Source organism: Candoia aspera, chromosome 3 (assembly GCF_035149785.1).
Source record: "Candoia aspera isolate rCanAsp1 chromosome 3, rCanAsp1.hap2, whole genome shotgun sequence".
Taxonomy (NCBI): domain Eukaryota; kingdom Metazoa; phylum Chordata; class Lepidosauria; order Squamata; family Boidae; genus Candoia; species Candoia aspera.
In genome coordinates, this window is record NC_086155.1 from 189,893,261 (window position 1) to 190,181,618 (window position 288,358).

Genomic DNA, 288,358 nt, shown 5'->3' on the forward strand with positions numbered 1-288,358 from the left:
AACTGAGGTCAGTCCTGCACTCACAAAGTTAGCTCTTACCCAGTAACAGTGTTTTAAACTAAGATTTTAATTTTAATAAGACACATTGCATCAAACACCGTTTGTTCATGTGGGTGGAATAGCTACGTGCAGCTTTAATGTTCTGTTTCTTTAACTTGGAAGGATGTACTGTAGCATTCAGCAGCAGCATGAGCCTATTAGCAAGTTTCAGTGTCAGAAGCTTCAGCCATAGAAAATAATGAGTATAATTCATTCACTCTATGTACAATTTTGCATCTATTCATAACCTCTTCACTGAAGACAAAAAAATATTTCAGTTCATTACAGTTTTTAGAGTTCAAAAGTAATTTCATTGATAAGGTCTGTATCACCGTCATAATGTGTCTACCTACACATGTATGAGTCACCATTTCCTTTTATTATTCTAACTCTTAAAAAAGAGGAACAAACTGTCTGGAATTTTTGGACATGTTTTTCCTTACCTCATTTGCTCTCTCTTCCCAAAATCAAGATACTGTATCTCCTTTTCATTTAAGATTTGCTCTGATTTTCAAATTCAAGTAATATTGCTATTGCGTTAGGTTTGGTTTACAGGTAGTCCTCGCTTAACAACCATTCGTTCAGTGACCGATTGAAGTTACGACAGTGCTGAATGAATGGTAGTTATGGCTAGTCCTCAAAGTTATGGCTGTTGCAGCGCCTCCATGGACATGTGATCAAAGTTTGGGGGCCTGGCAGCCCACCTGCCCAACTTCAAGGGATGCTTCAACTACTGCCGCCTGCCTATCTTCCCCCCATCTGTGCCCCTTTGGCTGCCCCACTATCCTGCACACTGCTCTGAACTCCCACCGTCCTGCACTCCCACTCATGAGGCCTTCAGGAAGGCCACATGTGGCCAGCAGATGTCTCGCGAAGGGTCAGGCTGGGGACACCTTGTCAACAGTGGGAGGAAGAAGATGGCAAAGGTCAGATGGGGTGGCGGGGGCAGCAGAGCACAGGGTGGTGGAGGTGCAGGGTGGAGGGCAGAGTGGCCAAAAGGGCAGAGATGGGAAACAGGTGGGAGTTGAAGTAGAAGCAAGTGTGGCAGAACAGGGGAAGCGTGAGGTCCTTGCCTAACAATGGTGTGGTCCTGGCCTAATTACCACAACCGGGACCACCAAAACTTCTGTCGCTAAGTGGTGATATTTCGTCTAATGACTGCATTGCTTAGCGATGGAAATTCCAGTCTCAATTAGGGTCATTAAGCAAGGACTACCTCTATTTGTAACCATCTTTTCCACTTCTTAAATCAGCTAGTCACAACTCTAGTATTAATTTGTTTTACTATTCCTGAAGACCTGCAATTCAAATTTCATTAATAATAAAACAATAGTAATCAAGGCTTGCAAATAATTAATTTACCAGAATGCTTAATTTTTGAAGAAGGGGCAGTGGTTTTACTGATTTTTATTTAATGATAGTCTTCATTCTGTTGCAGGTTATCTATAGTGCAGTTAATGACATATGGAACACACTCTTGCTAATTAATTTCAAAGGTGTCATCAGGGCGGGACTTTTTCCAGTCAGCAAAATAAGCTGGAGAACACCAAAGAGAGTAGGGGTGGGTTATCATATTTTAAAATAAGTGAAGTAATGCACATTATTGTCTAACAAGGAATGTCTGGGTAAGGCAGATTTAAGTCTAAAACTACCTAACTTCATAACATACACCCATCTTGGCATTTGTAACCTAAAGAAGAAAACATGGAGAACAGTTGCTGTGTTTGGTTACTTAAACGTGACTCTTAGTCACCAAAGGAATCAATATTTAGACTGAACTCTCTAGGTAAATACTGTATACACAACAGGGTCTACAAAACGGGAGCTTGAAAAAGATTAGAATCCAATACGCCTTGAATTATGTTTGTATTTCAGAGGCCACACAAGTGCTGACCATGTAATAAGGTTTAACACTGATTAGTTTCCAAGTTTCTAAACCTGCGACACATTATTCAAGGTAAGAGACAGAGAAGGAGGCAGGACTGCTAAATTGAACAGAGAAGGCTTGGGTCAATAATGCTTTACCAAAGGGACAAGACACTTGTGGCACCATCTGCTTCCCCAGAAACCCTCTACAAAAACAGGTGGCTCTTTGTTAATGGCTGTGGGTTCATGTGCTCAGTCTGGGAAACAATACATATGTTTATTTAACATATTTAAATATCCTGTTTAGAGAAATTTGTGGGGGGTTAAGGTCCCTAAAAGAAACAAGGCAAAACGTGCAAAGCCAAATCACATGAATATTCTTAACTGTAAATATGTAACCAGAATCATGACAATGCTGACAGGAATGAAAGGGACAAAAGAGGCCTTTGTGTGATACCAAGCCCTGAATATTGGATAGATATTGTTGGTGCCAATATCCATAAACCAGATAGATATTGCTGGTGCCAGTCTGGAATGCAGAGGAAGGATAGTACGAAGGCAGGGAGATACAACAGGAAAGGCCTTTTCTGTATTTCCCTGTAATGGTGAGCTTGCTTGCTGCTGTAAGTGGAGGAATGCAAGGATGGATGGATCGACGGATGGATGGAAGGAGGGAAAATACTACTCATTGCCCACTTCAAAAAGGTAAAGCTACCTCTTGTTCCCTCTCAATTTACTCAAGTCCTTTAGTTCCGTCATCTCTACTCTAACATTCATGAATGGGGACAAGCAGCCAAGAATACTTTTCTTTCACACCTCTTTGTTTCCATAGTGCCAAGAAGATCCTATTTTTCTTATATTGGCCATCCAAGAAGAGGGCATAATTCCACCACTGGTTTTCTGTTTGTTGAGATTGTGATTAGGCTAAGTAAACAAGCCAGGCTGCTACTAAAAGAATAGGCTCCGGGCTAGAAACCATGAGACGGAGAGTTCTAGTCCCGCCTTAGGCCTGAAAGCCGGCTGGGTGACCTTGGGCCAGTCCCTCTCTCTCAGCCCAGCCCACCTCACAGGGTGGTTGTTGTGGGGAAAACAGGAGGAGGAAAGAGTATCAGGTATATTCCCCACCTTGAGTTATTTATAAAAATCATAAAGGCGGGATAGAAAACAGACAAACAAACAATAGTGATGCTTGATGTGTGCAACTATTGATGATATACTTCAGTTTTGCCTTTTCTCTAATGCTGGAGCTTTAAGTTATGTTGTGCTTCAGAAGACTAGGTTTCAAATCACCACTGAGATTAAAACCACAAGAGTGAGGCTGCAAATTGAGAAGTGTCTGGCACATTGATTATGGAAAAGTACAGTGGGCATTTTGTAATAATGTCAGACAAATTTGTCTTGTCGTTTACTGAAACAATCTTTTGCACATAAAGAAAAGTTTCTCACAATTTATAAATCGTTCTCTCTCTCTCTTGCAAAAAAGCCATGTGGAGCCTATAAATTTGCTGCATAAATAGGAAATTAATAGCTGGCATTTGATAACTATAGGCCTATGACTAACAGTACAGGGTATGACCTGCTTTTTAAATTGCAGGTGTGTGGTCATTATTGATAGATGTGCTGAATTAATTGACTTTAGTTCCTTTTTGCTAGGTTCTAACTGAAGGATATTTTGAAAATCAATATGACATTCTTTGCTATAAAATCTAAGCATTATTAAGTTGTGAATGTGAACTTTTCACATACTTGTCTCAACCTGAAACTCATTAAGAGACTATATGTAGACCCCCAAACCTTGTGTGTGGCCCCAAATCCCTATAAAACTTTACTACCCAGTTGTAATTTTTAATGTGCTAGAAGGAAAAGAGAATTAAATATGTGGGGAATAGTCCTACTAACTGCATGTAATTTAATTTAACATGTAAGCATAAAATCATTACTGTATTTTTTCTGGCTCCACCAAATTCTTGCAGTGCAATTCTTAGTCCCAAAGGGTTTCCACTCTATGTATATAGAAAGGAAGCATTATTTGTTAGCTTCAATGTTTAAAGCTGTAAATGTCACATTTTCTGATCTAGGTAAAGGTGAAGGTTTCCCCTGCACAGCCGTGTCTGACTCTAGGGGGCGCTGGTCATCTCCGTTTCTTAGCTGAAAAGCCAGCGCTACCAGCTACTAAATCTAAACACATTTCTACCTTCAGTGCATCTGTATTCCAGTTGTAAATTATCTAATAAAACCAAGATTGGAGACAAGTAAAATGCCACATCTTTAACAAAGCTATTGTTTCGTCAGCTGTGCCATCATACAATTGTATAAGTCATCCCATATTAGTGATTTCCTCTTATCAGTGTTTTACAGAAATCTGTCTCAAAAGCTGTCATGAAATACAGTTTGATTACATCAGCTGGCTATGATCTCATAAACTCTCATTTCTGGTTTGTCAAAGGGAGTCATCTGATGGGTTAAATGTGACCTTATACTTTCACAAGGTACTTGACCATTAGAAGGAGCTGGGATGTGATGACTAAATATTGGTTTTGCAAATGGCATTATCCAATTAATAGTTTGCGCAGATGTGTACATGCAAGGTCTTCATTAAAATCAATAGGACTTATTTCTGTGTAAAACTGTGTTCTTTTTTATTAGGCCTGTGTAGTACTTTGGAGCATGTAGGAGTAACAAGTGTAGCAGCTGTTGGCAAGTCTTTAAAGCAGCTGTGTCTTTTTCCAGGATCATGGCTGCTCTCTGCAGATGCAGAGCAATCTTGGGATAAGATGCATTTGTGCAGAGAGTAAGGAAGGTGACCTTGACAGAGTTATGCAAGATCCACTGCTAGGGTAAGGAGGGGTGAAACATATTTTCAGTCCACAACAGACAGATAATATTTGGAAGCAGCTCAGACAGACACCTAACTAATTTACTGAACTACAAGTAGTTGGAGGAGATACAGCATTATCAGACTTGCAAGATTCTGTTACAGACAATCTCAATAAAGTTAGTTTTAGCCTTGCTGTACAATAGAATTGATTTCTTGTTCTAGTCTACCTAGTGGAGCTGACAATTTGGTTTTTAAGAAGTTGCAGAAACATGATACATTGGTATGACTGCATGCTCCAAACTACCTTTTTGTTTTCAAATCCAAAGCTCTAAACATCTAAGGTGTTATTATTAAGTCCTTAAATAAGTTGACAAACTTTGCAAATATTATCTTTTTACCCAGAAGTAAACATTAAAGATATCATCATCATCATCATCATCATCATCATCATCATCATCATCTATTGATTAGACATTAGGCCATATCAGAATACAAAATACAGAACACTAGGACCATGTGTTACAAAATAAAGGCAGAATTAAAATAAAATGCAAATCATATTTCTGTGTGATCCCTGCAATCTACCCCAATCAGATCCACTTATGCAATTCTCAGTTGTACTGTTTAGTTCAGCTAAAGGGCCATGTTATACAGTATGTAATATTTGGATTCTGACAGTACATGAAATATCTTGTTTTAATGTAAGAATCCCAATAGGCTGCTCATCTAATGTGCGGTCCAAGATATTGATCTCTCTCTTATACAGCTGACATTCAAATAATATATGTGCTGTGTCATCTGTTTCTGGAGTTCCACAAATACAAGTAAGTTTGTTGTAATGAACTTGGCTAAACCTTCCATATTTAATCATTGTCTGCAGCTGCTCAAATCTCAGTCCAGTAAATATCCCCCTAAGATGCTTGGGCATTTCTGTGTTCAAATAGTCTGTGAATTGGAAGGTGCATTTATAGCAGCTCATCCATTTCAATGTGCCAGCCTTACTGAGGGTAGCTATATCTCTCTGAGCTTCTATATCCAAAATTCTTTGTACAGCAGACTTTTTAGCTTGTTTTCCAGAGACAGTTCAACAAGAAACAGGGAGACCACAGCTCTTGATATAGTTTATGAGTTGTGCAGTCTAAGAGGTCTGTGATTGAAATTTAGTCTGTTCTATCAGACACTATTTTGGGAATCTGTCAGTTTCTATAGCATTGATTTTGCACCAATAATTGTATGCCCTGATTTTAGACAAAGAACAAAGTGTATAGATTCCCAATTTGGCTCTGTCTGCAGCAGCTGAGGTCCTTTATCCATACCCAATATACTTCTCAGATGCTGTGATTGTGTTTGCTCTAGTAATGGTACATGCTTTAAGCTCCAAACTTCAGTTCCATATAAGAACACAGGGGTAATGTTGGCTTTGTATGTCTTAATAATTGGGGCTAAGGAACTTGGATAACTGATTTATTAATTTTAGCAATGAGTTCATATGTGCCTTTGCTCTAAGTGAGTTCCTTTGATGATGAAGGAGCCAAGATCCAGTCTCAGAGAAGACTACTCCTAAAGAAGGAAAGGTGTTGACTTGCTCTGTTGACTCACCCATCTAATAGCCATCTATGGCTGTAATGTTGTTTTCTAAAAACCAAGATCTTTGACTTTGATTTATTAATAATCAGAGAATTATTTTGACAGTGGGAGCCAAGTCTTCTTAACAACCTATTCAACCCAACTTGTGAATATGATAATAGAATCATATTGTTAGCATATAGCATGGTTGTTACAATGTGTGTTGAGTACCTTAGGCATGTGTACTTCAGCATCCTTCATCGATCCTGGTAAGTTATGCATATACTAAATAGCAGTGAAACAAGTATGCACCCTTGTCCTACTTCTTTGTGGGTATTGATCCTGCTTGTCATGGCTCCATTAACCCCAAACTGTAATCTCAAGCAAGTATTTGTGTAAAGGGCTTTAATCAGTGCTGTCTACGTTCCATATTGAGGACAGTCAATTTTCTCCATAATATTTCTCTGTTAACTGTGTCAAGTGCTGCACTAAGATCTATAAAGGCAGCAAACAGTTGCCTCCCTTTACTGACATATTTAGTAATTAGATGGCTCAAGAGAAAGCAATTGTCAGCAGTAGTTCAACTCTCTCTAAAACCAGATTGTTCTTCTGTGAGAATACACTTTTCAGCTACCCATTCTCAAGAGGAACCCGACATATATTTTAGCCACAATATCTATTAGACTGATGGGCCTGTAATTGCTAGGATCCTTTTTATTCCCTTTTTTGCATGTGGGAACTGCAGTTGCCATCTTCCACCCAACTGGGATATGGCAGGTATTATTTATATGCATGAATAAACCTGCCAAAAGAGGAGCTGACCAGTCAGGGTGTTGTTGTTTTTTTTTAATAGTTCAGCTGGTAGAAAGTCCTCACCAGGGACTTTATTGCTGTTCAGGCCTTTTATAATAGGTTTGATCTCATTTTCTGAAACTGGTGGCGAGAGGGGTATAGCTTAAGTAGGTAGTAAATAGCTGTTTAGTAACTGTTTCTCAACAGATTCTGAGACAGCAAACAAGTGATGATAATAATTTTCCTAATCCTTAGCTGAGATTGGTATGCTGAATGCAAATCTCCATTCTTTCAAGATTTCAGCTACAGAGTTCCAAATATAGCTGAATTATGACTTCTTGCTGACATCTCAGGGTCCTGACCAAATTGAAGCAGCATAACTTTTTTTCCTTTGATTTGAACGAGTTTCTTATATTCCTTTCTTAGAGAGGAATGCCTCTGAGCAAATCTCATAGCTGCCTTCAGTGTCTTTGTCATCATATGACATTCATTAGTTTTGGAGCAGGATTTGTTTTAGATTTTTTTTATCCCACCCTTATTATTTTTACAAATAACTCAAGGTGGGGAACATATCTCATACTCCTTCCTCCTCCTAGGATTTAGTTATTAGGTGTTTCTTGAACATGTGGCAAAAATTTGTAAATGCATTAGAGACTGACTAACAGTCAGCCATGGGTGACTGAACTGTTAAGGCACAATTGATAGCATTCTCTGATTTGAGGTTATTCAGTGTTGCCTTGGTATCTACTTTGGACCACATTAACCTTTTATTCTGACTCACTTCTGAATTAGTTAACACCCACCTATCAGCCATGTTATATGACCTTAAGTCTGAACAACCTAGGAATTTCACACTCACTGGCTGATGATAGCTTTTTCCTCTTGGATAGACAACGAAGTCTGAAAACAGATCAGCTTTAATTTTTGATACACAAATGAGAACTAACACCCTGCTCAAGTGGCCCGAGTGGAAAGTGTGTGGTATACATAGTTATTATCCTTGCCTCCTGGAATGTGAAGGTTACATTTAAAAATCAGTGATACCAAGTATAGACCAGCAGTATTACTTTTGTTATCTCTTGAATACCAGTATGGATGATTATCAAAAGATTCACTTGAGAGTCTACTGTATTGAGCAAAATCACAAAGAGGTTGGTCTAGTTTAGCATTAAAATCACCAAGTAAAATAATTTTGGCTTGGCTATACAAAGTAATTATTTCTTCCATCAGTGTTTCTAAATGTGTCCAAAAGTCAGCATTGCAATAAGAGGACATATTTGGTGGAATATAAACATTTACCAGTACAAGCTCAAAATCTTTATATCTGAATTTCATGGCCAGTATATGAGGCAGATTATTTCCGTTATATAATTTCTCACCCCACCATTGCAGTTCTTCCTTAGTAAGAATGCATAAAACCCCTGAGGCTCATCCTGTATACTTTAATTTTTGAGCAGGGATATACCAGCATTGAAAAACCAGGGAACTGACTGGGTCATCCTCTCCTGCTAACCAGGTTTCTTGTAAAGCTATTATCTCAAATTAAGAATGGAATCTCACCAAATCACTATCAACAGACTTTTTCCAGCCAGCTACATTCCAAATTAGTTTGTATGGGTCCCTCTGAGTCAACATGTTCAGGAGGATGGGATGGTTGAATAGAAGATGAAGATTCAGACAGTCTGTTTGTTTCTCAGGTTGGAACAATATCGTCAATGTTTCCCATATATGCACAGTTATTATAAAATTCAACTTTCCTCTCCTAAATTGTAACTGCTGTTCTTCTTTATTGTAAGAATCAGTGTTCAACAAACTCTGATCTGGTACTGATCTGAAGGCTCAGCAGCTATTGATAGTGGCAATGAACTCAGACCATCCCTGTCATTTTCTAATTGCTGGCCTTGAGGGCAAATAGGATCAGATTGAGGGCTAATAACAGAAAGCTGCCCCAATGTATGGTTCCTGTGGATACAGTTGACCTGCAATAATGAATGGCAAGGTGTTGATGGCACATCCACTGGGGGAGTGGGCTCAGGGTTTGGGGCCATGCTTGGAACATCTGATGGAAATGTTTCTATAGGTTGTTCAGGCTGATCCTTGGGAGCCAGTTGTAAAAAACCATCAGCTACAGACTTATCCTCCAAATAGTTACGTGAGGTTTGCTGTACATTGACCAGCTGGATGATCTTTGCTTTCAACTGGAATGCCTTCTTATTTTTTAATTTATTGAGGATTTTGTGCTCTAAGAGGCTGGAGTTAGCAAAATTTCCATGGAGGAGCAACTGGAGGAAAGTAAGGTGTTAAGAGACTCAGTTGCATCAGTGGCTGTCTGCAGCCTAGATTTAACTGCTTCAAGCTTGCTTAAGATCAATTGTTGCTCCTTTGGGGAGAGAGTGGCAAACAACTGAGTTAAATCTTCCTCATCTTCTAAAAGGTCATCTGAAATCTGTATTTTTCCTTTAATTAACTGTAAGGTAATTCTTTCCCTGAGTTTATCCTGTCCTGACCTTGATACTGAAGGAGTTCTCCATTTTACAGATAGTGGATGGATGTGATTAGGAGCTCTAGAGCTTATGCATCCTCCCTCACCAGCTTGGCTGTCCTCCCAGAATTTAGCAAGGGCTGGATACAGCTGTTGTGAAAAACATGTATTGGCAGAAAGTAAAACTTCCTTGAAAAGTTCTTGAGTTTGAAAAGCATTGAGGGAAATATAAATTGCCTGAAAGTTAGCATTATCCTTTTAGATCCATGCCTGCTAGGAAGCCAGGAAATTTCTGTACACTTATTAGAGTATATTTTACAATGAAGATGTTGTGAATTTTTTTTGAGTTTGCTAGCTGTGTGGACCTTGACACAGTCACCTATGAATAAAGTTAACACAAGCATCTTAAAACTGACTTGCTAATGACATCCTTCCTCCCAGCCCTCTGCAGAGAAGTGCTGAGTGAAGTAGCTACAATAGCCCCTACTACTACTACATTGGACTGTTTCTAGCCATAATGTATGTCTAAAGGCTTTCTGGAGTTATACAATGGCTGTTGTAATTTTATTGAAGATTACAATTGCAAAGATAAAAATTAATACAAACTAAAAAAAAAAAAATAGAAGGTGCAGAAAAGAAAAAAAATAGAAAGAGAAATAGAAAGAAAAATATAAGAATATAGTAAAGAAAAAGAAAAGAAATATATAAAGAAATGACTTCCCCCTTCATCACAAGTATAAACAATTTTAGTAACTTATCACCTTCTCTTAAAATACAACAAATGATCTCTTCTTCCCATATCCCATCTCTTATCTATAAACAAATTCTTAAAGCATCATCATTTCAGTCCTGATCAGCAAAAGTCCATTAAGGGTTACCAGAGATAACAACATATCTATTTTAACCATGAACAAATAAACCAACTTTATATTCCTTCCTTTCAGTTTTAACTATCTTGCTCTTTGATCCCTTCATATAATATCCTAGAACTTGATTTCTTTTCATTTTTTCTTTGTCCTTTCTCACAAAATTCTTCAAAGCTTTAATAAGCCTCTTTTGTAAATCCAACATAGGAAAATTATCTAGGTCACTCTCTTGGTTCTTATTTGTACATTCCTTTTAATTATTAAGATATCAGCAGGTTTCTTTTGTATGTCCACTGTAGCATCTTTTTCCATATCATTCCTGTAGCCTGTCATTTTTAAATCCACTTTCAGATCAGTCTCAATCTTGTTGGGTAAAACTTGTTCCTCTTCCATGACATCTTTTAAACACAGTCTATCTATAGAGTCAGACACTATTAAAATTACTTCTGGGTCCATTGTTCTAAAATATCCTTCAGTATGTCCAATGTGAAAATACTTTGCTTCATTCTGTATTAGTAATTCAAATTTAAGTATTCTTTTTTAATTGTAATCTTTAGTTCCTTCTGGTTCCCTGTAGTGTCCAACTTTCAAAGTCCCATCCTATCATTTTTTTTTTAAGAGAATTCAAAACAAAAGCATTTTCCCACAGGAAGGATTCTTATAATTAATTCCAAAATCTTATTTCAAATCCATCTGGACCCTTAGTCTGCAACTTTCCAAAATCAAAGTTCTAATCACCCTTTCACTGTTTATTCTATTTTTTTTAATCCTTAAACTTGTATTTAAAACTTCTTTCATTAAGGATTGAAGGAAGCTCACCTGGTGTTTTCAGACTTGTCAATGAAAAGGTTCCTAATAGCTAAAAAGCAGTTAACAAGCAATTTCTGAAAGTAATTAGAAAAGGAAGTACACAAACCCAGTGACCTTAAAGGTGCTGACTATGGTTTGAGCAAGATGGTTATTCCCTCATCTCCTAGAGCTCTAAACCCACCAGAGACTGCTGTCTTGCAGTTTCCTAATAAGGGGCAACTGTCTGGAGCAATTGTGGGTGATCTGAAGTCCTCTCCTTGTCCAGAGAGGAATTAGAAAGAGCCAGTCTACTCGCCAGCTCTTCATTCCTCCATGGCTGAATGAACTGACTAAAAGTAACTAAAAGTGACATGACTAAAAGTGGAGCCATCTTCACTTCACCATTGCTTCCTGGAAGCTGTCATACAATGGCTGTTTCAAAGGATGGGAAAAGATTAGAAACTAATCCCAACACATGGAATTGCATGGACAAAAATCCCAAGCATTGAGACCAAATTACAACACGTTGTCAACTAGGGCAGTGCACCCTCACATAGGCTGCCATTTTAATCTATTCATTGGATGTTTCTCTAACAAATACTGAATTGAGCACTGCTTGTTTTCTCCTAACCTGCTACTCTTAAGAAATAGGGAATGCCTAGAAATGCCAAGTGAAGTGATGGTTGAGACTGAGTTTTCTGGTGTAGTGGGCCAATGAAGGTAGTGGTGGTGGGATGCTAGAATGTTGGAAGACAGCTTGTTTAAGATACTTTCTCAAACCTTGCACCAGGTCTATCTGTATTGCTTGAAATTCATATCAAACATGATTTGTGGAAGCTATTTCTTAAAATCTATCAAGCCAAGGTCAGTACTTAACATGAAGATTTTGTATTTTTTCCCCAACAGGTCTTCAAGATCAAGATTTTGCTGATTTCTCATCTATGTGAAGCGAAACACTTACCATTATGTTTAGCACTAAAAGGTTAGTTAATTGTCATCTCTCTCTTTCCCACATTTTTTTTCCAAATCCACTGGACAATATAGAATTATGCAATAAAAATATAAATATAATGTGTGAAAAGGTAAATATGAATCGTGTGTACTTGTTTAGTAAACTACTTATTCTTGATTACCAGAATAAGACTGTGCATGCCAGGAACATACTGCAATAATGTTTGTATTTCATTTCTTTGGGGATGAATGAACATGCTTCCTAGTTTCAGAATAAATTGGGTGGCTTGGATGTACTCTCCTTAATAGCAAATTCATATTCCACATATGATTTGCTCCCACGTTGTAGAACCTGACTCCAAAACTCCATAATTTCTTGCAGGAAATAATGTGCAGAGCCCAAGGCCTATCCTAATTGTCAAACAAACTGCCTCTCATTTCATTTCATGTTGGAGATCATATGCAAATCCATGAGATTTCCCTTGCCTCTTTCCTTCTGTTCATTTCATTTCACTTCTCTCTTTCTCTCTCTGTTTGTCTGTGGGCTCATCTTCATATCCCACCTGCTGTGGAATGAAGATTTATTTATTCAACTTACATGGCTGCCTAACTAGCAAAACAACTCTGGACAGCTTATGAACATTACAAATGATAATTAAAAACAATGCATATAAAAAACAAGCAGAACGGATTGGCAGCTGAGAACACCAATCAATGTATTACAATGACTCTTAAAGACAGATTCACTCAACACTCTGGCCTGATGCCCAAAGGGACAGCCAGGTTGTCAGTGTGGAAAGTCTATAAGGCAAGGGCCATTTAAATTTCAAGGGGAAAGCTGTTCCACAGGGGAGGTGCTGTGACAGTATACTTACTGGGTCCTATCAGATGGCATTGCTTGAGAGAAAGGACCTAGAGCATGCCAACACTGTTGGATATGATGGGACAAATGGAACTGATGGGAGAGAGGTGGTCCTACACATAACTTGATCAATGCTTTTAAGAGCCTTAGAATTAATAACCAGCACCTTGAATTGCACCTGGAACCCTACTGGAAGCCAATGCAGCCTGCAGAGCAATGATGAAACATGTGCATACTGAGGCATACCCATAACTACCTGCCTCACTGTTTTTTGAACCAGTTGCAGCTTTGTAGTCATCTTCAAAGGGACTGCAGAGAGTGCGTTGCAATACCAATAGTAGAAAATATATGCAGCTCAAAGCTGAACTTTAAATGGTATGTAGATAGGGTTTATCTGTATGTGTTTTCTCATCAATGAGCGGTCAGGTTTTTTGGTGAGTTCCTTGGCTAGGTTGTATGTGGGACACATAGAGATAAACTGTATCTACCTGCTATTTTTTTTTTTAAAAAGGTACAACCAAAAGTCAAGGAAGGAAATCAATACCCAAATAAGCAGGAAACAGCACCAGATAAAATCAAGGAACAAACAGTAATCAAGGAACCATCAAAGAAGAAACCACACCCAATCAAGACTGCCAGGGCAAACTCTGTATAAACTCCACTGGCCCCTGCACTGATGGTGTTACCTATCCTGGCAATGAAACATGCATAAGAACAAAATCAGGCTCCAAGAACACCACAAACCTGTGTTGAAGTAATCCAAGTAAGAGATGACTTAGAATGAGTGATTGTAAGCAGAACCTCCTGATCCAGGAAAGGGTATAACTGGCACACACGATAAAGTTGTGCAAAGAACCTCCTGTCAAGAGATGCCACCAGCTCTTCCAGCAGGAGCTGAGAGTCCAGGAGGACTCGCAATTGTGCACCAGTTCTACTTGGGGGAATGCCACCAAATGCTTTACTAACAGTTCGTAGAGCCATGTTCTACATGAAGTAGGCCCCAGTATCCTGCCACTGAAGCAATCCAAGGCTAGCTTTAGATGTTCTGGAATGAAGTAGTGCTTTTCTTCCTACTGAAACACAAGACCTCCCATAAGGACTGTCTACAGAACATGGGGAAGGAAGCTTCAAAGGCAGGTGATCTATTGTGCTCATGTTGGCTTGGCTTGGCTTGGCTCATCTGCTGTAAGATTGCCCTCTTCCCTCCAGACTCTTGCCATTTGTGTTGTGGCTGGCAGAGAGACCAGGCAGATTTAGGGATGAGAATGAACCTCATGGAAGACTGATTGCAGATCTTCCAGAAGGTCAGTATTCCCATTGGTACACAGAATTAAAGTTTCTAGTGAAACTAGTGTGAAATTGCAAACCCAGGATACTACCTTTTTTCTTTCTATTTATTACTAATAAGAAAAATTCTCACCTCCCTGGAAGGAAATTAACTGTAATATAAGATATATGAAAGTAATCAGATTCATCTTTTTTTTTTTGAATTTTAGCAGGCTATTCTAGCATAGTGATAATACTCAATTATACTTTGCCACCCAGGCTGGAGATGTTGTAGAAGTTCTGAACTTGTGTTTGGAGACTCTAAGGGACTGGATGGGAGAAACACTCAGGCTAAATCCTAGCAAATCAGAGCTGCTGGTCCTGAATCATTCCTGGGGGCTACTCTAGATTTGATCATGCTCCACCTGAAGGAACAAGGCCATGACTAGGGGTCCTCTGGATTCATGACTCATGGTGGAACAACAAGAGGAAGCTGTGACCAGGAGACCTTGCTTAGATTAGTGGATCAGTTATAACCTACATGTACCAGGAAACCCTGGCAATGGTAACTCATGGCCTGATCACCACATAACTGGACTACTGAAATGTACTGTATATGGAACTGCCTTTGAAGATGACCTGGAAGCTACAATTGATTCAGAATGCAGCACTCAGAGTGCTAACAAGGGAGATCTATTGCACAGTTACACCTATTTGCCTCACTGGTTACCAGGAGGCTTCCAAGCCCAGTTCAAAATGCTGGTTATTACCTCTATAACCCTATATGGTGTGATGATGGAATATACAGGAAATTGCCTAACTAAAATTCTGCCGGTCCTTTGTGGACATCAGCAAGGCCCTGTTCTAGATCCCACCCCTAGAAGCTGAAGGCAAGCTTTCTCTGTAATGGACTGCTGTTTATGAAACACATTGCCTCTGGAGATGTGCTTGTCCCTGTCCCTCTTAATGTTTTGCAGCGTTCTAAAACCTATCTTGCTGTTTAAACCTATACGGTTCATTGCAGGCAGCCATTTAAAGTTGTATGTTCATGCTTAGCTAAGATTTCCAGTGGTGTTTAATATTATATACACCACCCAGATATTTAGATTGGGGCATGGATATAAATGTTAAATGTGGGTGTCCAAGCTTTCTGGAATTATGAGCTGTTACACACCTGCCTCTAAACTATGCCAAAGCTAACAGCATCTTGGCTGCAAAAGTGGATGTTGATGGCTCCAGATAATAAATGGCAGCCCCTCATGTACTGTTGTTGTTTATTCGTTTAGTCGCTTCCGACTCTTCATGACTCCATGGACCAGCCCACGCCAGAGCTTCCTGTCGGTCATCAACACCCCCAGCTCCCCCAGGGACGAGTTCGTCACCTCTAGAATATCATCCATCCACCTTGCCCTTGGTCGGCCCCTCTTCCTTTTGTCATCCACTCTCCCTAGCATCAGCATCTTCTCCAGGGTGTCCTGTCTTTTCATTATGTGGCCAAACTATTTCAGTTTGGCCTTTAATATCGTTCCCTCAAGTGAGGAGTCTGGCTTTATTTCCTGGAGGATGGACTGGTTTGGTCTTCTTGCAGTCCAAGGCACTCTCAGAATTTTCCTCCAACACCACAGTTCCAAAGCATCTATCTTCCTTCTCTCAGCCTTCCTTATGGTCCAGCTCTCGCAGCCATATCTTACTACGGGGAACACCATTGCTTTAACTATGCAGACCTTTGTTGTCAGTGTGATGTCTCTGCTCTTAACTATTTTATCGAGATATGTCATTGCTCTTCTCCCAAGGATTAAGCGTCTTCTGATTTCCTGACTGCAGTCAGCATCTGCAGTAATCTTCACACCTAGAAATACAAAGTCTTTCACTGCTTCTACATTTTCTCCCTCTATTTGCCAGTTATCAATCAAGCTGGTTGCCATAATCTTGTTTTTTTTGAGGTTTAGCTGCAAGCCAGCTTTTGCACTTTCTTCTTTCACCTTCATCATAAGGCTCCTCAGTTCCACTTCGCCTTCAGCCATCAAAGTGGTATCATCTGCATATCTGAGATTGTTAATGTTTCCTGCAGCGATTTTAACTCCAGCCTTGGATTCCTCAAGCCCAGCATGTTGCATGATGTGTTCTGCGTACAAGTTGAATACGTAGGGTGAGAGTATACAGCCCTGCCGTACTCCTTTCCCAATCTTAAACCAGTCCGTTGTTCTGTGGTCTGTCCTTACTGTTGCTACTTGGTCGTTATACAGATTCTTCAGGAGGCAGACAAGATGACTTGGTATCCCCATACCACTAAGAACTTGCCACAATTTGTTATGGTCCACACTGTCAATAGAATAGTCAATAAAACAGAAATAGATGTGTTTCTGAAACTTCCTGGCATTTTCCATTATCCAGCGGATATTGGCAATTTGGTCCCTAGTTCCTCTGCCTTTTCTACACCCAGCTTGTACATCTGGCAATTCTCGCTCCATGAATTGCTGAAGTCTACCTTGCAGGATCTTGAGCATTACCTTACTGGCATGTGAAATGAGTGCCACTGTTCGATAGTTTGAACATTCTTTAGTGTTCCCCTTTTTTGGTATGGGGATATAAGTTGACTTTTTTCCAGTCTGATGGCCATTCCTATGTTTTCCAAATTTGCTGGCATATAGCATGCATTACCTTGACAGCATCATCTTGCAAGATTTTGAACAGTTCAGCTGGGATGCTGTCGTCTCCTGCTGCCTTGTTATTAGCAATGCTTCTTAAGGCCCATTCAACCTCACTCTTCAGGATTTCTGGCTCTAGCTCACTGACCACACCGTCAAAGCTATCCCCGATATTTTTATCCTCCTATACAGGTCTTCTGTATATTCTTGCCACCTTTTCTTGATCTCTTCTTCTTCTGTTAGGTCCTTGCCATCTTTGTTTTTGATCATACCCATTTTGGCATGGAATTTACCTCCGATGTTTCTAATTTTCTGGAAGAGGTCTCTTGTCCTTCCTATTCTATTGTCTTCTTCCACTTTCGCACATTGCTTGTTTAAAAATAATTCCTTATCTCTTCTGGCTAACCTCTGGAATTTTGGATTTAATTGGGCATATCTCCCCCTATCACTGTTGCCTTTTGCTTTCCTTCTTTCTTGGGCTACTTCTAGTGTCTCAGCAGACAGCCATTTTGCCTTCTTGGTTTTCTCTTTCTTTGGGATGTATTTTGTTGCCGCCTCCTGAACAATGTTGCGAACTTCTGTCCATAGTTCTTCCGGGACCCTATCTACTAAGTCCAGTCCCTTAAATCTATTCTTCACCTCCACTGCATATTCCTTAGGAATATTAGTGAGCTCATATCTAGCTGATCTGTGGGTCTTCCCTAGTCTCTTTAGTCTGATCCTAAATTGTGCAATAAGAAGTTTGTGATCTGAACTACAGTCAGCTCCAGGTCTTGTTTTTACTGACTGTATAGATGTCTGCCACCTTTGGCTGCAAAGGATGTAGTCAATCTGATTTCGGTGTTGTCCATCTGGTGAAGTCCATGTATAAAGCCGTCTCTTAGGTTGTTGGAAGAGAGTGTTTGTTATGCAGAGTGAGTTGTCTTGGCAAAATTCTATCAGCCTATGTCCTGCTTCATTTTGTTCTCCCAGGCCATACTTACCTGTAATTCCAGGTGTCATTTGACTGCCCACCTTAGCATTCCAGTCTCCTGTGATGAAAAAAGCATCTCTTTTAGGCGTGTTGCCCAGTAGGTGCTGCAGATCCTCATAGAACTGCTCTAATTCAGCTTCTTCAGAATCTGTGGTTGGGGCGTATATTTGGATCACTGTGATGTTAGATGTCTTGCCCTGAATTCGAATTGAGATCATTCTATCGTTTTTTGGATTGTATCCAAGCACTGCTTTAGCCACTTTACTATTAATTATGAAGGCTACTCCATTTCTTCTGTGGTCCTCTTGTCCTCAGTAGTAGATCTGGTGGTCATTTGATGTGAAGTGGCCCATTCCAGTCCATTTCAGTTCACTGATGCCCAAAATGTCTATCTTTAATCTTGACATCTCACCAATAACCACATCCAATTTGCCCTGGCTCATAGATCTTACATTCCAGGTTCCAATGGTGTGCTGATCCTTAGAACATCGGATTCGCCGTTCACCACCAGCACCGTCGGCCACTAGCCATCCTTTCAGCTTTGAGCTAGCTGTGTCATCACGTCTGGGGCTAGTTGAACTCATCCTCTGTTCCTCCCCAGTAGCATTTTGACCATCTTCTGACCTGGGGGTCTCATCTTCCGATGGTATACCGACATATCTCTGGTTGTACTGATCCATTTAGTTTTCACAGCAAGAATACTGGAGTGGGTTGCCATTACCTTCCCCAGGGATCGCATTTAGTCTGACCTCTCTGTCATGACCTTCCTGACTTGGGTTGGCCTTCACGGTTTAGCTCATGGCATCATTGAGGTGCTCAAGCTCCAGCACCATGACAAGGTAACGATCCTTTGCTGAAGTCATGTCCTGTAGCCTAGCTCAAAAAGCAAAGCAGGTCATACCAGTTAATACTTAGATGAGAATCCACTAGGAAATCTCAGGACTGTGGACTACACTGCAAAATAAAACAAAACAAGGCAATTGGGAAATCACTTCCTTACTGTTGCCAAGGAAACCACATGGATAGTCCATAAAGTCATCAGGATCTGAATTCAACTCAAGGGACATGTAATGTAATAAACTACAGGTTACCACCAAAGTCATATTCATAGCATACATTCAACTCTGTTGTATGGCTGAGCTGAATGAGTTACTTGTAACATTGTATTTTTGCTCATCTTAAAATATGATGCTTCCCATCTTTGGGGATACACTGCAGCACAACATTGGAAGATAAGGAAGTATTATCTGTGCAGTGGGTAAATTTCTTTTTCACTCTCTTTTATGCACACATTTCACACACATAAAGTAATGGAAAAAATTAGAAGAGAAAATCACTAGTTCCAAGGACACCAGCAGGCCTGGGTTACTGTCCATAATCTTTGCTCCAACCTGCCAACTTCCTTTGCATTCTGAACAGTTTATCTTGGAAAAGATGGATGTGCCTCACTCTTTTGAAAATCAATATCAGCAAAGGGGGGAAATTGCAGAAGGAAAACAGAAGTGAGTAGGCAACTGAAAGAGCTTTATCGACTCAGTTCATGGAAGAATATGCATATATTCTGTTTAGCTGGGAGATCTAGATTTAACTGGGAGTTCTTTTGTTGAGAAAGACAGAGATAAAACTTTAAGAACAGTGTTTGACTCTTTCTGCTGATAAGAATATCACTTTAAATGGAACAAAATGGAATTATTCAGGAAAGACAGTTGAAATATGATTTGGCTCTCAGGGAATCTGTAAGGCAGAACTTGTAATGTAAACAAGAGCTATATAACAAATCACCACTCTGTGATTTCAAGTGTAAATTGTCTCTTGCCAGAGTGGAAGACAAAGCCTTTGGCTCATTAGCCACTTGAACCCTCCGATTCCCACCTCCTTGCTATGAATGAGCAGACCAGGTTGGAATCAGTAGGACGGAGGTGATGGGACAGTAGTTTATTAGCAGCTCTTCAGTCTTATACAAAAATGTTGTTTTATTATTTTACTTTTATACTGTAGTTAGGCAAGTTAGTTAACTAGTAATTGTTATCAAACTTTTAATTTTAGCAAGTAATTTTTAGCTTTTAATTTAAGTATCTTTGAATTCTCATTGATCTGACTGGACTGGATGATGGGGAAATAAAGAAGAGACCATGTGAACACCCTAGGGCACAGACCGCATCCAGCTTTTCAGAACAGCTGAAAATGGACAAATACATAGCAAATAAGAAATTTGAGCCCCGTATACTTGTCAAACAGATAGGATCCCCTAGAGTGGGATTTATAAGAAGAGTCTGAAAGTCAACCATTTTTAGAACTTTTCTGTACACTGAAGGAGAAATCTGATAGCAACCGAACCCCGCCCCCCGTCCCCTGAGACTTCTGCTGTCTGTTCAGCAGCTTCACTGCAGGATGAGAATGATATGGATCTAAAAAAAGGAGAGTGTAACAGATTTTATAACCAGACAGCATCTATTGACAGCGCAGATAGTAATCTCAGTGTTCAAGTTGGTGACCACAAGAAAAAACAAGATGGACTCGCTAAAAAGAGTTTCACAATGCATATTGAAAGCCAGCAAAACAGAAACAACAGAGATTGCCAGGGCATGTATCCTTAGCACAAAAACCACTAAAGGTGCTCAACAAGCAGCTGGTGGAGAAGAAAAGGCTGATCTTATGCCCAAACTTGACAGGAAGGAAAATAATGGTCAGGGGGAGGCTAATGTCAAGTATGGAAAGAGGAGAGGGGAGAAAATAGAAATTGTTATTTGCATTCAAGTCAGGCCACTCTACAAATCTCTAACAATAGAACGAATAGAGGATGATGGGACTTGAAAAAGGCAGTTGCCTTGTCCCTGAGCTGGCTGCACACTCTTCTGTGCTCTGACAGACCTACTGAAAGTAGAGTGGTTACAATCCAGAAGAGGTTACAAGTAGCCACCTACCGTTTCAAACATGTTGTTTAAAGGTAACTCTTCATGAACAACTTCTTCATATTCCTAATATCTGTGTTCATTCAGAGAAAATTACTCTGCTTTTAGTTCAGTTTGCTTAAGAGAGTACTGTTACTTTACAGTCTAAGTATAGCAAATTAAAGTGAGATAAACTCAAGGATTATTGGGTGCTTGATGGCTTCTCATTCAATCACCAGGACCCTTTCTCCTATCTTCTACTAGTGACAGTGTGGGAGAATCATTTGGGGCCAGTACACTCTCAAGACAACTTGCCTGAATTAGATCTAAGGCTCTATATTAACCTCCATCACAAGTTCTAAAAAAAACAAACAGGTTGTTAAACAACTTAAGAACAATAAAGGCCCAGGCAGCTATTTTGTTACTGCTGAAGTCCTATATAGTAACTTGGAATGGTGGACCACTATATTAACTTCCCTGTTTATTTACATTGATCATACTGCACAAATACCAAAGGGTTGGGGTTTAGTTATTATACATCCCATTTAAAAAATTGACAGTCAAGATTTGCCTGCCAACTATTGGCCCATCATCTTAAGCATAATAAGTAAGTTTACATCATAAGCTGTCCAATTGTGTCATTTCAGAGAATATTTTGGCAGACGAGCAAGCAGGATTTAGAGCTGAACTCTCTATCTTTGATCATGCCCTTCTACTGTGACATCTGGCTGAAAAATATTCATCTGAGCCAGATGCTGAATTATACACTGTATTTATTGACCCCAGATCTACTTGATACCATTTCCAGATCAAAGTTGTGGGGTAAATTCATAAACACTACAATAGATAGGGGATACTTCTGCTAATGTACAAACTTCATGAGAACACTTTTGGGGCTAAATGGCTGGATGATACAGAAAGTCAGAAATTTTAAATATTTGGATACAGCAATTTTAAATATTTGAAAATTTTAAATTTGTGGACTTTCATAGCTCAACCAAACACAATACCAAACTATGTAATTCAAAATGTAGAAAAGATAAGTGGCAGCGATATAATACTTCCACTTTGCCAGAGGGACACAGCAGAGTTAAAGCTTTATCTGGCTTAGGTACACCTGCCATTTTTGTTTGGCCTTAGTTGAGACCACACAGTTCCTTCATCCCTCTGGAGAGGGTTCATTCCAAATACTTAAGGACTATCTTTCAAGTGTCTCCATGTGGTAACTAAGGAGGAAGGTGGGTTTGACTAAAGTAGAAGCAGGACATGGATTTGTATTATTGCCTACTGGTTAAAGTTACTGTTTTTCATAAGGTCTAGACTGCTTGCTCAGTGCAGACAATTGTAAATCAACAGGGAAAAAGACATTCCTGAAAAAACTGCAACACTGTGGGTTCTCAAGAGAGGCCATTCTGATGATGGGCTGTGATCAAGCACTCATTGCACTCAAGCAACATAATAGAGGTTTAAAGCCCGGCTGGGTAAATCTGTGCTATCTCCTAAACAATCCAACTGTCCAACATTTAGGCTTTAGAAATGTCTAACTGAAGGTAGCCCATGGAAAATTGTTAGCCATTGACTGGAGTTGACAACCTTTCCCTCTCTGGAGAAAGGGATTGACCTGGGATAGGCTTGGAGAGCATAAGTGGAATTAGACAATCCAGCACTTGTGGGTTTTCTTCCAAAACATTTTTTGTGCTATAATAAGGAATTAGCTATTTAATTTGTGTCCCACATAGAACTATAAAATACATTTGTCTCAGGGGTAAAGACAGACACCTACAGGGCTAGACCTGACCTGAAGATGGCTTGCTGTCCTGCAGCTCCTGGTGATTATGTGGAACACAACTGTGCAGTTTTCTTGGCCCCAGTAAGAAAGCAGTTTGCTGTGGACTCCTTCCATGATGTGTTTTCAACTTCCCAGTCTAGCCCTAGTATTCCCTGGAAGTCTCCCACCCAAGTACTAACTTTGCTTAGCTTGCAAGGCCAGACAAGGTCAGCCAAATGTTGCCGCTTTACTGACACTCATGGAATAAATTGTACTTAAATGCTCCTAAAGGTCATATTTAGTGCGTAACCCTTGAAATCATCTCAGCACACTGAGAAACGCTGATTCATCGCAGAACTTGTTACTGAAGAAACCTAGTTGAAACAAAACAAAAATGACTCACTTAGGAAAGGAAATGAGAAACAATTAAAAGGCATTCATTATGTGTCTGTGATAGGACTATAAAGACAACAGAGTGGGACAGAATTGGAAGCAGTTCATTTAAGGAAAAGGGCATCATAGGAGAGATCAAGGGAGGAATGGCATTCTAACAGTTTGTCCCCCAAAAGAATGACTCTGTGAGATGAGAGAGAGGGCAGATGGAATTATGGCTAGGGCTATTCTTTTTAAAATATATTCAGAATAATGATTAATAATCATAATAACAACAAATTGCTAATAGATAAAATCAGGGACTTCCTGAACTCATCAGAGATGTAAAGAGAATGCTGTGCATTTTTTTTTCTTAAAAACACTGTTCTAAATAATGAGTAAAGCACCACTTCATTTTTCCCAACACCAGGTAATAATTATAAACACATAATTTGGGGGGGCCTAGGCTCAGCACTCAGTATTTCTATTGTTCCAAACACTTGTACTGAGCTGAGCCAACTTGCTTGCCCATTGCATCTTTTTGGTTTATAGCTACTGTTGCAGACATCTATGAGTCACTTGTCACTTTAACTTCTCATAAAGCTTCAGCAAATCTTAATGGATGTTTTGTAGGATATGGAGGTGCTGTTCTGCACTGCTGATAATCTGTAGGAAAAAAATGAGAAATAACAAGACAGTGTATTGTGAGATATGGGATGTACCTGGCTGTGGCTCCAGAAAGGTTTATGTTGTCTCCTCCCTATCCTGAATGCTTGAGAACTTCTCATATTAGAAAGTGACTGCATAACAATACATTATGCATTCTCTCACTTTGATTTTGAAGACACATTATAGTCAATTATGTAAAGTTGAGTTGACATATAGTGTGATCCTGTTGTGCCATATTTTTATTATTATACAGTATAGTATTAGATAAAGGTAGTAGGATGGTTAGGACTGTCTTTTTCTTCAGCCACCTTGTTTATCATGTTCACTTTGGTATTGCTAGTTATAGTATAGTGGCAGTTACTAGCTGTTTGCCAGCGTAGTCTACTCTCCAATGGTTATACAGTGGCTTAGCTGTGTTGACCAGCAATTATTCAGGAACATCCAGGAGAGAGTCATGGGGAATGGGATGGACTACAAATTTAGATGATGATAATGATGCTGATGTTCTGAGAGCTGCAGTAATGTTTAAGAACCTCTCTGAGTTCACTCTGTGATTTTGCTCCATAAGTGACCAAATCAAAGTATTCCATTGAACTTTTCTGCCTATGTTATACCCTGATCTTTGATATCCCTGTTCTGCCTTTCTCATCTGCTTAGGACATGCTGTGTCATGTTTAGCATTGTTGACTTGATCTTTTGCAGTTCTCATTATATAAAGTAATTTTTTTAGCCAGTTACAACTGCCTAGATAATAAGTTCTTGTTTACCTTCCTTGTACTACCAAAATGTGTAAATATTAATTTCCATGAAATAATTCAGAATATGATTTAAGTTTGGGAGTTCTCTTTATCTCCTTAGAATATTTTGGAGAATGCCATATTTTCCATTCCAAACCTTGTCAACAGCATTTTTTAGCATTTTCTACATTTTATTCCTTGTCTTTATCTCAAAACTGAAGTGCAAAAAAATAAATATATTGTGCAGCTTGGGAGAAACATGTGGCAAAATGTGTAATGATGCCGTCACACAAATGTTGCTACTTATGTACTTGTGTTTGATGCAGTTGCATATTTTCAGCAATGTGATGATGTCATCATATGCACACCTTAATTTTGGCATCAGTGCAGTTTGCTGCAGAGACTGCTGGCCTTCCTTTCCTTATGACAGGCTAGACTACTACCTTCTCCTCCTCTTCCTCCTCTTCCTCCTCAATTCAGTCTCTATCACATTTTTTGAAATCCTGTCTTTCTTCTATGCTGAAACTCCCTTGAGTTGGGTCTAAGTCTCAGATGACTTTTTTAGCCCTAGTAATGAACCATTGTCATAATAGAAAATGTAGGGGACTTAAGATTTTACCACACATACTTTTTTGTCTGTGTGTGCGCACATTTGTGTGATAGAGAAAAATAGTGACCTCTAAATGCACATCATTTTATGTTAAATTGCTGACATTTATTGTATTCAATGCTGTCCAGTATCCAATTAAAAGATAATGTTTTCCATGAAATTCAGATACACAGCAATGTTTCAGTATTACTATAATATCTATAAATTGAATGATATTAAAGCATGTGATTAATGGAGATTGCTTTTCAGGTTAGTAGTTTGAACAATATAATTGATTTTACTAATGTTAATTCATATGTTCTGCCTTGCAGATTATGTTAAGTTTTGACCTTATTGAGAACAAATGTTCCTTCTTTAAGGTTTATTTAAGTATCTCCCAAGTACAAGGGAGAAAAACCTACTGTTTAATACAGCAGTGAACAAAGGGCAAATCTTTTAATGGATGGAATAGCCTCTAGACCTTTGCAGCTATGAGCATATTGTATTGTGTCCCATGTAATTGTATACATTAATCTAAGTATATTATAGTATATTATAGTAATACTTAGTATTACTAAGTAATACTAAGTATTACTTAGTATTACTTAGTATTACTAAGTATAGTAATAATACATAATAATATGTATTATTAGTCACATGGCTGATAATGTGTAGGTGAATGAAAATGCAAGGAAGCTAGGGCTAATGTTGACATGAGATGTTATTGTTTACCTGTTTATGCCAAGAGGATGTATTGTTTTCTTATTTAATAAAGTATGTTTTAAGCGGATCACAATATTAAAGTACAAATGCCATTTATTTTACAAAACCAACAGAGCACATAGGCATACTGTAACTGCAGTGTCACTTATTTCAAGCAATACATTGTGGAGAATCTTTTGTTGCCATAAAAACAGCAGCAGAATTAACATGACCTGTCCCAGGCCCATGAAAGCCAGGTTTTCGAAGCCAGATTCCACCAAATGAGAGGCAATGATACTAAAGTTAGAGTCTGGATTTTGAAAATCTCTTTCCTCTGTCATTCTTATCTTAAAAAAAAAAGAACCAAACAAACTTATACATGTTTAAACAGAAGTTAGTAGACATCTTATGCTTGAATTTTTTTTAAAAGCAGAGCTAAAAAAAGCTGCTCTATGTCCTGCAATAATTATTTTGTGTGACTGTTTCCTGTGAAAAGCATTATTGGGATAGACAGTTACAAAGTAGGCCAAATTTTATGTTTTTCTAAAGAGGAAGAAATGGACAGGTGCAGCTTTTCAGATGTACCTGGGCTTCACTTGTGTGAAAGATGTGAAGAAAAATAGCAAAGGTACTCATTGAAGAGGAACTGAGGAGCCTTATGATGAAGGTGAAAGAAGAAAGTGCAAAAGCTGGCTTGCAGCTAAACCTCAAAAAGACCAAGATTATGGCAACCAGCTTGATTGATAACTGGCAAATAGAGGGAGAAAATGTAGAAGCAGTGAAAGACTTTGTATTTCTAGGTGCGAAGATTACTGCAGATGCTGACTGCAGTCAGGAAATCAGAAGACGTTTAATCCTTGGGAGAAGAGCAATGACAAATCTTGATAAAATAGTTAAGAGCAGGGACATCACACTGACAACAAAGGTCCGCATAGTTAAAGCAATGGTGTTCCCTGTAGTAACATATGGCTGCGAGAGCTGGACCATAAGGAAGGCTGAGAGAAGGAAGATCGATGCTTTTGAACTGTGGTGTTGGAGGAAAATTCTGAGAGTGCCTTGGACTGCAAGAAGACCAAACCAGTCCATCCTCCAGGAAATAAAGCCAGACTCCTCACTTGAGGGAATGATATTCAAGGCAAAACTGAAATACTTTGGCCACATCATGAGAAGACAGGACACCCTGGAGAAGATGCTGATGCTAGGGAGAGTGGAGGGCAAAAGGAAGAGGGGCCGACCAAGGGCAAGGTGGATGGATGATATTCTAGAGGTGACGGACTCGTCCCTGGGGGAGCTGGGGGTGTTGACGACCGACAGGAAGTTCTGGCGTGGGCTGGTCCATGAAGTCACGAAGAGTCGGAAGCGACTAAACGAATAAACAACAAACTCATTTTAGCAGTAGTGAGCCAATCATATAAGAAGGTATTCGAGGCACTGAGAACTGTGTCAGCGGCATGATTTCTCACTGTTTTCCAGTAGAAAATATAGCAAATAAAGTATGCTAATAGGGATTCTGAGAATCTCAACAATTCCGTTCTTGATGTAAATGATAACTTGAAAATTAAAACTGGCAAAAAAAAGGTTGCTTATACCTGACATAAACAGTTTAATTTATTTGAACAGTATAGTATAGTGTTCTTTGAGCAAAGCTTGGAGTAAACACGTCCATTAAGCTTTCTTGGCAACACTGCAGGAGTGATTTGTCATTGCCTTTTTTCTCCCCCTCCCCCTTCCTGATTTAGCTTATAATCTAAGGAATTTTTTGTGGTCTCCATCAAAGTCTGATCCTGCTTAGCTTGAAAGTCCATGTAAAGTTAGTTGCCATGGGTTGCCAAAGAAATTTGATGCTGTCTCTTAAGTATTTCCCATTTTCACCTTGAAGTCTTTTCCAGATTATTTAAAAGGATACCCTAAAATGTAATTTTAGTTACATTTAGAACTCTGTAGTTTCCAGTCTTCTCAGTAAAAATTCCCCCTTATGAAAAAGAAATATTATGTATAACATATTTTGTAATCATAATATATTTAAGAAGAAAATTAATAATTTGCTAACATATTAAATTATCTGATACAATGAGGTAGTATCATACAGAAATAAAAGTAATTGATCATGGATTCGCTTCTTGAAACATACTTATTAGCACTGTTATTTTAGGTAATGGCTATCAATTACTGTTTCTTTCTTTTCTACTTTGATTACTTATTGTAGAGATCTAACAAGTTTTAAAAATGTTTTCTATTAATGAGGTATAACAGATGTTATGGAAATACTGATATTGGACCTTTTTATAAATCCTGCAGTGGGAATTGGGATACTGCTTGTATCAGAGATTTAATAATCCTAATGGGAATTATTTCCAAATGTTGCCTTTTTGTGGCATTAAGATATGCTCTAAATTTCAACAATTGCTGATGTATTAAATGTACATTTCGTCTGAATTTCCACTTTGTCTGAATTTCTGATTGGGAGTCTGAAGTACAATTTCATATGCATTTTGTGTCTAGTTTTAATACCTCTTTCCATTAAAGTTTTAATTATGCATGCCTCACTGCATGCAGAAAGACAATCGGTCTCCCAATTCTGCTCCAGATATACCAAACAATTATTTCTTGATAATGCCCAGTTGAATTCCAGTGAAGGAAATCTCTTTATAAAAATATCACTATCATGTTGTTTGTAGACATTGCTTCTTGACTGAGGTTTGAGCATTAGGGAGTGGGGAAAATGTTGACAGAGAGAAAAAAAATCAATGTTGCCTTATTTTTCAGTTGCCAGTTCCTTTAAGAATGTAGGCTACTTTGTTCTCCATCAACTTCAGCTCACAAACAGTGCTCAGTGACTACATCACATTATTTATTCTATTAATATGATTGTAGTGACTTACATAAGTGAGCTAGTGAGAAAGAAGATATTTAATTAGTCAATAAAGTATTTATAGACCCCTCCCTCCGACAAATGGTTCAAACTAGATTGTACAACAGTTGCCTTTTTAAAGAACTTTTAAACCATGGACAAATAGCTGTTTGAGAAATGCACTGAAGAGATGGGTAGCAGATATTCAGTTGCATAGTAGCTGAAATAATTAGCTTTTTGGGATCTTTATTAAGAAAATTGGCAAGGGCAATTTTGTTGTTGTTTATTCATTTAGTCGCTTCTGATTCTTTGTGACTTCATGGACCAGCCCACGCCAGAACTTCCTGTCGGTCGTCAACACCCCCAGCACCCCCGGGGATGGGTCCGTTACCTCTAGAATATCATCCATCCATCTTGCCCTTGGTCGGCCCCTCTTCCTTTTGCCTTCCACTCTGTCATGAGTAAGGATGGAGAGCAGGGGGCTCCCACCCAGACTGTCAAGCGCATGCGTAGCACTGAGGAACTGTTCAGCCATTCAAAGAGACACAGATCGGGACCGCCTTAACCTTTGGGGTTTATATGGCGGGGTTTTCCCACGCTTCCTCAGTTTGTTAGGATTCTTGTTAAGTACTACTAATAAATATTAGAGACCAAGTCATTGTCTCAGTGTATTTCCTGGTAATCAGGACACACTCTCCCTAGCATCAGCATCTTCTCCAGGGTGTCCTGTCTTCTCATTATATGGCCAAAGTATTTCAGTTTTGCCTTGAATATCATTCCCTCAAGTGAGCAGTCTGGCTTTATTTCCTGGAGGATGGACTGGTTTGATCTTCTGGCAGTCCAAGGCACTCTCAGAATTTTCCTCCAACACCACAGTTCAAAAGCATCTATCTTCCTTCTCTCAGCCTTCCTTATGGTCCAGCTCTCGCAGCCATATGTTACTACAGGGAACACCATTACTTTAACTATGCGGACCTTTGTTGTCAGTGTGATGTCTCTGCTCTTAACTATTTTATCGAGATTTGTCATTGCTCTTCTCCCAAGGATTAAGCGTATTCTGATTTCCTGACTGCAGTCAGCATCTGCAGTAATCTTTGCACCTAGAAATACAAAGTCTTTCACTGCCTCTACGTTTTCTCCCTCTATTTGCCAGTTATCAATCAAGCTGGTTGCCATAATCTTGCTTTTTTTGAGGTTTAGCTGCAAGCCAGCTTTTGCACTTTCTTCTTTCACCTTCATCATAAGGCTCCTCAGTTCCTCTTCACATTCAGCCATCAAAGCGGTATCATCTGCATATCTGAGATTGTTAATGTTTCTTCCAGCGATTTTAACCCCAGCCTTGGATTCCTCAAGCCCAGCATGTTGCATGATGTGTTCTGCATACAAGTTGAATAGGTAGGGTGAGAGTATACAGCCCTGCCATACTCCTTTCCCAATCTTAAACCAGTCCGTTGTTCTGTGGTCTGTTCTTACTGTTGCTACTTGGTCATTATACAGATTCTTCAGGAGGCATACAAGATGACTTGGTATCCCCATACCGCTAAGAACTTGGCACAATTTGTTATGGTCCACACAGTCAAAGGCTTTAGAACAGTCAATAAAACAGAAATAGATGTTTTTCTGAAACTCCCTGGCTTTTTCCATTATCCAGCGGATATTGGCAATTTGGTCTCTAGTTCCTCTGCCTTTTCTAAACCCAGCTTGTGCATCTGGCAATTCTCGCTCCATGAATTGCTGAAGTCTACCTTGCAGGATCTTGAGCATTACCTTACTGGCATGTGAAATGAGTGCCACTGTTCAATAGTTTGAACATTCTTTAGTGTTTCCCTTTTTTTGGTATGGGGATATAAGTTGATTTTTCCAGTCTGATGGCCATTCCTGTGTTTTCCAAATTTGCTGGCATATAGCATGCATTACCTTGACAGCATCATCTTGCAAGATTTTGAACAGTTCAGCGGGGATGCTGTCGTCTCCTGCTGCCTTGTTATTAGCAGTGCTTCTTAAGGCCCATTCAACCTCACTCTTCAGGATGTCTGGCTCTAGCTCACTGACCACACCGTCAAAGCTATCCCTGATATTGTTATCCTTCTATATGGATAACAATATCAGGGTCTTCCATATATTCTTGCCACCTTTTCTTGATCTCTTCTTCTTCTGTTAGGTCCTTGCCATCTTTGTTTTTGATCATACCCATTTTGGCCTGGAATTTACCTCCGATGTTTCTAATTTTCTGGAAGAGGTCTCTTGTCCTTCCTATTCTATTGTCTACTTCCACTTCCACGCATTGCTTGTTTAAAAAGGCATTAGTCCTGGCAAGGGCATTAGTCCTGGTTAAATCCTGCTCCTCTGCTAACCTCACTGAAATGATATCGAATTCCTGCATACAGTCAACAGGAGAAAATCCTTTATGCATACAGTAGTAGTACTTTTTTACAGTCATTAACCAGCTCATTCATGCATGTTGACTTCCATGTGAGCCGGAATCCTGCAATATAAAGGTCCTAACTTAAATTGAAGGCAATGTGAATACAGTCAGAAGTACATATGTTTTTCTTCTGCAGACAGTCAGCTGAATATTTATTTTATTTATTTGATTGATATCTCACCTTTCTACTCTGGTGAGTAATGGCAAAGATTAAGACTTTATCAGTCTTTGGCATGATGATATGATGAGCTCTCTGGCTTTTTAAATGTTTGATTGAGATATTACACAATATACCACATAGTCATTGTCGGTGGTCCCCCCCACCTCTCTTTTTTTTAATGTAAGAACACTACCTTAGATGTTAAATGATTAACCAAGCTTTGTCACCTTCCTGATGGTGCTGTCCTTGGTCCTGAATTTCATTTTTCATTCTTTGCTTGGAATATGAGAAAGAATTTTGGAAGACTCAGAGATGAAAAAAGTGATTAAAAAGAATCAAGACAACAACACCAATTAGAGGAATGTCCATGGTAGATTGTGTTATAAAACTGCCTTTTTAATAAATTTTTAAAATCCTCATACTACAATGGCTAAGGAATTTTAGCTATATTGTTTGGGGAAAGAGAGATTTAAACATACCTTGTTCTGTGCCTATCATGCTCATGGTTTATATCATTATCTCCACCACTAATCATTAAAACAATGTGTAGGCATGCAAGAATACAAAATGAATTTATAATCTAAAAAATGACAAAGGAAAATGGAAGGGAGGAAAGCGTATGCCAGTGATAAATTATGCAGTCATTCTGGGCTGCCACGCTATGCTCACTTAGCTTGGAATAAGCCCCACTGAACTAAAGCAAGCATACCTTAGAAGATATGTACAGGATTAGATGTCATTTGTACGGACGTACAGTTAGCTGCAACTCCAGTATGGCATAGTGTATTATTTAGTAATGAAAGTCAAGGAGCACAATGAAAACATGGGACTATAATTAGAAGACCAAACTAATGGCAACAGGTTCAGTGATCAGCCTTAGAATTGATGGTAAGGACAATGAAATGGTGGAGAGCATATGCCTTCTAGGATCATCTCTCAAGAGTAAAGAAACCAGAAGCTCTTTATACCTCTTTTCTGTGAATTTGTCTCTTTTTTAGCTACCAAAACCACAAGCATCACCACATCTTCTAGTAATGAATTGTTTGTCTTCATCTTGTCTTTTGGAATATGGCTCCCCAAATTCTCAATCAATCTAGTCATAAGAGATGGAAGTTCAGGGACTTAAGCACATCTGGAAACCCCAGATTAGAGAAGGCTACAGCATTCTGCATTGTGTGAATGCCATTTTATTAGTCCTGAACATACAAATTAACTTAGCTGAGTTTTAACATGATGGAAAGGGGAGAAGCAAGGCCTCTGCTTTCTGATAGACAGAGTGATACATCACACAGAAAGGCATAGGGTGGAAAAGTGGAAACCAGCTTTGCACATCTCCCCAAATAAAAGTCAAAGAAAAAAATATATTTTACCAAAGGGATTAGTACCCTTCTGATGTCTGAAGGCTGTATTGAAGTTTTGGGGAGCCTAAAGGGCTCCTATGGGCAGGACAATAATGCAAAATGGTCAGGGCTGTTTTGTTCTTTGTGAGAGTGTTGGTTTAAAAACCCTGCTAAGCCTATTGTAGTGCTTGCCTGACCACTGTCATGTGTTCCACATGGTTTCTGGCCACAGATGTTGAGCAATTATGGCAGCCGTTTTCAGCAACAGTGGTCAAATTTGCTCTTGGGGCCATACAAAGGGCGCTTTGGGAACACATCTTTTTGGGGTGGCTGTTATGGCATTGGGACATCCAGCTATGTTTTCAGACATTATCTGCAGATTCTACACTGTGACCTGATCCTGTTAGGGGCTGATTGGTTATAGCACAACACCTTGTGAGAAAACCACTGTTTCAGAGAGGTAACAAGATCTGTCCTGATACTCTCACACATGAGAAATATCTGAATAGCTGAATTTACATTCCTCCTACAGAAGATTGGTCTAATCTGTCTATTCCTCCTGATTATAAATGAACGGAAACCCTACGGTGATGACTAAGCCACTATGTTTTCTATTGCTTTAAAACTTTTAGACTTATTCTGAAAAATCGATTGATGGTTAGGACTGATGTTGACAAGAAGAATCAGTTATGTTGCATTAGGTTATAAACCCAAAATAATTTTTACTGTTGACTCTTTGTCCTTATTACCACTTTAAAGAACAAAGACTAGAAATAACATAATCTCATTCCATGTACTACTTTTGAATTACAAAGCCAAATGTATACAAAATAGCAGATATTTCTACTCTTTCATGCACCTAAGATTGCAAGTTGCAAAGTCTCTATATTACTATATGTAATTATTTCTTGTATGTCTGTTGGGCTCAAACATGTGGTGAGAACCATGGTCCATTACTGTACCCAAAACAGGCTGAACATAAATTACCAGAAATTGAGAATGAAGTTGCATCATCAATGCATGCCATTCAAAGAGTACAATCAAAAGCTAAGAAAATATACCTATATAAGAAATAAAATAAACCATGTTAATAATAAAAAGTGAAAGATGATCTTAGTTCCTATCAGTTTATCTATGCAGTATGAATCTAAATTCTGAAAATGAATTTCATTGTCACTTCTTAGGCAATGACCATTAGTGAATTTATTGCCAATAAAGTTGGGCATATTATTACCGTATATGAAATAAGTCGATGGGACAGATTGAATGATATATTTTGGCAGGCCTGAGATGATTTGTAATAGGTCAGCATGGATTTCTGATGACAATTGTTTAACAGCAGGAACAATGAGGAGAAATAACTAAAACCGCCCAGAGTCCCTCCTTGTTGGGGGGAGATGGGCGGTGTTAAAAATTTGATAAAATAAAATAAAATAAAAAACAAATAAAAACATTTTGAGGGGATATTTATTTATTTTATTTTATTTATTATTATTTATTTCTAGGGCTGTCTATCTCAACAAGTGATTCTGGACAGTAAACAATCTTAAATTAAAAACAATTCCCATCTTAAATACAAAAATTAAAACACACAGCAGGCATAGAAGATGTCACAATTGACAGTTGTTAGCACAATCAGGAGATGGGACTTGGGGCCGCAGGCCTGGGCATAGAACCAGGTCTTTAGGGCCTTATGAAAGGCCAGCAGGATTGGAGCTATCTTATCTTGGATATGGATAGGAGGGAGAATTTTCCATAGAGCAGATGCTCCAGCAGAAATGGCACATCTTCTAGGCCCTCCCAACCATCATTCCTTAGCTGATGGGACCCAGAGCATGGCCATCCTGCCAGACAAAGATTGGGTGGGTAGAAATAACTGGGGAGAGAGAGATGGTCCCTCAAGTAACTCAGACCCAAGCCATGAAGGGCTTTAAAGAGGACAACCAGCAACTTGAATTGGACCCGGAAACTCATTGGCAACCAGTGCAGCTTCCAGAGTAGTGGTGTTACGTGTGCTGAGTAACTGACACCATTTAATACCCGTGCAACTGCATTCTGCACCAGTTGAAGCTTCCAAGTGTTCTTCAAGGGCAACCCCATGTACAGTAGGGCACATTGCAGTAGTCCAGATGGGAGGTTACGAGGGCATGACTGACAGTAAGCAGGGGCTCCCAGTCCAGGAATGGGTGCAACTGGTGCATAACCCAAAGGTGTGCAAAGGTGTGCATCCTAGCCACAGCTGCCACCTGCTTAGGTACTGAAACACCATTTTGAGGGAGGCTCTCAAGGCCACAATTTGCAACTTACTATAATTACTTCCAGGTATTCATTTTTTCACCCTTCAAACTCTCAGAACTGCACTCATGCCACTTTCTCACCTCTGGCTGTTGAGAATCTTCACAACAGGGTCAAAGTTTTTCAGTGTTTAAAATTAAAAAAGCATAAATGGCCATTCTGCAGGGGAGCAAAAGCTACCTCTCAGAATGACTGAGAAGAATGGGGTAAGAGCACCAAAGTGTCATGGCACTTGAGAGAGTGAGGAAATCTCAAGAGGCTAAGCAAGACAGGAGTGCCCATACTGGGAAATTGCCCACATAGACCTCTAGAGGTATCACTGCAAAACCTATATTTGAAGTATGTCTTCTGGAGCAGTAATTTGAAAGTGAGTTTACAGAAAATTTATTGACTCGGGTACAGTAGACTGATGGAATCCTCACAGCTGCAGAGGGATCCAGGGGTGTGCCAATGATCTCAGCATTGTGTACTTCCTTTAAGGGAAAGGGCATAACCTGGCTCTGGTATGTTCATCTTGAGCTTCAAGTGAAAAATGTGGTTGATTCTCAAAGTCTGCTTATAGAGTTCCCATAATGTTTTATAGAAAAGAAATAATTATCACTGGTATATTTATTTATTTATTTATTTATTATTTATTTATTTTCTATCCCACCTTTATTATTTTTATAAATACCTCAAGGTGGCTAACATACCAAATACTCCTTCCTCCTCCTATTTTCCTCACAACAACAACCCTGTGAGGTGAGTTGGGCTGAGAGAGTGTGACTGGCCCAAGGTCACCCAGCCGGCTTTCATGCCTAAGGCGGGACTAGAACTCACAGACTCCTGGTTTCTAGCCTGCTGCCTTAACTACTTAACCATTTAGCTAATGCTATTTATCTTCTTCCATAAATTTATGCGCCTAAGCTTTTTGAAACTACAGGGAAACTAAGGCAATTAGAATATAACGATTCATGGAAAAGAATAACTAATCCTATGCTTTTTAGGCTAATGCTGTTAGACAGTCTTCTTGTAATAATAAATATAGCAATCTCCTGGGTGCAGAACACAAGTTATTTATGGCCAGAACCATCTGAAAGATTCATAAGAAGATGGCAATACTTACATTGTGTTAGTTGGACAGCTTTTCAATAAAATGACATTTTAAGATATGTACTACCATTCTTTGTGTGAGCCTTGATGAGTAAAGGGTTCTCTTATAAAATGAGCAGATTGGTAGTTCCAGACATACATATTGACAGAAGTGCCATCAGAAAATAGAGACATATTGTTCTGTACTTACTAAGATAGGAAGGAAGCCATTCTTTTGTTGGGTTTCACTGAATTTATCAGTGCCTTCAACTTACTGTAGTATTTTTCACTTAGCAGTTAAACAGCCTTCTCCATTGTGGCATTTTCCCAGCCACCACAGAAATCAAGGCTAGATTTGGAGATTTCCTGTACATAGGAAATACATACCTATGTATGATTAAAAAGATGCCAAGCATGCAGAAAAGTATATTCAAGCATTGGTTGAATACAATATATTCTTATTAGTATATATATTAGCAGAATCTAGGGCAAGGATTTCTATGACATGTCATATTTTTCTGGAAACTTTATTTGAATTTATAAGTAAGTTAAAGCATGTTTTAGAGTAATCTGGTGAGAATTAGATGCTTTTTATTTTGCCTGAAAAGTCGTATTTTATGTTAAGTTACATCATATTTTTGTTTAATTTTGTAACAAACGTCATATTTTGGTCACATTTTGGTCATTGGCAAACCTCCTGATAAGCCAGCAAGTTGGAGCCAGCAAAGAAAGTGAGAATTTGCCTGTTTTTTTTCTTATTAGCTCCCCAACTCAGGGAGGGGTGTGTGTGAGAGAGGGAGAGAGAGAGGGAGAGGTAGGGAGGAGGGAACAAAGTCTTCTTCCCTGACCAGGCCTGAAAAAAAAGATGAGAATTTGCCTGTTTTGTTTTCTTTTTCTTATTTGCTCCCCAACTCAGGTGTGTGTGTGTTTGAGGTGGTAGAGTCACATGAGAGCTGCAATCTGATTTCAACATGCCTAAAAGTAGACGTTCAGCAAATGTGAAATTAAGGCATCTTGTTCAAGAATTTGGGGAACAGATTTTCAGTAGCGATGGTGATATTTTTTTTTGTAAATCGTGTGAAGTTAAGGTGTCAGCCCAAAAGCATTTTAATATTCAACAACATTGTGACACTGTGAAACACAAGAGTTGTTTAGCAAGATTTACCTTCACTGAGAACAGGCAACGTCTCCTTTTCGAGAGAGCTTCTTCTTCAACTGCAGGTTCATCAAATACCCAGTCAGAATTTTGTAAGGATCTCTGTACAATGATGGTTACTTCAAATATTCCCCTAAGGAAATTAGGTAGTGGTAGCCTCGGGCATTTTTTGGAGAAGTACACCAGTCACCCGATTCCAAATGAATCAACTGTAAGGAAAAATTACATCTCTGCCTGCTATGAAGATGTGTTAGAAAAGGTAAGATCTGCTGTGGACAACAATAAGATACTGGTTTCAATAGATGAAACAAGTGATGTAAATGGAAGATATGTAGCCCGTGTTATTACTGGCAGTCTGAAATGTGACCAGCCTGGTGAAGTATTTCTTCTAACATGTGAAACTCTACAAAAAGTAAACAATTCCACTATTGCTATGCTCTTTGACAATTCTATGAAACTACTCTGTGGCTATGTATTATTTCACAAATTATGCTTCCTTGCAGCAGATAGTTAAAGAATTTGACTGTTGCGAATCTTCCTCCATCAAGATTGTGCAAGCTTCCTTTTCTGAAACCTTGGCTGGAAACTTAGCATCTATAGGAACTAACTTCAGTGGATTATCAAGAGCAATCACCTACCTTGAAACTGTAGGAATGGAACTTAGTGATGCACTGAACATTGTAAAACAAACTGAGAGTGATTTAAAGCAAGCAAAGGGGAAAGTGGCTGAAAAAATTAGTGATAAACTGCAAAGAGTGCTGCAATCTAATCTGGGTTATTCAACACTTTGCAAAATAAGTAACGTTCTAAATGGACTCGAAGCAAAATCTGAAGACTTTGAGCCAGAATTTTCTCCAGATCAGTCTGCTTTTTTCAAATTTGTTCCTATAACCTCTTGTGATGTTGAAAGGAGTTTCTCCAGATACAGGAGCATACTGGTGGACAACAGAAGGAGTTTTGAGTTTGATAACCTCAAGATGCACGTGGTCATCCAATGCAATTCTGCTGTTAATGAAAACTAATCCAGGGATGACCATTTTACTCTCAAAATGTTCATTTGATTCCTTTAGTACTAGCACTTCTGCACTGGAAGTGAAGAAGAATAAACCTTTTAATTTGTGTGTGTGTGTGTAAGCACAGATTTTTAAAAATTGGGTGCTAATTTCAGAAAAATTGTAAAGTCATATTTTTGCTTTAAAAGTCCTATTTTTGGTTTAATTGGTCATATTTAAACAGTTTTAGGGTCATAAATGCTTGCATACTTCCAACATTTTTATGTCATAGAAATCCTTGCCCTAAGAATAACAGTATCATGGTGAATGAGCATGCCTCCTTCTTAGCAACCTAAATTTCAGATTCACTTAACCACCACATTGCTTAGTGACCTAAATCCCAGCCCCAATTGTGATTGTTAAGTGTGGACTACCTGTACATAGGTCAACAGATGTATAAGGCAAAGTGGAAATCCTACAGCCTTCCAAGATTGCTTAAGAATCCTCAACACTGGCCATGCTGACATAGAGTGCTGGATTCAGCAACATTGGAAGGGCAAGGGTCCCATTGTCCCATATTACTTGATTCCTCTTGGTCTGAGTGGGTTCATTTTCCCCTTCAGTTTTTCACTAACAGGAAACCAACATAATTTCCCCCTCTAGGCTGCCTACATGGTCTTTCTCTGTGCTGCCAGATTCTCTGAAATTCAGAAGAAACTTGATATATGCATCCAGTGGGAAGAACAGCAGCTAACTGAAAGAGATAGCATTGTGAGACAAGTATGCTAGTCTCCCTTTAAAAAAGCAACAGTAATGTCCCCTTGGCATATAAAGTAAATACATTGCATTGGATATTTAGCTAGACCATAGTGCGTTTCCTTCCTCACTGTGGTCCTCAGTGATGCCTACCTTTGACCCTGCAGTATACAACTTTGTAAATATTAAACATGCTCCAGGCTCACCAGAGAGTGGGAGAAATTACCTTCCTGACTGTATTCCCTGGACTATAGATAAGAGCATGGTAGTCATCATAGAACATGGTAAACATTGCAGATCGAGAGGGATAGATGTACAGGTTTACTATGGCCTGTGACAAATGCAGTGGTGTGCACAAGAGGGTTTGATGTCTGCACTGAGCTGAAGAAAGGTCTTCTGATAAAGAAGAGAACCATAATAAGGGCCTATAATCTTGGTGAAGTGATATCACATCCCTCCCTTCCTGAGCCTGGTTCTGGTTTGGTGATTGAGTAGTTGAACTGGAGATCTTCCATGCCCAGGAGAATGCTACCTTTTCTGAGAAGGAGGTGGAGAAAAGCATCTGACATACACAGGACTACTTGACAACAGTTTCATGGTGGAATCATACTTGATCTGTTGTACTCAGACGTGATTTACCCAGCTTGCAACTTAGAGCATTGTCTAGAGCAGCAGCTTTAAGATGTGTGGACTTCATCTCCCAGAATTCCCCAGCCAGCATGCTGGGAGTTGAAGTCCACACATCTTAAAGTTGCTGAGGTTGAGAAACCCTGGTCTAGAGTAATCCAATGTCACTGTGCCAAAATGATTGTAATAAGCACAGATTTTTAAAAATCATTTCAGTAATAACTGGCTGATACTGTGAACATTCCATGGAACACTAATGGGAATATAGCCAGGGAGTGAGAGATTTCTGTATTTAGGATTCCATCTGAGTGCACTCCGGTGTTTAAACAACCATGTTGTATTTAAACTTTTCTGGGATGCCTTCTGGGAAATCTCAATCCTTGCTTAATTTTGATGAAAAATACTGCCTTTCCCCATGACGTTTAGCACCCAGCAGAAGTTCTGCTGTTTTTGAATTTAGACAGTATTTAGTACCATGCCTTTGTTTGATGGATTTATAACCCTTGCTAGTTGACTGACTCCAGCCTGAGAAAACCAGGACATTTTATGAGAATTTTGAGGTTCCAAATCAAGGTTTCCAAGTTGACAGTTTGGCAACATAGGCTTGAACTTTCTAGCCATTCACATTTCACCAGAAGGCACAATGCCTCCTGTTTCTTCTAAGTTTTACATCCTTTTCTTCTTTCTAGGCTGATTTTGTTTTGAATTTCTGCATGTAATTAATTTTGTTTATGAATCTGAATAGTAACCATAGTTCCTCTTATGTTGATGAGTACTGAATATCTATCAGTTCAGTTACCATATGCACTTCTGTTTTTATGGTATTGATAGGTAAAGGGCACATCTAAAAATCTCTTGAGTATAACTAGGCATTTTGTCTTTTTCTTGTTCTATATAGCAAGTGCAATTTCTCACATATTCTTCTTTAAAGCAGAAATAATGTCAAAGTAAATTATTATTCTTAGTGAAAATTAGTTCGGTTTCTTCTGGAAATCTTTGTGGTAGAGCCACTGGACTATAAATTAATATGATGGAGGCTGTGACTTGAAGTCCAACAAGGAAAAAAATAGAAAGTAACTTAGAGCTGAACTCAGATTTAGCAATGTTTCGAAGTCCAGAATTTGGCAGAAGTTACCTTGGTTCTGCAGAACAGTTCTCTCTGTGACTAATCAGTGCAATATATGGACATTAATGTTAAAAAAGGAGACATGAAACAGCTTTGAAATTGACAGAGGGAGGGGAAATAAAAGGATAAGTAAGGGGTTACATTTCAGAACAACTGATAATTTTATATAAAATCAGTTCAGAATAATTATGAAGTTCTATGCCTGAAAAAGATGTAATAGATAATTTGAGAATATCATAATCATTTATATTTTGCCATTGTTCAATCCATACTATAACATTATTTTATTGCCTGTGATCTATAGCATCTCTATGCACATTGCTTTAATCTAGTCATTGCATTCATACTGTTTCTCCCATGAGGCAGAATATTATTCTTACTTTTACAGATGGGAACTGAGGCTTAGAGATAGAGACTCAACGAAGGCCACCCAGTGAGTATTAGATTCACTTTGCATGCATTCTGTGCATTGTGGAACATGTCGTTCGGTGGTTGCTTAGGACCCATGTGTATGACTATTGCTGCTGTAAACTCATAGTTTTTAGTTACTTGTTTTTTAGTGGGCAAAAGGGAATCATATTAAACAGAGCCTTAAAACATATTATGGTGCATAATATTGAACATGATTATTTTCAAAAAATAGCTGTTGGAAGCTTAAGGACTAAAACCACAGCACATAGAGAGAGAGAGAGAGCCCCTTTGGTGCTGTGGTTAAGGCATCAGGCTAGAATCCAAGAGACTGAATTCTGGTCCTGCCTTAGCCACAAAGCCAGTTGGACCAGTCAGTCTGTCTCAGCCCTAGGAAAAAGGCACTGATAAACCACTGCTGAAAATCTTGGCAAGGAGGCTGACTTTTCCAGGCAGTCACCTGCAGGGGATCAAGATTGACTTGAAGGTGCATAATAATAATGCAACTGAGGCTTTGACAATAAAAGATCAGACTTCATAACATGGAATAATTCCAGCAGCCAGAGATATACAGTACCTCCACTAAGTATCTCAAACACTATTCCCAAACAACCCACAGAAGCTTCCTTGTTGACAAGCACTTATTTTCTGTCCTGCATCTGGAATGGAAAGACAAATAAGGTAGACACACAGGTGGAGCAGAAAAAGATTATCTAGTCATAGCAGTGTTCCTAAGGAAGTCTTCCAGTATTTTAGAGCATTGTTGTTGAAAATGTCTTCCATGCTGTGAACATGGCCCCAAATCAAAGGGGTCTGAAATATTGTATGGGTTTGTCATCTTAATAGCTGACAGATGGGGAAAAGGTCAATGAGCCCTAAAAAGAGAAATTGAAGGATAGGTCTCAATTTGGAGATCAGAGAAGAAGAGGGGGGTAGAAGGTATGACAAGGCAAGGGAATAGATTTAAGCCAATAGTTTGGGCAAAGTCACTGTAAGGTCCCTAGGTGTCCCATTAGCACTTGCTCTTGGGAAAATAACCATATTCCTATATATTGCTGTATACATGAGTGAATGATTTCCTCTGCCCGATTCTGCCATGGATGGGAAACTGAACTTGAGGCCCAATATTCCTGAGACAAATAACATAAAGGAACTTCCCAGAGATTCACTGGGATTACAGTACAGGGAGAAAAGCTTAAATCCTCTTGATTTCCCCAGTTTTGCAGTTTTCTTTGAACATGCTGTATATTGTTTAGTTCTACTGCTTCTCTGAGAAACTCTGCATTGTAAACATCTGTACCTTGCTAACTGTTTATCTCAATCAACTTAATCCTTAACAGTATCACTGCTTGCATATGTCCTTTGCTGTGTCTGAAACTTAAAAACCATGAAGTATTTTATCCTCAAGATTATTAACATTCCTATTTTCTTATACCTTTGCACATCAGCCCTGCAACAAAGAGCCGAAATAGATGGCACAAAGCTATGCTCGATATTGCAACTATAATTGCTGTATGAAATTGCATGTCATTATGTGTGGATATAAATAGGTACGGCAACCAAATTGAACGCAAGTAGGTATAAAGATGAGTATTGGTTTAAGTGAGATAATAGGGAGAGCTAACAGGAGTTTGCCAGAAAATTCAACAGAAAGAAGAAAAGAGAGTGATCAAAGAAGCTGTAGATTCTGAGGGATTTATGCTGAGCTATGAGGAGTGAAAAGGTTATCTTCTGAATAGCTGTTGATTACCCATTGGAGATGATTGGGTGATTACTTCCTGCTGAGTAAACAGAGAATGTAGGAGAAATATAAGGCAGCCTGGTTCCAGGAGGAAGCCCACTGAATGGGTGAACAGAAAGAGCTAACAGGAGTTTGCAGGAGACTGGAACATGAATAAATAAAAGCCTTTCTATGGATGGTGTCTTAGGAAGCAAGAATGAAAATGAATGGGCAGGAGTCTGCTATTTTTCCTCCTAGTATATAATTGCAGCAAATGCAAACTCATAGAAGCCCTTGAGGGACAGGTCAAAGAAATGGAGAATTAAATCAGGGATACAGTAGTGCTTCCAAGATTACCAAGTCAACTGACAGGTATCTTTTCCTTCTAAATGGTCAGTGGTACTGCAAAGAACAGCTGTAATGTGATGGGCTTGGAAGTCTTTGAAAATCCCAGAAATCTCACATGGTATTCTTCCATAGGACAAGACTAGAAAGGGAATGAAGAATACTGCAAGTCAATTATTATTTATGCAAATGGTGTCCATGGGAAAGTTTCTGAGATCATAGTCTGAGTTATCTAGATGATGGATTGATGGCATGAGATAATTTTCACCTTGCAAGGTCTTCTTAAAATGTACTTGGCTAAAGAATGATGTGCTTGATTAGAAAGGCTTTAAATTGAATCTAGTGAGGGGAGTAGAAATGAAAACTTTGAAGTAAGGACCTCTTACAAACATTTGAGCTCCAAAAAAAGTAGGAGTGTTGCTGAACTGGGGCCTCTTAAGTCATAAAATGAAAATTCAGAAAGAGTATTAGCTCGTAAAGTTCTCAGCAGTCATTGTTTGTACACTAAAGCTTAGATTAGCTTGTTTTTGAGGCAAATATGATTTAATGGGTTTAATAGCTTTCCACCTTATGATCAGAATATAGGATGGAATTTGTTAAAAAAGAACAGAAGCAATAGAAAGGAAGAGTTATACTGTATGTTGCAAATATCCATTCATGGTAAAATGAATGAACTTGGCAATGCTTTAAACAACATCTGGGTTCAAGTAAATGGAGGAACAAATAAAAGTAAGATGTTTGTTGGTTTCTACTATCGTCCATCCAACCAAGGAGAAGATATGGATGATGCTTTCCAAAAACAAAACAGCAGATCTTTCAAAGAGGCATGATATTATAGTGATGGGACACTTTATTTACCCTGACATCTGTTGGGAGACAAATTCTGCCAAATTCTGCCATTCTTGTCTTGCTGACAGCTTTCTCTTTTAGAGACTGGAGGAAGACCCAAGAGGAACAGCTATCCTTGACTTGATATTAATTGAGATTTAGTTGAAGAAGTGGAAATAGCCAAACAAATGGGAACAAAACCATGTAATACTGGAGTTCTTGATTTTAAGGGGAAAAAATGAAAGTAATCAAACACGTATCTTAGACTTAAAAAAATAAAGATTTAATAAACTCAGGACAGTGATAAGTGGGATCCCATGACAGGAGAAGTTTGGGAGGGATAAGTATTCCTGTGCAAGGCAATACTTAAAACAGTGGAAAACTAAAGAATCAATATACCAACTGCTCAGGGAAGATGGCAGAATGCTAACAGATAGCCAGGAAAAGGTGGTGCAATTCAACTCCAATTTTGATCCAATTGTCTCTAAACAAAAACAAAACAAAACAAAACAACCCACTATGTGTTCTCCTAGGGAATTGTCAAGAATAGGATGAAGAGGCAGGACTGAAACTCAAATGTGATATGATCAGAAAATGCCCCTTCTCTTTGAATGAGTTTATATTTCCAGCACTGGGTGAATTGCATCTTAGGATACTGAAGGAATTAGCTGATGGTCTGGCTGGATCACACTGCCGCTCTTCTTTTTTTATCAGTCTTTTTTTTTGCATGGGGAGGGTCAGGTATATTTTTAACTTGATTATTTCTCTGTGTAGGTTGTATATGTGTGTATGAGAGAGAGTGTGTTATAAAACTAGAAAGGATTGCACTTGTTCAAAAACAATGTAGGTGAACAACCTGATTACTCTCTTGTATCTGTCATTGTAATATCCATGTGGTCCACCCTTATCTAACTGGGGCATTTCAGTTATGTTGAATGACAACTTCTGTCTTCCCCAGCTAGTATGACTAATAGGTAGAGATTATGGGAATTATTGTCTGAAACACATTTGGTAGTTTTGAAGAAGGGCCATCTAGCCAGTATTCTAACGGGTATCATCCTCAGAGCCTCAGGAAGAGACCTTCCATGTCATGTGCTTCTCTTATCCAGAGAAGCCAAGGATTGAACGTAGGCCCCTGTAGTTTCAAAGCATGTGATCTATCTATTCACCTATAGTCATCCCCAGCTGCCCACTAAAAACCAGTTGAGAGTTCCTTATCCTTCACATTTGACAGATTGGATCCTACTGACATGGAGGTAAGGAAGAGGAATATTGCTTATTGGCCATTAGGATAGCAGTTATTTTTCCAGTTTTTTTCTCTGCCTCTCTCTCTCTGTCTCTCTCTCTCACAGACATTTACTTTAGATCTCATGATTTATTATTTTAATGCATTGATTCTAATGCCTAAGCATTAAGGAAGAAGGACATTAGATTGTAAACAAGATTATATGCCTTTTACATTACTTCATCAACAATGCAGTGCATAATTATTTTGAAAATGAGAGGAAAAAAATAGATTTATTGTATCCATTTTGAAATACCAGGACCGAAAACAAAGCCATGAATTCAGAGAAATGCACAGATTTGTCATGGTTTAATGTCATGTGCTGTTTTAAGAACAGTCACAATTATGAGAGTGTGGTCAGTGTTGTACTTTCCAACAGAAAACCATTACAGTAATTGCCATCTACATATATTGTCCTACTTGGAATTCACATCAGAATGAAACATGACCTCCATTAAATTATATGCTATTTAGATTGTCTCTGGTACATCCTTCTCCTCACAGGGAATATTAAAGAGATGCTATCCAGCACTTTTTCCCTTGCCAAGGATCTTCTACTTGAAAAGGACAATCCCATAAGACACCTTGAAGAGAACAATTATGTTGGCCAATACTGGGTCACGTCCCCCATTCCAGAAAATGATTTCAAACTCTGGTCTATGATAATCTTAAAATAGTCTTAATTTGGTTTAAAAACCTAACCATCCCAAATGTGGAAAAAAAACTTGCAGGACACATCTCAGCCTGTTTTGCATCTTTGCCTTCCCAGAAAAGTAAGTGCCCCTTCCCTGATCACAGAAGGGTTGTCCACCCTTACTATACACTATTCAGGCATGAGTCTTCTGTTGCTCAAGAACAATTTAACTGGAGGAGAAAGCCTCTTATAATCCATCTGTCCAGGAAATGAGGAACTAGAGAGGGCAGGAACTAAGGCAGGGGTGGCCAACCTTTTCCAGCTGAGGGAGCACAGTTTCCAAAAAATAATTTTCAGCCTGGGGGCTGCAGAGGAGTTGTCTGGTAACATGGCAATGTCATTGAGCAGGGGTGGCATTTCAGTGGGAGGAGCCAGGACTTTTTTGGGGTGGGCATGGCTACAGTTTGCCTTGAAGAAGGTTAGTACATTCCTTTACAACCCTTTCATATGTGTGTGTGTGTGTTACCTTGTTTTTCAGTGAGGGTCACACAGCTATTTTTGTCACTGAATAATTGACAGATTTGTGAGGAGTGCATAGCATCGAGCTCTCATGTCTTCCTTTGACCTCTTTTTCAATTGCCTTTAATTTTTACAAGTATCAGGGTCTTTTTCAGTGGCCATCACATTATGTATCCGGATATGTAATATTTAGCATCATTATTAATGGTTCTAGGGAGCAATCTGTTTTCCTCTGGAATAAATTTTTCCTTGTTCAAGCTTTCTAATGATCCAACCTTTACAGCCATATGTTACCATTAAGCAAACCATGGCCTTAACAATATGTATTTTTGTTGTTGGTGTGATATTGTCTAGATACATCATAGACTTTTTTCCCAAGTAACAGATGTTTGTTTATTTCATAGTTATAGTCACCATCCCTGTGGTTTTTTGAGCCCAGGAAGATTAAGTGCTACTTTTTTCTCTGCTTATTTGCATTAGGTTGGAATTACCTGTGGACATACTCTTCATTTATTTTTTTAAATATTGAGCAGCAGATTAATTTTGTACTCTCTTCTTTCACCTTCAACAAAAGAGTCCTTCCATCTTTTTTGCTTTCTGCCATCAAAACAGTACTATCAGCATATCTGAGGCTGTTGGTGTTTCTCCAAGCAATTTTAAGTCCAACTTCTGTTTCTTCTAGTGCAGCATTTCTCATGATACGTTTTCCATATAAATGAAATAGATAGGATGACAGAGGACAACCTTTGTGTATTCCTTTCCTACTTTATAGCCAGTTAGTGTTAACTGCACTGTTCACAATTTGTTGTGGTCTGTGAAGCCAAAAAGCCATGATATAAATAATAAAGCAAAAATAAATGTCTTTTTGGAACTCTCTTGCCTTTTCCTTTAGCTATTGGATGTTTGCAATTTGATCCTGGATGCTTCTGCTGCTTCTAAAACAGCCTGGGCTTCTGGTAGCTCTTGTTCTGTGCATTGTTGAAGGGTGGATTGCCAAATCTTAAGCAGTATCTTACTGACATACGAGATATGTGCACGTGGTTGGTAGATCAGTCCCTCTTTTGTATTGCAACGTAGATTAATCTTCCCTAGCTGTGTGGCCACTGCTGTGTTTTCTGTACTTGCTTACAAACCACAACCACATTTTAACAGCAAGATTTTAAACACTTCTGCTGATATTTTATTCCCTCCTGCAGGTTTCATATTATTTTCTAAGACCCATAAACTTCACTATTCAGAATACCTGGCTGTAGTTCAGTGATCATACCTCTCTGTGTGCCAGTGATTTGGGGGGCTTTTTTGTACAGTTTTCTAGTGTATTTGTGCCATTCCTTCTTTACAGTCTTTATAAAATCTTTGTGTTCTTGTCTTTCATTATGACCATGTTTGTGTAAAAGATTACCTTGGTTGTGACATTCAACTTTGATCACTGTATTAATTTTCTCACACTGCTTATTAAGATATATCCCCTCAGGCTAAAGGAGACTCAGCTGCCTTGACAGGTATGACAACATTCACTTTTGAATGTGATTTTGAAGCTATTGGGCAACAGCGTCTGGATCCAAGTTTTCTTGATCCAAGTCCTACCGGCTTCTCACAGCGGAGCACCTGCTGAAGTCTGTACCTAAGCAGAGGGGTCACTGCCTATCCTTGGAGTTCTCTGTTTTCCTTAATGCTCCTCTTTGATATTATTGCTTGTCTTTTCTGAGCAAGGAGGACAAAAATAAGGACCAGTCTCTCCCTAGCCATTTGGCAGCCATCGGATTTAGGATTCTTCCAAGATTCAATTTCATTGGGTAACTTCTGGTTCTAGTATTTTGGGAAGGGGAAAGTTTCTCCTGATTCAGTATATCCACACCATGCATATTTCTGTACACCACAATCATGCCCCCTCTTTCTTGATCCAAGTCCTACCGGCTTCTCACAGCAGAGCACCTGCTGAAGTCTGTACCTAAGCAGAGGGGTCACTGCCTATCCTTGGAGTTCTCTGTTTTCCTTAATGCTTCCTTAAGACTAAAGAGCCCTAAATGTCACAACCTTTCCTCATAGGGAAACTGTTCCAACCCTTGATTGTTTTAGTTGCCCTTCAGGGTGCTCTGAACCTTCTATAGTTCTAATATATCATTTCTGCTTTGTGGCCACCCAATATTCAAGATGTGGTCTGACCATTAATTTATATAAAGGCATTATGATATTGGAATCTCTATTTTCAGTACTATTTCTTATTATCCCTTACATGCTGTTGGCCTTTTTTACAGTGGATGCACACTGTGTTGACATCTTCATTGAACTGTTTACCATTATTCCAAGATCTGATTCATCATCAGTCACTGCTAGCTCTGATCCCATTAGTTGATATGAGAAGTTGGGATTTTGGGCACCAGAGTGCATCACTTTACACCTGCTAACATGGAATGAGGGTATTTGAGGGAGTGCCTCTTGCTGATTACATCTACCTGTCCCAACAGGTCAGGCAGGAAGGGCATGTTATGGGACCCATCTGCCAAAGTGTTCCATCTGACGGGATCCAGGAGGCAAGCTTTTTCTGCCTTAGCACCTGCCTTGGAACCAGCAGAGGAGCTGGCACCTGGGTCTGATGAAAGTTGGGAAGTATGGAAGTTGTTGAACAGACTGTGCACAGGTATAACAAGATCCAGAGATACTCTGAACAAATGGGGCTATCCAGTGGCCTCTGCCCTTTGTGACTGTGGAAACATGCAGACAACAATGCATATGTACACTTGTCCTTTGTGCCCTGATCAATGCATATTTGAGGACCTCATGACACCGTGACAGAAGACAATTAATGTTGCCAGTTTCTGCAAGATCTGTTTAACTTTTATATATTTTAACTTTTATATTTTAAACTCTATGTTTTACAGTATGCCTTATTTTAATCGTGATGCTTCTGACACAAATAAATAAATAAACAAACCTGCCTTTTGGAACATTATCCGCCCCAAGGTGAGATTAGTTCCAACCTTATTGGATTTCTGGCGATCTCTCAAGACATGGTTTTTCCAGCAGGCCTGGGGATCCCTTGGGAACAGGAAGCCTGCAAGATGGCTTTATTAGGAGTTTTTAAACACTCTCCCATGGTCTTGTTATATGCATGTTTCTTGTTTTCTAAGGTTATTTTAGGATATATTTTTACTGATTTGTTTTTATTGTATGCTGCCCAGAGTCACATTCATGAGATGGGCAGCTATATAAATTAGAAAGTTAGACAGGCAGACAGAGAGACAGTCAGACAGATGACACCTGCCATTTGACCCCATTCCCCTAACTTGCAGTAATCCCTTTGGAGTTCTTTGCAGTCCCTTGTTTTTACCACTCTGAACAATATAGTGTCATCAGCAAACCTGGCTGTCCCCCTAGTCTTGACTGATTCCAGATCATTCATAAATATGTTAAAAGCACTGTCTTTGTATAAATCACATTTGAGGGGTGGCAACATGGATTTCTAAAATAACATTTTGTTACTGATGGAAATAAAAGAGCAGCCAGCCAATTCATATGTGTGTGATAATTATGCTAATATCTTCAGAATTCCATTGGCAATTTGAGAACACTTTATACTGGATATGGTTTGTTTTCCCATCAGCCATGAGTAGGATGTTTTTTTTCCCAAACTAATGGCAACCCATTAATCCAATTGCTATAGTTGCTGCATTACATTGCAACCTCACCATTTGGGCAATTTATATTAAATTGAGGGCAGAGTCCTTTAATCCCTCCTTCCACAAGCAAATTCTCTTTATAAACACAAACATTCTTCATTGTTATTCAGCATGTGGGAAAGAGCTTTAATTTCTGGCCTTGCTTTCAATATTTGTTGCAATAACAGGGCACCAGAGAATGAAAAATTAAATTCAAATAAAATATATAAGCCAAAGTGTATTTGCATAGCATGGTAATCAACAAAGCAAAGCACTGAAATTGCAAAAAGCTCACAGTGGCATATCAACAAATGTAGCAGTGCAAGGGTGCTAGAAATAATAAATAAAAGTTAGTAGAAAGGGCTAATGGAGAATGAAAAGAGAATATTAATAAAATATAAAAATCAACTTTCACCGGATAAAATATAGTCTAGTTTGTATACTTTTAAGAAAGCCCACATGAAAGTAAAAGCTCCACAGACATGGGAAGACTGGAATGAGACGAGAAGAAATGGGATCTCCAGAATGATCCCAAGGAGAACCAGGATATGCTTGGTGTGTGGACTTCTCCATCCCAAAGACATATGGACATCTTACTATGTGGGCTGCCAACTACAAGAGGCAACAGGAAACAAAACTTCTAAAAATCCCCAATCTAAATCAGAACAGGAAGAGACAAAACAGATATAAGTAAAAGTACAAAGAATGAAAGATCACAACCTTGAACAGGTGAGCAAAATTCCCACATTCCCCCCCAAGATTCATATGGCTTCCACCCTGGCACTATTTAAACAAGCCCTTGAAACTTTTTTCTGTCCTCAGGCCCTGGGTCAGAATGGGGGATGGACCCCTTATGTGATAAGTTGGTCTTTTAGAAGACTGTTTTTTTCCCGGACCTTCTCTTCTGATATAATTGCTGGTGTTTACTATGTTTTTTCTGTTGTATTTTGTAAGCTATGAGGGATGCAGTGGTGCTTCAGGTTAAACCACTGAGCTGCTGAGCTTGCCGATTGGAAGGTCGGTGGTTCAAATCTGCATGACGGGGTGAGCTCCCGTTGCTAGTCCCAGCTCCTGCCAACCTAGCAGTTTGAAAACATGCAAATGTGAGTAGATTAATAGGTACCGCTTCGGTGGGCAGGTAATGGCGTTCTGTTTAGTCATGCTGGCCACATGACCACAGAAGTGTCTACAGACAAACGCCGGCTCTTCGGCTTTGAAACGGAGATGAGCACCGCCCCCTAGAGTCGGACACGACTGGACTTAATGTCAAGGGAAACCTTTACCTTTACTATTTTGTAAGCTGCCCAACAGATGTGGGTGGCCTATAAATCAAATGAATGAAGAACAGTGAATGACAACATTGAATAGAAAGAGAAGCCTGAGTACCTAGCAGAGATTATTGACAATAATCTAGAAGTAGGAGCCAAATAGAAATCAAGGTCACAGAGCTGGATTAACCTGACCTGCAACAGTGTGACCAGGAGACTGGAGATGTATAGTTTTAAAGAGGCAAGTAAGCAAATGTAGTCCTGCTCATCAGAAAGTGGATCATAACTGAGGCCTTTAAGATTTTACTAATGCCATAGTATTCCATTAAAGCCACATGGTAGTGGTTCCACATGAGAGCAATAATTATGAAATCAGTTAGTAGCACAGGATACAGCCCTGGGCCAAGCAGAGAGCAGAAAATATCAGGGACAGAATCCTATTTTTGGGATGAATGCTAGCCCATTATTGTGACAAAAGATGATTTGGGGGCGGGGGGTGCCCTGAATTACCCTAATGCAGCAGAGATGAAACTCAAGTTAATAATGAATATCACAGATGAACAGTAACAACTTTGTGTATAACCTAGTCTGACACAAGAGTATTTTGAGGCTTCCCTGGGTAAGGAGCCATTTAATGGGTTTTTTTAAAAAAAGCATGTTTGTATTCTGCATTCAAATTGACATGAAAATTAAGTCTGTCCCATTGTTTTATATGCAGTTGAATCCAGAAGGAAGTAGGAGATGGGAGTTTGTAACAGATAATCTGAAGGTGTATCTGGGCAGAAATTGGTTAAAACTACTTAATATTTTAACACAGAAGACACTTGTTTTATCAGAAAATGTGCACTGTTTGCAGAATGTTGAAAACCTCAGTTGTTGAATTTTCTTATTTCAACTTGCAGACTAGAATATCCTTAATAGAATCTCAGAAAGTATGTGATAGAAAGTCAGGCTCAGAGGTGTAAGAAAAGTCAGGTGTGATAAAAGTCTGTCATCACACATCATGTTCAGATGATGGTTGACTTGATTATGATTTAGGACAATGTCATAATCCAGCAAACTGTGGCCTTTTCAGCCAATTGTGGTAAAACAGATCATGGTTTAGCAGATCAAAGGCCAGGTTCTGGAACCCAGTGTCAGTCTTCTCCAACCTGCCATCTTGCAGTTGTGTTGCAACTGCAGTTCCTAGGATTCTGGTGGGCATGTTGGCTAAGTATTTTGGTAATTGTAATCCCAGCGCTTCCACAGGATGCTATAGAATGACCAAAGCCATTTGAACTAGCCTTTCTCAGTTTTGATTTTGACTTGGAATAGATAGAATCCCAAAGGAATGGGCAGTTCATTGTGTCCAGATGTTGATGAATAGGCATTCATTGCCATTAGCTATGCTGCCTAGGATTTCAACTAATTGGAATTCAGGAACATTGGTAGCATCACATATTGTCTATCTTTGGAATATCTTTGGAATAAATCAGAGTTCAGAAATCTCTTCTGGTGCTGGGCATCACTGCACAATTTTGTGTTATGATGTGGGTGTCATTTTTTTTTAACTTAAATGTTTAGAATTAAAATAACCCTAATTATTATTTTTTAAATCCAAAATATTATGAGATCTCATGTAAGATGCTTTAAATACATGCTTCATTTTCACATTTAAGCCAAATGCAAATTAAAAGTGCTTAATATTCCAAAAATGCACCACAGATTCTCTTGAAATAAATACATGAAAACAGAGTACCAAAGCCATCAGTTATTTTGTTTGCAACAGAAAAATAATGCATTAGAAACATATTTCCCTTGTTTCCTTTCTGGTTGTTATTATTAGGATGAACAAAAATATCTGTTTTACTAATTGTAATAAATGCAGAATAGATATGAAGAATGGGCAACCTGGGGGGAAAGACTGAAATGTGAGGAAGGGATTGAGTTGATGTTATATTTTCAGATCAGTCTGAGCTGCATCATAAACAAGCTGGCTCAAGCAATTATTTTTTTAAAAAGGCGAGCTTTTTTCTCTGCTCTGTTATTTCTGTCAAAGTTGCTTAATATGTATTTTCCACCCTTATGGATGCTTGTAGGTGTGAACACAGTAAACTATTGGTAACCCTTTAGAGGTCAATTTATTACAGCTTGCCAAAAGTATTGCAAATTTACAGTAAACCCTGGCTGACTGTAAGAGATGTATTGGGAAAGTCTGCAACATAATTCAGATATTGTGCTAAGTGATGGTATAATTAATAATGGCCTGTGGACTGAGCCACAGTAGGTTGGGCATTTACAACATGATAAGCCAAAATGACACAAATCATAATCTGACAATACAGTGTGTGAATCAGACTTACATGTGATAGCTTGTGTGCATTTGGGAACTGTGGAGCGCTGGATATAGCCTTAGAGCAGTCTTTATCAATCAAATGCATTACAGATGGGGTGGACTTCATTTTCCCTAATATACAACTTGAAGGCCAGTTACACTGCCCCCTCACTTCTTTGCTCCTATCTTCTCTTAGAAGATAGGATATAGGATAGAGATATACAGTAGATATAGATGATATAGATATAGATATTAGATAGGTTATATCTATATAGGATAGAGATATAACCTTTGGAACAAAGATCCTGGTTTGAATAGCTGCTTCTCTTAGCACTAACTAGCTGAGCTCACCAGTGAAAAAAATGGGGCTTGCAACACTGTGTTGCAGCATGGAGTCCTTCTTAGCTATCCAGACTTCTAGCCAGTCAATTTCCTGTCTTCTTTTCAGTATCATTATTTGGATATTTTTATTGGGTTGAATGTTTTAAAATATATGTGGATATTGTCCTGAAACTCTAATCTTATCTATAAAAATCCGTAAAGTATATAAACTACAAATAAATGGACCTAACTCAATGAAGCAAATCAGGGCAGAGAATGAAGAGAAATAAGGACATGCTCCATGCAAGATAAACTAAGGATTCTCCACTCCTTGGTTTCAAATATCTCACTAGGCTTTGTTAAGCCATAGTTTGTTGAACAGGTGGCTTGTTTCACATAGCATACTAACCTATCAACCATGATCTATAAACCAGAATAGATAGGCTCACACAACATATAAAGCAAACATATTATGGCTTAATGTTATGAGTTAATCCAGAGTCATCTCATTAATGACAGCATATATCTAGTTCTCACATTGTTCTGTATGTCTCCCAGTGATAAAAAGTTTATCATGGATTCCACTAGCTACACAGACAGTCACAATTTTCATATTGTCCAGTCACTCTTCACCAAAGCCCACTAACAACCCACTACTCAAGATTTATTAGGTTTCAAGGTGAGCTGTAGCATCTTGGTGTTAGTTCCAAGCATTTTTTAATGTGTATTCTAATCAATCTTCAGCAAAGGATCGTTACCTTGTCGTAGTGCTGGAGCTTGAGCACCTCAATGATGCCATGAGCTAAACCGTGAAGAGCCACCCAAGATGGGAAGGTCATGACAGAGAGATCAGACTAAACGCAATCCCTGGGGAAGGTAATGGCAACCCACCCCAGTATTCTTGCCGTGAAAACTCAATGGATCAGTACAACCAGAGATATGTCGGTATACCATCGGAAGATGAGACCCCCAGGTCGGAAGATGGTCAAAATGCTACTGGGGAGGAACAGAGGATGAGTTCAACTACCCCAGACGTGATGACGCAGCTAGCTCAAAGCCGAAAGGACGGCTAGCGGCCGATGGTGCTGGTGGTGAACGGTGAATCCGATGTTCTAAGGATCAACACACCATTGGAACCTGGAATGTAAGATCTATGAGCCAGGGCAAATTGGATGTGGTTATTGGTGAGATGTCAAGATTAAAGATAGACATTTTGGGCGTCAGTGAACTGAAATGGACTGGAATGGGCCACTTCACATCAAATGACCACCAGATCTACTACTGTGGACAAGAGGACCACAGAAGAAATGGAGTAGCCTTCATAATTAATAGTAAAGTGGCTAAAGCAGTGCTTGGATACAATCCAAAAAATGATAGAATGATCTCAATTCGAATTCAGGGCAAGCCATCTAACATCACAGTGATCCAAATATACGCCCCAACCACAGATGCTGAAGAAGCTGAAGTAGAGCAGTTCTATGAGGATCCGCAGCACCTACTGGACGACACGCCTAAAAGAGATGTTATTTTCATCATGGGAGACTGGAATGCTAAGGTGGGCAGTCAAATGACACCTTAGGTAAGCATGGCCTGGGAGAACAAAATGAAGCAGGACACAGGCTGATAGAATTTTGCCAAGACAACTCAATGTGCATAACAAACACCCTCTTCCAGCAACCTAAGAGACGGCTTTATACATGGACTTCAACAGATGGACAACACCGAAATCAGATTGACTACATTCTTTGCAGCCAAAGGTGGCGGACATCTATACAGTCAGTAAAAACAAGACCTGGAGCTGACTGTAGTTCCGATCACGAACTGCTTATTGCACAATTTAGGATCAGACTAAAGAGATTAGGGAAGACCCACAGATCAGCTAGATATGAGCTCACTAATATTCCTAAGGAATATGCAGCGGAGGTGAAGAATAGATTTAAGGGATTGGACTTAGTAGATAGGGTCCCGGAAGAACTATGGACAGAAGTCCGCAACATTGTTCAGGAGGCGGCAACAAAATACATCCCAAAGAAAGAGAAAACCAAGAAGGCAAAATGGCTGTCTGCTGAGACACTAGAAGTAGCCCAAGAAAGAAGGAAAGCAAAAGGCAACAGTGATAGGAAGAGATGTGCCCAATTAAACGCAAAATTCCAGAGGTTAGACGGAAGAGATAAGGAGTTATTTTTAAACAAGCAATGCGCGGAAGTGGAAGAAGACAATAGAATAGGAAGGACAAGAGACCTCTTCCAGAAAATTAGAACCATCGGAGGTAAATTCCATGCCAAAATGGGTATGATCAAAAACAAAGATGGCAAGGACCTAACAGAAGAAGAAGAGATCAAGAAAAGGTGGCAAGAATATACGGAAGACCTGTATAGAAGAATAACAATATCGGGGATAGCTTTGATGGTGTGGTCAGTGAGCTAGAGCCAGACATCCTGAAGAGTGAGGTTGAGTGGGCCTTAAGAAGCATTTCTAATAACAAGGCAGCAGGAGACGATGGCATCCCAGCTGAACTGTTCAAAATTTGCGAGATGATGCGGTCAACGTAATGCATGCTATATGCCAGCAAATTTGGAAAACACAAGAATGGCCATCAGATTGGAAAAAATCAACTTGTATCCCCATACCAAAAAAGGGAAACACTAAAGAATGTTCAAACTATTGAACAGTGGCACTCATTTCACATGCCAGTAAGGTAATGCTCAAGATCCTGCAAGGTAGACTTCAGAAATTCATGGAGCGAGAATTGCCAGATGTACAAGCTGGGTGTAGAAAAGGCAGAGAAACTAGGGACCAAATTGCCAATATCCGCTGGATAATGGAAAAAGCCAGGGATGTGTTTCAGAAACACATCTATTTCTGTTTTATTGACTATTCTAAAGCCTTTGACAGTGTGGACCATAACAAATTGTGGCAAGTTCTTAGTGGTATGGGGATACCAAGTCATCTTGTCTGCCTCCTGAAGAATCTGTATAACGACCAAGCAGCAACAGTAAGAACAGACCACGGAACAACGGACTGGTTTAAGATTGGGAAAGCAGTACGGCAGGGCTGTATACTCTCACCCTACCTATTCAACTCGTACGCAGAACACATCATGCGACATGCTGGGCTTGAGGAATCCAAGGCTGGAGTTAAAATCATTGCAGGAAACATTAACAATCTCAGATATGCAGATGATACCACTTTGATGGCTGAAAGCGAAGAGGAACTGAGGAGCCTTATGATGAAGGTGAAAGAAGAAAGTGCAAAAGCTGGTTTGCAGCTAAACCTCAAAAAAACCAAGATTATGGCAACCAGCTTGATTGATAACTGGCAAATAGAGGGAGAAAATGTAGAAGCAGTGAAATACTTTGTATTTCTAGGTGCAAAGATTACTGCAGATGCTGACTGCAGTCAGGAAATCAGAAGACGCTTAATCCTTGGGAGAAGAGCAATGACAAATCTCAATAAAATAGTTAAGAGCAGAGACATCACACTGACAACAAAGGTCCGCATAGTTAAAGCAATGGTGTTCCCCATAGTAAGATATGGCTGTGAGAGCTGGACCATAAGGAAGGCTGAGAGAAGGAAGATCGATGCTTTTGTACTGTGGTGTTGGAGGAGAATTCTGAGAGTACCTTGAACTGCAAGAAGATCCAACCAGTCCATCCTCCAGGAAATAAAGCCAGACTGCTCACTTGAGGGAATGATATTCAAGGCCAAACTGAAATACTTTGGCCACATAATGAGAAGACAGAACACCCTGGAGAAGATGCTGATGCTAGGGAGAGTGGACGGCAAAAGGAAGAGGGGCCGACCAAGGGCAAGATGGATGGATGATATTCTAGAGGTGACGGACTCGTCCCTGGGGGAGCTGGGGGTGTTGATGACCAACAGGAAGCTCTGGCGTGGGCTGGTCCATGGGGTCACGAAGAGTCGGAAGCGACTAAACGAATAAACAACAATTCTAATCAATATCTGTGTGTGGATAGAAAACTTCTGGCAACAACAAGAGATGTTAGGAATTACCATTCAGAATCATCTAGAGAGGTTCCACTTCTCCATTCCTTCTGTAGTGTCTGTCTTTATTGAAGCACATAATATTAAAATAAGATAAACATATAAATTAATGAACAAATGAGGTGAGAGAGCCTCATTACTCTTCTTGACTGCAATATAGATGAGTATAATTTTTTTTGAAGTAAATAAACTTTATTGGAAATAATTTTGCATCTTTTCTGATAGTCTGGTGACACAAACTAGATACATGATTTAATATTAGCTGCTATTTTGAGACATCTAGCCCTCTGGGAATCCCAAGTGTTGCATGTATTGGATGCACAAAACATGTTCTCTATGGCTTGAGGTTTGAGTATCTAGGAGACCACCTTTCTCAGAGACATCCTGCCAGTTGAAGAATGTTGGCTGAAGGTCCCCTCATATCCTGAAGTGCAGTGAGAGGGGCTTGACAGAAGATAATTCTCTGTAGGGGCTCCTGTCCTCTGGAAAAGCCTGCCTTCTTAAAGCAAGGCTGACTCCCACTCTCACAACCTACAAAAAGCTTGTAAAAACCTGATTTTCTAGAAGGCCTTTGGGATGGATTCGTGTAGTAATGGGTGCCACATGTTTTTACTCTTGTTTTATTTTTGTCAGTTACAGTTGCATGGTATTATTGCTTTATTATAATTTATATCTGCACATTGCCTAGAGTCTATCTGTATTGAAGCTATACATAAATTTCATGAAGAAATAAATATTAGGAAAACAACATGGACATATCCATGAAATCATAATGCATTTCAACTTCAGGGAGTCCTTCCTTATTTAATACCATATTTGACTGCACTATGTCATAAAGATGACAGGATTATACTCCTATATTGATCAGGCTACATTCCTGTAAATCAAGTATAAATCCTATGCCTGGGAATAAGACATATTGGACATTGTAAGGTTTAGTTCTGGGTGAATAATTACTCTGTCAAGGTTTCAATATTTAGAAAAGTTTGACTTTCCCAAAAATATACTCTTCATTAAACCCTAAGAATTATTCAGAAATGTATGTGTCCTATCTTAGAGCAAAGAACCAAGTTGAGATGGTGACTTGGTCTCTAGTGTTTATTGCCATACTCTAGTAGACAGAAAATCCTGCCAAACTGAAGGACTGTGGGAAACCCCCACAGAAAAACCCAAAACTCAAGGTGGGTCTGTTCTGAGTTTCTTTGAAGGAAAGTTCAAAGCCTCTAAACTATGCATGTGTTTTTCCCCCTGGATAGGGGCCCCTTCCTGCTCACTATCAGTACTCATGACAGTATGATTATGGTAAATGGAAATATTCTTAGGAATATAGATAGCAGTAATAAACAAAACTCAGATATTTGGTTCTTATTAACTTTAATGGGAACTGTTTTAAGTTGCTGTACACTCACATCTTGGATAATTCATTTCATTCTTTATCATTTGTGGAAAGTTGCTTCAAAAGGGCCTACTACTATGGTTTCTTAGCTGGAACTAACAACTACCATGATGGATGTTTAAGTGAATCCATCATTCTGTAATCATCAAATTATTTGATGATTACAATGGAATCTTTTATTACTAAAGTTTCATGTCTTTGCATTTCCTTAGAGTGTCATGAATTCCAGGAGATTGCTTCAAGTGAACAAGTAGGAGTTGACAAAAGGCTAGACAAATTCATGGTTGATAGAATGCCAGCAATCATTCTTTAGAACTATTTACAGATACAGATGGCACTTATAACAAAATTTTGCAGCTGGAAGTATTATTTTCAAAGTTTTAGCCAGAGAATGCCATTTTCCAGGATACTACAGTCCATTCCCACAATCTTCCCCATCTTCTGTTTAGCTCCACAAAAGACACTTACTATTTTGTGACAATTGAGCGTAGTTATCCTTACTTTGGTGTCATTGTTGGCTTTCTTCCTCATTACTTTTTTCATCTAAAGATTTTTTACTTCTGAAAACATTGCCCCCAGTCTGCTAATTGATTCTTCTTGTGTGTGGACTTGAAGTTTCTGTGCTTTAATAATTAGTTCATTATTACTAAATATAGTAAGAAAAGTATGCAAAATATATCTCTTACCAGAATAGCTGTGAGAGCATTAGTTCATATTGAGTGTGTGTGTACCTCAGTCTTGGAACTTGAGATAGACAGTGATTCTGTCCGGATAGTGCCCTTCCTACTATTCAGTGGAATCACTGACTGAACTGACAAAAAGGATCAGTTGCTACGCCAGCTTTGACCCTTTCTGGAAAATAAACTGTTGTGTATATGCTGGTAACCTTCAGGCCTAACTATGTTTGTTTGTTTATTTAATTAATGAAATATAATGAACAAAAATAATGCATCAGTGATTGATGCAAAAGAATATTACATACATACAGTACTTAAAGTAAATGAAATATAAGGGGGAAAAAAGAAACTGGGAAAAAGAGAAAAAAAATCATTAATATCAACGTCAGCCAGAGTCACTGAGAGTTGGGTGGCATACAAGTTGCTGCTGCTGCTGCTGCGGTTGTTATATTAATAACATAAGATTAATTCAGTCGCTAAACTTGCTATTAAACCTAGCCCATATAAAAATATATTGCTCCACTTTCTCATTTTTAAAATCTAAAGACATTTCTAAAATTGATAATAAACACATACCTTGAATCCATTCTTTAACGTAGGTGAATTATGTTTCTTTTCATCTATGGGAAATTATTCCTTTTCCTGAGTCACAGGCTTGATAAAGCCAGCTCTTCACAAAATGCCAAATTCCATTTTTTTAGGAATATAATCCAACATGACATTTGCACCTTTAAGCACTATATTTTTACTCAGGACTGTGTTAACATATCCTGTAATTTGAAACCAAAAGGAAGCTAAGGCTGGATGACCAAAACTTGTGAGTCAAAGAGACCTAACATTTCTTGCAATGCCAATGTATGCATGACAACAGTAATGTGCTTAGTAATGTGGGCTGGCTTTGTGTCTGACTGGAAATGTCCTGTCTGGGCCAGACATGGTCTCACAGGGAGGCACAGTAGTCAGTGACTTGAGGAAGGACAGAAACAAGTACAGGCAGCGGCAGGCAAAATGCGTGAGCATGCGCACATACACCGAGTCCCAGAATCTTTAAAGCAGTGCTTCTCGACCTAGGCAGCTTGAAGATGTGTGGACTTCAACTCCCAGAATTCTGGGAGTTGAACTCCACACATCTTCAAGCTGCCAAGGTTGAGAAGCACTGCTTTAGAGCTTGCCAATCATCAGAATGCAAAGGTGCAAGCTAAGGCATAGTTTGAGTCACAGTCCAAGGGTCAGAGTGTTGCAGTGAGGTTGTCAGCTGATTTGAGTCAGGAGGGGGTGAAGTTTCAATAAGCAAGAGTTTCACACAGCAAATGGACAGAGTTTCAGGTAAATGGAGTAGTTGTTCCTAACCAAGGGCTGCTTGAAGGTGATGGCTGTTAAATAGAGCTTGAAGCAAGAGCAGGGTGAAAATGCCCTTGGCAAAGAACTGTACCAAACTGTACCAAACACTGTAGAAATGCTCTGCACTCTGCATGGCATGCTCTTGGGCTGCGAGGAGGTCCTGGATCCTTAGCAGACTGTAGTTCAAACAAAGTAGTTGAAATAGGTGGGTTTGAAGAATTTTGAACAACTGTAGCAATACATTCCAGATGAGAATGAATCTCATCTCATCTGGAAAACAGCAGGCACAGTAGTCGATTTGGGATCATACCAAGTCTGCTGCTTGACTTGATGGACCCATTTCAGTGTTCATGGACCTTGGCAGCTGTTCAGCCCTGTCCAGCCTGGCATCAGCTTTCACAGTTCCAAATGTTTGGGGGGGGGGTGTCTTTGTGTGTGTGTGTGATAATATAAGCTCAACTTTTTCATATTATGTCTTCCTATATACATGTGTTTTCCTCTATTTTTCATTGCATTCTAAGGCAGAACTATGTGCTTAGGAGATAAGATTTTTAGAGCAGGGTCCTATTCAAAAAGGAAGAATTAATGGGAAATTGCTCCTGTACTTTCAATACATATTTCCCTTGCTGTATTCTTGCTCAAAGGAGAAGAAATTGCTGCATTCTAGTACTTCCATTCAACCATAAGCAATCAGAGTTATCTCTCAAAGCAGAAGGGACACCTTTTAACAAAACATGGCTTTATCCTGGGTTCACCACTACAAGGTCTGTGGCTGCCTATAAACCATCCCTACTAGAAGATTCTGCTAGCTTTGGATCCCAGTCTTAGGAAAAGTTTGAACATGCACAGGGGCACCAGGATAGCCCCTACTTAAAACTCTTTTAAAAAGCCACATCTTTTTTCAGGATCAAATGTGAGCTGCAACATGACTTAGATGAGTATCTACATAAATATTTGCATGAGTTTTGATGTGCATTTCTAGTGGATAATTTTCTATATATATTTCTTGGAGTGAGAATTTTAATGCCATTTAATAGGAAAAATATATTTTATGCGTATCATTTGTCATACACTCATATGTACAAACAGATACATTTATTTATTCTAATTTATATAGCTGCCCATCTCTCTCTCTCTCTCTCTCTCTCTCTCTCTCTCTATATATATATATATATATATATATATATATATATATATATATATATGACATAACTCTGGGTGGCTTTTTCCTATGTGTTTTGGAGTTATGCAGTGCATCACAACACTGAGAAGTTTGGATTTCATTTGGAACATGTACTCTAGTTTCTTACATATATTTTATGGGTCTATAATAAAGCTATTTATATAAATGTTTTGATGGTCAAATTTCTAATCTATCCCTTGTTCATCTGCTTACCTAGAGGAGTTAAACCTATGAAGAACTGGCTTGTTGAATTAAACCAAGTGTATCCAACCCAGCAGTTTCAAGGAGTGGCCATTCAAGTGCTTTGAAAATGATGAGTTAGCCTATTTAGAGTTTACTGCCTGCATACATGCAATTCCACGTAACCATTGATCTAACCTTTAGAAATTAAACTGGCTCCTTGTAGACACCATTCACTTGTGGTTATAAAAAATCCAGATTGTATGAATAAATACTATATTTTCTCAGTCCTCAACCTATTTCCATTCAGCTTCATTGAATGGCTTGTACATTCATAAAGAACTCTTATCAACAGATGGTTAACTAAAACATCTACAACTTTTATATAGAACAGAAATGACAACTGAGAATGAACAGAATGGGAAATAGCTACCTAGCTATTAGCGCAATCCTGTTATGTTCATTCAGAAAAATATACCACTACATTTATTGGTAAAGGACCACAAGCATCATAGCTTAGTACTGTGGTTTTAAGCAACTAGTGAATTTACTGTTCTCATGGTAAAAAAATAATGTAACCCAGGAGAGTGTGAAAACTGGATGGACATGAACCATTTGTTAGTGTTCATTGGCCAGACTGTTAGTTTCAAGACGTCACTTCATGAAATTCCCTTCTTTGTTTCAGAAGTATAAACACTTTAAAATAACCTTATATTTAAAATATGCTTGTAACCTTAAATGTTACAGTGGGTGAATGTTATACTTTGTATCTAAGGAATTAGTTGCTTTAGAGTCTCCCTGTACTGAAATCTTTCTTTCTGTCTGCTTTTCTTCTGCTGTGAAAGAAGCTTTAGATTCTCAACCTCATTCAAGATTCTTTCAACTTTACCCTGATGGCATTCTTGAATTTATTTTGTTGCTGTGAGTCAGCAGATGCTGCTGTTATATATTTATTTTTTTCTATTACACCTCTTTGTGTCACTCTGCAAAAGACCCACAAGAGGAACCCCCCCTCAAGATGTGTTCCACTGGGATTAATTTGAAGTGTGGTGTGGGAAGGTAGAGAAACTGAAGCCCAGGGAGCAGATTGTAAGGTTAGGACAAGAATCCCATCTATTGAGAACTTCACATTTCACATTCAACATTTTTTCACCTTTGGGGGGATAAGGCAAAAGCAAATCCATTTCCATCAAGCTGATTAAGAATGGTAAAAATGCATGAGTAACTATTGGCACAGTATTACTTTAGGATACTATCATGAACAACGTTTGGTAGTTTGTGAGTGATATGAACATTACATGGACCTGACAGGCAAACAGAACTGCTGAGAATGGAGAAAGTTACTTTGTGCTGGATCCCACAGGCTCAACAGATTCTGGTCTCTGATTGTTTCAATCCATACACAAAGCAAATTCTTGCACTCTGAACCTCCAGATATTCACTGCCTCCTATTAACTACAATTTTCCTTCATTGCTATTTATCATGTTACCAAATAACTGTTGAAACAGTTGTGATGTTCTGATGGCATTTTGACAGTGGCAACAACTCAAAGATATGAAGGTGAGCCTTGTCCCCCAGCTTATAACCTGAAACGTTTTAGACCTTAATCCAATGCAAACACTGAAGATGGGTTCACACATTGCCCTTAACTGTTTTTTCAATATTTTTTCATTTTATTTATTTCAAAATATAAGAAAAAACGTAGCACAAAAAAGGGAAACAGGTACAGATGCAGAAATAGGGGCAGATAAACAACAAATCTAAACAGTGAATCATTTTCTGGTACTGTTGAGCTTAACAGCATTGCCACCACATATGAAAAAAGGATCCAACTCACTCATTACATTTTCAATATTTTTTAGAAAAATATTTATTCATTTTAGTGATCATAACTGGAGTGATATACCAATGGTAAAATATCTTATGCCAATTCTCTGTAAGTTAATTTAAATATTCAAAGTAAATTTAACATGTTTCTTCCATTGAAATTCCCACTGTTGCATCTCTATAACTATATTCATATTCAGGATTCATTTAGTCATACAGTCTTTAAGTTGTTTGGATTCTGAGTCATGCTTTGCTAATAGCCTCTAAATCATGCCTAACAAATGATCAGTTGTACACATTCTAAGATTTTCAGATTCTGTCAAACTTCTCAATATCCCCCTTTCTTTCCTGTAATTCTTTTATTTCATACTGCTTATTTGAAGATACTGAAACCAATTAAATGCACAAGAGTATTGTATCGTAAGAGACTCAGAAAAAATTATCTTTGGCCTATTGTCAATAAAATCTTGTAATCTAAAAAAATTATCTCTCCGATGAGCAAATTTCTCTGACCTTTCATCTTTGTAAAAATAAACATTTCATAACAAAGGAAGAGGGAAAAAGTCCAGACTGTTTTCCTGTATTTATCCCAAACATTAAGTAGGTTACTTAGGAGTAATAATACCTCTTATGGATTGTTATGTCTATGTATGTCAGCCTGGATGTAAATTTGCGACCCGTCTGACAAATGTATCCCTTCCATGGAAGTAATAAAACCATAAGTAGATATAATCCATTCTGAAATCTATGTTAAACTGCTAACTGTCTGAAATTTGGGGTCACCAGACTACCTCATTTTCTTGAGTCCTGAAATTCTTCAATGTAATCTTGGATTTTTTTTGGACCATATACACTGTGCTTAACCACTGATTGTTTACTAAATCATAATTGTTTGGATTCATGCAACCTGATAAATCATGGTATATAAAACCAGAGTGATTGGATTCCCACAACATGCCAAAATAAACCCATAAAGCACACTCTGGCTTAAATGCAATTTGTGAATACAGACATAGCCTTGAATTAAGAGGATTTGGAAAGAAACTGCAAGAAAGAACCCTTGGTATTTTGGGCCAGATGGTGTTTCCTAATATAAAGTATTTTTTCCCCATATGTGCTTTATAGAGCTTCAGCAATCCCTGAATTCCTGCACCACCTGTCTGTCTCCATTTCAGGAAGCAGAACCTGATGCTTTCTGGCAAAACATGGTGCCAAGGGGAACTGCTGCTTCTGCAGTCAGACTTTTCTTCATTAATGTCAGGCAAACAGAAGGAAGGCTGACTGTTTTTCACATCTCAGAATCTAATAATATCAAAGCCCAGCCATATATAACAGGCTGTAGGCACCTTTTGATTACCAAAATGTTCTCTGACAGATGTCCAGTTCTCTGGAGCTATGGCGTGCATCTTCTTTATAATGCCTATTTAAAAAAAAAAAAGTTCCCCTTCTCTTCCTAGGTGGCTGTGCAAAACTTTGTCAGTTTTATTCTCATAACAAATTATTGCACAAATGCCTTTCTGTTCCTGTCAGGGTTACGTGACTTCCATCTTGTCTAGCTGTTCATTGATGAGTGTAGGCAATCTGTATGGTTTTAAAGTCCTGTCTAGACAAAATTATATGAGTGTTTGAGTGAAAAATGTGTGTAGGAGAGAATCTATTAATGCCATTTTTGGGTGGTGAAACATGGATGATTTTCCCAGTTTTCTCAGAAGATAAGTATTTCAGAACAACACCTAAACTAGACATATTTACAGTGTGGTTACAAGTCATGGAAAGCCTTGGTTATGATTGTGGAGTACTGCCAAAATAATCACCAAATTGTAATGTTTAGTGTGACAGAACATTGTTAAATATATGACTGTTGAATAATACAAATTGTTAATTAATTACATTGTATTTATTGCATTTGAATTTTAAATAGAAATCAGAACAAATTGTCCTTGCCAGTTCTTTGGCCTTGCCTTTCCAAATTATTGGAGTGTGGTCTTTAGTGTGGTTCTCAGCTTGAAAAAGGCCATGAACCCCTGCCCAGAACTATTTATGTCATAGAACCCTTTCTCCTGAAAAAATACTGTTGTCGCAACAGCAGAATATTAATGAGATATTAATATTCCACTGCTTGTTCAGTTGCAACTTGCAAAGATGTTCATTTTCAAATTAAGCAAAGCAACACCAGTAGATTTTTTTTCAATCAATTTCTCAAGGTTTTTTTATTCATTGAGAATTATACATTTTCAATTTTGTTTAGGTGTGTCAACATATTGCTCCTGTTTCCAAGCAGCTTTGGGGTCATTGGGAAAGCCAGTATGTTGTAGAAACACCTGAAAAGGAGATCAGTTGACCCAGGCAGTTAACTCTTAATTGCTGGGGAAAAGGTATTGAAAAACAATCAACCCAGAACTTACTGCCAAAATCTGGCAGCCCAGAAGACACAACTCAAAAAACTGATTGCCTGTAGTGGCTAAAATGGCCTGGCTGTTGCCTGTCAGACCATTGCGGGAGTTGAAGAGGCACCAGTAACTCTTGCCAATACTTTGTATACAAGGGTTCATGAGGTATTTGTCACTTCCTGTAAAAAGTGGGTGAGGCTCCATTACTGCAATGGTGACTTCTGAGTCAATTTGTGTGACTGTGCCCTGCAAGAGGCATCAATCAAGAGATCTGTTTGGGTGAGTGCTGAGTGGTCAGGCACATTGTGGAAAGAAAGATGTTGACTGCCCTAGAGATTTTTGTTTTAAAGGAATAGAAATTGTGAAAGCTGGAGTTTTAAGCAGAACACTTGGGGGAAGTGGTAGAATATTGTAGAGGAAAAGGAGGTGACCTTGATAGAAATATGCAAGACCGTTACCCTGGCAAAGGGAGCTGGAACATTATGTAAGCCCTGGGAAACAAGGTAATGTTCTAGAGCAGCTCAGGCAAACATTCAAGTATAAGAAGGAGGGGAGGTGTAGCACAATCAGACTTGCAAGATTGTAGCCAATCTCAATAAAAATGTATTTCTGGTCTTCCTGTGGAATTGATTTTCTGGTCTGGGCTACCTAGTGGGGCTGACAGATATTAATTCTAGGACTATTTTCATTCAGACTTACCTCTCATTGGCCCAGCTGTGGGTCTTTTCATGGAGCAACCGATATGTTCCCTCCAAAGGTCATTTTAAAAGGATATGTAAAAAATGAAACTGTAGCAGGAGAAGGTTAAACAGCATCCTTGTCCTTTTATCAAGTTGCTTACCCAAGAGAACTATCTTCACAATTGTGTCTCTTCTAAAAATATCAAATGATATGGAAAATTGTATGTAATATATTGTGCCACAGCATGTGTATCTTAGCTGAAAAGCTGGGTTATGGAAGCAGCTTGTGTAGAACCAAGCATACATTCCATCTTCTACCACTGAGTGTAGACCGGGTTATATTCAATATTCAAGGAATGTTCAGTGTTCAGTATTGCTTTCAGTAGCTAAAGTTGGCTTCACAGGTAAAGTCAAGTCACAAAGCAAATCAGAGCCAATAAGCTGGTTTTTCTCATGCATGATTTTGGTTTTGATAGAAATCCCAAAACAAAAAGAATATGAAAACAACTGCCTTGTCCTTTTCCCCCCCTTTAGTTGAAGGAAGGGAGGAAGACATGTATAATGTATTCTTCTACTCTCTTGAGGGATTGAACTCTAAACTTTTGTTTTGATCCAGCAGGTGGCAGTAGAACATAAGTCCACATCCTACAGTACTTCTATTAGAGAAGAAAATTAGTAAGATTGCCATATATATGAACGTACATCTGTGCCTCACAGTAACGGGGAACTGGTACTCTAATTCAGCATTCCCAACACATTGCCTTCAAGTATGCTAGATTGGGGAAGGCTTTGCTAAGTTACTATATTTGTTACCAGACCACCCAGTTTTTAGACAAAACTTATTTATTCAAACTTTTTAATATTTTCTTGCATACAGTCCCCCCCCCATCATTTTCAGAATAAATGTTGATTTTAAAAAAGAAATAAGCAATGTTTTCTACAACTTGGCGTGGGTGAGGGGTGCGAGGGGATTAGTTTTTACCTTGCATTTGAATGTGATGGAAGCAAGGATGAACAGGTGGAACTGTCCAGATGTGTTGGATGGACATTATGGAATTTGATCTCCAAAAGACACCAGTTATGTTAAAATAAATCTAATTTATTTATCAGGCCACTTTAAAATAATGCTATAATAGAATGGAATAATAGCACCACTATCTACACTGGCTCTCTTGAAAAGGGTCTAATGCTGGGAAAGATGGAAGGAAAGAAGAAAAGAGGCTGACCACCAGCAAGTGGGTGGACTCAGTTACAGTGGCTATGAATGCACTGTTGGAAGACCTGAAAGACCAGGTTAGCATGGATAAAACACAATCTATGTAGTTGCTAAGATTTGAACTGACTTGATGGCACATGATCAATCAATCAATCAATCAATCATCCACACTGGCTGGCAGCCATTTCCCCAGGCTTATATGCAGCCCTGCTATCTAAGGAAACTTTTTAGCTGAAGATGTCCTAGATTTAACCCTCAGATGTGCGTACACCTTTGATACCCTACCACTAATCAGTGAACCTCCATCCTCCTCCTCCTCCTCCACCTCCTCCTCCTCTCCTCCTCCTCCTTCTCCTCCAAATAAAGATCCATACAAACAAGAAAAGCAGGAGGAATAAAATCTGTGGCCTGTATAATCTTTGCTTATACACGTGGTCAGAGTGACATACACCTAAATAATTAAATGCATGGTTATGGGACTACCACAACTTTCCCAGCACTGTTTCCATAGTATGTGCTCTGTAGAGATGGCCTTTTTGAAGTTGCTGCCCTCTAGATGTACTGTGCAGGGCTTTTGAGGTGTTGGCCAATCTAGCTGCAGATTATAGGAGTAGAAGTCCAATGTATTTGGAAGATGTGCAGTTAGGGAGGTTGGCCTAGATTTAACAGACATATGAAAAATGTTTTAAACTCAGAACTTGTAGTCTGTTTTTTAATTGGTAGTATATCCAAAATCTGTTCTTCCATCTTTCTGAGCTAGAAATCAATGATAAATATTCATCTTCTCAAAACTTAACAAGAATGCATTTTATTTCTACGACTGCATGCAACATTAAAAAAAGGAATTGGAATTTTATATTTGAGTTACTCTATAAAAGATACTGCCCGAGTGTTAACTTAATAAAACTGTGAAATTGGAAGATTAAAGGATTAAAAACTGCCTGCTGTCTAGGACTTGACCTATACACTAACAATGTTTAGGTGTTTTTTATGTTGCATAAGGAATATTGTACATCTTTTCATGTTTTGCCCAATGTAAAATACTATGATTTACAGGGCCCCCTTCCTCCTTCTGTGTAAAGAAGTGAGTACTGCAGAGCCAAAGTATGCATGGGCGTGTGTGAACATGCACATGGTTAGTGGATGCTTCATCCCATCCCATGAAATTGTTTGCACTTTTATGGGATATATTTTATTCCAGTGCAAAAGAGAATGAAACTGAAGCCCACGATGGGGGAACAATGGGGAACAATGAACAGTTGTTCTGACCAGCTATTTGTGTATAACTAGGCCAGAACAGAAGTGAATCAGAATTAAATGGCTATCCTGGGGTTTGTGAGCAGTGAAAATAACCTCACCACATGGATCAAATTGGTCAGTTGGGATAGTTCCAACTTTCTAAGTGAGAACAGTGGGCTGAGGCTTTGTTCTCAAAGGTGTTACGTATGATACTGGTGGACTGGCAGGGAGGCAGTCCTTCAGCTTATTTGCTTCTTTAAAACATGGATGTCAAATGGAGTCAGTCGTACACCATCATTTAGGCTGGGCAAGATGCAGTCAGCCAGGGAGGCGATACCAGGCAAGGTCTGAAGAAAGTTCCCATGAAGCTCAGCTGGAAGACACCAAACCGAATTCTTGAGTGTCATGTCCCCGTTGCAAGGCATATGTGCATCACAATGGGGAACATGCCTATCAGGAAGGAGGAAGGGATAACCATTATCCTTTAAGCACACAAACGCCTAAAACAACACCAGGACAATAGAAGCACACCTCTGCCCGGACCTAAGAACCATTAACAGATCGGAGGAACTCCCGCACATTACCCCGGGGGACGCACCTGCACCGGACAAGGATGAGAAGACAAAGGAGACCAGCGGAGATTACCCAAATCGCCCATCGACAGACCCATACTGCTTCAGATCGCCCATCCGGATCCAGCTTATGGGACAATGGGGGGATGGAGGAAGACAAGGTCCGCCATGCGGGTATAAATGGGGTACCCCGCTACCACGCCCTCATTCCCGTCTTTTTTCTACGTATGCAATCTGCTTTCAATAAAACCGGAAATCCTTAGACCCTCTAAGTGAGTCCGTGTCTTATTGGGAGTAAGGCTACCCTGACATTGAGCATCTTTTATATGGATTCCAAACCTGTGGGGGGGGGGTAGTCTCGAAGCCTGCTCTGTTGCTGAAATTTGGCAACAAAATAGTAAGAATTAATTTATTTTAAACCATTAAATGGAAGAAAACATTAAAACTACCCACAGGGTCTGCCAGGGAGGAGGGAATCAAAAATGTCAAGATGACAATCTCAGCAATGCAATCAAAGTCTCAATCCTTTTGTATGCGTGTGACATCAAAGCACATACAGAAGCAGCAGGGATTCGGTTGTGCTGCTCTGGCTGGCACCTTCACTTCTTTGACACTTCCCCCCACCCATGAACAGCAGTGAAACAAGCTTAAGAAGTCTATGGCATGGTGGGAAGAAATGGGGGAAACTTAATTACTTATATGACATGGCCACATTGAATTGCCAGGCACAGCCTTGACGAAAATTAAATAAAGGACACCCAAGAATGTGCATTTAAACTTTCAGCAGTAACTGTTCACTACTTAACTCACTTGTCATTATACAAGAGGCAGCTAAATGCATTAGGCTGGTTATTTAGCTGACGGCCAACAATTGGTACCACTGTTTAAGAAGGTATATTAAATTATTTTCAGTTGCCTCTCTTTTCTTTTCTTACATTTTCCATGTGTATGAGAGATTAGCAGTGATACAAACCAGTGACCTGCAATTCTTTTTGTAGCTAAGAACAGAATATATTTTGATGCATTTATTTCATTTTCTCGTGTTGACTCCAAGTGACTATGCCTTCAGGTATGAATTATTATTTTAGTCTGGCCAAATTTCTGACATCCAGCAGAGATGCAGAGATCTGTTTGCTCATCCAGTGTGCATAAGCAAGTAGCAGTCTGCAGGAGGAACAAGAAGAAAAAAAAGTATGTTGAAATATATGTCCTAGGATTGCAACTCTCAACAAGTCTGCAAAGTGTATCTATTTATCTTTCATCTTTATAATTCAATGCACCAGTTAGAAGCATTTTTATGTGATGCTATGGAAATTACTCATCAAGTATAAATAATCACCAGGACTTTATTTCAGGCTTACCTAATCTGTGGCCCAATCAAAAGGCTGGAGGAAAACTAAAATTGAATCTGACTGAGCATGAGATTTTCTTAAGCATTATCTCCGATGATAAGAGTTGTGTTGTTTATTCATTTAGTCACTTCCGACTCTTCATGACTTCATGGACCAGCCCACGCCAGAGCTTCCTGTCGGTCGTCAACACCCCCAGCTACCCCAGGGACAAGTCCGTCACCTCTAGAATATCATCCATCCATCTTGCCCTTGGTCGGCCCCTCTTCCTTTTGCCTTCCACTCTCCCTAGCATCAGCATCTTCTCCAGGGTGTCCTGTCTTCTCATTATGTGGCCAAAGTATTTCAGTTTTGCCTTGAATATCATTCCCTCAGGTGAGCAGTCTGGCTTAATTTCCTGTAGGATGGACTGGTTTGATCTTCTTGCAGTCCAAGGCACTCTCAGAATTTTCCTCCAACACCACAGTTCAAAAGCATTGATCTTCCTTCTCTCAGCCTTCCCAGCATGTTGCATGATGTGTTCTGCATACAAGTTGAATAGGTAGGGTGAGAATATACAACCCTGCCGTACTCCTTTCCCAATCTTAAGCCAGTCTGTTGTTCCGTGGTCTGTTCTTACTGTTGCTACTTGGTCGTTATACAGATTCTTCAGGAGGCATACAAGATGACTTGGTATCCCCATACCACTAAGAACTTGCCACAATTTGTTATGGTCCATACAGTCAAAGGTTTTAGAATAGTCAATAAAACAGAAATAGATGTGTTTCTGAAACTCCCTGGCTTTTTCCATTATCCAGCGGATATTGGCAATTTGGGCCCTAGTTCCTCTGCCTTTTCTACACCCAGCTTGTACATCTGGCAATTCTCGCTCCATGAATTGCTGAAGTCTACCTTGCAGGATCTTGAGCATTACCTTACTGGCATGTGAAATGAGTGCCACTGTTCAATAGTTTGAACATCCTTTAGTGTTCCCCTTTTTTGGTATGGGGATATAAGTTGATTTTTTCCAATCTGATGGCCATTCCTGTGTTTTCCAAATTTGCTGGCATATAGCATGCATTACCTTGACAGCATCATCTCGCAAATTTTGAACAGTTCAGCTGGGATGCCATCGTCTCCTGCTGCCTTGTTATTAGAAATGCTTCTTAAGGCCCATTCAACCTCACTCTTCAGGATGTCTGGCTCTAGCTCACTGACCACACCATCAAAGCTATCCCCAATATTGTTATCCTTCCTATACAGGTCTTCTGTATATTCTTGCCACCTTTTCTTGATCTCTTCTTCTTCTGTTAGGTCCTTGTCATCTTTGTTTTAGATCATACCCATTTTGGCCTGGAATTTACCTCCGATGTTTCTAATTTTCTGGAAGAGGTCTCTTGTCCTTCCTATTCTATTGTCTTCTTCCACTTCCGCGCATTGCTTGTTTAAAAATAATTCCTTATGTCTTCTGGCTAACCTCTGGAATTTTGCATTTAATTGGGCATATCTCCCCCTATCACTGTTGCCTTTTGCTTTCCTTCTTTCTTGGGCTACTTCTAGTGTCTCAGCAGACAGCCATTTTGCCTTCTTGGTTTTCTCTTTCTTTGGGATGTATTTTGTTGCCGCCTCCTGAACAATGCTGCCAACTTCTGTCCAGAGTTCTTCCGGGACCCTATCTACTAAGTCCAGTCCCTTAAATCTATTCTTCACCTCCACTGCATATTCCTTAGGAATATTAGTGAGCTCATATCTAGGAAGATCTGTGGGTCTTCCCTAGTCTCTTTAGTCTGATCCTAAATTGTGCAATACGAAGTTCATGATCGGAACTAGAGTCAGCTCCAGGTCTTGTTTTTACCGACTGTATAGATGTCCACCACCTTTGGCTGCAAAGGATGTAGTCAATCTGATTTTGGTGTTGTCCATCTGGTGAAATCCATGTATAAACTCATCTCTTAGGTTGTTGGAAGAGAGTGTTTGTTATGCAGAGTGAGTTGTCTTGGCAAAATTCTATCAGCCTGTGTCCTGCTTCGTTTTGTTCTCCCAGGCCATGCTTACCTGTAATTCCAGCTGTCATTTGACTGCCCACCTTAGCATTCCAGTCTCCTGTGATGAAAATAACATCTCTTTTAGGCGTGTTGTCCAGTAGGTGCTGCGGATCCTCATAGAACTGCTCTACTTCAGCTTCTTCAGCATCTGTGGTTGTGGCATATATTTGGATCACTGTGATGTTAGATGGCTTGCCCTGAATTCGAATTGAGATCATTCTATTGCTTTTTGGATTGTATCCAAGCACTGCTTTAGCCACTTTACTATTAATTATGAAGGCTACTCCATTTCTTCTGTGGTCCTCTTGTCCACAGTAGTAGATCTGGTGGTCATTTGATGTGAAGTGGCCCATTCCAGTCCATTTCAGTTGACCGACGCCCAAAATGTCTATCTTTAATCTTGACATCTCACTAATAACCACATCCAATTTGCCCTGGCTCATAGATCTTACATTCCAGGTTCCAATGGTGTGTTGAACCTTAGAACATTGGATTCGCCGTTCACCACCAGCACCGTCGGCCGCTAGCCGTCCTTTCGGCTTTGAGCTAGCTGCATCATCACGTCTGGGGCTAGTTGAACTCATCCTCTGTTCCTCCCCAGTAGCATTTTGACCATCTTCCAACCTGGGGGTCTCATCTTCCAATGGTATACCGACATATCTCTGGTTGTACTGATCCATTGAGTTTTCATGGCAAGAATACTGGGGTGGGTTGCCATTACCTTCCCCAGGGATCCCATTTAGTCTGACCTCTCTGTCATGACCTTCCTGTCTTGGGTGGCCCTTCACGGTTTAGCTCATGGCATCATTGAGGTGCTCAAGCTCCAGCACCACGACAAGGTAACAATCCTTTGCTGAAGGGTGATAAGAGTGGCAAAACACAATTATTTTTCTGCAGAGAAAAACATCTGCAGAGAGCCACCTGGCAGCTCTGTTTAAGGTGACTTGGTCCCTCTTGGGTAAGGAACAACCAGAGGAGCATTTTCAGGGCCACTGTGTGGATTGTTCTTGGTACAATGATAAAGTGACCCAGATTTTCTTGGAGTTGGATTTTGACTATGTATGCAGCGACTGTAAATTGGACTGTGGTCTGGTCTTGCCTGGTTATCTGGGAAAAGATTGAGTCTGTTAGTCCTGATGAAGTGAACTGAATAAGTTTGGCTACCTGTGTGTTTGATTTGTCTCCTACCTGACTGGTTAAGGTCTCCCAGGAGATGACACATAGGTGGTTAATGCTTTCCTGAGGGAGAGGGTGGTTCCACTGGCTCTGAAGGAGATGGTGGTCTGCCCTTTTCTCAAGAAGCCATTGCTGGATTCAACAGAACTGGACAGATTTCATTCTGTCTCAACCTTTCCTACCTAGCTTGCTACTCCAGAGGGCCCTGGAGGAAAAGAGTTATTTGGATCCTTTCAGTCAGGGTCAGACTTGGCTATAGCACTGAGACAACATGGATCTCACTTATCAGTGTGCCTGATTGGCAAAGCATGGGGCAGTGCCTTGTCCTGATGCTCCTTAATTTCTCAGCAGCTTTCAGTACCATTGATCATGGCATCCTTCTGGGCCAGCTTAGATTGGAAGTTGGGGGGGCATTGTTCTATAGTGGTTCTCCTTCCTTCAAGACTGGTTCTTTAAGACTGTCTCCCAGCTTCCGTTTAACATCTACAGGAAACCACTGGGTGAGTCATCCATCAACACTGGATGAAGTATCATTAGTACATCATAATATGAAATTATGCTCCTCTGCCCTGGAAAGTGAAGCTGTCAAGTTTCTTTCCCAGTGTCTGGAGGCTGTAGGGACCTGCATGGAGAATAATAGACTTCAGCTCAATCCCAGCAAGACGAGCCCCTCTGGATCTGGAAAAGTTCTGTCTTTAAATCTAAGGTGTTGCAATAATCCAGACAAAGTTGGTGCATACTTTGGGGGATTTCTTAGACTCACAACTGCTGCTGAAGGAGCAGATGACATCTTGTTTGTCAGATGCGCCTGGTCCTAGATCAGAGGCCCCGATCATGGTTATTTGTGTTTCAGTCATCTCTTGCTTGCACTGAGCTCTACATGGGGCTGATTTGAAGAGCATTCAGAAGCTGCAGCTGGTCCAGAATGTAGCAACACTGGTAGTTTTGGGCACACCAAGGCACTCCCATGTAATGCCACTGTTCTATGGGCCGCACTGGCTTCCACTAGGTTTCCAGGTGCAGTTCAAGCTGTTGATTATTACCCATAAAGCCCTGAATGGTGCAAAGTTAGGTTATTTGTGGGACTTCCTATTTACAGATGTTTCTGCTCATTCCCCAGATGCAAAATAGGCATGTCCCAAGTCCCTTTTGTGAAGCAGTGTCATCTAGTGGGAGCTAGGAGAGAGGCCTTCTGTGTTATGATGCCTGCACTCTGGAACACTCTGAGGTTTAGTTGGTTCTGTCCTTGTTAGCCTTTTGGAAAGCGTTCACGGCCTGGCTATTGTCTAGGCAATTGGCCAGGATGTTAAGTGAGCCCAGTGGAATTACTGAATGATTGCAGGAATAAGTTATGTGATTTTACTTATAGTGTGTTCTGTTGTTATAGTTTTAATGGGGGAGGGGTTGTTACTGTATAGTCTTAATGCATTGCAAGCCTCCCAGAGTTACTAAATGAGATTGCAAGGTAAAATAAATCAAAATAAAAACTGGAGAGAAAGTCCACACTAAGCAGGTAAAGTGTGGCAAAGCATGAGTGCTCAGAATCTGTGAATTGACTCAGTGGACTGAACTGTTTTGATTGAATAACCATGCTTGGAGCAGCAGGTACAAACCACCTCTTTTAAAATCACTAAAGCATCCATGTCTTTTTCCAGCTTCACATGGCTATGTTATAAGCTGCTCCTAGATGACTCCATATACAGTATATGTGCATCTTCACCTACTTTACCTGTGGGTGCAGCTTCAGAAGCAGGTGCACAAGCATAGAAAAAGATGCACCTGCTTTAACAGTGTGGAAAGAGGCGCTTTGTTTGCAGTGGCGTGCTGGAGCTGGCTCAGAGTGGCTTACAAAAACCAATTGTTAAATTTTGGGAAATGTCGCAAGTGGGTTGAAAGCAGAGCTGAGCCCCAACACCTAGCATGCAATCAGCTGTTTGGCAGCTAGCAGTATGGTGGTGTCAATGGAGCGAGCACAGCTGGTTATTAAATATTTATCAGCACACCACTCTTTGCTTGGAGCCCCCATGCATTCTGAACTGTATCTTTAGGAAGAGTTACACAGCATGATTCTACCATCAGGAGGTAAGAAGCAAACCAACCAACAACCTGTGGGGAATTTCTATGTGAACCCAGTTGCAAGATCCCCAGCAAAATTCTGACACAGCACAGATTGCAGTCCTGGATCCTACTTGGATTCATCTCTTTACTTTCAGAATCTGCAAGAAAAAGAAGAGATCATATCAAAATCACTTACCTTAAAACAAGCCTGTATCAAAAGAAATCATGTTAAGAAAGGATTACAATACAGGAATTTGCATTAATGAAAGTACACTGGAGACATTTGTATTTTTAAAAAACACATGAATTAAGAGAAGTTTAGAGCATCCTGTGTCATTCTGTGAATGAGAAATGGATACTGCTTGGTTTTTTTCTCTTTTTGATCTTTGCAGTTGGTCAGATCAGTAAAACAACTCTTTTTTAGACTTTTGTTATTTCATTTCTTATTTTTTAATTTATACATTCCCCCCCCCCTTTTTTTTTTTTTGAAAAATGGTACAGACTCTCAGACTTGGAGATGGATCGGTATCTACAGAAGCAGGGGATTTAGGCAAGAAACCAATGCTGTCCGTAATCAAAGCCTCTGTTTTTCCTTCAGAGTAAAAAAGTGGTGTACACGTTTAATATAGATTAAACTATCTTGGGCTTACACATGTCTAAATTCACATAGAACTTTTTCAGGTAAACTTTCCTAAAACCTGTACAGCCTTGCAGATTTTGTGGCTGTTCTGATCCTATCAATCCAAGGCATGTTAATCATCTTACAACTCATGATGAAGTTTTTCAAGTAAATGGTTGTGGTGTTTGGGCTAATTTCAAGTGCCTCTGCACTTAAAACTGTAGATGGTTAGATATGTAAATGAAAGACTTGGTTACTAACAGAATCAGCTGCATATCTCAAAATAAGGTGAAAAAAATGGTAAGATGAATTTTACCTTTTGCAATCACAGATTTTTTTTAAAGCAAAGTTTCTTTTAATACAGAAATGGAAGTGTTCCTTAGATCCATAGAGGTTCATATTTCATTTTCTGTCCTAAAGAACGTTAACTTTTCAAAGCTCCCTTACTGAATGATTTACTTTTTAATCTTACCCTATACTGGTGGTTCTTAGGAATAAGCAATATTGCTTCACATTTTCCAAGCTGGATTTCATTGCATAGTTATGATCTGGTATACTGACAACTATTTGATAGGAGTTTTTATTGCTTAATTAGCGTAGGTTTGTGCAGAAAGATGGATTTTTCTCATGTTTATGAGCAACTTTAGCTAGTATGTTAAACCAAACCCAGAGGACTTTTATAGAGACATTCCGTCTCTATAAAAATGATGATGTCAAGGCAATTTATTACCTTGTAGATTTGAAAGCCACTTACATGAAATAACACCTATAAATTCCATCATGGATACTTTCATACATAGATTCAAGGCCTTTGAAACAGTTAACATAGTTCCCTCCCATTCTTTTACTTGCAAACAGCAAGTAATGGTACTGAATAATAATATTAATAATGATATATCATAGCCAGTAAATAATTGATGTAAAATTGATCATATATTAACCTAATAAAATCACAACTCTTTTTAGAAGATATTTTTTTCGTTTCAATTTGCTATCACTGATTATTGATTTCAGTCTGTTTTCATTGCTGTGGAAAGTCCAGATTTAATCTGAGTAAAAAATTATGAGCCACATTGACAGACCAAAAATAAATAAATCACCAGGTCCAGATGATATCCCCCCAAAGTGTTCTTAAATAACTTTAAAAATGCTGATCTTTTCACAAAAAGATGCAGCTTTTCTTTAATACCAGCATCTGTTCCTGGGGACTGGAAAAGACCCAGCGTGACCCCAATTTTTAAAAAGGGATTGAGGAGTGAAAATGGAAAAGCTAGGCTATTTAGCTGACCTCCTGTTCTGAAGAAAAAAAAATTGAAAGTACTAAAGAGGAAAGAAAGCCACACATAAAATAATGACCCTTGCTAAAAACCAAAAAGGAACCATGGGGATTTCTGCAAAAGCAGTCTTGTTTCACCAGCCTTCTGGACTTTTTGAACATGTCAACAGCTGTACAATTTCTGCTGAGCATGATTCAACAGAAATTGTACGCTTCGACTTTCCAAAGGTCGACAGCAATTTCACTCACCAAAGTCACTGCAATGAGATAAGAGGACAGGTGCTTTCATGGATTGGTTAAAATTGGTTAAAAAAAAAAACAGGAAGCAGAGAGTAGGAATAAATGGGCTAGTGTTACACTGATCAGATCTGCAAACTAGGAATCCATGTGGACTGAAGTTGTGACTGATGTTTTTTATAAATTCCAATAGAAGAGAATAGAGTTCAGAGTTCAACTGCTGGGTTCTTGGTTCTCTCTCCATATTGAGTGAAAAATGGCAACTTTTGTGTAAAGTGATGCATGTTGACACACCCCCAAATGCACAACAAAGTAAAAAGTCCAACCTTAGGCACAAAAGTGGGCTGGGTGACCTTGAGCCAGTCCCTCTCTCTCAGCCCAACTCACCTCACAGGGTGGTTGTGGGGAAAATAAGATTTCACACATGGAAATTGTCCTTTAAAAACAAAAAAGCTACACACTGGATTGTTGCTTTCACTGAGCTTTTCAGTGAAAAGCAACTGAAATTGCCAGCTGAGATCCTAAATCCTATAAATAGGATCTCAGCTGCCAGTGATTGAGTAGGAAGGGGTATTGCTCAAGGTGGATAGCTCAGTGAAAGCAACAATCCAGTGTGTATCTTTTTTTTTTTTTAAAGGACAGTTTTCATGTGTGAAATTCCAAGGTGCTCAGTCTGGACTGCAGGCTACCATCATCTCTTCCTTGGACAATTGCCATGCTGCATTGACCAATTGCTTTCCTTCCTGTGTGTATTTTTTTTTAGATTTTTTATCCTGCCTTTTATTATTTTTATAAATAACTCAAGGCGGCAAACATACGCCTTCCTCCTCTTATTTTCCCCACAACAACCACCCTGTGAGGTGAGTTGGGCTGAGAGAAAGGGACTGGCCCAAGGTCACCTAGCCGGCTTTTGTGCCTAAGGCGGGACTAGAACTCACAGACTCCTGGTTTCTAGCGTGGTGCCTTCACCACTAGAACAGACTGGCTATTACTGGACATATATGCTTATTCAGTGTGGGTATGTGTGTGTATATGTGTGTGTGTATGCACACATGTATACACATACACACTCATACACAAACTTTCATATAAATGTGTGTTTGTGTGTGTGGTGTGTGTGTGTGTTTAAAATTCATGTAAATTTTATATATCCAAGATTAAAGTATCAAAACGCCAGCTCAAGAGGCTGTTCAACTGTTTTTTTCTCCCTCCTTTCCAAAACGGACTCTAATATTTATATATCACTGTTTAACAGCACTACAGATATGGCATAGTGTTTAAGATCCTGGTTTAGCATAGAGAAGGTTCTAGTTTGAATCTGGGCTGAAATAACAACAACAACAATAACAATAATCCATCAGTCAATTGCAAAAGGAAGCTTTACTTGGAACAGTGCACATCCGATGAAGATACTTTTAATATTATTAAACAACATCTGCCTATCCCAAGTACTTAGGAAGGACTCGATAGCTGGACAAAAATGCCAAATCCAGTCTAAAAAACATCTGGCTGACTGTGCGACCAACCATACCGTTTGCCTTTTCATATTGTTTCCAGTCACCTGAGAGAAAAAGGTTTCACCCCAAATTCTTTTTCTCTAGCTAAGCTAATAAGCCATCTTAGCATTATGACTACATTTGAAGTATTTTTTACATTATGACCATATGATCCTTGCAAGTTAGCAATAAAGAGTTTTAAATTTGTGTAGCTTAAAAATAATCTCTTCAATTATTTAGAAAGTAGCTTCAATTAAAAGATAGCTGAGCTTCCTAAATTCAGCTTGCAGGATCCAAGTCCTTAGGGGAAACTATCATATCTTCTCTGCAGTAAGTAAATTAAGAGTGTTTGTCAAAGAACTTCAAGAATTGATTGAAGAATTGCAATTATAATAACCCCAGATAGTAAATGCTGCACAATGCTGGCAGATATTAGTAAAATCTAGAATCCAGTCCAGAATATTAAATGCAAATGTGATTATGCAAATAGTAGAATAGAAGATAAATGAGTGGGGTTGGAAGGGCACAAATAGCTTTTTTTTTAAATAAAATGCCTCCCCCACCCTAGTATTCTTCTGATTTATTAGGATTACAATGCCTAGAATTTTCAGCCAGCATAGCTAAAATTTTAGTCTCAACACATCTGGAAAGCAACAGATTAAGTGTCATGAGTAAGGATGGCGAGCAGGGGGCTCCCACCCAGACTGTCAAGCGCATGCGTAGCACTGAGGAACTGTTCAGCCATTCAAAGAGACACAGATCGGGACCGCTTTAACCTTTGGGGTTTATATGGCTGGGTTTTTCCCACGCTTCCTCAGTTTGTTAGGATTCTTGTTAAGTACTAGTAATAAATATTAGAGACCAAGTCATTGTCTCACTGTGTTTCCTGGTAGTCAGGACATTAAGGATCTTAATCTTAGAGCGCCACTGGAGGGCAACTAAGAGTAGTCCGGACTAAGCATACGTTAGAGCCGCTATTAAGGCCTTCCTCAGTATTGCCCTTATAGCACCACTGGATGGCTACCCAGCAGCCTTGTTTAAAGTGACCTGGGCCCTCCTGGCTCAGAGGTTGATCTGCAAGGTCACTGTAAGGAATATGCTGTGCATACTGTATGTGGGATAAGATTCATTCTAAGTGGGATTCTAGCCTTGGGACAGGTCCTGTGGATGTGGCTGGGGCTCAGTCTAGTTTTGTTCTCTGGCAGTAGTTTGATTGTATTGGTCCTAATGGAGTGGACAGGATTCTCACAACTGTTAGCTCGGCAGCTGAGTATTAGATCCTTGTCACTCCTGGCTAGCTAACCTGGTTGGTTTTGGCGGTGGTGAACTCTTCCTTGAGAATGGAGGTTGTCCTGCCATTTCTTAAAGAATTGGTGGTTCATCCCTTCTTTGGGAAGCTGTCTCTGGACTCAACAGTATTCGACAATTTTCATCCAGTCTCCAACCTTTCCTTTTTAGGGAAGGTCGTGGAGAAGGTAGTCGTGTAGAAGCTCCAGAGAACCCTAGAGGAAACAGATTATCTGGACCCCTTTCAGCCAGGATTCAGGCCTGGGTATGGGACTGAAACAGTTTTGATTGCACTTGTAGATGACACCTGGTGAGAGTGGGATGGAGGTGGTGCACTCATCCTTGCTCTCGACTTCTTGGTGGTTTGATCATGGTATCCTTCTGGATCAGGACTTTGGGAGTGGGAGTGGGTGGTACTGTGTTGTTCTGGTTCTCTTCTTTCCTCCAGGGCTGGTTGCATGGAGGAAAGTATTGATGGGGGAGGAGATCCAGCCCATGGCCCCTGCATTGTGTGATTCCCTCAGGGCTTGGTGCTCTGTCTACTCCTGTTTAACATCTACCTAAAGCCACTTGGTTAGGTCATTCAATGGCATGGGGTGAGGTATCATCAGTATGCTGATGATACCCAAGTTTACATCTCCACCTTTGGCTGGCCAGGTGGTTCCATGGAGGTTCTGTCTTGGTGCCTGAAGGCTGGGAGTATTTGGATGGGGAACAACATGTTTCAACTGAACCCTAGCAAGACTGAGTGGCTTTGGGTATTAGGACCCACTCGTTCCAGGTATTCCCCATCTTTAGTTCTCCAACTCTGGGTGGAGTTGCACTGTCCAAACAGAACCTGTGTACAATTTGGGTGTCCTTCTGGACTCACAACTTCTGTTCAAGGAACAGGTGGAAGCTGCAGCCAGGGAGGCTTTGCTCAACTTTCTGTTGTCAGTTGCACCCAGTCCCAGACTGTGAGGCTTTGTCCATGGTCACTCATTTTTTGGTCACCTCCTGAATGGACTACTGCAATGTTCTTTATATGGAGATGCCTTTGAAGAGCGTTCAGAAACTGCAGTTGGTACAGAAATCAGCTGCACTGGCAGTTATGTGCACTCCTCATGTTGCACCTCTGCTTCACAAGCTGCACTGGCTGCCAGTGTGCTTGTGTGTGCAATCCAAGGTGCTGATAGTGACCTATAAAGCCCTTCATGGTATGGGGCCAAGTTATCTGAGAGACTGCCTCTCCCTGATTATGTCTACCTATCTCATTAGATCTGGCAGGAAAGGCAAGTTCTGGGTCCTATCTATTAAGAAGTGTCATCTGGCGAGGCCCAGGAAGAGGCCTGACTTGGGGATAGTTTGTCCCCTTAATTCCACCCCCCACATACATTTTTGCAGTGTTTCTCAATGACATTAGTCTAGTTCTATTTTTTTTTTTTCTGACCCCCTCATCTGTTCCCTGTTAGAAGGAAAGCAGAATAGGTGTTTTATTACTGGATGCCGATATGCATTTCCAAGAGAGGTAGATATGCTAACAAGAAGGAACAGTATGGCTTTCTGGTTCTTCACTCCACTTCAGAAGATTTTCTTCCTATGGCCTACAATTACACCCACATGCCTTCTACATAGGGCATGCTCAGTTCCCTTATATCCTTTTGCTACATATCCATCTGCAGAACAATAAGGTTTCCAATGACCTTTTAGCAACATAATTAGATGGGTTGATTACAGGCACATATGCTAATTAAGGCTTACTCTTTTTAGCAACATTGGCATACATGAGTGAGTGTGCACTCTAACTCATAGTGTTGACCTTGAATGAACAGTGTATAAAATGCCTCTAAAAATGTATTTGTTATGCCAATTCAAAATGGATTCTAGCACATTCTGGGGCAGACTACTTAATGTACCCACAATAATTAAGGAGAATTATTTTCAATGGAATATGTAGGAGCAGGACTTCTAAACCTCTTTCTATAAAATGTAACAAGTCTTGCCTATCCAAGTGATAAAGTTTCTCTCTTATTGTTAGGTAACCATTGCTTTTTGTTTACAGAGTATATGTCCTGGTAAATAGCAGAGATGACCATCTCAAGTCAGAAAAACTTTCATTGGCTTGCTTCCCTGAGCATTCTTGAAAATAGCATTTGTATGCTGGGGAGATAGAATTCTGCACTTCGAAAATAAATCCTCCTATGCCTTGAATGATCATAAAAGAACTTTGAGGAGGGGGTGAAGGAATGAGTTAGTTGACATTGTTAACTCAGAAAAAGAAAGGGTCAGAGAGAAGGAAAATAAAAATTGAAGTATGTTTGTGGATAATTGTTATTTCTATTTTCTTGCTGTGTGTTACCAGGTTTGAATCAAAAGTCTGTATTAGTGCTCAGCAGCAAAATTCTATTTCATTTTTTCCTGCCAGTTCTCATTTAGTTTGAGGGAAGAAAATGTGCATCTTGAAATGTCTTTACATGGAGATGGAGTTTGGTGCTCTTGCACTTATTCAGAGACAAAATATGAGCGCGTGGTTGAATATCCCATCTTTCACTGTTCCATCCTCTCTCCATCATTCTTCAGCCCCCTTGGCTTTCTGAACATCCATGAACTCCTGAGGGAAAGCAAAAGAAAGCAACTCGCATGGGGGGTTTCAGCAGTGGTTCTAATCTCACTGTAAGAAGGGCTCCTGTATTTGAGAAATTTTTAGAGAATTTCTGTTTCTCTGGAAAGATTCAGAGAAATCATCAATTTCTTTGCCTAGGACTTCGGTAGAAATGTTCAAAAGGTGATTTATGCTCAGCTCTAGTTATTGTTTTCATAATCAGGCTTCCCATTTTCATAGTTTTGTACGTGATTTATGTATGACAAAAATATATCTTGAGGTTCTATCCCTTTTCTCCCAACAGACTCTCCAAATGTCTCCCAACGGAAGCCCAATATGTAATGTTAAATTTAGTCCCTGAAGATCTAAATTCATTTCTGCCCCAGGAACACTGTTTTAAAATTGACTGAGCTTTGATTAGATGACTTGCAGCAAACATCATTTAACTTAAGGAAGAGGATTTGTTCTAAGAAGGAAAGTAGCGCATATTAACACAGCCTTGTCCCTGAAACATATACAGAACAGGCGCACAGATCATCTGGTTTAGTCTTTCCTTCTATAGTGAGATTTCTATTTAAATCATAATACTACTATCTACATTTGCTTCATATACTCAAATTAGCAACTGCAAATTTTGTGCATTAAAAAGTTGAAAAGTGCGTTTCTTCTTTTTGGACAATGCATAAACAGACTTTCCTCTATGCTGGCAGTTCCACTTCAGGTTAGTTGTCAGTGATTTCGGATTTAGTTGATAACTTCATTAGTCCTTCGGTTTTGACTCTAACTTCTAAGCATTTATTTAATTTAATTTTTATTTAATTAAATTTATGTCATCTCCCCCCCAACAGGAGGAGGTTTTAGGTTAGTATTTATGTTAGAAACTACAAAAGTTTTTGCAACCAAAAATTAAAATGAAAATGTATTTGCATTTTATTTGGTGTTTCTATCTTTCTACCGTATTCTTAATATCCATTATCATGAGAGAGAGAGATTGAGAAAGAGAGAGATAAACTTCAGTTAAAATATCTTGTTGATTGTGATATTAGGCTAGGAGCACAACCCATTGTCTTATCCTTTGTTTATGTTAAGATTTCTGAAATTGAACTAGTGAATAAAGATTAGGTTATAAATTTGTCTTTCATGTGTTCATCTGAACATATCAAAATTGGGATAATTTTTTAAATTTAGCTAGTTATTTTGTTTGGGCTTAGAGATCCCTTACAGAGATCAAGCTATATTAAAGACGTTGATGATAAACCAATATGGTATATAGCAGAAGAAGATTGAATCAGATGTCCCTTAGTTCTTTCTCCAGTTATGGGGTGCTATATTTTCTTCTGTTTCCAGAATAGCGATGTTTTTTGACTAAATGTTATCACAGTTCTTACATTCAGCTTTGTAATGTTTAACATAGGCTACTGCTGATGGTGGTGGCAATTTGCCTGATAGCAAACACATTCTAGATATTATTGCCAGAAGGGTAGAAAGATTAACTTCTTAGACATGTTTTTAGGATATTAAAAGAACTTATAAAGATGCTGTGCGTTATTTCATGGCCATTATTTGGAAATAATGCATAGTATCTTTATAGGCTCGTTTAATATCCTAAATGTATAATAATAATCTTTCGTTATGTATGTATGCAGAATCTAGATCATAATAATTCACAAGCTGCCGCAAGACAGACCCTTCTGCAGAACTATATCCTATTAGATTTCCTTAAAAAGGATGTTTGTTTATGTTTATCTCTTTTGAAAAAAGGAATGTTTTGATTTTGAAAAAGTACCATCCTGTTTCTTTAAAAAAGGTTGGGAAGTAAGCCCATGCTTTTCTAGTGAAGATAAAGCAGAGCCCAAGAGAAGTTTTATGCTGCTATAGTCAACAGCTGGCCTACTTCCTGCTGAAGAGACATCTGTCCAGAAGTGTCCCTGTGGTCAGTTGAGCATTCCTCCACCTGTCCTGTCACTCTCTCTGCCCTTGTCTATAACTTTTCTCCCAACACAGATGGAAGAACAGAGGGAGGCAGATAAATTTGTTAACTCCTTATTTTATATCATTTACCCAGTTCATGCTTCCTAGGTCTACAGGCTAGCCAGAATGTACTTCTGCATTCTTCAGAAATTTGTGATCTTTGCAAACAAAGCACACACGATAGAAACATGCAAACATGCATTACATTCACCTTTTTTTCCATACTAAAAAAATCTGTGTGTTGGGGCTGCTTTTTGTGGGGGAGGGGAGTGAATGAGCTGATTCAGAAACAGGTTAAAATGAACGATGACCTGGGACATGAGAAACAGAGTTAAATTGAAATATATGGTTTTAGACATTTTTAAGCTGCTGCAAAAGATCCACAGCAGGACATTCTAGCTAAGAGGCAAGACATTGACTAAGTTCATGTATACTGGTTTGCTTAACTGTGGTTTACTGAATAAGCTACAACACACTAAACCAAAACCAACAAGCCACACTGTGACGAGTGAATCAAGGCAGGGACTTTGTAGCAGATTCTATTATATCATCTATTTTCACCACTGGCTGGAAGAGAGGATCAAGGATGATCTGCATCCTTCTTTCATCATCTTATTTTAGGTTTTAATTATTTTGGACTGAAACATGAACTTCAATAAAAATGTGGATTTCCAGTTAATCTCTCTTATATCAGTAATAAACCTTTGTTCCTATGCAAGAAAATAGTTTTGTGTTCTCTTTTTCTTATATTCCAAAATTTACATTTGAGGATACCAAAATTAAAGTGTTATTCTGAAGAAATAAAATAATTTCCATGCAAAGATTTCACTATCATGCACACACACACACAGTTTCCATTAACTTGCAGGAAAATTTAAGTGGGCAAATGTTCTCTACAATACTAACTTAATTACTGCAGAAGAAATAATATTGAAATGTTTTCTGTTTTACAAGCTTCTAAGCTACCGTCAGGGAAATAATTGCCAGGAATAGATTTTTCTGAGAAACAGATTTCTTTATTCATGCTGCAAAGTAGCAGATCATCATGGTTACCTTAAAAAACGGGGGAGAAAAACGTTCCTGTAGAATTGAATGCTTCCTCACCTTGCATCTCATTGTATGTTGATGTTTACAAATATTTGTACCGGATTTTTTGCATGCAGAGATGTATCAGAAGTCTACAGGTAGTCCTCACTTAACAACAGCAGTTGGGATTGGCAACTCCATCACTAAATGGCATGGTTGTTAAGTGAAACATCATGTGACTGCACCAGACTTACAACATCAGTTCCACTGTGGTCATTAAGCGAGACATTACATGACCATGACTTGTGGCTTTCTGCTAGCTTCTCCACTGACAATGCTTGTCGGAACCTCACTGTGAACCTCGCAAATGACAATCCCATGACTGTGAGACGCTGCAACCATTGTGACTCTGCACTGGTTGGGAAGCACCTGAATGGTGATCACATGATCGCAGGGCTGCTGAAACAGCCAAAAGTTTGAGGACTGGTTGTAAAGCTGCTGTCTCTGCCTCTGGCATTCAGAATTGGCCATCGTAAGTTTTATTGGTTGCTAAGCAGGGCGGTTGTTAACTAAGGACTACCTGTACTTGAAATCATAAAGTATCTATATCGGTTCAGCCAGGTTCAGTTCTCATTTAGACTGGCATTAAAGTAAAAGAAAGCTAAACTCAGCGCACTGCTTGTATGATGTAGTCTTTAGTTTCTAGGATCTCTATCCCCTGAAAAACTCAAAATTAACTCAGATTCAATAGGTTGTGGTAATGTTTTGGTTCAAATCAATTTTAGCCATCTGGTCACAGGGAAAAGTCAATCCCCTGATTACTTTCTGTACTATTCTCTGCATCACCTTCAAAGCAAGTTGCTCTGTGTTTCCCGTATGTAGGAATCCAGAATTCTGAATGCCAGAGGCAGTGTCTTTATGGTGATGGCCCCATGGCTGGAAAATAACCTTTCACAAAAGTTCATCAGAACTGTAACTTTTTAACAACCTTGAAAAAGGTTTTTAATTTTTTATGTCTATTTCTATTGAAAAAGTGTTTTCCGTTCTGAGAAAGTACCACTTCATTTTGAAGAAACGTTTTAAGCATATCCTGCAATACCTTACAGGATAAGAATCTAACATAAACATTGCATATAGAGTTGTTGAAGGATGTCATAAAAAAGCAGGTAATAAATGTATATTAATTATCTTTAAAATTCACATATGTTTTGTTTCTGCCCATCTATCCAGTTTTTTATTCAAAATCCCTTGGAATTTCATTCTGGCTTCTATTAGAAACAGCAGCTTTTCCATTTCCCTCTGTATCGTAAATCAATTAGTGTCAAATCAGCCTCCATGTCCAGAGATCACAAATCAATTTGCATTAATTAAAGCACTCTGTAAAGTTTTGTATTTCTTCTGCATTTTGGCACTGTGGTGTGACAAATGAATTGGTCATATCAGCCAAGCCGTTTTGATTCAGACGGTATTTTGTAATAGCTACGGCCACTGTCCATAGTCCTCTGAAATCCTGGGAGACAATGCTGTACTCTAACACCAGAATTCTGATTTATAGTAGCATCCTGAAATATTTTTTTCATTGCATTATTACAGTGAAGCCGTATCTATTTACTCTGCATTATACCTGTTTGCAAGTATACCTGGAACCTTTTGGAGATCTGTTCCTAGTTCTATACAGATGCTTTTTCTCCTTCCCACCAAATTAAAAGTTGCTCGTGATCACCTTTAAAGATTTACTGTTGCCCAAGGTAGCTATTTAAGAAGATGTAAACAAGATCCTCAGTCAGGAACAACAGAATTCCAGTTCCATATTGATTGGGTTCACACCTCATGCTAATCCATCCATGCCACACAAATTGCATTCACATACTGAATTAAACCATAATTTGGTTTTGGCTTAGTGTGGCATGTGAACCCAACTCCTTAGTCTGTGTTCTTCAGTGACAATTACATTTATGATACTAAATCCACAAACCTGAAGCAGAATAAGCACAGCTTGAGGGCTGCTTTTCATATTAATATTTCACACCCTCATCTAAAGATGCATCAAAATGCCGTAACGGGTCATCAGTTTTGGACAGACTTTTTTTTTTTTTTTTTCATTTTCTTGAGCTGTTATTTCCTTGGGACCCATTCAACTTTGATTGCCATAAAAGCACCCAAAGGATAGGCAGTACTGGATGTTATCATGATTTCTAAAAGGTAGCCAGTGTGGTATCATAGCTTAACACATCTAGAGGATTTCAGTTGGGGAAGCCTGGATTAGAAGATAAAACTATGAAATGGAAGAGAGTGTTTCATCTTCAGCCTTAGAAGGAAATGAGGAATGTACAAACACACATACATCCACTTGTGGCAAAACAGTAATTTGCCTTCAGGACCTGTGTCTTACCATTTTTTAAAATTTCTGTGTTTTCCTTAGAAGAGAATTCTTCTGATCTCATGGGAATTATAATGCAGCTTTCCTCATCTGGAACTCTCCAGATGTGTTAGGAGTGCAACCCCAAGCATTCTAGCTATTAAGACAGTTGCAGACTGAACACATCCAGAAGGCAGCATGTTGGAATACTCTAGATTAGTGTTTTTGGGTAGTGTGAGAGTATTCAGGAACAAAGTAGTTTGAGGTACTACTTTGCAAGCTAAGGAAAGTCTTAAACATCTTTTAAAATAATGCCATATAATAAAGGATAATAAGAAACCAAATTAGCTTGACAAAAGTGCAACATCTGGCTTTACACAGTGGTCAATCAAATGCTTCTGGAAAACACATAACTAGTAAGCACACAAGGATAATATGCTTTCTTCCTTGTTGCTTTACAGCAACTCCTATTCAAAAGCAATTTTTATAAGCCTCCGGAAACCTTTTGCTTTTGAAAACCAAGGGAATAGCGGAACCATTTTTTTTTCTTCTGTGCTTTTTATAACTGTTTTTTTTTCCTGCCTGTGATCAATTCACTGATATATTTTCTGAATGTTTGACAAGGTGCCAGAGTGAATTAAATAAAAATACTCCGCTCTTCAACTGGTGGAAGTACTTCAATATCTATCTTACTGATACACTTAACCTGACTTTAAGGCATGAATTCAGATAAACTGTATCCCCAGGTTCCTGAAGATCTGTTCCTTTTTAATGAAAATTGTAGTGGCTTTCCAAAAAGTGTGGAACTGTAGTTGGAATGACACTTGAATGTTATAATGTAATTCTACCTGGGCACTATAGAGAGTATCAAAGGCTTGAAGTAACAAGAGACCTTTATGTTAAAAGAAGAAAGCATTTACCAAAAAGCAAAATGAAAATGAAAAAAACCAAACCAAAACAAAAACAACCCCAGAGCTAATACCATTATAATTTTTTCCCCTGTTAATCCTGTGCCTTGAAAATGTTTTCCTCAAGAAAGTAACAAAAGATGCTCTGCCCATTGGCTATAAAAGAGGAAGACAGATTTTGCTCCCTATAATAATATCAAGGGAACATTAGGAGAGAAGAGTAAGTTTTCCTGCAGAAATTCAGAATTCCTCAGGAGAAAAGTATGAGTAATGTGCAGTTTTAGCCTTGGCCCACTTGATCATCTTCTGCTTCCTCATGTTGTAGAAAAGCTTTGCATCTTTGGGTGTTTCTCCCACCTTCTTTGTGATGCCTTTTCTATGTCCCAAGTATTTTATTTGTTCACTAGTGTTCTGCCTAAGTTTAAAACTCCAGATGCTTCCTATTAATAGGCTCTTTTTAAATGCTGTATCAAGAACAAATAAAAGTAAATTGTTGGCTTATTTGCTCTTCTGCAGTCTGCAGAAGATTGTTAAATGAGACAGAATTGCTTCAGCATTTCAAAAGGACTCTCTTTAACTCACCTGGGCTATGAACACTAGAAGGCTCCTGATTGCAACACTTGCCTTTGCTATTTTTGGTTAATGTCAGTGCAATTTGCACATAATTTTTTTTTTCCTTCAAGACAGTCCACCTCAGGGAAATTACAGGTCTGGGCATCCCTTTCAGATATGACCTTCAAGGGTTGAAAGCAGACTGTGCCAGATTTCCAAGGGACATAAAGCAGCTGTTTACTGACTGTGATAAAGTATGCCAGGATACGAAAGAGACAGGAAAATTCTTGACAATGGGGCTTTCTTACATATTCTTTTGTATCATTGCATCAAAAGTGGATCTTTGTCTTAATTAAGGGAATCAAATCGTAATACAACTGAATAAACAGTTTAATTCTCATCTGTGTTCTTCAGCATACAAAACCATCCTGAGAAGGAATATACTTAGATGAAGTATGCAAACCAGTGCTGTACTCAGCAAGTAGAATCTGAAAATAGGCATTCTTTTCTCATCTGGAGCTCAAATAATTAAAGGAGGAATGTACCTAGCATTCCCTCTTCCATTTCTCCATCAGGATGCTCTGGGCTAAGCAAGAGTGAGACCCACTGAGTTTCCATGGCTGAATTTGGACTTGAACCTATGTCTCCTGATCTTTATCCAACACTTTTCACCATACTGGCTCTTCTAAAAGGGCCTCTATAATGTATGATTTTTGAACCTTAGATGTTCAGACATTCCAAAATGTGTTCTTGCATAGCTATGAGAAGCTGCCAGGATCCAGTACCTGAAGTATCACAAAATCCACATAAGTTAGCAATTCTGGGAAACATATTTAAGTACCAAATACTAGATCATATGAACTTGTGTTTCTCCTTGTTTGGTCAAAAATTTATTCGGTAGGTAACAGAGAGTTCTTTCCCTCTGAGAAACTGTTCACCTACCTAAAACTTGAGCATTTAGCACTTTGCTTTAGCCTGTGCTTCTGAAGCAATTTCTCACAGCCAGTTGTGGCTAATAATATGCAACTTACATGGATGAGTCAGATCTGCATTGCGGAAGTCAAATACTATTTTGCAAAGAAGTCTTGAGCATGTAGTGCCAGCATGTGGGAAAAGAAAGTGACCTGTCAAAATAAGAAGACAGGGTTTGTCCACCTCAAGAACTAAAAAGACTTTGGGTAAATTTATGACCTCAAAACCCTTTTCCCCCTTAGATTAGTAACAAATTCAGGTTAGCAGTAGTCTCTCCAAGGTTGTAGCCACTTGCAAAGGTGAGGCTGGGCAATCTTTTGGTGGCTTACGGCTGTTCAGTTGGGTTTGGGAGAGGGTTTATTAAAGAAAAGAGGATAGGAGAGATGTGAAGCAAGCATAGTTTTGAGGGAGATCAGAATTTTTTTTAGGTTCAGTTTTAACTGTGTTGGGTATTTTAAGACATCAACCACAATTTTCATAGTTCATGAGTTTCTTGAAAAGAGCGAAAGGATGCAGCTGAAATTTGGTGGCACTCTTGCAGGGGATTTTGGGGGCCACAATAAAGCTTTGGGGGCTGCAAGATCTGATACAGAAAAAATGTATACATCTTCTAAAAACAGAGAAGCAACAAGACCTCAACTATTCTCAGTAACATAAATGCAACCCAGTTTTTCTATTTAATGCCTGGTATAGAACTTTGACCTGTTGATCAAAAACTGTCTCTTTCACAAAGCCAAATTGAAAGAATTCTAGGTAATGGAGTGAATCCAGCATTTAACCAATAAACTTACTTTCAGGAGCTTTCAAGGATGTTGGAGAAATTCCTGTAGCTTTAACTTTCATCTATTTATTGTAGATTTCCAGACTAGCTCATCAGTAAATGTTTGATGTAGATGTTTTGAAACTGCAGAAAATTTCATTCTACTTGTCATTTGCTTTTTATAACAACTGAAAAACGATTGATACTTTAGATATGTTTCTGATTAAGAAGACTCCTAGATATGGCAATGCATTCTGTTGCATAACTTTTAGAAAAGTTACCCTTAAAATAAATCCCAAAGTGGTGGAGAATAACTTTGATTCTGAAAACCAGACAATGAGTAATGAGTGATGAATCAGAGCCAATGTGGTATTTTTCTAAGCAAATTACCCATATTTTGGTATATCAAAACTCCCTCTCAGAGTGCTGTAGTCTCATCACGGATACCTAATTTAAAATAACAGGAATAGTATATGACTGTTTGGCTGCCCTTTGGGGTAAAAACACTAGTCTGGTGTTGCAAAGTCAACAAAGCCATAAACTTTCACGATCTGCAGTAGAATTGGGAAATCTACAGCTCTCCAAATGGTGCTGAAGAACAGCTCCAAGCATTCCTCAGACAGGCTTTGATGGCTCAGTGTTAGAAATCATCTGGAGGACCAGTTTCACTCTTCGTGGGCCACACTCCAGTGTATCAGATATATACTTTTATGAGGTAGAGGCATTTTTAAAAATTGGCTGTATACATATTCTGATAGAAACTAAGTTGGCAACATGGAAAAGATTATGGGCTCAGTCAGTGGCGTTCTAAGGAACAGATAAGAAGAAGAGGACCTGCAAACAGAATTTTTTGGGGTAGAAAATACTGATAAATAGTCTGACCTGATAGAAGTCACATTTCTAAGGAAGTGGCACAATACCTTCCATTCATTTGCATTGGTAGGAAGTGTTACCCCATTACTGATTACAAACTTTTGGGTGAAAGGGACACTAGCACAGGGTGCATGCCCCTTTCAGTTGTTTTTTTTTGGGGGGGGGGGAATAATAGCTAATCAATTAAAACTGAATATAGTGGGTCCATGTGTTTCATAAGGCTGACAGAAGGATACAGTTGGAATAAAGTAGGTAGGATTGGATATAAACAGATGAATCCAAGAAAAACCTTGGATGGAGGTATTAAGTAGCTCTTGCTATGAATAAGGGAAGAAAAAAACTACCCATCAAATTTAGATAGCAGTGTAATAGATCTCTGGAAGCTGTATCATTGCCTTACAAGAAGTTATGCCAGACTGAACTTCCAAGTAGTATTTGAAGATAGCAGCACTGGCTGACCTTGTCTGGGCTTGGAAGCTAAACAGGGTTCATCCTGGTTTGTACTTGGATGGGATAATACAAGGCAATGCCATGGCTGTACGTTGGATTGGGAAGTAAGCCAAAAAAAAAAAATCCTAGGAAGCAGCAATAGCAAATCACTTATGTGCATTGCTAAGAAAACTTAATGGATGTGTCCCTGCAGTGACCAGAAGATGAGCTTGACTTGATGGATATTTTACCTTTTTAATGATGATAAATAAACTTGCAGGCAGCAGGGCACATGGATCAAAGCAATAGTTTCTTCACTGACATTGGGAACATTTTTCAATTCATGTTTCTGCCACTGTATATTGTCAGGCCTGTAAAAGGTATTTCATCTGTTTACTACTCATTGGAGTTGTAGTAAAGCATAGATTTTGCACATGAAGGGAAAATGCATAAGCAACCATGAGAAAGTTGATGTGAGCTATTGATCCAGTCCCTTTTTTCATGAGGTGGAAGAGCAGACAAAGGGGTGGGGGTGACTGACAAATCGGAAAATCAGAAAAGTGAAATACTGCTCAAATAGAATACCCATAGAAAGTGTATGCACCTCATATTCTGCTGGCCTTCAGTTTTCAAGGACTTCTGGTCCATTAGTACTAGCTAAAACTTAAACAAAAATAATGAATTTTACTGATGAGAGGTATTTACACATTATGAATTATAATGTACTTAAACTTCAGGACTATCTTTTCTCCATTCCACATTTTCTACTCTTCAGCATTAACACAAGTAACAGTTCGTAAAGGGTCACTTAGATCTATCTCCTCTTGAATTCAAGATGCAATCACAAATGTGTCTTGATTGTTTGAATAACAAATACTATAATCCTGTATTTGTCACGATGCACTAAACCATGCTTTGTTTTAAGGGAACTGTGTGGTGGCAAATAAGGAATAATAAAATTTCTGGACTGAAATATATCAAGAAAAGCATTATCCAGTAGTGGTAGTAATACAAGTATTTTTAATTGGTATGTGCTTATGCATAAGCATAGTATGGCTTTTGTTCCTTTTTTGCCCACCACTAATGATAAAAACTCATGTCCAAAACGTTTTTGCCCAATAGCAGATAAATCTGCATGTACAGATTCTCTGATTATTAGTTAACAACTCAGTTACAGGGATATAGCATAGATATATCATGTAGAATGCATTCAAGATAGCTGAAATAAGTGGCCAAAATTCACTGGCAGGCAAAAACTTTTTGGCAAGCAAAAAATGGAACAAGAGCCTGTAGTGCAAGAAGACAACAGTAAAAATCACAACGTGATATGAAACAGGTTATGTGGCTGCAAAATAAAATAAAAGCACTTCCTTAATTTAAACTAGTGTTAGGTATGGCAACCCAGAAGATTGGTTGCCATACCTGTCACAAAACACAATAACGTTATAGAACAATAGGTTTTGAACTTGGTGGGAATGAATTCTCCCCAGTCCTCAGAGGTGTCCTTGGGGAATGCAGTTTCTGTTTCTCTCTTACCCAACAGTCAGCAGGCTCTTTAAAAAAAAAAGTGCATTTTAAACCCCAAAATACACAATTCAACCATCTTAGTTGCCTTGTAAAGGTCTCAGGGAGCACTCTCCATCCTCCTCCTCTTCATGCTCTGCTTGATTCCTTTGGCACTTCCTCGCAGGCTCCAGTCCAAATCCAGGTTGGCTGCTCCCCAGCTCTGCTCGTCCCAGTCTGGTCCCCCAGCTGTCACACACTAGACCTCTCTTACTGTCCCCAATACAGCTCACTTGCACCCATGCTGTAGGCAAGCACATCAGCAATTCTTCTCTTGCTTTAAATCTCTGACTCAGTTTTATTTCCTCTGCTAAGTACTTCCTTTTCTTTTTCTTAGCCTTTGCTTCCCATCTTGGTCTCTCTAGGCCAAAACTGTGTCAAACACTACTTTGGCATAGTGGTTAAGATCCTGGGGTAGAAATCATGTGACTGAGTTGTAGCCTTCCCATAGTCATGGAGGCCAACTGAATAACAGTTCTCTTACCAGTTGCAGAGAAAATATAAAGAAGGATCATTATATGTAATGCCTTGAGTTGTTCCCCCCCTCTGCCCCAAGAAAGGATGTAAATAAAATGGTGACTAGGTCTATGTTTTTGTACCCAGATCCCACACTTCTTATACCTTTTCCCCAAGGTGTAATTTTCATTTCTTCCTCTCAACTCCATGGGCAGCCTTCTCCAGCTCTTTGGAAGGTCCTCAATTCTGTTTTTCTGGCTGGCTTCACTTCGTCTGCTAAGAAGACCTTTATCTTATCCTGTCATCTAATTAGCTTGTTTTCCCTGTTTACCTTTATATCTTCTCTCTACTGTTCTGCTTCCCGCTAATTATGACCCATGGGCACCCAGATTTCTAGCTCCCAAGTTACTTCCTTGCTTCTTATGGCATATCCCCTACCAGTTTGCCCTAGACTAGCTTTATTTATTTCTATAACTTTACTGTAATTCCTTGAGTCTCACTAGTAATTCTGCACAATCAAGCCAAGCACACAGGAACATAAAAGACAATCCAATGATTCAGATAACTGAGTGTTCCACAGTGCAGAAGGTCAGCAGCAGCAGCACCACCATTTCCTGTTTGGTTTCTGAAATTACACTAAACATATGCTTAATTTAGATTTAATTTAAATTAATTTAATTTAGAGGGGATGGGGTGAGGAAGGTTAGAGATCTTCAAAAGAAACCCACAGCTTCTCAGTGTAATTGGAATGACATCCTTCTTCATGTCATTGAATGTAGAACTCATATATATTTTAAGATTATTCTAATGTATGTGTGTTTATGTATCTTCCTCCTAATACTTGATTTATTCCTTTTCCACTTTATTCTTTTTTGCTTATTTATCTAGTATAATACCTTTGGGAGTATGGGAAGTTTTCTGACATATGAGTTAAATGACATGTATAAATCTTTTTAGAGCAGACTATCAAAGCAGTAGGTTTGCTGTTTGTTAGGACAGCAAGTAATGTAATATAGCTATGCTTGTTTTCTTTTTCAGACAATGAAAAGAACAACTTTAATGCAATTAATCTTTGCTTGTGATAAGAGAAAAAATAATTTATGTTATCTGCTTCTTGTTTACAAAGCAATAACAGAATGTGAAAATTGGGGAAAGAAACATAAAGGACTGTTAGGAGATTAAAAAAAACTCTTCTTGATGAGTTTTTAAAAACTTCTCTAATGTTCTATTTGTCATGTGTAAAGGTGGAAAATACAAGAGCTTTGAAACTTAATCCTTGATTAATAGTTGAGAAGTCTATGATGTCTTGGTGAATGCCTGTGAAATGAGAGATGCAACACTGAGAAAAGCCCACTTTAAAGGACAAGCAAAGTTTACAAGCCTTTTCCCCATCATCTAAGGGACCATATCATTATATTAGGGCAAGAAGAACCTTTAACCCATCCAGAAATTGGATTTTAACTCTCAATCCCAGTCATTACAGCTAAATGACAGGAACAATGGGAAGTTCTCTGTCCAGCAACATGCAACACATGCCTGGCCCTTCACACCAAGAAGCCTCTTTGCACTGCACTGTGAGCTGGACTGGGCTGGGCTTCATGCTGCAGCTCTGGGGCTTTGCAGGAGGAAGGAGAGGCCTCATGAATGGCCAGCAGCTTCCAACATGAGCTGCAGAGCACATGCTGGAAGTGCCCCTGCAGAATCTGCGGGTGCCCTTTTGGACTCAAACTCCTCTTGAACAGCAAATGGAGGCTATGGCTAGAAGTGTCTTTGTCCAGTTTTGCCTGGTGCACCAATTTCAACCTTATTTGGTGCAGAAGGACCTTTCAGTAGTAACTCATGGCCTCATTACTATCTGTTTGGACTACTGCAATGCACTTTACTTGGGTCTGCCCTTAAATATTACATGGAAACTGCAACTGGCCCAGAACGCAGTGGCCTTGGGAGCAAATAACACCAATTCTGTGGGCTCTGAACTGGTGGCTGATTAGTTTCTGGGTACAATTTAAAATGCTGGTGTTGACCTATAAAGCTCTTCATGGCTTCCTGCATGGGACCTATAGGACTACCTGCTCCAACCAGAATCAGCCCAACCCATTAGATCCTGTGGGTGAGAAGCTGCTTGGAGTCCTACATGTTGACAGTGGGAGCAAGACTAGAAAGTGATGCTTTTCTGAGTTGGAGCTGATACTCTGGTAAGGCGTCTTTATGGGGATTACTTGCTGGCTTTCAGGGAAATACTGAAAACAGAATTATTCCAGGGGGCATTTTCCTAATTTAAACATTATGCCACCTTTCTACTTCTTTTTCATTTTTGTTTACTCTTTTTAGGATTTTATGAAGTCATTATTTATTTTTAATTGTACTATGGATATTTTAACTTTTCTATATTATATACTCTGTAAGCTGCCAAGAATCATCAGATTGTGGTGGTGTATAAGTGCAATAATTAATAAATAAACTAGGAATGTATTTTGGGGCACCCATGTTTCTATAAGGAAGAAAAATTATGAGGGAATAGTGATCTTTAGACCACAATTGCAAAAGAATTGACACACATTACAGATTGTTTGTAATAAGTTGCCTTCATTTATAGGTTTTCTAAATGTGCCTTGTAGCGTCCTTAATATATTTATGGTGTACTTTTTGGGCTAGTTAGGTTTACAAAGGTTTACAAATGAATTGAATTCTGAAATATAATTATAACTTTGAAGAAGTATGACAAGATCATCTGGGACCTGGCATTTGTTGACAGAATCTAGTTATCAGGCTTTCGCAAATGAAATCAGATGCTAGCCAGAGGTAGAGATGCCACAAAATGAAGCATTTTTGATAACCTGAAGAGTATTCTGGAACTTCGCAGTTATTCTAATTACAATTGCTCAAGTTCCAGGCTCTTTCCAGATAAATTCAGCTGAAGATACTCTCATCTGATGATAAGATGCCAATCCAGATACATCTTTAACCTCTGTTGAACTAGAAATTGTTATGTGTCTATGTAAATCCACTCTATACTAGTAATCCATGTTTATCTACTTTGCAATAGTGATACAATAATACAAAATCTTGATATTTTTTCCATCAGGTGAGTAAAGCAAGAAAAGTTAAATCATATAGCTGTAGTCCACCTGTTAATAGTATATTATGTCCTTTTACTTTTAGAATAAAGAAAAAGTCCCAGTCTATTGAAATTTCTGCATCAGGTTATGGACCTCTGCCATCAGCAGCTCAACATGCACTGCAACCAACTAAGCCCACAGCTGTTAACAACACAACATCTGAAGAGGAGCAGAATAACACTGCAAATTCCCAGCGGCGAAATCCACGAAAGGGTGAACTGAAGAGATACTACACAATTGGTGAGTGAACAGACCACTCCCCCCCTCCCAAACATCTACTGTGTTGCCCTCAGTGGCAACTATTGTGGAGTGATCAGTAGAATATCCATTCATTTGCAAGGTGAACATTAGAATATGCCTTTAAGCTGCCATCTCTGCATGGACAATGATGTGTTTTCTTCCTCTATTTGGTAAAAGGTTAGATTTAGAAAGTTACTAAATGCTTAAAGAAAATGTGTGATTTTTTTTAATCTCCTAAATTGGGATTATGAAATATTATAAATGTAATCAGCAGCCAATTCTCAGATTATTCTGCAGAAAACCAAGGAACTAATAGAAAGGGGAAGCTATGATTGCCACCATTTTGCTACTCTGTAGTGACCAGGGGGATGATTCATAGACATGGACATTGCTGAGGATTTTTAGATTACATTTATTTGAAGAAACATTACTGTGGAAAGCAAATTGTCCAGGCCTGCAATGTCTTGTGAATAAATCTAACATCTAACACATTGCAAATGGAGAGCATCTATTATAGAAACTTGTATGACAAGAAAACCTGTCCTCTTTTATTTATTGTTCTTACCATGAAGCATAGATACCTTGCCAATGGCCCTCCATACTTCCTTGAACACACTCTGAAAATGACTTGCATAATAGAGGATGAGTGTAATAATTTATTTTCTCATAATACTTATAATTTATTTTTGATTGCCTTTGTGCCATCCAGTCAATGTTGACTCTTAGCGACCACATAGTAAGATTTTCTCCATGACAATCGGTCACTAACCTGGTCTTTCAGGTCTTCCAACAGTGCTCTCATCACCACTGTAACTGAGTCCATCCACCTTACTGCTGGTTGTTCTTTTCTCTTTCCTTCCACCTTTCCCAGCATTAGAGCCTTCTCTAGAGGAAAAAAAAAAGGTGAAAGGTCCCCTGTGCAAGCACGGAGTCATGTCTGACCCTTTGGGGAGATGCTGCTTTTGCGATGTTTTCTTGGCAGACTATAGTGGGGTGGTTTGCCATTGCCTTCCCCAGTTGTCACCTTCCCCAGCAAGCTGGGCACTCATTTTACCAACCTCGGAAGGATGGAAGGCTGAGTCGACCTGAGCCGGCTACCCAAGAATCCAGCTTCCACTGGGATTGAACTCGGGTTGTGGAGAGAGTTGTTGTTGCAATACTGCCACCTACCACTCTGTGCCACACAAGGCTCTTTTCTCTAGGCAGCTAGGTCTTATATTAATAGTTATTGGGTCTGTTTTTAGGTATATTTGTTCGGATCCATGAAGGCCCATGGATCTGAACAAATACACTTAAAAACAGACCCAATTTCCTCTGCTTTCCTTTTCTTGTAGTTATCCTCAAACACAAAGGGGAGAAACTTTGCTAATGCTAATTGCTTTGCCTTCTTGTTCTAATCACCTGCCTTCATGTCAGAAACAGATCAAGCACAGCCCGTGAAAGTCTTTCCTTTTGGACAACATTCAGACCTATTAAGGTAGGATAGGATACTGACATATCCAGTGATGAATGAAATCATGTTCCTGCTTCTCCTTTGCAAGCCCTGTGCTTGTTCCTCTGGCAACCCTTGTAGTTTTCTGCCTTGGAACTACTTACGAATCTGGGGTATGTTCTCTCTACTGTTAGTAGTGGCAGATTTTTGTGTTGAGTTTTTATTGGTGAAGGAGAATACCTAAAATATAGTAAACAAAAAATCCAACAGTGGTAATACAGAAAGGGCAAACATATATACATAATAGTGATTAAAATAAAACTCAACAGAAAAAAGATATTCTGATAGAAAACAAGACATCTGATCCACTTTGGCACTGAACAATGGGAGGAAATAGTGCTACCTTTGTTTTTTCTGGACCTTCCTACTTGTACCTTAAAGGGATATAGATTTGACAATATTTATTGTGAAAAATGAGGTGTCTGCAAAAAAAGCTGCCAAAGTTAAAGAGAATTAAATGTTTTACTTAATTTTTTAATAAATGTTTATGCTGACATTTAAAGACTGTGTAACTTTTGAAGAGTTTTGCCCAAGTAATAAATGGAAGGTTCAATTTTAGTACTAGCTGAGAACCATTTAATGCTCTAGGAACTTTGTACCAAATGAGGAACATCCTAAGCTGCATCCGTACCTGAGCAGAAATTAGGTTCCAGCTTTTGCACACAGCAGTCATAAAAGACTAAAGTAATGTTTTTGTCTGGAGCCAGAAGTCAGTCTGGCACTGTGTGACAAAATTGCTAATCAACAGAAACTGTATTTTATTATTACTACATGAAATGCTTAGATCAGGGATTTATAACAGAGCCAGTTTTCATGCCCCCACAAGTCACAGAAATACATTCTTCACAAACAAAAAAAGGCCAAGAAACCCTTAGCTACTGGTATATATATATTTTATCAGAAGTAAGATAGAAGAGAAAATGAAAAGGTAAGATAAACAAGCATTTGCTTGGAGGCTAAACCGGTCTTTATTAATCCAGCATCTGGGATAGGAGATACTTTGCAAGTGGTTGGCTCCCTAAGTAGAAAAATCCATGTGCATTCCTTCTTTGGCCTTAGCTAGTCTATCCGGGCTCCCATTTCTGATTTTGAGTATTGTATGGGAACTTGGGAGGGGCTGAAGCTTACTTCCTGCAGTAATTAGGAACGATTGCAGCTCTTTGTCCCAGTTTTTGTCCAAGCTGTATAATGTTTGTGAAGATTCCATGGCAACAGTTTGGACAGTTTTAAGTTGCCCCAGGTTATCCATAATTCTAATTCCATTTACTAGACGTGACAGTAAGCCTCACATACATTGGAATTTGACATTATTAGCTTTACCAGCTTCTTATTAGCTTCAGAGAATAGACACATTCAATATATTTGGTGCAAACAATGCTGAGAATGGCTCCTTAAGCCTTATTTTTTCTTCCCTTTGCTATTGATTTTCCACCATAGTGTGTATGTGTGTGTGTGTGTACACAGTTGTAAGCAAACAATTTAGGGCAGCAATTATTCAATATTTATTGCACCCACTGTTTAGTAAATATAGTTGTTAATTGACCAAAAGTATTCATGAGAAAAATGTAACAGTAGGCTGCAGCAGCATACCATGAGTTCAGTGTATCTAATTGGTATGCCAGTTATATTTTTTAATCTATTTAATTTGAATAAGATAAAATGTAATTCCTTCCCCAGTACTAAGAAAAAAATATGGGCAAAAATAATTCGCTTCCCAAGCTGCTGATGCAAGATGACAAAGCTGCAATATTTCTTTGTTGAAGGACATGAACTTATACTTAGGTGTGTAATTAAAATCTTATGAAATCTGGTGACAGATTGAATTATCTTCTTTCCTTTTTAAAAAATCAAAACAATGAGGACATTGATGGCCTGTTTATTTCCTTGCATCATTTCAGGGTTCCTTTATAGCTATGAATGGTTGAAAAAACATAATTCCGGGAGTTTTTTCAAGTGAGTGTGGGTCTAAGAGAACAAAATTGACCTTCTGCTCTATTCTGGTTAGGGAACGTACACAGCATTAATGGGTAATAAAAGTAAACTCACTCTCTGTTCTTATCAGCTGGAGCCTTATGGGTTTTTTAAACTACATAACGTATGTGGATTTGATGTGTATGAAAGCAGTTATGTTTTTGGGCGTATTCATTGGAAGGACAGATACCGAAGCTGAAGCTCAAATACTTTGGCCACCTAATGTGAAGAGAGGATGCACTGGAAAAGACCCTGATGCTGGGAAAGACTGAAGGCAAAAGGAGGAGGGGACGGCAGAGGGTGAGATGGTTAGATAGCATCACCGATGCAATGAACATGAATCTGAGTAAACTCCGGGAGACAGTGGAGGACAGGAAGGCCCGGCATGCTGTGGTCCATGGGGTCACAAAGAGTCAGGCATGACTGAACAACAACAAAAATATTTATCTTAAAAATGTCAAATAAGATCTGTATCAGTGGTCACATTTTCAAGTAAACATGGCACGTCCATAATTCATCTTTAAATAATATAACATTTCATATTTCCATTATCTTCTTGTTTCCTATGCCTTCTGTGTAATTCAGATTTCAATATAGCTAAGAATATGATAGTTATAATAATTAACATATTTTGGTAACAAACTATTAATATGCATTTTTTTCAAAATCATATTGAAAATTGAAATAACTTACAGAAAGAGAGAGAGAGAGAGATTCCAAATATGATGAATTTGGTATACAAACATAGTAAATAAACAAACAAACAAGCAATAACTAAGGAAGCAAACAACGTATTTGACCAAGTATCCTATGGCATTCTGATTAAATATGATCGGGATACCATGACAATGATCTGAATATACAGTACTCATTCATGGTTCCTTATCAAATTGTAAAGAGGTATCAAGTTGGGTGCTTCAGGAATCAATCCTGAGTCCTCCAATCTTCAATACTTTCTTTAATGATTTAGGTGAAGACATGGAAGGAATTGATATCAAATTGACAGATTATGCAAAATTGGATGGGATAAGAACTTCACCGCTTGGATTTCATATCTATTTTATCTTTATTTATTGGTCTATTTATATTGTAATTTATATGTTTTAATACTGATGTTATTGTAAACCGCCCAGAGTCCCCTTTTTGGGAGAGATGGGCGGTGGTAGAATTTGAAGAATGAATGAATGAATGAATGAATGAATGAATGAATGAATAAATAAATAAATAAATAAATAGCTAATTCTGTAAAAGATAGAAATAACAATCTTGATAGGCTGGAGAAACAGGCTGAAAATAATGCTACAATTAATGGGGACAAGTGCAACCATTTAGAAAAGTAAAAACAAATTCATAGACAACGATGGGGAATACCTGTCTTGGTAATGGTACTAGCAAAAATAAATCTTGCAATAATAGGTGATTGCAAACTGAGTACAAGCCAGCAGTATCATGAAGCTGCAAAGAAGTGCAATTTTAGTCTGCATGAGCAAAAATATAATTTCCAAATCACAGGAAGTAATTGCTCCACATTTGAAGAAGTATTCAGATAAATTGAACAGGTTTGGATCATCACAAACAGAAATTAAGATCCATAAAGAGAGACTGAAGGGTTTTTTCCTAAGAAAAAAATGACTGAATAGAGATATGATAGCACTCTTCAAAGAGCTGAAAGGGTGTTAAGACCTACTCTTTCATGTTCCAGAGTGAAGGACATGAAACAATAAAGTTTCAAGAATGCAGATTCAGACTGAATGCTAGGAAGCTTTTTCTAACAATAAGAGCAGTTGGGTAGCAGAACCAATTACCCATAGAACAGGTGAATTCCTTTTTACTGGATTTGTTCAGGTGAAGGCTGGACAGCAATCTTAATTTGGATTCCTACACCAAGCAGTGGGTTAGACTCAGTGGCCTAGATTGCCCATTATGTTTTAGCATGCTGTGATCCTATCATATAATTCTATCTCCATTCAGCTCAGTATAGCAATTTTCTTTAGTTCTGCTGACTTACTTTTTTACTAAGGTGAGTATTCCTTTGCCCACAATTGCTTTCAGAATCCTAGAAGTGTCCATCCAGAAGTTTTTGCTTTCTTGTGCCTTTGTGCTTTAATTCCTTTCTCCCTGTGGAATGCATTTCCAGATGTTACATGGGATACTAATATAATTAAATCTGATAGCAAGAATAAGTTTATATTGTTGTAGTTAATGGTCTTTTCTTTACTATGGCCATACTACATTTTCAGGAGATGTAATTATGGGCAAGGCTACTTGTACCTTTTGGTTTCCTTGTATACTATATGGGTGGTAGGTAAAGAAGGAATAATCTTTCCTGGATGTTGAAATAATGATAAGCTACTTAGAGAGTTTCTTGAAACTCACTATTTCTGTAGGAATTGGAAAAGACCTACTATAAGTTTAGTTTGGGGGAAATCCAATTAAGAGAATTAAAAGAAATTGGTTGCATGAACATCAGATTGAAGGCCATCAAAATATATTGCACTGATAATACATTAATATGTGTGCAGCAAGAGCCCTGTTAATGATTCTGCCACTATATTTCACCTTTAATACCACATTTTGTAAGGATATATTAATATTTCCTTTCAAAGCATTCAGTGTTCTACCACACTTAATATAAGAAAAGTATTATAAGCATTAAAAACTATCAAGTCCAATTATCTAATTGTTAGCCTCTTGAACTTCAGAAATATCATTTTATATATTAAAAAAACTGCATATATATTTAAGATTTTAAGATTTACATGTACATTTTGGCATATTATGTTCTTTAGAAGAAGATTCCAATTTTACATTTCAAGTCCTTCTCTTTACCAGGTTATATGACTGAAATATTTTGGTGCATATGAAACTTAATGTATGTCATCTGGAAATACATTTTTTGGTCCAAAGATTTTGAGTTTCAGTGAAACAGTTAATGAGGTTCCAAAGAACAGGTTAATGCCAAACTGGTAAGTTACGATTCAGTTTGCAATCACGGTCTTACAATAACTGTTCAAATTAAAAACAAAATAAAACATGCACAATACTAGGAATGTCAAAGTTGTTTTTCCAATATCCTTACATTTTGGCTGTATGTAATTAGTTTATCCATCATGATAGATGTCCAAAATTATTACACAGCCTCCCAACAGAAGTATACCAGTTATTTATGGTAGTTATTTAGGGTAGAGGACTATACAAGCGCTCTGTGGTATTTAGATTTCCATGGATTTTCTTGTGCAAAAAATAACTTATTTGTGATAAAAATAAATCTGCCTAGATCTGAATTTGCTTTTTATTTTTGAACATTTTTCTTTTTCTTAATGATCATCTTGCTAAACATGCAATGCTGAAATTGACAGATCATTGTATCTAAATCAACAATTCTGTTCTTTTCTCCACTCCAATATGTTTTATTTCCTAGAAATGAGATACCATTTGATAATTATTGCTTATGTTCAGCATTAAAATCCATATTCTCTCCAAGAGAATAAACAGAAACCATTTCCAAAAATTACTCTCTTTGTGGGAGAGGTGGCAGTGGTGGAAAGAATTCCCTGCCCTGGGAAATTAAATGATATGTTGAATTATGATTCCTGTCATCCTCAACAGTCTGATGAATAGCATCAGGTTGAGAATGCTCTAGTTTCCTTCTAAACCATAACATCCAAGACTTTTAATCATGACATTATACCTAACAAACTTCCTGAGTTCAGTATAATTCTTAGGGAAATGGAATAGCTAGATCCCCATTTCTTTCAATGAACTTAATGAAGATATGTCTTCTGAGGTTTTCTCATTAGTCAACTTTGTCATTGGTCAAGCAATGAAATAAAGAACAAGTAACTGAAAACAAAGTTCTACAAGAATTTTACAAGCCCTCCTGTCTGTACAATAAAGGAAATGCATTTCGTAGAATATGCACTATTGAAATTATTTGAGAAATGTTTTTCTCCATTAATTATTAAATCAAAGCATGACATGTAAATACTAACTTTTCCCCAATACTCACACACAACACACACATACACACACACTTTATATATGAAGTGGTGTGTGGATATGGTGAAAACAAGGATGGATTGGAAGGACTGAAAAATATGGAGAAACATAGTGAATGGCATTGAGGTAAACTAGATTTATCTAGATTTCCTCTTCTTATTTCATGTCTTTATTTTCTTTGGCTTACTATTTCCTACTCCTTTCTGTACTGTAGCAATGTTGTTCATGCCAAAAGAGAATAGTATGATGGGTAAGTTATGTACAGTATACCTTTATGAAACTGTTTTGACTTTTATCCTGGCAATCAGATTTCAACATCCTAAACTCTTGATCCAGGATACACTAAGTAGGAGAAAAGTCCAAGTACCTCTGTCTAACTGTAAGTCATAGGAATAAAGGGAATATAGTCAGTGTATATCTATATATTCAGTTGGAGAAGACCATGCATTTGAACTCAGATAACAGTGCTTTGGTTATAGACGTAGAGGTACTTATAACCAGCAAAAAATCTGGAAGAGTCTGGTAGCTCCTTTTTTGATTAACAAATTTATTAAAAGGTGTAAGCTTTGTGAATTATAGCTCAATTCATCCGATGCAGAATAGTAGGTAACCTGATGTAGGATTTAATTGGGATGAGGCAAGGGAACACAGGGTGGTTATGCAAATGTAGGTTACATGTAAGACATATTACAAGTACTTTATGAATTAGCAGTTGTTAAAAGCCCATTGTGTTTGTTGAGATGGCTTGAAACCCTTTGATATTCAGCAATCTCACTGGATTTGGCTGGTAAAATGTCTTTGTTCCAAACCAGCTACTCTGAAATTTGTAATGGCGTGTCCTGGGAAGTTAAAATCAATATATAGCAAGCAATAACTCTGCAACTTGAAGCAAATCCCTTGCAGAGAAAGAAACATTTTGAACATATGCACCAATTATAACTACAAAACTCAGTCTACACAAGTTAGTTCAGCCATGGAGTGGGGTGGGATGAGGATAAGGAGCAGAGAGGGGGAGAGAGACGGAGGGAGGGAGAGAAACAGGAAAAGCATATTGAACAGCTGAACTGGTAAAGAGCTTCTGAGTTCTTCATTTTCATAATTCTTGCGGTTGTCGCCCACTTGCACCTTGGATTAAAATAAATGAATGTCTTTGCAGAGTTCAGGTAGTAGGTTTGGACAAAGATTTCTCCTACTTTGCCCTATTGTTCCTTGCTGTTTTACTGAAATTGATTTGAATTATGCTACCACTGGCTTCAATTAGATTAAGAGGTAGTCTGGTGATTCTCTACTCTGTGGTAGACACTACAAAGTTATTTAAGTTGAAATTGGGTGGGAACAGCAGCCCTGGCTTTGCTTCAAGGAATGAATGACTGTTCTTGGGAGGAAGTGGGTTCTTCATGCATTCCTTATGTTCTATCATGCTGCTAAGATTGACTTGATTATGTATCATCAAGTCATTTTTGCCTAACAGTGACCACATAGATAGATTTTCTCCAGGACTATCTATCCCTAACCTGTTCTTTCAAGTCTCTCAATGGTGCATTCATCACCACTGTGACTGAGTCCAGCCACCTTGCTGCAGGTCTTCTTCTGTTTCCTTCCACCTTTCCCAGCATTAGAGCCTTTTCCAGAGAGCTGGGTCTTTGCATAATGTCCAAAGTAGGATAATTTGAGTCTGGTCATTTGTGTCTCGAGTGAGAACTCTGGGCTGATTTCTTCATTGATCCATTGGTTTGTTTTCTTGGCTGTCCGTGGTATTCTCAGGAGTCTTCTCCAACACCAAAGTTCAAAGTTGTCAATACCCTTCCTATCCTGCTTCTTTAAAGTCCAGCTTTCACTTCCATAGAGTGTCACAGGAAATACCATGGTTTGCACGATTCTGACCTTTGTAGGTATAGACACATCACAGCATCTGAATATCTTGATTGAGAGATTGAGTTAAGGGATGTTAAATCTTAGTTGCTTTTTGGATCAGTGCTCCATTCATCTAGCACTAACATTTCTAATAAGAGATGGTGAGCATTGTACCTTGGATCCAACGTAACATTTCTGTCTCATGAGCTTATGATTGGGCAACTTTTGGTCAAAAAAAGCTGTGTGAAGAGCTTGTGTCTCTTTTGCAAAGATCCCAATGACGATGATAGCATTTTTTAAAATGTGAAAATGCAACTGGCTGTAATTGTGCAAATAGTTTGACATAAAACTCACAGATGACACCAGTGGGTGATGTCTGGTTTGAAATCTGGCCTTGTTTCTTGCTCTTCCCAAGGTTATTGAAATGACAGAGGATGAAAACGAATCTACATAAAGCAAGGGTAGGTAGATGTGTGAACATTGTGTTGATGTATGAAGATTCTGATTTAAAAATGGAAGTTGTTGACCTGTTTAAGAAATTCAACTCAGTGTATTTAAAAGGAGAGAAAGTTCTGGAATCCATGGGACCAAAATTTTTACATGTGGATTTATTTAACTTGGAATTCATTCTTCTGATAGCTTTCCTGTCATGCGCTGCCTCCCCCTGAATAACATTCAGACACTGTTTTGCGATTCAGGCTCTGGTTTATTGCAGGGCAGGTACAGCGTTGGTAGAAAAAAGCTGAGAGTGACAGGAGCGCGCCGGTGCGGGGTTTAAATACCCCGCGCCGGTCAGCGCCCCCTCGCTCACGGTCACGTCACCCCCCTTTGTCCCATGCGTTGCCCTGCCGGTGGGTGAGGGTTTCCGGGATCGCCCATCATCAGGTTTCCATTCTTCTGCTGATTGCTTTCAGCTGGGCGATCCCCGTTGTATTGCCGCTGATGGTTTGGGTGGCTCTGTGATTCATTTGGCTATTGTTTGTTGGCCGTTAGTCGTTGTAGGTTGATGGCTACTTAACTTGTACCCCTTCACCTATTTCCTTGTCATTGTCATGAGTGCCATTGCGCTGATGACTTTAGCTCAACGGCACTCATGACATACTGCCCCCTTTCCGAATAGTGTTCTCCCCCGGGTTTCTGGGTTTTCCCCATGGAGCTGTCAAAACGCCACATTTTTTTTTTTTTTTTTTTCAAAGTTCCCGCCGGAGTAGTTGTCGCCCCTCCCTTTGCTCCTCCCTCTACCACGTGCCTTCCCAGGGTGTGTCCATGGTGCGCATGCTCGGGTTCTGACCTGGCGTGCGCATGCTCCAACCACACCCTGTTTGTTTGGCTCAGTTCGGCGAGGCGAGAGGCGTGGCTGGTCGGGTGCTTCTCAGCTCCAGGTAGGGCCCTTCTTTTCATATTTAGAGTGCGTCGCCTTTGTTGTGTCTCCTGGGCGTTGCCCCCAGGTTGCCCTGTTGACTTGCTTGCCACTCCCCCGCGGCCGGGGGGCGGGGGGAGGGTGCTGGCGATCGTTTGTCACCACCCCGTGGGCCCGGGGCGGGGGGAGTGAGTCCCGGGGGGGGGAAGGTCCACCCAAGTCGCGGGCTTGGGGGGGGCCCTTTCCCTTGGGGCACGGGAGGCGGGGGGAGGCCTGCGGGGGGGGGGTTTGGTTTTGCTGACCTTGGTTGCGGTTTGTCGGGGTATGCCCGGTGAAATGCTCTGGTCAGGTCAGGCGCGTTAACGTTGTGCGCCGCCACCCATTCCGGGTGGGGGAAGTGTTTCCACCTGACCAGATAGTGTAGAGTTCCTCGTTGCTTGCGGGAGTCGAGGATGTCCCTTATCTTGAAGTGGTGTTGCCCGTCGATCATAAGCGGTGCGGGCTGTGGCGTGCTTGGGTGCCATCGGGAGGTGGTTGCCGGTTTTAGGAGGCTGGTGTGGAACACCGGGTGGAGCCTCCGGAGGTTGTGTGGCAGGTCCAGGCGTATTGCTACCGGGTTCACTATTTGCGTGACTCGGAACGGCCCGATGTACTTAGGCCCCAGTTTTTTCGAGGGTTGGGTTGACTTTAGGAACTTGGTGGATAGATAGGCCATATCCCCCGCCTGGAACGTCGGTTGTTGGCGCCGGTGCTTGTCGGCCTGCTCTTTGTAGGCAGCCTGTGCCTCCTTCAGCGCCGCCGTGATTACTGGCCATGCTTCCGCGATCTTCCGTCCCCAGTCGCTGGCGTCCACCTGTGGTTCCGGGGGTTGAGGTAGCTCCGGTATGGGGACGAAGTCGCGCCCCGAGACTACTTCGAACGGAGTTTTCCCCGTGCTCGTGTGGACGGCGTTGTTGTATGCGACTTCGGCGAACGGGAGCAGTTCAGCCCAGTCGTCTTGGTGGTAGTTCGTATATGATCGTATAAATTGCTCTAAGGTGGCATTAAGAACCTCAGTGGCTCCGTCCGTCTGCGGATGCCAAGCCGTAGATAGGGCCTGTTGGGTCCCAGTCAGCTTCAGGAAGGCCCGCCAGAATTTGGAGGTGAACTGTGTGCCCCTGTCGGTCACCACACGTGCGGGACATCCGTGTAGCCTGTACACGTGGATGAGGAAGAGTTTGGCTAGTTGTTGTGAGGATGGGACCGACGTGCAGGGGATGAAGTGGGCCTGCTTTGAGAAGTAGTCCTTCACCACCCAAATGGCCGTTTTCTTCTGGCTGGGTGGGAGGTCCACTATAAAATCCATAGAGATTTCCTCCCATGGGCGGGAGGGTTCTGCCACCCGTTGCAATAGCCCCGCGGGTTTGCCTGGTGCCCGTTTGGCCCTAGCGCACGTTGGGCAGGATGCCACGTAGGTTTTTACGTCTCGCCTGAGCGCGGGCCACCAGAATTGGCGCCGTGTTAGGTGTAGGGTCTTGAGGAACCCAAAGTGTCCCGCTTGCTTGGCGTCGTGTGACCTATGCAGGATCGCCTGGCGTTGCGAGTCCGGGACGTAGATTCTGCCTTCCCCCCATGCCAGGTCTTGCGCCATCGTTACCTTGTCGGGGTTCGCCAGGAACCAGGGGTCGGTTTTGAGGGCGGCGGCGAGGTCCGTGCGGGTGCCCTGTTTAAGTCTTTGGAGTGCGCTTTTCGCCCGCACTTTGGCTAGGGGGTCTTCGAAGTAGTCTCTTTGATGAAAGCAGGGAAGGTGGCGAGGGCGGGGGAGCTGGACTCGTACAGTTGGACGTACCAGTCCGCCGCCCTGTCTTGGAGTTTGATCGCCACGGCGGCGATCTTGTCGGCCTCGGAGTCATAGGAGTGTCCGTGCCTCCCCATGAACTCCCTAGCGTTGGTCACAAAAAACGAGAGTTTTGTGGGGGTCCCATCGAAGAAGATGGGGAAGTCCTTTGGGGCCCGGGCGTTTTGTGCGGCCCCGCCTCTCGCTTCTCGGGGTGTGGTGTCGGCCGCCTGTGCCGTCTGCTGGCCCTCCGCTGGCCCGTGTGGGTTCGATGCTTCGCTCGGGGTGTGGGCTTGTGCGGGGACGTCGTTGGGTGGCGCGGGGGGCATAAGCGCCTGGAGCATGGTCCGGAGTTCCGTCAGCTGAGCCCGCATGGCCGCGAGTTCAGCTCGTGCCTCCTCGTCCACAGCCCGCGCCGCCGCTGGGGCCGGTTCCGTTGGCGCGTCCTCGGGGGTGGGTTGCCGGCGGGGTTCATCGTCCCTCTGCCGCGGGTCCGCTTCCTCCGCCGTCTGATGGGTGTCTCCGTCGTCCTCCTCCGTGTCGAGCGCCGTGGGGCTGTCGCTCCACGCCCGTTGCTGGGGTGCGATGTGGGGCGCGGGGTCCTCCGCTGGTTTCGGAAGTCGTGCTGCTCCCTCCTGCGGTCGGGTTGCCTCCGTCGCCATCTCCCCTTGGGGTTGGAGCTGAGGCTCGGGTCGGGTGGGGTGGGCGTCCATGGCTCCGGGAGTCCGCGGTGCCTCTGGCCTTGGTCGGTCCTCCTCTGTCTCTTGCCGCGCGGCTCGCCCTCCTTGCCCGCGCCGTTCCGGCCTCATCTTGCTGGTCTTCTCGCCGTCTACTCCTCCCGCGGCTCGTTGTCGTCCGGTGGGGCTCGGCGAGGCTGAGTTTATGACTCTCAGCTTTATGTCATGCGCTGCCTCCCCCTGAATAACATTCAGACACTGTTTTGCGATTCAGGCTCTGGTTTATTGCAGGGCAGGTACAGCGTTGGTAGAAAAAAGCTGAGAGTGACAGGAGCGCGCCGGTGCGGGGTTTAAATACCCCGCGCCGGTCAGCGCCCCCTCGCTCACGGTCACGTCACCCCCCTTTGTCCCATGCGTTGCCCTGCCGGTGGGTGAGGGTTTCCGGGATCGCCCATCATCAGGTTTCCATTCTTCTGCTGATTGCTTTCAGCTGGGCGATCCCCGTTGTATTGCCGCTGATGGTTTGGGTGGCTCCGTGATTCATTTGGCTATTGTTTGTTGGCCGTTAGTCGTTGTAGGTTGATGGCTACTTAACTTGTACCCCTTCACCTATTTCCTTGTCATTGTCATGAGTGCCATTGCGCTGATGACTTTAGCTCAACGGCACTCATGACATTTCCTCAGAATTACTTGTTATCCATATTGGCAAAAATGAAAATGCACAATTCATTAGCTTTACCAGTTGTTTTTTTTAAATCATTCTGGGGAAAGAGGAATCTAAACCTGATATTCTTTGAATTGGCTGAAAGCAATGGAAGTTCCCATTTGCTCCTTTAGACATGGAATTATAGAATTAGCTAAAGATACCCTATAATATTAAGATTACATCTAGGTTTGAGGATATTTTCCTTCCCAGTAAAATTAATGTAATGCTTTTGATTATATAATTTTAACATTTTGGATCGTTCACTGCCACCTTAAGACTTTTGCTTTTCATATTCTTCTCCTATATTAGTGTTTATTTAAACTAGACATGGATGAGGAAGTCCAAGTAGGTTTTCAATTCCAAGTAGGTTTTCTGCCAGAGTTTTTTCCTATTCAACTTAGCAGAAAAGCAAGATGCAACTCAAATCAAATGAATCAAATGAATAAATAATAAATGTGTAAATAAATCACATTCCTATTTTCCTATTAAAGTCGTGATTTTCAGGGCAGATTACAACAGAGAGGTGGGCTTCATCACTGCAATCAGTTTAGTCAGACAGGAGACAGGAATTACAGTCTTTTCTTTCTTACTACTAGCAACTGCTGTTCTAAAGGTTCAGAGTCTAGCCAAGATAAAAGTATTTTTCCCCATTACAGTACTTAGCAGATCATTCTCTATGTGGCCTCAGCAGGCCCATTAGAGGAAACCTACTCGCTTTAATAGAAACGAAGATTTGTTCTCTTCCAACCCAGACAGACTTTCAGTTTAGGTGCCAATCTGCTTTATTTAATTATTTTTTTAAATAAAGAGTGCTGTTATGAATGGCAACTTAAAAGTGAAGGTTCTGCAAGCTTGCACAGTTCATTCATTTAGGAAAAACAGTACCATCTGCAGTTGCTTTTTAGATTTTTAGAACCTCATTTATTCCTCCACAGAGCAGGGGGTTTAGGTCAATGGCTTAAATAGCTCCTCCCAAATCTCTGATTTCTAATTGGGGTCATAGTTGTCGCATTGCTCAGAAACGTACTGGTTGTGGATAACATGCACTTTCTAATGCAGGTTCTCCAAGCTTGACCCCAGCCATTCTTTTATCTGCCAGGGAAAGACAGTTGCAAATCTCCTGGAGTGTCCTGACTAAGCAAAGACCACGCTGAGATGAGGAGAAAGTCTCTAGTGTTTTATTTACTGCTATTGTAGACAGAAAATTCTACCAAACTGAAGAAGCATGGGAAAACCCAGACAGATAAACCCCAAACCCCAAAACTCAAGGCGGGTCTGTTTTGGGTTTCTTTGAATGACAGCTCAAAGTCTCTAAACTATGCATGCGTTTTCCCCCCTGGATAGGGGCCCCCTCCTGCTCACCATCAGTACTCATGACATGGAGTCTCCTTTGACCACAATTGCCAAAAATATGGCAGTCAAGTTTCCCACTAATTTAAGGCAAGCTCATGAAAAATATAGTGCAGGTTTCTCAACCTTAGCAACTTTAAGATGTGTGGACTTCAACTCCCAGAATTCCCCAGCCATCATGGCTGCCTGGCAAGTTCTGGAAGTTGAAGTCCACACTTCTTAAAGTTGCTAAGGTTGAGAAACATTGCTATAGTGTAAGCCATAAAATACGTTCAATACTGGATTTAAAAAAAAAAAAAAATCAGAAGAGTACTTAAAAGTTCCCTCCAAACCTGAGAAGGGGAAATGAAAAGAATCTGGCTAACTGCTTGCTTTGCATTACTATTTCACTACTGCAGAATTCACAACCAGCTTAATGTTAAGCGGATCCTAAAAAAAAAGCATGACTGCCCCTTGTTTAAAGGTATGATGGCCGAAAAGTGGCTGATTATGTTTCTAGGTATGGACACAGTCTCTTCCAGTGGAATATGTGCTTGGAGGTAGTTTTCCATCCATATTAGGGTGCAATCTGATGCACTCTGAAATGAAATTCCACTGACAGAAACATGATCCAATGGCCAGCATTTGCACCAGGTAGTACATTTGGATCAGTTTTTTTTCTGATTAAATGTGTCATGTTCACTGTTCCGGTGTTTGTCTACATCGTAACGGTTCGCTTGCCAAGGTGCTGATACGTGTCTGGGCTGGGAAGGTGCTGCTGAGGGCCTTGTACAGGAGACGTGCTGATCTGTGCCCGTAGGAATGTGTTTAGGCTATCTCTGAAATGTCAAGGTCTTTTTGCCCGTTGAGCAGCAGAGCTCGTTAGGAGCACCTGGGAATGTGGGGCGAACTGTATGTGAGGGAGGGGCTGGGCTGCTGTTTGCAAAGACGCTATTTAGTTTGAGTTTAGGTGCACTTTTCTCATTCTCAGCTTTTTACCTGTTTGCACTCTTTTCTAAATAAATCCAGAACCTGAATTGACATTTCAGTCTGAGAGTTTTATTTAGAGTAAGGCAATCATCACAAAATGTGAACTAGTTGTATATTCCTTCTTTTCTAATGTGGATGCCCCAATTATGACCCAAAAAGAGAAGCAAAATTCATAAGCTGCAGAAAAGGAAAGTGCAGGTCAATATTTGCTTGAAAACAATGTCTCTGTTCAAACTCCTGGTGACATCATGTTATTTTCTTTGGAGCAATATAGGAAGTTTTGCCATTGTCTTTATGACTTCTTAGACTAGGTTACAGTCTTAGTATCTCCTGGGGGTCTCCCATCCAATTACTAACCAAACCATACCCTGCTTAGCTTCGCAGCCCAGACAAAGCTTGCCAAGTGCTGCAACAACCACCCTTGTTTTTGCAACTACAAATCTCAGATTCATATTTAGTATGATACTGCCCCCTGCTGTTTGCTGTATTTCTATGTTATTCATTGCTGAATTGTCAAACTCTATTCATCTCTCTTTGTTAATGTCTACTGTAGCATACACTCCTTGTAGTTATGGCCATTTTCAAATTTATTTCCGGTTGTCAATACCTATGATTCTTTATTTGTCAGTAATTATGTAGGGACTTTTCCAGGGTTAGATAGATGCTTTATATTTATATCATTTCAATACCTATTTGTGTTTATACATACAATGTGCATAGTTATAAGTAATATGAAACAGATGTATAATCAGATGTAGCACAGTGACAACTCGGAGAAGTATTGAACTGATTTTAAATTGCCTATTGGCAGATGTGTTATCTCTGATAAATAGGATAGCTGGCAGTAAGAGTAGAGTAGGTAACTGTGGCTCATTGATCCTTAGAAGTTATCAGGGAAAGCTAAGAAGCTGAGACATCATTCAGGAGTTATGGTTACAAATCCACAGTTTGCACGAAAGTATAAATTGGTGAGAGCTTCTGTTCAAACAAATAATTTAGCTGGGTTATTGCTAGTCTGAGAAAACTGTACGTCTTGGAACTTAGTCTACAGCAGACATTCGGTTTCCGAAAGATCTGAGATTTAATCTACAACATTTATGATGATAAAGACTGTATAGTAGGTGGTGCAAATGGTTCTCTACCTAAGTCCTGCAGACTTTTGTCAGCATAGGCAATGTCAGTGTAATATAGAGATTAACATTTTAAAAATTTATTTACCTATGACACAGTTTGTATACCACTAATTTCAAAACAACTCTGAGATTTACATTATACTACACACAAACTCACACACGCAAATTTATTTATTTATTATTTTACTAGTGGAATAAAAACATTGATTTTCATGATCGGGTATTCTTTGTTCCACAGTTCAGATATGTAACTGATGCTAACCTTCATTCGTTGTTTTTTAATTCCTTATCAACTGGCACTATTGGTTTCTCTTCAAGTTCTCCATCTCAGGATCCTAAGATTAGAGGTACATCTGAGGCTGCTTAAGCACCTGGGCCATACTGTTTAGTTAACACGTGTTTCAGTTGCATATATAGTCAACTGGATGTTATATGTAAATCTTATTTGAAACACAGTATCTTAAAGTCTGTAAAACAACCATTATAAATAACATATTTATCCCTTATTTGGCCTAGGCATTCCAATAGTACATCTTCCTTGCTATCTTGAAATCTGATATTTCACAACTTCAATTTCTCATGTGATTAGATTAGAGAGCAAGTTTGTATAGTGGTTAAAGTGCTGGCCTAGAAACCAGGAGACTGTGAGTTTTAATTCTCCCTTAGGCATGAAAACCAGCTGGGTGACTTTGGGCCAGTCACCCTCTCTCAGCCCAACCCACCTCGCAGGATTGTTGTTGTGGGGAAAGGAGGAGGAGGAAGGAGTATTAGGTTTGTTCACCACCTTGAGATATATATAAAGGTGGGATAAAAATATAATAATTAATTAATACCAAATTGTAATTAAATAGACAAAATATGGTAGAAACCAATTATCTTCTTAGAATACACATCATAAATTCAGTCTGAACCATATCAAAGACCATTTCAGTGTTCAACATGATTAAAACACACTATTCTAATTTATCTGCTGTGATATCCAAAATAATAATCACTAAATGGGTATTATCAGATGCTTGTCTATTTTTCTTATAAATCCAGACTGAAATTGGTGAATTACTTTTTGCAGCCTCCTGACTAGTGTTTCAGTTCATGTTTAGTGTCTACATTAAGCAAAGATATTGGTTTATAACTTGCACCTTGGTGAGGTCTTTCTCAGGCTTTAATATTACTGTAAAATGATGGGGGAAGCATAGAAATATTAAATGATTGATTATAAAACTCCAACATTATAGGTACCAGTTCATATAACTGTTCTTTTCCATTCAACTGGAAATCTGTTCAGTCCATGGGATTTCACAGTCTTATAGACTGTATTTTCTTTATAATTTCTTGTAATGTCAAAGGTTGTACCAGCTTTTAAAAAAAATTTCTGAGAAAAAAGAAAATTTGGCCATAGGTGAGACTTTTGAAGAGGACAGTCAGGAAGAGGAGTTGACAAAAAATAGGCAGAGCTACTAATGATTTAGGAAAGTCCCTTCCATTAAAAAAAACAACAACTTGTAATTAGATCACACTGCATGTCAAATCTCTAACCTAGTTCTAAAAACAGTACTCATCTTCCTGCTTTGCTGTCCTCAGTGATAACAATAGGAAGTACAGCTACATAAAGAGAAAACATTCAAATAATGAATGTGCATCTTAACTAAAACATATTAAGTGTAGTATGAAAAGTGATTTAAAAAATTAAAGCAATTGTACTAACATTAAAAAAAGAAGCCTTCCCCTCTCCTGCTTCTGACCCTGGAAATAAAGACATAAAAAAATTATAAGGTTCTATCCTTCTATACTACAAACAACTAAAGGAAAAGAAAAAAAAAGACAAAGTTGATACCCATCAGAGTAATATCTCCCCCACAAAAAAAGTAGTATTTAACTTTTTTTGTTTCTTGCCAGTGCATGAGTATGTGTCAAACCAAAGTCTTTATTTCAATTTGGCGCTTGTATAGGAAGATCTGGGTAAACCAGTATTTTACTTCCATGGTAGCAAAATAGTGTTTGTCTTGAAAGTTGTAAAAGATGTTCTCTGGTGCTGCGCTTCAAAGATGTAACAATTATAGGGGGAGATCTCCACAAGGAATTGCCTCTTGCCCTTAATCTATAAGCTTCCAGTACTGTATCTCGAGTATAAAATCACCTGGCAATGAAAAGATTTCCTGAATACATTCTTCCATGTAAATTAACAAAGACTTGGCTGCTCTGCATCCAGAGAAAATTGATTATTTTTAAGATGTTTCTGATAAGTTGCCTGGGTACTTTAAGTAGTTCAGCTTGCACATTGATGATGAATTTATCCTGAAACTATCCCTTTTCTTCTAAAGTCCTAATTCAGATTTCACAACACATACCAATAGTTCTCTTCAGTGCTTCCAAATCTTTATCAAATTTAGGAGCTTCAGCTTGCATAGTTTTATGCTCTCCTTGGATCCCAGATACGCCATTTTTCAGACTTGTCCAACTACTGTCCATCTGTTTAGAGACTGACTGAAGTTCTACCATTAATTCAAAGCTCATTATTTCCTGTCACTGGGATAGCAATAGATCAGGGGTTCCTATATATAGATCTATCTAATCTGGAAGGATTTGGAGAGGCAGCCAGCTGTGTCTAGGATTTCAGTACAGTGCATAAGCTCATCCAGCTTTCTTTCCTCTTTGTTACCTGTAAAGGAGCTCTTGGTTTGAGATAACAGGGGGAGCCATCCTCATTTTATGAAGCATATAGTTAAAATAGTGTTATATCCCAGCTGTTGAAGTAAACTGTGAGAGTTTGGGGATAAACAGTTACTACTCAGCTATCTGTATGAGCAATTTTGTCCACAGGGTCAGAGTGAGGTAGAGAGAGACAGCAATAAAAACCAGAAGTCCATGCTGATAAAAACAATATAACCATAGCAACAGAAAACTAAGATAAAGCAGTACAAATAATAATTAAGCAGAGGTAATATCACATCGTCACAGCAATGGCTTGTGAGCAGACCATTAAATCTCAAAGGCCCTCTGAAAAAACAGTTTTAACAGCCTTCATAAAGAGGTCTCCAGGGGACAGAAGCAATTACCAAGAACGTCTGTGTACAGATCCCTCCCTCTCATGAAGGGACAGGACCCAAAGCATTCTTTTCCAGACTGAACATACAGGACAGGTACCAATAGCCAAGCCATGTAAAGTTTTATAAGTTCAGATCAGTAACTGGAATTGGACCTGGAAACCTACTGGCAACCAGCATGACAACCAAAGCACAGATCTGCTGAAATGTCCTACTTTTGTTAGCAGCTGGACTTTTTGTTTTGCTGCACTCTGGACCAACTGCAGTTGCTGAATTTTCTTCAAAGACAGCCCCATGTAGAGAGCATTGCAGTAGTCTAATAGCATGGTGATAATGGTATGACTTACTCTTGTAAGGTCTTTCTGTTCCAGCTGGCACATTAGCCAAAACTTGCACAGCCTCCATTTTGAATTTCCATAGAAACAGTGAGTTCAGGAGATCTCCCAAGTTATTGACCATGGAGTTGGAGTTGGAGGAGTTGCATCTTTCAAGAGCCAATCTTGGAGACAGGAACAAGCCAAATAGGTTACTTCTGAATAACAACTCTGCCTTGCTGGATTAGGTGGGATGCATTAATTCCATCTAGGTTCTGCTGAAAGTCATCCACCAGAGTGACCAATGTAGCCTTAGTCTGCAGGGGTTCTAGAAAATCTCCTTCTGTAGCTCTACCACCTTTCCCCAAAAGGTAAGTTTGGAGACTAGTTGGAAGTTGTCTAAAATGACAGGATTGAGAGATGGCCTTGAGCACTAATGCTTCATCTAAGCACCCCTCCAGAATCATTTGTTAAAAAATAACTAGCAATCTCTATAAAACTAGAGTTCTATGAACAAGAAATTAGTATGACCTCTATTTATCATTTTTCCAAGAAAAAATGCACATAATCATATCAAAAGAGACAAAAATAAAAAAGTAATAAAAAGAAAAAAAGAAAAATCAATAAAAACGTTGTTAGGAAGCTACTTAATTTCAAATTTCCTCCCACTGTACCACAACTGATAATTACAGTCAACATGTTTATCAGCATTGAAATTATTTCTGTCCCTGCATCAATTGTTTTCCTTTTAAAAAACATACTCGAATGTCAAGCCTTGTTTTGTGAAGTATGATATAATGGGTATCCATACTTGCTTAAATTTAGTCAAGCTTTTGTTCTGCATACATACCATATCATTAATTTTGCCATTACTGCATATTCCCCAACTTCAGTTTCCCAGTTAGGTACCATCAGTAAATTGTCTCTCTTCCAATCTCGAGCCAGATTTGTCCTCACAGCCATCAACATATAGCTTAATAGATCGGTTTTTATTATTTTTATTTTTATTATTATTATTTTTATTTGTTCTGGAACTATTCCTAATTTTTAAAAAATTGAGTTTTCAATTCAAACTTAGTTTTAATAATGTGCATTTTTCTAGTACTTCCACATATGATAAAATGTTCATTCTGCATAATAACATTTTCTATTATATGATTAACTATTTTTGCAAATTACTGATTTTTTCCATAATTCCTCCAATTGTTGTAATTATAATTGTTTCTTTAAAATGTTGCATTCCCTTTATCATGCAATTTTTTACTTGCTTTGTCTCTGTGTCCTATTTTAATAGCAATTTATATATACATCCTAGTAGATGGTTGTGATTCTGTATGAGTGTTTCAAATTCTGTTATTTGTCTTAAATACCTTCCTTTTTTCTTAAGATCACATTTTGTTCTTTCAGCAATTTTAAATACATTAACCAAATTTTGGCCTTCACCAGATACGGCTTTAATGGTATAGCAAAATCAACATACATAGGGTATTTAGAAGTTGTATATGCCCCCACCCCCCATCTTAAATATATAACTTTGGGCAGCTAACAAGTTAATTCACAAATGCTCTGTTATCACTACTCATTTCATTAAAGTTTATGATTCAACTGAAGTATAACCCCCCACAAACTCCATAAAGCTTTGTAAGCCATGCCTCAAAATTTCCAGCTTCTCCTATCACTTTTTCATTCTGAATAATCTCTCAGACAGTCAAAAAAGATCTTTGTGAATAATTGGAACTTTAATGAATACCAGTTCCTCTAAAAGATTGGATTCTTCTACTCAAGGGCTGTTAAATCATTGGAAACACTTCTTTTGGAGTCTTTCCAAGTAAATTTTTATATCCTTACTAGTTCTGGTTGAAAAATGATTAAAAAGAAAAAAGAAAACAACTGTTGGCATCTGTGCCCAAGCCCTGGAAGTTCAGCAGAAAAACTGTAAAATCTTAGCTGCTCTATTGTGGGCTGTAGTTATTTATGGAAGTATTGCAAGAGAATTATAATGTATGTTGAGGTCATTGTATTTTAGACATTATAAATGTTAATTTGCTTGAATGAAAAAGATGTTTAAATGATGGACTATAAAATGACAGCCTCATTTGTAACTGCTTTGCAAGAATGATAACAAATGCTCCAAATATTGGATTATCTCCAATGTATTATCTCAGAAGATCAAATTTCACACTTTTTAATTGGGATACCATCTCTGCAGAGCTTAAACTTGTTATTTTACTTTTTCAGACTAGAGAAAGTGCCAGAAAGAGCTGTTATTGTTCTAATCTCTAAAAAAGAAAAGAGTGGACTCAAGAAACTATAGAATAATCAGATTGACATGAGTACCTGGGAAAATCCTAGAAAAGAAAATCAAGCAATGAGTTTGCAAGCACATAGAAAGGAACAAGGTGATTACTAGAAACCAGCATGTCTTTGCTAGAAATAGGTCATGCCCTTCAAATCTTATTGCCTCTTTTGACAAATTGTCTAGATTAACAGATCAGGTGAATGTTGGATATAGTGTATGTAGACTTCAATAGGCATTTGATGAAGTTGACCATAGCTTCCTTCTTGTTAAAATGGTGCAATATGGGATGGATGGCCCCACTACCAGATGAATTTACAGTTGATTGAACAACCATACCCCAAATGTGGTCCTTAATGGATCTATCTCTACATGGAGGGAGGAATCTAGTGGGGTATCCCATGGCTCTGTCCTGGGCCCAGTGCTCTTCAGCTTTTTCATAAATTACTTAGAAAAGGGGATAGAAGTGATGCTCATAAAATTTGCATATGGCAGAAAGCTGGGGAGGATGTCTAACACTTCAAAAGACGAAGTCATAGTTCAGAAGAATCTTGATCGACTTAAAACATTGGACCTTATCCAATAATAAGTACTTAACTGCTAACACATTTAAGGTTCTGCACTTAGGTAGGATTCACCACTTGGATTCTTTATTTTTACCTCTATTTATATTATTTATTACTGTATTTTATTTTGTGTATTTATGGTTATGGTTTTTAATCGATTGTTGTAAACCGCCCAGAATCCCCCGACAGGAGGAGATTGGCGGGGATAAATTAGATAAATAAACAAACAAATAAATAAATAAAAAGCTAGATGCACAGGCACAAAATAGGTGGCAGCTAGCTTGGCAGTAGTACTTGTGATAAGAATCTAGGTATTCTGGTAAAGCACAAATTAAACATGAAACATGTTGCAGCTGCCAAAAAAAGCCAATGCAGTCTTAGACTGCACTGAGATCATGGGAAGTAATAGTTCCACTCTATGCTGCATTGGTCAGACCACATCTGGAGTACTGTGTCCAGTTCTGGTTGCCATAGTACAAGAAGGATGTTGAGGAATTGGCAAAGAGGAGAGTGGCACATATGGTGAGGAACTTAGAGACTAAATCCTATGAAGAATGGTTAAAGGAACTGGGTATCTTTAGCCCAGACAAGGCTCTAAAGGTTATAGCAGTCTTCCAATACTTGAAGGGCTGTCCCAGGGAAGAGGGTGTGGATTTACAGGTGATCCTCATTTAACGACCACTTGTTCAGTGACCGTTTGAACTTACAATGGTGCTGAACAAGTTGTAGTTACAACTGGACCTCATATTTAGGGCTGTCAATTTGTGACCTTCCCTGCTGGCTTCCCACAGGCAAAGTCAGTGGGGAAGCTGGCAGGAAGTAGGAAGTCACTGTCACATGACTCCTTGCTTAACAATGGCAACTGGGAACTTCCACAACTGCTGTCACTAAGTGGTGCAGTCACATGTTTTTTTTTTACTTATGACCACATTGCTTAATGATAGAGTTTTCGGTCCCAATTAGCATTGTTCAGCAAGGACTACCTGTATTCTCTCACGTAGGGGAGAGGGCGGTGAATAAATTTATAAAATAAATAAATACATACATAAATTTTCCATAGCACCTGAGTATAGGATAAGAAGCCTGACAAAGTGAGATTCAAACTTGAAATATAGAGGGCTTTCCTGACCATGAGAGTTATTAATCAGTGGAACAGCCTCCTTCCTGAAGTTGTGGGTGCTCCATCACCGGAGGTTTTTAAGCAACATTTGGACAGCCATTTGTCTGGAATGGCATAGGGATTCCTGCCCTATGCAAGGGATTGCACTTGAAGACCTCCAAGGTTCCTTCCAACCCTGTTACTCTATGATTGTGAGGCTCATATTTCTCACCTTAAGTGAACAAAGGTGCCTAAAGACATTTCATTGCCTGAAGCAGAAAATTGAAGTATTGCTTTCAGTGATGATAAAATATAATACATGAAGCCAAGGATGCTATTCTGTACTGTATATCCTTGGAGTCCACTTTAGCTCTACTGCTTGATAGAAAGGCCAAACTTGAAATTCTAGATTTTTAAAGTAAAGTTCAGAAGACTCACAAAAAAACTGTTTGTTACCCTGCATCTCTATTACCTTTCTGTTTTAAAAGGGAAAATGAATCACTGCAGGGAAATTATTATGCTTATGTAAATAATTAATTATGAAAATGGTTTAGGGAGCATCTATAAAGCTTAGTCTATTTATGGAAACTTCATTTAAGACACAGTCGAGCCTGCTGTCTCATGAAAGAAAATCAGACAATAAATCTGGGTTCACACAGCGTGCTAAGCTAAAATATAGTTGGCTATTCTGTGGCTCTGGGTGCTGTGCAGAACCAGACAGAGTAATTAATTTATTTTTCAGAGATCCCAATGTTAAACCTTAGATTGGGAAGTCCAAAAAAACAACCCACTGAAAGAAAGCATGGCAAACTACTTCAATACTGCTTCCCAGAATAAGCATCCATGGAGTTAGTAGGAGCCAAGTTCAGCTTTAGGGGATCTATTTACTGTGACATCTGGACCCAGGCAATTGTGTTGATCTAGTGAAGTGCGATCTAGTTAGCCCCAGCTTAGCATATGCTACCAACACACTGGTAACCAAGTGAGATCTAGCCCATTTCAGGAAATTGATAAAAGAAAAATGCTGCCTACCAAACCTTACTGAAATGTCATTTTTAAAATGGGTTCTGTTCTTATGTTTTTATTGGAAATAATTATATAGCAATTCTTGAGAAAGATGATCCTCTCTTTGTTAAGCTATTATAATTAAAGCATGGATGAAAAGCTGGAAACTAAGGCAGTAATTCAGTGTCACAGCAAACCGTTAGCTTCTTACTTTCCATTGCACATCTTCTGTTTCTTCATCAGGCTGAACAATTGGGTGTCCTCCTAATATTTTGGAAAAGATGGCCAAGTTGTTAAAGATCCAAGTAGCTAAAGAATACTGTGGTGCCTTCTATGGCAGCCTTCCATTCTATTCATGCCTTCCTCTCTTTCTCACACACAAATTATTCTGCCAGCTGGATCACAAGACCAAAGCAAATTATATACTGTACCTTAAGCATGGACTGGACTGGAATGGGCCACTTCACATCAAATGACCACCAGATCTACTACTGTGGACAAGAGGACCACAGAAGAAATGGAGTAGCCTTCATAATTAATAGTAAAGTGGCTAAAGCAGTGCTTGGATACAATCCAAAAAACGATAGAATGATCTCAATTTGAATTCAGGGCAAGCCATCTAACATCACAGTGATCCAAATATACGCCCCAACCACAAATGCTGAAGAAGCTGAAGTAGAGCAGTTCTATGAGGATCTGCAGCACCTACTGGATAACACACCTAAAAGAGATGTTATTTTCATCACAGGAGACTGGAATGCTAAGGTGGGCAGTCAAATGACACCTGGAATTACGGGAAAAAGCCAGGGAGTTTCAGAAAAACATCTATTTCTGTTTTATTGACTATTCTAAAGCCTTTGACTGTGTGGACCATAACAAATTGTGGCAAGTTCTTAGTGGTATGGGGATACCAAGTCATCTTGTCTGCCTCCTGAAGAATCTGTATAACGACCAAGTAGCAACAGTAAGAACAGACCACGGAACAACAGACTGGTTTCAGATTGGGAAAGGAGTACGGCAGGGCTGTATACTCTCACCCTACCTATTCAACTTGTATGCAGAACACATCATGCAACAAGCTGGGCTTGAGGAATCCAAGGCTGGAGTTAAAATCTCTGGAAGAAACATTAACAATCTCAGATATGCAGATGATACCACTTTGATGGCTGAAAGCGAAGAGGAACTGAGGAGCCTTATGATGAAGGTGAAAGAAGAAAGTGCAAAAGCTGGCTTGCAGCTAAACCTCAAAAAAACCAAGATTATGGCAACCAGCTTGATTGATAACTGGCAAATAGAGGGAGAAAATGTAGAAGCAGTGAAAGACTTTGTATTCCTAGGTGCAAAGATTACTACAGATGCTGACTGCAGTCAGGAAATCAGAAGACGCTTAATCCTTGGGAGAAGAGCAATGACAAATCTCGATAAAATAGTTAAGAGCAGAGACATCCCACAGACAACAAAGGTCCGCATAGTTAAAGCAATGGTGTTCCCCGTAGTAACATATGGCTGCGAGAGCTGGACCATAAGGAAGGCTGAGAGAAGGAAGATCGATGCTTTTGAACTGTGGTGTTGGAGGAAAATTCTGAGAGTGCCTTGGACTGCCAGAAGATCCAACCAGTCCATCCTCCAGGAAATAAAGCCAGACTGCTCACTTGAGGGAATGATATTAAAGGCCAAACTGAAATACTTTGGCCACATAATGAGAAGACAGGACACCCTGGAGAAGATGCTGATGCTAGGGAGAGTGGAAGGCAAAAGGAAGAGGGGCCGACCAAAGGCAAGATGGATGGATGATATTCTAGAGGTGACGGACTCATCCCTGGGGGAGCTGGGGATGTTGACGACCGACAGGAAGCTCTGGCATGGGCGACTAAACGAATAAACAACAACAACAACCTTAAGCATGCATATATATATATATATATATATATATATACACACACACACACACACACACACACACACACACACATACATATACACACATACACATACACATACATACATATACACACATATATATATATACACACACACACATACATACATACATACACATACACACACATACATACATACATACACACACATGCACACATGCACACACACATACATACACACACTGTGTCTATGCATGTATATATGTGTATGTATGTATGTATATGTACACACACACAAACTAGCTTTTGATGGCTATCACACACATTCCGAAGATTTATATCTGTTTGCAAAGTCTGGATTTTAAACTGCCATTTAAATGTATCTTTGTTTTTAATGTGCAAAATATCCATCAACTGTGTGATAGCCATCAAAAGCTAGTTTCAAAAGGGGGATTTTCTTCAGAAGGTGGGAGAAAAAATTATACACAGCTCGTGTTGAAATCCCAATAATAATCTCACTCATACAGCCTGCTGATGCTATTTGCATTTTTAAAAACATGTACATCATATTCAGTTTTGCTGTTAGTGATCAGGATAACTGTGCTCCATAATTCCAAAACTAATTTGGAATTAATTAACTTTTACCATCAGTATCATCAGTAGAAGCTTTGCCAAGGTCTTACATTTAATGTTTTCTTATTCTACTGTCAAAAAGCTTATCTCGAATTTAAGCAAACCACCTGAGGAGACATGGACTATTGAGTCTAATGTTCAGCAAGCAACTGAATGTAAATCAAGCACGGGATCAGACCAAATGGGCCTTTAAATTTACATGCATTATCCTTTTTTTTCCACTGAAGACCCAGATATATGCTTCATTCAATATTTACTACTGTCCCCCGCAACTGTTATTCAGAATTATGAGTGTGAATATTTTCCCTGTCATAGTGGCTACAAAATATGAGAAGACTCAACATCCCATGATGTACACAGAAGGATCTGATGAATTATCAGCAGCTTGGAAACCCACCATACAGTATATCCAATGGATTGTGAATCCATTCAAAACTGGAGCCCCTTTTTCATTTTAAACAGGTGAAGGGACTCATGATTAAAGGAGCAACAAAACCACATCACTGTCCATATCCCAAAGTTGTGAGGTTTCCTGGTCCTAGACCCTTACATCTACATATTTAATATGGACATCTGAGATGCACACACCTCTATGGATGCAGGAAGCCTGCTTTGTTGGAGTTCAGTTCCATGGAAACCTGTATTCATGAAGACTATGAAATGTGAATGGGAATTTATGCATGCATAATCTATGTATTAGATTTTATCCATGTGCAGAAGCATACTATATTGTGTATGAACAGATTTTGCCTGGTTCCTCTAAACTGAGATTCATTAAATCAAAACTTTCGTGTTAATTGCCCTTCATGCCCGTCAGTACTCCAGTCCATACCAGTCCATACTCCAGGAAATTAAGCCAGACTGCTCACTTGAGGGAATGATATTAAAGGCAAAACTGAAATACTTTGGCCACATAATGAGAAGACAGGACACCCTGGAGAAGATGCTGATGCTAGGGAGAGTGGAGGGCAAAAGGAAGAGGGGCCGACCAAGGGCAAGATGGATGGATGATATTCTAGAGGTGACGGACTCGTCCCTGGGGGAGCTGGGGGTGTTGATGACTGACAGGAAGCTCTGGCATGGGCTGGTCCATGAAGTCACAACGACTAAACGAATAAACAACAACAAAAACAGTCAGTACATAAAAGGAGTTCAGGTAATCTCTAATGTAGTGACCTTCTGGTGCAGAAAAAGGGATTCCAATTGGTCATACAGAGTGTTATGATTTAGAAGCCAAGTGGGCATGCTAAATTTAAATAGAAAAAGTAGTTTTTTGCAATAACTGCAGAGAAACTTTGTGGTTAAAATCGGGTACTGACTGTGACAGGATAACTTAGTACATTCTTGAAGAAAGAACACTAATTTGAGTACAGTTTTGTTCATGAAGCATATTTCATTTTGAATTTTTGTTGCAAACCTAGCAACAGGTTTGGGCTATTGTGCATCCCATCACTGAGAACACCTTCCCATACAATAAATTATTTAAAAAAAAAAAAAAAAACCTTGTGGTTGATGTAACTTACTCCAATATTCTAATTTCTAAAAAACCAAACTTCTAACCTAAGTAGTATCTCATTATAGATCTTTTCATTAGGATTATATTGTCTTTCCACATACTTTTTTGCTATTCCTTTCCATATTTTTGCTATTCCTTTCTAGAATTCAGCAAGAGGCAGAACCGGTTTTACAACTTTTTTATATCAACATGAAGAGGGGTGTGGAGTGTTTACTGTAATTATAATCTCATACGACATCCACTTGCATTCATGTTGGAAAATAGAATTCATTAATTTTTCTACCATTATGTTACAGAGTAACATACAAACGGTTCCCCTGCAGTTTCCCATTCAGATCATTAACGAAGCCGGATCCTTCTATAGATAATCAGAGCACAGTCTTGTTTAAACCTCGTTCTGGTGCAATGCAAGTTGATTTGCCTTTAGCAACTATAGAGCTTCACTACCAAAATGCTGCAATCTTTTACATATTTATCTGGGAATAAGAACCATCAAACTTAGTAGAATTCTCTTCTGAAATTTGCAGAGTTATTGTCATGAGCACTGATGGTGAGCAGGAGGGGGCCTCTATCCAGGGCGGAAAAAGCATGCGTAGTACTGAGGAATTAAGCAGCCATTCAAAGAGACACAGATCGGACCCATCTTAACTTTTGGGGTTTATCTGTCTGGGTTTTTCCCACGCTTCTTCAGTTTGTTAGGATTCTGTCTTATGTAGCAGTAATAAACACTAGAGACCTACTCCTTGTCTCAGCATGATTCCTGACTGTTAGGACAGTTATGTTCTGTAGCTTCTGCCATTCTCGATACAATTAAATGGGAGTGAACATCATAAGCTTGGGGAATTGGTATCTTAAAGTTGTCGGCTTGTATAAAAATATAAAAAGTCCTCCTGTATCAGACCAAAAGTTTAGTTTGTCCAGCATGCTGTTTTCACAGTGGCAGCCAGAAACTACAAACAAGACATGAAAGCAGAATCATCTCAATTGTGTTTTCTAGCAGGTGATATTTAGCCTCAGATACAAGAGATAATACCCATCATGACCAATAGCCACTGACCATCTTAGCTTCCCCAAATTTGTGTAACTCCCTTTCTTCCTTAAATTTGATCTGAGATGCATATCCTATTTTACGCACTTGCTTCTATGCAGTCTTGAGTAACACCCAAGCTTTTTGGACAGTTAAGAAATCAAACCTTTCAGTTCCTTTTAACCATTTTTGAGTTTGAGAAACACATTTTGAAATCAATTGTAATATGTCACAGTTGCTAAGTTATTCTCTAGTGACAAATTCAATTGGATTCAGTTTGTTCAATAAAGCTTACATTGTAAACTAGAAATACATGCTTTAGGATTTAGGTTGGGTCCATTGTAATCCACTTTGTGCAAAGTTATTTGGAAGATCTGTTTATTTAACCTCTTTGCCCTAACTAAAATATACATGAATCCTCTTTCGGGAAGAGTAATTGAAGTCAGATATCACTACAACTATTATCCTTGGAATACCTCACTAATAACATTCTGCATCTCATAATTACACCAGTCTTAAATTCCGAGGCCTTGTTCTGACAGCTACCTCAATTCTGTAGAACAAAACCAAACAGAAAACATTTCAGGAAGTAAGACGGTGTGTGTGTGTTCCTCTGAATATAATTTTAAATGTACAGTTTTTGAGTTTTACACACAAAAATGGTAGAAAGTCACACACAAAAATGGTAGAAAGTCATGTGAGTTCCATCAGCAGAGAGGTCACAGTGGCTGCCTAATAATAATAATAATAAGTATTATTATTATTTGGCAGCCACATTTCCTGCCTGGAAGAAGAAGAAGAAGGTGATGATGATGATGATGATGATGAATCAAGTACATGTTACCTACCCCTGCTGTTGTGAATCTGTCCCTTTTTAGATTTCTAGGTCATATAACCTTATTCCTCCTTGGAGGAGAACCATAGCACATCTTTCTTTGTCCTTAAAAACGTTGTGTTGGAAGACAGCTCCAATTGGTTTCTCTCTGTATGCCTACAATAACAAAAACCAAAGGTTTTTTTTTTCCCCTTAACGTTTCAGTTTGCTAAGCTTTTATATTTTTAGTTCCACCTTTTTTTCAGTTGGAACTCATTTTGCATCCTATCTGGATAGGATCTGGCAACTTTGACATGCCAAACTCCCCTCCTTTAACATATTCTACCCCACACGAATAATACATGAGACACTGAATAGGATAAGCCTCACAGAACATAGAGACAAAATAATTAATTATAATATTAGTCATTTATCACATGCTGATACACTTTTTTCCAAAGTGGGCAGGGAGGCATATACTGTATATTTCTCCCACACTGTCACAACATACAAATTAGGCTAGGCTGAAACACTTGCTCAATGTAATCCAGTGAGTTTCATGGCTGAGCAGACATTTTAACTAGTTCTCCTTTCAGCATGCTAGGCACTATACTGCACTGCTTCTGTAAATGAATGCTAATAGCTTTGTCAAGACATCGCAGCTGAAAACCAGTAAACAAGAATTCAGTCTATTAGCCAACGGTACGTTTAGCAAAATGGAATAGTTAGGCAGCATATGCTGTGAATCCAAAATAACAGATAGAAGTGTCTAGGGAAAACTCTTTAAATCCATTGTCTAGTATATAGCTATAGTTTTTAGAAGAAAAAGGGAGAGAGAGAATGACAGGAAAACAAGCAACTAAAACTGAATAGATGTTGTTTATTCATTTAGTCGCTTCCGACTCTTCGTGACTTCATGGACCAGCCCATGCCAGAGCTTCCTGTCGGTCGTCAACACCCCCAGCTCCCCCAGGGATGAGTCCGTCACCTCTAGAATATCATTCATCCATCTTGCCCTTGGTCGGCCCCTCTTCCTTTTGCCCTCCACTCTCCCTAGCATCAGCATCTTCTCCAGGGTGTCCTGTCTTCTCATTATGTGGCCAAAGTATTTCAGTTTGGCCTTTAATATCATTCCCTCAAGTGAGCAGTCTGGCTTTATTTCCTGGAGTATGGCCTGGTTGGATCTTCTTGCAGTCCAAGGCACTCTCAGAATTTTCCTCCAACACCACAGTTCAAAAGCATCGATCTTCCTTCTCTCAGCCTTCCTTATGGTCCAGCTCTCGCAGCCATATGTTACTACGGGGAACACCATTGCTTTAACTATGCGGGCCTTTGTTGTCAGTGTGATGTCTCTGCTCTTAACTATTTTATCGAGATTTGTCATTGCTCTTCTTCCAAGGATTAAGCGTCTTCTGATTTCCTGACTGCAGTCAGCATCTGCAGTAATCTTACTGAATAGATACAGGAATGGAATATAAATATATGGGAATTGATTGGATATTAAGCATCTGCTAAGTGCCATCTGTTCTGTGCCATCTCTGTTCCCCTTACAGATAAGAAAAAAATAGTGTCATTAAATGTAATTCTGTTTTAGTTGAAACTCATGGAACTCTACCCTTAAAATTCAAGGTGCCTATCTACCTTCCTTCTTTCCTTTAGAAAGAAGCACACTATGAGGCTTAACTAGTCACCACTGGACACAGTGAAAACACCTGCAGTTTGTCTTAAAATATGCTTAGAAAATTAACTTTTCATGCTTATGGAGAGTAAAAACCTTCAAGAGCATCAGAACTAGGGTTTGTAGCAAGTAATGTTAGGATGCTACAGAGTAGTATAACAACACTGTGAGATATAAGAAAAGTCAAAGATCAACCTACAGACCAAGCACAGGTTTCCTGACAAGATAATTAATCAGGATTAATCAGAATAAAAGGCAAATCCCAGAAACAGCAGCTAAGAAACAAGGGAGCAGATGTAAAGGAGGACCAAAAATGATTGCAGGGTTGTAGGTTAGTATACCAATTTTATCATTTCAACATTGGCTATAAGTACAAAGAGCTTACAATGCCCAACTTCTTATAATCATACCCAAATCCCAACTGTTAGCCATGAGACCATCTAGGAAGAATTCTTCCCCTTGAGTATGATCTTATTCTTGAGGAACCTTCAACTTAATTTCTTAGCTGAGCGTTACTTTGGACTTAGACCAGGCAGTGTTTTTTTCTTTAATTCCTGCGACAGCTTTTCACTCTATAACTTCTGACAACCAAACCCTGTGTTCAGAAGATTCAGAGCTCTTATGCTAATGTTTAGAACTTTGTAGACATGTCCTGCCTGGAAGATGCTAAGTCCCAAGGTTCATTCTCCAAGGAGAACTATTTCAGGGGAGGCATGACAGCTACATAACTAGATTTTCCATGATTTATTTGGGAATCAAGCCCACATTCTTTGATGGAGCTCATTCCAAAGTCAGCTTGTCCGGCATTTTGTGACCAAGAAAATACCAGTGGGAATCCTACCAGCAGAAAAGAAATTCAAATGCAAGCTGTAGCCTCTACTTCTCCTATTTGGTATGCTGCCTGCAGTGGGATAACAGAGTTAATTCCATTATTTCTTTGGTGTTTCTAGAAAACAATGATGCTGAGTAGAGATTCGGGATTGATAGATGGAAATACTTCTTGGTAGAGGTTATGATTACAATCGCAAATGCAATCTGGTATCATAAGATGAAATTATGATAACAGATTGGATGGTGCCTGAAGGAATATTATTACACCAATTTGTGAAGGATAAGACCATCATGGCTACTTATTATGGTGCTACATGCTTCTTCATTTATCAGGGGTATACTGATGCTCCACACAACCAAAGCCTGCATTTGAATTTCTTTTCTGCTGGTAGGATTCCCATTGGTATTCTCATGGTCACAAAATGGTGGACAAGATGAGCCTTTGATTTGATTCAGCAGCACTCATGATCTGAAGCAGAAAGCATCATCAGCACTTGTCCACCTATATCTGCATGTGAGTGTGTAAAATATGTACAGTAACAACATTTCTGTAATTTCATTGTACTGTAATTCAAACTTGACTATTGGGGATGGTCATTTCCTTGGGTTTATTAGGAGGGGGATGAAATGACAGAAAGAGAGACAAGAGGCCTTCTTCCTCAGTCCTTTCTGATTAGAAACTGTGGGAAGGTTGTGTTTCGGTGGAGTTTAGAAGCCATAACCTTGGGCCTTTCATAAGCAGTAATGTTGGTGTAATGTTTTGGGCACAATCACAAGAATATTATGCAACTGCTATTAATAGAAATAGGAGCCTTCAAATTCTTGTTTTCCTCTTTTCTTTAACCACAAATCTTGCTTCCTTTTATCCCTCATTGCTGAATAAAACATGTTGATTTGAAATACTTTAACCGTTTCCTGTAAGCTTGGCTGTTGAGTGGTATTACTTCTCTACTACTTAAATTTGTGTATTTTTGTGTTGGCTTCATATAAATTAATTTTCACTGTGTACAGTATAATATTATGCCCCTTTTTATTCTCTATCATGTGAATAAGAAGAGGACAGCAAAATGTGCTGTTGCTATTTATTTGTGCAAAGAGACGGGAAAATAATCCCATTTGTATTTAGTGCTACGAGCTCACTTTCTCAGGCTCCTGATTAATCAGTTAATCCCTCAGATTTGTAACTATCTCATTACTAGTAATAACTGTGTGTCCTGGTGCAACATGTAGCAACTTAAGAATATTAAAAATTAAACCTATTTACTTAGAAGCCATTTCAGTGGCTATAATTCAACATTTTAAGTTCCATTCTTTCATCAGAAAGTTGAGCACATTATTAAATCAACTCCATTAAAATAGAAATTTAAAAGCACTAAGTTTGTCTGGTATCTGAAGATATTCTTATTTATTCATTATATTGTTGTAAAACTTACACTGTACATTGCATTATTTCGATACCATGGTATTTATACAAGGCTTATTAAAAATTATTAACACTCTAATGTTTAATTAGTTTAATCCACTGAATATTCAATAAAAGAAAGACATATTATCAATCTTAGTTGGTATCTGAAGATATTCTGATTCACACTGCTTGTTTAGCCATAACATAGTTAGATTTTGACTTATCCTGTTACATGAACCCAGAGATCATAATTGGTAAACCATTGTTAATAGGTTAATTGTGTTGTATGAATGTGTCCAAATGAGGTCTATCCAGTAGTCAATGGTAAAGCTAATTGGGGTCTATCCAATAGACACTAGATAAGCAAACTATGGTTTAGTGCACTCTGTATTGATTTTAAATGATACAGATATGTAAGCTCTTTCATATGATCAGCTAGCCTATTCAGTCTGGGTACCTGATTATACAAAAGTACTATATGCCTACAGTTATAGACAATTCTGATTTTCTTCCATATTGACAGTAGTTAGTAACTGGGTAGAACACAACAAAATAAGAAAAAAAATAATTTCTCAGCGTTTTTTTTTAGAAATCTAACAAGATACCTGATGAATTCATGTGTTTATGTAAATAATATCTTCCTTCCTTCTGTTAAATGTCCTTTAAACTGTTATTTTATGCAAAATATTCTGCCCTTCAGTTTAACACCTCTAGCTGCAATCAATATTTAAAAGTAAAAACAATAGTATAGACATTAATGAAAATATAATTAATTAAAACTGAGCAGGCTCTCTCTCAGGTTGCAACTAATTTCTGAAGGGTTTCAGAAAAATAGGCCTCTAAAATTTATTTATCTCTTTGCTTCTGTGTGACAGCTGTTCCAACTACTTTAGCACTTGGCCTTCCAGAATTCTATCCATTTGACAGAACCCTACTGGAAAGAGCATATGGAACTACAAGGGATGAAAAAATAATATAAAAATCATTTTAGGAATTGTAGGTGCTATTTGTTGTTTGATTTAACTATTCAGTTTCTATTAAATTTGAAATCAGCTTTCCCAGTGTCATTATTTTCAGGTATGAATATCTAAACTCAGAATACAATTAAACACTTCATATTTTCAAAAGTGTTGAGAAGCTGCATTAACCCAGACAGCTTTCTTCAGAAGAAGGTCATTAGAAACTGATATTTTTAATACTTGAAATAATTTAGAAATGTACAGATGGAACATTAACTCCATCAGCATTCAAATCCATTATTGGCTGGATTTGCATTATATGCTAAGCCTTAAATGATAGATGGGAATAAATGATGGAGGGGAACATTTTGGTGGCTGGATGTTGCTATGAATATTTTGGGAGGGGGACATTGGCTGCAGAGAGCAGGACACTGATAGAAAATAAACAGGTCCTATGGTATACTTAAAGTCAAGTTTTCTGATTTTTTGCTGGGTTTTGGGAAGAGTTGAGGAATATTTTTGTTTCTTAAACTATGTTAAACATAACATTGTTAAGTTTAGTGCAATCTTTATTTTGAGGCATGCATTACAGTTTTTGAGTATTTCTTAGCTCAAAGATTGGGAAAGGATGCCACTGGTTTGGGGCAGTTGTAATCATGCTGGGCTCAGGGGCCAACACAAGGAGGATTGGGGCTGGGGTCACACAACAAACAAAAAGTTAACTAATCACATTTTGACATACAGTATGTAGTGTGCAAAAAGACTTGTTTTTTATTGCCCTAGAAGTCAGGGCATACCCTTAGTGCCACTCAGGACATTCTACAAGAAGTTTTAAGAAGATGGACTTAACTTTAGAAGAAAACCTCCTTAGGGAAAGAGCAGTTCATTAATAGGATCAATTCTCTGAGACTCTCCTTCTGTAGAGGTCTTCAAGCAGAGGTTATACAACTGCGTTTTCAGAACCTTGGATATACTTCAAAACCATTCAGAAAGGATCCATTGGCTAGCAGTTGCCACAGTAAAAGTGGCAATTGATCATGGAAGGGATCTGCAGTCTTTCTGTCTTCATTAGCTGTCTTTAGTCCAAACCCCCAATTTCACAGCAATACAAATACAGCATAACAGTTACAAGGGCTTAGACCAGAGGATCAGTTTTGATCAGCTTTCTACTGAGAAGGCAACAAGTCTCAGTAGACCTATTTCTTTCCAATGGATATTTCTATCTCTTTCAACTTTCCTATTTGTATTCTGAAGCCTTATCTAAAATCTTTCACCTGAGAGACCAGTACTGCAGGCACTCTTTGTGGGAAGGAGCAGCTAAAAACATTTTGCTATATAAAGCAAGATGACAAGACACTATCATAGCACCCTGTTGCTGATCACCTTCAGTTGATAGCTAAGCTGGTCAAGCAAAAGACTATACTCCTCCACCCACCCACCCCAAAATGTCTTCTGGAAGATGAATATTGAGTCAGAAATTATATGGGTAAAAATGAATGTCATTTATTGAAATTTGTGCAGCCCAGCTCCACAGATTCTGAGAAACTCACATCAAAATGATAAAACCCAACCAGCAACACCACCACTGGCAGTGGTTAAGGCAACGGGCTAGAAACCAGGAGACTGAGAGTTCTAGTCCCACCTTAGGCATGGAAGCCGGCTGGGTGACCTTGGGCCAGTCACTCTCTTTCAGCCCAACTCACCTCACGGGGTTGTTGTTGTGGGGAAAAGAGGAGGAAGGAGTATTAGGTATGTTTGCCGCCTTGAGTTATTTATGAAAATAATAAAGGCGGGATAGAAAATAAATAAATAATGGATATAAAAAGCAAACATATATTAATATAGCCATACTGCAGCTCTAAGTCTTTAAATGCTCTCCTAAAAAGCCAAAGTTCTTTGCTTTATGGAAAAATAGGATTGTGAGGGCCCTATAGATTTCAGGTGGCAACATATTTTACAAGGGAGGAGGCATATACTGAAAACACCTGCCTTGGGGACTGTCCTCTCTTAATCTACTGAGGAGGAGGAATCCAGAGCATCCCTTCATAAGCTGAACAGGATGGGTAGGTTCCCTCTGGAGAAGACAGTCTGGACTGAAGCCAAATAAACTTTGTTTAAGTCATAGCCCTGAATTGTACTCAGAAACAAACTTCAAGGTCAACCCCAAGTACAGCCCATGGAAATAGTCCAACTTCAAAGTAATGAGGCCTCTCATTCTGTTATTTGTTTTGTTGTGGCTGATGTTGCTTATGTCAGAAAAACTGAATGTCCAGCACATTTAAGTGCACATATAAATTCTTGATTTGGGGCTTCTGGTATGAAGGTGATGAGGGAGGCTGCGTTCTTTTGATTCTCCAAAACAGTATATTTTTTTATCTCAATAAAATATCAGACTGACCCTGCTAAATCCAAGAATCACTTTCTTCCTTTCTGCTTCTTTCCACCGTGTGTCACTCCTCCCCCTCTGCATATCTAGGGACTAATAATGGTTTAGTGGGAGTTCTTCAAATAACACCATCTCATTGTTCATGGAGATGCTGCCAAAATTCAATTAACAAGAATAATTTATTGAGATAACAGCCTTCTTCCAACATAAATAACTTTTAAATGCTCAAAAATCACTGGTGAACATGAAATGCACATATATTGCACTTGGAAATACAGAGCAGTTGTAGTTTTTTTTTATTTTTATTCATTTATATGTCACTAAATCTTGTACTATATGGCAGTGAATTATCCTGAGTGTGTGTCAAAGCACTGCATATTCCTCATAGCTGGTGGGATGTGGCCAACAGTACATTGGTTTGAAACACAGTCTATAAATTAGACATCCAGGTTTGCATAGAATAGAGTGAGCATTCTTGGAGTAAAACAGGGCTGTGATTAACCTCTTGGCATCCTGGTTAAAATGTGCCAAAATGACTGGTATTGTCCTTATAATCAGCAAACAGAAGTCACTATTTATGGGCCCATTTGTGACTTAGAGGGAAAGAGAAGCAAATGGTAAAGGGTCTGAGATAACAAATAAAATGAAAGGGAAAAAATGTATGTGAAACTAAGAGAAAGGGGAAGGATCTGAATGAAGGTCTTTTCTGTGGAAAATTGATGGATAGATACAGGGATATGAAGGTGAAGATGCCATGTATTGAACTGGTGTCATCTATGTTGGTATGGGTATGTACGAATGCAGGATTTTATATATTAGTGATATTTACATGTTACACTACAGTGAATGATAATAACGTAAGAACCAGATTTGGAAGGAAATTAGGAAACATTCTGAATGAATGTAATCTGTTAGTAACATGAATGGATAGGTGGGAATGGCTTTGAAGACCTGGTTCTCCACCCGGCATGGGGGTTGGAATATGTGACAGAGCCTGTGGGATGATTGGGTTGATGGTTCAGACAGTTTTTTACCTTGGCTGCTATTTACGTATTTACTGGGGTGTCATTGCTATTTTATGTTTTTTAACTGCTGTCCACTGCCCAGTCACAATGTTTACATGGGCGGTCATATTTATTTTTATTTTTATATATTTATTTATAGAGAGTACAGAAAAAGTTATATATATATATATATATATATATATATATAGAGAGAGAGAGAGAGAGAGAGAGAGAGAGAAGAGTACAGAAAAAGTGATTCATAGCATAAGTCTGCTATTGGGACATAATTGTGTTTTACATTAAAAGCCCTGGAAAAACTGCAATATACTGGAGTAGTTGTAACACCTTTGACTTCAATGTGATTTGCACTTTTTAAAACAGAATTCAAGTTTGACCCACAATTATTTATATGAACATGATTAATCTGAAATTAGATTGTGTTGCCTCATGCATTCCTACTGCTGCTGTTTCTTGCAATATTTGGGGGAATTGGATTTTGGTGAATATAGATATGAACAGGTTGATTTGTACCATCTGAACTAATATGTGAATCAGAATATGCATATCCAGTACATTTTTTAAAATGTTAAGATGCAGTCATCAGCACAAAATAGTATCGAAGTGCTATAAAATGCAGTCTGCAATCTCTACCATTGTAACAAATTCAGACTCTAGACCTGCAGTCTTTTACTGCCTACAGTATATTATCTCCTACTATCTTTACAATGATTGTATCTGCCTTTTGGTATCTCTACGTACCAGTAACTGTACTGGCCATTTGTAGAACACTTTCAAATGTGCCAAACACTTCATGGGGCAGTAATATTAATATGTAAATTGGGGGATTTTTTTCTTCTTCATTTTACTGATGAGTAAAATGTTAGCTGGCTGGTTGATGAATCACAGTCCTGTATAGTGCCATCTACATCCTGTGAAGCTAGTAGATTTGGAAGGTATGATATACAGGAGCCTTAGTCAAACTTCCATAAATTTAGCTTATGTACATATGAAGAAGACTGAGTATGAGGTTTCCATCCAGTTTTCCTATATGGGCACTTTATGAAAAAATTGAAACAGGATAGATTCATTACAAGAAACATGCTCTGCTTTCTGACATTGCCACATTTCTTGTGTCCTTAGAAGACCATTCTAACTCGAAGGCCATTCAGCATTTAAGAAAACAGGGTAAGACCTGTTTTTTTAACTACATGGTAGAGGACTTAAGTAGCATGGAAAAGTCTCAGGTTCAATCCTAGATATTTTCAGTTAAAAGGATCAAGTAACAGATGATGGGAAAGATCTGCCTGAGGCCTGAGAAACCATTAGTATTTAGTATCTATACTACTGTTTTATAGAAAGGTAAAGGTAAAGGTTTCCCTTGACATTAAGTCCAGTCGTGTCCGACTCTAGGGGGCGGTGCTCATCTCTGTTTCAAAGCCGAAGAGCCGGCGTTTGTCCATAGACACTTCCGTGGTCATGTGGCTGGATCTATAGAAAAGCCTTCCATATTCCTATGATGGTATTGGCTCTAGGGCCTTTAAGTACTATAGCCAGTTAATAGGACCCAGACTTCTAAGTTGGGAATATCCTAAAATGTAATGTTGTTCTTGGCTTAGCATAAAGCTAATGCTTCCTTTTCCTTCCTTGGAATAACATCTGGCTTATGCAAAAATAAGGGAAAATCAGTTCGCTTCTGTTTGTGATGCACTCCAAGCCAGCTTCTAAACCTAAATGCTCCACTTAGTATTTTGCTACTGTTTTCATTGGGTAAAAATGATGGATTTAGATGAATATAGCCCAGTGATTTTCCCCAGTTCTGCATCCAGTATAGTAACTCCCAGGAAACTGCAGAGACTGAATTTCAGATGAGTGCTAACGATGAGATGTGTCCTTGAATTATTAAAGCAAGCAGGAGACTGTTTTGCTTCTTCAGGATAAATGTTCATATTAGTAATGGATCTCAATAGGGTTTGATGCCCTAATGTATTACAGAACGAACTGTAACTAATTCAGTTCATTCTGTAACCACATATGTTTCCTGTGGCTAATGTTGGAGTCAGTCCAGTGGGGTGACTGAATCATTAAAGCTAAGAGAGCATGTTTCCTAAAAAGGAAACAGGCACCCCACACCTTAAAGCCCTGCACGTGAACAGGAGACATAGAGCAGCAGCAAATCATTTTGTCTGCAGCCTGGAGCCTAAACAATTACAAAGCAGAACAGTCTTCTGCTAAACATTCATTTATATAGCATTTATTGTCTGTCATTCTGAAGATATAAACAGCAATGTTCTGCTCACAAGTAAAAGGTATGTTTGATCTGGTTTTCTAAAAATATTGCTATTTTAACAAACTTTTAATGTTGCGAGTCTGTATATACTTGCTTAAGTGAGAATCCTAATGAAATCTACAGAATTTACTTACAAGGAAACTTGGTAAGAATTAGGCTGCACAATCAATATTAGAATTCAGTTTTGTAGGTGAAGTTGAGCAAGGAAATAATTCTGGAGGGAGAGGGAAATGTTTTAAAGATTTTGGGATAGAGGGAAGTTCATCCTTGATTGATTAGTAAATGGTACTCAGGATTTAGTTTTAACTATTTAAATACACTGCTACACCTTGGCTGGATGCCAGATGCCACTGCAAATCTTGCCTTTGGGAATGGGTTGCAAAAATTCATTGAAGACAAAATGTACAGCTACCACAATGGTGTACTGAAAAAATATAGCTGTTGCCATGACTAGCTCATGAAAGCAGCCATGATTTTTCTTTCTGAAGAGTGTCACAGTAAGCAGAGATAGCACACTGTAGATCTGTTCCTAAAACACATGTCTCCTGATGCTCAGCCAATCCAGGGTGGCATTTCATGTTAATACTTCCCTGTGCCGAACATCTTTTTTTAAAAAAAAATCTCATTTCAGAATTGCTTTTACATATGAATGCCAATTACGTTGTCTCATCTTCCAAAAATAGCAGAGGTGCTCAGTCTGGGGACTGTGGGCACATGTGTTCCCTCAAGGCCAAGGATGTGCTTCCCAGAGCCCTCCAATTATTTCATTTTAATCGACTTTACATTTTGCCAAAAGCTTGTCTACTTTTTAATCCTAGCTCATAGACTTTTTGGAATGTAGCTTCCTGTTTGCCATTCAGGAATTTGTCTGAGTACAATATTTGTTCCAGCTGAATGCATTATTTTTCCTCAGAAAATAAGAATTGAAACAAAATATGTAAAGTTTCCCCAAGGATATCCATCTTGTAATTGTCAGATGGTAAGATTTGAATGGCGTTCTGTGTAGTCATGCTGGCCACATGACCACGGAGGAAGTGTCTTCGGACAAACGCCGGCTCTTTGGCTTTGAAATGGAGATGAGCACCGCCCCCTAGAGTCGGACATGGCCGGACTTAATGTCAAGGGAAACCTTTACCTTTACCCTTAAGATTTGAACAGAAGCTTTATCGTGTTTTTTAGAGTTCCTTCTATGAGGGAATTATTGCAACACAGACTTACCTTCCCAAATATCTGGCGTGGAATCCCATCTGAGTTATTTCTAAGGCTATATGGGGCTTTAGCCCTCTCTGTTGGGATTATCAGTCTCATATTTCACAACATCTCCTTGTGGTTACTTATACATTGCTGGCCAGGCTTGGAAAATTTGCCAAATCATACACAAGTCTCTGATAAACCGCAGAACTTGAAAATACCCTGCACTGTCTCCAGATTCCTTGCAGACAGATGAGATTCATTCTTTTCCTTGTCAGTTCTCCCATTCTGTAGTATTTTTTCCAACTTGACAATTGTTACTGATTAGCTGGAAGGAATTCTAAGACCTAGGAGTAAGATGTACTTGCTTCTGGGTAAAATCGGAAGACTTCAAGCCATAAATCATACTTTGGAAACGATTCGAAGATCAATCCTAGCATCTTGAAGCAGGATTGGAAAGATTCCTGTCTGAAGCCTGAGAAGTTGCTGCTAATCGGTTGGCCAATGGCCATCTTCAGGGATATAATTACAACCACATCTGGAAAATACATTCCACTCATTCCCTTGCTCAATCCCAGTCCAGCCTGCAAAATTTCTTTAATAATATAGACATTTAACAGATATTTGACTGCGAAAGGAATTATTCTTTGGATTACTTTTTGGACCAGTTGCTTATTAAGTAGCCTGGATATTTTGGTTATTGTTTTGCTTTCTTTGATCTCTTGTTTTCTTTAATCCCTGTTCCAAAAGGCTTTAACTGTGAATCTACTGGAAGATATTGACATTAATTATTATTATAATGTCATCCCAATCATATTACTCTGGGCACTGTATAATAAAACAAGAAACATCAGCAGCACAAAATACAGTGTTTTATTTATTTATTTAATTTTTATCCCGCCTTTATTGTTCTTATAAATAAGGCAGTGGACATACCTAATACTCCTTCCTCCTCCTATTTTCCCCACAACAACAGCCTTGTGAGGTGAGTTGGGCTGAGAGAGAGGGACTGGCCCAAAGTCACCCAGCCGGCTTTCATGCCTAAGGCGGGACTAGAACTCACAGACTTCTGGTTTCTAGCCCAGCAACTTAACTACTAGACCAAACAACAAAATATTACGACAGAGAGTAGTCCATGGTCATCCAAGGTTAAAGGAGGGTTGGGACCAAGTATATTCCAAGTGTGGACCCTTGCTCAGTGTTCAAACTGGATGCACAGCATCATATTTGGCACAGCAGTTCTGGAAGTCTCTAGATGCTACACGAGATAAGGCTTCATGGATACTCAACAGCCGTATGATTTGGGTTCAAAATCACATTGGCAAGCAGTACAACACCTAGGAAAACCATGGTAAGCTACTTTATGCTCATAGGGTAAACCAGATTATACATCAAGTAAGTGAATACAACTGTAATAAAACACTGCCTTCCTATAAAAACAGAATAATTTTAATTTTATAATATGCTTTTTGACAAGGGGATTGGAACATTTGTGCTATTTACAGGAGATCAAAGTCTTATATTATAAAGTTATATCGTGACTTTCTGTTTGTGGCTGTAAAGTAAGCAAGAGAGTTACTGTGTAGGAGTAATGTGAGAATGTAATCCAACATGTTTTGAGTTCCTCAGAACATATTAAGCAAAACTGAAAAAAATGGGAAAAATTATGGTCATGATATTGAAGCCCTAACATTTGCATTTTGTGCAAAGACACAATGCATTGTTAGGTAGGCTCACTGCACAATTCTACGTTACGAGAAGAAGCCTAACTGAATCCAAAGATTCTTACACCTACCTAAATCAGTGCAGGGTTGCAGGCTTCATTAGCTTCAGCTCTGTGTGAATTGATGTTAAATTACAGAGGCTGTTAGGAGAAGGTAACAATGGCTGTTCCATCTTACTAGGAAAATATTAAATGTAGCTGTACTTTCAGAAGATAAAAAATCTAGGGCAGATCAGACCATAGCAGACTTTTATGAAGCAAAAAGTAAAAATGAACAGAATATAATGATCAGGCAATGTTCCAGGCAATGATCCAAAAGTTAACGAAAGCAAGTTCTGCATTGGTAAAGAGTTATCAAAAAATAATTTGTTTCAGTAGTTTATTGACATAAGATATGCATTTCCAAAGGCTCAACACTAACCGCTTATAGTCTGCAGATCATGTTGTGGAAATTCAGAATGAGACAAATCATACCATTATGAGAAATGAGCATGTGACGATTGTTGACATGTTCTTTTATCTTTCACATTTCTTAGATCAGATTTCTAACAATCTACATGATGTAATATGGCACAGCTGTACAGTATTTTGTCTATTATTGTAGAACCCTGGGAAATCAAAAACTCTGTAGTCAGGATAATATTTTCCTAATATAATTATTTTGACTTCCCCCAAGTCTTCATCCCATTAAGGAGCAACAATATACCAGGCATTGCATGGACAACTAAATCAATTATTTAAGTAAAATAAATTAGAACTCTGGTTCTCTGTATAATCTTAAAAGAATGAGCCAGTGTGACATCACTGGAAGTTATTGTTAGTAACATAGGTTTTTCTGCCTTTTCTTCATAAAAATCAAAGGAACACACCAGGTTTTCTTTTCAGAACAACTCCAAGCTGGTGCTGTTTTAACTGTTGTGAGCTGCCTAGATTCATATTTGTGAGCTGGGAGGCTATACAAATTGCATTAGTTAATAATAAATAGACAACTGTTTAAAAGAATAGCCATGTTTACCCACTGTTTAAGGCATGATTTCTTTTAACTAAGGTTTGTTGAATTAACTATAGTCACCTGATTATTCACCAAGAGGCCTCCATTTTTATTCTTTCCAAACTAACAGTATAGTATGTTGGAAAGCATTATGTAAAAGAGGTCAGGACTTTATCACCAGGATCACTTTAAAAACTAAACTGAGACTAAATTTGATGTGGGGAGGAAGCTGGCAAAAGAAAGATTGAGTTCAAGCTGTGGGCTGCAGAGAAAAAATATTCCAGAAAACAACAACAGTGCATTTCTTTGGGAAAGAGAGTTGGACAATGGTCTTCTTTTTCCTTCCCTGTCATATGACCTAGAGCAGAGCTGTTTTTTAAGGGGTTGCAAGGAATTCCAGAAGGTGTGTTTCTGATAACGTTTTAAATCTATATAAAATCACATTTTGATATGTATGGCCTGAAAAATTAACTGAATGTTATTCATGTGTTTCTATGGGAGAGAGATAGAGAATAGGTTACACACAGGAGATGTGCCATGTCTAGTCTTAATGTACATGTACCTTTAAGTGTTGCATAGGAGCTATGGTTATTAAGTTAACAATTAACCATACGACTGTTCATCATCTTATTTGAGGTGCTGTGTGTGTTAGACGTAAATCGCCCAGCAACTTTAACACGTAGACTCAAGCTACCTGTGGTGGCATCATATTAAACTGTTATTTTCCAGCACGTTAATTAACTGTTTCCTTAACGCTGTGTATATACTTCTATGGTATTTTAAGTTATATCTCAAAAATATATGAGCCTTCTCTGGTTCACAGGCAGGCAGCCTAGCTCTGCAGAACTTTTTATAATATCCAAGGAAATTATTCTTAGACATCGGAAAACAACTGCCATGACATTTCTCTATGCATTACTTGAATTATATTAGGTTTTGGCTTGCTGAATTAAAGGGAATGGGTGGGATATGGAACAAACTACAGTATAGGTTTGTGGAATCTATTTTTTCTTTTCCTTTTCACTGCAATCATGTAAATCACCAGTGGAAGTCAGGTGCAAAAGAATGACAATTTAGAATTAACGGATTTTAAGCCAGGATGTTTAAAATACCAGAACCAAGGGGAGCTCATAGTTCTCCCAACCCAGTTTTCTTTATTTCAGTAGAAGAACTTAATGTGAGTGAAGAGAATAATTTTCTTGCAAACAACTGAGAGACAAAAATCCTTGTGATTTTACTTGAGCTTGTGCAGGAGACTGCAGTATCTTGATATCCATTCTTCATCCTAAACGTTTTGTTAAAGACCACAATATTACACAATTCAATATGTATTGCTTGAACAAATAGTAAAAGGCTCATTTCCCTGATAAGAAGTCTAGCACATGACGAAAAAAAATGCCCTTTTTGTAGCAGTTAAAGTTAAAAGTTCCTTATCAGCATGGATATCTGGCAGTTATTGCTACATCCTGACAGCATGACCTAGGACTAGCCAGCATGCTGGTGCTCTAGGGCTGCTGGTTCTCAGGACAGGAGTACTCACTGCCAATAAAGGCCAGGACCTTGTACCACTTGTGCATGGAGTTAAAGGACTAAAGGGATCTAATTTCAGCCACACATGGGATGAAGATGATTGGCAATAGATTTTCCTTCTTTTAAGATCTAATTCAGATTTAATAAACCACAAGGAATTAAGGCATCTTGTTTGCCATGTTTGTCTGGACCATAAGAGCGTCACTGTAATTTGGCCAGGGTGGTCCAAATCAGAATCACAATTTATTTAACAGACAAATGTGCATACAGAATTCTCAGAAAGCTACTGGGCTTTTTGCCCAGTATTTACTGCTGCAATTAACGCTTATTTTTATAGGCACTCCATTGATCCATGAAGTAATTACAAGTCATTACCACATCTCTTTCTGTTTTAAATCTTCCTTGTTTTAAAAGCAACTCTCTCTCCTCTCCCTCTCAATTATTCCTATTCTTTTTTCTTATATTGTCCCTTTTTGCCCATTTTATCTGAAGGTAAATGATGACTCACTCTACCAGTAGAAGGAAAGGCTATTGAGAGGTGTAGTGGGGTTTGTATTTGGGGTTTTATTTTTGTAAGCTGCCCGGAGTCACTGTGAGTGAGTTGGGCGGCCATATAAATCTCATAAATCTCTTTAATAAATAAATAAATATATGTTGCCATCTAGGCAAATCTGTCACAGAGGCCAGAAGTAGATGCTTTAAGATACAATGCCACTTTTTCCTGGTACGGGTAATACATGGATGGAGACAAGCTGGAGTATGTAAGCGGACCCAAAGAAGTAATGTGTTGTTGAAGACTTTGCACATGCATAGACAATCTTTTGCAAATGCTATTTCCCCATGAGATTTTCAGTGATTTCCTCTATCAAACTCTGTGTAAAGATTGCCTGTTGAATCACCAGCCAGGAATCAGCAAGCTTAACAGCCCAGTCAGAGGCAGAACAGGATTGGGGAGGGGGTTGTGGCAGCTCAGGGATGGGAACAAAGTCATGACCAGAAACCACACGAAAAGGGGTTTGCCCGGTACTCTGATGGACAGCATTGTTGTAAGCCACTTCAGCAAAAGGCAGCAAGTCCACCCAATTGTCCTGATGGTAGTTAATGTATGCTCTAAGGAATTGTTCAAGGGAGGAGTTCAAAATCTCAGTAGATCCGTCAGTCTCAGGATGGGACAATGTGGACAGCGCCTGTCTGGTGCCAATCAATTTTAAAAATGTTTTCCAAAACTGGGAAGTAAACTGTGTCTCACGATTGCTGACCAAATGGGAGGGGCTACCGTGGAGATGGTAGATGTGGATGAGAAATAGGCGGGCCAATTGCGGGGCCGACGGGATGGACGCACATGGAATGAAATGGGCTTGTTTGGAGAAAAAATCTTTTACAACCCAAATGACAGTTTTCTTCTGACTGGGAGGTAGGTCCACAATAAAATCCATAGAAATCTCATCCCAGAGACGGGATGGGCTGTCCACTGGCTGTAGAAGCCCCTGTGGTTTCCCTCCTTTTCACTTTGACATGGCACAAACAGGACAGGAAGCAACATAGTCTTTTACATCACGCCTTAAGGTTGGCCACCAAAATTGACGGCGAACCAAATGCAAGGTTTTGACAAAACCAAAGTGTCCAGCAAGTTTATCATCATGGGAACGCTGCAAAACATCAGCTCTTAAAGTTTCAGGCACATAAAGGCGGTGTTCCACCCATGCCAGACCATTTTCAAAAGAAACATTGTCTCTATTAGATAGCAACCAAGTGTCAGATTTCAGTGCCTGGAGAAAGTCCTTCTGTAACTGACAAGGAACTTGCACTTTCTGCTTCCCAGACTGGGCTGGGGGTGGGGATGCCTGCGCACAGGTCTGGCTCCGAGTGACAGCAACTAAGCCCAGTTGTGGTTCAGTGAGAACAGTCCCAACCACATCTGCTACTTGGTCAAGGTCCTGAGGTAAACGTGACAAAGCATCGGCCAGAAAGTTTTTCTTTCCTGGAATAAATTTTAACTGGAAGTTAAACTGACTGAAAAATTGAGCCCAGCGAATTTGTTTAGGACTGAGACGCCGGGGGGTACGGAAGGCTTCCAAATTCCTGTGATCGGTCCAAACCTCGAAAGGGCATTTAGCGCCTTCCAGGAGGTGACGCCAGGCTTCCAAAGCAGCTTTTACAGCAAAAGCCTCCTTTTCCCAAACATGCCACTGGCGTTCAGTTTCAGAAAATTTTCTGGACAAATAAGTGATTTAAGTTTTAAGTGATTTTCAGAATCTCTTTGTAACAATATAGCCCCAACTGAGGAGTCAGAAGCATCAACTTGGACCACAAAGGGGTGTTCAGGATTGGGGTGCTGTAGAATAGGCTCAGCAGTAAAGAGGGTTTTTAACTTCTCAAATGCTGCCTGGCATTCAGGTGTCCAATTCAGCACTGCCCCAGGGTGTTTTACCTTGCGTGTCTCCCCCAAGCCCTTGGTACAGAGTAAATCAGTGAGGGGCAAAGCAATCTCAGTGAACCCCTGGATAAATTGGCGATAGTAATTACTGAACCCAAGGAAATTTTGCAATTGCCTCCGGGTGCGGGGACGTTCCCAATGTAAAATAGCCTGATTTTTTTCAGGGTCCATTTCAATGCCCTTGTCAGACACCCTATAGCCTAGATAGTCAAGTTGGGTCTTATGAAACTCACATTTGGAAAGCTTGGCATAAAGCTTGGCATCTCTAAGCTTGCTTAACACCTGTTTGAGGAGGCGTTCGTGTTCCTCCTCGGTTTCAGTGTAAATGACAACATCATCTAAATAAACCAGGACTCCTTTAAACAAATGATCATGTAATACTTCATTAATCAATTGCATGAACACTCCGGGTGCCCCTGCCAACCCAAAAGGGAGGACTTTGTACTGAAATGAACCCAGTGGACAATTAAAAGTGGTTTTCCACTCATCTCCAGCTCGTACGCGGATGTGGAAATAGGCTTCACGAAGATCAAGCTTGGGGAAAATCTTGCCCTTAGACAAGTGAGCTAACATGTCTTTCATGAGCGGCAGAGGGTACTTGTTGGAAATTGAAACGGAATTTAACCCCTGCTAGTCCGTACAGAGTTGAAGCGTGCCATCTTTCTTTTCCCGGAATAGCACGGGGGCCCCAACCAGGGAATTTGCAGGTTCAATAAACCCCCTTGACAGATTTTTGTCAATAAAGTACCATAATGCCTCAAGCTCCTTCTGAGTCATTGGATAAATTTTCGGCTTGGGCAATTGAGCGTTGGGAACCAACTCTATTGCACAGTCAGTTTCCTGATTGGGGGGGGGGGTGTAGCTGATCTGCTTCCATTTCCCCAAAGTCTTGGTATTGATCTGGCAAGCCTTCTAAACGTGCCAAACTACGGTGCGGTGTGGCAATTACAGCCCTTCCAACCCCCGTGCTTGAAGCTCTCTCCACGGTAGGGGCTTGGTAAAACCCATCCTTAAAAGTCAGAGTTCTGTGTTCCCAATTTATATGTGGGCTTCGATAGGTCAACCAGGCAATCCCCAGAATTACCAAGGGGTTGCCAACAGGTGCCACTACAAAGTCTCATGGTGGCTGCCCATTTGCATTGCGACAGTTCCAGTGAAATGGGTTGCTGCCCCCCCCCCCGCCATTGAACCATCCAACTGTGTGAAGATCAAAGTCTGCTGGAGGGGGAAGCTAGGCAGGTCCAAAGCAGCAACCAGATCAGGGTGAATCAGACACCTGGAACACCCAGAGTCAACTAAAGCCCAGACCTCTGTAGTCTTTGTGCGAGAGCCCAATTTCACTTTTACCGCTAAAGTGGGACAGTCAGCACTCACCATAGCATCCTCACGCCCATTCTCCCCCACCTGCCCACTGGCGCTCTTCATGGCAGGTGGCTGGCATTTCCCACCGGCTCCTTAGAGTCATCTTCAGCCTCTCCCAAGAAGTAGAACACTTCCTCAGCATCGGCTGTCCCCTTGGCCGCTGTCATCCGCTGCAAGGGGGGGCAGCGATTTGGCCAGCAGCTTGCCTGCTCGATCTCCAGCCTTGGCTTTTGCGCAATCAGCTGCTCAAAGCCCTTCCTTTCTGCATCGTAGACACTGACCCCTCGCATAGCACCGATCTCTCTCCTCTTCCCAGGTTCTATAGCCTGGCCGGGCAGCAGTTGCAGCACTTTGGGGTCCTCTCATGGTGGCTGGTGGTTTTTCAGGTCGTCTGGTTTGCATGAAGGTATGCTGGGCGTGCTCAGCCTTGCCAGCCAGATCCATACAATGTCTCTGGGTCGTCTCTACACAACGCCCACCACAGGACATCCTGGTTGAGTCCCTCTTTAAACTGTTCTATTAAGGTTGACTGAGACCAGTCAGGGATTTTCCCAGCTAAAGCCTTAAACTCCAGGGTGTAATCAGCTACAGATAGCTGGCCCTGGGTAAGATCCTTCAGTGCCTTTTTGGCTCTTGCCTTGGCTAGAGGATCCTCAAAATGCAGCTTTAACGCCCCCATAAAGTCCTCGAAATACTCAAGCTCAGGGAGTCAGCCTCACTTAATTGAACATACCAGTCAGCCGCTCGTCCCTTCAACTCGGTGGCAATGGCAGTTATTTTAGCCTCTTTGGAAGGGAAGTATGCTCCAAACTGCCTCATGTAACTTTTAGCATTGGTTAGAAAGAAAGATAACTTGGTTGGATCCCCATCAAACTTGACAGAAAAGTTTTTCACCCCCACTCCTGTTGGAGCTGAATCAGTGGCTGCTTGAGTGGTTGGACCCCAGGTTACAGTAGTTCTCCCTCCTCGGGGTGGGGACACTGGTGGTCGAACTCTGCAGGGTGGAGATTCATCCTGGAGCCGTCTCCAGCCCCACTCCGCCGGCGGTCTGGGTGGGGGGGTGGAGGCTGATTGCGTGGAGCTGGAATCTCCTTCGCGCCTCGGCTGCCCCCCCCCCCCATGATAGAGACAGGTTTCTTATCATGTACTCCATCGATTCTATTTTGGCCTCCACCACTCTTAGCCTTTCAGGGGTTTGAGATTCCTCCCTCCCTCGCGTGTTAGGCTGTCTCCCTGTTGATACCGTGGTAGATTCTATGTTTGGGGTCAGCGGGAACCGATACTTCCAGGACGGCTGGGACGTCCCTGGCTGGGGTTCTCCCATTTCATCCCAGGTGATCAACTCTGTGGGTGATTCGCTGGGTGCCGGTTGCTCAGGTTCTCTCCCATCGTTGGATTCTTCCACCTCAGGGCTGGAACTCGAATCCTGCCGGAAACCTGAAGGTTCTGGGGTGAGGCTCAGTTCTCCGCTCTTGACGGTCAACTCGGGCATCAAGCCAGTCGGTTCCTCAAGTCCCCCGGTCGTGAGCTTGGACTCGGACATCGTTAACTATTTTCCCTCACAAGAAACTAATCTTGGTAGGAGCTAACGGTACAACTTTGGTGATTCTCAGCTTTATGTAAAGATTGCCTATTCTAAAACACCATCAGACTCATGAGCAGGATCACAAAGATATCTGATCTATTAAAGAATAGTATGCAGGATCACAAAGAAAGCTGAGAATGAAAAAAGCACGCCAAATGCAAACTAAAAACCCTCGGTACGAATGAGATCCCTCCCCCCGTAGAATCTTCCCAAGCTCACAATCCCAGGTGCTCCTAATGGCTTCTGATAGTCCACGGGAAAAGTCCTTGAGCAGAGCACATAACCCAAACACATTCCATTGAAATGAACATAGATACAGAGCTTGGCACAAGGTTTCACAGCAGCTCCCTCCCAACAGAAACGTGCGTCATTGCCATGGCATGTGAAACGTTATGATGTACAGTGCACATTGAAACAGTGCACATGACATCTGAAACTAGAAACTTGTCTAATTAGCATTTGCAGTTGAAAAACTGGCAAATATGGGAGATGCTAAACATTTCCTCCAATTACTTTCTCCAAAAGAGACTGGGTTTTCATTATCTCAGCAAATCCTGAGTTCTACCCAGCACTGAAGCCCAATTTGTTTTTCCTACAAAAATAACCCTGGAAATCAGCTCAGTAGGCCCACCAGAGTGGAGATGGTAGCCTTAAAACCACCAATGGAAGGAAGGGGTGTTATTCAGTAACAGATCCCCTGAATTGCATAAATAAAATCCTAACTTCTTATCTATCTATTACATTTACAGCTTGCCCCAGGAGCTAAGGTAACTTTATTTGATTTTCTATTCTTCCCCATTTTATCCCCACAGCATCTGTGCAAGATAGGCCAACCTGAGACATAATTTCTGGCTCCAAATCTTTCAGCGAGCATCATCACTAAGTGAATCTTAGTTCAACCAACATTGTCACCCCTGTTCTTTTTGGGTCCTTAAGTAGGCCTGGAAAAACTCACTGAAATATCAACAATATGGATAGGCTACTTCCTGTGTTTCTATCTGAAAAAACCACTTTTTATCCAGAATATTACTGGAAGTCCTTTTCATTTGCCCACATAATTTAATCTATCAAGGTGATGGATACGAGGGACAGGTCTTTCTCAGTGAGGATGTCTGATTATGGAATTTCCTTCCCATTGTTCACTATCACTTCTGCCAAGTTCACTTTCAAAGAAGCCTCAAAGATCTATTTATTTCAGGCTAGTTTGGCTGAAGTTATAGCCAAACTAGCCTGAAATACATTAGATTTAGGTGGCCTGATCTGCCTATGTATTGACTTTAAACTTTTTTTAAAAAAATGTATTATAACCACTTTTAAAATTGTTTATTGCAGTGTAATTCCATTATGCTTTTCTGTGCATTATCTATCTGGTGAGAGTTAGGTCCTAGAAGTGCCCCAGACACATATAGGTGAATTGTGAAAATAATTGTAAAGGGCTGTGAGAATAACCTTGAGAAAGAGGAGGAAGGGCTGAAGCCAAGGCAACAGTCAGAGAAGAGGAATCTAAGTCCAAAGCAGGAATGTAATTGGAGAAAGTGTCTTAGAATGGACCCTCCCTAGTTCTCTTTAGGATAAAGGTGAGGAAGGGAGAGACACATTCAGAGTTGCAAGGTTCTGTTACCGTAACCCTATAATGAAAGTAGTTTTAGTGTTCATGGCTTTCTGGTCCACCCTGAAGGGCTGACAATAATGCTTAGGTGCACCCCATAGGTAAATTTTCATTATGCTGCAGAAGACTATGCTGTCACATTTTGCTGATAATCTAATAATAGTGTAATAACATTTCAGTCCCTGCTGGAAAATCAAAACCTGGACAGATGGTGAAGTAACAAGACAACAAATGTCCATAACCATTCTCAAATGTTTCCAGCTTTTTTCTCTGACAGGTCTCCTGTACCAGAATAAAGCAGGAGAAATTCAGCCACAGAGGTTTAGGAAATGCATAAATGGAGTGGGGGAAGTTAAACAACAGGTTTTTTGCCTGCTGTCCAGGTGCTGAAGATGCAAGGCATACTTACAGTTCCCATATCCTCATCTTGCTTTTATAGTTTCTGTATCAAATTCAGAATAAACAAATTTTGTGTAGTGGTTAAGGTGCTGGCCTAGAAACCAGGAGACTGAATTCTAGACCTCCCTTTGGCATGAAGCTGGATGGGTGACTTTAGGCCAGTCCCTCTTTCTCAGCCCAACCCACCTCACAGGGTTGTTGTTGTGGAGAACACAGGAGGCAGGAGTATTAGGTATGTTCACCACCTTGAGCTCTATATAAAAAAAGTTGGGATAAAAATCTAATATCATCATTATCATCATCATCATTATCATCATCTTATGATAATAGAAAAAAGAGCTAGAGAAGATGTGAGAAAAGGTTAATCAAGTATATCAGTGGATGCCATAACTTGCCTTTCTCAGAAGCTTTATAATAAATCAAAATTGCAGATGGAGGCCTGGCCAGATGTTAATATAGAGTCTGAGCTTTCAGGATCCCTTTGCTTCCTTTGGACTTTTGTAACCCAGAGGTGGCAGCTGTAGTTTTGGAGGCCAATATACATTGCAAGGAGCCCACAGGTCAAATAATTCTGTATTATAAACATTTCCAAGTCATGCTATTTGTCTTGTAGAACAGTCTGACTCATTTACATTTCTTGTTGTAGTTTTTCTTTAAATAGGGAACACCAGGCCAGGGATAACTCTTGCCTGGGTGAGTCTTATTCAGATCCCAATTGCAGTATAGGAAAAGCTGAGTTCTCATCTAGCAGCGTGAGCCATACAAGCCAAAATTAGTTCATTCTCCCACACCAAAGCTCTGTGTATAATAAGAAGGCTATCATATCTGGGCTGCAAAAACACAAAACAAATTACCAGGAAATGACAGGAAAGAGGCACAAAACTTCCAACTCTTTGTTTCTGTCTAATGATCATCCAGATTTTTGCAGGATAGGCCTGACAGCCCTAATTATATAAATCATATAACAGAATATTGATTGTAAGGTTGTAATCCCCTGCCCAGTGAAGAAATCTGCTAGTACAGCATTCCCAGCAGATAAGCAACCCAGCCTGTTTAAACACTTCCAGCTAAGCAGAATGTACCACTGTTGAACAGCCCTTGCTCTTAGAAAATTCTTCCTGATGCCCATTCACAATCTGTTTCCTTGTAATTTAAATTCATTGTTTTTGTCTTACCTTATGGAATAACACCGAACAAACCTACCCCATCTTGACAGTCCTTCAGATACTTGAAGATAGATCTCATATTTCTTTCCAGGCCTCTTTTCTTCAGGCTAAACATTTTCAACCATTCCTCATAAGTTTTTTCTTCCTAACTTATCATTCTGCTTGTTCTCCTTTGAATGCTCCAGTTTGTCAGTGTCATCCCTTAAATAAAATAGCCCACAATATATGATCAATGCAGAATAGAGGGGTACAATGCATTCTCTCAAAGCTGAAGCTATAATTCTGTTGTACAGTCTATGATTGCATCTTCTTCCCCCTCCCTCCCTTCCACATCACACATGTAACACCAAACCACCCAGAGATTTTTCACATCAGCTGCTGCCCAATGTAGTCTTTGCCATTCTGTAGTCATACCTTTGCTTCTTTTATCCAAATTAAGGGCTTTGCATTTGTCCCTGTTGACATTCAACTTGCTGGTTTTGCCCATTATTAGAGGTTCGCTAAGATCTTCCTGAACTTTGTTTCTTCTAAGGTATTTGCTATCCTCCTATCTTTGTGTCATCTGCAAATTTGATAATCATATTTTAAATCCCCATACATTTCATTTATAAATGACCAGGAACAGTCCTTGAAGGGACCCCTGTGGTATGCCACTCAACATTTCCTTCCAGATTGATGCAGAAACATGAATGCATTCACTGGGAATGATTGTCCAACCAGTTCTGAATCCATCTAATGATAGTATAGTCCACCTCATATTTTGCTACCTTCTCTACTAAAATCTCTCGGGAGAATGGGAAATGCTTTGCTGAAATAAAAGTGCACTATGTCCATTGTGTGGTTACTCTTGAAAAAGGATATTGGGTTGGTTTGGCATGATGAGCCCATCCTGATTTATGCCAAGCCATGTATTCTCTAACATTTCTCAAAGAATAAACCTTCAAGATGATACTTTAGGCTCCTCCAACACTCTCAAATGTAACTGAAGGTAGTCTTGAGAGTGGAACTTTCTTGTGGTAGTTCTATTACCTTGGACTGCCATTTTCTCCTTGTGTCAATTGTTCTCCTTGGGTCCATTTCACCACAGTTCCCTTTTACAGAGAAGACTGAAGGAAGTTATGTTACCATACTATTTTTCCAAGCAGTGAGACCATCCCTTCTTTTTCCTTCCTTTTGGTACTAATACAAACTCCTTCCCCTTTTTGTTACCATTAACTTCCTTTGTGAGCCTTTTGTGCTTCAAACTTTATTTCTTTCCACAGATATTAGCTGCTTGCTGGCACACCTCTTTGGTGTTTATACCCATCTTCCATTTCCTCTATAAGAAATTGTAAAAGAGTACACAACCTTAACTTCAGGGCCACATGTACCACCTCAGGGCCTTCAAAAGTTCTGCCTAATTGTAAACACTACTGTGACAGAAGAGGAAAAATATTAAATGTATGGAGACAAATCATATTCTGCTCTTAAATTTCATTTTAATTTTAAATTAAACATTATTATATGCATTGTTACAATTTGAATTACATTTAAATTGCATTGTTTTTCTCTTAGCCACATCCATTTTTTGAAGTGTCATTCTCCAGCCTTTGTTTTGGAAGACGCTGCAAATTTCCGCATTACAATAATAATAGTTAAGGCAGCGTCACTGTTACTTAAGTGGTTTGCCGTTGCTTGCTCTATAATTTCCAATCTAGTCTATAGCCTTGAAATTCCCTCCAAGCATCTAAGTCTCACTTAGCTCCTGAAATTAGCTAAAGATTGACTAGGTGCTACCCAGAGCCATGATGAGTGGGGGTGGAGGGAACATAGCCAAAATGGCAGGTCCAGAGCAAAGCCCCAACCATTTGTAAATGCACAGCCATTATACACATGAAGAAAGGGACAAAGCTTGTATCCCTTGGCCTCTGCCTGCTGCGAAGGTGGCTGGTGCTACTATGTGCTAAATTTCCCAAAAAAATATGAGGTGGCAGGGCTGAAGTTGAAAAATCAAAGCAAGTTGCACTGGGTTAGTATTTGACTAGAAAATTGTCAGGAATCACAGGGCTGTTGACTAGACAGAGAAATCAGAACACATCTAGGAATAAGGCAGCGGTAATCTGAATTTTAGGTAGTCATCAGGGGACTTTACCTGAAAAACCTAGGTACTATTCCGAAGTTTTAAGAAAAACACACACAATGTCCTTCTCAGACTTATAATTTATAACTTTATTTATGCAGAGTATTTCTTAGCAGAAAGAATTCTTATCAGAAAGAAAATAAGATGTAATGTCAAGATTGTGGAGTCCTTGGTGCTCTCTGAGCTTGGTTGTTTGCTTGCAGATGTTTCATTGCCCGACTAGGTAACATCATCATAGTTCTTCATCATTGTCTTTTATATAATTTAACAATTGTTAAAATTATTATTACTATTATTTTCTGTTTGTAGCCCACAGAACGGCAATATTCCATTAATACAGTTTTGTTCTGTATTTTATTCTATATTGGTAGAATACATTTTAAAAAGTCTGTCAAGTCCTGGATTCTTTTTCCAGAAAGAACACTTGATCCAATGTTTCTGTAAGGTTTACTGGTCTCTCATTGTTTGCTTTTAGCACCTCCTACAGGAGAAAGGTCTCTGCAACGGGAGTTTCTTTCAAGCTATTACACAAGTGACTTGCTTCCTCTCTTACTTCTTTAACTTCCTTCAAATATGCCTTCAAGACTACTAAGTTTTTAAACTGTTTCTATGAACTTTTTGGCATAGCAGCATATTCCACAAACCCCACTGGAAGAGAGCTTCACTTATTAGAGTAAGGATGACCAAACTCACTTTTACTTTGGAGGAGGCACACACAGAATCCCAGTCTTGGGGAAGTGCAGTCCTGTAACCACGCAGAGTATAGCAAAAGTGCCCCGAAATATCTCAGTTGAAATGGACCGATTTTCTTCCATTTACCTGTGCTTACAATGTAAGTTTTAGTTTATAAGGCAGTGGATTTTACTGAGATGATACCACATCTGATGTCTTGTCTTAGAGGATACTTCTAAGTAGACCCGATACCTACTGAAGGGAGGTATGTTTTCACTGCACCTAATACTTAATTTACCATATAGGCGTACCTTTCATTTCAGAGAGAGACGTGGGAGAGTGCCATCTTTACTGGGGCAATATCTTTGTGGAAGTTCAAAGGCTTTCTCCAACTCCTGGTGACTGAAGTGGTTTTCTTAGCAGCTATGCGGAAGGAGTTTGCCGCCTTCCTGGATTTTCTTTTTTGGGATTTCCTCGACTAGCCGGCAGCCGCGAGATTTTTTCGTGGTCTCCCGGCCCGGCCCATTTGCTGGAGCTCAGCCAGAGCCAGAAATTCACAGCCCCTAAGTGTGGAGAGAGAAAGGCACCTCCCCCTAAGGGAGTGAGTGAGACGCGTGCGACCTTCGTCCACGCACGTGCCCAGCCCGGCAGGATCCTCGCTGTGAAACTCGAGGGCGGCGGCCTCGCGACGCCTCCTCCCAGCCACACCCACCGCAGCCGCGCCGCTCGGTTCCTTCTAGTGCCGGAGACCTGAGGCGGCGCCGGCCTCAACTTTTGCCCAACTTTTTTCTCGGGCGCGCCGCTCCTCCTTTCCTCCCCGAGCGCGGCTGCTGGGCCGCCATGAGGGTCCCGCGCCCGGCCCGCGCAGCGCAGTAGACCCCCGGCTCGTCCCGCTTACTGGCCCCCCGGCCGGGCCCGCATGGAGTACCTCACCACCTTCACGGGCAAGAGCGGCCGCCTGCTGAGGGGCACCGCCAACCGCCTCTGGGGCGCCGTCCCTGGCGTGGGGAGCCTCCGCCAAGTCCACTTCCAGGACTCCGAGCACGACCCGGTGCCCCCGCCGCCCGGTAAGGACTCCGCTCGGCAGCAACGCGTCCCCAGCCGGGCCGGCGAGGACTTCGACTCCGCTGGCCCGGCGGGTTTCGGGGGGACGAGGAGGGGGGTCCCCTCCGCTTCCGACTTCGCTGGTCAGGCGAGAGACCCCCTCGGCCTGCCCCCGCCTGCCTTCCACCCGTCGCTCATTCCCTCCTTCATGTGGGACTACAGTTCCCAGAATGCCCGGCCCCAAGGGAGTTGTAATTTCGACCCGTTTGGAGGGCACTCGGTAGGGGAAGACTGGTTGTAGGCGCTGAAACGATGGGTACCCCCGCGCTGCCCCCCCCGCCCCATTAACTCTCTAAAGTGCAAGACGCTTGATCAGCTTTCTTCGGGGCATTTGGCCTGTTTTCGTTTGGGAGCGTGTGCGTGTGTTTGTGTGCGCTCGAGTGTGGTCTTTTGAGGTGTTTACATGGGGCGGGGAGGAAGCGAGAAGAAGCTGAAGCATGAGGAAGTGGGTTGAAGGCAAGGGAGACGCGAATGTGAGGCTCAGTTTGGGGCAAACTAGGAAAAAACGGACTCTTCTCCTTTCTGGTGCTGCATTTGACGCTTGGCACCCAGAAGGGGTTCAGCAAAATGCCTTCGGTCAGCCCCTCTCTCCACTCTTCCTCCTCTGATGCTCAGTGGCCCATCCTCCCCAGCTGTGCCAAGACTTTCCTTGTTGAAGGGATGGCAGTCTTGGGAAGGAGATGGCTCTGGCCTGGGAAGAAAAATAGTCACCACTGGTGCTGACGCCCGGTTGCTTTTCCTTGCTAGGTAGTACAGCCTTTTGCAGTGTTTCTTAAACTTTTCTCAGGTCACCTTCCCACTTTAAAAAATTATGGTGGACCCTAAAAGAGCTTTTGTTTGTATGGGCTGTATTTATCAATATTTAGTGGATTACAAATTAAAATCGATGCATTTGCTGCCACTACCACGTCTCATGATTGTTTGATTGGATTTTAATATTGTTTTATTTTTCAACATAGGCTGGCAAATAATTTTGGGGGGTCCTAGGACCTCACTTTAAGAAACAGTGGCCTGTTGGACTGTCTCTGCTACTGTGCTGTACAGAGGGAGACCATAAGCATGCCATAGCAGTAACACACGCCCACAGACACAGTTCGCTTTCTGAAATGAGGCCTACTTCTAAGGGGGGAAGTGGTTGGAATTAGCCTACCACATGGCTGGAGAATGAGAAGAACCAGAGGTTGCAGGTTACATTTGCTGCAGTAGGGACAATTAGGCGGGGGAGCAATTCAAAAACTAGCAGCCTCAGATGAGCCTCTTGTCTTCTTTACCCCAGAAAGCTTTAGTAGCTTTTTTTCTGCTTTTTGTCTTTGGGACAGCAGGGAAGATGAGTACTGTACCATCCCTGCTCATAAGAGAGGAGGTAGATTCTCAGTGCAGGATCCACACCTGTTGCATTTGCCTGCTTATTTAGCTTGTTCTCTGGGTAGGAGAATAAGGAGAACTCATTTTATGGCTTCCAGTTCCCACTGTTGTGTTACCCAAACGAAGGGAATTTATTTTTTTATTTCTCATATTTCTGCACTGCCCATCTCGCAAACGACTCTGGGCGGGTATGAGTAAGAGATTAAAAATAATCCTATTACTCGAGCCTCATGTACTTCTGTAACTTCTTTAATACGGAGATTGAACTTGTGATCAACCCCATATGTGGACTGTCCTAATTGCTATACTGCAGCACCAATGTAACCTGAGTGATTATATAACCTATATAAACTTTTCTTTTGAATTCCACTGAATAATAGTATCTCAATTCATACATCACAACTTAGTTTATTGAGACATGCTTTTTTAAACAAGCCATAGTAGTGCAGTTTACACTTCACATTAGCTCAAAATGTGGTTTGTTTATGTGGTAAATTTATATGGCTGCCATCTCACATGCATGACTCAGAGTGGTGTACAAAGTTAAAAACCAAAGCAATACAACAAAATAACCAGAAAAATAACAACATTTAAAAACATTAAAACAAGGAAATTAAAAAACAATCTGGTTTGCTTGGTTTGCATTTACCGTGATGTGTGAATGCATTTGTTATGTTTTATTTATTATTTACATATATAGGTTTAAAAAAATTCCTTATTTTCTCCTTTTTTGTTTGAATTAAAGTGGTTGTGTTCATGTTTTCTCCTTATGGGCCACGTATTTCCTGCTTCTGTGTTTGCCTCTGATAACATTCTGGGCAGCTACAGCCATGACTGAATAGAAAAGTTCTTGTGTCTATTTTGTGCAGAGCACTCTCATTCTGAAGGTTCTCTTGAATCTGTAGTTCAGTGGCTTTTGGAAATAAATATTTATTTTAAGCAATGGTGCTAGTATGTTAAAAGTTAACAAAGCCACTTTCAAGTGAGCGGTAGTACAGTTGCATAATATAAAATGTGCTTGTATTACTGAATCCAATTTCTTAGTTTTTTATATTAGAAAATCTTTCTACTAGGTTCTCTTAGTATGTTTTGTATGTAGGTAGGATTGAATAAGAATAAGTGAAGTGAAGTAGTTGAGAGCAATTCATTTTGTAGAGTTTAGAATTATCCAGCTATTCAAAAGTCAATCGAACGTTCTTATATTAAATTTTCATTTGCTTTTTACATCTATTTTCAAAAATGTATCAGGGTATTTTGTATATGAGGGGTGAGTCTTCCATTTTTTTTCAAAATTCATATCTAGCTTGACTGTGTTTAGATTATGGCTCAGTATACGTATCTTACAAACCAGTTTCTTACTATGAGATTGACCTGGGATAGGATTCAACTGCATGCAACCATTTCCTTTTTAATGTGCCAGAGGAGAGGTGATTTTAGTTTTTAACTAACTGTGGTATTGTGTGATGAACAAAACATGGAAGCTTTGTTGTTGCTTTTAATTGTGTAGTTAGGGAGATTATCAAACTGTAGTTTCAGTTCCTATATTGTTCTTTCTAGCCATAGTTTAAACAGACAGCAGTTACTTAGGTTTGGACATTATAAGGTATTTTGATTATTTTTTCACATGCTCAGTTTTAAAAATAATGGAAAGATAAGCAAAGGGAGGCTTAACATATGAATCTGTCTTCCTGATCCATTATTTGAATTGAGCCATGTCATTATTTGATGACATGATTTCGGGGCAACAGCTCTTTTTAATTGGCCTGCTTCTGTAGTGGTCTGAAAAATTAAATGAATGTGATGTAATTAAAAGTGCCAAGTCACTCACAACTTTGTTTCTTTAAACTTTCCTGATAGTAATTCTAATGTGTAGCATTGGTAGTTTTGTGCAGCAGCAAGATCCAATTTGTTGGTACAGGTATTGATACTTATTTTACTTGTATACCTGTTACTAAAATGTAGTTTGTAGTTAGAATATTGATGGTTATAACTTATTTTAAGTAGTTTCTCATTTGAAATTTCTGTTACATATTATTCATATTCTTAATTTTATTATGGCTGCCCACTCCAGAAAGACTCCGGGTGGCTTACAGTATCCAAATATACAATTGAAAACATTTTTAAAAACATGAAACAGGACATGGCAGCCTGGAGTAAAAACAACCATATTAATAAAAGCATGACAGCACCCCCCCACCCCCGGCCTGGGGACACAACCAGGTCTTAAGAGCCTTCCAGAACCGCAGGTGAGTGGGTGCCTCTGGGGGGATGCTGTTCCAGAGGACAGAGGCAGCAACAGAGAAGGCACGCTTCCTCCATCCTACAAGGTAACAGTGTTTAATTGAGGGACCTGGAGCACACCCACTCTTCATGAATGAACCAAGTGGGCAGAAATTATTAGAGATGGGCAGGCCCTCAGATAATCCGGCCCTATGCCACGAAGGGCCAGTATTCTAAATTTTATTTTTATTTTTTATGGCAGTGATATTGTTATGCTGGTCAAAAACTATAATAATTATAAAAACACTGGTTTTATAATGTCCTTGGAATCTAAATTGTGATTTACACTATGATGTTATTAAGCAACTGATAGTAGAAAATGAAATGTGACATCTGGAACTCTTGTATTCCAGAATACACTCTGTGCTAATGCTTTCATTTGTATCAAATTGTGCTTATTTATTTCATATGTTTCATTTCCTATTGTAGTTAGTGTGGATTTAGTTCTCAAGCTAAAGGTATGAAAAGCACATTGGTAGCATAAAAGAGAACCTAAAACCTGTGAAACAAGTTCCTTTATCTACAGGAGCTTCACTCTGGGTTTAATTTGTTTTCTTTTTATAGTGCTTCCACTACATTTAAAATCATTTTGAAATTATGTGAGTTTCAAAAACAGATTGGTTTGGTTGTGAGTCACCGGTTGCAAGAAAACACTTTTTTTTTAAAGTGGTATAGTGCAAGCTCACTATATAAGCCTAAGCAGTTTTTTGGATCCTGACCATAGATTTTTCTCATCAGTTGTGAAAAAATGTATAGGAAATTAGACAAATTGTCACATTATACAAATATAATGCAGTACATCAGAATTATAATAGGATTATATGATTAATTTTTGAAACATAGGAACTCCATATGCTCAAATTATGAAGTTTAGTTTCAAATTGATAAAAGGATAACATTTTAAAAATCCTTTATTCAAAATGTGTAAACTATACAGGTAGTCTTTGATTTACGATCACAATTGGGACCTGAACTTTGGTCGCTAAGCAATCCGGTTGTGAAGTGGAGCATCACATGACCACGCTTGATTTTATGACCTTTTTTGCCATGGTCATTAAGCAAATCATGTGGTGGTGAGCAAATCCAGCTTCCCCCATTGATTTTGCTTGTCAGAAGCCAGCTGGGAAGGCCGCAGATGGTGAACACGTGACCCTGGGATGCTGCAGCCTTCATAAATACATGCCAATTGCCAGGTGCCCGAATTTTGATTGCATGACCATGGGGACACTACAACAGTCATAAGTGTGACAATTGGTTGTGACTTTTTCAGCACTGTCATAACTTTGAATGGTTGCTAAATGAATGGTCATAAGTCAAGGACTACCTGTAGCATTTAGTACTGAAGGCTGTATATGCTCTCATATATCTCAAATTTCAGGTTGAGTCTCCATGCAATCTTAACTTTGCTGTAGTGGATGAAGTCAGAAATCCCTAAATTCATAGATTTAGTAAGTAGAAGGGGTTTTTAAATGATTATCTCTGACAGGGTTGCCCCAACCTGTTACTAATTTTGGAGGAACTGATCATACTTGTGTTGGTAATATTTCATCTTGTATTACAACATCTGTAAAGACATTGAAAATGGGAACACACATGAAGACACAAAGAATGTTTTCTAAAAGATCTCTTCTGAACAGAGGTTCCATTCTTGAATTGGTATCCTGAGATGCCAGTGGATAAATAGTAATGGATTCAAAGAAGATCAAAGATGGAAGGAGAATTTATAAGAATATAAATTCATTAATTGATTACATCAATGAATTTTCAAATTCCGTACGGTAGGGATGACAACATCCCAGATAACTTAGAAGATATTCCGTACTTAACAAGAATTTCTAATATTAGAAGATATAGCTAGGTCAGCGCTCTGGTCATTACCAAGTTGTAAGGCTACAGGGATTGATGGAACATCCTCAGAAAGAACAGAGAAAAAAATGGGACTAAGATTAAATATAAAGAAGACCAAAAGATCAGACCTATGCAGGCACTGGTTTTCTCTGTGATATTCTATGGAAGCAGAAGTTGGACCTTGAAGAAGCAGGATAGAAAAAGTATTGATGCTTTTAAACTTTGGTGTCAGAGAGGATTCCTGAGAATACTATACATAGCCCAAAGCAAATTGATCATAGAACAGATTAATCCAGACTTTTCACTTGATGTACAAATGATCCAGGCTGAAATTATCATACTTTGGACACATGATGTTAAGACCTAACTTCTCTGAGAAGTCCATGATGCTGGGAAAGGTGGAAAGAAAGAGAAGAAGAGGATGATCCCCAGCAAGATGGATGAACTTGTTTACAGTGGTGATAAGTGTACCAGTGGGAAACATGAAGAGTCAGGTTAAGGACAGATCATCCAGATCTTTTTTTGTGGTCACTAAGAATTGACACCAACTCAATAGCACATAATCAATCAATGAATTTATATTCTTAATCATGATAAGACCAATTCATCTCATGTTTTTTATTAAGAATTGCAGCTCAGCTGATATCCTAGGTCAGTGCTTCTGAATTATCATTTTAAACTTTGGCTTGTCCTGCAACCCATTGCAAAGCATGCAATGGAATCTCTGTTCTTACAGCAGTGACTGGTGCTGAAAACAAGCAGGACAACCTCATCCTATCTCAGTTCTCTTGTTTGTTCATATTAGAGACTACATGTCTTTTCTCCAACTCATCCACTCCAATTTTAAACATGGTCATTTTCATATCTAAAATTAATTATCTTCTGAGTTGAGGATCAAATACAAAAAAAGGGTTAGACTCTTTTCCCCCCCTTTTATGTGTCTTTGTGCACTGGGTATAAAACTCCTTTGCATTAGTTGAAGTTATTCTGGGGTTTAGTTTCTTACAATGTCAAGGAATAAATGGAAGAAAAGGGCTTAGTCAAATATTGCTAATTTTTGATTGGTAAGAAAGTGGGAATTTCTGAGCAGAGTTCACAGGTCAAAATGGTGATTGTGAATGGAGCATTGTATTGCATATATGAAGAGGATGTTCTTAAACTATTAAGACTTTTCTGCAATTCAAATAATAATAATAAATTTATATGCCACCTGATTCCCAGCAACTTTGAGCTGTTTACAAATTGTTAAACATTTAAAAACAAGAAAACAAAAAAATAGCATAGTTATATACAAAAGGTCATGCTTGCCATTAAAGTGTTTTTTCCTCTCATGCTTTATAACTATGTTTGAAAAACTGTAGCTTAAGTTAAGGATTAATCTCTGAAGCTGGTCCTAATTTACTGCAAATGACAGGCAGGTTATATGCAGATATTTGATTAATGAAAATCTAATTAAATATGTTAGAGAACTGTTTTAACCTTGCCCTATGTTTTAAAAAAAACTTTCATCTAGTTTCTTGTGATTTAATAATACTTTGGAAGGCTTGCAGGTGTTGATAATGCTAAGACATTTCTAAACTCTAAAGCATATTAAATTCTTAGTGCAAAACAGTGGAATGTCTTAGGCTGAGCATAGAATCACAGAGTAAAAGCTATGTAACTGGTGAATTAGATATTTGTGTGTGATGCTATAGACAGCAGCGTGTGACAATCCTGAGATGAGAGAAAGATGAATGTAATGCATGCTTTGCCTCAATTTCTTTCAGATACTGGCCAGAAGAAGACTATAGACAAGAAAGATGGGAGACGCATGTCTTTTCAAAAGCCAAAAGGGACTATAGAATATATCGTAAGTTGCTGCTTGGGTACATAATTTTCAAGATACATGTATTAAAGACCCTGATATTTTCAGAATGCTCTCTAAGGGAGCACGGTTCATATGGTTGCCTTTTGTTTGTTCAGTTTAGCAGGCAGCTGGTCATGTTAATGGGATTGATGAGTACTATTCTGAATCTTTTCAAGAATGATGTGGAGTAATTCTGTAGAGGCAATGTTAATCTTTCCAGTCTTCCTATGGATGTTGTATAATAACTACATCAAAAGAAAGTGGTTTTAAACAGATGCCTTATTTTGTTGTTGTTTATTCGTTCAGTCACTTCCGACTCTTCGTGACTTCATGGACCAGTCCATGCCAGAACTTCCTGTCAGTCGTCAACACCCCCAGCTCCCCCAGGGACGAGTCCGTCACCTCTAGAATATCATCCATCCATCTTTCCCTTGGTCGGCCCCTCTTCCTTTTGCCTTCCACTCTCCCTAGCATCAGCATCTTCTCCAGGGTGTCCTGTCTTCTCATTATGTGGCCAAAGTATTTCAGTTTGGCCTTTAATATCATTCCCTCAAGTGAGCAGTCTGGCTTTATTTCCTGGAGTATGGCCTGGTTTGATCTTCTTGCAGTCCAAGGCACTCTCAGGATTTTCCTCCAACACCACAGTTCCAAAGCATCGATCTTCCTTCTCTCAGCCTTCCTTATGGTCCAGCTCTCGCAGCCATATGTTACTACGGGGAACACCATTGCTTTAACTATGTGGACCTTTGTTGTCAGTGTGAAGGATTAAGCATCTTCTGATTTCCTGACTGCAGTCAGCATCTGCAGTAATCTTTGCACCTAGGAATACAAAGTCTTTCACTGCTTCTACATTTTCTCCCTTTATTTGCCAGTTATCAATCAAGCTGGTTGCCATAATCTTGGTTTTTTTGAGGTTTAGCTGCAAGCCAGCTTTTGCACTTTCTTCTTTCACCATCATAAGGCTCCTCAGTTCCTCTTTGCTTTCAGCCATCAAAGTTGTATCATCTGCATATCTGAGACTGTTAATGTTTCCTCCAGCAATTTTAACTCCAGCCTTGGATTCCTCAAGCCCAGCATGTTGCATGATGTGTTCTGTGTACAAGTTGAATAGGTAGGGTGAGAGTATACAGCCCTGCCGTACTGCTTTCCCAATCTTAAACCAGTCCGTTGTTCCGTGGTCTGTTCTTACTGTTGCTACTTGGTCGTTATACAGATTCTTCAGGAGGCATACAAGATGATTTGATATCCCCATACCACTAAGAACTTGGCACAATTTGTTATGGTCCACACAGTCAAAGGCTTTAGAATAGTCAATAAAACAGAAATAGATGTTTTTCTGAAACTCCCTGGCTTTTTCCATTATCCAGTGGATATTGGCAATTTGGTCCCTAGTTCCTCTGCCTTTTCTAAACCCAGCTTGTACATCTGGCAATTCCCGCTCCATGAATCGCTGAAGTCTACCTTGCAGGATCTTGAGCGTTACCTTAGTGGCATGTGAAATGAGTGCCACTGTTCGATAGTTTGAACATTCTTTAGTGTTTCCCTTTTTTAGTATGGGGATATAAGTTGATTTTTTCCAGTCTGATGGCCATTCTTGTGTTTTCCAAATTTGCTGGCATATAGCATGCATTACCTTGACAGCATCATCTTGCAAGATTTTGAACAGTTCAGCCGGGATGCCGTCGTCTCCTGCTGCCTTGTTATTAGCAATGCTTCTTAAGGCCATTCAACTCACTCTTCAGGATGTCTGGCTCTAGCTCACTGACCACACTGTCAAAGCTATCCCTGATATTGTTATCCTTCCTATACAGGTCTTCCGTATATTCTTGCCACCTTTTCTTGATCTCTTCTTCTTCTGTTAGGTCCTTGCCATCTTTGTTTTTGATCATACCCATTTTTGCCTGGAATTTACCTCCAATGTTTCTAATTTTCTGGAAGAGGTCTCTTGTCCTTCCTATTCTATTGTCTTCTTCTACTTCTGCGCATTGCTTGTTTAAAAATAATTCCTTAATGCCTTACTTTACTTTCAGGAAAGATCAGATTTTGCCTCTAATGCTTTTAATATTGTTAATGATCCACTGAACTATAGATAATTTTGTCCATTTTACCAGTGTGGTGTGCAAATATGCTTGTGCTCTTATGATAACTTTCATTGACCTATTACTACTTCAGGGAGCAGTTCTGTTTTTTAACATCAGTAGCTGAATGTCAAGTCTGTGTGTTCTTCAAATGACCCTTGAGCAGAGCTATAGTCAGTGTTTCAAATTTCTGGTTACTAAGAGAAACTGAATTTTGAATTTGGAAATATTTTATTACATAATGCCTATATAATTATGCTTTTTAGATACAGAATTTTAGAATTAGACCACTGTAAATCAATATTTTTTTTTTTTAAGTAAAAACGGTTTGCCTGAAATGAAACAGGCTCAAAATTTAGTATAAAAGCTGGTTATTAGGATTTTATTCCTGTGTACATACTGTGGGTATTTTTGTAACAGTTTTAACAGAGAACTGACTGCTCTAAAGTTCCATTGCCTTCTTGCCTTCCATTGCTGGATTTCAGAGATACTGACAAGTATATAACCATAAAATGTAATTAGGAAGTGAATTGGTTCCTTCACTTTAAATGAATTACTTGTATAAACAATCTGATACAGACTGATGTCAGCTATCATGCTTCTGCATTTCTAACAAAATAGCTTTGAATGACTTGTATTAGACTATACAAGCAGAGCTTTTGTGACAATTTTATAGTAAATCTCTATATAATGTGTGGGTTAGTAAACTTATCAGCAGATAATAAGCTTGTTCATGGAGTTGTTTTACACTGAGCTTTTGATTTATCGTAGTAGAAGAAAAATATAGCCATAGTTTTCAGTAATCAAACTTCTTTCAGTGAATTTGGAAATGTTTAGTTGATACAAATGTGAAATATTTAATTTGTATCATTGTACGAGGTTTTCAGGGTGCATACGTACAAAATGGTCTCTCGTTTTGCGGGCAATTGAAAATAATGTTGCTAAGATTCTCTGAGTTTAATTATTGCCAACTAATACTAAGTTCAAGTATTAACCCTGTGAATAACAGGATATTAAAGAGTCTGGAAACATTTCATTTAGTTCTTCTACTTCTGTCTTAGAATATCCAATAACTATTATTACATAGTGCATTAGGACTTTAGGTTGCTTATTTAATGCTTTTTGATAACACTATTTTATTTTTCCTCATCCTTGTTACATATTTGTGACCTGCTTTGTTTGGATTTCTTGCCTGTTTTATTCCCAAGACAGATCATTAATATACATTTGGAAATACAAAAATGGAAAAAGATTCTTTCCATATGCTTATTCCTTCTCATGAAAAAAAAACCTGTTATATGCTAACCTTATATAAGGTTAACTTCTTGGAAATTCTCCCTGATAAATAAGCGTAATACTTGGAAATCTTAGTTTTCTATTAAACTATGTGCAATATTTTCCTCTGGAAATTTTTATTTGGAAATCTTATAGGAGGGGAAAAGATTTTTTGGGGAAAAAATGGTGTAGGTGACAGACTGTCACAATATTGTATCCATCTAATCCTGAAAAATTCTAGCTTACTCTGAAAATAGAAATATATTTTCTGTGATAAGCATTGTGATTAACTTGATGAACTGCTTTAAGTGATTGCTAATCACAATTCTAATTGCTTATAAAAAGTAAGATGCATTAGTATTCTGGTACTTAGGACCTGAGCAGTGATCAGACTTGCAGTCTATCCTATTTTCTGTTTTTATTTTTGCTGAAGGTCTGTGAAAAAGTATTAATATACTAGGCTTTTATTCCATTATTCATTAATGTAAAAAATCATAGGATATAGTAAAGGAGCAGGGTTTTCAATGTGTTGTGGAAAGAATTACTGAGTATACAGTAAAATACAAAACAGATTGCAGTCCTACTTCCATGTGAGTTTGAATTTCAGTGGCTTATTTTGATGGAATTTATTGAATAAAAATACTGTAGAGGTTACAGATAAATAAGTTCCCAAATAAGCCTAATTATCTGTAGAAAGCTTACAATGTTGGGAATTTATTCACTTACAAAGCTTACAATATTGGAAATTTATTCACTTTTTATTTCTATTCATATATTTTCAATATGTATATTTTGGAGTTCATTAACAGTATTAAAAATAATCCACAATACAAATTTTAGTAAACATAAAAATAATGAACACTCAACAGATTATCCAACCACATTCACTTCAGTAGTTGTTGGCTATAGGTACATTATTTTGGATGCTAATTCCCAGAATGGCACAATTGGGAGACCAACTAAAGCTGGCAGAAACACTTCATACCACTGAAGCTCTTTGGGTCTTCAGCGAGAAGGATGAATCCAGGAGTACTCCCAGGTTACACAGCTTAAACTCTCAGTAAAAGTCATCCTTCCTCCTCTTTCTTCCTGCTATTTGATTTTTTCAAAACAGTTTTATTAAACTATATTCTTAGCTCAGTTGCTGCAAATTTCACTCTCTCTGTGTTTATGGGAGGTGGGATAAGTTAAAAGATTGCAATAGGTGTCCATAAGTGACAGTCTTTGTTAATTGTATTTTTATAACCTGTATCCTGCATTTGCAGGGCATACCTCAGAAAAGGTCAGATAACTTGAAAGTTATGAGGGCTGAAACAAAGCAACTCCAATTCTAAAAATTTTCTAGGTAGGAAGCTTCTTAAGACTGGTATGGAACCCTCTTTGACATCTTGCAGGAAAGAAAGAATATAGTTATATTGAGCTTAATTTTGTGTGTAAGTATGATCATGTATCTCTCAATCTGTATACAGACAGTTCTTGGTTAATGATGGTAATTAGGACTGGAATTTTGCTAACCATTGTAGTCATAAGGAGTGACATCACATGACTGCATTGCTTAGTGATGGCAGTTGCCATTGTTCACAGAATCCCACTGATCATTAGGCAAGAACCCACCCTCTCCGAGCTATTCCTGGCTTGGTCCCTCCCAGCCCCAAGCCTTGGTAAGGTAAGGTAAGGGACTATCTCCTCTTGAACTCCCCCCACTTATCTCCCACCATCTCTGCCCTTTTGGCTGCCTGCCTACCTGCCGCTGCCAGCTGCCCCTCCTGCCCAGTCCTGCCTGCTACTGCCACACCACTGCACCGCGCACCGCTACTGTACCGGCTGGGGCCTTCTTTTGTGCTGGTGCATCTGGGGCTTCTCTCACACCCTGCCCAGAAACCTGGCACAGGAAAGAAGGCCCTGTCTGTGCTGGCACAAAAGAAGGATCTGGCTAGAAGGGTCCTTCTTTCATCCTGGTGCAGTCAGGGCCTTCTTTCATGCGCCGGGCTTCTTTTGCGAAAGAAGGCCCTGGGCAGGACAGAAACAAAGGCCCTGGGTGGGCTGTGACAGAAGCCACGGCTGCACTGGATTGAAAGAAGGCAGTGTGAAAAAGGCCATGGCCGCTAGAGTAGTGGCATGCTGTCTGGCAGCAGTAGGAATGAGGCAAATCCAAACAAACAGTGACAGGATTAATCACTGCAGTAATTGGGAAGGGACCAATAAACTTAGGAGCCAACTTCTTAGAGGGCTGAGGGGACTTTATAAACCTAGTAGAAAGATAGACCAAATCCCCTACTTGAAAAGCCGGCTGGCGGCGGCGGTGTTTATGACTTCAATGGATTTCTCCTGAAAGCCCAAATCAATTTTGACAGCAAGGATAGGGCAATCAGCACTCACCGTGTCAGAGTTGCGCCCGGATTGTACCACCTGCCCCGCGGCGCCGGTTAAGACAGGTGGAATTCGTTTCCCGCCAACTGCTCCAAAGCGTCTAATTCTTCTCCCGGGGTGTAGATATCTTTGTCGTCCGCAGTAGCCAGTGCTCCTGTCACCCGATGCGGAGGGTTGAGGGCTTTCTTGGTTGGTTTCTGAAGCACTTTCGCGGGACGTTCTGGCACTTTAGCTTTGGGGCAGTCAACAGCACGGTGACCTGGCTTCCCGCAGGTGATGCATTGCCCCCGGACAAAGCGGCGCTGCTTCTCCATATCCCATCTAGAGGTCGACGGCAGAACTGGAGCACGGGCAGCGGTGACAGGCTTGTCTTCTCTTGTGGCCATCATGAAAGTGCGCTGGGCATGTTCTGCTTTACCAGCGAGGCAGATCCAATCATGCAACGAGTTGGGATCATCTCGCCCAAGAGCCCAATGCAAGACTTCACGATTGAGGCCATCCTTAAAGTGATCAATCAAGGTGGCTTCGGACCATTCGGGAACTTTGCCTGCCAAAACTTTGAATTCCAGTGCATAGTCAGCAACAGGCTTTTGCCCCTGCACAAGTGCTTTAAGCGCGTCCTTAGCTCTTTCTTTAGCCAAGGGATCTTCAAAGTAGCGCTTCAGCGCAGCCAAGAAGGCATCAAATGAAGCCAGGGCTGGAGCCCCAATTTCCGACAGCTGGACATACCAGTCAGCAGCTCTGCCTTTCAATTTCGTGGCCACCGCCGCTATCTTCTCTTCCTCTGAAGGGAAGAGGTGGCCATGCCGTCTCATGAAGCTGGCGGCATTGGTGAGAAAGAAGGACAGGTTAGCGGGGTCACCATCAAAGTCCCAGGGGGTTCCCCCGATCTGTTGAACCCCACTGGATGGCTGCCTTGGAGCCACCCCTATGGGAGTGGATCCCCGCGGACCTGCTGACAAGCCCCATGGTGGGGTGCTCCCTCCCGGACCCTGTGAGGGGGAAGGCGGGAGGCTAGGCGGCCGCATCGCCCCGGGACCTCTGACGATTCTTACGAGATCCCCAAATGCAGCCAACATGGAGCGCAAGACGTGTTCCATGGATTCGATCTTGGATTCCAGGACCCTAATTCTATCTGGCGTGGCGGAGTCCTCCAGTGCCGGTCCCTCCTGCGGAGGGCTCCTTGACACATCTGGGTGCAACCCCAGCGGAGTGTCAGGCCAGCGGAGCTTCCATGTAGAGCGGGATGGCCCGGGCCGAGGGTCCACCAGCGCATCCCATAGAAATTGTCCCGCCACGTCGTCCTGCAGGGGTTTCTTTGATCCTGCTGTAGAATATGAGTCCCCCGACTGAGAGGTTGCTTGGGCGGGGACAGGGCTTGGGTCCCTGCTCGTGAACGTCGACTCCGGAGCTTGTTCCGCCTGTTCCTCGAACTCTGTAAGATCCTTTCCCCCTTCAGCCATAGCTAAATCCTCTTTCACAAGAAAATTTTCCGGTAAAAAGCAGCGAGGTTGGTTTGGAAAATGATTCTCAGCTTTATGTGAAGGTTGCCTCAATTCCAGTAAAACTCTCAGACTCAAAATGACAATTCAGGTTCTGAGTTTATTTAGAAAAGGGTGTGAACAGGTAAAAAGCTGAGAATGAGAAAAGCGCGCCTAAACTCAAACTAAATAGCATCTTTGCAAACAGCAGCCCAGCCCCTCCCTCACATACAGTTCACCCCACATTCCCAGGTGCTCCTAACGAGCTCTGCTGCTCAACGGGCAAAAAGACCTTGACATTTCAGAGATAGTCTAAACACATTCCTTCTGGCACAGATCAGCATGTCTTCAGTACAAGGCTCGCAGCAGCACCCTCCCAGCCAGGACACGTATCAGCACCATGGCAAGCGAACAGTTACGATGCAGAAACACCATAACGGTGAACATGACGTCTATCTTGTAGGGATGTTATTTTTCAACAAGATAAATCTGTACTGAATACTTTTTGTGCTTGTATGATGCTCTAATTATTTTTGAAAAGATCAAAATGGCCCCTTACTAACTTAAAATACTCATTTTAAAATAAGAAAAGTGTAGACTGCAGTTATTCCAAAGTAAAAGTTCATTAAGGTAATATCAGTGCTTTAATGACACTGATAAGAAAAATACATGCTAGCAATAATTAAAGGCATTTCAATTCCCTCTGATTATGAGACGTTGGATAGTAGTATTAAGGCATTTTTGCTGCTTATTTTTAATTAAAGAACTAGTGTGTTATAAGCAACATCATTTTTGAAAAACCAAGCAGCCTGTTTACAATTAAAAAAAAAACCCTAATAGTGTAATTAATATTTCATTAAGACTGCTCATTCAGAGACATCTGACATGTCAAGCCGTTAAGGTATAATGAGGATCCTTCTGTGTGGTTGTTAAAGGGTGGGATATAAACATGGATATAAAATGCTTTTCACTATTAGGCAACTAAAAATCTGAAATTTGTATGTCTCATCCTTTCTCCTAGGCGAGTTCTATGTTCTTTTTTGTTTCCCAAATGAATTCTATTATATATTAGGTTGAGGGAACTGACCAAAATTACGCAAAGGGTTATAACTGAAGCAGCAGTTCCAAGCAGGATTCCCTTCTTGCACACTGATCTCTATTTTCAGCACCATGTTGGCCAGTGTTCACATTAATTTTTAAAAGGCTGGCTTGACTGAGACTTAAAATAAGCAAAATGTTAGGGTCTCAGTGAGTCTGCAAATGCTTCAAAAGTTTTGATACCTATTTGGCATATAGATGTTGATCTTGAGCTTCTCCATAGCTTATGCTGAATCAATTGAAAAATCTTTTGTGCACATTAAAAAAAAATAACATTATTTTGACTTTTTATTAGAAATAAATCAGAGAAATAATTTGTAGAGTTTTGGACATGGAGCTGCCAGTAAAAGTGATAAATTATTAAATTCTATTTTGATGAACTGTATTTCTGGTTGAGGGTAAAGTTTTATTTGAATCCTAAATTTGCCTCATTTTACAATGGTTAGGGTTTTGTCCTACTCCCTGCATGTTACTTTCTTAGGAAAACCAGATAATCCTCATTTTGTGGTAATAATAATCTGTGTGTCAAATTGGAAGTATCAGCTTTTCATTCCCAATGGGCATTAGTGCTATAGTAAATCATATAATAGTATTTAAGGTTCATCATGATTTGAGAAAGCTGCATGCTGCTGATTAGTTTTTAGAAGAAATTATTTTTTAAAACAAGCTATTAGGATTGGTTCTTAAGTAAGTCAAACACTCTGAAGTTGTTGCAAATATAATTGTAGGTATCTCATGTACTTGATATGTTGGTCTTTTTATCTTTGGAATTTATTTAACTCCAGGTTACTGTTATTTGGAGCAACTGAATTCTTGTTTTAGTCTATTTCAGTCACTACCTAGTAAGGTGCAGGCCTGTACATTTTTTTGGGCTGCTATTTTCTTTGAAAAATACAGTGTAGTGATAGGTTTGACTTTCAAGTATTTAAAGAAGACTTGACTATGTATCAATAAATTTATGTTCTCTAAACAGGTTGAATCAAGAGATTCTTTGAATACTGTGGCCTTGAAGTTTGATACTACTCCTAATGAATTGGTGCAGTTAAACAAGCTCTTTTCCAGAGCAGTTGTTCCTGGACAGGTATTATCTATTACACAAGATAAGTACAGTAGAGGTAGATGAAGAATAATTAATAGTTTATCTAACATATGTACTTCTTCCTTTGGCTAGGGCTTGCTTGTATCATGGAGGAGAATTATAGAATATGGGAGTGGAGGTGGGGGTGTAATGCAGTAGACCTCCCTGACATGAATGAATTGACATTAAAACAAAGTTAGGCTGGGTGCAGAATATGGAAGGAGTAGGTCTGGTTTAAAGCTGCAGCCCCAGATCCATTTTGAAGGTTTAAATAGAGAAGAGTCATGGCTTTAGCAGGTTACTCTGAGTAACAGGACAGTTCAGTAATTCAAAAAGGGCATAAATTTAACTATTTTTCAAAGTTTATTAGAAAAAATATTTATATAAAATTCCTGTAAAAGGGAAATGAGGTCTTTGTTGGAGTAAACATACAATGATTACCTGAATGAAAGAGTGAAAATCTATTAAATCAGATTTAATAAAAATGTGTTCTTATAGGTTTTATATGTTCCTGATCCAGAGTATATTTCTAGTGTGGAGAGTTCCCCTTCACTTAGTCCTGAAAGTCCATTATCACCTACATCTTCAGAAGCAGAGGCTGAGAAGACTGCTGTAAGTGTGTGTGTGTGTGTGTTTTCCCCCAAGGGAGCATTCCTGAAGGGTAGCCAAATTACAATCTGCAAGCCTCATTGATCTGATCAGAGCTGAGGCACACTGATACCAAAATATATTTCAATTATCATGTAGTTTGAAAGGGTGATATGGATATTGACTTTGGACAGCAGCTTTGGTATCTTGAGCATGTGTTTAATATTAGATAAAACTATAATGCATATTTTTCTGTATTGCTTTATGCAGTAAGATTGAAAAAGTTGCAAAATACTGTAGATCTTTAAATACCATGCTTGTGATTTAATATTGTCTATAGAATTCATTTCTATCACATGTAGTGATAGCTGTTCTAAAATGACTCATTTTTATCATTTAAATGCTTTTGAACTTCTCTCTTCTTGTACATAGGGTTTGGCAAGGATAACACTACATGTTTAAAACACATCCTACTTTTGGTTCCATCACTGAAGTTTTTGTTTCTATAGGATTCAGATGGGGTACAAAGGAAAGAAACAACAGCCATACCAGCATATACATGTGTTCGGTCTACAAGAGTTGTGTCATCCACATCAGAAGAAGAAGAAGCTTTCACAGAGAAATTTCTCAAGATCAATTGTAAATACATTACCAGTAATAAGGTACAGAATGATATGTTTCTTATATAAAATAATGCCTAAATTAGTTGAGAATTTTCCATTTGTTTGAATAGAAGAATTCTGGTAGATTTATACTGGCTACAAATACAGTTAGCCTTACATCTTTATGCATTTGCATGCCACATTCATCCATTTTGTTTGTCACAGTAATGACAGCAATATCTAATTTAAAAAGTAGCAGCTGAGTTGAAAGATGCAACAGAAGGTACACATGATACATAGGCACGTACATTTTTTATAGATTACGTGGATCATAGAGTTCTGTTATTTTTATAAATAGCCACCTTCTTAAGGGTTCTTGTGCACATGCGTCCACAGTCTTAATATTTAGACTATTTTTTCTGTTCTCATATAAAGGTTAATAGGAACAGATGTATTTGTGGTATCTTACACAAGTTAGAGGATTCTCAGCCAATTATACTGCAGATACATTAATTCACTTCAGGCATTGAAATCTGATAGACGCTGCCCAAACCAACCAACTTTTCCATTGAAAATTACTGTGTTTATTGGAAAAAAGGATGTTCCCTGAATTCAAGATGGTTTCCCCAAAAGGACAACAAGACAGAAAACAAAAACCCTGCAGGCAAAAATTCCTTATAGTGTCTGGCTTCCCTCCTTGTCAGTTTATTATTAGCAATCCAGCTGAATCTAATTTCTCCTCCTTCAGTAAATGTGTGCATATGTTTTATTGTCTGTCTATGTGTGTCACTTACAGAAGTCACCCTCTCTCTCCCCTAAAAATGGGACAGGGTCACAGTATTAAAAAAAAATACTGATTAAAAGTAACTGCCTGTTAAAAGGATACCTCAAAATTAAATTAATTAATTTTCCATCTGCATTTACTAAAGATTGCAGCTCACATACAAACAACTCTTGAGCAGAACTACTCAGAGTTGCACTTGCATTCACTTTCCTCCTTCCAGCAATAAAGAAAAGAAATGGGACGGAAACTAGGTAGGGGAAGAGCTGCTGTTCTGGAGAATACCCAATTCTTACCCAATAAGAAAAGCCATTGCTGCTAAAAACAAAGGAATGATTAAGTGGTATTGTAGATCACTGGTGAAATGCATGGGTTTTTTGCAGTCTTTTTTTTCCTTCCCTATCCAGTTTCCTCACCTCATCTTGCCTGTATCAAGTTTTGTTTCCTCATTTTTTTTTGTCCTTTCCTTCCTTTGACCTAAGTCAAACACATTCAGAACGAAACACAAAGTATTTTTCTCTGTAGACTTTCCTCAGTCTTTGTTAGTAAAAGCATAAGGATATATCTATATTCCAATCTGTACTAGATAATTATAGCTCAGTCCATGCCCTGCCTTTGTACCTCCTTTTCCTTCCTCTAACACTTCTCTGTGGTGAGCTGAAGCACAGCTAAAGTCTAAAACAAATACCTCTGCTTGTCTGCAAGCCTACAAAGGGAAAACTTATCAAACGGATCTTGTAAGCTTTTATCTTGTTTTTTCATTTGACTCTAATTTTCATTATATATTTCTTTCTGGGGTTTTATTTATTTGATTTCTATAGCCGCCCATCTCAGCAAGTGACTCTGGGCGGCTTGTTGTTACATATGCTCCAGTCTGTTTGTGTTTGTGTGTGTGTGTGTGTGTGTGTGTGAGAGAGAGAGAGAGAGAGAGAGAGTTTTCTTACCTTTTCCCAATATCGCGTATTATGTGTTATTTATTTATTTGTTAGATCCCACCTTTTCTTCAGGATGTCAAACAGTATACATACCACTCCCTCCTCCAATTCTTCCCTACAACAACCACTCTGTAACTGTAGATTGAGCTAAGAGGAAGTGCCTGTCCCAAAGTGATCCAGTGAACTTCTATGGGAGATAGTTTCTCCCATCCTGGCCTCATGTATTAGCCACTACACCACACAGTTTTATAGCTGAAAGCCTAATTCTTGGTAACATAAAATAAAGTAGGTACCAAACCTAAACCTTTATTTTATTTTATAATTTTATAATTTTGCTTTTGTTTGCTGTTTGTTGTTTCAGCTAATTCAGTGAACTGAACCAAACTATTTTAACTAGACCATGAGGTAGTTTTCCTGTCTCTCTCACCAAAAGAGGGTACTCCTAAGAGGGAATATCTTGTCATTTTTCACCATTTCCCCCTTTCTCTCTGAAGATATTACCCTGTGCAAGGAAAGTCTAATATAGCATGGGAATCAGCAGGATTCAGCCCTGAAATGTGCTTCCAATGCCCACTCATTTGTAATTTTTTTTTTTTAAAAATGCACCATTACCTTGAGCAGGCAAGCTTGAAATTTGATGCTAACATTTAATATTTTGCTCATCATTAGGAAAAAAGTCTGTCAAGTGTCAAGAAGGTATTTATTCCTGAGAAACAAGAATAGGATTCTTAAGTTATGTGACATCTTTCAAGAAACAAAAGGGTTCAGTCTTGTTCTTTCATTCAGTCATTTCTCTCTTCTTTATTACAGGGTGGCAGCTGAGGTTAAAAATGAGGTCCTTTTAACACATCAGAGTTACACCAATAAGTTATCTAAATTCTGCTTCTTCAGAGATAGCCCTTTCAAATGCAAAAATTCATATTGCAGAAATGCACAGGAATCTTTCCTTTTTGGGGGACAGAATCTTGAAAAAATAGGTGCTTATGTATAGATAAAAACCTCATTAAATTAAAGACAATGAATTTCATAAGCTGTTTGGAATATGGTGTTGTGTAACTTGCTGTCATTTGCGCTATGACATATATTGGAAAATTACTGCTATTTTTTAAAACTGTTTTATATTCCATGGAAATACAACTATGCAGAAATTTTAAGTTCATATTAAGGTTAATTAAAGACAGATCTATTCAATTAAACAATTTAAATTAAATTAAAAATGTTCTTACTGGTCTCTGAGTTATGGCTACAACTGCCTTTATTTTACAAAACAATGACTTCTATATATTGGTGTGATATTAACAAGACAAAACTGTTTTTCCTTAAATATTGTATGCCTCAGCAATTACTGTATAATTTTTTCAGTGGTTTATAAGAAAGTCGAATGTGTTTGGTAGACTTTAGCAGAAATACTCAGGATTCATTAAACAATAAAATAATTTGCTCACTCCTAGACATAATATGAATTAGATCGGTCATTACTTGGATTTCATTATATTTTATATCTGTATTTATTATTGATATTATTTATGATTTTATTGAATTTTAAATTGTTTTAAATTGTGAACCACCCAGGGTCCCCCATGTCGGGGAGATGGGCAGTGATAAAAATATATAACAATTTTTTTTTTTTGAAAAGGTTTGGTTTATTTTCTCAGGAAATTTGATTATCTTTCTTCTTATTTTAGGGAACTGTCACCGGTGTGCTCCTAGTGACACCAAATAATATAATGTTTGATCCACATAAAACGGATCCGTTGGTTCAAGAAAATGGCTGTGAAGAGTATGGCATCATGTGTCCAATGGAAGAAGTGATGTCAGCTGCTATGTTTAAAGATGCAGATGGAAAAATACAGGATTCACTACCCATGTAAGACAGATTAGCGTATGTACATGTACACATATCTATCTATCTCTGTGTGTGGGAGACAGATGAAAGAATTGCATTAATTTACATGGCAGCTGTATTGGTTACTGTAGTTACTGTAGAAATCACCCTGTGTTGCTTTCCTGAGACAAAACAAAAAACACCATACTGCTTTTATGGATTTTTTTGGGGAAAAGTTTTAGAATCACTAATAGGTTTTTGAGAGTTACACCATAGATTTTAATGTTAGCACAATTTTGCATTAAATAATGCTGTTCATAAGCATTAAAAATCAACGTTTATGTGGGGATAACGTGTACTATTCACTGTTTAATACTGTGTTTTTGTAGAAAGAACAGATTACTATTTTTTCTTCCGTCAAGATATGTTGGTTTTGCTTTTGTTTCTTAGAGCTGTTTTCTTTTTGAAAAAAAGTAAAACCAAAACATTTCAAGCAGAATCTAAATAATTATTTTACGGCTTTTAGAAAGTTACTAGATTCTCATATTGTCTACTGTTACTAGCAATTGTATTATACTGTAATATATTGTATTATACAGATTTCTGTGTTTTTGTTTGTTTGATTTCTTTGCTGGTATTTCATAGAAAGCTAGGCTTGTTAATACTCTGGGGCTTAAATATAGATATTCTCTTCATTCTTATTGCCTTGTTCCCTTATTTCTTTTTTGCCTGCTCTCAGCTATAAGGGCAGAGAGATATTTTATATTCTATTCTTATGTTTAGCTATCCTTCACATAGATACCTCCTTCTAAAAAACTTCTAATTTTAACTGCATTTCTGTTAACTGGGTTTCTTTGATAGACTGTTCTTCCTTAGCGCTGAGTTTTGTTTCTGGAAAATTTTTAAGATTAATGTATTTCAACTTGAATAAAGTCCTTGTTATGATATGGACTGCCCTCCCTGTAGGCCGTAACATTTTAGAATTTAGTGACACTTGTGACAGTACATCTTGGAAGTTATCCTAAAGTCACTTTTTTATTCAGATCTTCCATCCTGTACAACAGCTAAAGGTGCTTTGTTTGGTGGTACTTCTGCAATTTCCTTTTTCTTTCCGATACCTCATTATTTGATCGTAAGATTTAATGCTTTATCGTATAATACTTAATGCTGTAATTATTAGATCTGGTTTTTAAAATCATTTTAAATTTGGCAGATAGGTTTAGTGACAGAGCAGATTTCCTGGCTAATTTAAGTGTTTAGTGTGGAAATTGGCAGTATTGTGTTCTATAAAAGTATTTCAGTGATTTAAAACAATCTATTCCTTATCATCATATTGAGACATTGATGAGTAGTGATGATAGTATGGAAAGTAAATTTTGTATTACATTGATTGCTTGTTCTAATATATCAGTCAAAGCACTGCTATGACTGGCCAGTGTATTACAGTCCTTCTGTCATCAAGGACTGTAATTCTGTCATCATTGGACTGAAGAAATGCATTCTGCCCAAAAATGTAGTTTCTCATCTAGGGGTGAGGAAGAGGTTTTCTTTGACATTACACACGCTTTGCACTTGGAGCTGCACAGTAGGTGCATGTACCTCTTCTTGCAACTTGGAACTGATTATGGTATGGAGATTGTGCACACAATAAAAGAAACAGTAAAAGGCTTTTACCAGTCTTATCTTGCTTGCCAAAACCAGCTGATCTTTTAACGTAACTAGGAGAACCAACAAGGTTGTAGAGTTCTATACTGGACATTGTGTTGAATGATTTATTACATATATTTATATACTACCAGGAGTCTTGGGAGCTGGGCAGTATGTAAATATGTGTAATAAATTATACACACACACACATTTCCAAATGTGTGTGTATATATATATTAATCCTGGTGATTAAAAACTTGACTGCTGTCCCAGATTTTGGGGTAAGGTGGTTACGGAGCCCCTGTTGGTTGTGTTTTAGTGGTGCATATAGTAGTGTGGTCTGTCAGGATGTACACGGTCTTTTCCCTTTTTTATTGTTTTCCGCTCTTTTTAAAATATAAGTTGCCCAAAGTTGTTCTAGAGTTGTGCAACCTCTAAATTTAATAAATAATAGTATCGTACCACATTTTGTACTTTATCAACACTTTCCTGTTAATTATGTCGTGTCGCAAAAATAACTCGTAGAATTAACGAAATCGTGGTGTAGAGTAATAATAGTAAGCGATAGGCATATTTGGGTCTCTTTCTGACAGCCAGTCTTTTTTGTTGCATTTATATCACTTTTTCTGAGTGCTTAAAGAAATGGTTATTATACTCATCCTACAATTTTATCCTTATAAGAAGGTTGGACTGAAAGATTTTGACTAGAAAACCATATAACTAATGGAAACTGGAACGCCCTAATATAGTCTAATATTTGAATCTCTTTATTGTTTAACTTCATTTGTATCTCTTCTCTCTCTCCTATATTCATATTCATATTTGTGTTTGTGTGATTGTGATTGTGTGTATAGTATTTTAGAATAGCTTTACTGGGAGATTGTCTAAAGTTAAGATTCATATTCCACTAATTTTAACATTATAGTTTTTTACTTAGAGCACATGGATTTGTGACCAGTTTTATAATTCATTGCTCTAATGAAACTTTGGTGGTTTTGAATCTGTAACATGATTGTTTTCTGTGATATGGATAGAACTTTGTTTTACTGATCAGCAGCAGCTCCATGGAATTTGCCCCAAATAAGTGTTTCTTTAAAGTCTCTAACATACAAAAATAAAAGAATTTTTTTTTTCCATCAGCCTTTTATATAACCTGCAGAAGTTATTAAATTATCTATGGCTGCTACAACTGGAGTGAAAAATTCTGTCCCTCATAAGACAGCTCAGCCAGTCCTGTGTTTGAATATAAGGGTATTCTATAAGGAATCCCTCCCTGGGCTTGAGGTGGACTAGAAATTAGGCTTTTTCCATTGTACCCCTTGCATTATGGAATACAGTGCCCACAGAAGTGTGCCTCGCTCCCTCTTTTCTGCCATTAAGATGTTAAAAACTCATTTTTAGAAGGGCTTTTGGTACCTAGCTATGTTAAATGCCATCCTGTATTTTTGTGCTTGTGTTTTAAGTATTTATTAAACACAATTGAGATACAATTTTGTGCTGTTTTATATTATTATACACCACTCAGACTCCTGCGATTGGGTATTATAAACATTTTTGTGATAATTAAATTTGAAGAATAATAATAAATAAATAAATCTTCTCTACTGCAAAGCCCCCCCCCCAAAGTGCTATTCTCTAAAGGCACAATGATCTGTTGTATAACTGCTTAATGTATAGTTATCAACCTTGTTCTATTAAAATCTTCCCAGTGTTAAAAAAAAAAAAAGTTATGTGCATTTTGTTTTCTCATGTTATAACACAGAGATCTTCTTTACTCTTTAGTGATGTAGGTCAGTTATCTGTAAAAGATCTCCGCTACTTCAAGAAAATTACAAGAAGTAATACGGATGAAATGGACTTAAGAACGCGAGATACAGGAAATGATAGTGCCAGCACTGCTCCAAGGAGCACAGAAGAATCTCTTTCAGAAGATGTATTCACTGAGTCAGAACTGTCTCCTATACGGGAAGAGCTTCTTGATGATCTTCGACAAGACAAATCTTCTGGAGCTTCATCTGAATCTGTCCAGACAGTAAACCAAACTGGCAGGGAATATGTAACAGATATTTTGGACTCTGCTGATAATATTGGGGACATAAACTCCAGTGGAAAACAACCTTTGAATGATGGCAGTGCTTCTGTTAATGATACTGTGGGGCTGGAAGCAACAGAGACAGCAATAAAAGGTCAGAATATTGTAGAAGGAACTACTGCTGATGCTCAAGCACAACATGGCACATGTCAGGAACTGGTAGTAAGAAATGTACCGGAGAGCGAGTGGCATTTGGATTCTGAAAAAAATGATTCTAAAAAAGGGGCTACAAATGAAGGGGAAACTGTGAAAGAGCCAACTCAAGATTCCGAGACGGATACAGAGATGCTGCGGAAGCTTTGGAAGAGCCATACCATGCAACAAACCAAGCAGCAGCGGGATAACATGCACCATGAAGTGCATAAAGAAATGAAACACAAAATAGCAACAGCAGATGGAACTATAGAAGGTAAGAGGTTAAAGTTAATATCATATAATGTAACCATAAACTTTCATTAATAAATCTTAATTCTTCTTTGTGTATATGGTTCACAGTGGTCAGAAAGTAATCTCACTGTATTCCCAATTACAATGAATCACATGGTAGTGTGAAATGTACTATTTCTGAAGGATCGGAGTTCTGTGAGAGAAAGCAAGAGATGGCCCAGTGTTACTTTTAGCAACATTTCTCTAGCATTGCATTATGAAGAAGAGGAGATAGAAAGAGTAATGTGTTAGAAGTTGCTCAGATAATTGTTGGCAATCTATTGAGAAAATAATAGCATAACAAGAAAGGAGGAATTTGGGAGGACAGGAAGTACAAACGAAGAGCTGGATGTTTGCATGCATCCTTCTTAACTACAGATTGCCCACCCATGCTACAGTATAATAGATAAACAATATTAAGCAGAGTAACAATATCTAATCAGTTTTTAAACGTCCCCCCAACTTATCCAGTAATTAAACATTTAATACCAATCAATGTTAATTGTTAATATTTAATAATTAGCAAAGCAAAATTGCCAAGCAAGTTCTGACATCTTCTTTACAAAAGGCTCTCTAATGAAAGAGAAGAGAAGACATCGATTATACAAGTTCTTGTGTCTCAAAGTTGGCAAGCCAATGCGAAAAACGTTTGTATCACAAGCAAGTGCATTGATGCAGCAATATGCACAGAGAGATAAGAAGCATGAATACTGGTTTGCCGTGCCATCGGAAAGGTAAGATGAACAATTTTCTCTCTAAGTATGTTCATTGCAGAGGAATATGTTATCTTTCCATTTTTAAATTAAATTTAAATTTAAACTTGCCTTCATATTGAGACATTAATTCTACATCCATCTGAATCTGAAGGCTTCAACTATACAAGAAATTTTAGTTTATTGCCTGTTACCATGTCAGTTTTCTGACTTTGATATGTGTTTTCTTGTTGAATTGTTGCTTGCTTCTTATTTGACAGTTTCACAAGTAACTTGTTTACTAGTGGATTGGATTTAAGTGGGTTATATAAAGATTATGGCAGGAAGCCTGTCTCCTTAGCTGTATATGAGATACTAAGTGCCTTAGTTGAAATGATCATCCAAACCATGGATCATTTAATAGCCGAATAAGCAGATTGTGCTAACCTTCTAAACCACAGTTGGAGTCTGCATTTTGGAATGAGTTTCCAATTTTGACAGAGAGGGCAAGTGCAAAGCAAGGTCTGCCAATTCACTCATCAAAACAAACTATACATAAAATATCTAAAATTTTCAAAACATTAAGATTCTTAAAATGATCTGTGCGATTGTTAATTGTTAGTTATACATAGGGTTACCAGACATGCGGCAAAAGGAAGACATGGCCTACTTTTTGTCCTCATGTCCTCCATCAGATCAAATAATGTTTCTTGATTATCTTGGGGGTGGGGGATTTAGACTGTTTTCACAACCGTAGTCATTCAAAGTTTTGTGTATTGCGATCTTGTAAATTGCTTTTTTACAAGTAGTCCTCACTTATCAACTGCTCATTCAGTGACCGGTTGAAGTTGTGACGGTGCTGAACAAGTGGTACTTATGACCAGTCCTCAAAGCTCTGGCCATCTCAGGGCCCCTGCAGTCACACGTTCACAATTTGGGTACTTGGCAATCACCTGTCATTTATGACAGTCGCAGCATCCCATAGTCACGTGATCACCATTTGTGACCTTCCCTGCCAGCTTCCCACAAGCAAAGTCAATGGGGAAGCTGGCAAGGAAGGTCACAAGTCACTCTGGTATGTCCCCCGTGGCCTTGCTGCACTCATGCTGAGCCATTGTCTGCTTCCCCTGGTCTCCCTGCGCTCAGGCCAAGCCACAGCCTAGTAACCTTATTTTTACATCTCTTAACCGGGCTGACCAAGTGATGCTGCCAAGGTTCTTTCTCAGGGTTAGTTAAATGATGGAAATTTGAGAAAGTCATGGATGATAAGGGTATTAGAAATTTTCCTACTTTTGAATCGTTGTGTCTAGAAATGTGTCTAGAAATTACCACTTGCTCAGTGATAACAATAGGAGAATGTTCTTAAATTTTTGGTCCGTTTCTCAGAGTTTTTCAGAAGCATCTGATTGGGCACTGTGAGAAGAGCATGCCAGACTAGATAAGCAATTTGTGGCTAATTTTAAGTTCTAATCTTCATTTTTTCTGAATTTCTGTGTTTGAGATGAACTTGTCTTTCCTGTCATGTTTTTTCTTCTAAAGAAATTCCTTGAATCAGGCTTGACTTACGGTGCTTTGATGGTTATTTCCATGTAGTTTTTTTAGCAACAAAACAAAAATGGTTTTACACTGCCTTCCATTATGTTTGTTCAACTTCTTGCACCAGCTTGGAATCCTAGTATTTCCTGGTGATTCCCTAGTTAAATACCAAGCAGGTCCTACTCAGCTTAGCTAGTTGTCTAATCCTGCCAACTAGATGTGTTGCCCTCTTCTATTCACTTTTTGTTTTTCCCAATGAAACGAAGAAGCCCTTTCCTTATATGAGACTTGTTTCTACTTTTTAGTGTTGTTTTTTCTTCTGATACTTTTTCCAGATGTATAATCTGTTGAGGATGCCATGATTAGTACTGATACTGCTAAGATACTGAAAATATTGTCCACCATAGCTTTATCTTACATTATAGAATAGGGTTTATATGAATATTCTTTCTGCTGATTTTCAAAGAAAAGCATGAGTGACCAACAGTGAAAAGATATAGTGAGTTACTCCTTAGAAAACAATATTTCCAAGATTTTGCAAATCTGAATGGGCATCAATTTATTTTTCATTTTCCCTTTCAAAGGACTGAACATCTGTATGCATTTTTTGTTCAGTGGAGTCCAGAAATATATGCAGAAGATACTGGAGAATCAAATAGAGAGCCAGGATTTATCGTAGTAAAAAAAATTGGAACCCAGGCTGGTGAAGATTCAGTTAATGAAACAGCTATAAAGGAGTGGGAGGTAAGTGGATGCTTCATACCGACTTCAGAAACACAGCGTTTGTTTAAAATAATTTCTACATGAAGAAATTTAATGGACAAATATAAGTCAAATATTGTTGAGTAACACTTATAAAATACATATTTATCTAATGATTTCATAGTTTACTTTTTCTCTGTGTTGCTCTAATAGTCTGGGTAAAGCAACAGATAATGCTTTCTGCATTTTGTGACTGTATCAGAAGTCAGGCAGCTGTTAAATGTAAGCATATGTAACAAATAGTTTGCTTATTTAAACATGAAAAGCCAAAAGGGCAGGGGTGTTTTGAAATACTGAGAACACTAAACATTGTACTTACCAGCTTGTCATTCCCTACTAGCTTTTTTCCACTGATTATTGGAGAAGAATTAAGCATTTTTCAGTTGTTCATGCTTGTTTTCTTACCAGTACCAGTAAGATTCCTCCTTGCTTTTCTCCAATTTACAAAAGTTATTTCAGATTTCCGTTACATGCATTTTTTATTTTAAAAAATCAGTATTGCTTTAATATATATTATTGCTCAAATAAACAGGGGATTTTTTTGGCTTAAATTGTTACTCTTGTTGTTACATACATTATTACAATATGAACAGTATTGCAAATAAAACAATAGATCTGGATATTAATTGGATATTACAGATCAGAAGCCTGAAAAAGGCTGTATTTTCTACAGTAATAATTCAAAAACTCTTTATGCCTTAATTTAGATTCATATTTTAAACATCCCGTTTTATGTACTGTGGAACATTGCGTGGCTTGTTTATTATTCATCTTTATTTTAAAGTCACTTTTCAAAAACAAAATTGCGATGTTAAGAATAGTTAAAAGGATTTTATAATAATGTTTTAAAACACAAATAATTCTATTAACGTCTCTACAGATATCATACAAAAATCACAAATAAATTAAAACAAAGATCCTAGATAATGTTGAACCAGATCAGAAGGATTGGCATTAGGCTTGGTGCTAACTGTAGCTGTATTGTTTTTGAGAAATCCTGCCTTTACCCACAGAACATCCTCAATTGCTACTTGGATTGTTCAGGAATGAGAACAATGTTACAGGGAGAAAGAGGGACAGGATGAATGCCATGCCCCATGATCAACCAACAAACAAAACTTGCTTTATTTCATATTCTAAGACCTCAACAAAAGGACACAAAAAAGAACAATTGCATACTTCTAGCTTATTAAAAGGGAAAAAAAGGTTCCTTTATTCTGAAATTTCAGCAGAACTGAAGAGAGTCCAAACCAACATGTCACTGCAGTAAATGCACCATAAACAGTATAAGGCCCAAGAACATGCACAGAATGCATACACACCAAAGTTCATTATCTCAAATCATATAGAGAATGTACTCCACGATATTGTAATCAAATAGAGGAATGTGCAAGAATGTAGTGAACGCTAAATGCTCTATAAATACATATATGGTGTCTTAGTTGCATTTTCATAACAACAGGGACAAGAACTAAACTTAACCAAACCATTTGTGTGTGTGGAGGGGAAGTCAACAATGTCAAAATGATGGGTGCAACCAGGTACTCAAAGGCCTGCCCATTTTTAATATGCCTTGTATATATCATATATATGTAAAAATGGGTGTGGCTTTGATTATGCCAGTCACAGCCACAATTTTGACACCATGGACAAATGTGTCTCCCCCCTGCAACATTCCTATTAACCAGCCAAATCAGCATACAACAATCTAAAAGACACTACATTGTTATATTTAGCTTTGGTATGTGTGTAGTTTTATGACCTGAATGCTCAGTTGTCAGGATGCTGAATTTTTAGAATGCTTTTTGAAGATAAAACTTATTTTAAAGGCATCCTAAAACTCAGAACACAGAGGATACTTAGAGTGCATTTGTAAACTTAACCACAAAACATCAACAAAACCAACATTGTGCTGGCTGTTATTTAAATTATCTTCTTTTTTCTTTTAACTGTGCTCTGTGATTTTCCTCTGTACTCCAAATTTAGCTATTTCTGTCAGCTCTTATCATAATTATTAGAACAGGTCATCAAATTGAAATGACGTCTGTATTCTGAAGATACTATCCTCTTTTTAACTGAAAACAATATTAGTAAATTGCATAATGTGTATTAAAAACGTAACCTCTATGTCTAGTTGCTTGTAAGAATGTAAAGCTTATTTAGAAATAGTATTTGGATAGTTATAATGGAAAATGTAGAAAAGTAGCATACATAAATTCGAGTTTATTATGGTAATTGACCAGTGTTTTAGACAAATCAAAAATCATAATGTACCAGGGAAATTAAGAATCCAAGGAAAAAGTAAAATAGCTATGTTAAATGTATAAAAGGAGTTAGCTAGATTAGGAACTCCCAAAATATTAGCATGTTGGGAAAAAGTATATAGACCAAGGCCTCCAATAAAATCAGAGGTGACAGTGAGCTATTTTATTTTGTTTGTTTATTTAAATTTGCAGCTGTTGATAGGAAAATGCTCCATTATGGGACAGAGTGCCCTTGAGAAAGGGAAGATGTGTTATAATGCTCTTCATAGCTCTTTTACTTAATTGAATTTGGGTTACAGTGCCACTTTGTGTTCTTTCTTTTCTTCTAGAATAGATTCATGCCAATTCTTGGTTAATTAATTGTTTCTTGGAACAAGATATTCGTGACACCCACACTTCATCTACTCTTTAATTAGAGGCTTCTTCTCAACTTTTATTCTTTTGGATGATTACATTTTTTGTAGCTGGTTAACAATTGGACTGGGACACTGTTCTGATCTATTGATGACGGGCTTCCTGTTCCTGGTGGCCTCAGTGTGATGCATTTGTTGTTGTTTATTGAATGTCAGGCTTAATTTTTCCTTCTGAGCCTTGGTAACATCACTTATTAATCTCTCCCAATATTTTTAGAAACTTAAAAACTTCCTATCAATACTATGGTGTAATGAATTGACCAAAGGCTGGTATTACGTGGGGAAGGAAAAGTTGTTCTCTCCCGTTCTAAATCAGAGGGAGAACAAAGATACTTAAGGCTAGAATATAACTGGGGAAAAAAGCTTTTATTACAAGAATGAGGGAGGCATCCTTGTGAATGAGGAACAACATACCATTTTTGTTTTTTTCCATCAAGTTCCAGCAGTGTTGTTTATTGAAAAAGTAGCTCAAAGATCTGTAGCTCTTTTGTCCGGTGGGACTCCTTTTTGATGTCTACAGTTTCATAATGGTAGAACTATACAATAAGTCATTTGTTTAATGAAGAGGGGGGAAATTATAGTGTATCCAAAAAATGGTTTGAGGTGGATTTCCGGGGAAGAAATGGCAAGCTGAAGATGGCTCTGCTAAAAGTTGCACAATCTGAACAAGAAAAACTGCAACAATCTGTTGAAATCTCGAATGAGCTTCAGAGTGACTTAAAAACACAATACAATTCAATGCTTCTAATTGATTTGAAAATTTGGTTCAAAGGGGTGATTTGATCAGATCTCCTTCCAGTTTAATCACCCATTCAAAGCTTTGTACCTAACGCTTATCCTATGATTTTGCTTACTTCATTCCCTTTTGTGCAAAGACTGTATGTTTCATTAGAATTACTTTATAATATATATTTTTGAAATTTGTATGCTGCTTAAATCTTGAAGGACTCCAACAACCACATGAGGCAATGCAAACAATTAAGAAATGGAAAACAGCCTATGAAAATAAATTATATTAACATGCATTTGGTGCCAGCAACTCCATGCCAATCAGAGCGAAAGGCCTTCTGGAATAGCAAAGTTTTTACAAACTTCCGGAAGTTCATGAGAATGGGAGTCACCCTCGCCTCCAGGCACAAGCTGTTCCAGAGGAGGGCAGCCCCCACTTTCCATACCTGTTGATAGTGGGGTTCTTTATCAGGCATTCTCTGTTCACTTGGATTGAGTGAATAGAATTTGGAATAGGTGGTCTCATACAGGGCTTTATAAGTGGCAGTCAGCACCTTTAACACACCCAGAAACTCACCAATAGCCAACACAGCTCCATCAGCAGAGGTGTTATATGACAGTAATGAGACTGCTCCATAATTATAATTATAAGGGCCACTGTATCACCAGTTACAATTTCCAGAGAGTCTTCAGGGAAGCTCCATGTAAAGCAATAATGGGACATGTCGTCTTTCTCATTTCATCATTAGAGATTACTCATGCATTGTTCCTTCTCAAAGCAGCAGCTGCCATATTTTCCATCAACTAAATTCTAAGGGATTTGAAGGAATAATGCAAACAGCTGCAATAAACTATTCTGTCATTCTAAATTAACTTTGTAACAAGCTTGAACATAGTAACTTTTTGCAGAAACTCATACGATAACCTGTGTTTCAGATTAGCTGTGTTGAAGTTTGTCACGTTTGTGTAAAAACAAGTTCCGTTTTGTAAACATAGACTTTAACAGTGTGTGTCTCTTGCTTGTAAACTAATTCTTTGTTTAAAAAGGCACACATGAAAATAGATCCTATAATATAAGACTTTTTAAATGAACTGAATTTACTGAACCTGTTGTTATTATATTGTCTTTGCAACTACAAAAGAGTACTAAATATTGCCTGAGGCCTGTATTGTTGTTTATTCATTTAGTCACTTCTGACTCTTCGTGACTTCATGGACCAGCCCACGCCAGAGCTTCCTGTCGGTCGTCAACACCCCCAGCTCCCCCAGGGACGAGTCCGTCACCTCTAGAATATCATCTATCCACCTTGCCCTTGGTCGGCCCCTCTTCCTTTTGCCATCCACTCTCCCTAGCATCAGCATCTTCTCCAGGGTGTCCTGTCTTCTCATTATGTGGCCAAAGTATTTCACTTTTGCCTTTAATATCATTCCCTCGAGTGAGCAGTCTGGCTGTATTTCCTGGAGTATGGACTGGTTTGATCTTCTTGCAATCCAAGGCACTCTCAGAATTTTCCTCCAACACCACAGTTCAAAAGCATCTATCTTCCTTCTCTCAGCCTTCCTTATGGTCCAGCTCTCGCAGCCATATGTTGCTACGGGGAACACCATTGCTTTAACTATGCGAACCTTTGTTGTCAGTGTGATGTCTCTGCTCTTAACTATTTTATTGAGATTTGTCATTGCTCTTCTCCCAAGGATTAAGCGTCTTCTGATTTCCTGACTGCAGTCAGCATCTGCAGTAATCTTTGCACCTAGAAATACAAAGTCTTTCACTGCTTCTACATTTTCTCCCTCTATTTGCCAGTTATCAATCAAGCTGGTTGCCATAATCTTGGTTTTTTTGAGGTTTAGCTGCAAGCCAGCTTTTGCACTTTCTTCTTTCACCTTCATCATAAGGCTCCTCAGTTCCTCTTCGCTTTCAGCCATCAAAGTGGTATCATCTGCATATCTGAGATTGTTAATGTTTCTTCCAGTGATTTTAACTCCAGCCTTGGATTCCTCAAGCCCAGCATGTCGCATGATGTGTTCTGCGTACAAGTTGAATAGGTAGGGTGAGAGTATACAGCCCTGCTGTACTCCTTTCCCAATCTTAAACCAGTCCGTTGTTCCATGGTCTGTTCTTACTGTTGCTACTTGGTCGTTATACAGATTCTTCAGGAGGCAGACAAGATGACTTGGTATCCCCATACCACTAAGAACTTGCCACAATTTGTTATGGTCCACACAGTCAAAGGCTTTAGAATAGTCAATAAAACAGAAATAGATGTTTTTCTGAAACTCCCTGGCTTTTTCCATTATCCAGTGGATATTGGCAATTTGGTCCCTAGTTCCTCTGCCTTTTCTAAACCCAGCTTGTACATCTGGCAATTCTCGCACCATGAATCGCTGAAGTCTACCTTGCAGGATCTTGAGCATTACCTTAGTGGCATGTGAAATGAGTGCCACTGTTCGATAGTTTGAACATTCTTTAGTGTTTCCCTTTTTTGGTATGGGGATATAAGTTGATTTTTTCCAATCTGATGGCCATTCTTGTGTTTTCCAAATTTGCTGGCATATAGCATGCATTACCTTGACAGCATCATCTTGCAAGATTTTGAACAGTTCAGCTGGGATGCCGTTGTCTCCTGCTGTCTTGTTATTAGCAATGCTTCTTAAGGCCCATTCAACCTCACTCTTCAGGATGTCTGGCTCTAGCTCACTGACCACACCATCAAAGCTATCCCCGATATTGTTATCCTTCCTATACAGGTCTTCTGTATATTCTTGCCACCTTTTCTTGATCTCTTCTTCTTCTGTTAGGTCCTTGCCATCTTTGTTTTTGATCATACCCATTTTGGCCTGGAATTTACCTCTGATGTTTCTAATTTTCTGGAAGAGGTCTCTTGTCCTTCCTATTCTAATGTCTTCTTCCACTTCCATGCATTTCTTGTTTAAAAATAATTCCTTATCTCTTCTGACTAACCTCTGGAATTTTGCATTTAATTGGGCATATCTCCCCCTATCACTGTTGCCTTTTGCTTTCCTTCTTTCTTGGGCTACTTCTAGTGTCTCAGCAGACAGCCATTTTGCCTTCTTGGTTTTCTCTTTCTTTGGGATGTATTTTGTTGCCGCCTCCTGAACAATGTTGCGGACTTCTGTCCATAGTTCTTCCGGGACCCTATCTACTAAGTCCAGTCCCTTAAATCGATTCTTCACCTCCACTGCATATCCTTAGGAATATTAGTGAGCTCATATCTAGCTGATCTGTGGGTCTTCCCTAATCTGTTTAGTCTGATCCTAAATTGTTCAAGAAGAAGTTTGTGATCTGAACTACAGTCAGCTCCAGGTCTTGTTTTTATCGACTGTATAGATGTCCGCCACCTTTGGCTGCAAAGGATGTAGTCAATCTGATTTCGGTGTTGTCCATCTGGTGAAGTCCATGTATAAAGCCGTCTCTTAGGTTGTTGGAAGAGAGTGTTTGTTATGCAGAGTGAGTTGTCTTGGCAAAATTCTATCAGCCTATGTCCTGCTTCGTTTCGTTCTCCCAGGCCATGCTTACCTGTAATTCCAGGTGTCATTTGACTGCCCACCTTAGCATTCCAGTCTCCCGTGATGAAAATAACGTCTCTTTTAGGCATGTTGTCCAGTAGGTGCTGCAGATCCTCAAAGAACTGCTCTACTTCAGCTTCTTCAGCATCTGTGGTTGGAGCGTATATTTGGATCACTGTGATGTTAGATGGCTTGCCCTGAATTCGAATTGTGATCATTCTATCGTTTTCTGGATTGTATCCAAGCACTGCTTTAGCCACTTTACTATTAATTATGAAGGCTACTCCGTTTCTTCTGTGGTCCTCTTGTCCACAGTAGTAGATCTGGTGGTCATTTGATGTGAAGTGGCCCATTCCAGTGCATTTCAGTTCACTGACGCCCAAAATGTCTATCTTTAATCTTGACATCTCACCAATAACCACATCCAATTTGCCCTGGCTCATAGATCTTACATTCCAGGTTCCAATGGTGTGTTGATCCTTAGAACATTGGATTCGCCGTTCACCACCAGCACCGTCGGCCGCTAGTCATCCTTTGGCTTTGAGCTAGCTGCGTCATCACATCTGGGGCTAGTTGAACTCATCCTCTGTTCCTCCCCAGTAGCATTTTGACCATCTTCCGACCTGGGGGTCTCATCTTCCGATGGTATACCGACATATCTCTGGTTGTACTGATCCATTGAGTTTTCATGGCAAGAATACTGGGGTGGGTTGCCATTACCTTCCCCAGGGATCGCATTTAATCTGACCTCTCTGTCATGACCTTCCTGTCTTGGGTGGCCCTTCACGGTTTAGCTTATGGCATCATTGAGGTGCTCAAGCTCCAGCACCACGACAAGGTAACGATCCTTTGCTGAAGGAGGCCTGTATGATGATGCACAAATGAATTACAAGATTTGTGGAATATTATAGTTTAATTTGCTGCTAGAAAGCTATAATTATATAAAATGTACATACATCCTCATAGATGCGCTAATGTTGTCCTAGGGAAGCAGTGGAGTTCTGTTTAACAATGCATATTTTGTTATTTCTTCTGTAATTCATGTGATTCTGGATTTTCCCCCCTTGTACTATTCCAAAAGAACTGGAGAGTAAACAGGTTCTCTGTTGATTTGGATGAGGCTGCCAAATGTGTAGAGGAACAGCCAATATACCGTAGGATACTCTGGCATACTAGAAGGCTTCCTTTCTGCTTCTAAGGATACATTACAAAATACAGGCTTGTGTGGGAGAGGAGATGACACTTTTCTTTCTATCTGCAGAATTAAAAGGGGAAAAAAAAGCATTTCTATTCAGTATGTTGCCACTGGTTTCTGTGTACGTGTATGTGGATATCTGTGTATTCACACACATAAAAAGAGCAAGGAATGGAAGGGCTTGACTTTTGTGGAGGATGGATCCTATTGAAATATGTTCACTTGTTCAGCAAATCCTCTGGGAAAGCTCAAATGCAAATGACACTTGTTGACAGTGGAAAAAGTCTGCATCTTCTAATTAAACCTTTTACAGAGCCTTTAGGAGATTTAAACACCATTTATCATTCTAGAACAGGAGCAAGAAACCTGTGTTCCTCCAGATGTTGCTAAATAGAGTTCCAGACAGTATGACCAGTGTTGAGGGAAGTTGGGAGTTGTGATTCAGCAGCAGTTGCAGGTTAAAGAAAATTAAGATAGTTTTCTTTAACAGAAGAAAAGATTTGCACCAAGTAGGATCTGCATTGATTCAGTTCTGCCTCTCTAATTTTTGACCCTTAGGTATAATTGGTGGCATGAAGGCATATTTGCAGTCTTGTGTTACATTTCAGAAACCGTAGTAGTATATACTATCCTCATCAGCTCACTTGTTTATTTTTTCCTCTGTGGAAGTTAAGATATTAAAGATTACATTTGTTTCAACTGGTCATTCAGAAAAAAACAAACTGTAAGGTTGTTCATTAATAGCTATTAATCACAACAAAGCTATTCTCATTGAATATACTTAAATAAGGATTGTTACTTTTATTTTTAAAAATGGAAAGAGTTCTGATAAATTTCTCATTGGAGTCTAAAAGAGTAGTGTGTCTCTTTAAACTCTTTTGCACTTTAAGCACTTTAGTGCACTGCAACCTCCCTTGAATACAGAAACCTCTCTGTTGTGCTTTCCGTGGTAATGACACACCCCAGGATGAACACTCTGTTCACTCATTAGCTATTTATCCTGTCAGTCAATTCTGTGCAACTAGCAGGATGTTCTGTCTGCAAGGAGAGCTTTGCTGTGCCTGGAATTAAAAGCAGATAGAATGCTGGGGAGAAATGCTTATATGAAGCTAAAATTAATGTGACTATTTTTTTTCCAAAGGAAATAGTTAATTACTGGTATGGCAAGAAAGGAAGAAAGCATCACTCAATGAAAAATAAATATACCTTGGTAATTCCTTGAGAAATATTTTAGTTTGTTATGTTACTATGATGCTCTTGTAATCAGTAATGATTCCTGCTTTTTCTCGTAAGATTAATTATAGATCAGAATTTTAGATTCTCTGATTGAGAAACTGCAATTTAAAACTTTACTATTTTTATTTAAAAGTTGAATTTTGTAACAGTGCTTTGAAGTGATCTGATTTAAAATAATACAATTGTTGTAGATTTTATGGGCAATATATTTTGGGAAGTTTCTTAAACTAACTTGCCTGTTCTTTTATATTGCTGATGTGATACAGTATTAATGTAAAATAATTTGTGATTTTACATGCTTTCCAGATGTTAATATGAGGTGTGGATAATCTGTGAGTTTATACAATCATATTTTGAAATTTATACACAGGATGTTTTTTATGATACTGAGTTTTTAAAAAATGGAAATATGATACAGAGCATGGTTAATGTCCGTCTGTCTACTTATATGACTTGTCATGTTCTCTTTGACTGCCAGAAAGGGGGACAAAACTTCTTCTGGAATATTGGAGAGGAGTTCTGTGATGAGACACTGTTTGTAAATACAAATTTCAATACAAAATGAAATTTAAGTCTTCCAGTGATTTGTGTGAAACTATTCATCTTTAACAATTAAATGATCTATTTATAATTTGCATTGTATTTTTCTTCAGTGTGTTGGTTACGTTTTTGTTATTCCACTGGCACAGAAAATGTTTCTTATTTCTGTCATATATCTGGGCAGCCTCAAGTATGCTCTGAGAGGGTGGGGCACTCTCTGGAGCATGGTTGAGGCATTTGAGGGTTGATGGGGGAGCAGAGCACCAGGAAGACCTGGTGGTAAGGGAAAGCTGGGAACAGTACTTTATTTTTTCATTGGTATTGCAAGACCCCTGTAAGAGACATAGCATCTGAAATGGATCTCTTTGTGTTAACCAGGAAAGTATGTTTTTCAGTCTCTCAGTATTAATTGAAAGAGTTTAGGTTTTTTCCTCATTTGGTTATATAGAAAAAGAAATGGAAATGAGCTGAAGGTTTCCTGGGTATTCTTTCAGGCCCTGGCATCTGTGTTCTACTCCTTTTAAAGATAGGCCTAATATGAAAGGTAAATGGGATAGGGAGATACTGTTTTAAGACTTAGGGGAATACTGTAATTAGAAAAGGTTGTGTATTGTTTCCTGAGGACCTCCTTATCAGTTATCTGTGTTATATAATAAATCTCCTTTCCTTATTTATTTCTTTTTTATTTCTTTTATAAATTTATTCACCACCCATCTCCCTCTCACAGTGCGACTTACAGTGGGTGAATACCAATGTCTTTATCTCAGTTATGTTATAAAATTAGTGATTTCTTAAATTGTAAAATATGAGTAACTTATTAAACTTCCCAGTGTAAAAAAAGACTTGTTTTAGCATGGTGAAAAGTGCTAAAAGATCTTAGAGAAGTTAGTTTCAAGGAAGTTTTACTAAACCAGTGCAGAAAGCTGCTTTTTCCAGTTTGAAATAAAAGCTTTTAAAAACTGTTTATAAAGTTCTACTAAAAATGAAAGTGTTTATCACTGTCTACTGACAGGCTTGTTGGCATTATGTATTGCTTGTGCAGTAATTACACACACAAATCTTTGACTTTTTTAAAATCACTATTGTACATATTTTCCATATAGCAGATTAAGACCAACACCCTCATCTCAGTTGTGCTATAAAAACAGTCTGGTGACTTCTTAAACTGTAAATATGAGTGAATAACTGATTTAACTTGCCCATTGCACTATAGAGCTGTTTTAGCATAGCGAAGAGCAGCTGAAATTGTGTACGGTGACTGTACTAATTTAGTTGAATGTCCTTGCCATGATAGTAATATGGATTGCATTTTGGATATATTTGGAATACTTTTGTATGATTGTAATAGTTTTTTGTATTGCTGTTGTTACTATTATTACGGAGATCCAATAAGGCTTCCATCCACAGGGGTGTAATTCTCACTAAAGTTTGTAGGACATTCTTCTGAGCAGGCATGGGCTGATCCTTGGCCGATTTCTAAAATGCTGCCAGACTCCCTGGACCACACCTGTTTACCAGAGAAATTGTATAGAGCTTTTTTTTTTTAATGGTATGAAAATGGGGGAAGAACAGAACACTAAATCAGGCAAAGGAGAAGGCGGATAACAGGAGTCCTTGAGTCACTCCAGTTACTGCAAAATAACTAAGTTGCCTCCATACCTACACATTTTGCCACATCGGGGCACTGATACTCCTCATTTCTTTTTCTGTTGCACCCGCAACCTTCCCTGTAATGTTTTTGATTGATCTGGCAGCAGTCAGAATTACTGCCTTTCCCAATGTGGCTTCAGTTGCCATTTTACATGTCCAGGACAGAGGGTGCAAAATCTGAGGAGGAGGGCAGCTAGTGGAATGGCAGCACAGTGTCAAGGAAAGGAGCCAGTTGGGAAGTAGAAATGAAGGGCTGGTCCAGTGGTTCCAGTGCTCTTAAAATAATTGCAGCTTAGTGGGTCTGGGGAGTGTGGCCGCTGCACTGCTCCATGTTCCTGGGAGCAGAGCCAGTTTTAAGGGCTTGCATGCCACCAAGGCTGATTTTGCATCCCAGAAATGGTGTGGATACTATAATTGGTTTAGGAAGTCAAGTAGTACTAATTAGTTTATTCATGCCAGGTTATTTATTTTCTCACCAAGGCAGTTTTGTGGATTCAAACTGAACCCCGATGAACCAAACTGAATCTGAACGTTGTTGCAGGTTATATTCAGCAACATACTGCTTCAAAATGCTGGAGGTTCTATAGGCCATAATAGTATTAAACTTTATTTCCCTACCATGTGATTTCATCATTTAGGATATTTTATGTCCCATTGCTTAAGTTATTTGTGAAACTTTTTACTCACTGAAAGTTAAATATAAACTTAGAGATATGTGGTTTACATTTGCTATTAGAGCATTGTCTGGAGGATGGCAAAGCACTGTAGCAAATAAAGCCCCAAACTCCATAAAATTACAATAAATCTGACTTGAATGTGGACAGAAATGTAATATTAAGGCTTAAATATTTATTGTTGTGAACTGTGTATTTGTTTATATTATCTAATGTCTACTTCTTTGCATAGTAAGAAATTCCAGAGCCATAGGTGCTCAACTTTGTAAAGAGTTATCATGGAGGATAGGCAACAATATGTCCAAAGTGGGGCAGAGTTTTTTTTTCCTTCATAAAAGCAGTCCTCATTGTCATAACATGGATTAGATAACAGCTGCAAATACCATATTTAGCAAAATGATTGTGTGGTTGTACAATTGTAAAGTAAAACTTAACCAGGCTACCTAAATAATGTTATAAAGCTGTCAGCACATTTTAGAAACCAGAAAGTTATATTCTGGGGTAACAAAACCTATGCTAATCAGGGAACATTTTTGCTTGAATGAAGAACAGGATACAGTATCTCTTAGCAGCTTCTCTGGGACTAGGAACATTTTCCTGTTAAACACCAGGAAAAGGAAACATGCTTGATCCTTGCTGATATGCATCCTGTAAGAAATAGAGGGTTTTGTTTTTCAAAATAGAATGAGACACCTTTCGTTCTTCTAACCTAATTTTAAATGAAGCAAAGGACTTTCATAATGAGAAGAATTAAGAAAGGATTCCAAGTGAAAATGAAAAAATAGTTTTGAAAAATTTCCATGGCTTTTTTTTTTAACTGATTACGATTTATGTTCAAATTATATAACTGTTACATTGGAAACTAATTTGTGGTCCTGATCTTTTTAGGCAATAAGCTAGACTGCTCCATCTTTAAAAAAAATCCAACAGAAGGGTTCTCCACTGCTTTATTATCCAAGAAAACAACATGGATGCATTCGTGCAATCACCAGGAGTTGAGTTTAACTCTTGCAAGACTTTCCCTTATTGATGGCACTGTTAATGGGTAATTTGAATACTGCATCTATGCAGTAGAGACAAATATGCAATAGACAGCTAGGGATCAAATACTGTAATTGCAAAAAGGAGATCATTTTTGTACAGCTTAAGAATATTAAACATTTTTTCCTTCAGTATTCTTTTTGGTATTATAAACCTCAAGAGCAGAGCTTCATTCTTTGGGTTGCTGGATTTGGGGTTTTTGGGGGGAGGGGGGGAGAATCATGTGTATTCTCTACAGTCTGTTCAGAGCAGCCAATTTCTTCTCTAGTGCAAAGAGAAGGTAACTGTGAAGGCAAGAATATATTGTATTAATATTAAATAGCACTATATAGAAATGTGCATGCTTCTGCAACTATACTATGTAACTGTGAAAGTTGTACATTGTAAGATATTAAATATTAGACCTGAGTGAATTGAATAATGAGCATTTTTTAAAAACAATCACGTAGAGAAGGAAACTTACATTCTGCGGATCCCTAGGGTTCCATGACAGACTAAGGGGAGGGAGAAAGAAAGAAAAATATCACTCTTCTTGAACAGGGGTTCTGGGAATTTTTCCTATTTTTTTAAAAACCAGTTCCACAGCCTGAGAAAATCTGAAAACCTCAATATAGAGTTTCAGCTTTTGTTTATTCCAGAGATGTGAGAAAACTGACTGTTTAAATTACATAGTTACATTGGTGGTCTGAGTTTCTGGAAATCCTTAATTTAGAAATATTCAGCCTAACTTTCTGGCCAGTTGACAGCATAAATTGTTATTTTGAAAAACAGAAATGGCCATTTTTTTTTAAGTAAAAAATTGGAGAGTGTTGGATGAGTATGAAACTAGGTTAACACACAGGCCTTTCTATCTTTGGTTTATTATTACTTTGCTTGCTAGTAATATGCATACAGTCTGTTTTGCCAGGATTGGATTAATAAATGCATATTAAAATCATCTCATGTGAATCCATTAAGGCATGGATTTGGCCAACTCCATGCTATTGTATGCAGCTGGATTCATTCTGTGCGTGTGTGTGTTTGTTTGTTTTTAAATATCATACAGAATATAGGGTTCTACAGTTTATATATTTTAACAAGACAGATTTTAAACATTTACTGCCTACTGTTTACAGTTGCTGCTTGCTTTTCTATAGACCTGAAATATATTAGTAAACTGCATATGTCTATAAATTTCCCCAGGGGACATTTGAAATTTTATAAATAATGATTAATAAGGTAACACCTTGAGACATTGTTATGGACAATGTGGTCATTGTTACCCAGGGTGTAGATGCTACATCTTTCAAGTCTAATACTGTATTTCTGTAATAGCAGGATATCTGTCCGAAGTTCACAAGCAGTTCCCACCGGTGATCTATAGCACCTAACACACACATACAGACGCACACATTTTATACAGGATATATAATCTTACACAGGAGATAATATATAACTAATCATGGTACATAACAGCTGAGAAATGCCATTATCCTTTATGGATTTCTCTAGTCCGATGTTACGTCCGTCATTTTAATGCGTAGTGGAATTCATCTGCAGTTTAACTCTGTGTGATGTGTTTGTGCCGGATTTAATGCCATCCAGCTTGATTGTAAGAGAGGTAGTTACCTGCCTTCTCTGTACATTACAAGATTTTATATCCTCCCTTATTTGCTGTTTTATATGCTGAAGAGGCCCAAATGTGGCAGTATTTTCTCATAGGGGAATTGTTCCAGTCCTTTGATAATTTTAGTTCCCTTTTTCTGCACTTTTTTTTACAATTCCTTTTCTGCAAGGCCTTTCTTTGTAGCTGCTGCTTTTTCATCAATTAGTATTTTTTTTCCTAAGTAAAAACAGCAGGTGATATTTATGAAAGGAAATGGTTCACAGAAGTGCATGCTTACATGTTTTCCTAGCAGATTTTTTTATTCTGTTACGAAAATTTGTTTTGTTGTTTTATTGGAAATTCTGACCGTTATGTGTGTATATGCATGTTCTCAATCTGAGTTATATCTGTGCGCTGTATCATTAAAATGATGATACTTTTATTTTCTGTTACATTGTCCGCTTCTTTTTTCCCAACCCTGATTTAACTTCTCCATACTCTGTTGTTCCCTTTATGTTACTTAATTTTCATTTAAAAACTGTGAGTGGAATTATTGTCTTCCTGTCTCCATATTCAGGTAGTGTCAGTGGCTGAGTATCACCGCAGAATCGATGCTCTAAATAGTGAAGAACTACGCACACTCTGCCGACGTCTCAAGGTGCTTTCTTCAGTCGTTAACTCCCTCAGCTAGGGATTAGAATTTTTTTATGCAGCAGTCCTGATCAGAATGATTTTGTCTTCATTACAATACTGAAATAACCAGCAGAAAAATTCCTTCCTCGTGGTTGTATCTCTCTTTATGAAGGGGCAGGATTGCTTTGATGACATTTTGCTGACAAGTGAATCACTTTTGGAGCTGAGCCAAACTCTTGCAAATTTAAAGTAAACTTCCAGTGGCAATGCAGGTGCTTCTCTTTTTTGTTCAAATTCAGAATAGTTCTTCCAGATCTTGGGTATACAGTTCTCTGATACAAGGACTATGCAGACCTTAAGTTAGCCCATAAGATATAGCTCAGGAAAAGATCTGTGCAATTGCTGGAGACTCTTAAACCAGTTGAAGCTTCCTGACCAAACTAAATTAAAGATTGCCTGGATTCCCACACAGATAATCCTGTAAAGGGTAGAAATAGGATCCCAGTCCCTAGGCAGGCTCATGAACGGCTGAAATTCAGATACTTAGATTAGCCACCAGCTAAGATTTGCACACACAAACTCCTCCACTTTTGCACAGCTGGGAGAACATGTTTAGACGCTTCTGCTTTTGGTTAACCACGGTTTATTTTACTGCTGTGAACAAAACAGTCTTGTAATGTTCAGCATTAACTGTTGTCAATGTTAACTATGATGAATGAATCAAACCTATTTCACACTGATTTCTGAAACTGCCCTGAAAACTAACTCTAGTTTCAAATTTGAATATAACAGGATGTTGTGCTTAACTAGTATCTTACTCCTTCTGGCCATATGGAAGGAGGAAAAGCATTATGTGAGAGAAGACTAGAACCACTGATATTTGTCTAAATCAGCCTATCCAAATCTGGGGCCGTCCAGATGTCTTGGAGCTACAAATCACAGAATCCCCAATCTGATGAATTCCCATATCTTTGGAAAGGTTATTTGCCAAGCTGTGACTTCACATTGAGATGTTGGTATTTGCCTCCACATTTAGCTTTGTGGCCATTGCCAGTGAGTGCTGTAGTGCCATGTGTGTTCCTCTGTAGTCTTAGGTGTATATACTTGCTCCCATACCTGCTGTGTTTTAGCTGTCACCTGACTGCTCTCTGCCCTCTTCTTGGTGCCTCACAGTGAACTGTACCACCATTATATCCCTGCGTGCTCAGTTTTTCATCCCCAACTGGCCTAAGAACTGTATCAGATAAGCCTGGTATGCGCTGTTCCTTATAATGTTTTGTCCTGGAACTGATTGGTGGCTTATAAATTGATTTCTCATGAGCTGTGCAAGGACATCCAGTCTCAGCTTAACTGTGAAGCGAAAGCTCAGTGGAATGGACACAGGGAGCCTTTGCAACAGAGGGTAGCTGCTTCTGCTGGCTGCTCTTACACAAGAGGACAGCATTAACCAAAAGTGGATCCAAATCAGCAGTTTGGAGGTCAACATTCTGGCCAAGAAGCGTATCAGCTTATATGGTAGTTGTAAATGTGGTGCTGTTCTTTCTGTACTGACTGTCTGTAAATGTGATCTTTATCATCAGGTGACCCCTTTTGGATGCCCCATTTCCTTCAGATACCTCTGCCTGTGCTGAATTCTTATCTTCTGATTCATGAACAATCCTGCAAATCCACTGTTAACTTTCAGCTGCTGTAACATCCTGCTGATACTGTTAATTTCAACTCCATGGTCCCCTTTCCATGTTCAGCTACATCATGAGGCACCCAGAGTTACTCAAGATCGGCAGCCATATAAATCTTATAAATAAATAAAATCATGGCCCTCAGCAACAACCCCCCCCCCAAAAAAAACTCCAATAATTTTGGTCTTTTTACTGACAGTGGTTTTGGCATTCTGTTTTGCCTCTTCTCTCCCTTGCTACTTTTCAGGCCAGGAAGAGATTTTTCTGGTAGTCAAAAGGTGCTGCAAGTTGACATTAATAGTAAAAGATGATGATGATGATGATGTATCATGTATTTTGTTATTACAGAATTTTGCATAACTGTTAGCTAGTTCTCAAGCTTAAAGTAACTGTACCTTCTGGACCAAATTAAGGGCTGCATAGCTCCATAAACTTAAAAAATGGCTTTGGATCTACATCCTTTCTTTTGTCTTGTTTTCTTTTTGGCTGTCATGACTTGGACAAAAAAAAAGAAAAAGTGGTTTTGAGAGATTCAAAATATATTAAAATAATATGCATATGCTTTTAAACTGTATAAAAATGAAATTAAAAAGACTTTTAGGGGCTCTGCTCTGAGCAATTTTCTGTTTATTTTTTGGCACTGTTCACATTGCTGAATTTTCTTTTTCAAATTGATAAGGGCTTTGTATTTCACATCTGGGGATGGAAGTTTTAGTTGAATGAAAGCTTTATAAACGAGAATGCAAAAGAGCTTGTTTTGGGCTCAATTGCCTCTTTTTTTGGTTAGCCTCCACCCCCACCCCTTAACAGTCAATTTAATGATATACTCTGTGTATATCTTAATGGCCCATGTATAGGAGATACTTTCTGCTTTTTCAAACTGGATATGTATTTTCTATTTTCTTTCTCCACTCTAAGCTCAGATATTTATAAGCCAGTTGGCATGGCTTTTGCATTCTCAGTAGATACATTTATAGGTATATGGAGTGTATATACATTATTACTGTTACATATTTAAACTTTCAGAAGCATTTTCTAAAGCTTGAAGAAATAAAACTGCTACTGAATGAATAATAAAATATCTAATGCAGAGTTTAGCTAACCATTCATTTCAGTGTAACTAAAATGTTCTATTTTTATTATTGTTTGTTATTTTGTCAGTTTTCCTTAAAGAATTGGACTAAATGTTTTAAAGTCTTTGTCAGATTTTGAATATTTATAGGTAACTATATCTGGAAGAAAATGCTTTTGTAGTTTTGCTTATTCTGCTGCTAAAACAGCTAATATTTCAAGAGGTGCCTTATTGTTTTAAAAGCTTGTTTTGGCTGCATATGCTTAAATAATGATAAAAGGCCATCTAGAAAAGCCAACACACTATTACTGTTGGTAGAAATGGTGGGGGTGGGGGGGTCAAGAAAATATCACCTATTAAATGGCATGTGAATTATTTGCCATTTATTGATATGGATGTCAAATTGCTTGCACTTACAGAAATCTATCACTGGCATTTTAGAACTACTTTAATAGCTGGATAAACTTTAAATTATTTTTTTAATATCTGAAAAATACAAGTGTTTATCACTAATATTAGCTATATAAATACTTGCTAAATTGCCCTGGTTCCTTTTTCAAGAAAACAGTTGTCAAACAGCCAGGTCAAGTGGTACTCCTTAAACACAGTTAAGGGGTCATATACCAACAGACTTCAAAGTTTTCCTTCTTTTAACTGGTGAATCATTTTTAAATGGCAGTTTATATGTGGGTACATTTTAAACACCAACTGGAAGCATCTTAGAAAAACTAATTAAAATTAAAAATAATCCCTTGGCTTGTTTTAGCTGTGGTTAATGTTACTGATAATGCATACTAATCGGGGCAGGGGATACTGCAAAGTACAAAGAATTGTAGAACCTTTTGAAATAGAATAATCAATCCTGCATTTTGACCAAATTTCTAACTGTTGTTATTGGAACACTTGCACTGGCTGATAATGTGAAATATAGCATTAACATTTGATTTAGGTGGTTGAAATGAACATGCCTTATCTTGGAATTATTGATTAAGTATGTGCATTCAAGTCAGAGCCATCTCTTGGTAATCACACAGATTTTCTCCAGGATAAATCACAATTATACTGATGAATCACTTGACTTCAACCCATTTACTTTGCAATGGAATTATGCTTTTGGAGTTTCTCTTCTCTTTTACAACACATGGAAGACAGCTCAATGGAATATAGATTAAGCATGTTTACATATATAATGTTTCTTTATTGGAAATGCCATATAGATTATGGCATGTATCTATTTGTCTATACGTCATAGATATTGTGGACTATAAAGAGATAGCAGATAAAAAAATACAGTACTTCAACTTGAGGGACACTGTCTACAAAGTTGGAGCATTCTGAGTTTTATTCTATGTGACTTATGGCATAGCTCTTGCTGATCACTTGTTCAGTAGATTTTTTTGCTTCAACTTATAATAGTTGCCAAGGATAGTATATGAGTAATTCTGGGGGGAGATGGGTGGTGGCAAAATTTGATAAATAAAGTTTGCCAAACTAACTGCTTTTTAAAATCCAGTAGAAATAAAATGGATGGTGAATTGGTTTGTAGGGAAACAGTTTGTGAGATGTAAAAAGAAAAATGCTTACTGCTGAGGGTCAGTTTAAATCAGGATCAGATGGCACCTTAAAAAGGTAAAGGATACAAAGACCCAGTTTAAAAGAAGAGGCTCACAAGCTTGCATTCTCACATTCTTTCAGTGATTGGGCATATCCAAATTAAACATAGGAATCTGACATTATGTCTCATATGCAGGCCTTTTTCTGAACAAGTTAAAATGTTACACAAGTTGACATGTAGGCAGAAACTTTCAGTATAACAGGATGGATGTGATAAGGAAAGTTGTCAGATAGTATTTTGAATGCTAATTTAACTTTCTCCCTCTCTGCAGATTACTACAAAAGAAGATACATATTCAAAGCAGGGAACAACTATCAAAACCGAACTGGAGTCTGAGGCATTTCGGCCAAATCTTAGTGATCCCAGTGAATTGTTACAGTTGGATCAAATTGAAAAGGTACGATATAGGGAAAATATGGCATTTCTTACATTGCCATAGCTTTCACACTGTAATAAAAATAGTTTTAGAAATTTGAATTGTAACAGTAAATGTTGTTTGCTAAGGATATGCAAGAAACAGAGAAAATGTTTTGTTTCAAACATAGGGCACAATACTTGAAATCTTTTTGAGTTGGTTAAATTCTAACATTGCAAAACTTGGAACACTTCCAGGGTTCGATATATAAATGAAACTTTTAAATGCTTTTCATGTTCTGCCATAGAGAACAATGGAAATTCAAACAGCTGTTGGAAAAATAGGGACTCAAAAAAAGCATCTTCCTCCCTTTTTATATCACAAAGTAGGTGGGTGGTGGTAATTTGGGATGTGCAAAATGCACCGATTCATCACATTCCAGAAAACTCCAGAACATTCCATTCCTCCTCTAAACCATGGCATTCTCAAAACAGTTCAGCAATTGCAAGAGATAACTCATCCAAACCGGAAGTGGTCGAAGGTGTTCCACAGATGGCCCAGCCTTGAAACAGGCCGATTTTATTTAGAATACCGTATTGAGGACACCTCGAATCACTTCAAGTTCAATAGATATATTTCCAAAAGCTATCAATTGCTTCCAGAATGGCATGATCCAAAGGAGGTTTGGCATGGTCTGGAGGGAACTTTCATTTCCAAATCATTGAATTTTGTGCATACCCTCTGGTAATATATTCTGACTGCTACAACAGCATCGTTTCTTCTTTAAATTAAACAGGAAACACTTTAAAAATTATAGGAAACAATGAAAACCTGTCATGAGTACTGATGGCGAGCAGGAGGGGGCCCCCATCCAGGGTGGAAAACGCATGCGTAGTACTGAGGAATTAAGCAGCCATTCAAAGAGACACAGATCAGACCCGCCTTAGCTTTTGGGGTTTATATGTCTGGGTTTTTCCCACGCTTCTTCAGTTTGTTAGGATTCTGTTTATGTAGCAGTAATAAACACTAGAGACCTACTCCTCATCTCAGCGTGATTTCTGACTGTTAGGACAAAACCACAGTTTAGGTGTGTATTTTTTCTCAGCCTGCCTATACCTACTACCACAGAAAGCAAGGAGTAACACAAAGCATTATTCACTTCAACACAGCATGTGAACAAGAACAGCTAAATACATAAATAAAAACATTCCTGGCTATGGGATTGAAGTTTCCTTTGTTGAAATATAGTGTGCACATCTGCATATAGCACCCTGCCAGCAATGCTCAGAAATAAACCAAACCAAAGATTTTACATTTAGCAAAAGAGAGCGCAGCAGTGCAGTATCTGCCCTAAACCCTACCTTCTACAGAGAGCAAAGCTTTTTTAAAAAGCAATAAAGTTATCTAGTAAGTAGGGAAATAGTTGTTATATTTGGGATTATTACCACTGAATGTAGATGAATCACTCTCTGAACCATGTGAGTCAATTCTTAGGAATCAGTAGTAGCTGCTTCTCCGTATTTGTTTAAAGAGTTGCGATTTTTTCCTTCATCCCTTTCTCCCCTCACTTACTCTTGGCCAACAGCAATAGGAAGAACCTTTCCATGCTGTTTTACACACATATACATATAATTTTTATTAAGAATTTTGATTATAATAGTAAAATCTAATACCAACTAAACTTAAAGAGAACAGAAAGGAGGAGGAAAAAGTGCAAGGAAAAAGAAAGAAGAAAGAGAAAAGTAAGAATATAATAAAAGAGTAAAGAAATATATAAAGAAATGACTTCCAACCTTCACTCTTACCTATATCCATAAAACATCATCTTTGCAGTCCTGGTGTCAGCAGAAAGTCCATAAAGGGTTGCCAGAAGTAACAACATGTCTTGTTTTAACTTCGATCAAATAAACATTCCTTCCTTTTACCTCTAACAGTTTTAATTTTCAGTTCATTCAAATGTTGTATGATTTCATTTCTTCTTTGTCCCATTGCACAGATTTCTTCAAGGTTTCAACAAGCCTCTTTTGTAAATCCAATAGGAAAAAAATGTCCAGGTCACTTTCTTGGTTTGTCATTTGTATTACCCTTTTAAATTTGAATTCTACATTTGTCCTTTCTTGAATAACATCTTTTGGGCATAGTCTATCCATAGAAGCAGACATCATTACTGACACAGTTGATATTGTGACTACTATTTTCTGACTCCATTCTTCAAAAGTCTCCTTCAGTATTTTCATTGTTATAACATTTTGCATCCTTTTGTAGACTTGTATTTTTTTTTCCTCTACCTAAAATCTTTAGTCCCCTCTAGTGTTCAGTTTTGAAAATCATGAAATTATTTGTTATGTCTTGCAAAAAAAACAAAACAGGATTTATTTCCCATGAGAAGATGTTTGTTCTTTATAATTCCAAAATCTTATTGTAAAAGTTTCAATATTCCAAATTTATCTGGACCCTTAGTCTGTATATAACTTTCTAAGATCAAAATCTTATTTAGCTTTTTGCTGTTCATTTCAAATTCTTTAAATGCTTAAGTGTATAATTAAAATTTTCTTTTTGGGGGGGATTGAAGGCAAACTCACCTGCCATTTTCAAACTTGTCATTCTGAAGGTCTCTAATAGTTCAGGAATAGTTAATGAGCAATTTCCAAAAGTGATAGCAAGTGAGGTTAGCGAGCCTAATTCACTAACCACAGTTTAAAAGTTGCCAACCACAGTTGTGAGCGAAAGGATGATTCCCATCTCCCAGCGCTCAAACCCGCAGGAGACCATTGTCCTGCAGTCTCCTCAAGGGGAGCAGCTGTTCAGAGCACACATGGGCGATCTCCCATTCTCTCCTTGACTGTAGAGGTTCCAAAGAGCCAGTCTACTCACCGGGTCTTAATTCTTGCCCACAGTCATCGGCTCCGCTTTTGCGGAGGCATCTTCAGTCCACCATTCCTTCCCCAGAAGCCTCCCTTTTCATGCTGCTTTACTGACAACACTGAAAAAGCAAGCCAATCATAGGGGCTTGAGACATTTTGGAAGGACAATTTTGGTTGTGGAGCTCTTGAAATGGCCTCCCTCAGGGAGGCAAATCTGATACTCATGTTTTCTTAGCACCAGACAAACATTCTTCAAAACATTTTTATAGTTTTATATTTAAAATGCATAAATGCATGTTCTCTATACTGTTGTGCTGTAAGTTTATATAATTTGTATTTTAGCTTTTCTATATACTAATTATATTTTATTGCTTTATTGTTTGGCTTTTTAAAATGTGTTGGAAAGTTTCTAATGTTTTCTCTAACTCAATAATCTGTCCAAAGGAATTCATTTATTGGCCAAATATTAGAAACACAATAAATAAATGATATCATGAAATACAGAATATGTTGCCTTTCTAAGAGTCCAGCATGACCTTAGAAAATTATGAAAAAGTAAAGGTTTTGCTTTAACATTTCACTTTGGCTGTTCAATTCTTGTTTCAGGTTAACATGTGAAACAGGTTTTAATCTTAAACATTGCAAGCTTGAAACACTGCATTTCAAACTAAACCCGAAACAGTTGGCTATAATTCAAAGTAGGTTGTTCCAACCTTACCAGAAGTATCCCAATTCCATCGAACCATTCCAGAAGCATTATGAACCAAAATGGTCTTGTTTCAAATTAAAACATGTGTTTCAAGTTTGAAAAGGGCCTGTTTTGAACTCAGTACACTTGAACACTTCCAAAGTCATCAAAACAATGTAACAATTCCAGCAAGGATTAAACAGCTGTTTCAAACTTGAAGCAAAGCATTTCACACTCAAAATCACATTTGTAACAGAAACATTTAGGATTCAAAACTTTTTGTATACTATTATTATATGCTGAGTAAGGAAGCCTAACTTGGCTGCTATGATTGCTTATTTTACGTTAAAACATAAAACCAAAATCTGAATTGATCTGTTTAAAATGTACTGCTTTGGAATAGTATTCTTGGAATAGATAGAAATGTTAGTTGGGTAAAGAAAACAAAGTTCTAAATGAAACAGTTCTGAACTAACTCCATTGCATAAAGCTGGATCGGTTAGTTGTAATCATGAGGAGATTATCTAAATTACGAATTTAATTGTCCATAGACTCATTTGCAGATTTCAGGACAATCCTAAATGAATCTATTTTTATCTGTCTTTAGGGTTTTTTCTTACTGTTTTCTTAATGGGGGAAAAGTAGGATAAGGCTTAAGTCTTAAGTATTAGTCCTTAGATGTTGGTCACAAGTATACACAATAGCCATCTAGGACTTCCAGCAGCGATGGTAAATATTAACTCCCATGGATTTCAATACTTTTATTAATTTATTTTCTGCTTCTATATCTCAGCCCACTTTGAAACAACTCACAGCATCTTACATACATAAAAACCTCTAAAAGAATAAAATGATGGAGTGAAAAGCATAATAATTTAAGCAGAAAAAGTTAAAAGAACTGAACCTGTACCTGATATTACTCAATCTCCAAATATTCCTTGAAAGGCCGGGTATTTCTGGCTTTCCTAAACATTAATAGCATTGGAGATACCCAGTTGGTTGGTGGGAGGTCATTCCACAGGGAACATGAGCCTCTGGGCACCTCTCCTGCTGACTTGTTTCACGGAGAAGCCCCTCCCGATTTCTTCCTGGATAATTCAGATAGGATGGACAGTATCCCTGAATGGTGCTTTCAGTACATCTAGTGGCTTTTAGGGACATGAGTACCATGCCTCACACTTTACCGCTTTTCTGTCAGATGCTGCATGTGCCTTGTTTGTACTTGTCTCAAGCTATTGTTACTACTAGTACAGAAAAGAGAATAGCAGTGTTGAGGTTAATAGAAAAGTTCTGATTTTCCTCTCATCCAAGTTATTGCCTGGTTTGTTTGTTTGTTTGTGAAAATATCTGGAGGACATTCAACAAAACAGTTTAAGTTCCTGAGCTGACGTAGATTGAACAGGCCAGGTCTTTAACCTCAAAGGCTAAATACAAGACCTAACACTCTTCTCATAAATACATTTACTTGGAAATAAAACCCAGGTAATTTCAATAGAACTTAAGTCCAGGTAAATTACTTAATATAGCAAATTCATTTTTCCTCTGTGTAACGTAAGGATTGGAAACACTGACATAAAGCAGCAGGCCTGTTTTGTCCTGAATATTAATTTCTGTTTCTTTGTATGTTTAACACAAGATGTTTTGTCCCGTGCATTAAAACCCTTTCTAGGTTAATCTCTCTGGTCAGTGCCTATGCCTCACTTGCACCTGTATTTCTTTAGCTGACAAAACACCTCCCTCCTCGAACTATTGGCTATCCATGGACCCTTGTCTACAGTACTGCGAAGCATGGCATGAGCTTGAAGACACTGTACAGAACTATGGCAGGCTTGGACACACCAGTCCTGCTGGTTATCAAAGACAGCGATGGACAGGTATGGAAATAACAGTGGTCACTTTTCCTTTCCATTGCTCCCCACCTTCCCCAGAACAAATCCTAAACTTTAAGACATCTTAACTTAGCTATCTCACAGGAAAGAGCACAATGCTACTTTATTTTTTTTTAATGGAAAACTCAGTGTAGCAGGCTGAACATAAACATAGTAATAGAAAACACCTATAGCATTTTAAATGAGTACTCCCTCAAGCTGAGCTCAAGTCCTGATGGCTCTGTGGCTGTTGCCGTGCAGCATTCTTGGCAATAATACAGAAGTGGTTTGCCACTCTCCTTCAAGTTGGCACTTTAAAGAGGAAGTAACTTAGATTTAACTGGATTCTTGATTGCAAAAATATGGAAGTGTTACTATTTTTATAGGAAAAACATCACATCAGACGCATCTTGCATCACAAGTGTGTTAATCTACAAAGGTACCAAGGAATTTGTTCTCTTTGCAATAAGAACATAGAGTGATTTTTTTGAAGGCCTGGATATATTTTACACTTCTATAGTAATGGTAAAGGTTTCCTTTGACATTAAGTCCAGTCGTGTCCGACTCTAGGGGGTCGTGCTTATCTCCGTTTCAAAGCCGAAGTGCCAGCGTTTGTCCGTAGACACTTCCATGGTCATGTGGCCGGCATGACTAAACGTAGTAATCTTTAATATTAGAGACAGGGTGGGTTGATGTAAATCAAGTTTTCAGGATGGGACAAATTAGACAATTAAACTGCAAACATATAACCATTTAGAGAATTTATGCTACAACTAGACTTCTTAACTTTGTTGTATATACTAAAACTACACTCTGACTTGATGAAAAGCCTGAACCCAATGAAGAATGGGACAGTTTAAGGTAATTTAACTCACACAAGCAGAATCATCTTTGTTTCCCATCACCTACCCAGAATTTTCCAGTTTGGGAGCTTAGTCTGCTGGGCAGTGATGCATGCCTAAAAAGGGGCGGGGAAGGGGGGAATATTGGCATTTGCTTGAGAGAAATGCTTGTGGAAGAATATTAGATCTCAGGTCTTTTCTCAAATGAGAGTGATCCTTATGATTTATCATCTCCGTTGCAGTCTTGGGGATGGCTGGCAAGATTGTGGGGAACAGTGAGAAAGAGAGATTTATATTGAGAGAGGATATGAAAGAACATTCATACCTGAAAGGATGCTACATAGGAGAAAGCCAAAACCTGTTCCCTATCAACCCAGAGGGCAGGGCAGAAGTTACAGGAAGGCAAATTGTGGCTGAATGTTAGGAATTAAAGATTAGTTCAGCAGTGAATCAACAATGCAGATTCAATTTATTGGATATGAGAGCCATAATGATGTAATGGTTAAAGTCTCCAGGCTAGAAACCAGGAAACTGAGTTCTAGTCCTGCCGTAGGCACCAAGCCAGCTGGGTTACTTTGAGCCAGTCACTCCCTCTCAGTCCTAGGGAGAAGACAGTGGCAAACCACTTCTGAATTCTTGCCAAGAAAACTGCAGGGACTTGTCCAGGCAGTGCCCTGGACTCAAGACTGATTTGAAGCTGTGTGTGCACACACATATTTGTTGGATGTGTTTAAACAAAATGCTGTGTAATCATCTGTCAGTGACATTTCAGTTTAGAATCCTGCAATAAGCAGAGGGTTGAACTTGATGGCTAAATGTCTTTGTCAAATTCTGTTTACTGTCTCTATAATCATATCATGCTATCACTCACCCTTTTAGAGTGATTCTTTTAAGAACAGCCCACAGATTTATTTTTTAAAATTCATCATCCTTATTAGCAGTCTTGCTTGACCTACTCTCATTGGTTCCTTCATTTATCCAACTTTCCATTCCTTTTTTTAATGCTTTCCACCATTTCACATCTTATATATTATAATGTACAGTATTTAAAAGTCATTTTTCGATTATATTTTTACCTCATTCATATAGTCCTCCCACAAATCTTAATTTCTAGGGGTTTTTTTAAACTTAAAATTGTGAATAATACATTTCCCATTTTGCTCTTAGTAATAGGTGTGGGTTTTTGTATATGCTTATTAGTATATTGGACATTTTTGTAGAAATCAAGGGTGAAAAGGGTGAAGCTGAGCTTAATTCAGTTATATTAGCAAAGGAATGCTGGGAATGTTGAGATCATTGAATACGTGATCTGAACCCGTGGTTTTTATGGTTTAAAAAAGAGATGTAACTTTAAAATCTCTGCAGCAATTTCTCTGAAATGTAATGCACTTTATCTCATCCACTGAACTTCCTGTAAATCTCATTCCACTCACATTAGGTAGGTATGTAGATAGCACCAGTAGGAATTTATGTGGTTCACTTGCTAAATAATAGAAGAACTTTGCTTCATTTTTCATGATTTATGCTTCAGAATCAGGATTGAATTGTGATCGGCTAGTTCCTTGGCCAAAACAAGGCCAAGGGTATCACTGCAAAACAGCTCAGTCAGTTTTTCCATAGTTCAACCATATACCTTTTGCATATTTTTCATTTTTTATCTGTAGGTATAGTGTCTCTTACAATCTGTACATATGAGAACATAAGAACCTGCATGGTGAATAATTTTCTGTTTGCTACTTCTTTATGAGGGCTGTGGAAACCATTCAGTGTCTCTGTAAACCTGGTGCTCAAATTGTCAGTCTGTCATATCTTAACAAATCTGTACATCTTAACAACTATGTACAGGTGATATGTTTCCATCACATGAAAGTGCCAAATTTTTAAGGTGATGCAGCCCCCTAACATTTGGAGTAGATTTGGGAGATGCGTTGCAAAACTTCCTCTAAATGGTATGCACCATTTCTTTATCTTATTTCCCCTTTTTGACCGTTCTTTATTGCAGAGCTACCCTAACAAAAACTACATTATAAACATGCTTAATATTTAAGAGAAACAGTAATTTCCCATACTTAAAATTCCAATTCAAATTTTGAAATATTTTAAGTCTGTTTTCATATATCCTGATTAATGATGTCACCAGGTTATCTTCCCTGTTTTGAAAATAAAAGTCTTTGTTCATAATGCTTGTCTGAAATACAGTACAAATATTAAGATCCAGGTATCATCTACTCACCCTTTTCTCCTGTGAGAAAAGAATTCTGTTGTTGTTACGTCGCAGTTGATGATGATGATGATGATGCCACAGATTCCACCCCTTTAGAATCACTACTTTGGTAATTACACATTTGTGCCTAAGCCCCAAAAGCAAAAGAATAGTGTTGCATTGAACAGAAAGGGGGAGTAGGGAGGAATGGAAAGTCATTGTTCACATGAGTTAAACAATAGCTGGCAATATTCCTGCATTCCTATTTTTCCAGCTCTTTTGTTTGTATAAGTGAAGGCATACTGATCATTTAGACAAACTGTGCTGATCCCTGTCTGATAACTTGTTGAGAAAACAAGTGGAGACAGACTGTGCTGATCCTCTTCTGATGACATGCTATCTAAATGGACTAGTCCTGCCTTCCCCAACCTGACACCCTCCACCCAAGAACATTGGGAAAGTTGATTTGGCAAGAACAGGACAAGCATTAGAGATGGCAGCCAGCCACAGCTTGTCCAAATGTTTGTGCTAAGAGTTACCTCTTCTTGAAGGTGTTTTCTGCTCTATGTTTGCTGGATAAACTGCCATCTGGAAATCCTTTTATATTTTATTAGATTTTTTTTTTCATCTAAAATAATGCTCCATTAAAGAACCTTGCTGAAGTTATGGCTTAGTTCAGCTTTATTGTTGATTGTGCATTGATCTTAATGGAGTGAATAGAAATAAATTCCTGATAACTCCAGTTAATCTAATCAGGTTCATGGGGTAGGTTTCCTATATATTACGCACAAAAGCAGTGGAAATGTTGCGCTCTCTGGACTATTTTTATTCTTTTCTCTAGATTTTTGGAGCTCTAGCTTCTGAACCCTTTAAAGTGAGTGATGGGTTTTATGGCACGGGAGAAACCTTTCTTTTTACTTTCTGCCCAGAATTTGAGGTAAGGACTTAGAAAAAAATAATTATCTAATCACAACATAATTATGAGTCTAACCATTTTATATTGCTATGAAATTACTTAAATTCTAGTTAAAAATAAACAGAGTTACATTTTGGGTAGTGAGGCCTGTCATTTTTATAGAACTTAGATTGCAGTTGTCATGAAAGGTTACCCTATATTTTCCCATGAATTACATATTCCAACAGTAAAGTTATTTTAAACAAACACACATGCATATATGTACATACAGAGCTACAAAACTAATAAAGAATATAATGAACACTACAAAACAATTAAGTGGTTCCTTTTCTATAAATGTTCAATCTAATAAATCCTGCTCTTATCAGAACATTAGAGTTTGTATCCATGAGTAAATGGGGATTAGGATTACTTCATTATTCACTCAATTTAGGGGACAGGGATAGAAATTTAGGTGGTAGATGGAATTTCAGTATATTGAAAGAAGTTAGGTGTGTCATTCTTTACGGCATTCTTTGTTGTAATGTTTTAACAATAAAACACAGGCTCTGGATTTTTCTGAAGCAGAAACTGATAGTGATGTTTTATGGTGCTTGTTGCTGTTCTTTTAGCAGTTAATTTCCTTTAATCTGTGTTTTGTGTATCCTCATTTATTTTCATAACCATTAGATCTTCAAGTGGACTGGAGACAATATGTTTTTTCTTAAAGGAGACATGGATGCCTTGGCTTTTGGTGGTGGAGGGTTAGTAGCTCTTTATCATTTTTTTTTCTTTCTGATAAAGTGTTCTGGTACAACATTGGTGTGCTTTATACTCTTTATTTTCTTATATACCTTCCAAGTATCTCCATGCCCCCAACGCTTACTTTATGGCAGTCTTTTATCAATGCTAGCATTTTTTTCTTGAACAAGTCTGAAAGTCCATCTTTTCTTTTTTCTAAATAATTAGATAACTAACTTTATAAGGTAAACAAATACAATGTAAAACATCGTTATGGAGATGCTATCAGTGGGCTCTATTAACAACATGTTTAAATTAAGATAACTTCACCATATTGTCAAAATTGGACCTAGCTAGACAGAGAACTTAAACTGAACAATAGAAAAAAAAAAACTGTGAATGGCATGCAAATATTGTGATTGGCATTTTCTAGTTCCACATAAAATTATAGTACAACAGTATGTATTTTTAATTCAATACGAAGAAAGTCTTTACGCTATTCACTATCGTAGAAAGCATGTTGTGAACTTTGCCAGTGAAAAATCTTTTATTTTGGCACAATTAGAAAATTGAAGTGAAAGCTTCCATTTCCAAAACTTGAAAAAAAACTAATGAAAACTAATGAAAAATCAGTAATATATATATATATATATATATATATATATATATATATATATATATATATATTGCATAAAACACTGTTTAAATTCAGTACCATTTTGCTTCATTTCTCCACATTTTTTGTTTGAATTAAGGCAATAATAGTGTTCATTTGGCATTAACAAAACTTTCATAGAAGGAAAGACATGCCACAAGGTGATAAACTGAGAGTTGTAGGAGAACAGATGGAGACAAGAAATTCAGATAGTTCAAACTGAAGTTCAGATCCCAACCACTCTGCATCTGATGAAGTGAGCTACAGCTTAGCAAAGCTTGTGCCTTTCAATAAAATCTGTTAGAAAAAGTGCTACAAGATTCCTCCTTTCTTGCTGCCATAGACTAACACAGCTCCCTTCTATAGTGTCTCTTTTTTCTTAGTTTGCTGTCCCTTGGTATTGGCAAATGTAAAAGTAATTTCTTTATGGCTTCAGAACCCAGCTTTTTACGCAAAGCCAAAATGTGCCTTTCTTGGCCCAGTCTATCTTCTGTTCAGTCCTCAGTCTCGTTGCTCTAGAAGTGTCACTACTGACTAAACACAAAGAAGACAAAGTTCCTGGTTTTATTTCCACCAATTCCATGGCAGACCCAATTTGCATTTGTGCATGTGTGTTTACATTGTACTCAATATGGTGTTGATGCCATGCTGGTATGAGACTACTGGATCTGGGCTGACCAAATCCAGATGACCCCAGATGCCAGGAAAGAGTTTGGCTTTCCTTATCTCTTAGCTGTCATCTCATCATTTGGATCTTTGTAATCCAGATTCTCATCACTTAAACTTGTAGGCCTCTAACAAAACTCTTACACTTTTTCTACATCCACCATTTAATAGAAATGCAATCTGAAGTTTTCAAATCAGGGAAAGAATTCTGAAGATTTAAGATTGAGCTACTCTTGAATACAGAGATGGGAGGGAAATAACTTTTAATTTCTGGCAAACTAATTCTTTTCTACATACTGCAGGGGCGAATTTGCTTTATGGCTTGATGGAGATCTCTACCATGGGAGAAGTCATTCTTGTAAAACCTTTGGGAATCGCACACTTTCTAAGAAGGAAGACTTCATTATTCAAGATATTGAAATTTGGGGCTTTGAATAAGTATGAACTGTTCAATACTACAGACGTTTGTCCCAAACCTGAAACTGATCGATGCAGCTCAGAAAGCCCTTAAAGCAATATAATGTAGCTTCTTTTGCAATGCATTTCGACATTCTCTGCATGACCATCAAAATGTCTTTCAACATCCATGTGTTGGAGTGGAGCTGACCAGGGTTTTTTTTTTTTCCCGTTTTGAAAGTTATAAAGCTTTCAAGTCGTAATTGATTAGTTCTTTATGGGAGCCAGGTTTTTATCATCATGTCACTCACATATCCCATTTGTTTGTTCTCATTCCCACAATTCAGAAACTTCCTTTACTTCTGTTTAGCTATTTCACTGAAGCAGCTTTTGAATAACATAAAATCTAATTGAGTTATACTTGTTTGGCCTGAGCAAGATGGGGGAACAGATGTTCATAATTTAGCAGCAGTGATTAGTCTTAGCTGTTTCTCTCAATCAAATATCACCACATCTTTATTCATAATGAATTGGTATCTGTTGTATTTTACTGTTGAAACAAAGCTGCCCTTTTGATTGTATTGAAGCATTTTGCACATGTCATTAAATGATCTGCAGGCTTGGGACAAATGCTGGGCAAGGATTGAGCTACATGATCAAGATACATAAAATAGCAATGAGCAACTGGACAAAGCAAGCATAATGCAGTGGGTAATTCATAGTACGTATAACACCTTATTATTGCTAAAGCTATGAAACAGATGCATTTTTCCCCAACAGCATCTAATATGCATCAAATTTATGTGTGTGTATGTGTGTATATCTACACATGCACACACATACATAGCACACCACTCTGTTTTATAGTTCTTCTGTTGTAGCCTTGTAGCACATCATCTCCAAGAATTGCTCCTGTCCAAAACAGAAAACAAAATAGGTGTGGTGTTTTTCTCTTCTTTTGAGTGGATCTGTGTTGTAAAACTGCAGTTTGCACCAGCTCTGATGCAATGGGGTAACGTACTCTAGATAGACATCATAACTCAGTAGATGTGTTAATATGCAAACTTTACTGTTCTGTGACCTCAAAGCAAAAAAAGAAAAAAAAAGACAACTTATAGTAAATCAGTAGCTCTTGTCCACTTTTGTAGAAAAACTGAAAAGCCATTGTGGCAATAACAACAGTTTGTTTCAAAGCTTATATTCTATGTTTATGCAAAAAAAAATAATTTAAAAATGCTGTTAACTGTGACAGTGAATGACTTTGTGCTGAAATCTCAGCTATTCTATTTCAAATGAATATTGTATATATTAACTTGTACATTAATGTTTAAAAGTAGTTTTTGTTATTTTAGAGGGGGGAAAGGTATTGATTGACGGGTTGCTTCTAGCACTTTAAATTATTCTAGCAATGGAATAAAAAGCCAAATGGCTTAGCTCAAATAATTAGCTATAGTTGTATAGAATGTTACTAATATAAGTTGTTCCGGAAGTTTGAACAATTATTGGGGAATGCTTACTGCTGTGGTAATGGAAAAGAGGATATTTTATCTCTATAATATGCTCATGCTTTATATGGCTAAAAAAAAATACACAGCATTGTTTTCTGTCTCAATGTATAGCTCTTTACTCCTGTTAGTACAGTATGTGTAGATTCATTGTTTACAGACAAAAGGAAGTGTAAATAAATTAAAATTAAAATAGCTTTTTCCCCCCTTTGGTCTTCCACAGCAGTGTTATTGTCTTTGTGGGTTCACTAACTAAACAATCCTGTAATGGATTTAAAATACTATAAGGTAAGAGTGATATAAAGCAAATAAATCTAAATACATGTAATTAAACTTGAGTTGGGCTTTATTTAGATACATGAGCATTTTGCAAATACTCAGGTTGTAAGTGTTGAATCAACACTATCCAAGCATAAGAGAAGTAGCAATAGAATGAGAGAACATCAAGGCTTACAGAAGTTACAAAAACCGTTTTTAAGAAGGAGCCCTAGATGCTTTTGTTACTCCAGTGAACACCGTGCATGTTGGCAGGAGGGACAGAAAACAGAAAGAAAATAAGAGTATCATGAAGAAAAGCATGGCTGACTAAAAAGTGAACAGGAGCTTTCTACTATGGATCAGTTTGTCAGAGGCCTCACTGTGTATATTGAAAGATGCTCTAAACATTATCTTCATCTTGCTTCATGCCAACCATTAGCCTATTAATTGGCTAATATAGTAAGCCAGGTACTGGAGTTTAGCAGAAAGGTGGTTTAGACAAACTTCAGCAAGATGGGTTTTGGCAAATCTTATTCTTCTGGCCGTAGCTGTTAAATATAGTAGATATGTACACGGAGCGAGGTAAGGTTGGGGGGAAAGATCCTCTTAAAGTTTTTCTTACCAATAATTCCTTTTATGCCTGATGTTGGTTGCTTTCATTTGTGTGTCAAAGATACTGTCAATTCTTTGTGTAGCAAAATCTGTGTTGTACCATTAAGTTGTTCTGGCTTCTTGGAAAACTATGGTTTTATATTTAAAACCCTTAATAGTGTTGAAGCAGATGCAGTTCTATGATCACACTACAAATAATGTTTCTGATAAGGAATTGCATGCTTTTAGATATTGTCACAGAGCTGTTTATTAATAGTTGGTAATAAACTTAGAAATGTGGTATTGGAGTAGCTGCTAAAATGTTCATTGTAGCTGTGTAGAAAGTTCAATATACAATACAGATTGCCCATTAGTGGGGAGGGGGAACCCATAATCTTTATCCCAACTTTACCCTTACCCTTCCAGTAAGAAAAACCAAGTGAGCTACTGCAGCTATAGAACAAAATAAGAATCCTTAAGCTTCAGGGAAAATCTTAAAATCTTACAAACATTGATCCAGAAAGGAATAAGAGGCTATTGTCTTGGCATAAAAAAACTTTTTTCATCCCTAAAGAGTCATTAAATATATTTCATTCTATTTCATTCATACCATTGTATCAACTGAATTTGCAATGCTTTTGTTTTTCACTTCTTGTTAATACAAATGAATCAATAAAATTTTGAAATAGATCACATTCCTGTATTTGACAGAAACAGTTAATATCTATAGCTTAATTTAAGTCAACCAATGGTATAATCTGTGGTCAGTGAACATTCATAATCCAGATCTTGAAAATAATTAGCAGACATAAACCTGAAAATAACATCCTTGTCCTAGGAAAGCAAGGTTTTTCAAATTACATTTTTTCAAAATTATTTTCTTAAAGTTTGGTAGGGTAAGTCAAACTTTTATCTTCAGTCTATGAATGCAGGAAACTTTATTCATTAGATGTATAATGTTACTTGCTTATAACAAACTTTCATTATAAACCTATTAATATTTCAAGTGCTTCACATTTTTGCACGATTTCTTGCAAAAATCATATTTTTGATACTGGACTGAAAAGTGGTCAAAAGCTATATATACATGCATGGACATACACTGGTATTTGTGTGCTTAGCAACCTTAGAATAAATTTACTATTGTCTTGACACAAAATCATACTTTTTCTTCTGTAAGAAGATGCAAGATCTTTCACTTTGAAAGACAACATAACGTGAAAATACAATTCTTTTCAACAATTGATGATGATAAGAAAACAATGTAGTTCATCTAATGCTGGGACCCCCAGCTGGTTCCCAAGGAAATCTTGCTTAATGCCTGCCAGCCTCTCTTTCCTTCAACTAGTAACTTTTTACATTTTTAAATTAATTTTTTAAAATGGGAAGGCATATTGCAATGCAAAATTGTATCTCCCAGCATCAGCATCAGCATCATCAAGCTATCCTAGTAGATAAAAATGACACAATTGTAACATAGTGTCCTGTTCAGGGGAAAAAAAAGTATGTTAAAAAGAAGATATAAATTGCATTCTGTATGAGTAGGTGCTAGAGATGATGATACATTTGGTAAATTAATGATTTACCTCTGGGTATGCCCCATGGCAGCCATTTTGAGAATAGGCAATCTCTGAATACCCACAACAGGTTTGAAAAATACCCAGTGTGCCCACCAACTCAAATAGATTGGAAACCCCTTATCTAAAAGCTATTTTATCCATCTTTGGAGTATTGGCAATCAGATTCATAAAAACAAGTCTCGGTGTTGTAACTTCACATGTCCAAGTCGCTCACCACATTTTAAAGCAGAGTTAATAAGCTCATAGTCTCAAAACACTGCATTTTTTAAATGTTAGTGTCTAACATTAATTAGAATTGTTTGTAAGGTGTGTGTATGTACATACACCATGTTCCACAGTGTTGAGGCTGTGTGTGTATAAGGAAGAAGATGGGGGAAGCCACTGTTGCCATGAAAATTACACGTTCATAAGTTTCCAGGAGCTGAATTTAACTCAAAAGATTATATAACACACACATGCATACATACAGACACTCCACTGTATAGGAGCATACTTTGGTATACAGTATAATAGAAGCACTAGCAAGTTTTTATTTGTGTAGCATTAAATGTCATGGTAAGCCAGGTTAAAAAATACAGAACTGCTTTTGTATTTTTTAGCATCCTAGATAAAATATTGAGTGGAGTGTATACCATAAACTGACAGTTCATGTACATACTTCAACTGGTTTAATGTTAAGTATCCATATATGAGTGTTAGTTCCAACTAGAAGTAACCCTCTTGCAGTCATCAGGTGCCAAAGAGTCAGTGCCATTAGATGTGGACTCTTAATAGGTCAGTGGTATCAAATGCCTCTGAGGAATCCAAAAGGATCAGTAGGGGCACAATTACTCCATCTCAGTCCTAACTAAGGACATCCACTAGCCTGAACAATGCTGGTTTCATCCCATGTACAGGCCTGAATCCTGACTGAAAAGGATTGAGATAATCTGCTTCCTCTAGGGCAGTATTTCTCAACCTTAGCCATTTTAGGGTATGTATTAAGACTTCCCTCATTCAGCCATTGTGTTCCCATCTACATCTCCAAAGGAGCAAAGTGGGGCACATATGGTGCCTATACTGATCCAATTCATCAGAGTCCTCAGGCCAAGAGGGGTCCCAGCTAACATCTCAAGAAATCATCCAAATCACTTCAGGCCCTACTCAATATGGAAGCAAATCCAAGCAACTGTTGGCAAGGTGCTGTGGAAAATGGTAACGGGTCAGGGAGATTATCTACTTCACAAATTTTCCCTAAAAGGAATTCACTACCCTAAACAAAGCCATTGTCTCAACAGCATATCAGCACAAAGGAGAAGTATGAATATTTCATCTTTCTTCCTGGTAGGAAAAGCAAGGCTGAACTTGGACTTGTACATATATTTGGTGGGGTTCACTTTTTATCTTTTCTCCACAGATGCTCTAAGCTGCTTGTATGTCATTTTATCTCCTGGAGGTTCTTGGTAAGCAAAGAGTGAACTGAGATTAATGAACTTAGAGACAGAGCAATCACATCAAGTTGCCTCATGTTCCCAGTGCTAACCAGGCAATCAATAGAATTGCGTACCAGATCTCTGAAAAATCGCCAAGTGTCTAATAGTCTTCATCTGGATCCAGAAGGCAGCTGAAGTGGGCCATCTTATATATCATCTTCATTCTCTTATATAGAAATCTTAACAAACATAGTTAAATCAGTACTGGCTGAACAATCTATGTACTTGATAATGTGGAGATGGAATAATATGGAGATACTATTGTTAAGTAATAATGTATAGGAATTTCTGACTACTGATGAAAGCTCTGATGTCTCTGTTGGTCATTCTGATAAACCCTTTGATAAAACTTTCTGAATGTGAGGATGCCCTTTGGCTTATCCTGTGGGGAAAAAAAGAACTTATTCTAACAAAGTTATTACAACAGCATCATCCCGCCCTTGCCATAACATTTCTCCCTCAAAGTCTAACATCCCATGTTTTCTGGCTCTCATGAGTATTCCAACCACTTTATCTGAAATATGAACATATCTGTCAAAGAGATCACCAAAAGTGACTTGGATCTTGCCATCACGTTGGGGCTGAGCCATTGTTCTGATGATGAAACACATGTCTCTCATCTCCCGGTGGATATGGACCTCTGCTCTCTTGGCCCGTTCTGCTGTTTTTGTGCCTTCTTTAGGATAGCCATAGCCCTCCTCTCCTTTATGCAGACGGGTGGCCATAGCAAGCTCATAGTCAAACTCCTCACTGAAAGGGTTGAGTTTTTGTATTGTCACATGTTCATCGGCCCATTCTTCCCATCGCCCCTTTAGAGTGTAGACAGGACTATAATTCTTAGACAACTTGAGGTTTCTATTTTTACTGCAGAAAAAGAAAAAAAAGACAGCTGCTGAACAGGATTATGCGTAAGTGAAATACTTTGGTAGAGTTCATCATCTGATTTAGACCACAAACCACTAGGTGGCATGTTATCACTAATTCTAAATCACTTTATTTCCTTAGACAGTGTTTGGTGCCTCTTATCTGAAAATAAAAGCTGCTATTTTGGATTAGATCCCTTCATTTTTAATTTCTATCAGCAGAAATAACACTTTCATTAATTTCATCTGCATGGCATGATCTGTTAAAAGACCTGAAGGAAGTAAGAGATTGGATCCCTGGGCCATCCAGTCTAGCATTCTGTTCTCACAGTGGCCAATCAACTATTCAAGGAAGCCCACTAGTCTCCCAGCAGATGCCCTTCACGAGAAGTTCCACTGCCATCAAGACTAATAACCATTGATCCACATGATCTCCATGAATTGGTCCAATCCCTTTTTGAAGACAGCCAAGCTGGAGGCTAGCACATCTCATGGTAGTGAATTCCAAAGTTGAATTACCCTCTATGTATGTATAAAAAAAAATTCTTTTATCTGTCCTGATTCTTCCAGGATTCAATTTCATTAAAGGTTCTCCTTGTCCACTTTATCCACTCCATGCATAATTTTATACACCTCAATCATGCCCCCTCTCACTCAACCTCCTTTCTAAATTAAAAAGCCCAAATGTTGCAACCTTTCCTCATAGGGAAACTGTTCTACTCCCTTGATCATCTTAGTTGCCCTCCTCTGAATCTTCTCTAACTTCACTATCTCCTTTTTGAGGTGTGACATCTAGAAGGATGAAGAGCTATTTCAAGCATTAAAACAGCTGCATCTTTTGGAAAACTCAGCATAGCTTCTTCAAAGGCTTTCCCTAGGTATGCTTGGATGTGCATATAGTCCTTTCACTTCTCTGGCTATCCTGCTGAAAGAGTCTTCCAAGAAGATGACAAATTAAAATTTCTGGTAGCAAACTACAAGAGATATTAAAGTGATACATGCTTTAAAATAACGGGGGGGGGGGGGGATGGTTTGGAGCTTACACTGCTATTCATCACAGCAGACTATTATATTTTTCAGGCTTCAGCCTAAAGATGCAGCTGCTTTAAAAGTTATACTAATTTTAATGAGATGACAGCTCAAAGAAGCGGAAGCCAAAAAACAACAGGATGGGGCTAAAAATGAGTCTCTACTGTTAAGCAAAAACAGCACTGGAAAAACAAGTATAAATCCTACAATTGTCTGTCTATAACACCTTTTCTTTTTGGTTCAGTCTTAGACTTTGGGGGCATTGAGCCTAAATTCTTAAGAAAGAATTTAGTCTGTGTCTTAAGAAATTCACTTCTCTGAGAGCCTCCAGCCAAGACCAAGAAGAAAGATACTTCTTACTTCCTCTTCCCCTGATTCTCATTGGAAGGGAACAGTAGCTGTGTTAATGGAATACTTCAGAATCATCAACTAGCCTTCAGCCATCTCAATCTATTACTTTTGCAGAATTTGGTTTTTAGGACTGCTGGGCAGTGTGAAGGTTCTGTGGTATTTAGGTACAATAAGCTGATCAGAATTATTTCAAGATTATTCATTCGGTTCCCTAACTCAATTTCAATGTTGATTCTTCTATATTCAGTCTTAGTTTCTGTTGGAATTATCAGGGGTCAACTCAGCATTGTCTCATAAGCATAAAGGGTTTTTTTTCTAGTAAAAACATCTCTATTGTGCTTGTGGGATGTCACATGGGTCACCTGATTTCCACTTCCTCCTCCTCCTCGGGTTTGGGGATTAACAATCTCCATTTTACCCTTTTGGCACACCTGCAAGCAGGAGGTGCTGCAGAATGCATCTCTCATCCTTTCATCTCGCACGCAGACATTTCTACTTCCATAAAAATGTCTACAAAGAACCGGTGATAATTAAGTACTTTCTACTATGAATCTATAGGGACACGGTGGCGCTGCAGGTTAAACCGCTGAGCTGAGCTTGCCGATCGGAAGGTCGGCGGTTCAAATCTGCGTGATGGGGTGAGCTCCTGTTGCTAGTCCCAGCTCCTGCCAACCTAGCAGTTCAAAAACATGCAAATGTGAGTAGATTAATAGGTACCGCTTCGGCGGGCAGGTAACGGCGTTCCATGTAGTCATGCTGGCCACATGACCACGGAACTGTCTACGGACAAACGCCGGCTCTTCGGCTTTGAAACGGAGATGAGCACCGCCCCCTAGAGTCAGACACGATTGGACTTAATATCAAGGGAAACCTTTACCTTTACCTTACTATGAATCTACTTGTATCCAGATCTACTGAATAAAAGTAAGCTGTCTCTATTTTTCTTCATCTAACTACTGTGTGAAGACTGAATTTATTTCTGAAGGTAATTAAGCTTAATGTGCAAGTTCTCTTTTGGTTCACACTTCTACTTTGCAAGATTGTTGCTAGCTGCTTGGAGTTCTTTTATTAACCTTTAAAAACTCCATCAGTTTCCATATCCAGAATTCTCTGCCTGATCTCTATCTTGACTTGGCTTCCCCAAACTAATAAACTGGGAGAATAGTGTTATTGCAACTCCTTAATCTTCCACTTCCCATACCCAGGACCATGTTACTTGTCCATCAAGGTTAGTGGGATCAAACTCTGGGGACAAAATGTTAGCTTTAAGTAAGATAGTGATCCATATCCTTGTCTTGCTGGAGCCTAATACACCATCTGGAAATCAATCATTTAACAAAGGAACATCATTGGCCAGAAATTTACTTATAAGCCCAGTTCAGGACACTGATATTTCCTAGGGCTGCATACTGACTCAGTATAAATCCCAAAGTGTAGCAGATCACAGCAAACAGAGATAATTTTAACTCACTGCAGAGAGATCAAGTGGCTCTACTTTGTCCTAAGATTAAAAATCATTCACCCTGGATAAGCAGTTTCAGAACAGGGCGTACCAAAAATGGATTTTAATCGCATACCACACAAACACAGACACACAAATGATTTTCCCCACAGAGGTATCTTGGATTCTGCAATCTGACCAGTGGCAGATTGAAATCAGAATATATACATTTGGCCAGGTTCAATGGTGCTATGCTGGTCACTTGGTTTAAGTGCTTTGGCATCCTATAGTATTATGAAATGGAGGCTGCTCTTACTTCATGTTATTTCATATTTTATTTTGTTTCCCATGATGTGTTCATGTATGTTTATACAGGTAGTCCACATTTAGTGAGCACAATTGGGACCGGCACCTCGGTTGTTAAGTGAGGCAGTTGCTAAGTGAAACCACCACTGTGCTTATGATCTTAGTTCAGCTCTCCTTTGTTTTACAGACCTGCAAAGGTCATAGATGCAAGGATTGGCCATAAAGTTGCTTTTTCAGCACCATTGTAACTGCAAACAGTCACTAAACGTGTTTGTTGTATGCCATCCAGAGTCACTTGTTTTGTAACATGGGCAGCTAGACAAACAAACAAACCAGGCAGTCACTAAATGAGGACTACCTGTACTTCCTCTTTATATCTGCAAGGACAAAAACACACTTTAAATATATTTTGAATGAATAAACAGGGCAGTTGTCCACTCCCTGAAATCACAGCTCAATTTCTCAGCCCTTTTAGATAGCTTGGCATCCTAATGAATGTCTTTTGCTCTGGATACTTTGAGAGATCCAAAGCATTTAACTTACTTCTTGGCCCCCAGTGCAAGTACAGAAGTATTGTTCTCTGAACATTTCCAAGTTCGTTTCCCCATCAATACGGTATAGTCAGAGGCAGAGATGAAAAGGGCAGGGTTGCTGACCCCAGTCTCCTCCTCATCCTGACTGCATGTCTGAATAGAGTCTGTGTGTCCCTGACACATCTTTCTTCCCCTTCTGCTATCCTCAATTAGTACTTTAATCCTTTCAAGCAAAATGCTATCATCACCTTCCCATTTTAATCTTTTTTTTAGTGGGCTAAATTAGCACTATTTTGGTTTTGGCTCTCTGCTTTAACCTCCCCTCCCCCCATGTGTAATCCAATGCCTAAGCTATCTTTCCCAGAAGAATTTTTTGCTATTACAATTCTTGCCCATTTCTTTCCTCTCTCAAACCATATGTCCTGTACTTGAGTGTTTTGAACAGAAGGATTCAGCTATACTGTAGCATTGGAATCAGTGTCGTGTGTGCGTGTGTGTGTGTGTGTGTGAACTTTCTCCATCAGATCTCATTCCATTTCATAAAAGAGAATTTGCTTTTGATTTTTTTTAAAAGGAGAAAACTCTTGTGAAATTATCATGGGTGGGATGTAGACTTCTTACACTTATTTAGTTATGGGGTGGTAAGTGGATGTGTTGTTGGAGGAAAATTCTGAGAGTGCCTTGGACTGCAAGAAGATCAAACCAGTCCATCCTCCAGGAAATAAGGCCAGACTGCTCACTTGAGGGAATGATATTAAAGGCAAAACTGAAATACTTTGGCTACATAATGAGAAGACAGGACACCCTGGAGAAGATGCTGATGCTAGGGAGAGTGGAGGGCAAAAGGAAGAGGGGCCGACCAAGGGCAAGGTGGATGGATGATATTCTAGAGGTGACGGACTCAACCTTGGGGAAGCTGGTGGTGATGACCAACAGGAAGCTCTGGCGTGGACTGGTCCATGAAGTCATGAAGAGTCGGAAGCGACTGAATGAATAAACAACAAACAACAAGTGGATGTGTAGGAATGTCTTATTGTTCATTACTGAATTCTCTGTCTGATGTCCTGCATTTTCCTGGCTCCTCATGCTTCAATTAAATCTTAATTAAATTAGAAAACAGCGGCTTTTTGCAGATGTCAAACAGTTAAGATGGCAGTGACACTGAAGCTCTGCCCCCTTTTTAATGTGTCACATGGGTGATACATGGAAAAACTGAGTTTCAATCAAATGGATGCAGACATATCCTGCAGACATGACTGATTTCAAAGGAAGGTATCAGGAGGAACAAAAATTTCCAATGGTCTTTTTCTGTGTGGGCAGCCAGGAAGCCTTTCGATCAATGGAAACGTGTGTACTAGAAAACCACACAAACATTGACATCCCCCAATGCCTTCAACAGTAAGTTCAAAAACACCACCAAGAGAAATTTAAAAAAAAAAAGCTCAAGCAACCAAAGAATAGAGTAATTCTTTATTATTAGCTCTTTCATTCAAAGCTGAAGGGGTCATATTTCAATCTGTTTGTTTTGGGTTGGGGGCAAAAGCAGTTGAGTGACCAGCAGGCACAGACAGCTGGAGAGGAAGGAGATAAATAGCCCTCATCTCTTTCCAAACAACTCCAAGCCATTTCCAGCCACTTGGAAGTACAATCCAAGAATTACAGGTTAAATATAGTTCAACCCACAGAATGTGACCAGTGCTGATCTGAGAGTGGGAAAATTACTGGTACTCAATAAACAAAACATGTATAGATTTTTTAAAAGTTAGAATTAATCTGCCAATTCACCTGCTTTCTTCAAAAGTACTTCCTTCTATTAGACTTAGATGGAGGCTAGTGAACATCTTTTTTATTAAAAAAATCTATGATTTTTATGGAAGTTTAATGGCTGAAATAAAATTAATATATTTGGAGACTATAACACCATTTCTAGAGCTATAACATATTTCAAAACATGAAAATCTATAAATGCAGAAAACAATTTTTAAAGCAGCAAGATATGGCTCAAAACTTCAAACTCAGCCACTTAGAGTTCAAAGTACAGGCTAATTTTTATTTATTTGGCTTTATATTATATTTCTACTTGGATCTCCAGAGGAAAATATTTCAAAGGTGGTTTACAAGAACAATGTTCAACAGAAGACAAATGACAAATTACATCATAAAAAGAGCATAAGATAAATTCATTAACTGTGGATAAACAATATATATACTTGTCTTCTGGAGAGACCCAGTAAGGATTGACCTCATTAAAACCTTAGCAAAGTTCTTATGATCTGGCTAAAGGTTACTTACATCACTGCAACAGTTGCATTTTATTTTTAGTGAGTAACTAGGCAACCCATGACCTGTTGGGTCATCCTTCTTTCCACATACAGTATAATATAGGCTGGTGCCATTTCCCCTCCCCTCACAACCTTCAGCAGAGCCCCGGTGAAGCCCTTTCCTTCTCCTCCTCCTCAGCTGACCCACGGAACTGCCTGCCACTTTGCTGGGGAGATGGCGAACAAAGGGAGCCATGGACTGCAAGGAAAACTGCATCCCCGCCCTCCATCCCAGTGTGTCCCCAATGCTCCCCCCTCCAGGGAGGAAGAGGGATCACATGTCGACCACTGGTGCCCACCAGCCAGCCCGACCTTGCCAGCAGGCATTGAAGTTGCTCCCTCATCCTTCCCTTGCTGCCCACTGCCATTAAGAGATTTCAATTTTCTGCCTTGGTTCCAAAGCAGCCAATCATCGGTCACCTGTTGGGTCTTGCCACCAGCAGATTGCGTATCTTCCTTTAAGTCACACAACCTACAGGTTTCTGGGAAGTGTAGTTGTGACTGCAGCTAATGGTGGTGATGCTGCAGCAGCCACAACTTTGCAAATAGAACTGGTGTGAAGATCCTTGAAACTTCAATTCTGTGGGAATCATGGGTCCCAGATTTTGGACATATTCTTTAAGTTAGCCCATTTGAGGTACTTTGCTTCAAAAATTGTTGCCCTACAATGCACTGTTTCGGCAAATTGAAGGTTACAAACAGACAAACAGATGGGAGAATTTTAGTAGTATATAGATTCGTGCTAATCTGGAGCAGCTCCGTGTTGACTTGGATGAGCTGTTTGCTAGGACTGATATACGCTAATCCTTGTCTTTTTAGAAATATCTGTAAATTGTTAATGAAGCTGTTGGACTTTGGGGGAGCTTTCAACTGAACATGTTTCCAGTGACTCAGCAGAATATTGTCTCTGTCTTGCTCTTAGTCACACCTTATATGCTAGAGTGCTGCTCATCACCTGTTAACTTATATAGAAGACTTTTACATTCATAAAGCTTTCTTGTTTGACCATCACCTGTTAGTTTGCTTGATTGAGTGAGAGAACTGATTGGCCATGGTTATTGACATGGTGGCTTACACATCTAACGTGTGTGTGAAAGCCATTGGTTGCTGTGATAGTTTTGCACTCTTTTTGAACAGATATGAATGACTCTATAGGATGCAAAAAAAAAAAAAAAGGAATACACCAGGCTGATAAGCTGATGGGGGAAAATGAGTTGGATTCCTCTTGTGGTCAAACCAAAAAGAAAGGAATATTCCAGAATGAATAACTATTGTTCTGTGCTTCTGTGACAGAAATGGCCCTGTGGACAGATGGGATGGGGTGATCCTGCAGCAGGCCAGTAGAAGTCCTGCAGGATGCTGACCTCCAAAGATTTCTTCTCCATGCCTCACAGAATGTTTACATAGGAAATTTTCTTCTGTTTTACAATGGAAAACACCACTTTCCTGCCAGGCTGAGCATTAGGCTGGCATTGAAATAAACCCTATGTTGTGAATATATGTTCTTAGCAATCAGAAAGTGGCCTGTCTCAAAAGCCAGTCAAAAAACCTGTGTGGGTGAGTACTTAGAAAGGACTAGATAAGTAGCTATTGGTGAAATAGAAAGTCCATTTCTGACATATTAACAACAGTTGATAGGACTAAACAATTGAAGGAGTGGTAGATTTACGCCTGGCTCATGTGTTCCTTGATAGCATGTGGCTGTCCCAGCCCACCTCAACCTTCTGCCCTGCAGATGTGTCCAAGACCAACATACATTGGGAAAGTTGGGCTAGCAAATATATTAATGCAACCAATTTTTAGATTGTTGCATTATTAGGAAATATAAGGCATTTTTCATGTTTAAGGTTTGACCTCTTCCTGTATCTTCCCATTCTCACTTTCATCTCCTACCCTTACATTTTCATTTTGGCTTCACATGAAAACCCTTACATTTTCATTCTGGCTTCACTTGAATATAATTGGATGCTGCTGCCATGGGAAAACAGTTCATCAACCCTTTTGTGGACTATTTATACATGTCAGTTCACTACTTAGACACCCTCCCATTGCTTTCTCCCTCCATCAATGTTCCAAAACATGATTGAGGTGCATCGCAGGGAAATCACTTATCGATAGCTATGCTGACTTCAGAAAGCACTTGTGTGGGCTACATAAAAGCATTTGCTACAATAAGGCAATTTTGAAGAATACAGTGATTACTTACTGTGAGGCCATGGGATGTTTTATCCTCACAACACTCCGTATTTCTTGAATATTATGATCTGTGTCAAGTCTATCCTCTGTGTCTTCACCATAGCCACTGTCCTCTGTATCCAGGCTGTTGCTGCGATAATCCTGTAGTTCTTCTTGTTCTAAAAGTTTCCATCCCTTTGTCATCTCTGATACCAGATTAGAGCACTTTCTCCTTCTTGTAGGAGACATTCTACTATGAAGGATTTGATCAATATTTTTAGGGTCATTGATGATCTTTCCTGTCTCAGCAAATTCATCTTGTTCATATTTGTTGCTGAGACCACCAATGTCACTGCTTCTTTCAGAGAGTGACCTTACTATGCTTTTAGTAACTTCTTTACTTCTAATATTAAATTTTTCAAGAGCTTCTGAGGACTCACTTGGACTTTGTTCTCCATCTTTGTTTGACACTTGCTGTTCCAATGGAAACTGTATCTCATCTTTTGACTGGTCTTTCTTGAAAGGTGGCAATTGTTTTGGAATTGTCCACTCTCTTGGGGCATTTGGTGATTTCTCTTCATTAGGCACCCATCCACTAGGTTCCTGGGCTTGCTTTGTGTTGTGTTCAGTTGCCCACTGTTGCCAACCTCGTGCCAAGCTGATTACAAAGCTAGTCATTCGGATCTTTTTGATGGCCCTCTTGGCAGGCGTGGCACACTGATGTTCTTCTGGAGGCATGGCTTTGTCTATGGTTTCCCAACCTTTACTTGTGTTAACACTAACTTAGTGCAGATTGTCCTGTAGCAAATAACAAGTAGGGAAGAATTGTGGAGATTTAAATAGATAGAAGGGTGGCCTGCATGAAGCCAGAAAGTATGTGAAGCATTTCTCACATAGAAAGTATATCCTTATTCTGCCAGTGATCTTTTTTAAAAAGGCCCAGCTTATATTTCACCAGAGCAGATGGACACTTGATATGGTAAATATGAGTGACGTAGATACCCCATGTCTCAGATGCAGTTGTGATGGAAATTAACAGTATTTGTGTGTGTCGTCTCTAGAGGCACCTCAGTTATGCATTTGGTTTGACAGTGGAACATGTTCATGCTTTGCCTCACTAAAGAAATGGCCCTTGCCTAATGGGATAGTTTCTCTTTTCTGACTCCAGAAAAGCAAATGAAAACATCTTGAATTACAATTCAAGAAGCTTTTATTTTTAACTAACCTACATTAGGGCTTCATAACAATACCAGATGACTAAGCCCATAAAAGGTGGCTTGGATGCACCTTTTCATACCATGAAGCCAATTAACTGTGTCTCCATTCAAGCAAAGAGACCGTGTCACGTTCATGAGGAATTTAAAAGACCAGTCTAGTTTGATGGTAAGCCACCTATTTGTTGTATAAGAGCCATCTGGGATGCAGCACACTGGAGAATAATAAGGTATTAACTAGTACTGAGATTAGCATTACACAATCTATGATTTCCAAAATGTCAGTGGCATTCCCACATTTTAATTTCCTCAAGTTATTTGTTATTACCTTGTAGCAGCCAATAAAAAAGTTACTTGCCCGTGATTAATATTTTTCCAGTAAGGGAGGAAGGAACATCTCTAACTTTTTGCATCCTACCTGCTTGAGATTTTGCAGGAGAAAAGCAATCATTCTAAGTGATACGAACAGAGAGCTAAAATGGAGCATATGAATCACTGGCTGTAGTAGAACTTCACCGTAATCATATCAGAGCTCAAATTTACACTCTGCACAAGAATAACCAGCATTGAAGGCCTTCATTTTATTTACTTACTTACTTTATAGACAGGTCCTAGAAGGGAAAGAAAGAGTAACCAGGAAATTTAAGCCATAATTTAAATAGTCAAAATCAATCAGTCTATCAGTCCTCAGGACCTTTAATAATAAAATACATTCACCACAAAATACAAGACAGACTAGCTGAAATTTCAAAAGCAGACACACATACAATCGCTGGAGAATCAAAATAGGTGGCTAATGGAAGCAAAACAGTCACTGTCCATGTAGGGACTATCAGTGGAGAATCAGCCTCAGTCTAGAATGTGAAACTTTTTTCATGCCATTCTTGTCTTTTGAAAGGGATGTACAGAAATGCATGCCACAAAGTGGAGATGGCCAGAAAATATTCTTAATGAAGATTTCCTGCACTTGCAATACAACTTGAAATTAATCAGTTAGATGTTATTCTCCTTATATTAAATAATTTCCTGAAGATCTACTGCTTCCAATCTTTAACAACCTGAAGAACCACCACCAAAAAGAATCAAACAGTTGGGCCGAAAAAGTTGATCCCACCCTGCCTTTTTTGCTGATGTGATTGTCTCGCTTGAAGCCCCCCTGGAAGGTTGGGAGGCTGAGTTGTAGCCCCCAACCCCTCAACATTCCCTAACCTGCAAAAAGGAATTTGTCTCTCATGACAAAGCTGTCTTTCTGCAAATATTTCACCAGACCAAGAACTATGTAAAGGATAAGTAAAATATAAATGTTTTAAAGAAATCTGGACTCTCTGCTGGAGTTGTATAGCCTCTTTCAGACCAATTTCAAACTCATTCAATTAGGCAGATAAGCCACCAATCCACAATCCTTCCTGTCTATATGGAACATGGTTTTATTGATGCCAACCACTGATCAGAACTATGCAGCACTTTAGTTTTGATCCCAAAAAGGTACTTCAGAACTCATAGGAAAAGAAACATAGCACATTTTTGTAGCTTTTTAAAAGAAAAGGTGCTAGGCTTGTTCTCCCATCCAGAACACCTTTGTGGAATCAATCCAGAGGGCTGCACAGCCTTATCATGTGTAAGCAGCTGATTCAGCATTGTCTCTTCATGGAAATGAGGGGATTCTGTTGTTAAAAGTCTGTTGCAGTTATAATTATAGGAAATGCAAAATAGAGATCCCATTGGCCTTGCCCAAACCATGTTTTGCATTTGACATCCTAAAGAAGGGAACTTGTGGATTGTGTGTGGGCTCCCCATATGAGCTACATCCCAGATCCTGCAACATTTTAAATTACTTGGAAAGACCTACTAGTGCAAAGCAATGTTGCAAACAAAGTGAGGACTTCATGCATTATCTTTATTTCCAGGAACGCCTCTGCCATTTGTCCCACTGTTGTGTTTACAGGGAAAGAGGCTGAGTGATTATAGCTTAGTAGTTTGCTTGGATGTCCACTTGTCCATGAAAAAGAGAGAGGTGAACAATTGGCAGGGAAGATCTGGGAAGTTAAAAGGGTATGAAGAAACCACATCACCAGTTTGTCTTCTGGAAAATAATGTCTGGGTGTACCTAAGTCCATCATGGTATCCATTTTGTTAGAGTGCCCATAGAATGCACTAAAAAACCCATATGTGCCCAGTGGTTAAAACAGATCAGAAATGTCTCATGTGGGAGTGGGTGGCAGTTGAAAACAAATTATGTAAGATTCTAAATCATGACATTGCAGGAGCTATCTTTTTTATTTGAAATAAATGACCTCATATACAGTAGTTCAGTTGAACTGAGGATATTGTGTGAAGTTTCTGTTTGAAAATGGCTCTGCATCTGATATTCTCAAATGCCACAGATGCCAACCTGATGCCTCAGCCCATGGGAAGCTCTCAAGCTGCACAGGAGTGCCACCATGCTTCCATTTCTCAGCAACTGGTTTTAAGAGGAATAGTATCTCCAATGTGGAAATAATATATTATCTAACTTTAGTAGAAGTCACCATGATTAGTTATTTTTCTCTCACTGTCCTAAAATTAGAAATGGAGATTGTGCCAACAAAGCCAAGTGGCAGGACAGATAAATGGCTGCTTCTTATGTTCTTCACTTTATGCCAGTTAATGACCCAACATACATATGTATCTAACTTACATATAGCAAAATCTTGCTGGCAAGGAGTGAGCCCCCTCCCCACACCCCTTGGCTACATTCCACTGTTTTATTCCCACAAGCCTTGCTTTCCACATTGATATCCCTATAAACAGAGGTTCCCATTATTTTTAAAATGAAACCATTTGAAATATTTGCATCATCAATAAATCTGAATGTCTCACTGTTAATTTGTAATATCCAGATTTTATTTTATGGAAAATTGGAAAGCACCTGTTCCAATATAGAATCTTAGATTGACACTTCATGTATCTTGTAAATGTTATCAATTTAATCTACTTTCTGTTCTTTAACTATTACTATTTCATAAGACAATATTTCCTTTTGTCCAACAGGTGCTTAGGCAACAAGATTGGAATTGTCTAGATCCATCTTAGCTACCTTTTAAAGAATTGCTTTCATGTTGATAACTTTCTCACTTTTTTGGAAGGAAGATGGAGAATAGGCCAATTTTCCTATGGCTCTCAACCATTTTGATACCTAGAATCACAGTAATCCAGGGAGCAATCTAATCAGACCATATAGATAGAATAACACTAAAAACCTATGCCAGCGTTTCCCAACCTTGGCAACTTAAAGATATGTGGACTTCAACTCCATGAATTCCCCAGCCAGCATTGAAGTCTACATACCTTAAAGTTGCCAAGGTTGGGAAACACTGACCTATGCCAACATTACAAGCAGAATACGTCTAAAAATATTTAACTCTTTTTTCTGAAATCACACTGAAAATTGAGTAGAATAGACCCAGCATTCAATAATATAGTGGGTAAGTATTATAGCTCCTTGCTTCTAGTTTGTTTTCTGCAGATATAAACCATGAAAGTAGAATTTACCCACTTTGCCATTCAATAATAAATGAGAAGTTGAGTCCTCATCATGTTCCCCATTGTGCCTTTCAATTGATTTTTTTCTAAGCAATGGCTTTGATCAGAGCACTTATAATTCAATCATCCTGGTCTCCCAAAAGCATTTTCTTTGTGTCTGTGCTGTTTGTATACACAGAATGCTGTCAGATGAACATCTAACACAAATTAAGGTATCACACTTGGGTTGTTAAACTGAACTGGTTGAATCATGCTTCCTGAGGACAGCTGGAAAACCAAATGATGGAGACAGACACAGTGTCATGTTCACTGATTCAATGTACTTGATACATCGTAACATTTCACATGCCATGGCGCTGACGCACATTTCTGTTTGGGAGGGAGCTGCTGTGAGACTTTGTACCAAGCTCTGTATGTGAAATCAGTACAATGGAATGTGCTTGGGTTATGTTCTCTGTTCAAGGCCTTTTCCCACAGACCATCAGAAACCGTTAGGAGCACCTGGGATTGTGAACTTGAGAAGACTCTACGGGGGGAGGGATTTCATTTGCACTGAGGGTTTTAGTTTGAATTTGGCGCACTTTCATCATTCTCAGCTTTCTCTGTGATCCTGCATACTATTCTGTAATAAATCAGATATCTTTGAATTCCTGCTCATGAGTCTGATGGTGTGTTCGAATAGGCAACCATTACATAAAGCTGAGAATCCCAAAGTTGTACCATTAGCTCCTACCAAGATCAGTCTCTTGTGAGGGAAAATAGTTAATGATGGCTGAGTCAAAATTCACGACCGGGGGACTCGAGGAGACGGCTAGCTTGATGCCCAAGTCGACGGTCAAGAGTGGAGAACTGGATCTCAGCCCAGAACCTTCAGAATCCCGAGACCTGTCAAGGGATGAATTGATTTCCAATTCTGATGCAGAGGAATCTGACAATGGGGAAGAGCCAAAGCAACCGGCACCCAGCGAATTGCTCGCAGAGTTGATCACCTTGGATGAAGTGGGGGAAACCCAACCAGGGACATCGGGGACGTCCTGGAAGTATCGGTTCCCGCTAACCCCAGACAAAGAATCTACTACGGTGTCAATTGAGAGGAAACTGGGCATGCGAAGGACTCTCGAACCCCTGAGAGACTAAGAGTGGTGGAAGCCAAAATAAAATCAATGGAGTACATGTTGAGAAACCTGTCTTTGTCACTGGAGGGGCAGGGGAGATGCAGAGGAGATCCCAGCTTCCTGCAACCATCCCCCATCCTCCCATCCAGACCACCAGTGGAGTGGGGCTGGAGACAGCTCCAGGATGAATCTCCACCCTGCAGAGCCCGGCCATCAGTATCCCCACCCCGAAAAGGGAAAGCTACTGTAACCTGGGACCCAACCACTCAAGTGACTGCTGGTTCCACTCCAACCAGAGGCAGAGTGAGAGACTTTTCTGTCAAGTTTGATGGGGATCCAACAAAGTTATCTTTCTTTTTAACTAATGCTAAAAGTTATATGAGGCAGTTTGGGGCATGCTTCCCTTCCGAAGAGGCTAAAATAACTGCCATTGCCACCAAGTTGAAGGGTCGAGCGGCTGACTGGTAGGTTCAATTAAGTGATGCTGACTCCCCTGCACTTGATTATTTCAATGATTTCATGTGGGCATTAAAGCTGCATTTTGAAGATCCTCTGGCCAAGGCAAGAGCTAAGAAGGTGCTGAAGGATCTCACCCAGGGCCAAATGTCAGTAGCTGATTGTGCCCTAGAGTTTAAAGCTCTGGCTGGGAAAATCACTGACTGGTCTGAGTCCACTCTAATAGAGCTTTTTAAAGAGGGACTCAACCGGGACGTCCTGCATTGGCCGTTGTGTAGAGATGACCCGAGTCATTGTATGACTGGATCTGTCTGGCAGGCAAGGCTGACCATGCTCAGCATACCTTCATGCAAACTAGAAAATCTGAAAAACCACCCGCCACTATGAGGGGACCCCGAGGTGCTGCGATTGCTGCCCAGCCAAGCTATAGAGCCTGGGATGAGGAGAGAGATCGGTGCTAGGCGAGGGGTCAGTGTCTCTGATGCGGAAAGGAGGGCCATCGAGCAGCTGATTGCCCAAAAGCCAAGGCTGGAGATCTAGTGGAGAAGCTGCCAGCCAAATTGCCCCCCCCCCCAGTGAATGACAGCAGCCAAAGGGACAGCCGATACTGAAGAAGTGCTCCACTTCTCGGGAGAGGCTGAAGACGACTCTAAGGAGCTGGCGGGAAATGCCAACCACCTGCCATGAAGAGCGCCAGCGGGCAGGTGGAAGAGGATGGGCACGAAGATGCTATGGTGAGTGCTGACTGTCCCACTTTAGCAGTAAAAGTGAAATTGGGTTCCCGCACAAAAACTACAGAGGTATGGACTTTAGTTGACTCTGGGTGTTCCAGGTGTTTAATTCACCCTGATCTGGTTGCTGCTTTGGACCTGCCTAGTTTCCCCCTCCAGCAGCCTTTGTTCTTCACACAGTTGGATGGTTCAATGGCGGGGGGGGGGGGGTCAACCCATTTCACTGGAACTGTGGCAATGCAAATGGGCAGCCACCGTGAGACTTTGAAATTCATTGTAGCACCTGTTGGCAATCCCTTGGTAATCCTGGGGATCCCATGGTTGACCTATCGAAGCCCCTATATAAACTGGGAGCATAGAACTGTGACTTTTACAGATGGATTTTGCCAAGCTCCTACAGCGGAGATAGATGCACGTGCGGGGGTTGGAAGGGCAGCGATCGCCATGCCACGCCCTAACTTGCCACATTTAGAAGGCTTGCCTGCTCAATACCAAGAATTTGCAGACGTATTTGGGGAGATGGAGGCAGATCAGTTACACTCCCCCCCCACCGGAAAACTGACTGTGCAATAGAGTTGGTCCCCAATGCTCAATTGCCCAAGCCAAAAAATTATCCGATGACTCAGAAGGAACTCGAGCCATTACGGGACTTCATTGACAAAAATCTGTCAAGGGTTTTTTTTGAACCTGCGAATTCCCCAGTTGGAGCCCCTGTGTTATTCCGGGAAAAGAAAGATGGCAAGCTTCGACTCTGTACAGATTATTGAGGGTTAAATTCCATCTCTATTGTCAACAGGTACCCTCTGCCCCTCATGAAGGACATGTTAGCTGATTTGTCAAAGGGCAAGATTTTCTCCAATCTCGATCTTCGTGAAGCCTACTTCCACATTTGCATAAAAGCTGGGGATGAGTGGAAAACTGCTTTTAATTGCCCACTAGGATCATTTCAATACAAAGTCCTTCCTTTTGGGTTGGCAGGGGCGCCTGGAGTTTTCATGCAATTGATTAATGAAGTATTACACGATTATTTGTTTAAAGGGTTCTGGTTTATTTAGATGATGTTCTCATTAACACTGAAACCGAGGAGGAACACGAACGCCTCCTCAGACATGTGTTACGCAAACTTAGAGATGCCAGACTCTATGCCAGACTTTCCAAATGTGAGTTTCACAAAACCCAGCTTGACTATCTGGGCTATTGAGTGTCTGCCCAGGGGATAGAAATGGACCCTGCAAAAATTCAGGTGATTCTAAGTTGGGAACGTCCTCGCACCCGAAGGCAATTACAAAGTTTCCTAGGGTTCAGTAATTTCTATCAGCAATTTATCCAGGGGTTCACTGAAATTACTCTGCCCCTCACTGATTTACTCCATACCAAGGGCTTGGGGGAAACACACAAAGTAAAAAACCCTGGGGCAGTGCTGAATTGGATGCCTGAATGCCAGGCAGCATTTGAGAAATTAAAACCCCTTTTCACTGCTGAGCCTATTCTACAGCACCCTGATCCTGAGAGTCCCTTTGTGGTTCAAGTTGATGCTTCTGACTCCTCTATTGGGGCTATTTTGTTACAAAGGGATTCAGAAAATCACTTAAAACCCTGCGCTTATCTATCCAGGAAATTTTCTGAAACAGAACGCCGTTGGCATGTTTGGGAAAAAGAGGCGTTTGCTGTAAAAGGAGCTTTAGAAACCTGGTGCCATCTCCTTGAAAGCGCTAAATGCCCTTTCAAGGTTTGGACCGATCACAGGAATTTGGAAGCCCTTCGCACCCCATGACGTCTCAGCCCTAAACAGATTCGCTGGGCTCAGTTTTTCAGTCGCTTTAACTTCCAGTTAAAATTTATTCCAGGAAAGAAAAACTGGCCGATACCTTGTCACATTTACCTCAGGACCATGACCAGGTGGCAGATGTGGTTGGGACTGTTCTCACTGAACCACAATTGGGCTTGGTTGCTGTCACTCGGAGCCAGACCCGTGCGCAGGCAACCCCACCCCCAGCCCAGTCTGGGAAGCAGAAAGTGCAAGTTCTTTGTCAGTAACAGAAGGACTTTCTCCAGGCACTGAAATCTGACACTTGGTTGCTAGCTAATAGAGACAATGTTTCTTTTGAAAATGGTCTGGCGTGGGTGGAACACCGCCTTTATGTGCATGAAACTTTAAGACCTGATGTTTTGCAGCGTTCCCATGACGATAAACTTGCTGGACACTTTGGTTTTGTCAAAACCTTGCATTTGGTTCACCATCAATTTTGGTGGCCAACCTTAAGACGTGACGTAAAAGACTATGTTGCTTCCTGTCCTGTATGTGCCATGTCAAAACGAAAAGGGGGGAAACCACAGGGGCTTCTACAGCCAGTGGCCAGCCCATCCCGCCCCTGGGATGAGATTTCTATGGATTTCATTGTGGACCTACCTCTCAGTCAGAAGAAAACTGTCATTTGGGTTGTAAAGGATTTTTTCTCTAAACAAGCTCATTTCATTCCATGTGCATCCATCCCATCAGCCCCACAATTAGCACGCCTATTTCTCCACCACATCTACCACCTCCACGGTAGCCCCTCCCATTTAATCTCTGACCACAGCACACAGTTTACTTCCCAATTTTGGAAATCATTTGTAAAATTCATTGGCACTAAACAAGCACTGTCCACATCATCCCATCCACAGACTCACGGTTCTACTGAGATTTTAAATTCCACTCTTGAACAGTTTCTTAGAGCATACGTTAACTACCATCAGGACGATTGGGTGGAGTTATTACCTTTTGCTGAAGTTGCTTACAACAATGCTGTGCATCAAAGTACCGGACAAACCCCTTTTTGCATGGTTTCTGGTCATGACTTTGTTCCCACCCCTGAACTGCCACAGCCCCCTTCCCAAACATGTTCTGCATCTGACTGGGCTGTTAAACTGTCTGATTCCTGGCCAGTAATTCAACAAGCTTTGGCTGACACCCAGGCTGCTTACAAGTCTCAAGCTGATCAGCATTGCTCTTTACAACATGACTTCAAAGTTGAGGATCAGGTGTATCTGTCTACTAAATTTATCAAATCACCTCAACCCTCTAAAAAACTTGCTCCCAAATTCATTGGTCCTTTTCCTATTGTTTGTCTTGTCAATCCAGTTAATGTTAAATTGGACCTGCCTCACAATTTGAAACACTTGCACCCTGTTTTCCATTGCAGCTTGCTTAAGCCTGTGCACCACTCACCACATTGGCACCCTCAACCTCCTCCTCCTGCTCCAATTATGATTGATGGCCAACAACACTTTGAAGTCAAGGACATCGTTGATTCTTGCAAGCTTCAAGGCACCCTGCAGTATCTGGTCCGATGGAAACACATTCCTCATCCTGAATGGATGTCTGCCCACCATGTTAACGCTCCTGATTTACTTAACCGTTTCCACCTTGCTTATCTTTTGAAGCCTGCTGCTTAATGTATTCTTTATTTTTTTGGGGGGGGGGCAGTATGTCATGTTCACTGATTCAATGTACTTGATACATCGTAACATTTCACATGCCATGGTGCTGATGCACATTTCTGTTTGGGAGGGAGCTGCTGTGAGACCTTGTACCAAGCTCTGTATGTGAAATCAGTACAATGGAATGTGTTTGGGTTATGTTATCTGTTCAAGGCCTTTTCCCGCAAACCATCAGAAACCCTTAGGAGCACTTGGGATTGTGAACTTGAGAAGACTCTACGGGGGGAGGGATTTCATTTGAATTTGGTGCACTTTCATCATTCTCAGCTTTCTCTGTGATCCTGCATACTATTCTGTAATAAATCAGATATCTTTGCATTCCTGTTCATGAGTCTGATGGTTAGAATAGGCAACCATTACACACAGCAAGAAGCCTAGGTTGTCCTCAAGGGGAGAGTTTATAGTTATTTCAGTGTGCATGAATGCCATTCAGCCAGTCTTGAAACCATTTCTCCTCTCTTTTCAAACTTGATGATTTCCAGTCTAATTTTTGTACAACCAAATGAAGTGATTTTGTAGCCATTTACATACATAGAGAGGAAAACTGCATAGGCACAGCATTATGGATGCACTTGTATTCATGTGCATACTACTTGCACATCATTGCACCACCCAATATACAATATTGGGTTTGGGGGGGGGGGGCTGTGCCTTCAAGTCAGAGTTGACTCCTGGCAATTGCCTGGACAAATCCCTCTGTTTTCTTGGCAAGACGAGCAGTGGTTTGCCATTGCCTTCTTCCTAGGGCTGAGAGAGTGACTGGCCCAAGGTCACATAGCTGGCTTTGTGCCCAAAGCAGGACTAGAACTCTCAGTCTTCCAGTCGCCAGCCCAATGCCTTAACCCAGCCTTTCTCAACTTTTTGACCCTGGAGGAACCCTTGAAATATTTTTCAGGCTTCGGGGAACCCCTGCACATTCAGGCTCAAACATAGGCCAGAAGTTACAAAATTACTATATTCATTTCATGTGTAGGCCTGTATATATGCATTAACAGTGTTCTTAAACTGAAAATAAACAATGAAACTTAGCTCTTTAATGTGAAGTTTCCTGAATTTGAAATATTTTTTTAAATAAATCGTCATCTCCCAGGGAAACCCTAAAGACCTCTTGTGGAGCCCTTGGGTTCCACAGAACCCTGGCTGAGAAACCCTGCCTTAACCACTACACCAAACTGGCTCCCATTTTCACCGTATACACAGTTAGTGGGCTATTATTACTTCCCCATCTCACTACAGTAGATGGATGCTGACTACATCAAAGGACCTAAGTGGAAGAGGATGCCCATAAAACGTTATGAAGAAGGATATCAGTTCTCCAATTTCAGTCACAGTCTTCCTATTTAATGAAGAAATATTTAGCTCCTCCTTATCTTATATATGCTTCATCCATTGGTGGGATCTGTCTTTTCTGGCACTTAGCACAAATCACTTCTGGTTCTGTACCCTGCTCAAATCACTTGTGAATTCCTGTATCATTATTCCTCCTGTGTTTGAAAGTCTAGTCATCCAGGATGAATTTCCTGTATTGGGCAACTTAAGCCTTTTTTTTTTTAAAAAAATGACGAAATATTACTCATTTCAGAAAATCAATCCAACTCACTTCCTCATTTTTTCCCCACTTGCTTTGCTTTGCTGACTTGGAAATGGAAATCAACCCAGCTAATGGAAAAGTACCGCAGATGGGGGTTTAGAGAAGGGATGATGAATCAACCTTTCTATACTCTTTTCCCTTTTTAAAAAGAGCAATTGTTCTGCAGGTATTTCAAAACCTGGCTTTGCTCCTAGGCCTGGGATTAGGATACTTGCTGAACCTGTTAAATTTTAGGGTTGCCAATGTTTTTTTCTGGTGCGTTGAGTAGTTTTATCCAGATGTACAGGTCTTTTTTCCTTCATTTTATTGGTTCTTACTTTTGAGATGTAATCTGTTCAGAATTATTTGGGATTCCAGCAGCCTCTAAATCTATATTATTATTATTATTATTATTATTATTATTATTATTATTATTGCTATTGCTATTGCTATTGCTATTGCTATTGCTATTACTAATATTTATTAGCTAAATTTATAGGTCACCTGTCACCAACAGCACCCAGGGACAATTCCTCTGGTCTCCTTCCCTATCCCCATATACCTACTATACAAAATGACTTGTCTCCTTTGGGTTGTGGAAGGGAAAAATGAAGATTCGGGTTTTATAGCTTCTTTTAAGTTTTCATTTGGCATCTCTTATATTTGTGGTTGCCCCTTCTTTTGTTTTAATGGGCAGATGTCGTATGTAATTCCTGTAATTCCATTCAGCACTAAACTAAATAGCTGCCTCTCCAATGTCTTTCTTGCCAAAATGAGATCAGTAAGTCAAATGGAATACCCAATTGCTTGGGAGACATAAAGGAGAGAAAGGAATGGTGAGAGAAGAGCATTTGGAAGGAAGAAGGTGATAGGAGGAAGTAGAAATGCAAAGAGATAAAAATAGAAGTGAAGCATGTTGGGGAGGGCAGGCAAGTCACTGGACCACTGACTGAGCATAGAGGAAACAAGAGGGTGAGGTGGAAACTGGTCGACACAGTAGAGAGTAAGGGAACCAGAAAAGAAACTACAAATGGGAAAAATTGAACAAAAGATACAGTAAAGGGTGGGTGGGTGGGTGTGTCACAGAACTCTTTTATTACTATTGCCGACTCTTCATTGGAATCCCCCCATGTGTGAATACAAACATAACTGACAAAGGTTGTTAGCTGCTGGCCACTGTCCTTGGATTCTCTTCTGCCCATCAGGCCCATTAAATATAACTCATTTACTTACATATCCTTTGGTTCTGGGCTTATCAGTTCATCAGAAAGATTTTGTTTCTTCTTTCTGCTCCATACCTTGCTGGCTCCATCTGCCTGTGCATGGAAACTTCTTGAACTCACTGGAATTTTTAGTTCTTGGGAGAATCTATGATGTACAGAAGTTGCCCCCCCACCCCCAAATACAGGCATGGTACAATTATGGTTGTACTCTTTCCTTTCTCCCTACTGGGGCATCCCATCTCCAAATATACATAGGGATGATGATGAGAACATGATGAGAGAGAGAGAGAGAGAGAGAGGGATAGCAAATATATGAATGGCAAAGAGACAGATAGGACACCTTCTTCATTCCCATCTAGAGCCAGCTTCTATCCAGACATCCTTGGAAATGGGAATTTACTATAAATGTGTAGTCCTCCTGTGTTTGTAAACAGAGTTCTGAACCTCTGAGACTTAAGTAAATATCCCCTTTCTCTGCCTCCCTCTATAATTCTTTCCCCGTAGGTTATATATGACTGAGATAATAAAATGCTGCAGCTTGAAAAGTTTTCCAGAGTAAGGATAGATCATGCAGATCAGTGGCTGTATTCACACAGAATACCAAGTTTGGTTAAATTAATCTTCATTTGGGTTTTCTTATGGTTCAGCATTTTTTGCAAATCCAGCACAGTTCATTTCTTTGGGATTCAGTGTATAGTGCAAACTCAGAAAATGGGTTAATTAAGGATGTTGTGTGAACCCATAGGCACTGTGAGAAAGGCCTGTAGGGAAGGCCACGTAACTCTTGGGAATATATTGTAACTGATCAGTTTTACTGCCTTGCCAGATGATTTACTCCTTCACCTTCCTCTGGTTTTCAATATTTATCTCATACTGTTTATATTGGAAGAAAAGAAATATAACTGACCAGGGACTCAAGAGCATGTATTGGATTGTTTTCTTCAGCACATCTTTCTTGAATTAACAAAATTGTGTCAGGCAGCTTAATTGAAGATGGTTTTGATCATTGGCAACAAACTCAGAATTGTTTTTTAAAAATACAGCTTTACTGAGAAATCAATCTTTCCGACATGCAAGCAAAACAAAACTTTATGAATAAATAAATAGACTGAAGAGCAACTGAAGAAAAATGTTTGGTAGTCATAATAAATCTGGACAGAAATGTACATTGAAACATTTAAAACATTTAGCCTTTATCCTCACCTTTCTCAACTTTGAGCCTCATGTCAAGAGCCTCTCCCTTTAAAGTCACAGAGCTGTGCATTTTATTACTTTAAAACTATTGATAACTTTTAATTACAAAGTGGGATGACCACTTCTGTTGGGACAACTGAGGATCTGGGCTTGGCCAAATACTATAATTTGGCAAGGCAAACAACAATAATATATCATAAATTCTTCTCAGCACCAATATATCATTGCTCAATAAAATGCATTCAGCAAAATACAGACTCTGAGAAAAATACAATTTAAAAATTAAATGTATTGGTTTTCTGATCATTTCAAATACTGAACCATACTTAGGGTGGGACCTGTACCATGTACATTTTCTTGAATCTCAGGACAATTACCATCTTTGCACCAACTTCCTCCAGAAAAGACTTGTACTTGGACCACACAGTGTGACATCAGTTCATGTACCAGCACTTCCCAGAGCTCCAAAAGGCCATCTAAATCTGTATTTCACCAATCCATTATGATCCACAAATTACATCAAAGAAATATCCTGCATTAGTATACTGCATTAATATTAACTGGATTTTTGGTGGGGGGGTACCTTTGAGTCATTGTTGACTCCTGGTAACTGCCTGGGCTAGTCCCTGCAATTTTCCTGGCAAGGATTTTTGGAAGTGGTTTGCCCTTGCCTGCTTCCTAGGGCTGAGAAAGAGGGACTGACCCAAGATCACCCAGCTTTGTGCATAAGGTGGGGCTAGAACTCACTGTCTCCCGGTTTCTAGCCTGGTGCCTTAACCACTACACCAAACTGGCTCCTGAACTGGGAATAAAATGATTTAACTGTAGCTTCTAGGTATATAAGGCATCATTTGTCATTTTTTTCAACTTATGAACTTGGGAAAATTTTGGCTGCTATGGACTGTGGTGCTTGAGCAGAAGAAAAAGCTACTGAAAAGTGAAAAGGCAGAGGTAAGTTTCAAATCACAATCTGAGCACTGCAGAAATCTTACCAAGGAGGTTCAGGAGAAAATGAGAGAGTTTGGAATGACATAAGATTCAGTACAGATGCAAATCTTCCTGATTTAACTTCTTAGAGAGCTGCAAGAAAGGAATTAGGGAAATTGTTTTATTAAATAGATCAGATGGAATCTCATGAGAGCGCAAAAATAAAGCTGCCAGGGCAATAATTTCCAATAGTTATGGTTGTTTTTTAGTTATAACTTCATCCATAGTCTTGATTGCTATGTTATGCAGTATTAAATCATATTTATTTTGGATTCAAACTTATTGCATAAATTTTAGTAAGAACTTACTCTTTATAATCGCTTCTCTGCAGATGAATGATAATAACACTGCTGTGAATGTTATGACAGACAGACATGCATGCTTGTATATTTATGTACAATATAAACATATATATATATATATATATATATATATATATATATTTTAGTACTGAAAATGCATCATAAATTTATGTGAGCATTTATTTAATATAGTCATGACTCTTACCCTCTACCACCAATGACAACGTATGCAATATTCAATAAAAACTAAGTATAAACTTCTATAAACAGTGAAAAACTGGTCCGAAGATTAAATATAAAGAAAACTAATGTCAACAGGTACACCAACCAGACTTAGAACCGATCATGAAGACACTGAAGTTGTAGATATCTTCTCCTTTTAAGATCAACCACCAACAGTAAAGGAACAAGTAGTCAAGAAATATAGTGCAGACTAGCAGTTGGCAGAGCAGCAATAAAGGCCGTGGAAAAGATATTCAGACGCTGCAATGTGTCTGTACCTACAAAGGTCACAATGGTATAGACAATGGTATTCCCTGTGACACTTTATGGAAGTGAAAGTTGGACTTTGAAGAAGCCAGATAGAAAAAGCTTTGACGCTTTTAAACTTTGGTATTGGAGAAGACCCTGAGAATACTGTGGACAGCCAAGAAATCAAACAAATGGATCACTGAACAAATCAACCCAGAGTTCTCACTCAAGGCACAAATGATCAGGCTCAAATTATCCTACCTCAGACACATTATGCAAAGATCTACCTCTCTGGAGAAGGTTATGATGCTGGGAAAGGTTGAAGGAAAGGGAAGAAGAGGAAGACTAGCAACAAGGTGGTTGGACTCAGTTATAACAGTGATGGGTACACTGTTGGAAGACGTGAAGGACCAAGTTAGGGACAGATTATCATGAAGAAAATCTGCCTTTGTGGTTGCTAAGAGTTGACACCCTTAGCACATGATAAACCAAACAAAGCTCTGTATAATAAGTAAAATACTGCAATAAAACATGTAACTTCATTTTTTTTTTTAATGATGAAAATTACTCCAAAAAATGGGAGCTGCTGTTCAGTTGGGAAGCTGGGAAACTGGGACACCAGCCAAGATAGCTTCCACTCATTTATTCTGAGCAGGCCTAGATTTATTAAGTTATTGGCTGCTGGATCAATGAGTCAGTCTATTTCCTGGGATAGCAGCAGATGGAAGTGAATTGCGTCATGCAAATCCAGCTTCTGTCTTTCTCAAGAATGCCATCGGGGTATCCTCTGCCACTTAAGGGCATGATCTTATACACACCAAGCTCATTGAATATAGCGGGGCTTCTAAGTAAACACACATTGGATTGGCCTGTAGAAAGGCTTCACGAAGTGGATTATATACTTCCTGATGAGTACCCTGAAAAAATTGTGCAAGTGGTTGAAACATCATGTTGCAAAATGGGAATGTATGCATTAATAGGTACACAGTGAAGCAGGCATGTGCAGGAACCATAAGGCTTATAGAAACTTATGAAAGTTTGTGAAAGGACCACAGATGATCTAACTATTGACAAAAGATTTTATAATCTTTGTGCTATAAGAAGGCATCCTTTAAAAGAGCAGTGGCAGTCTTTTCAGTGGACGAAGATGGATTTCTCTTCCTTGGCTAAACAAATACATTACTCACGTAGCCTGGATGAAGTCAAGCTCATTCCAAATTCTTCAGTGACTTAGCTATAACTGAGAGTTCAGGAGTCCTAGGGTTAATAAGGGCACACCAAATCAGAGATTGCTGTAGCTGCAACACAGCACATGCTGGCCCAGCCAGGAAAAACACACACACATTTGTCAGGCCTGGGAGAGCAGTTACCTACTGATCTGTCCTGTAACCTGAAACCCTTTTTTTTCCAAAGTCAATTGCTGTCTTGGCCCCAGAAAACATACAATGTGCTTACATATGCATCCACTTAGGCAGCTGGGCTTGAAATTCTTTCCACAGCCTTCTGTCAAGAAGCAAGATTTAAAAGTGGAATCGTTCCTTTCCAAATCAAGAGACATACTGTTCATTCATGGGAAAGGCTACCTACTGATACAAGACCTGATAAAAATTGATTTCCTCTTTCACTTCATTTAAATGGCATGTGTTCCTGGCATGTGCAAATGTATGCGAGTATTGGAAGGTACCACTATTTTGAAAAATCACTTCCGATCATTCATCCTATCAATTTTGCATCAGTCCTGTAAGCTGGATTTTTTCGCATGTCCATCATGTTCCTTAGGAAGACGTACTACCCAAACTGCAAGTACAGGTCTCAGTTCTGTGGCACATATCTGCTCAATGTAGCTGACAAAGCCAAAGAACAGAAGTAACCTAGTTAGATTTATCATAACTGTGATTTAAGCTATACAGGAGCAAGCAAAATGGCCATGTGAAATGCTGACAGCAGTCTGATTTCAGAGCCATGCGCACTGTGCAGGACGCGGAGGAGCTGCAGGACTGGAACAGATCTTCTTTCAGATCTTGTGTGCTCATACCATACTGCAGACTACAGGCCATTTGCTTCCACTTCTCTCCTGAAACCCTGCCATCTTCATCATCAAGCAAACACTCATTTTTTTCTTGCTAGTGCCTGCAGACAGCTCTTTTTCTGCTATGTCCTGTGTCTAGAGATAGGTGGAAAGTATTATTATGCATTTTAGTCCAGAGACAGTGTTGCTCTGAACTTAGTTGCATCTGCCTAGAGTTGAGACTCCGTTCATTTTTTGTTAAGAGAGACAGTAAAGATTATGTCTAAGTTCCTGACTGATATGTCTCCTAAGATTTTCAAGACTGGCAGCATGTATCATGGTAATAAGGATGGTTCTAGATAATTGCTAGGGCTGTGGATGCTTATAAACAATTCACATGAAGTGCTTCGGACCTTGTGTGTGTTGGAAGTACTGGCAAATCCAGCATGCCTCATTAGCATGTGAATTAGCATGTAAATTGAGTTGTCCTACAATGCAGCTCTGAGGAAGCTGTTTGTTGCCACTCCCACTTCCTCTCTTTCCCTTTCTTCCACCCAGGGAGAAGCAAGCATGCTGCTCTGCTCTCTGTTCATCAGGGCCATGTGCTCGGGCCTTGATGAAAGATTCTGCCCCTTTCTTCCACACAGCTCTTGGCAGCTGTAGGGCTGAATGTTTAGGGCAAACAAAGTAATTAGAAAGAAAAGAAGAACAAAGGAACTTCATATTTTCCACCAAGATGGATGTTACAGAAGCAACAACAAAGTCAGTAAGAAATTCTTTTACTTGTCTTAGCCTAATCTGTCTAAGCATGTAATTCTCTATGCTTGGGAGGGCTGAATGTGCAAGGTCAATAATCTGTTTCTCTGGCATGCTCACTGATGCTATCTAAGATAATTTTCTTTTTCTGTGCCAGCTTCTCAGCTGTGTTATAAGCTCTGCTCCATTTCAGTGGTTCTAGCAGGCCACTAAATTGGCTTCAGTGTGAATATAGCACCTTTCTGCTAATCATTACAGCAGCCCCTCTTTTTCAGATTTCCACAGGACCCTGGAAAAAGATCTAGATGCATTACAAGTCACATTGACTATAATGAATTAACTCTTTAAAACAGTTGGACGTTTCTTCTTCAGGCTCCTGTGAAAGCCTGAAAAAAAGAGGAGATGTTTTAATGACTGGAAGAAAGGTGTTGCTCACACTTGTACAAGGTCTTAAGAACTTGTGAATCTTTCTTCAAAATACGCACAGCCCTAATAATGTTTTTATTCTGTGTCTGGCTTCACTGGACAAACCATTCCACAACCATGAATACCATTGCTTTTTGGATGCTACTCCTTCAAACCGTCCCATTTCACAGAAGGACCAGACAAGATGCCAGAACATTACTACTCATATACCTTGTTTCTTCCACTTGGAGGAGCCAATGAACCACAACAGCAGGGCCATACAATTGCATAGGTTGGTGCCCTTCAACATATATAATGATCAATAGTTATGCCAATCTTATGCCTAAATGCCACAAATCTCTCAAAAATCATATGAACAGTGTGTACCATGGATCTGCCCAAATCATGCTGTTAACATACCACTAGTAGATATTCTTCAACCCCAGAAGCTAGAATTCTTGCACAGACTAGATCAAGTGCTATTCTCCGTTTGTTTTCTCTTTCTTGATCCCTCAGATTTCTTAATGCCATGTCCTCCTCCTGTTCTTCATGATCTTCTCATTGGCCTTCTTTCCTTGTAGGAAATCGTCACACATTTGCAGTGATAATGCTGCTGCCCCTGTTCCCCTGGGGAAGTCCACCTGAAGTCATCACAAAAGCCACAGTGATGTCATGCATGACATGACATCAAACAAATGATGAAAACTGTGTAATTTGTATCAGTCAGCAACATCATGACATGAATGCTATATAGTACGTAAACAGTGGAACTAGAGAAAAACAGGAAATGATAAATTAAGGCAGCATTATGCTAGCATTCTAAAATTGCAGTAAAATGTTTCAGGCTGTCATTGCTGGAAAACAAAGAATGACTTCATCTCTGCAAATAATGACTAGAAAATTAGAGCCATTGTCTGACATTAGCATCAGTTCTGTCACCTCCAAAATATTTACTGCTGCTGTGTCAGAAGCCCAGCCAAAGTTCGTGGGTGCCAGCCATACACATTGTCATGGCTTGTCTGGCAATGTCTCAGGATCATCGCTACACCAGCTGCCACTGTTCATTCTGTGTTTTTAATGAAATGTACTCTGAAGCTACAATACTCGGGCATCAAATCCTCAGCTGCTGCATTTGGCTTAATAGAAACTAGTAGAACATGATTTTCTCCCAGGAAATTTGTCTTGGTTTGTAGTGAGAATATATAACAATATTATATTACTTTCTTTTCTGATCTGGCTATCCTCCCTTCTGCTTTTTTGGATTACACACAGTGTAGACTTGGGCAGAACAGTTTGTGTTCCAGAAATAACTAGCCATGTTTAGGGATGTCTCAATTTCTTTATTCGAACCCCTTAAATATAAAGAAGAGAAGCTAAAGCTCCAAGGTGGTTACCTTTCTGAACCCATATCTTGCTTCCTCTGAAAAAAGCCAAGGCCTTGTGTGTGTGCATACATGTGTGTGTCTGCATGTGTATAAAATTGCTCCTAGCATGCATGGTTGTCAAGGTGGGCTAATATTCTACCAAAGACTCTTTAACAGACCTACCAAATCTGGGCTACAAAAGCCCAGCTACCTACTAGATGTCAGCAAAAACCAGAAAACACTAACATGGTGCTACCATCTAGTTGTCCAGATTTTTTGCAGCTTAGAGGTGGAATGCTTGATCTCTGTGGAATAGCTTGCTCTGAGGGACATCACAGCCAATCTGGTGGATCCCAAGTGCTTGCAGGAGATAGACTCAAGTCCTTCTTTTGGGACGGGGTGAACCCCTTCCCTCAGATTCAGAGAAGAAACCTGACATGTTCCAGTCTTACATCCCAGGAAGCATCAATATCACATATTACAGGTCCAGTTACTTGCCTGGTGCACAATTGCTTGGATAAGCAAGACTTGTGAGTAAAGATCATGCAGGTAGGGACATCTGGAGCTGATGAGCGGAGAGAGAGCGGGACGACCTGCTGCACTTGTAGAACACTGGATGTGATGCTTGAGATCTGGAATTTTATCAGGTAAAGAAACTGGATTTCAGAGCTTGTGTTAAGAGTCTCTTAAAGATTGGTTTTGATCTCTCTAAGATCCTGCAGTGAGAGATTTGTTTATCAGTTCCCTTCCAGTTCCTCAGCAAATCCTGTAAGGGTTGCTTGCTAGTAATTTTCCATCTCCTGTTTATTATTTCTCCTTTTCTGTCCATACTGTACTGTGTTTGATGTCATCAGCAGTTGCCAAGGCAACCCAGAATCCCAACTCAGGCAACTGAAAAGGAAGAAGGGGTACATTTTGAAATATGTTGTTTGCTTTTTCACTGAGTTTTTTTACAGGTCAAGATAGTCATATCAGAATGTACTAAGGAAGGGAGAAAAGGGATAATGAAAGCCTAAAGAGAGGAAACAAAATAGCAAAAATGATACCTTGGAGAAATGGTGTGAATATTTTTAACTCAGATTTGTTTCATGTCCTCAGCAACACTACAAAAAAATCAGTACTAAAGACTGAATTGAATGAAATATATATGCCCAAATAGGCCAAAAATGTAAGGTTCTCAGACAACAATATGCAAAGCTATATTTTGTTGAAAATCCACTGCAGGGCCACAAAGCCATGTGTAATGCAGTGTTGCAATGGAGAGAGGGTACAAGGAGTAACAGATTTTTTCCAGAAGTGATCTCTTATAGCACCAGGGAAATAGTGGCATGGGAATTTTACTAACATTTGCAACAGATTAACAAAGAAGACATCAGAGCAAGAGTTGCAGTCTTAGTTATTCTCTTCCTATTGACATCTGTAGTTGCATTTATAGTGGTTGCAGTTCAACAGATGCTAATTTTATGTGGATCCATGTCATTTTGTTGCTTTTGAAATCCATCCTTAAATGTTTAAATGACTAGTGCATATCCATTCATTCATTCATTCATTCATTGGAGTTGAAGTCCAGACATCTGCAAGTTGCTAGGGTTGAGAAACAATGGGTTAGAGTTTCCTGCATTTCTTTGTTCCCATCAACGGGTTCAATGTTTGCAGCCTAGATATGGTAGTTCTATTAGAGTTACAATATAAACAGAACTCTAGTCCTCTGTTGACCCAAGGTGAAATTCTGCATTGTACTAATGTATTACTATTTATATATACAAATTTTGCTACACAAATAAGTTGGCTTAGCTTTGCCATGGGCATAGTACTATCTGGTGGATTTTCTCTTCTGTGTTCAAGTTTATTCCCCCTGTTTCAAGGATGTTGTTTTTCAACATGCTGGGAGATGGAAATTCAAATAACCCATGACTCAAAGATCCAGATATTGATGGAATGTAGAGCATAGTTTCTGTACATGATGACAACATCTCTTTTTATCAGGAAAAAGAAATAAGCCAGCAACATACTGGCCTGATTCACACATTTTGCTAAGCTATGAATTGCTTAATTAAGGTTTGTTGAACAACCACAATTGGCTGAAATTGCACAACACAAAAGCCAAAATGATGTTAAAGTATTGTATATAAAACACTGTCTTGCTAGTTGTCTAAGAGTTTAGGGCTACCATATAAGGGCTGCAAAACCCAATGACTCAATTTGCCCAACATGTAAATCAAAACAATATATTGTGGCTTAGTGCAATGTGTGAATTCAGCCAAAATGTCTTCACTGTCATCTCCATCACCTTCATTTCACATTGTAGACCACTTATACCCATTTAAGTTTATGACAGCTCTTGAAAAAGCAAGATAGTTAGATACCTAAAGATTTTCATACACACAGACAATTTGAGAGTATATTTCTGATGCATTACCTTTATATTTTCACTTGAAGGGCTTGCTATTTCCAACTGAAAAGGGATTTAGAGCTACTAGTAAACTGTGTGGGAGTTGTAAAGTGGAATTTCATTAACTTGTTAATTAGAGAATGTCTCAACAAGCTGAGAGGAAATAAAACCACCTGGACATATGATTGCAATCTTAATTTATATGTGTTTTGCAGTCAAATAGCTGGCTGAATGGAAGTGCTTCACTGTTTGAGTTTTTTATTTAGTTCACAGTGGACCTTTTGTATTAACTCTACCTCAGGTGCTTTTCTGACAGTGGGCTGTACTGCTCTGACCTTCAGAACTTAATTGAAAGCAAATAGCTTGTAGATATTTGCACTTTATGTTAACCTTTCGGACTCCAGTGCCCTTTTAACAAGTCGGAGAGACATACACAGCTTCAAGTCAGACCCATGGAAATCAGTGGGACTTAAATAAGTCACAACTCTTTGATAGCTCTGCTTGAAATATATGTTAATGGGGAACCTCTCAATGTGTGTGACTTAATGGGCATTGTATGGAAGAATGTTGTCTAAGAGTTCAAGATGCTGATCCCTATCATTGATAGCTTGAGAATTATTGGTCCAGAGACCTCATTTTTAATTCTGTGATATTATTGTGACCAGCTGAATTGTATGTGCATTGTTTGACATTGTAAGCAGGTTGTATGAAATGTGACTAACACTCAGTGACTTGATACTACTCATTAAATACATTGGTATAGTTTCTTGGTATTCTATTTGTACTGTTTAATGACTTGGCACCAGATCTACATGTGCTTCCCTCAGATAGCCAACTAAACATAGCAGTAGCAACATCACAGATAGGCAGGCTGATCTCTGTGATTATCAGTATGGACCACAGATACTGGTCTTCTTTCTCCTTATTTAAAAAAAAGATCATTTTAATTTTAAAGTAGGAGGTTGACATGCTAATCAGTTAGCATTTATAAGAATTGCTCTGAGTGACCCCAGCATGCAGATCATTTGTTTTGGAAATAAGTGTTGGGTCAAACAAGCATATTGTCTACATGCTGATTGCAGCATCAAGTGATGATTTACTGTATATGTGTTTGGACCATCATAGATACCATCCCACAGTCATATCTGACATACAGAAAAAGGCTTTTTTAAAAATGGAGTCAGGCATTGGCTGTCAGGTATGAGGAAGCAGGCATGGGCACATGAGTGAAACTACCATTGATGCCCTGATTTCAGTGGCATGTGATTTGAAGTAAGTGTGAGAAGCGTGCACTTCTAGTTAGCACATTCTTCTCCAATTTGACAACCTTCAGATGTTTTGGACAACTTCTAGGAGCCACAGACAGCATAGCCAACGCATCAAGGATTATGAAAGTTCCAGTCTGAAGGGTGTCAAATCAGAAAAGGCTGACTTAGAACAATATTGTAATCTTGTGGTGCCATGCATAGGTTTCCAGAGCACATATAATCATCATGTGGTAAATCCCAATACAGGTAGCCCTCATTTAGTGATCACAACTGGGGCTGGAAACTTGGTCATTAAGTGAAGCAGTCACTAAGTGAAACCATGACTATGCTTATGATCTTACTTCAGCTTCCTTTGCTTTACAGACCTGCAAAAGTTGTAAATATGAGGTATGATCGTAAAGTTACTTTTTCATTACCATTGTAACTGCATATAGTCACTAAATGAGGCAGTCGCTAAATGAGGTCTACCTGTAATATCATCCCAGACGGTGTCCCAGTGCTGGGAAAGTTATCTCCTTTGATGATGTAATGCTTGTACATCCCTTCCAGCTTCTACACACGTTTCCCTGGAGCAAATATGAGGTATATGAAATCTGACCCCATGCTCCTCTCTCTTCTGCAGTTCATCACCCAGTTAAACTCTGCTGCAAGAGTACATGAAGCTTTTCTGCACCTACATTTGTATTTCAAAATGGGGGGGGGATGTACTTGCTTTAAGTGATGCAATTTAGTAAACCTCCTTGTTAAATCTTCACAGACAGAGAATTGCTTTAAAAGACTGTTTGCATGTAAATAAATGCAATTTTTCCCCCCTATTTAGCCTTAGTTTCCTTTTACTCTCTTCTCTTCTCTCTTCTGTTGTATCCCCTGGGTCAACACTTAGTTGGCACATTGTTTGAGGCAGGGGGGGTACTGTAAAGTGTCAAAGGACTGAGCAACAAATTAGAAGAATAATTCTCTCCTGCATCTGTGTGGCTCATAGAAACCCATATAACATATTTTGGCACTTGTTTTTATAATTTTGCTCCTGCATGAAACTGAGACACTTTGGTGTAGTGTTTAAGGCATCAGGCTAGAAATCAGGAGGCTGTGAGCATTAGACCCACCTTAGGGACAAAGCCAGCTGGGTGACCTTGGGCCAGCCCCTCTCTCAGCCCTAGGAAGGAGGCAATGGCAAACCACTTCCGAAAAACCTTACCAAGAAAACAGTAGGGAATTGTCCAGGCAGTCAACAGGAATCAAGACTGACTGGAAGGCAGGGAAAAAAAAACCTGACTAAAATAAATAAATAGATAAGATAAAGATGTCAAATTCTTCACTGGGCAGAACTGACAAGAACTTGTTTTCACACACATTCAATATGCCAATACAAGGCTGTGTAGATTTTTGAGCAGGAACTTTGCCTCAACAAAAGTAGAAGCAAAGCATCTTCTTGAAATTGCTTTGGGGAACAGGACAGTGGCTTCCTTTCTAAAAGCAAAACCCCATGTTTGTTTTCTTTGCCCCCTCTTCCTGCCTCTTCTAAAACTTGTATTAGCCAGAAGACACTTCTGCACGTGTTGTTGGCAAGGCTACCGGGCCGTGTTCAGGACTACTGGAGCAAAGCAATGATTGAACATATGAATGACGTGTATTCACTAAAGTCGACCAATAATGCAACTTCTTGTGTTCACGTTACCACCAATCAGCTGTAGTGCATACTCAGCCTGTCCAAACATTTCCTTGCCTTTTTAACCTTTCCTTCAATTTAATGGGAAAAAAACCTTTTCATTTTTCTTTCTTCCTCCTCCTCCTCCTCCTCCTCCTCCTCCTTCTTCTAAAAGAAGGAAACTCCAATGAAAGGCTCATGGGTCTTGTGGTGTTCTTGCACTTGTCTTTGTTACAAGATGGCTGAGGGTATGTGTGTGTGCATCCTGTATTTCTTTATGGAGCCATCTCTCCAGCAGTCCATAGCACTCCCTCAGCTTTCCATACTTTAGCTAAAACCCAAGAGGAGAATTCATCAGGGAGCTTCTCCTGTAGAATCTTTTCAGGTCAGGAAGGGTGGGTAACCCAAAAAATCTTCAGGACGTTAGAGAAATGTGTAGCACTAACAGCCTCTGCCACATCACAATAGGCCAACCTCACAGACATCAGATGGCCCCCTTCCTCCAATTGTAAAGCGACCTGAGAATGTAGAAGAACAGAAGGGTTTTGTTTTTTAGACAGTGAAATTTTTCAAAATTACAATATAATCTTTGTTAGGTTATGATTTCAGAGAAGAGATCCACTGGGTCTCCAGAATGACAGCTGTTGACTGAAAAGCATTTGTTTTAAAGATACTTTAAATCTGTGCTCTTTATCCTCTCCCTCCCCCCATATTTGTTTGGAAGCTCACTCTATAGCTTTAATCCATCAATTGTTGTGTATATTATTCCCATTTGTAGACTCTTAGAAACTGCAGATTCCTCTGCATTTTCAGTCTTATACTGACACCTAGAGGCTTCCGTTTTATCTGAAAGAGTGCAAGTAAGAAGCTATTTTTGTTCTTTCTGCTTCTTGTACTCAAAGTGTCTGAAAAGGTTCAGTAATACCATACAGAACAACGCAGCCTACCTTAGACAGTGATGCCTCAATCTCACAGGTATTGTTGGATGGTGCTATATACTTATTTAACCTGATTTTCTGTGGGATACTTGACAGATGAGTCTGTAGGTTGAGTCATGGCAACTGGATTTCTTTCTTTTTGGTTGAAATGTTTCACTGCTTGTCCAAGCAGCTTCTTCAGTCTGGGCAAAGGTTAGTAAGGGGACCCCATATATGTCTTCCAGGGTGGCTTCATTGTCCCTACACCTGGATGGCTGTTAATTGTGCCATGGAGGTGTGGATTGCCTTTGGGATGTCTTACTCCTAGATCCTTTGTTCATCCCCAAGTGGATCATTAAGAGTGGCCTTCCTTGTGGTCTTATGTGTGTGGATTTCCTGTAGACAGACCAATACCTGATGTTTGACTCCTGCCATCCACTGCAGCACAAACTAGGAGTCATCAGGACATTATGTCACAGGGCAGAAACCATCCCCACCTCCATGGATGCCAAAAAAAGGAAGGAAGGAAGGAAGGAAGGAAGGAAGGAAGGAAGGAAGGAAGGAAGGAAGGAAGGAAGGAAGGAAGGAAGGAAGGAAGGAAGGAAGGAAGGAAACCAGTACCTGAGGACAGCCCTGAAGGCCTGTGGGTATCCAAATTGGGCCTTCATTAAAGATGAGTTGCCACGACTCAACCTACAGACAATTCCACCTGGATGACTGAGAATCTTCATCAACATATTGACAGATGAGTCTCCCAACTATGGGTGACTATGCACAGCTATACAGTACCTACTCAAGTGAAAGATGACATTGAGCCTTTCCCTGTGGCTAAGGGAAATACAGTACAGTACTCTCCACCTATACTTGAGTTGGCAGAAGATTTCCTTTAAATAAGAGGAGAATTTGGATGAAATTCTCATGGGTGAAGTGTGCTGTTCTTGCACTTACTGAGAAGATGGCCTAACAGCATGTATGAAAATCTTATTTTTCATTGTTCATCTTTCCAATGACCTGCTTCCCATTCTTCCACTGAATCCCATGATTTTATTTATTTGTAAAATGTATATGGCCACTTATATGCAATAACCCTAGGTGGCTCACAACAAAACCAATAAAAACAACAATAAAACAATAATGTCACCCATACACAAAGCAGCATACTCCTCGCCATGGTGACATAGCACCCAACACTTCCATACCACTGGCTGCTCCCCATCTTAGCCCAATGCTTGGGAGAAGAGCCAGGTCTTCATGGTCTTCTGAAAGGCCAAAAGGTTAGGGGCTTTCCATATCTCAGGTGGGAGGCTGTTCCAAAGGGCCAGAGAAACTACAATGTAGGTGTATCTCCAGGGTCCCACCAGATGACAACATTTAAGGGAAGGGATCTGGAGTATGCCCACCCTGTCCAACCTGGTGGGATGGGCAGATATCCTCAGGTGGAGGTGATTCCACAAATAACCAGGGTCCATGCCATTCAGGGCTTTAAAGATGACAACCAGCACCTTGAATTGTACCTGGAAAGAAACTGGGAACCAGTGTAGCTTGAGCAGTAGCAATGTAATATGAACAAACTGAGTGGGACCCAGAACTGCACATGACACTGCATTCTGGACCAGTTGTAGCTTCTAGGTGGTCTTCAAGGGCAACTTTGTCTAGAGCATATTGCAGTAATCCAGTCAGAAAATGACTAGGGAATGAGATACTGTGAGCAAGGCCTCCTGTTCCAGGAATAGATGCAGTTGGTGCACAGGGTCCCTGACCAATGCTGCCACCTGCTCCTTGAGCAGCAACCAAAGTCCAGGAGGTCTTTGCAAATTGCATACCAACTCTCTGTGAAAGAGTGCAACCCTGTCCAAAGTGAGGGATGGCAACTCATCAGACCCCAGGGGGCCAAAACCCCAAAGCCATTCCATCTTGCTGGGTTGAGTCATAGCCAGTTCCTCCCCATCCAGGCTTTCACAGTCTTCAGGCACTGGGTAAGCACCTGAACAGTGTAATCTGCTTGGAACTGGGTAGATATGTATATCTTAGTATCATCAGCATACTGATGATGCCACAACCCATGCCACTGAATGACCTCACCCAGCAGACTTATATAGATGTTAAACAGTAGAGGCAAGAGAACAGAGCCTTGAGGGACCTATGTAAGAAGGGCTTAGGGTTAGACCTCTTCCCCCTATCAACACTGACTGGAACCAGCTACAGAGAAAGATGGAGAACCACTGCAAAATAATGCCCTCCACTCCCAATCCTTGGAGCTGGACCAGAAGGATACCATGGTCAATGGTATCAAAAGCCACCAAGAGATCCAGGAAGGCTGGACACACCACTTCCATCCTGAGCCCTCAAAGGTCATCCACAAAGTTGGTACAATAACCTGGACTGAACCTTGACTCAAAAGTGTCTAGATAATCCTCTTTATCCAAGGACCTCCAAAGCTGGGTACCTCCCACCCTCTCAACAACCTTCCTCAAAAAGACAATGTTGGAGACTGGACAAAAGTTGTCCAATACTGTTGAGTCTAAGCATGGCCTCTTAAGAAGAGGATGTGCCATCACCTCCTTCAAGTAGGCAGCACCACCCCCTCCTACAAAGATGCATTAATCACCACTTGGACCCAACCACATGCCATCTTCTAGGAGGCCTTAACTAGCCAGGAGGGGCATGAGTCCAGAATACAGGTGGCAAAGCTCAGAGCACCAAGGAGCCTGTCCACTTTCTCAGGATCAACCAACTCAAACAGATAACTGAGACTACAGGTGCCACCTTATTCACTTCTATGAGACCTGCCCAGCCATAATCCAATTCAGAATGAAGTCAAGCAACTTTATCTGACAGATGCCTAGAATAGTCCTGATAGTAGCCCAGCAAGGGCTAACACAACCTCTCCTTATCCAAAGGGACCTGGTCACCCAAACCGGGGCCGCTGGCTGACTATCTGTGGACTAATTAAGAGTGGGGAAGTAAACATGGTTTACTGCACTTACCTCCACAAGTTAAGTCCAGATAAAGGCTATTAGCTGTGCTCAGTTAGCTTTATCCTTAGTTTTCCTCTAGTGACACTTTAGGTGTCTCTTGTGTCATTTTATCTCCTGGAGTTCTTCTGTAAAGTAGGGGACCCTACAGGATTCACAATCGCAGACAGTCCACAAGGCCCTCATCACAGGCTATTCCAGGGGTTGACATTTCTTAATGATATAGAATATAACAGCTACTTTTGATTATGTGGCTTTCCATTTTCTAATATTTACACAAATACAGAGGATGTATTGCATTGACTTTGGACTGCTTTGTACTTAAGCTTAAAATTTTCCATTACTGTTCTAAATATTCAGATCCTCTGCTGGTACATACATTTTGCATTCTATCAGTAATTTTTGAAGACCAGTTGGAGAAATCTCTGTCCACCTGAAGCAGAGTAATAAGGAAAATATATTCTGGTGAAGCATTAAGTTCTTCATTGATTTCAGATTTTGTGAATCCTGGGCCAGAAATACATACCTGATTTTAGAGAAAGATGATCCTTGTAGATGTCAGAGTGTTCTCCTGAGACTGAGACAATTGATGATTAGAATTATGTAGGTTTGGGTGCTTTTTCAATGTCTTTTTGATATCTCTTTGCTTTTCTTTTGGCTGTTCCACTTGTACGTTGCCATCAAGATAGTGTACTATTACACATGCTGGTTCTACTTAGCATTTTTGTGACCTATTTGAAGTGGGTGCCTTCAAATCAGTTTTTGGCTCCTGGTGACTGCCTGGACTAGTCCCTGCAGTTTTATTGGCAAGGTTTTTCAGAAGTGGTTTGCCCTTGCTCTCTTCCTATGGCTGAGAGAGAGAGTGACTGGCCCAAGGTCACCCAGCTGGCTTTGTGCCTAAGGTGGGACTAGAACTTACAGTCTCTGGTTTCTAGCCTGATGCCTTAACCACTAAACCAAACTGGCTCTATTTTGGGACCTATTGGGCATTAGTCATTACAACAAGATAATTAATCTTGTTGTAATGACAAATGGGTGAAGCTTATTGCTGGATATCATCCATGAAATAAAGTTCTACCCATCACCCACAGCAGCATGATAGGTCCAAAAAGAACTAAGTAGAAGCAGCATAATTAACACTCAGCACTATGTTATGCTGGTATGCGCAATGTACAAGTGGAGCATCCTAAAAAAAAATAAAAAGAAATCTCAAGAAGACACCAGAAAAGCACCCGAAACTATAAATTGTCTACTGGTAGTGATTGTTCTTGAGAAGCTTGCTTGCCTGTTTTCCAATTGCCCAAATCAACATCAACAGAAGCAGTTAATAACATGCCACAGAGGTTTTTACAGACTTATAGCTGTATTGCAGTGAATGCAGCAGGTAGATTTACTGTGGCAAAGGTTTTCAGGAATTAGAGCCCATTTAATCTGAATACAGTAGACTGTTAGTTAACCGGCACCCATGGGGATTGGTAGATGCCAGATAAATGTAGTTTCTGGTTGCTTGAGGGTTACTATTAAACCCTAATACCCACTAGATGGCAGCAGAGAGATACAGATTTTTTTTTTCTGGTTGCTTGAGAGTGCCAGCTTTTTTTCTGGTTGCTTGAGAGCGCCAGTTTTTTCCGCTTCGATTTTTGTGCCTGTTGCTTGAGAGTGCTGGTTGCTTGAGTTAACCAACAGTCTCCTGAAATGCGTTAGAAGTAACAGAAGCCCAAGCTCATTGCAGAAGTATATCTTCTCCGACTCCCTAATCTAGGGAGGTTGTTGTTATTATTTTTGTTGCTGAATTATTGGAATGATTTCACTTCCAAATCATAAAGTCTAGTTGATGGTGCATTTCTATTACTCACAAGTTAGGTTTCATGCCATTATTAATTCGTAGTATACGGCTCAGGGATGGGATGGTAATTTCTTTCCTTTGTTTGAAGATATTTTAGTCTTCAAGTTTATGAGATTTTTTTAAAAAAAGAAAGCAGCAATATTTCCTGGGAAGAACCTCAGTTGTTCTAATAAGTATTCTTTGGTAGCTCTGCTTCCCTGGGGGAAGATGGAACAATGGTTGAATTGCTCATACAACCCAACCAGGCAAGCTAGTAAAAGATAGTGAGTTAATGGGCTTTATATGGATTGAATTTGCAAGACAAATAGCTGAGTAAAGAGAGGGTGTATGGGAAATATTGAAATCATTCTTGATCTTGGAATTTTATTTTTAGTAGCTAGTCTGAGTATGTTGGATAAGAAGAATCAATCTGCTTGTTTGAAATAAGCTATACTTTGGAAGGGCTCTCTACCAGGTGGGAGGGCTGGGGCAGTTTCCCCCTTGCTTCCCACTCAAAACCTCTATTTTAATATGGCCAATAGTGTTCCACCATTTTTTGTGACAAAGTAATTTGCATAATAGAGAGAACCAGTTTGATATAGTGGTTAAGGCATCAGGCTAGAACCCGGGAGACTGTGAGTTATAGTCCGGTCTTAGGCATGAAGCCAGCTGAGGGACCTTGGGCCAGTCATTCTCTCTCAGCCCTGGGAAGGAGGCAGTGGCAAACCACTTCTGAAAAACCTTGCCAAGAAAACTGCAGGGACTTGTTCAAGCAGTCTCCAGGAGTCAACCCTCACTTGAAGGCCAAATAAATAAACAAATAAAACAAAATAAACAACAAAAATGCAGGCACAGGGTAAATTCTTTTCTCTCTCTCTCTCTCTGAGTCTGGAGGTTGTCATCATCATCTTGTGGATACCTGCTCAGAGGTAAATCCCACTGAGTTCAATTGAATGTATTCCAAAGCTAATTTATATAATACTGAAGACAGTCTTTTTCACTATCCTTAAGTAAAACATGCTCCTGATTAGTGAAGACCTGAGGTATATAGATTTAAGGATATGGCTTCAATCTTCAATCTTGCTTCAAAGTTTCCCCCAAATTTTTGCAATGTATGTGAAAACTGCACAAGCTTACTAGAAGTCATTTTTAGATCAAAGGAATGGAATGCAGAGCAGCCAATGTTAGACGCTTCTTTTAGCTTCTCATATGTTCTCTCTGAGTCCCTTGTGGTTTCTCTTTGTTTGCTTTGTGTGCAAGTAAAGCAGGAACATACAACTTCATTCTAATGCTACATAATGAAAGTAAAGTAAATTGGATTTATTTGTATTTCCTTTGCCAATCTGTTTAACTAAATGCTGCCTTCATTTTGGTGTTGGAGATGCATGCCAAAGTTTTGTTCCCTACCAAATAAAGGTTTAGTTAAACTTTGTTCTTAGGCAGACACCTATGTAACTCTGCATCCAGAAAGAAAATCTGGAGGTGGGTGAAATCAAAATATTCAATGAATACTAAATAAAGGATATCAGGTACAATTAACCTTTTTATGGGAGGTTGCAGTGCTGCATGTCTGTCACTGTGTGGCAATATGCCAAATAATATGACCAACAGGTATTTGTAACATTTGACAAATGCTCCCTAAGATCAGAGGCCCAAATATTCCAATAATAAATAATTCATTGCCCGGTATCTTAAGGAGCCTCAGAATAACTCAATTATCTTCTCCAACATGATAAATGGCATAGCTATAGATTACAGATTCTTGCCTTGCTTTGAGCAGGAACAAGGGAGCAAATGTAAAATGCAGTATTTGAAGCAGAAGAATCCCAATTCTTGTGCCCTGTCACCATTTAGGTACATTTGGATTATGAGAAGTCAAGCTGTAGCTCCTTTGAAGGAAACAGAGAACAGACAGGGAAAGTACAACATTTTGATGGGGTCTGGTCTGGTCATCTAAGACTGCTATCAAGGATTCAAAAATATTTGACAAAGTGTAGGTACCATTTACTACGGACAACTTGTGGGAAGGCAGAGTGATGAAGACCTGGACAGTCCAAAGATGGATGAGTTCTTATCCTATTGGCATGAGTTCCTCCCTTTCCTACATCCTTTATACATATCTTCCTTCCAAGAAGTACCAGCTTTCCCAACCCTTTGAAAGCTATAAGCAATATTATTCAGGAAGTATCTGATCACTGCAAATACTTAGTGACAAACAAAATGCCTTTTGTATGGTATCTTCAATCTGGAGGGCACAAATAGCCTTCAAAAATTCTGCAATCAATTTGCAGAAGAGAAGTTGGATAAACATTTTCTCAGAGCCCTTCTGATAGGAGGACATTTCCAACAATTCTAACATAATAAAAGCATGTAAACAGTGTTATGGTATCCTATTTCAAATGTGGCAACCAGCCTGATGCCCACAGACATACATAAGAAATGGGCGGGGGAGAAATGATAACTGCTGACTAGCTTCAACCCTTCCCTAAAAATTCCAGGTCTTAATTTGCTCTCCTCATGATCCAGCACAATAAATGGATGTTTATTGTATTCTATGAAATGCCAAGATTTTCCCCCTATTTAAACTGAACCAGAATGTGAATTTAAGATCATATGCATTGAAGTGAAGTTATGAGAAAAAAAAAATATCTGTCATTTGGTTATCCAGTTGCCAGTTTCTCTGAGATTTTACTATTTTTAGCTATATAGTATCAGCTATAACCTTGCCTGAGTGTTCACACCTAATTCAAGCTCATTGATGAATAACTTCTATTTTGTTCTATTTTCTTTGTTCAACCATTAGTTTTAGGTTCCAAGATGCAGAATTTGGTTTGGTCCTCCAATGGACTTGCTGGGGATTTGTGCTCAGTTTTTTGCACCTTCCTTTTTCAGCAGAAATTCAATTGGTATGGACAAAATAAATAAAAATAAGAAAACATGTTTGTTGAAGGACAGTCATATAAGCATAGGTTTTATTTCATAGGGCATTTTTTTAGTTAAAGCCTTTGATTTATTAGCTTTTATTCTGCTCTTGTTTCTACTGGTTTATAATGCTGTACACATATCTGCTTATTTCATTCTTTTCTTAGAATGGGTTTTCCTTATTTTATTTTTAAGTTGTATTGGCTGATACCATTTTTCATGGATGTAAATCAAAGTCAAGCATTCAGTTAAATAATCAAATTGTTTAGTCTATTACAGAATAAAAATGGGGTCTCTCTCTCTCTTTCTCTCTGTATCCTTCAGAGCACTTTCAGAATTTTAAACAGTGACAAAGCTCTCCATTTTGCGACTGATCTAGAAAATAACATTCTATTCTACTCAATACAACACTCAAAAATCTTTTTGAGATCTTCTGACTTTGTACAGTGTTTTTGTTCAGTGCAACTTTCCTCAAATCAGGTGCCCCCTGATGTATTTGGTCCATATCTCCCAAGATTGCTGGAAATTCTGGCATTTATTGTCTAATGCATCCCTAGTTTCAGTCCTAATACGCTGTTATTTGCCTCCAACACTAGGCTAGAAGAAAGCTGCTTTTGTTGGTGGGCAACTTTATGATGTGATTAAAAATTTTCTGTTAGCAGAACCTTTGGCTTGGAGTATTTGCAATCTGTTATCCATTACTTTTATTAGTTTTTGAAGTTTTGGAATTATGGTATTATCTTCTTGGCTTTAAGACTGAAAACAATTATTCTGATGGTATTAAATAGCTATTAGTGATATCATGTAGTTATTAAACAATGACACTGTAAAGACTACATTTTATTACCTATTTCATTTTTGGTGAACAGACTGTTATTTTTGTCATTGTTGTTATTATTAATGATGTCAGTGAGAGATGGCATGGATTAGTAGAAAAGTCTATCTCAGCTAATTCCTACAGAAGCACTTGGGTTACAGGAATCCATCAATTTCTATTGGGTTGTAGTATACTCACTAATTCAGTCCTGTTGAAAATGGCTCTCTGTCACCACATGGGGAGTACATGGGGAGATTAAAAATTGCCTAGGAATGGTTGTTCTGTGGGAAAACAGTAGAGGCAATATCACAGTGAGGAACATCTTTCATGACCTGATAAGAACTAAAAGTTTGAGAAACTGTAAAGCTGTCATTAGCTGAACATCTCATATGGCTCATGTGGATTAGTAAATAGTGGGTTGAATAAGATCCAAGAAGATTCAGATTCAAAATCTAGTTAATAAATTTTGGGGTGTCCTTGGACATCTTAATGTTACAAAGTTTGAGGGATGTTAAAATAGTACCCATCATCTCAATCTCTCCTCAACTTCTTGGCTGAAGCACAGAATACAAATATATTCACTTGATCATCAATCAATCAGGCAGAGACAGAGTCCAGTCCTTTGGTCCCAGGATTTACTGGCTGATGTTATGTCAATCGCTTTCTCTTAGTGAAACCTACAATATGTGAAAGTGTGAAAGGTCCCCTGTGCAAGCACCAAGTCATGTCTGACCCTTTGGGAGGATGCCACTTTCATAACATTTTCTTGGCAGACTAGAGCGGGGTGGTTTGCCATTGCCTTCCCCAGTATACATATAACCTACAGTATAACCTACAGTATAGATCTTGTTAAATAAGGATATTATTGTAGTGGGACAGAACAATACATGCCAGCCCTGAATGTTCTTGAGGAAGGTTAAATTTAAAATAGAAATAAAGCAGAATTAAATTGTAATAAATAAAACAAATATTCAAATCCTTTCAAATACATATGATCCTCACCTCACATAATAGAAATATGGATTATGGATCTTGGTAACTTTATGATATCTGCTCTGAGAGGCCTAAAAAGGGTTCCAGTTAAAAAGAAAAATAAATGCCTTAATACTATATTCTGGAGTGTTATTGGAGAGTCCAATAGAGCATAATTTTTCACATCCCCTGGAGGAAAAAAAAAAACCCTCTGGTGGGTATTGTCACATTTCAGATATTCTTTTCCTCTTGTCTCAAAGATATATAGCTATTTCAATCAATTTACAAGGCTCCTTAAAGTTCTGAAAAAATACTTACGGAATATGACCCAACACCTTTTGTGTTGTCAAGTCAATCTCCCAAAATATTACTAGAAGGGCTCTTTTTTGTTATGTAGAAAGGTTCTGTAATGTATGTAGATACTAATTATCAAGCGAAGTCCTCACTGAATTAAGGGTAAATTTGATACACTGATACCAGGAACTGTCAAGTTGTAGGGACTTCCTTTCTATGTATCTTTTTTTTTTTAATTTACTGGAGAAGGTTGGGGGAAAAGTGACAGTGTGTTCAGAAAAGTTCCATTTGTTCATCACTTTAAGTCAATTTCCTCCTCCTTGTTTGCAGGGATGTCAAATGAACAGTCATATTTCACTCACATTCATATGTAGACAAAGATATCCACACCTGTGAGAAAGAGTGTATTTGAGGTGTCCCTTGATGACTATTTGCTATATTTTTTCCCACATGCCAGTTGTTATTTGACTGTGTTAAAGCAGTTCCTGGAGGCAATGGAAAACTATACTGGGGAGATGTTTGAATAAGGCATGCTAAGCACTTGTGAGTGTGCCTGAGGCTGTGGATGCAAAGTAGAGGGAGAAAAGAGCAAGCATTAATCAGGTAGGAGGTTGTGCTGTCTTCACCTTGGTGACTCTCACCTGACTCTCTGTTAAGATTCCTGTGCACTGCAAGTTGATTACCAAACATATGCACCTTAATACAGTAATGACTAAAAGCAATCACAAAGCCATGATAAATAAAGGAACTACATAATTTAAAAGATCAAAATCTTGGCAAAATAAAAATGAGTGGTCAACCCAGTTTAGAACCTTTCAAAATATGAGGAGAAACTAACTTTTCTCAGGAAAGGGTAGAACAACTGAGGAGCCACCTTTGAAAAAGTCATGGCCGGTGTACCACTAACTGTGTCTTCCTTTCTGGCAGACCCTGAGCAAGGCTTTGGAAGATAACTATAATCAGTGCTTATCTCCATGGAGAAGCATGTGATTTTTTTGGATGGCCTGGCCAGAAGCCATTGGGGCTTCATAATATCATATAAGCTTACCTCTTTGGTATCATTCCTTGTAGCTGCTTCCAGCTTCCATATCCATCAGCACCTTTGCTGACTCCCTACCTTTGGAAGTCATCTTCATCTTTGGTGACTGAACTACTCAAGTTTGCAAAGCCCATTTTTGGATACAACCTTGAATCTAAAATTAATAGCCTATGGACCTGCCGGAAAATATAGCCGTGCAATCCAGGAGGTACCATGAGAGAAAAAAATAGCTAAGGTAATGCAGATAGGTGCTATATCCATGCTTCTGTAGCTTCAGAAGCACTTTTTGGAGATTGAATTCAAATCCTGCGTAGCCCAATGGAAACACACCAGGTGACTTTGGGTCAGTCACACTCTCTCAGCCCAACTTACCCCAGAGGTTTGTGGTGGTGGAAATAAAATGAAGAGAGATTGCAATGTAAGCTGCCTGGATTTTCTAGAGAAAAGGTGGGATATAAAAGATCATTAAATAAAAGCCAAAAAAAGAGCCCAGTCAGGTTGTATTGTAGAGAGATGAATGTACACACACACACAAAGAGAGAGAGAGAGAGAGAGAGAGAGAGAGCTGCAATTAATGCTGAGAACTTCCACTTGTACTATTTGACCTTGCCCAACATGACTATGTATCTCTAGGTAAGCCTGCAAAGATACGTTGTAATGGGACATCAGAATAACCTTGAGGAGCAGGAGGAAAGCGAAAACTAAGGCAAAGGTCAGAGAAGAGACATCTGAGTCCAAAGCAGGAACGTAGTTTGAGAAAGCATCTCAGAATGGACCCTCCCTAGTTCTCTTTAGGATAAAGGCAGGGAGGGGGGAGGCACTTTCAGACTTACAAGATTCTGTTATGGTAACCATATAATAAAAGTAGTTTTAGTGTTCATAACTTTGGTTTCTAAGTCTGGTCTATCTCGAAGGACTGGCATCAATCTTGCAAGTCTCCTACTCCTCTTTCTAGAGAGACAGAAGAACCCTCTTTGGACTCAGATTTCTCTTCTCTGACTGTTGTCATAGCACCCAATCTTGCATGTATGAAAGATTTCTCTTTCTCCTGTTCCTCAAGGTTATTCTCACAGTCCATCGCATACATATGTCAGTGTATCAAGTGCTATAGGGTCTACCAGGGGCGTCCATCACATTATTTTCAAATTGGTTCATAGCTACTAAGTTTTTAGATCCACTTTTTGGAAGGTGGGGAGAGGGAATCAGCCTTTGCAGGGCACCTATGTTGTTCTCTTGCAAGCCAAGCTTGGACAATAACATTTTTAGCTCCCTCTGCCATTTGCTTCCTGCAGCAATGCATCCATCATGTCACTGCTTTGCTCTTGGGTATGCACATAATTTCTCATGGAACATAAAATCTGATTAATGTGAAATATCATCCTCTTTATTCAGAGATTAGAATGGTCTCAATAGAAATAACGGGATGAAAGTCTACCTCCCTGTGGACACATAAAATTGTTATGGAAATGTAAACCTTCTATTGGACATAAAGTTGCAGGGGGAACCCATCGATGTCTTGATAATGATTAGGCACCATTTTTTGGACAATATATAGCCTTCCCTGGCTGGTTTGCTTGGGCCAGATTCCAAGCTGCTGTAAATTGTTGTAGCTCCATTCAAGTTGGAGAAGTTTGGCTGAGTTGCATCACTACAGAATCTGGAGACGCTGTATAACTTATCTCCTGTTGGGAAGGATTTCAATGAAGAAAACGTCTTAGTTACATAGAGCATAATCACCAGGGATTTTGACCCTGGAATAATGTCAGAACTGGGATTTCCCTGTCAGTTGCTCTCAGTCACAGCTTTCACCCTTATAAGAGGGGGCAAACTGGTGGTTCATGGGCTGTTTGAAGCTACTCTCTGATAGCCTGAGAATTTTTCTTCACTCCCAGTTACAGATGGTGAGGCTATTCCTATTTTAAATACATGTCAGTGATAAGAAACACTGTATCAGTGTAATTCACAGGCTAGCTGCATTGTGTTTTGCTATGAAGAATATATTCTTCCCCCAGTTATTGTTGGTACTGAATCTTATAAATGTTTAGCAGAACATAATGATATACATGTTTGGCCAGGCCTTCAGTTAAATTTGTGCTGTGATGTCTTTTGTTCATTATTAATGTTCTGGTAATCCTGTTATTATAATGCTGTTTGCAGGGTTTTTTTTTTTTTCTTTAATGCCATTTAAGATTCTAAAGAGTTGAACATTTTTAGAGGGACTTTTATTGTAACATGTTTTCCCTGCAAATTGTCTCTATCCTTGCTTTGGGCTTGTTTCATTAACTGAGCGTGAGATTATAAATACTATGAATAACAATTTTAAAATAATTCAAGGAGCAGTTTAATGCAGAGTATTAGGGCTAAAACACCCTCTATTCTCAGGTGGTATTTTTGAAGATAGGAACAGTTCTGTATGGATCCTTGTCCAGTTAAAACAAACAAACAAACAAAGTCTTCAACAGGGCAGAAGAGTTTGATTGTGGACCTACTACATGCTTCTACTTTTATACCACACTTGACTGGTTGTCTTGATCTTGGCCTTTCATGAAAAGTTATGTTCAGCAACATCATAGTTGTCAAAGAAATGGGAACAGTGATTTAGGAGATGAAACATCAAGGCAGGTCTGGGAATGGGCTTGGTGGACAGAAGACAGAGGTTAATTTACGAGGAATGCTTGGTCTCCGTGATGATTAGTTGGGTAGGTGGATGTTAAATTTAGGCAAAGCAAAGACTTAGGCTGCCTTTTCAGGAATGTGGTTAATAAAGAATTCATCTCTGTTTCACATTTATAATAAATCCTCTCATATGCTGCAAGGAGGGAGGAAACATTTTTTTTGTGTGAACATGGAAAGAAGACAATGAGTAATTCACATTTCTTTCAGTACTTTTAAACTAATGCCTAATAGCTCTAAAGCACTGGTAAAATCAGGTATGGAGTCCTTGGTGCTCTCTGAGTCTCTGAGTTGTTTGCTTGCAGACATTTCATTACCTGACTAGGTAACATCATCAGTGCTGGTGAGTGTGGGATTTGCTCCCTGTTTATATGGTAGCTTGCCCTGACAGTGTTGGTGGGCATGTGGTTTTCTCCTTGGTAGTTCCTTGATTGGGGTATTGTTTTCTGCTTGATTGTTCGTCTGGTGTTAATCCATGTTTATCTGGGCATAGGTTGCTGGACAGGATGTGTTCTGATCTTTTCATTTCCTTCTTAGCTTTTTTATTGTCTCTTTTGAATGTTGTGTAAATTTGGTTTATCTCTATGTGTCTATTAATGGTTGATTTGTCTGAATGCCAAGCTTCCAGGAATTCCCCAGCATTTTTGGATTTAGCTTGGTCTAGGATGCTCACAGTTACCTAATTGAAACTATGGTTGAGTCTGTCCATGTGTTGTGAGATTAAGGAGTTTTCATCGTGTCTTCTGACTGCTAGTTGGTGTCCATGGATATGCTCTGCATAGATCAGGCATGTAGGTGGGACCTGTTTCTTGATCCGTCACTGAACACAGCTGGCTTCATTGGCCAGGAAAAAAGCACATTATTTTCTTAGACCGATAGATCAATTGCAACTCTTTGTCCTAGCATCAGTTATACACAGTCTGGAAAACTCTTGGTTGGATTTTTGTAGTGCATTGCACAGGGAGCTATCTGTAAAAATAATTCAGAAATAGAGCTTCAGGATTATTTATTTTGTAGAAGCCAATATGATCATATACCACCACTGTTTCATTACCAGGTTGAGGAAAAAATCGCTACATATTCTCACAAGATTCCTTCTAATAAACACTCTGTTCTAACTTTTAGAAGGAAATGTGTTTCTATATCTCTATTTCTTTATTTCATTTTCATAACATTCCAAGAAACTGAAGACATGGGTAGAGGGATGAGCATATGTGCTTCAAAGTTTTCTGTGCTGCTTTTGATCAAAGCTGAGATTCATTTTCACTCTATATTTGAAAAAAAAGGTGTAGAAATTAATTATAGGGAAATTTTTCATCATCATTACATTGCAAAACATTGACCACCAACCCTAAACATGTATATTGCTGATTTTGAAAGGAAAAATAACATAGCAAAAGGCTTCTTTTGAGAGATGGACCCTGTGAAAAAACATGGGTGTGGTTTCCATAAGATGAACCGATATTGCAAATCCCATGGTTACTTAAGAGCAACACATACAAAATTCTCAGTTCAGAGAGTATTTACGTCATTGCTTCTAATTAATTCAGGAAAGAAATTATCTAGCTCACCTATTGAAACTGTCCCTGTGCATAGTACAAACACACAGTAATGTAAAAGAGACTTTGATATATTTTGCATTATTTTCGTTGAAGAATTCTTGTAGAAAAGATAGCAGTGATGCCTGCTTTTGAAGAAACTTAACCCCCAGACTTAAACTATTATTGTTGAAACAGGAAAAATGCAACTAACCAATGACTTGAACTTTTTCAACTGGAATTAAAATCAGTTTCCAGACAGACAGACAGACACCATCTTATTTGTACAAGCTGCATACCTTCTCCAAATAGGCTACATTTAAACAAATTTTACCCAGTATGGAAACCTCCAGTTGTGTTGGACTTTGGCCATATTGGCCAGGAATTTTGGGAGCTGCAGTTCCAACACATCTGGAGTTGCCATTTCAGGAAAGCTTACTATAGAAGTTTATGGTTGTATGAATATTATTTGAAAATGATTGAAAAATGCAATTAAGATCAAAAGAAATCAGAGAGGATTAGAATAACACAGAATCTGCTTAGCCTAGTAACATTCAGTATGATAGATTAAAAATCATGGATGAGTGAAGTCCAATGTTTTTATATAAATATGTCACCAGTGGTTTCCATAATTTCCAATCACAGATTCGGATTATTTATTTGAAATTCATTAGAAGCGTTTTTGAGGATATATGTTTATTTTTATCTTACTTATACATCATTATGCAATCATATATGCTGAACATTGAAATCATATGTTGTTCTCTAAATGGTGTGTATACGTGTCCATATTTGTCAGATATGCTTGAGCAATGATTGTGCAACTTCCAATATGAACTGAACTCAGCTGCAGCTTCTACAGACTGGAATACAGTTGTCCTTTGGATTTTGCACATTTGCTGATTTTGCAATGCAGTATGGCCTCAGAAATGCATTATACATTGCATATTTTAGGCTGCAACCCTTGGGATAGGAATCCTGAGGGAATACAATATAATCGATTTCCTCCTTCAAGATCAGAGAGAGCTCTGACTCTGGAGAGGGAAATCCAGCACCGGTTTCCTTTCCCAAATGCCATGGAAAAATCCACAGCCCTTCCTTCCTATCGTCAGAGCTCTGGCACTGGGAGATTGCAACTGGAGAATGTTTGGGAGCAAGGAATAGGCAAGTAGGGAATCAAAAGAACTGAAAGCACTCCCAATCTCATTCCTGACCCAGAGGGAAATTCAGATCAGTTCTGGAGTTGCAATAGGAAATAAATTGTTTGGAAGGAAAATAGATAGGCAGATGATGATTTCTACTCCTTTTATCTTTGAGGTAGCAAAGGGATGGTAGAGAACATTATCAAGAAGTGAAGGCTGAGTTACATGTAAGGACATTTAATGGAGTTAGTTTATTTTCCTTACAGGTAGTCCTCGCTTACCAATTGCCTCATTTAGCGACTGTTTGAAGTTATGACAGTGTAAAAAAAAGCTTTGCAACCAATCCTAGCATTTTGACCAGAGCAGCATCAGGTGGTCACGTGATCACTATTTGTGTGCTTTGTGACTGGCTTGCAACAAGCAGAGTTAATAGAAAAGGTGGAAGTAAAATCCTAAATTGCGGTTACGGGATGTTTTGCATAATGACCGAATGGGAAGTGAGGTTGTAAGCCTGTTGTGGTCATGTGACTTTCCACTTAGCAGCTGCAGCACTTACTGACAGAGTTGCTGGTCCCAATTGTGGTCACTAAGCAAGGACTATTTGTATTCATTAAGCTGAATCTACCTGCTGTTGTGAGTACAGGCAGATCTGTTGACAACTTTCTCCAGACCAAGAGACTTTTACATTTTCCCCCAAATAAACAAAACACTGTATAACTCTACTGTCTGTAACTTCACCATAAAGTTCCAACAAAGGATGGAGGAAGGAATGCAAGAGTGAGAAATATTTTGGGGGACACCCAAAACTCTTGCAAGCTGCTGGAGTTATCCATAGAGTGTAATTGTCATGCTGCTCACTTTCTTGCAAAGTATGTATTGAAATAGTAATTGTCCTGGGGAATTAAAAATGCAGGTTTGAGAGAGTTAAGAATAAATGGATATGGTAGTTAAACAGCTACTGCATGGCAAATCATACTTAGATCAACACGCAAAACACAGTTACAAGCATCAATGACACAGAACGATAATTACAGTAGGAGACAGCAAAATAAAAGAAAAAGGATAAAAAAGAACATGCCCATGTGAGGAGGCCTTCTGATTGTCAGCCAGGAGCCTTTTTACCCCCCTTCCCTAATAATGGCTCTTTGTGTGTGCTAAAAAAAACAGAAGCTGGTGTGGAAGAGGCTTCTGAGAAGAGTAAATGTTTGAAAAACAAAGTTATAAGGAGGGAATGAAGTGGTAGTTGTGGCTGAAAAGATAACACTTTGGAATGTGTCTATCAGTGCCTACCTAAGAGAACCAGCCTTGTGGAGGTGCAATTGGCAGACACATGCTTTAAATTAGTGCTTTTCAAACCAGGAAGTGACAATTATTTGTTATGATTATTTGTCAAATAATCACATCTGTCCTTAATTACCACATATGCTAACCGTGTTTGCATTTCTCACCAGTCACAATCCAAGAGCAATAGGTTTGTAGGGGCAGATCTCTGAGCCCCTGTTTTGTGTGTTAAGCAAAATAATTACTCCAAATATGTAGGAAGTTAAAAGTTCTAAACAGATTTGTGTCTCTAAGCACACAACAACAGCAGTAATAACCCACAAAGATTCCAACCTATCTGCTTGTAAGATGCTAGGTAAGATTTTTTTAAAAATAACTTTTGGTGGTATGCTATTTCAAAGAATTAACAGGTAATATGTCCTACATTGTAAAGTCAACCAACAATGGAAGAGCATGGAAATATTGAAACAGTTTCTCTGATTTTCAAGAAAATGGGAATTTTGAAATTTATTTTTGTAACTATGACTCTAAAATGCATTAATATTATACTAAAGATTTTGGAAATTATCATGATTTCTGACAGAATGGTGACAATCATCAACAATGAGAAAATTACATAAAAACATAATTAAAAAGAACAGCAATATTGAAAATTGCACCAGCTGTTGCATTGTTATACTGGAGGAGCATAAGATTTAGCTACTGTTCAGAGTGATGAAGTATCACCTGTGTTTGAGACAAGAAGGTCCACTTAACAGTAATCTTTTTTTCCTGGGTATTGACACAGCAGAGGTAACATACTGTATGGCTGTTCCAAATATCCATACAGAAGTTATAATATGGTAGAACATGACTGATGACCTAATACCAGTAAAGGTCATACATGCAAGATTGGGTGCTGTGAAATTTAAAGACTTATTGAAACAAGACAATTCCATGAAAGACAAAATCCACTTTACTTTTTTGTCTTAAAATTAAAATGGCACCCACGTCTGCACTTCAGCTGCATTGCACATAATGGCTTCTCTTTCACGCCATGCATACCAACCTCCTCTAATTTGGTGAGGCCCAGTCAGCACAGTCATTGGCTATGATATTAGGGAATTCTTGGGCTTCTACAAATAGAAGTCACCAAGTTGGAAAGGCAGCATTCACACATTCTAGGTCCTGAGAGACCTCTTCACCTGGATTCACTGAAATCAGGACCTATCACAGAATAGTTAGCTATGCATGAGACCTTCATTGAAAGAGACATGGTAGGGAACAAAGAAGAAGCAAAGGTATAGAATCTCAGGTTTTATTTTTCATAACTTTTAGGAGGGGGACATTTGCTAAAGAGAAGTGAATTGTAGAAACATTTGGGTACATAAATGTAATGCTAGCATTCAGGTTGTCACACGGAAGTGTAAAGTTTCCTTTCAGGGCAGGAGCCTTGCTATTGCATAGACGCAGACACCTTATTTTGCAAGGTAATACATCTAGGAAGACACTGTACCTCGACAGTCAAGGGTGTACTGGATTTCTTGCTATCTGATCTGTATAATACCTCACTTAATATTCTTAATGAGTGATCTTAATATTCAGGCTGATGATTCTTCCCTCCTGATTCAGCTGCTTCCCATCTTCACTCCCACCTGCCTCCATTGAGCTGGGGAATTCTAGGAGTTGAAGTCCACATATCTTAAAGTTGCTAAGGTTGAAAACACTGCTCTGTACACTGCCTTGGAAGGGGTTTCTTTCTTTTGTCTTCAGCAAGAACAGCCTTGTTTCTCCCATAAGCAGCTGCTTTGTCTACACATACTCTCCTCTGCCTGCAGCCCATTCTCCCAGCTTTTGACTCCTGCTCCTCCTAAGACCTTCAGTCCATCAGTTTGCTTTTTTCTAAAGTGTTGCATTTTCTGACCTTGGCTAGCTCCTTAGAGTCTGCTGTTTCCATCTCCTCTTCACCCCCACTCTCAACTTTTCACATGTCAGCTGCAATTGAACTATTCACCCTAAATACCCCTCGGTTGTGCAACTGATGTCTTCATAGATCCTGTCCTCCTTCTTGTCTGACATCTACCAAACCAAACAAAGCTATTAGGTCTTTCTGATTCACACAGAATAACATTAGGAGAATAACACCAAAGCCTTTTTAGTCTAGGATTCTGTTTCCCACAGTGGCTAATGACTTATCAGTGGGAAGACACAAGCAAACTCAACCTACGCTGAAAGGTATGTGACACCTGATCCTGGAAACCATAGTGAGTGATCATGACTAGTAGCCATGAAGACTACTTGGAGGTCCAAAAGAACTTTTAATTCAACGAAGGTTTGATCAAAGCATCCCCTTGAAATGAATAAAAATATTTCTGGGGATTGAAGATTGGATGGGAGCAGCCATGCTCCATCCAGAGATAGAAAAGAGGCCCCTGTGCATGCTCACAAGTTCATTTCCCACAGAATAAAGTAATCAGGTAACTTGGAAACTCTGCTTTGAGAAATTGAGACAGAATGACTTGATTTTTTCTAATTTGAGGTATTGTCTCAAATAGTATCACTCAGTGGTTTGGACTGAGCCAGTATTTCCAGGCACAGGAGGGCCATTTTTCATGGCCCAGTTGGCCACAGATAGACTATTGCTAAGCTCTATTATCTGTGCAAGCATGTGGCAAATCACCATCCTTGATGATAGATTTTCAAAAGTTAACTGTGTGCTGTGTGAAATAGTACCTTTCATTCTTTCTGAGTCTCCCACTATTTATTTTCCCTGGATTAGCAACCTACACTGTGGTCTGTGTATATGTTGATGCTACCCTAAGACTTATCCAACCAGTTTTTTTACTCTTCATACACTGCTTGAAATTCTACCTCCCTCTACAATTTTAACACTGAAAAACAATAACCTCTGACTTCTTTATTTCTTGTTCCTTTCATTCTGTTTTTCTTCAACTCTACCTTTCCTACATTTTCCTCACTTCTCCTCTCACAAGATAACTCAAGTCTCTTGATTTTGTCTGATTTATGTGTGTCTCATGTCAGTCAGGTCTTTAGACTTTTAACCAATATCTATTTCTTATCTCTTATTTCTTAAAAGAAGGAATTATATGATGGAATATTCATTATACAATAGGTTATTCGTATAATCAATATTCTATCATAGATTTCCTTCTTTTTGCACTCAAGCTGCCAGATCTAAACAACAATAATTCCTTGACACATTCTTTTCTACAGTTAGAAAATTATTATCTAATTGTCCATTCCTGTGTATCCTTGAGCTTAGTACTGTTGTCTTAACTGTGTCTTCACTAACTCTATTCTTGATACCTTGTGGTGGGCTACTTCACAGATGTGAGCAAGGCCACAAATTTTATTTTTCTTCTGTTTTGTTGTATTTGTGTGTGCTGGGGTGTATGGGCAGGTGAATAATTAGAGTTTTTCTTTGTTAACTTAACTTAAGTTAAGCTTGTTTTAGGGCTTATACTACAACTGTTCATGTAATTCCTGTTTCTAAACCAAAGAAAACTGCACCACTAAAAGTCAACAGTTGTGCTGCAGAGAAGCTTTGTGAGCCTAAAAAAAGTGGGGTGTGTTAGCCCTCCCAGGTAGACCAGACAGGAAACACAACCAGTTGAGCTAATTCTTCTTTATTGTAAGGCTACATTAACAGAATCTTGCAAGTCTGAAAGTACAAATTCTTCTGCCCTCCCTATTTACTGTCTGAATAGTTAGGGCAGATCCTTCCTAAGTTTCTCTCTCTGACTGTTACTCTGTTGCGGGCTCCTTTCTATTTTACCTTATCATTCCCTAGGCAGCATCTCTTCCACCCATCTTCCAGGGTCACCCTCACATTCCATCACAGGGTGGATGGGTTCAGAGGCTGTATGAAAACCTAGGGCTGCAAAATGTTTCAAATTTAACTGTAGAACATAATAATTGGCTAGTAATTATGGGAAATCAGTCTCCCATAATTCTAGCAAGAATGTCCATGGTACATAAAACAAATGTAAAAATAAGTTAGACAAGACATGCTTAGTAAAAGTAAAAAAATCAGAATGGGGACCTCTGCTTGTAGACCAGAACCCAGTTGCACAGGCTTGACATTATTCTCTCTTGGCTTTGGCCAAACCGACCTTGAGGCGCCTTAAGAGTAAAATCTGAATCCACAGTCCCTACTTGGGTGTTTGTCCTAACAGGATATAATTGGATCTTAAACCACAGACTGTTTAAATGAAAAACCCCTCATTTGTTTAACTGCTTTGTGGTCAGAAAAGGAATCTCAAAATTGATTGTATGCTGATCTGTATCACCATTACTTTGTACATGTCTCTCTGGTATAGGCAGGTCAAATAATCATACCCTTATGCTAATCAGAGTAATCATAGGGTAATTAACATGCTTTGCTTTCTTTTTGTGTAGGGGTCATTTGTCTTCAAGAGAGAAAGAACACTGATTCTTGCTGTTCAGAACATTTGAACACCTGAGGATACAGAGACCTTTATGGAGTAGACACCATGCTTACCATCCAAGGAACATCTACTTCACAGAATCATAAAATTGGCAGTGGCCATTTAAACTATTAAATCCTGCTCCCTGTTCAGCGTAGAAATCCAGATTAAAAGATCCTTGGTAGATGGGTGTCCATTTTCTACTTGAACACATCCAGTAAAGAGGAGCTCTACTAGCTTTTCATGTTATTGGTTCCTGCCATTCTTGTCCCACTAGAAAGCTTTTTTTAACATTCACCCAGCAACTGCCTTCCTGTAACCTAAGACAATTAGTCCATATCCTGCACTCTGAGAGAATAAACAACTGGCCTTCTGTATGATGGAAAAAGCAAATAAGTCTTGACATTCTTACATATGATACCCATCAGATACCTGAGGACTGCAGTCCTGTTAAGACAGTGAATCCCATGGAATCTTTACCCTTCAAATATGCCTGATTACTACTTCTTAATAAACATGATAGACTTACAGTGTTAAGATCCCATGTTTCATATTCTCATGAAACTCAAGGGAATCTTAATCTCAGGACACCACTAGTTGGTATCCTGTCATTCGTATAAATACTTAAAAAAAAATACTTCTGTAAAACTGGCTAAATGTTTAATCCCTCAGTCTTTTGAGGAACTGACTCTATTATTTCACTTCTTAGAGGGATTTCAACTAAACACAAGCTTTGTGTGAGGAGGCATAACTTTATTTCATGTTGTACTTTACTTCCAAGGTGATACATTGCTCCTCATTGAGGCGAAGGGGCAACATATCACACTGAATCTTTGACTGCTGGTTCTAGGGGATAGAGTAGGTAGGTGAAGCAAAACATGGGCACTTTGTATGGGCACTTTCTCTTGCCTTTTAGATGGAAAGTGTTGCTTCATGAAGTATCTGTGGGGAGATGTTTTGCTCAAGCCTTTCTGGAAGTGAATCACCCCCTTCAAAAATTGGCATAACCCTACTGAACAAACATGCACAAATATATACATTGAAGTCATGGTATAGTTAAAGTCCATTTCTAACTCTTCCTTGACACACTTTGGTGAAAATGGGAATTCTTGAAAGACTTGTAGTTACTTGAACCATATCTTTTAAAAGTTTCAAATACCAGTTCTAAACTCTTTTGGTTGATGTAGAAATCCCCCCTACCCATTCTTTCCAAAGCTGAATCTGTGGGTCATCTAGCTTCCCAAAGAAAACAATTTTAGTGCCAACTCTATTTAGGAGTGACTGGATGCTATTGAAGTTGGAATTTATCATTTTTTAAATGATAGCACTGACAGTTTTATGTCAGGAATAGGAAAAATAATAATATTCTGTGCATTTCACTCATTTTTATTTCTTTTCTTGGCCACAGCTTGGACATTTTCACAAAACCACCTACAGTTCTAATATTGTCATCCTGGGCATGTTACCTAAATAAATCTCTGGAAATACAAAGCATATAGAGGCTGACATGACTATAATCTATGTAACCAAGTATAGTCTTTCCAAGCCAGGTAGTCTCCTGATGTTTTGATATTACAACTTCCCAACTTCCCAGCCTCCAGCCATATTAGAGAAAAATTCTGGAACTCTGGATACTTCCAGAACTATGGGAAGAAAAGGTTACCTAAACATTTGCTATGATGGCTGTAACTTACCTGGAGCATAACTGGCTTGAGTTTTCTCATGAAAAATTTGCTTTCCTCACTGGTGTTGACACATAGCCATTCAGACATGTAATGGTATCCTTTTAAAAATATTCTACATGTGGACATTTTTGTCTTTTCACCAGTAACATCGGTAACTACTTCCCTTCTAGTGTCTTGGATAAATTAAAGACTAAATATTACAGTTCTTCAATTTGTAGGAAGCAATTGCTAGTCAATACTTGAAAATAAACAGAATGATAATAAATCCAAACTAGAAGTTTCACCTTTGGCATTATTGACTTCTTACCCAAAGTCCATTCATCTTTCCCTTCACCCATGTTGCAGGTAATTTCAGATGAGCTGTTATGGTTAATTCAAAACCCACTGTTTTAAAAGCTTAATTTGGCCTATGGAATAGGACCATTATAAGTATTCTGTTAGCAATTAACTGATGATGTTACCTAGTCTGGTAATGAAATGTCTGCAAGCAAACAACCAAGCTCAGAGAGCACCAAGGACTCCACAATTGTACTTCTGCTTGATTAAACATGATACAGGGCTATCAAAAGGAAAGGAAGAGAACAATTTTTGTAATACTGTACAATTAAAAAATACCCATTAATCAAGATTAAATGATTTGTGCTGTTTTCTTGAAGTCTTCCTTCCTGCTACAAACCTAGTTCAAACAAGGCTGTGAGCATAATTTTTTAAAGTTACATACACTGTTATCCTTCCTATACAGGTCTTCCGTATATTCTTGCCACCTTTTCTTGATCTCTTCTTCTTCTGTTAGGTCCTTGCCATCTTTGTTTTTGATCATACCCATTATTTATTCTAAATGAAACCATTTTATTTTTTGATTGTGGAAAAGCTCAGAAAGATATACTCTTCTTTATCTTCTTAGTTTTCCCCATTTTTATCTCTATTTAATCTATTTTATACATACTTTGTAATGCATATATTCTTCTTTAAAAGGTCATATTCAGCCTCTTTGGATTATACATTTTCATTATGTTGTGCACACACTTCGTGCTCTGTCTGTAATTACAGTTTACTTCCAGAATTAGTGTTTATTCCCCTTTTGTCAAATATAACTCTAAAATTACATTTTCTTTGGTTGATTTCTTTGGTTTCTGGAACAATAGATTATTTTCCAAAGTCCAAGCATATGAGGTCTCCCACTACTCTTTCTTGCTCTTTGTTTTAATATGACAAGATCATCAGATGCATAATTTTAGATCAGAGAATTATCTATCATCGTTTTGGGGGGGTGGTCAGTTTCCATATCTGTCTTTCCTGAAGATGCCTTTCAAAGTGGTCTTATACATGTTTTCCCCCAATAAGTACCATCTCCAAAGGCAAGTTCACAAGAGCATTCCCATTCCTTTCAGTAGAATGGATATGGGCACGATTCCATCTGGATTCTATGTCTTGCATGCCCTGACTTGTCAGAGGTCATTCTCCACCCTGACCTTAAGAGCTAAGGCTGAACATCTACACATACTTTCTTGGGAGTAAATAATACAAATCTGAGCATGGATTAGTTTCAAGTAAACATGAAGATTGCACAAGAAAAAACATTACTTTGCTATGACATGGGGTTCCTCTGAATCCCAGAATAGTATAACTCTATCACCCTGCTTTTCTACTGAAGTATTTCCATTTAGCACTGATTTTTTTTCTTCCATATACTTCTGACCTATACGTAATGCATTCAGGGCTTAGACATCTGCTACACTGAAACAATCACAATGTATTCAGGAAATGTCTGGCATGATCTTATGGAATTTTGACTTTCAGCACGGGCTTGTACCCTGTTTTGATATGAAACTGCATGTTCTGCAAGCTGATACCTGTATACATGAACAGCTGACAGACAAAGTAAATGTTACTTGTAATTTTTTAAAAACTTTTTATCAGGTCTATTGGAATCCAGGAAAAGTGGAAAGGAGGAAAGTAACTGAATTTCCATGAAGCTGGAGCATCCTGCAGGAAGTTGAATGAGGATTTCTTCAGCAAGAAATCCAGCACTGGATCCATCAGAACTACTCTATTATTTGAACTCAGGACTGGAGATGGAGGCTGTATCTCAATTGTATAGCACTGAGGACCCAAGTTTCCAACTCCAACATTTCCAGAAATGGAAAACCAAAACTGAAGTCTGAAAAAATGGGTTGTTGCTTTTTGGAGTCAGTGTTGACAGTATAGTCCGGTGGTCTTACTCTGAGTGAGTAAAACAATTACTTTGTTCTTATATTGGCCCTTTTTGTTTGAAATTTATCACAACTACTGAGATCAGAGCATTTTTTAATTGGGGGAATACCATTCCAGATTAATTAGCATGGTGGGTTCTTTTGGCCCTTGCCCATTCCAAAGCCTTTTTTGGGGATGTTTGTGAACAATGTGGTCAGTAATACCAAAGTACCTAAAATTTATAATCAAATGTATCTACATCAGAGGGTAGTTTGTACTTATCATGGGTTTCTGGAATCAAGGTCCTTGTGTTTCTTTACTCAGAAACATAAATATTCTGCTCAGATTTAATTTATTTCACCCCCCTAAAATCATTGTACCCTTTCTGTCCTTTGTGTGGTTCATTGGGGGATATTAAATCTCCAAGGTGTCCTATTGCTTATCTTCCCAAGCTCTAATTTGCCATTTCCCTAATACCCACTCTATTATTGATTTAGCAAACTAATTCCCCACCTTGGTTACACTGAGAATGTCAACAACCTGCTGGTCTAGTGCTATACTGATTAAATCATCTTTTTAGAAATAGTTCTGGTAAAATAAAGCTGTGCTAGTTCCTAGCCATGTTTGTCAGTGACTTAATGGCCTATTTCATTACCATCCAGTGATGACCCATCTTGGAATTCTGCTCTGGGGAAGACTCATACATTTCTGGCTTCAACAGGAAATTGTGTACCCATGTAAATATGCACAAG

The 288,358-nt window shown here is 39.1% G+C and overlaps 2 protein-coding genes across 6 annotated transcripts; one reads left to right on the forward strand and one right to left on the reverse strand.

The window, feature by feature from the left end:
- Positions 1–12,118: 12,118 nt before the first annotated feature.
- On the forward strand, positions 12,119–222,213 carry OXR1 (oxidation resistance 1). 5 transcript variants are annotated; one of them, XM_063299590.1, is made up of 18 exons: positions 12,119–12,200; positions 40,834–40,878; positions 99,588–99,784; positions 167,003–167,085; positions 176,358–176,465; positions 176,961–177,080; positions 177,560–177,712; positions 181,054–181,235; positions 184,623–185,341; positions 185,927–186,092; positions 188,171–188,330; positions 197,619–197,687; positions 203,781–203,861; positions 208,474–208,599; positions 213,831–213,983; positions 217,864–217,959; positions 218,608–218,681; positions 220,282–222,213. In XM_063299590.1, exons 1-18 carry the CDS (start codon positions 12,184–12,186, stop codon positions 220,415–220,417), a joined length of 2,685 nt encoding a protein of 894 aa, XP_063155660.1. In that variant the 5' UTR covers positions 12,119–12,183; the 3' UTR covers positions 220,418–222,213. The 5 variants fall into 5 exon arrangements, with proteins under 5 accessions (XP_063155660.1, XP_063155661.1, XP_063155663.1 ...); XM_063299591.1 differs by lacking the exon at positions 197,619–197,687 and having other exon boundaries at positions 176,961–177,074; XM_063299593.1 differs by lacking the exons at positions 197,619–197,687; positions 203,781–203,861 and having other exon boundaries at positions 176,961–177,074.
- Positions 222,214–225,701: 3,488 nt separating this feature from the next.
- ABRA (actin binding Rho activating protein) lies at positions 225,702–235,587 on the reverse strand. Its single transcript, XM_063300264.1, has 2 exons — positions 234,832–235,587; positions 225,702–226,645 (listed from the first exon to the last, which is right to left on the reverse strand). The coding sequence occupies exons 1-2, from the start codon at positions 235,536–235,538 to the stop codon at positions 226,183–226,185; spliced, it is 1,170 nt and encodes a 389-aa protein (XP_063156334.1). The 5' UTR covers positions 235,539–235,587; the 3' UTR covers positions 225,702–226,182.
- Positions 235,588–288,358: the final 52,771 nt, after the last annotated feature.

What these genes read in the sequence shown, in the direction of transcription:
- OXR1 (XM_063299590.1), top strand. An exon ending in GAGCAGTTGTTCCTGGACAG is followed by an intron (nt 176,466 to 176,960) that starts GTATTATCTATT and finishes GTGTTCTTATAG; the next exon opens with GTTTTATATGTTCCTGATCC. An exon ending in ATACAGGATTCACTACCCAT is followed by an intron (nt 181,236 to 184,622) that starts GTAAGACAGATT and finishes TTTACTCTTTAG; the next exon opens with TGATGTAGGTCAGTTATCTG.
- ABRA (XM_063300264.1), bottom strand. Translation starts at nt 235,538, where the DNA reads ATGCCTCCAGAAGAACATCAGTGTGCCACGCCTGCCAAGAGGGCCATC. An exon ending in AAACATCCCATGGCCTCACA is followed by an intron (nt 226,646 to 234,831) that starts GTAAGTAATCAC and finishes CTTTTTCTGCAG; the next exon opens with TAAAAATAGAAACCTCAAGT.